Raw genomic sequence first — 278,597 nt, forward strand, 5'->3', positions numbered from 1 at the left:
AAAATACATATTAAAACAACAAAATCTTTGCTGTTTTTTATTTATTTAAATTCAATCACAGGTAAACAAATGAACACGACCATATTGTGTTGTTGGTTTGGTGTATTGTCGGGTGCGTTACAGCGTGTGTTATCATTTCGTCACATTGTGTATGCGGTCCATTGTAAAAGTGTGTATACACGATCGATTTCGTTTAGCATAGGAATAAATAAATAAATAGACTGCCAATCATTACTTTATAAACACAGATAAATACGGATTAATTTTTAAGCAGAAAATTCCAACCGTTGTCATAAAATCAAGTACTGATTCCGTCTGTTGTCAAATTACAGTTTGATTTCTTTCTTTCTTCTTTCTGATATTTTTAGCTATGTAATATAGATGCCGTTAGTAGTCTAGAAATTCTCCGAAAACCTAGATTTATTTAGTTTCAATTTTGACAGATTCCGTTAACATTATTATTGAGTTGAGTATGAGTTCGGAGGCCGAGGTCGCGGTGCGGTGCGGTAGTGTGTTAGGACCAATCATAGTGACGCGTTGCGAATGTTTTGTCTCTTTTGAATGTCCACGTATAGCACATCTGTAGGGTTCTACCATCTATGGCGGACATAGATACAATAAGTGCAAACAAGACTAAATACTACTAACTTATTTCTAGTTGATAATTGTTCGTTTATATTGCTAATAATATAAAAGGGATAGGTTCTAAAAATCAATAAAATAAAATACAATTTAGCGGAACGCGCGGGATTCAAGTTTTACTTCTGAAAGGCCGGGTTTTACTCATACATTTTTGGATTTGCCGCCATTGCTACAGACAATCGTGGTTTGACAAGCTATACTTAGAATGTTGCCTCTAGAATTATTGTCAGTTGTCAAAAGTTATTGTAAAGATGGAGGTTGTTTTTGTTTTTAAGGAATGGAAAAATAAGACTGGCTTGCTTTTAATGAAAATCTTTATGTAAGATAAATACGGATAGCTGTAAAGTTTAGGTTAAGTGCGTGTTAACAAATTACGGCCATAATGTCTGGTCAAATCGTGTTAAAATAAAACATGTCGGTCTTGTAAACGGGTCAACTTTGTTTTGGACAGAAATATGTTATTAGGCAGTATTACAATGGAATATACAGTGTTTTGAACAAAAATAGAAGTAGATGCTTACTCAGTGAAGGTTCTTGGTGAGTGGAAACGCGTATTTGAGTGAAAAAAGGAGTTTATTTTGCAAACGCAAGACACGCAGTGTACGAGTCCATTTTGTAAACAAAGAATTAAATTCACGTAGGTTCATGTGGCAAATTTACATTAAAGTGGTTATTTTACGTGCTTTAGTGCAGTGTACATACGTACAGCGGTGAAAATAGTCAAGAAATAACACGTAAGTACAAATATTTTGACAATTAGACCAGGAACAATTGTAGGTTACGATCGTATATGAAATAATCTCTAGATCTCCTGTTCGCATTACATAAGATATTTATAATAATGATTTGCATTCTAATTCCAATCCTTCGAACGTTCCAAAATATTAAACACATGCTTTTTTCTCGTTCAATAGCGGGTTTTTAAAGAATTCCGTGTGATTTGGTTGTGTGGTTTGTAGGTACAAAGTGTTCGTATTTACCATTTAATTGTTTGCGTTCCATTTTGTTTCTTTTATAAATAAAAATCTTTTTGTTAGTAATTATGCGCTTAATTTACTTGAAAAATAAATCAAAATAAGAAAACGTGTTTCTTTGAAACCCATAGCTAAATTTGTATAGTCTGTTAACACTCCGATAGCCTAGCGGTCTCCCTGTCGGACGAATGTATGGAGAATAAACGCTTTAGAACCGAGTTCGAATCTCGCATAAGTGAATATGTTTCAATTTTTTTTTGTGAACTGGGTTTTATTTTATTAGATATTTTGCTGTATTTTGGATCATTTTGGAGCTTCATTTTATTTTCATTCATTTTAGTTACATGGTCTATCGTGGTATTTTTATTATCTATACAAATTATTTTTGATTGGTAGTGTCATAAAACAAACTGTAGTTATGTTATGAATAAAATTACAGTCAGTACTCAGTGGTTAAGGAGCACCTAGGTACCTACTTAGTTCACAAGATACCTAGATGTTTAATAGCGTTATTTCGGGTTATGTTGCGTGTTTTATTGCGTGTTATAAGCGTTAAAACCAGTTCGAGTGAGGTGAAAAACGAAACTAACTATATTCAAATAGAGTGAGATACCGCGTGTTTAAGGCGGGAAAATTCTTTAGTGTTACAGTGAGTCAGTGCATACTAAAAACTTCGGAATTCTTGGATATTTTAGTCATGTTGTTTGCTGGTAACCGGATAATCTCGACAAGATCGTTGTGCCGTCGATTTAGAGGAGAAGACACCGTCCAGTCTTCAAGCTGCTAGTGTAACCAAAAAACAAATATTACTTTTTCTGTGGCAACCGACCTAAAGATTGCAGAGAACTTACAAGACACGATTTTCGGGATAGAAGATACAGGTCAAGAAGAGATACCTATACATAAGCTTTTGAACACTCAATGGGAAATTTATGTTTTTAACACTTTTTTTTATTATATTTTAATATGAGGTAGCTAAGATCAAACAAAGTGAATGTTTTGTAGCTTAAAACCCCATTTAATATGAAGGTATAACATTCTTGTATGTTTGTAGGTATAGTTATTTGATGTCAACGTAAGTGCGACAGGTCAATGACCTTAGGTAAAAAAATGCATTAAAATAGGTATCTACCTAAAAGTTTATAGAAACAAATCGTTTTTTGAGTATGTTTAGTTGCATGTATTGTAGTTTACTAGTATTTATGAATCATCATCATAATCAACGTTACAAACGTTATAAATGTTCAGTGTTGTACTGGGAAATAATTTCCGATAAATTTTAACTTGGGGCTATCTTGCTTCGAACTTTATTTTATACCTTTAAACGAGCAGTTCATGTGTGTTTGTATGTTTCAGGGATCTCGGAAACGGCTCTAGCGATTTCGATGGGGTTTTCTATTTGGGAATTGCGGGGCCGAGGAATTGATCGGGCTGGGTCTTGACTCTGCGAGGCGCGCATTTTCAAGTTTTATAACTATGTATTCCTAGCGGGGCTGGTGTTTTTGTTTATTCGTAAACACGTTTTGAAATATTTTGACTGCCCAATGGGCTAATCGTATAAAGGCAATGTACAAGTACACGTAGAGTCGATATATATTTTTGTCTTTAAATGTACGAAACTCATTCTAGTTTTGTTCGGGTATTTTTTTTTTATAAGAGGCGAACAAAGCCTTGTAACAAAGTTACCCAGTGTTAAAGTGCTTAGGTCGGAATCGTATGACAATCAGCCGGTACACGGTTACTGGTTCGGCGATTTTAAAGAAATATTTGCGCGTTGCAAACAGCCATATAAATTATCTGGGCTTGACAGTGAAATATAATAGCGCGTCTCAAAATTAATTCCATTAATTGTATGTACAGTCAGCAGTAGTATTCGCTTGTTATTTTCTCGAATCCTCATGACTAAGGATCGAGACCATCTGAGGTCGTTATTTTGTTCACCCAAACCTTCCACTCTGCAGACGCCTGTGCAGATCATTATTCTCTATCCTTATTTATTTTCACTTAGCACTTAAAATTATACGCAGATGGGTCGTTTTCTCTGCCGCCTGCGGCTAATTATCTTAATGTTTCTTTTCTTCCCCAAAATAGATCATGTTTAATAAATAACAAGAAAAATTAAAAATAGGGTAGGCTCTGGATGAGTGCCAAGTTTTTTTATCATATCAGACTATAAATATAATGGACTTTTTTTTTTTAAACCATCTAAAACTAGAAATAATGGGCTTTTATTTGGATAGGACGGTATTGTTTTTGTTTCAAGTACATATGTAACTATAGCCTTGATTTCTATTATTTCATTTTGATTACATGACAACGCCTTGGCTGTCTGTTTCAATCGTGTGAAAGTGTAACTGAGGAGGAATGCGTTGAGTGCTTATAATTATTAGTTCATGTGGAGTTATGAGAGGGATGTATGATTATGAGATGATGGATGCCTAGTGGACGTATGTACTTTTATTGGAAAAAAATGGATTGATGCAGATAGACATAGGCTAGAGTGTAATCAAACTAGATTTGTCGGTATTTTCAGGGGATCAATCAGGGGTGGGAAGGGGAAACACAACTAGCCAGGAAAAATCTTATCAGTAGGTTAAAATCCAATGGATTAACCCATTTACAGGGTAGATTTTTATGGCTAGTACTCCACAAGGTAATAAAACTTTCACGAAACCACTCACTCGTCTTGGATGAGATATATCGGCATTCGACATATTCTGATGAGCCGTGAGCGTCCAGAAAGGGCGAGGCTCTTTTCAAGAGGTTATAATTATTTAATTATTTAATGTATTCACACTTTTATGTTGTTTTATTGGTGGTATGACTTATAATTATTGTCAATTTTTTTTTCTAATTTGGATTAATGATTCTTTGATTTTATATGTTTATCGTATCATGTTGAGGTACTTGTGTCAATTTTAAGTTTGTTTTCTATAAAAAAAAACACACCCAAACAAACTTAAAGGTCGGTGTATTTTATTCAAATACGAGACATACGCCAAGAAAACGTGGCTGGGGGTGATAAGGCAACGAAGTTTGGTTTGAATTCTGGCAATGGAGATTGAAAGCTCCGTACTTATAAAAATTAAAGGTCTCTTCGTTTTGCATGGAAGTTTTTGCTGTCTCATCAGATGCTCTTCTACGGAAGTGTACGGCGCTAAAGGTAGAGACAGGAGTAATACCCGTGCTGCCGGGTTGAGCTAGCAAGAACGGGTTAACTAGTAACCTGCCAGACCCACAATCTGGTTATCTTTGGCGGAGCGAAGTGACTGGGGAAAGGGCTGTCATGGTTCATTGACAGAGTTCTGATGGACTGATTTCAAAGCTAAGTCACTAGCGGTCACTCAGTATTGAGACACACACTACACGTTTAGAAAAGGGAGGGATATATCCGACTAATCTAGAGTAGATTGAAGTTTTTTACAAATTACTGTTGTAATTCATAAAACACTTAAATCGGGGGCGGATGTGACTGGTCGTATGCCTATTACATACCTAGTATTAACCTAATTTGTTCATTACAAAACACACAAACTAGAAAGAAATACCTTGAATACTAAAATCCCTTTCAGTCGCGTATTTCATGCATGATTCCAATGAATAATGTAACAATTACAACTTGAAGTGCACGTTTCGTATTTCACCACTTGTGGTTTCATTAAATATATAACCCACTATAAATTTTTTGCTATTTAGATTAATAACTTGCGTAAAATAACTATCACAAGTTGAAACTAACCCAAATATGTGAACTTTTGGCATTAGAATGACAGTGACATTGACAGCGTGACGTTCGGTCGTATTGAAGTCTGAACTCCTAGTACAGAGTTAATACAAACAGTCCAAAACGCCTAAGATTTTAAACTTCCCGCTATGTTTTGAGTATGTTTGCTACTGGTGAACGTAAAATACTTCCACACAGGAGTGTTTTTCGGAAAGAGACTAAAAATATCCCAAAGGAAAATAATGCTTGCAGGTTCGTGCGTGTAGAGGGGCCATAAAGCGTTCCCTTTTATTATAATTTAGTCTACTCAAACTGACTACCCGATTATTGCCTGTGAATGTGTGCGTAGACGTCATTGAGAATATCTCCGTCTTTCTCTAAGACGCAAGCGTGAAAGGGATAGATCTTGGTAGCATCGAACTTTACGACTTTTGACCTCTTCCTCGGTTATGGTAGCCTGGTACTTTTGGTAAACATTTGTCTTGATAAATCACTGGTCGTCGGTTGCATATCGCTAATAGGTACGGGGCAAATGACCTCTTCCTCAGTCATGGTATCCTGGTACTTTCTGATTAATGTTTGTCTCATTATGTCGCCGTTATGTCGCCGTTATGGCGCCATTATGTCGCCATTATGTCGCCGTTGTGTCGCCAATATGTCGCCGTTATGTCGCCAGTATGTCGCCATTGTGTCGCCATTATGTCGCCATTAAGTCGCCGTTATGTCGCCGGTATGTCGCCATTATGTCGCCGTTGTGTCGCCAGTATGTCGCCGTTATGTCGCCGTTATGTCGCCGTTATGTCGCCGTTATGTCGCCGTTATGTCGCCGTTATGTCGCCAGTACGTCGCCTGTCGCCAATATGTCGCCAGTACGTCGCCTGTCGCCAATGGGTCGCCAGTACGTCGCCTGTCGCCAATGGGTCGCCGTTGAGTCGCCTGTCGTCAATAGGTCGCCAGTACGTCGCCTGTCGCCAATATGTCGCCAGTACGTCGCCTGTCGCCAATGGGTCGCCGTTGAGTCGCCTGTCGCCAATATGTCGCCAGTACGTCGCCTGTCGCCAATAGGTCGCCGTTACGTCGCCTGTCGCCAGTATGTCGCCGTTATGTCGCTTGTCGCCAATAGGTCGCCAGTGTATCGTAAAATCACCAGTAAGTCACATGTCGCCGTTATGTCGCTGGTATGTCGCCGTTATGTCGCCGTTATGTCGCCGTTATGTCGCCGTTATGTCGCCGTTATGTCGCCGTTATGTCGCCGTTATGTCGCCAGTACGTCGCCTGTCGCCAATGGGTCGCCGTTGAGTCGCCTGTCGTCAATAGGTCGCCAGTACGTCGCCTGTCGCCAATATGTCGCCAGTACGTCGCCTGTCGCCAATGGGTCGCCGTTGCGTCGCCTGTCGCCAATATGTCGCCAGTACGTCGCCTGTCGCCAGTACGTCGCCTGTCGCCAATAGGTCGCCGTTGCGTCGCTAATAGGTCGCCAGTAAGGGGTATAAAAGGCGGGTGCGCGCTGCGAGCGATGCTTTCATTCTTCAACCATCGGACTAGCAGTGACTCTGGTTCTCGGGCGTTTAATATTCGGTAAGCAAGGTTCCTCTACTACTGTTACTATGTTTGTTTTCGCTTGGAATTATCCTGGTGAATTTAAGCGTGGAAATGGTGTCTGTGTTTGGTTTTACGGGGACAATATCGTCGTAAAGCTGATCTTAGACTTTTGTGGAGATTCTTTGTTACCGTGTACGGGATTTAAATATAGTGAAGTTTCCTACGCAGTGTTTTTCTAAGTGCCACCACGTTATGCAGGGACAATATCGTTGCATAGCAGGGACTTGGAAAGCGTGTCTGTGTTTAGTTTTGCGGGGACAATGTCGTCGTAAAACTGAACTCAGGCTATTGCGGGGATTCTTTGCTGCTTTGTGTAGTTATAGTGAAGTTTTCTACACTGTGGTTTTCTGAGTGCCGTCACGTTATGCAGGGACAATATCGTTGCATAACAGGGGCTTGGAAGGCGTGTCTGTGTTTGGTTTTATGGAGACGATATCGTCATAAAACTGAACTTAGATAAAGGTGTCTAAGGAAATTTCATTTCTGTGTTTAGTTCGTTGATTTTGTGAGTAGTTTGGTTCATAAAATAGAACCTAGTTATTTTAGTGTTTTACTATGGGGTCTTTTGCTATATATTTTAAAACCAGATCATTGTTTGGACTGACTGTTTGTCCGGCTGGACCGCTCACCCCTTGCGGTGTTAAATGTGAGCTGTCTAGGAGTCTTTTTGTTCCAAGATGAGGGTTATCTTGGCGCCTTCTTTTTACCAACATAGAAGGTGAAAAACGTCTCCCTCCTTAGCTCTCCAATGTCCAGCTGTTAGATGAATAGTGGGGGTGTCACATGCGCACCATCCGGAGTAATCTGGGCCCATTTGAAATCTACAGTATTTGGAGGCTTCGTATATTAAATATATTTATTTATACCACTTATATACATAATAGGGACCTGTCTTACCCATGTTGCCACCCTGCCTCTGTGCAACCCGCCATGGGGGGAGACAAGCCCACGAGCTGTTAGGTTGCATTCTCGGAATCGCTCGCCGAACTCTTACAGTTTCTTAGTAGGGATACACTTGCGTATATTCCAAAGTACCAGGTCGATGGTAAGTACGAACTGTGCTTTGGTTATACTAGAGTAGGGACAAAGGGTAGGTTTAGGGTAAATTCACACACAATTATTCGGAATTTAGGGTTCATTTTAGTCTTGGTCTGTAAAATTGATATATTTCTCCTTTTAAAGAACTTCAACTACGGTCTCGCTATACTAAAATTGTGCGTAAATGGGTATAGGGTTTCAGTTGCTTAAATCTTCCAATATTTTAATTTATTTGGGGAAAATAATTAATGTAAAATCTTATCTCTATTTTTATTTATGAAATTCTGGTTTTCTGGTGTAAAGACGAGGTACTGAGTATTACAATCATGTTTCTAAGGTATTTACACAATTAAATCTTAAATATCAAGTTGGGATTAGGAACACAGTCTATTCGGAGATAGAAAATCGACGTCTAGCTGTTTTAGGGAACCTTTGGCAGGCAAGAGTAATCCAAAGGATATTTTGAGTGAAATAATGCTCATCTTGATATTTCAGTCTCATAAAATATAGTATATTTTTAACAAATAAACTTAGTACTTCGTTCATACTTCTAAAAAACTAGAAATACAGTCTATATTTTAGTTGCTGGGGAATGGAAATGGGATTCGCATCCCTAGTTTTTGAAATAAAAAAGAATAGTAATTTTGATGACTGATGGATACTTTGACACTTCTTTCCATAGCCATCTAGGTACGCATAGGTTCCGAAGTGTTGGTCATAGCCCGTCTGGCTAAAGAGGTAGGGTAGGAGTTCCAATTGACCTTGCTGATTGGACTAGGAGCCCCCAATCCTGCATCGAGCGTATGGGTAGCATATTTCGAATAGAAGCTGGTAGATAATAATATTAAATGCTAGGGTGTAAATGGGCTTACCCCAGGAGTGCTACTCATATGTTATCCCGGAGGCTTAATAGATTGTAGCAGGCTTTTACCAACCCCATTTTTAAACTCATTTTACCAAATATATTTCTTTTATATTCATATTATCATATATGCTGCATTTACCTAAATAACATTATTTGAAGTAAAATATAACAACATTTACATTACAATAATAAATTCTGGTAACTTTCAGTACTATTTCTGTATTTTAATAAATTATTCTAGTAAGTTACTCGTTAACATCATAATAAATGTGCTTCCAATTTCATAATATATTTTTCCCAAAGTCCAGGTAATTGTAAATAAAATCAGAGTCCAAAATTTAGCTGATACTCATTAAAGAACCTAGGGTACCGCGGTTCACTTCGAGGGGTCCTAACGCTAGACTAGACGATCACGACTAAATTACTTGGCCATATTTCAGGGGTAGATTAAAAGGGGGGTTTATATTATGGTAAGTAAGTAAGTTAGGTAGTGGAAGGTTACAACCGCGCGTGAGTCAATTGAACTTGTACTTGACCAGTGTTTTCTTGTCAGGTAAATTAGTATATATATACTATTTTCCAAATAGTCAGGGTCATTGTTAGACAAGCACCTGTTACGATATTTAATAAAATTGCATATATTTAGTGCTAACAAAGTTGTGTAAAAATACACACATGTGACGTCCTACCCTAATCGGTAGTGGCCTTACGTACGACGCCGGAGATCCCGAGCTTGAACCACGGTAAGGGCATTTATGTATATTTACGATTGTTCCTAAGTTATGGATGATTCCTAGGTAAATAACTATTTAATTTGATACATACGAGTATGCATAACATATATCGTCGTTTAGTACTCACAACTCTCACAAGTGCACAACTCAAGCCTAACTGATCTTAACGTGGATCAACGTCGATTTGTGATAATATTTGTTTATAACGACATAGATATGTTCAATGTGGCTAATTCCGTCATAGGGTCTATTCCGTATGAAATTTGGACACACTTATGTATATTTCACGGACATTTAATGTCCCATTCGTCTTTTACGTTTTCGGCATGTATAATGAAAGATACTGCAATCGGTTTCAACATCATCCATAATTAACATGTTACTTATGTATCATGTATGACTTTATGTGTTCTAAATAAATAAAATAGGTAATAATTAAGAAATTAAACCTATGTTTTTTCTCCACTAATCACCAGTATGGTGCCAATGTATTTTAAAAATAACGAAAATTAATGAAACGTAACGTGAAACTAAAAGCAGTTCTATGACTCTTGTTTATGGTAAAACGTTTTGGTGTTGTTTGTTGTAAAGTGTTTAAAAACTAAATTAAATACTTATTTTACAGAATTTGTGACATAGGTACGTCTCATTATTGGGACCACGTCTATAATGTCCATTAGGGTGTTTGCTATTACTGCTATTAGCCACTACTATAGTAATAGTAACTAAATATCGATCCTTCTTACAGAAGTCTTCAAATTACAGAAATGGCACCTAATTTGAAAGACGAGGATTTTCTACAAGCAGACGAGGAAATACAGGAACCGCTAAAGCCGAAGGCAGTGAAACGTGAATACACTATATTGTACCATATGGTACTAGTCCTCGCATACTTGCACATTGCAGCACTGTACGGAGTGTACTTGCTGTTCACTTCCGCTAAATGGGCCACTGTAGTATTCAGTACGTACCTATTAAAACTTGAAGCCTTTGTGGTGTCGGGTATTGTACAGTATTTTTGTTTACCTTCTGGGTTCCCTTTGACAATTTCTGCCGAAGAGTCCGAAGACAAAGTGGCTCTTCTACCATTTTCTGAATATGTACAAGTCAGCAACCTCTCCTAGCACCCAATGGCAGAAAATGGCCGAAGACCCACCCGTGTAGCGTCGTGCTATTCATGATGGTCAATCCAAGCACGACGATGCCTGGTTTACCTGTTTAGAAGAGAAAGGCATGAGACGCCATGAGCAGGCCTCCAACCCGCCCACCTGGGGGAGCATACACCTGCCGCGTGTGTGGACGCGGTATCCTCTCTCGCATAGGACTATACAGCCACGAACGCAAGTGTCGTCACCAGGATGCTGCTTAAAACATCTTACATAGATGAAGAGGCCTATTATTATTACAAGTCAGCAACCAAATACTGTATTATGATTTGTCTATTTTCAGACATTTTGACCTTTATAGCCGGAAGTTATGGTATCTCAGCGGGCGTGCACCGGCTGTGGTCCCACCGCGCCTATAAGGCCAAGATGCCGCTGCAGATTTTATTGATGCTGATGCATACCATCTCTGGCCAGACCACCGTTATCAACTGGGCTAGGGATCACAGGTATATAATTTGTTTATTATTAGGTATTGATTATATTTTGGCAGAAATTTGCTTTACGACGGGATAGGGACTGGACAAGGATAGGGGTGGGGTAAGTATAAAAACCGGCCAAGAGCGAGTCGGACTCGCGCACGGAGGGTTCCGCACCATCAACAAAAAAAACCGGCCAAGTGCGAGTCGGACTCGCGCACGGAGGGTTCCGCACCATCAACAAAAAATAGAGCAAAACAAACAAAAACACAAGCAAAAAAACGGTCACCCATCCAAGTACTGACCCCGCCCGACGTTGCTTAAGAGGCCGGTATCGATTTTAGTCGCAAAAATGTAAAATTGATAGATTGAGTCGATGAAATTGTCCACCTTTTGTTACATAATAGAAACAACAAGTACTGGTATCTATTAGCACGTCTTCTTATCTTGCATTTGTACAGATCATTTTTTGAAAACTGACTCACTAAATTAGTAATGATTTTTTTTCTGATGGACGTTTAGGTAAATGCGCGTAAAGCACTGATTTAGTCGATCTTATTTGTAAATTTCGTAAAGTTTGGACTGCTAAAAATGGTAATTTTGTATTACACATATCCTGTACTCCAACTTTCATAGACTACATTTTTGTTATATGATATTAAACAAGAGTAAATGAAAGTTAGACGAAATCAATTTTCACCAGAAATTACTTCAAAACAAGTGAACATTTTTCGTGAAAATCGACTTAATTTCAACGTAATTTTGATACTTAAACAATCTACAACATTTCCTGAAACTGTTCTTATACATCATTTTTTATAATTTATAACTATAATTTTTTGATGAATTTTTAAAAACTGCCCCTTCTCGTCATATATTTCCGGTGACGCACGCTTGGGACCTGATTATTAAAAGGCAAGATGAGAAGACGTGTTAATAGAAACCAATACTTGTTATTTAGATATTATGTAACAAAAGGAGTACAATTTCAACGACTAAATCTATCAATTTTACATTTTGGCCCTAAAATCGTTAACGGAGCCTTAACTTCGGTCAAAAATCACGTTTGTTGTATGGGAGCCCCACTTAAATCTTTATTTTATTCTGTTTTTAGTATTTGTTGTTATAGCGGCATCAGAAATACATACACTACAAATCATCTGTGAAAATTTCAACTGTCAATCTCACGAACCGTGATAGCTAGATCACGGTTCGTGAGATACAGCCTGGTGACAGACGGACGGACAGACGGACGGACGGACGGATGGACGGATGGACGGACGGACGGATGGACGGACAGCGGAGTCTTAGTAATAGGGTCCCGTTTTTACCCTTTGGGTACGGAACCCTAAAAATAGAGCAAAAAAATCGCAAAAAAAGCCCTCCTTAAATATTTATTTTATTTTATTTTTAGTATTTGTTGTTATAGCGGCAACAGAGATACATCATTGTGAAAATTTCAACCGTCTAGCTATCGCGGTTCATGAGATACAGCCTGGTGACAGACGGACGGACGGACGGACAGCGAAGTCTTAGTAATAGGGTCCTGTAATAAAAAATATTTTGTGCTTTACAGTGGGTTGGTTTTTTGAAGGTTCCCTTTAAAAAAAAAGAAATTAAATTAAGTTTAAATTTTGTTTAGGTTTTTATAAAATAAAAAAATATGGGATATATTGGTATCCTAAATTCCAAAATGTATTCTGTAAGCAGGCCTTAAGGGCTCTTTCACATAACAATTAATACAACATTTACAGTGGACTCTGACCACCCATTTACTACTTACCAAGCGTAATATATGATACATAATTATTGATTGGAACAGAGTGCACCACAAGTACTGCGACACTGATGCCGACCCATACAGCTCAGTGAGAGGACTATTTTTCTCACACATTGGCTGGTTAATGGTGAAGAGACACCCGGAATGCCTTGAAAAGGGAAAAGAAATAAACATTTCGGATCTACTGCAAAATCCGGTATTACGGTTTCAGAAGAAGTAAGTTTGAGTATTCCGCCAAATGCTTACGTACGTGTTTTATAAGTATCTACGAGACATTATACATAGGTACGGCTCTAGTAATCACATGAAACATGTGACTTTCCTCGGGAAAAGGTACCTTATTGCGGTCGGCGCTTACGTCACGTATATAGTACCGCATTAGTATTGGACTATTGAAGCGTTGTTAATAATAGCGTAAGTGCCAACCGCCATAAGGTACCATTACCCGTGGAACGTCAGGTCACACATTATATCATCAACATTATTCATCAACGTAACATCGGCTTCGTAGCATTTTCTAGTCGGTAGTGACTCTACCAGGGCGTTTTTTTTTTAAGTTGTCCCCTACACTTTTTTTTTCAAATTTGGGATTTTTTATGTTATTTCTACTCAGAATCACGAGCTCTTTCTAATCTAATAGGAGAAAAAAAGTGTCCTAAGGTTTTTATTTCCATTCCGTCACCATTTTTCATAGACTTTGTATGGCGGTCGCGGAATGGAAAGATCGAAAAATGTATGGAAATTTTGGGACACTTTTTTTCTCCTATTAGGATAGAAAGAGCTCGTGATTCTGAGTAGAATAAACATAAATAATCCCAAATTTGAAAAAAAAAGTGTAGGGGACAACTTAAAAAAACGCCCACCTACGAAGCAGGAGGTCCCGGGTTCGAATCCTGGTAAGGTATTTGGGTATTTATCAAAGATATTTGTTCCTGAGTTATGGATGTTTTCTATGTATTTATCTATATCTATCCATTATGTCAATAGTTATATATTATCGTCAACAGTTTTGAATGATTCACGGTTACTTGTTACTATATATGTACAAAAGGTAATCACGGTCCATATCCCGTTCGATATAAGTCTAGTTATATCGTCATCAATTACCTACTTACAACACAAGCCTTATTGAGCTTACTTACTGTTGGATTCTGTCGATTTGAGTAAGATTGTCTCATAATAATATTTATTTATTTGTTATTATTTATTTATAACAACTTAAACAGTAGCGCTATAATATATTTGATATTAAGTCGGTATGCTCCTTAAGGTTAATGTATTGATCTGCCTGTTTTATTAATTTCCATGACTGATTATTTCATTTCAATAGATTCCAAAAAATTACAGATTTTACGCTAATTGTATGTTGACTTGGAATCAGTCAAGTCTCGAAAATAATTAGATTTTATTTTTGTTCCAGATACTACTCTATCCTCAGCCCTTTGATGGTGTTCATACTCCCGACACTGATACCAATGTACTTCTGGAACGAATCAATATCCAACGCGTACCACGTCCATCTAGTCATAGTCATGCTCGGCGCCAATGCTACGTTTTGTCTCAATAGCATCGCGCACGCGTTCGGCAATAAACCCTACGACGAAAATATATCGGCTACAAAAATTGTACCCTTGTCACTTATGTCATCCGGGGAGGGATATCACAACTTCCACCATGCCTTTCCATTTGACTACCGATCCTCTGAATTTGGAAATGATTATATAAATTTCTCAACTCATTTTATAGATTTCTTTGCGCGGATCGGTTGGGCTTATGATTTGAAAATCACGACCCCTGAAATGATTACGAATAGAGTGAAAAGAACCGGGGACGGAACTCATCGTAGTATTCGTAGTCGGAGCTAGTGAAGGGAGGTTGGAAAAATTAACAGTCATAGGTTTTTATTATAATAGACATTAATTCTAACGATTCGGTTTGGGAAGTATCCGAAAACGTACAAATTTGGAAGAAAAAAGGTATTCGAGTTTTTGAAATGTAAGTATATTTTCGTTGTTTTAATATTTCAGTGTTAATATTTTTCGTTAAAGTTAATTGTTTTTCTGTTTAGCATTATCGGCAGTATGCGTGTGAAGAATCTAATCTTCTGTCTTCGTCTTTGCTATTTAATTACTGCAGGAACAAAAGATTTAGACGAACTCGCCATTATACCTACCTTCTTAGAGTACTTAATTAGCTCTAACAAGAGTGATGACACTGATGACACTTGTGACTAATAAAGTTGACGTCGAGCAGCGGACTTTTGCGTTCTTTGCTAACCTGTCTCATTTCTAAAGTAGGTACACAAATTTTATTAAAAGACAAACTACTGGTTGTAACAATAGGAAGGTTTAGTTGGTAAATAAAATTATTTGTCATGATTTTGAATTATGCATGTTTTATTTGCTGTTTGTGAACACTGATGTCAAATGTAAATTGCATCTCTAACCACAAAAAATAGAAAAAAAGACTCCTGTGATTCAGCATTGTCTCTTGACTTACTACTATTGCGTAAAACTAAATATTGCTATGCACGTATCTATTCAACTGGCGTAAAATTACTTTTTAATCAGTACCTAATTCATTTTAAACGGCTTAATATATGTAAAGAGACAGAAAAACGGCCTATAAGTATTCCGTTGTATTACCAAAACTAATAATCATGAGAAATTATGAATGAATTCATTGATAAATTCGCCATGCACTTTTGCGGCTGATGGTATCTACCAGGGATGTTGCGGATGCCGATTTTTTGACATCCGCGGATGCGGATGCGGATGCGGATATTCGCAACATCCCTGGTATCTACTCAGCCCTACTTCTAATTTAACCTCCAACAGCCCACTGTACAAGAAAAAACAATTGAATTTGTTTTGTTATAATGTCGAACAAAATAAAAAATAAAATTGGCCAAGAGCATGTCGGGCCATGCTCAGTGTAGGGTTCCGTAGTTACCATTCTGTCAGAATAGGCTAAACGGGGGCTATTAGGAAGTATCATGTATGTACTTACATTACAAGCAAAAGGGAGCGCTTTGTACGAATTTTTACTAAGAAGAGAAAACTTAATTTGTGTAATAACTCATAAACGGCTATAGTGATCATGTTCGCTATAGTTTTCATTTAATGCCTAAGTTCTGTTTCTACGATTATTTTTTTTTTAATTTTTTGAACCTATGGTTCAAAAGTTAGAGGGGGGGACACAATTTTTTTTTGTTTCGGAGCGATTATATCCGAAAATATTCACTTTATCAAAAAAAGTTTGTTGAATACCCTTATTCGTTTTGAAAGACCTATCCAACGATACCCCACACTGTAGGGTTGAAACGAAAAAAATGTACACCCCCACTTTACGTGTAGGGGAGGTACCCTAAAAAAAATGTTTTTTCTAGATTTTATTGTACGACTTGGTCGGAGTTATTGAGTTACACATCCATGCCAATAAATTGCAGCTTTCTAGCACTAACGATCATGGAGAAAAGCCTCGGACAGACAGACGGACATGGCGAAACTATAAGGGTTCCTAGTTGACTACAGAACCCTAAAAAGCAACTCCGTTCCATTTAACAATGATCCAATTGTATTGGAGGTAATTATAAGTAGATATTAGGACTTAGGATAATAGTACCTTATTGATAGTATACTGTATAATCCAGGCGGTGTTTCATTAGACTTACAATTAGGTGCTAAACATGTAATCAAACTGTGAACTAATAACTCCAAAACTAGCATATCTCCGCGTTAAATAGCATGAATGTTGTATGAACGCGTGTAATTTGTCTATGGCGTGGCAAATCGCAGATTGCGTGAAGTCTGAGATCCTTTTACGTAATCTGGACCGAACTGACCGCTCGTGATCGCGACGCGGAAGAAAATTACCATCTCTTAGACAGCTCCAATACGGCCTTTAGTGCTGTATTGGTCATTAAACTGTTTATTATCCAGTCAAGTAGATAATGGTGTAAAACCGAAGTAGCTCCAATAAAGTGTAGGATATAAGTACAACAGAACTTTCCAGTCTGTTTTCACATAATGCCTCTCAGTAGTCTCAGTCAAATGTATCGTACCTAAGTGGTTTTATTATGTTTCAGGTATATACTAGTACTCGTATTTCGGTGTATCAATAAAAATAGTCCAAATTCAGTGATAATTTATGATAATGTACCAGGAAAAGTAGGAAATATGAAAGGAACTTTTTGCGGGTAGCTGTAATAATAATTAATTGCGATTACATACTACTTCATATTTTCCTAAAATCATTTTTCAATTTCATAACCACTTTTTCTAGCAAAAACGAGGGATTGATAAATTAAAATAGGTATAAGGCCCTTCTCTCACGAGACTATTGAAAAGCTACGCTACGCGACTGAGATGCATAACCATGATCGCCTACTGGTATGCTACTCGTTTCCGCACACGGTGCTACGCAAATTAGACTATTTTGTATCATTTGCAAACAACATTCTTGCGCCGATGTCTAGTGACTCCAGCGATGAAAATTCTGTATGAAAAAATATTTTTCCAGTGCGTCACGTTCATACAAATAAAAAAATATTCAGACAAAAATGTGACGATCTGGAAAGGAAATATTGGGACACATTTTTTCATGTATTAGCCGTGAATGTACAAATGATTCTGAGTAAAATGAGCCCAAGAAGTCAATATTTTTAAGACATGAATGAAATGTAAGTACATTTATTTGGAAAACGCTCATAAAGGTATTACATAACTGACAACCTCTTAATTAACTTCTAAATTAACTTTATTCCCACTGTGGTAATTTCAGTAAGTACTTGTATAAGCTATGCTTTCCTTTTAATGGTGGCAAATTAATTACCTGGCAAAATTACTCGGACCTATGATGGTCTCTATAATGTCTAACCACACTGCATTCGGGCAGATTTACTTTAAGCGTGAAAGGAATTTAAACTAAGAGCCGACAACTTGATTACCTTAATCGTTCCTTATGATCACAAAATATAGATAGGTATATCTTCTTAATGTGCAATAAAGAGTATTTGTATTGTAATGTACAGTCAAGTGTAAAAATATGGGTGCATACAACTTACTCAAAAATGTCCCATAGTTCTTAATTCGCTGACATAAGAGCTATGGGACATATTTTTAGTATGATGAGTGCACCTATATTTTTACACTTGACTGTACCTACTTGCATACCGATATAAAAGGTATTATGGAATGAGCACCTCCTTCATTTTTCTTCAAATCGTAAATAGATTCATTCCAAACAAAAAGTAATAAAATGTATATTATAGGGTAATTCGCCAGTAACGGCCACCTACTGTTAGTAACTGGCCACCCTAAACTAAAAATGAATACTATTCGAATATAAACAGAATTCATTTTAGTATAAGGTGGCTAGTTATTGAAGGCTGGCCAGTTATTGAAACCTTATACTAAAATGAATTCTGTATATAGATGAATAAAAATCATTTTTAGTTTAGGGTGGCCAGTTATTGGCCGGTGGCCAGTTACTGGCGAATTAATTACCCTACATGTTTAGTAATTATATCTACCTGCTGATCACTTCAATTTCCTGAAAACCCGCCATGGGTCTTCGTCGTAAACTAGCTACGTCATATAACTTACAAATAACATGCCCAAAACTATGTAAACCATATTTATCATAATGTGAAACTCAATAAAAAGTACAAATTTCACAAATATTTATTTCAAAACATATGTAACAAAAAAAGTCGCGTTATACTGACCGATGAATAGCATTATTTTACAAAGCGAAGTCTTAATTGATCTTTCGTCACATTAAGCCTATTTCCTAACGATTACCTAACTAATAACTATCCAAATATTTTAAATATCGCTTAAAGTAATTATATTACAGTTGTAATTATTGTAGAAAGTACATGATTATCTACAAACATATTCAGTTCAGTGCTACTGCTACCGCAAAGCGCATCATAATTCCAACGTTTTAATAATATCTTAAAAAACTTGAGTTAATTTTGTGATGATTTATCTAACTTCGGTGTCCTTTTCAAGTGTCCGTAAGTGATGCCTCCAGCTGCAGTATGGTACATCTGGTTGGGGAGGAAACCTCTTTCGTAATGTCTAGGCGCAGGATAGTGAGAGTAGTGCCGGTGACTGGACAGCGCTTCGTAAGCTGCAATTGGGTCCTTAGCGTAGCCTCTCTTCATGTATTCCAACTGAACTCCTGAGGGGACATACGAATCAAGCAGAGACATAGGTCTTCGCTTATAGGGAATACCAAAACTTTCGCTCGGTTTAGGTGAATATGCTGACGAGATAAAGTTACCTCCAGCAGCATACACTGGTTTTGATAAGGGACGGAATATCGGCAATGCTTTAGGAAGGTGGGATAAATGCGGCGGTGGGCCTTTCAGGAGCAATGGGTTCGGTGGGGGAAGCTCAGAAATGACATTGTGCCGCGGATCTTCTCTAAGAGGGGCATGAGAGGAATAATATCGTGGATATTCAGGACCCGGCTTAGGGTAAGGCTGATCTGTCTGACTTGAATATTCTTTTGGATTTTCGATTTCGTTTTCTTGAACTTCTTCAACATTATTTGTTTCGGTGAATTGGGGGTTCTGATAATATCCTTTAGGCGCAACGGGAGGTGAGGCTATAGCGGTTGGGTACTGTACCACCGGCACTTGGTATACCACTGGTGCAACGGTAGCCTGCACGGGAGCCACAGTAGATGGAGCAGCATAGCTTACGTAAGCATATGGTTGCTGGATATACGTTTTTCCCGTTGGGGTTACGTAGGTTGGAACCTCTATGAAATTATGTTGAGGCTGTAGAGTTTCTGGCGCTGTAGGGTAGGTGTTGACTCGACTGACTACTGGCGCAGAATATTGAACTCCCGGCATACTATTAGCTGCCTGCTCACCATTCTCATTGTAATACTGCGGGACTAGATATATTTGCATAGGGACATTGGATAGATAGCCAACCATGGCTTGCTGAGTAGAAGGTGCTCCATACTGAGATTTAGGAGATGCAATTTGCGTTGGAGGTTTTTCTGGTGGCTCAGTCACTGCATATTGCTGAACATATCTGGGCTGCTGAGGAGCCGGGTTTGGACTTTCAAAATATCTAAGAAGGCCATTTTTGAAGAATTCCAGCGGTAATAATCCGGGGGCAGTGCCTGGAATCACAGTTTGTGAGCGAGGTTCGGATTTCTGCTCCAGTTCCTTTTCATTTTCACTCTTTAAATTGTCATCTTCGATGTCTTGCAACTCGATTTTCTTCTCGGCTGCGACAGCGAGTGTCAGGACGCACACAAGGGCAACCTGAAAGTAAAAGCGTGCGGTGTGAGTAAGGTGGATGTCCGAGGCGCGTGGCCACTGCACCACATGCCCAAACATGGCCCGAAGAGGCGTGCCGCGCGCGCTTGCTGCCTTATGTCCAACAGGTGAACGGCAAAAAATAGAATGCAGCCTATTACGAAACCAGTTAGCTTTGTGGAGTACTTAGAAACGGGAGCTAGCTTTTACTCGTAATTTATGTGGTTAAAAGATTCCAACGCTTTCATCCTATGTTATACACATGCGGTCGCCATAATTCGCTGCTATATCATTATTGTTACATTTTCGACGCGACGACGTAATCAGACGCATTCTAATAAGCTGATGATATAAATTTCGTAATCGTAGGTTAGTCGCATTGTTGGTTTTTTGACGGTAATCTTTGCAAATACGTCAATCATGTATGAGCGATGTGTGAAACGGATACAATTTCTATAGATATCAAGTGGCCATTTGAATTCTAATTGAAAGTCAGGTCTTCTTGTGAAACGAAATCGCCTTTTGTTTTGAGGTTCACATAGCATGCAACTTCTGTATTGGTATGAAGGTGAATAATTTATTTATGGCTATTACCTACGTGTGTGTGTTGTAAAAGCATAATAATACTAGGCGGTAGTAACTAAGAAGTAATGACATCTCACATCAATTTAAGTTGTTGCACCACTAGATAAGGAATGGCGATGATATGTGCGGAAGAAAATTAATATATACTCGTTTAGTCGTTTACAACTACAAAGTTAGAGCTTAGCTAGTTATAGCTAATGAGTCGCTTAAACGCTTCCAATCCAATAGGGTCATTGCACTGGTTCGCCGTCCAGCTCTAATTTTCGACGCATTTTATATATAAGTTTATATAATATAAATCGTCGTCTAGCACCCACAACACAAGCCTGATCTAACTGTGGGTCTATTTGTGGGATATTTACTTATTTAATCTCCGCTACCAACAATTTCGTAATTTATACAACTCTGATATAAAACATTAATTTTGAAGTTGTAGTCTAGTATTTAAGTAATAGTGCCTAGTTTTAGTAATATATAATACCAATTCCTATGAACCAACACAAGAAACAGCAAGTATGAAAGAAATACGAATGTGTTGCAAGTTTTAAAGAATTTCAGCTTATTTTTATTTCAATGGTCGATAATCGAATAAACGCATTCACAACACTTAACCGCAATCAAATAATATAATAAAAATACTATAATCACCTCCCAATCCCACGCTACAGTTTTATTAACGTAAGTTATAATCGAGATGTAAGAACCTGTTTGTTACCTCAAAATAATTTTGCGCAACTAAAGGTCTTCTTGAAGTTTTTGTGTCAATGACTGTTGCTCTAAATTCGTAGGATCTTTTGTACCTTTTATAATGATACGTTTATACATATGTATGTGACATCAAGTTTCTAGTTTACGACTTTTATGGACACTTAAATGTCGCGTTGCTATTGTGTACAAACACTTCTTATCGTTTAGATTGCCATAATCTTCAGTGATTTCATAAAACTGTCTACTAACGTGAATAATACTTAGTTTACGTAGATTAAAAAAAAAACATTAATGGTGTATTGTTAGGTAACGTTCTGAAAAATGCCCCAGAAAAATGTGAAATTTTGACGCAGCAACTTGCAACATAAATTTTATAAAAAAAGGATACCTCGATAAAACTATAAAAGTACCTGTTAGTAATTCATGGCTTTATCGGTTAATTGATTCAATAGTTTACCAAACTTATACCTACTTACGTGATGTTACAACTGTCACAAGTCACAAGTTATGATGGTTATGTAATTAAGAACTTGCTAACTATGTAAACAAACCGCCATATTAAAATGGTCTCTGAATGTCAATTTACTAGTGACTTTTGTATACAGAGTTAGGAAGTTCCATAGAATAACACTTTATGTATTGCTGCTCGAAAAATTGTTTAAATTTGCAGTGTTAGGTATAGTTAAAAATACACGCTTTTATTATACGTAACTCCAGTAGAATTATCTCATTTACTACGAGTATAGTATTTACCTAATGTTTTAGCTTTTTAACGCAAGTGTGATTTTTACATAGTGTATGTCATGGGATATTGGGATTTGGAATTACATGTTTGACTCTCATCAACATTTTTTCCCATATCGATCGACCTTCTTGCACAATGATTTATGTGTGCAGGTGCAGTGTAGATAGATAGATCGATTTTTATTGGTATTAATCATACACTGTCAGTTACATATTTAACAATAATTCGTTACAAATGATAATTAATAGATTTAGATTCATATGTCAATAATTTAAAAAATAAAAAAAAGTACAAAGCTGTAAATTAAATAATGTCAACAATTCCATAATTCAACTACACACACACTGTACACTTATTGGCTTATACCGTAACATAAGTATATAAGAATAGGTAAGTGTGGCCCTTTTTAACCGCCTTCAAAAAAAAGGAGGTTCTCAGTTTGACCTGTATGTTTGTATGTATGTATATTTGTCCGCGATTATCTCGCGTTTGGCTGAACCGATTTTGATGCGGTTTTCAGAAAAGTGTTTGTTACATTCTGGGGAAGGTTTTAGTATACATGGAGCTGACCTGATGCTGACTGTACCCAGTGGAACTCAGGTTTGGTGCAACATGGGCACACGCTATTTTGGTCATCTGACGCCTCTTGATGAGCACTTGGGAGAGCAATACCCAAGATAGAGCTGATGCTGAACCCTGACTGTACCTAGTGGAACTCAAGTTTGGTGCAACATAGACACACGCTGTTTTGGTCATCCGATGCGTCTTGATGAGCACTTGGGAGAGTAGTACCCAAGATAGAGCTGATGCTGAACCCTGGCTGTACCTAGTGGAACTCAAGTTTGGTGCAACATGGACACACGCTGTTTTGGTCATCTGACGCGTCTTGATGAGCACTTGGGAGAGCAGTACCCAAGATAGAGCTGATGCTGAACCCTGGCTGTACATAGTGGAACTCAAGTTTGGTGCAACATGTACACACGCTGTTTTGGTCATCCGACGCGCCATGATGAGCACTTGGGAGAGCAGTACCCAAGATAGAACTGTTGCTGAACCCTGGCTGTACCTAGTGGAACTCAGGTTTGGTGCAACATAGGCCCACGCTATTTTGGTCATCCGTCACATCTTGATGAGCACTTGGGAGAGCAGTACCCAAGATAGAGCTGATGCTGAACCCTGGCTGTGGCCTAGTGGAACTCAGGTTTGGTGCAACATAGGCACACTTTGTTTTGGTTAACCGAGTTGTCGTCGTGTACCTATGTCGCAGAGTTCCACTTGGTGGGTCGATCATTTTTTTTCTAACCGCCTTTAAAAAAAGGAGGTTCTCAGTTTGACCCATATGTTTGTATGTTTGTTCGTGATTATCTCGCGTTTGGCTGAACCGATTTTGATGCGATTTTCAGAAAAGTGTTTGTTACATTCTGGAGAAGGTTTTAGTGTACACGTACAGTACATGGATGGTTTGAAAAACCAATTGGACCCGGTAGGTGGCGATGTGGTGTGGCAGTGGAAGTGGGAGCAATATACATACAAATCGTTTAGCACCGAAACGTCATATTATAATATGTTTTGTCGCGATTAACATCGAGTTAGGCCATCACCAACATTAGTAGGTAGTTAGTTACTAGCCCAAAACTAAATAGAGAGCCTAACAAACTAGTATTTTAGCCTAAACCCTAAAATAAATGAAGTACCTATCACTAAAAAGTAAAAAATAAAATAAATAAAAAGAATAAAAAAATTATAAATAAACAAAAAGAAAACCAAAACAAAATAACTTAATAAAACTTCTTTAAAAAAAAGGGAACCGCCTTCAAAAAACCAACCACTGAAAAGCACAAAATAATTTTTATATGGCACCCCTATACGTGTCCAGTCCCTATCCTGTCGTAAAGCAAATTTCTGCCAAAAAGTAATTTATACCTAATAATAAGAAAATTAATAATCATCCTGGTAATTACTTAGTTTTTGAAGGCGGTGCCAAACCAACAAAAACATTCTTTGCTGCCATCAGAAATAAAATACGAGTATGTAGTACCTACAAGAACTACGAGGGGTGATTGGAAAGTTCACGGCCTAAGTATGAAATCAAATCCAAAGATTTTATTTAATATTTTTATTTCTCTACGTAGTCCCCGTCGAGCTCTTTGCACTTGTTCCATCTGGATTCCAAAGCCATTATACCACTTTTGAAGAAACTTTGCTCCAGGCCTTCAAAATAGGTGTCCACTTCTGCTTGGACCTCGTCGTTGGTAAAAAATTTCTTACCGCCCATGTGTTTTTTTAAATTTGGAAATAGATGGAAGTCCGATGGTGCCAAATCAGGCGAATAAGGCGGGTGGGGCAATAATTCGTTGTGAATTTCTGCTATCGATTTTATTGACGTGTGCACACGTGCATTGTCCTGGTGAAAGAGAACTTTTTTTGTCAACAATCCAGGTCTTTTTACTTTCAGATCTTCTCGTAATCGGCGTAAAAGGTCGCAATAGTAGTCCGAGTTTATAGTGGTACCTTTCTGGAGATAGTCAATCATTATTACTCCCTTTGCGTCCCAGGTTGAGGGTCAGCTTCAAACAAGTCGAGACAGCCGCGTGAAATTGTTAGACGAGTGATTTTTTGTTCCACTGAAAGGAGCTTCGGAACCCATCTCGCCGACACCTTTGAAAAACCTAATTCGTTGACTATAATGTTTTGGGTACTTTCATAGGAGATGCCTACGATGTCAGCTATTTCCCTTACTTTTAATCGTCGGTCTTGCATTATCATCTCGCATATAATTGCCACATTATGTGGATTGGTCGCAGTGGTTGGTCTCCCGGGGCGAGGGTCATCTGCGATATTGACTCGTCCCCGCTTGAATTCAGCTGCCCACTTTTTTACTGTCGTATATGATGGACAGGATTGCCCCAATGTACACTGCATATCTTCAAAAATTTGTTTTGGAGTCAATCCTTTTTTATGAAGATATTTAATTACAGCACGTTGCTCCAAATTGTCCATTATGAAAAATCTGTTGACTCTTATTTTTAAATCAGACGTATAATTTATTTTTACAATGTCTTACAATTCAAATTTCGCGGGATGACAACTGAATAATGACAGTTCAAAATGGCGGCAGAAAAAAATTAAAAAGTTTTTTTTTAATGGTCAGGCCGCGAACTTTTCAATTAGCCCTCGTAAATTAATGAGTAAACTAACGTTGTCTAAAATATCGGTTCTCTAAAATTTTGGTTTGGCACCGATTTCAAAAACTAAGTAATTACCGGGATGGTTATAAATTTTCTTATTAATAATAAATAATAATAATAATTCAGCCTATATACGTCCCACTGCTGGGCACAGGCCTTCTCTCATGCGCGAGAGGGCTTGGGCTATAGTCCCCACGCTAGCCCAATGCGGATTGGGGACTTCACATACACCTTTGAATTTCTTCGCAGATGTATGCAGGTTTCCTCACGATGTTTTCCTTCACCGAAAAGCTAGTGGTAAATATCAAATGATATTTCGTACATAAGTTCCGAAAAACTCATTGGTACGAGCCAGGATTTGAACCCGCGACCTCCGGATTGAAAGTCGGGCGTCATATCCACTCGGCCACCACCGCTTTTCTTATTTATTTTCTTATTTTAATTTTCTTATTATTAGGTATAAATTACTTTTTGGCAGAAATTTGCTTTACGACGGGATAGGGACTGGACACGTATAGGGGTGCCATATAAAAATTATTTTGTCCTTTTCAGTGGGTTGGTTTTTTGAAGGCGGTTCCCTTTTTTTTTAAAGAAGTTTTATTAAGTTATTTTGTTTTGGTTTTCTTTTTTACGCTTAGTAAGCATGAAAGCATTATATACTGTGGGATAAACTAGCCAAATCGGGAATACCTAATGAATGCATAGTTTTGTTAAAATATTGGTATAACAATCAGGTCAACCAAGTGAGATGGGACGGGGTGTATTCAGACGAATACAAACTACTGTGTGGGGTTAGGCAGGGAGGGCTAACATCTCCCACCTTGTTTAACCTTTATGTCAACGAGCTTATTGGGAGGCTCAGCAATGAGCGTGTCGGATGCTATATTTGGGAAACTTGTTTTAACAATATAAGTTACGCGGACGACATGGCGTTGCTGAGCCCCTCAGTAAGTGCGTTGAAAAAATTGATCGCCATATGTGAGGGTTACGCTGATCAGCATGGTCTTAGGTATAATTCAACCAAAAGTGAAATACTAATTTTTAAGGCTCCAAAGTATAACTCAGATCTAACTGTGCCTAAGATCGTGCTGGGAGGAGTACCCCTAAAAGTCGTGGGCAGCTTCAGATATCTAGGGCATATGCTCACCGGAGATCTGAAGGACGATATGGATCTTGAGCGTGAGAGGAGGGCCATGGCGGTAAGGGGCAATATGGTTGCCCGCAGATTTGCACGTTGTAATACACAAGTAAAGTTAACGCTCTTTAGGGCATATTGTCAAACTTTTTACACGTGCAGTCTGTGGGCAACATTTACACAGAGGGCGTATAACTCGCTGAGAGTTCAGTACAACAACGTCCTGAGGATGCTGTTGAAACTGCCAAAGCACTGTAGTGCCTCGGGCATGTTTGCAGAGGCGCGAGTGGATGACTTTTACGCAATTAGGCGTAAAAGAATAGCGTCTCTGCTGAAGCGCGTGCGTACCAGTGGCAACAGCCTCCTGAGGACGTTGTCCGAACGTCTGGACTGCCGCCTCACGAAATACTGGGTAGAGGTGGTGATAGGCAGGGCTAAATAACCCATTTTGCCCCGTGTTCCTCTCTGCACGCAGTAATATTAAGGTAGTAAATATTAGTATATGTGTATAGTTATAAGTGTTTTTATGTAAGTACCAACATAGGATGTAAGTTTCTCTGGTTAACTAACAAAAATATGGATCTCATGGTCTGAAATAAACAAATTTTATTTTATTATTTATTTTATTATATCTTCATGAAATAACTACAAAATAGCAAAAGATAGTGTATGTTTAAGTATAATATTAATTCCTAAATATGCATTATTTATTTAGAACATAATATTAATTCCTAAATATCACAACACATACACGGCATAATTATAATGTGTCACAACTACTTCGTGTCCTTTCTCCAGGTTAATTATTCTACTTTCTGGCGTTTAAGTGAGTTGATCAGTTAAAAGTGAAATATGATACAATATCAGTAAAAGCAGCATACTTTCTTCCTTACTTCGACCAGCTACAGTTGAACCTCTTAATTCTTGGTAATTAATGCTAATTTATGTAAATCTCTTAATTCTGGACACTGCAATAGCTGCCACCCTCAATCTTAATTCAAAGCAATAGAGTTGACAATCGGGCTGTCAATTATTGAAATTGTTGTCAATTACATTTACCTTAGTTAGGTATTGAATATTCAAAGGTGTAGGTACATTAATTAAATACTTCAATAATATTTAAAAGCAATACATAAGTCTATGTACTAAAGCATTTTATATTGCTACAAGACATATAGGTACAAATATATCAATAGTAGGTATCTTTCTATATTCATATCCTGAATAAAGGTAGGTAAACCAATCAATGATTACAATGGCATCAATCTCACTCTTTTTATGAATTGAAGTTACTTTTATTTATATTCATATTACTTACAGTTTGAATGAGTAAAATGGTGTTATCAAACTGTGGTTAGTTTGTAACAATGTTTTAAAGTTTTCCAAATAACCATAATCTATGTATTCTTGGTCAATAAAGGGTCTTAACATATGCGATTGTTAATTGAGAATTAGTTTCAAATAATGTTATGTAGGTACGTAGGTTTTTAGTAATAGTTATGAATAACACAAAAACTCTCTTACCTGCTTCACTAACATCTTGTATAAGTTAGAAGAGAAGCTAGATCACGAATTCCAAGAAACTCCCGTAAGGTCACAAAACATGAGCACTTTGTCTATGGTTAGCACTTCAATAACACCACACAGCTGGTCCCGAAGTCATTGCATCCTCATGACGTCGTCAACTGCATACTGTCCTCATATCCACCAGTGTCCATGCAAGCGGGGCCGTTGGAAACCCTATAATTTCAAAACCATTGGTTAAAAAGAAAATCGATGACTCCTCGCCTCGATTGACCACACTCGATAATTGACGTTTAGAAAAAACTGTTTTCATTTGTCTATGGTTTGCATTTAGAGAAAAAAAGAGCGCGGGAAAAGTGACAGTTTATTTTTTTAATGTATGATAGGTGTAAGTGTAAGTATGTATTGGAATTTAACGAATATGATTTATAAAAGATGTACGAACTTTGTTCCTAAATTGTTGTACCGCGCAAATGCGTTCTGCCGGCTGCCCGGTTTGTAAGTGGTGCGGAGTATTGGCGTTGTGTTGTTAAATACCGCACTACTCTACATATCGAAGTACAAGAAAGGCGATCGGCCGCTCCGCAATGAAGACACGGTGCTGATAATGATGACCCTACATGGATTGGGATAAGTCCATTTCAATATATATAGATGGTCAACCAAATCTTGTCAGTAGAAAAAGACACGAAATTCAAATTTTCTATGGGACGATATTTTTCAAATTTGCCGTCTTTTTCTACTGACAAGATCTGCTTGACCAAGTTTATTAATACAATACAATACAATACAATACACTTCTCTTTAGTGCACAACTTCAATAAAACATTTACAGAGAGACACACATAATAAATGAAGACAGAGGTAACAACAGGCGGTCTTATCGCTAAAGAGCGATCTCTTCCAGACAACCTTAAATAAAATTATTAGATTATTAAATAGTAGTACATATTATAGTTTACGGTTACACTGCCTTTGGTATCTATATGTATTTTTTTTCTGATCATTAAAAATAACTCAGTACGAGTAGGATGCTTATCCCATTCACTTGGGGTTGGCTCCCAGGTCGAAATCCCTTTTGATAATAAATTGGTTTAAACACTTTAAACCAGGAGGTAATCTTGATTCAAAATTTAAATTAGAACAAAGAATAAAATATTTAGTTAATTATTTAATTTGGATAACATATAAGTTATTATTATAGATGTCCAAAAAAACTAAATGACATGCGTTTCTAAAACTTTCATGTGACTTAATATAAAAGTAACCTATCTATTAAAGACAATGAACAATTTACGTTGCGGCAATTTAAATGTTCTATCGAACCAATTCGGATAAATACGTTTTGTAGCTTTAAAACCAACAATTATGAAGAATGGCAGTTATTATTACAGCCAAGCGATTATAGGATAGAAAATCGTAATATTTACATCGTATATTACGAAATTGGCAAGATCGATTGCGTTTTAATGGCCGGATTATTAAGATGAACCACTTTTAGGGATCGATCAGACCTCTCATCGCGATCCGACATTTGTTATGTCACAAAAGAAATATAAGACGTCGAAATAGCTATAAGTGATACTTACAAAATGATGTGAAGTGGCATTTATTGGTGGTACATCCCACGTTACCTACTACTGGCAAATACTCTTTCGATTACGTACACATTTTGATGTCAATCCTTTCAGAAAGTTATTTTACATTTAATTATTCTTTACAAGGCTATCCCGGGAGAAATATTAATATGTACCTAGTCTATTTCGTAGAAAAAAAAAACCCAAACAGAAGATTTGAGTCAAATTAAACTTTGAATTCTGTTGTTTTACTTGTTTTATTTTATATTTTGTCAAAAAAAATAGTTATTTGTACAACAAGAGATCAAAGTTTGATATTTCTTCGAGTGCTTATTTTGACTCCCGTGCAAGCGAAAGATTCTATACTAGATTGAGCGTAGTAAGGGGTAAGGGACTCAAAAGCGCACGAGATGTAAATAACTTTGATCTCGTGTAGTTCACAAAACTTTTCACCTCAGCAGTGAGAACATATTTAGAGAACACGAAAAATGTATTCCTTCTTCATCACTTACCTCTATTCACTCATGTTTTCTTAAGATATACCAACAATTAAGTTTTCACCTCAGCAGCTCGAACAAGGGTACTTTGCTACTTAAAAACAGTGAGCAAAATCGCATTTTGCTCTTTTTGTTTCACTCAGTGAGCAAAATGCGATTTTGCTCACTGTTTTTAAGTAGCAAAGTACCCTTGTTCGAGCTGCTGAGGTGAAAAACTTATTTTCTATAGCTGGTCAAACAAATCTTGACAGTAAAAAAAGGCGCGAAATTCAGTTTTTCTATGGGACGATATCCCTTCGCGCCTACATTTTTCAAATTTGCCGCCTTTTTCTACTGTCAAGATTTGGTTGACCAAGTATACTGCTACGATTTCTTTCTACAATATTTAAGATGATATAATTTTTAAACGAAACTACGCCGCTATCTTTTTTTGTTGATCATATTTAAAAAAAAAGATCACCAAAAAAAGGTTAAGGTTTCTCAAATTCCCCTAAGTGGATCTGGTAAAAGGTAAAACACTGATTATTTACGGAGGAACTACGGCAAAAGTACCGACTTTGGCCACCTTTGCTCCGTTCTTGGCTAGTTGAAAAGTTTTTTTTTAGTTTCTAAAGCTTCATACGGTGACGAATCGAGTTTGTAATGTTATGCCACTTATGCCTATAATAAATATGTTAATTTTACTGTAGGTATATTAAGACAATAAATGACCACAAAGGGTACAGTGGCCACAAACGGTACTTCTGTCCTACCTATTGTTAGTATGAGTACCTATTTATATACTTATACAGTTAGCAGCAGAAGTTGCTAAGCAGGCGAGGTATTCAAAATTACCTTGACACGCTCTTATTTTCTTAACAATAAAGTCGCGTAAAGATCATTTTGAACACCTGGCCCGCTTAGTAACTTCTGCTGCTGGTTGTCTAAAACATGATACATGGTACTTATGCATTGCATTGTTTTGTTTTAGAGCAACGTGCATCTTTTCTGTTTATGATGTGCAGCTGTTAGATGAAAGATGTAAAGGGCTAACGCTTTCAGTTTCAACATCTTGTAAATAAACTATAAATCAGCTCACAACATTTTTTATTAGAAAGCTCTTTATTTAGATCGATAGAGTAAGATTCCGATACAAGTACTACTGCGATAGTTTAATCTGAGACCATTTTACGTAAGCTTAATTTTGTTGTTTACCAGTGTTCATAGTTTTATTTGTACGTCGTGAGTAAGGTAGCAGAAAAAGTGGCTAATCGAAAGAAAAGTTCAATTTTTAGGGTTCCGTAGCCAAATGGCAAAAAACGGAACCCTTATGGATTCGTCATGTCTGTCTGTATGTCTGTCCGTCCGTGTGTCACAGCCACTTTTTTCCGAAACTATAAGAACTTTACTGTTGAAACTTGGTACGTAGATGTATTCTGTGAACCGCATTAAGATTTCCACACAAAAATAGAAAAAAAAAACTGAATAGTTTGCGCGAGAGACACTTCCAAAGTGGTAAAATGTGTGTGCCCCCCCCCCTGTAACTTCTAAAATAAGAGAATGATAAAATTTAAAAAAATATATGATGTACATTACCATGCAAACTTCCACCGAAAATTGGTTTGAACGAGATCTAGTAAGTAGTTTTTTTTGGGTTCCCCGTACTTATAGAACTAAAAATCAATTTTTTTTCATCAAACCCATACGTGTGGGATATCTATGGATAGGTCTTCAAAAATGATATTGAGGTTTCTAATATAATTTTTTTCTAAACTGAATAGTTTGCGCGAGAGACATTTCCAAAGTGGTAAAATGTGTGTCCCCCTCCCCCTGTAACTTCTAAAATAAGAGAATGATAAAACTAAAAAAAATATATGATGTAGGTACATTACCATGCAAACTTCCACCGAAAATTGGTTTGAACGAGATCTAGTAAGTAGTTTTTTTTAATACGTCATAAATCCCCTAAACACGGAACACTTCATGGGCGAGTCCGCTCGCACTTGGCCGCTTTTTTATATAAGCTGTGTAGGTATAATTTAGGTGCCCATTGAGGTAATTATTGAACTATTTTTAAAATTTGGCGATCTCTATGCGATAATAAAAAACGCTGACTCGACAAATCTATTTGTAGGTATTAAGTTTTCACCTCAGCAGCTCGAACAAGGGTACTTTGCTACTTAAAAACAGTGAGCAAAATCGCATTTTGCTCTTTTTGTTTCACTCAGTGAGCAAAATGCGATTTTGCTCACTGTTTTTAAGTAGCAAAGTACCCTTGTTCGAGCTGCTGAGGTGAAAAACTTATTTTCTATAGCTGGTCAAACAAATCTTGACAGTAAAAAAAGGCGCGAAATTCAGTTTTTCTATGGGACGATATCCCTTCGCGCCTACATTTTTCAAATTTGCCGCCTTTTTCTACTGTCAAGATTTGGTTGACCAAGTATACTGCTACGATTTCTTTCTACAATATTTAAGATGATATAATTTTTAAACGAAACTACGCCGCTATCTTTTTTTGGTGATCATATTTAAAAAAAAAGATCACCAAAAAAAGGTTAAGGTTTCTCAAATTCCCCTAAGTGGATCTGGTAAAAGGTAAAACACTGATTATTTACGGAGGAACTACGGCAAAAGTACCGACTTTGGCCACCTTTGCTCCGTTCTTGGCTAGTTGAAAAGTTTTTTTTTAGTTTCTAAAGCTTCATACGGTGACGAATCGAGTTTGTAATGTTATGCCACTTATGCCTATAATAAATATGTTAATTTTACTGTAGGTATATTAAGACAATAAATGACCACAAAGGGTACAGTGGCCACAAACGGTACTTCTGTCCTACCTATTGTTAGTATGAGTACCTATTTATATACTTATACAGTTAGCAGCAGAAGTTGCTAAGCAGGCGAGGTATTCAAAATTACCTTGACACGCTCTTATTTTCTTAACAATAAAGTCGCGTAAAGATCATTTTGAACACCTGGCCCGCTTAGTAACTTCTGCTGCTGGTTGTCTAAAACATGATACATGGTACTTATGCATTGCATTGTTTTGTTTTAGAGCAACGTGCATCTTTTCTGTTTATGATGTGCAGCTGTTAGATGAAAGATGTAAAGGGCTAACGCTTTCAGTTTCAACATCTTGTAAATAAACTATAAATCAGCTCACAACATTTTTTATTAGAAAGCTCTTTATTTAGATCGATAGAGTAAGATTCCGATACAAGTACTACTGCGATAGTTTAATCTGAGACCATTTTACGTAAGCTTAATTTTGTTGTTTACCAGTGTTCATAGTTTTATTTGTACGTCGTGAGTAAGGTAGCAGAAAAAGTGGCTAATCGAAAGAAAAGTTCAATTTTTAGGGTTCCGTAGCCAAATGGCAAAAAACGGAACCCTTATGGATTCGTCATGTCTGTCTGTATGTCTGTCCGTCCGTGTGTCACAGCCACTTTTTTCCGAAACTATAAGAACTTTACTGTTGAAACTTGGTACGTAGATGTATTCTGTGAACCGCATTAAGATTTCCACACAAAAATAGAAAAAAAAAACTGAATAGTTTGCGCGAGAGACACGTCCAAAGTGGTAAAATGTGTGTGCCCCCCCCCCCCCCCTGTAACTTCTAAAATAAGAGAATGATAAAATTTAAAAAAATATATGATGTACATTACCATGCAAACTTCCACCGACAATTGGTTTGAACGAGATCTAGTAAGTAGTTTTTTTTTGGGTTCCCCGTACTTATAGAACTAAAAATCAATTTTTTTTCATCAAACCCATACGTGTGGGATATCTATGGATAGGTCTTCAAAAATGATATTGAGGTTTCTAATATAATTTTTTTCTAAACTGAATAGTTTGCGCGAGAGACATTTCCAAAGTGGTAAAATGTGTGTCCCCCCCCCCCTGTAACTTCTAAAATAAGAGAATGATAAAACTAAAAAAAATATATGATGTAGGTACATTACCATGCAAACTTCCACCGAAAATTGGTTTGAACGAGATCTAGTAAGTAGTTTTTTTTAATACGTCATAAATCCCCTAAACACGGAACCCTTCATGGGCGAGTCCGCTCGCACTTGGCCGCTTTTTTATATAAGCTGTGTAGGTATAATTTAGGTGCCCATTGAGGTAATTATTGAACTATTTTTAAAATTTGGCGATCTCTATGCGATAATAAAAAACGCTGACTCGACAAATCTATTTGTAGGTAGTACTTACTTGTTTAGAAGTTTTCTTATCTAAGCACTACAAAAGAGGCTAAAGTCACATGTTATAATTGTTACATCCTAGTATGTGGTAATATAAGGTAAGTTTTGCAAAAAAAAAAAAAGTTATTAGCATCGTTCATTTGCGAATAGGCTTTGTTCACCGCTAACACAGACAAGACATCCTCTATACTGAGCATAGTAACGCTACCCCCTCTGCCACAAATATACGGTAGTTTTACTCCATCTTCGAGTCAAGTGTCAGAATCCCGTGCCGTGATTGGTCCGTGTCTTTGAACGGACCAATCACGGCACGGGATTCGCTCACCTCGTCCCCCGCACCCCAGTATTTTTGGCAGCATCGGTTTCATGATATAATTGCTCTAAACTCCGTCTAGAGGATTCCTAGTCTATGATCGCTAATTACCTATTTTTCGACATAACTGTTAAATGTTGTGTCGAAACAAAAACCAAACGTAATCTGAATGGAGCTCGCTAAAATAATTTGCACGCTATGACGTCATTTTAGCAAACCTTACTGAAATTGGCAAAACGGAACACATATTTTTTCATGCTTCATTATTTTAGTAGCGCAGCAATTGAAAGAACGTATGCAATATGCAATCTTTGACAAGATTCGTATAATAGTTTGGGAGAACTACAAATGTCCATTCCCGATCGAATCAAGCCATATATGTAAATATGGTGGAAGTTTTAGTGCAAAAAAAAATGTTGTTGGATGTTAGGTATGTTGATATTTTGTTTGGCTAAAAAAGGAGAAAAGAAATTATAACTTTATTATTACGTTCCAACGATTAGGCATGATATATACTTATACCTACCTACATTATTTTTGCTGAACATTGATGGGGGTCAATTTGGTAGCTTTTAAGTTAAGGTCATTTTGATCCATAAGAACATGGCATAGTGTATAAAATTTTAATTTCAATAATTAAATGCAATCCGTCGTTCAAATCGTGAAGTCTGCGTTATTTTTATGGTTTGACATAATTTATTGGTAATAAAGTATTACAGGTCACAATTTTCAAACTTATTTCTATATATCTTACATCTTTTATTTACATCAGTTCGGATATTACACTATTCTTTATAATCTAAAAATTCATTAATTCCATTGTGCGTGGTATCTATAGAAAACGTCGAAAACGATGTCCGATTACGACAGACTTCCAAAACGTATAAAATTGGATATTAACAAAAGCTAAAGAAGCATGTCTTAATACTTTTAATAGCAGTTTCTGTATAAGAGAATTATGTATGGCGAAACGTTTAAAATAGTGCAATATAGTTACAAAATGTACAGTCAGCATCAATATACAATAATAATCAATGAAACAATGCACCAAATTAGTCAAAAACTTAGCTACATATTAGCAATTAGTAACAGGATATTGTGTACGAACCATATGCACAAGTTGCTAAGTGGTACTTCACAGTCGCTGATGGCTTTTCTAGTTATTCAATACTCAAATTAGCTCTAATAAGACTTTGACAAAGCTATTACATAATTTATTTAGCTGATTTACACTTGGATAGTGGTTTGTAAAGATAATTGGGCACAATATTATTTATGTATTATGATGTCTAGAAGAAATCGCGTCTGACCATGTACCAGACCAAAAACTATTATTATACGTAAAATTGTCTAGATATATAAATTTTTGCAAAATTTTCCACATGTTTAAACTTTGTCGCTTTGTATGTGACACCTTAATTTTAATAAGTAAACTTTGCATTGTTAGTATTTAATTTTGGCAAAACTTTATTTATCTTCTGATTTGTATCTTCTCTGCAATATTAGGTACCATTCTTTTTAAATCCGGTTATTGGTATTACCTATAAGGTATTAGGTACGCCATCATATTTAAATTATATACGACTATTTTTAGCAGGACTGCTTCAGAAAAAAATATGAAGGTGCTGACGCTTACGCATGTCAGTAAGCGTCAGCACCTTCAATTTTTTTTTGCTGACGCTTACTGACATGCTGATGTACAGCGTTGAGCAGAGTAATCTATTTTCATACACCCTAGCTTTTATACATGTTACGTTACAAAAATAGTACTCGTTTAAACTTGAACTTTAAGTCTAATGTAATAAGGATTGTCGCCATAATTATTAGTTGTGCTTGTAAGTTTGTAAAGAGGCTAGTAAAAGTTTAATGCCTGAAGTTTTGTTAGTCGTGTATCGTATTTGTTTGCTTAATCCAGCTGAGCTTTCACTGCACACACACACACGTACGACTACACTATAAATAACGTTCGTGGACTTACCTACCTACTGTCTAATTTTTTTTTATAAATATCGAGATATTGTCGCGTTGAATAAATATATTTATTTATAAAAGTCCGCCTGAATGCGTAGGTAATAAAGCTGTTACCTTCGCTTTGCCAGGCTCAACAGAAAAGGGCAAATTATGGCAGCGATGGCGGAATAACAATGCAAAGATCTCAACGCTTGTGGGTTAGCTGAAGACGATGTCCAGGATAGAGGAAGGTGGAAGAAGAAAAGCAGGAAGGTGGACTCTGTCACAGTAGAGATACATGCTAGGAGGACGATGATGTTGATGTATAAAAGGCTCACTCGATTTGTTTTAAACTATATACATGGGTATCTTGGGTTCTCATACCCATTAAGTATTTAGTTGATAGGGGTGATCTTACTTGTAGTGGCTCCGGGAACCTGCAGGTAGTCTGCAAGAGTAAACCATATACTAAATTACTAAACACTATCTCGATAAACTTCCCTTCGTGTTAAATGTATTAAAAGTCTATTAAAGTGTGGTATCTTTATAAGAATGACTTAAACGAAAGGTCAAAAACCGAGTCGGAACCCAACTCCGCTCGTCACCCGATGCAGCGATTGCATTACACGCATCCTCGCTGGTTTCTCAATTCTCAATTTACCTGACCGTGTCATTAATACGTGACGCAAACTGCGTATTACCGCCATTGTCACTTTTCCTCGCCCGTCGGTTTCACTGGGACTTTCTAAGCAAGTGGAGCAGGGACGACACCCTGTCAGTTGGTTCACCTTTTTTTTACTTAGAGACAAATACAACACGCACGGTTCGCCTAATGGTAGCCATGGTTACCTGCCTGCAGGCAACTCCATAGGTTTTACAAACGCATACCTAGCTCAAGGATAGCCCAAAAACTTATTAGGTTTTTTTTTTCATACACACTTTTACAAATTTAATGAAAAATTAAAACTTCAATCATTTAACTAAAACAAAACGTATCTCATTTAGTAAATACACAAACGCAAACGCCGAAGTAAAAATAAAATGTCAACGTATTAAATTTTTGGGCTACCGTGTATACTTACCTACCTACCCTCGGAAGCTATCGCAACCTTACTAAGCACAAAAAAGAAAAGAAAAGTAAGCCTATGGTCTTTGTATGGTACCTACCTAGGAACCTACTTCCCCAATTGGGCCACTCCAACATATCGCCTCTTCCAAAAGACTATCGTTGGACTTAAGAAAGTCGTCAATCTACATATGTAGGTACTCCTTCTATGGTATCAAGACATTTTTCCAATTGTACAACCCAAAGGAATACTATAGTCATGTTTTTTGGTAGATTTCAATTCAACTGACAAGCTATTATTAAGGATAGTTCTTAATAATATTGTATCGTTAAAGCATCTCTGGCAATATAATTTATGTAATTCCGTTATAGCCTACGATTAAACCTAAGCATGCTTAGTAATTAAGTTTGATACCAAATTTAGTTCTAGTTATAATCATCGACTAGATTAATTAAGTATCAAGTCCTATGACTTTACAAACCAATTAAAAATGAACACTCTAAAATTAAGACTCTTCATTTTCATCTTACAAAACTCCGATTTAAAATCATCTGATCTGAACGGGTTCCAATGTCGGCAGAACACTATGAAGACTCGATGATAGTCATTTAGGTGTTATGGCATGATAACGGCGGTGACAGTATGTGGTTAAATAATTTTGCATAGTAAAAGCCACGAGCAGTGTCTTAACTATCACGAAATATTACTGTAATTTCGTTTACCCTGAGTTCCGTACACCAAATTTCTGTAAAGCCACATTATTTAATATTTTTTTCGCTTCTCATGCATGTATAGTCCGTGTTCCCCGGTATACTTCCAGGTTACAGACTGGTCTTCAGTTTTTAAATTCATTGTAATAATCTTATTTCATAAGTATAAAACATTATTGACTATCTTTCAATATCGTATATATAGCTGGTCAAGCAGATCTTGTCAGTAGAAAAAGGCGGCAAATTTGAAAATTGTAGGCGCGAAGGTACGTCCTATAGAAAATTTGAATTTCGCGCCTTTTTTTACTGACAAGATCTGCTTGACCAGCTATAATAATGGATACTGCTAACCGAATGTATTATAGTTAAGTAACTATATAAACTGTGCCCACACTGGCTGAAGTGCAAATAAATACTTATTCGTACCTTAATAACATATTGTACTATCTGGATTACTAAATAGATGCTAAGTTAATCACTTTATGATTTTATGTAACTAATTGGGACAGTGCGTACGTCACTTTGATGATTTAATGAACCAAAATAGAAAGTTTAAACTGAAATTAATCTTGTCCATTGCGGTTTTCGTAATCGCTAATTTACGTTAAAGCTTAAGCTTTGTAAGTCGCGCGGAGCTTGGGTTTGATTCCATTCCCTTGCCGAGTGCTAGTGAATCCAACGCTCAAGCGACCGTTAGTGTAAAGTGTAAGAATAACAAAAACAACTACTTAAGTAGGCGCTTTTGAAATTAATCATGCCCGAAAACATACTTTAATATGACGAAAATAACCATGTTTAGTAGTAAAATTGATAAAAACGTCTAAAATACATACATATATCAGCAACACAAAACATATAGTAGGTATAGAAGCACTTAAGCAGAGCTAAATACCTACCACTCGATTTTAAATGTGTAATTCAAAAGTACATCATTTCGTCATTTTTTGAGTAAAACAGGTCGTAAGGTACGCTCGAAAGTCATAAATATTTTTACACTCGTTCGAAATTCGAACGTTCGATCAGCTTGCACGTGGTAAGCAGGAGGAATACTTCGCTTTAGCTGTAGATTAACAAATTAGGCCGCAACTTGCATACCTACATGCAATGTTCAGTCGCCAATTAATTTTCAAATCAAAGTGAGACGCGTTTAGGAGATTATTTTCCCATCACTGGGAACCTTTTAATGTATTTTTATTATGAACATCAGTATTTTTTGCAGTAATGATGGTGAAGTTCGAAGAATATCCGAGCCAACACACCGCCGGACCGCAGCCGGGTAAAATGTTGTTCTTGTTCTTTAGAATTTGGGACGCTTTTGATATCATGTTAATTGTGTAAAATTAAAAGGCCCGGTATATTTTATACAATTACCATGGCTTAGAAATATTTGATCGCAACACACACTATTAATTTACGCTAATAGTATTCACCACACCTCATCGGAATTGCTCAAGCTAAATCTAGATCCATTCGATCAATCGTGTATTCAAAGCAAGGAATTACACACTTACAAATTCATGAATAAACATCATGAGAAAAAGAGCTCTAATTAAGTAATCACACAGTAGCGGTAATCGTTTTATCAAAGTGTAAGCTATTAACAGTAAATTGAGTGCGGGTCATACTAATGGTTAACTTTCGAATGCTCTGAACTTACTCAATTTAACCAATTGGAAACCGATTGTATTCTCCTATACTTAGAGTATATTTTGATAAATTTTACTTTAAAACTCGTGATATGTCAGGAATTAATAACTTGCCCTAAATTAGTCTGAATGGCTGGCCTATGGTTTGTTTGACAAGCAGAACAATTACCTATGCGTGGAAAAGTGCAGAGGTCAATCAATTCATAACATCATATGTTATGTTTATTGGTTATTGCAGACATATAACTACTACGAGGGGCGTTCAATATATAATGAGAATGAGATGCAAACTCTTTAAATATTAGGAAAGTAAATACTGGCCGGTAAAGCTAATCTACCTAGCTGATTGCCATGAAAAAAAAAACTAACTGTTTTTTGTTTAAAAAAAAATACGGCGATTTCTTTGCGATGCTATTGAGTACGTTAGCGAAAATGGAGAAAATTGAACTGCGCGCCGTTATCAAATACTTGTGTTTGAAAAATTTTTCTACGGACCAAGTCAATTTAGATTTACGGGACACTTTAAGGTCTAATGCTCCTCCGTATTCGACAGTCGCACGTTGGTGCGCCGAATTTAGACGTGGAAGAACATCGACCATGGATGACCCCCGCTCCGGACGCCCTACTACAGCAGTAACTGAAGAAATCGTGAAAAAAGTCGAAAACTTAGTTTTGGCGGATCGTCGTGTCACGGTTCGTTTTATTGCTGAAAATGTAAAGATTTCAACGGGGAGCGTGCATAATATTTTACATGAACGCTTGGGTATGAAAAAGGTATCAGCGCGTTGGGTACCCAGAATGCTTACTGACACGCAAAAATAAACTAGAGTCGAGATTTGTCAAGAAGGTTTGGACCTGATACAGCAAGACCGGGAACTTTTTTTGGCGCGATTAATAACAATGGACGAAACATGGCTCCATCATTACGACCCTGAAACGAAACTGCAGTCTATGACATGGAAAAAGCCATCATCTCCAACTCCGAAGAAATTCAAGGTGGGCCCATCTGCCGGTAAGGTCATGGGCTCTGTTTTTTGGGATGGTAAAGGGGTCGTAATGATTGAGTATCTCGAGCATGGAGCCACTATTACGGGCACTTTATATGCCAAACAAATAGCAACATTGCGCAATGAGATCCGTGAAAAACGGCGAGGTAAACTCTCGAAAATTGTGTTGTTCCATCAGGACAATGCACCGGCACACAAGTCCGCCGTTGCAATGGCTGCAATACGTGATGCTGGGTTCGATATACTTAAGCATCCTCCGTATTCACCAGACCTCGCCCCTAGTGATTTCTACCTATTTCCGAGATTGAAGGAATGCCTAAGAGGCAAGAAATTTGAAGACGACGACGCGGTAGTCGCTGTAGTACAAGATTTTTTAAGTACTCAAGATAAAACCTTTTTTAGAAATGGAATTTTAAGTTTAGAAAAAAGATATACTAAGTGTATTATGCTAAAAGGGGACTATGTCGAAAAATAAAATAATATTTAATAAAAGTTGTATATAACATACTCATTCTCACTTTTTATTGAACGCCCCTCGTAGTTCACACTGTGAACTAGTAGTGTACTGTAGAACGATCGCTAGATGCATGGTCTCTCCGACCGCCAAGCGAGTACCGCTGAGCGATTTTACCGTTGATAGCTTTTATCGCTGCGAGTAAAGAGTGTAAAGAGAGTCCTCGCCGGCAGTGTGAACAGCCAGCGATCAACTATTAATATAGGTATCTCTCTCTTTTACCGACACGGAATCTCTATTTTTTTTTTGTTTCTTGAGCGAAAAAATAGTCGATAGGTTATCGCTTACTCGCCCTTGGTGGACTAATGCCTCAGGTTCCGATTCAGGTACCGCGAAAACCGAAATTCGCAAATTGCGGGGATCTTTCTCTTTTACTCTCATTAAGGCGTAATTAAAGTGACAGAGAAAAATGCCCACAATAGACGGACATCGATTTTCGCGGTTATAGCTCTAGTTCCGGTTCCGTTTTTGGTTCCGTTTTTGGTTCCGTTTCCGTTTCCGATTCCGTTAAACTAAATTGAAAACATCTGTTTCCGTTTTCGGTTCCGATAAAACCACATCCGTTACATCCCTGGTTCACAGACCACTTGAACTACAACATAGAGCATGTAAGACAACTCATAGTCACCACGGTGCTCCCGTACTAATTTGAATATGAGGGTTTCTAAGTGGGGTATCTGTGTGGTGATATGGTCTGTGGAGCAGGTACCTACTTAACATCCTTGTCTGTAATGTATGTACCTATTACATTACCTACATCAACTACACCAGCCTACTTATCCCAGCTTGATCTTTTATGGAAGTCCCAAATTTTTAATGTATAGTCAGACACATTTCTCCATTTTTAGGGTTCCGTAGCCAAATGGCAAAAAACGGAACCCTTATAGATTCGTCATGTCTGTCTGTCTGTCTGTCTGTCTGTCCGTCTGTCCGTCCGTATGTCACAGTCACTTTTCTCCGAAACTATAAGAACTATACTGTTGAAACTTGGTAAGTAGATGTATTCTGTGAACCGCATTAAGATTTTCACACAAAAATAGAAAAAAAAAACAATAAAATTTTGGGGTTCCCCATACTTAGAACTGAAACTCAAAAAATTTTTTTTCATCAAACCCATACGTGTGGGGTATCTATGGATAGGTCTTCAAAAATGATATTGAGGTTTCATATATCATATTTATATCATTTTTTTCTAAACTGAATAGTTTGCGCGAGAGACACTTCCAAAGTGGTAAAATGTGTGTGTGTCCCCCCCCCCCCTGTAACTTCTAAAATAACAGAATGATAAAACTAAAAAAAATATATGATGTACATTACCATGTAAACTTCCACTGAAAATTGGTTTGAACGAGATCTAGTAAGTAGTTTTTTTTTATTCGTCATAAATCGCCTAAATACGGAACCCTTCATGGGCGAGTCCAACTCGCACTTGGCCGCTTTTTATTTAACCTATTCAATCAGAATAGATCACGATATTTAATCATGAGAAAATACAAAAAACTTCACAAAAATGTACTGCATTTGTATTGCTTAACCAATTAGAAGCAAATAAACACTCGGGTGTGTTTATTCGAGATTGTTATCCACATTTGTCAGCGGGGGCGTGAAGCTTGTGTTAACACCAGTAACACCACAGATCACTTAGCTATTAGATGGACTAACTTACACAGCATAAAACGCATCGCGGTCACCCTTACCAAGCACTGACACTAACATTCCGATACTATAAGCCAACTGAAACGTCTCCCAAGTCATGCAAAGGGATGTGGGACGCGTGACAATTTATTACGATATAAATCCTGCAGACGAGACGGGTGCGATCGATTTATCTGACGATATCCACACATAACACACAGGTCAAAAACATTTTTAGTATGAGTTAAGGTTATACGACTTTCCTGTGGACATCATAAAACAAACGTTATCTTATCTTTACCGGAATATTACACACACCTTCTACTTTTTAAAATTTTAAATGATTAAAGTCTTATTAAAATGTAGAAATCTATAGATATAGGTCGTGAACTTTTGTAATGTTTGCGAACGTTTAGACTCGCACGTGACTTGAATAACGCCTACCTAAATTGTCGCACATCATTTTATAAGAAGTTGTTGACCCATAATACGAAGAGTTGCGCGTTGTGCAATCAATGAGGGAGCCGTGTCTGACACTTTGACAGGAACGCTGACCACTCGCGACGGGGCCTAGTGTGTGTAAGAGCTTAGAACTTATCTATGGTAGAAAAAAATCTATGGTATTTGTTGCTCCATTATTATCATTTATTGGGCCGTACATAGTTTATATTATACAATAGATAATTTTACTATACACAAAAACATTCCATTGTATAAGAAAACAACCTTCACATGGCGTATCTACACAAAGAAAAAAATGTTTAGTAATATAATGTTTAGGTACTTAACGATTGAAAGTGGTGTACCTAATACCTATGAACTCTTCTGCTAATCAGCTTCAAGTTTCACACAATCCAACCCGACGCCATACAATATACAATCGATGTTAATACGCTCTCATTTTAAAACAACATTCTGAAATAGGTAGTACCTATGAATTTTGACATGAACATTCAAGTAACATTATATGTCTATCTGCCCGATTCGAACTTTAAGATACGTCAATTAATAAATCTAGAAACGATATGGATTAGATATGTCAGTATGGATAAGTAGGTACATGTATAGATATACTAAATACATTTACCGGGAAATCGTTCATAAACATTATTGCAATAAAGTAAGCTCTATATTCAACTACTTTAATATATCTTCACTAAAGAAAAAACTAAAGTGACCAAGTCCACAGGTGGCTGAGGCGACTTGGTCACTTTTTCTTTACTGTATGATATTTATTTCTGTTAATTTTATGTAATAATCAAGATTTGTAGGTATATCTGAGTTGTGTACCTACCTATGATCAATAATTTCATTGCAGTTTATAATTTATATAAAATAGTGTAACTTCTTAAAAAAACAAATCAAATATTTCATAATTTGACTTGTTCCATAGTTGTCTTGATTTGTACTCGATAAAAAACTCTTTTCATCGGTAGATCAAAAAGTAAACAAAAGGAGCAATATAGATCGGCCCACTTCGAGCCCCATATTACATAACTTACACTGTTATCCAACGGTTCCGGTCAGCGCCCGTCTTTCGGATCTGTGGATGCATCGGTGTGTGTAACGTCTTGTAAATTGGTTCCCAAGAATTGATTTCGGTAGGTACCTATAAAACGATGGTAATGGTTATTATGTAAAAGAACATAATGGATTACGGGCCATTGCCAGTTCGCATCAAGTATAATTTTTCATTGTTAATCAATACATTTTATTTTATAAATAATTAACTAAACAATAACATTCAATTATTATTTATTATATGGTGCCATTCCATCCTTCCGGGATATGTTCCAAGATAAATAAGTAATAACATAAATATCCGTCTTCCATTAAATTAACATCTATCTGGTAGCTACGTAACTTTTCTCAGCAAAATTCCTAACCGTACTTCCGATATTAAATACTTTAACCTGTGCTTTAACACAGGTTGTATAACTAACATACTGGGAAACGCGATAGTGACTTCCCTCTTGGTCGTAAACGTCATTATCCAGAATAACGCACTTGATCCGCAAGTACTGAACCGGTGCAACTAGACGCAAGTAAGCTCGAATCGATCATAGGTGTTCATATTGGTGTATTTAGCATTAAGTAAGTAGCTGGTGAAAATAAAAGTGGCTGTGGGAAAATCATTACCAATGACATGTTTTCTTGGGAGTGCCTTTTAATAAGGAGTGCCTTTGTTTATTTTAATGAACTGACAATTAGAAAACATGTGCAGTTCTATGTTGGTCCTTGGAAAAAATATCTTCGCCCCACAATGGTCCGCAGCAGAAGTTGCTAAGCGGGCGAGGTGTTTAAAAATTACCTTGACTCGCTCATTCTCTTAACAATAAAGTCGCGTCAAGATCATTTTGAACACCTGGCCCGCTTAGCAACTTCTGCTGCTAACTACGTACCTAGTCCTACCTACTTTATCTGATTTAAGGAAAAAAGGCTTACACAAACTCTTAAAAGTTGATCGACACGTTTTCATTGACTTTTGGTAGGTTTCTAGCTATCGTACGCATGATCATAAGATATCTGTACCTACCTGCGTGTAACGTACTTATCTTTAATTGAAATCTTAAGTTTTGATTTTAATGTTTTGACACAAGCATTAACGTTTCGTAAGAACTAGGATCATGCCGGGAAAAGGAAGGCCCCAACCTCAGTATTACAGCACATCCACCAGCACGTCAAATGTAGGACTCTCGTTAAATAATATTTTTAATTAATAGCCTTTACTATTACATCTTACGATACTTCAACTTACCGCGACACTTTTAAGTCTTAAACCTTCGAGATAAAGGTCAAATTCACTTGAGATCGTCGGCAATGAATTGGGATTGAGATTGTATAAAATGTAGATGAACAGACCGGTCCATGGAAACTTGTAGTACATCAAACAAGTTTGGTATTTATTTTGCGGACATCTACGGTATGATTTGAACTGTTATTTTACTTATTTTCTAATTCTAAGTTACATTGAAACAATTATTCTTGAGGCAAATAGGTAGGTACCCGTTGCCTTTACAAGAATTATAAGTGACACTTTATAAATTCAAGCATTTTTAATAATTTGTTAAATAACTATAGTACATAACAACTTGCCATGCACCAATAGAGGATGTGTTTTACCATATCCACTAAGTAAATAAATATGTACATTATATATTAATTCCATTAAAATTTACTTCACTTATTTAAGGGGTTGAAAGTTTGAATTCATTACAAATGCTTCTTAAAAAAGCATATACAATACAAACTCATGTAGAATAAGAGTATAACCACCAACATACAAATCCACGCGAACGAAGACGCGGGCAACAGCTAGTGATAACATATTTAAACTTTTTTACCGTTCTTGTCAATAACAATAATATATAAACAAACATAGGTACAAATCTCAATCTAAGTCAACATTACGGGACTATAAGGCATGGATGGCTATAATACTAGTTAGGAATTTACTGAATACATGATATGATATCATATGATATTATATAATGTAAGTAAGTTATATTTATTAGCACCAGAAATTAACAAATTAGCATAAAAATTAACAAAATATAAAAACATAAATTCATTAGGACGAACAGAAATATAAAAGAACATTGTGCTAAAGTCCCCACTCAGCTTGATGTCACGAAGGCAAAAGCCGAACCGTAAACCGTAATATATATAATCAGAAATGAGGAACATCCTATAGTTAACTACCTATAGCAGGTGATTCGATTGCTCATCCCACTTGCAATCAGAATGATACGAATAACACGGCAATTAGTTGGGCAGACTCCTTTCACTGTTACACACTACACAGTACACACACTTTAAACAGTATCCCATTTTATTAAACTAGCAAATATTAGTTTTATAAATCGAATGATTTTGATTATGTATATAGCTTGTCAAAGGTCTGTCTCATTTCAAACATAGACAGAGAGAATCATACTATCTTTGCCTTACACTAGTACTAACACCCAAAAGAAAAGGATGAGTATAGTTTTTTGTTCTTATTTACTGACAAATTTGGTTTGACCAACTATATTTACAATTTAGATAGAGGCTAACCGAGACGATAAAGTAACCAGGTTTCATTATTTTCGCCTGACTTTTCTTGGCTACCCATTTAAATTTGCATACTTAATACTATATATTGTGTTAGTACAATTTATAAATGAATTGATAAAAAATGGGCACCTACATTATTTTTGTTACTTGCAATAAAACCATGTCGGTATTTGTAAGGTAGAAACTAACGATTCTGGGTAATTGACGTAGTTATCTAAATATTTTGCACCGATTGCCTTCCGCGGTCACTGTGTTACTTCTACGCTCCCATCCTTTGACCTCACAAGATCGCCTAATTGTCATATTAGCAAATCCAATACAAAGCGTTTTTTAGCGTGGTTCCTCACTTGTCGTCTCTCTCATCTCATAAAATGTGTTATTGAAACAGTTCCTTCTGTATTTACTCTGTGCACTGTGCTGATAGCACCCATCACCCACAAGTGATAATGATAAGAACCTGTACCATGAGTCACTGACAGTGTCAAAACTGACATATACGCTATCGAGAACGTAATTTACTTTCTATGCATCTCGTTTGCACTTATATGCGAGTACGAGCGAGATGTATAGAAAGTAAATTACGTTCTCGATGGCGTTTATGTCAGTGCCAAACTGATGGTAGCCGTAAATAGTTACGTCACGCACACAAGTTTTTATTCTCACGTTAATTTGATGTGATGTGAGGCAAATAGACGTGCCAATTTACTTGAAAAGCGAAACAAGTACTAATTATAATAAATGGCCCTACTTGTTATGTCATGTTTGTATTTAAGTTTGAGCACGGCTGTTCATAAATTTATATGCTGATAAGCCATTGGAATTTTGTAATTAAAGCGTGCCAATGTGACTTCCTATACGATAGCTATATTTTGAAATATAAATCTGGTAGAAGTTACTCCAAAAACTACCTACCTACTACTTAGTTTTTTATGGCCATAGGTACAAATTATCCAGTGATGACTATATATGGACCTTATTATTTATAATGTATGTGGTATTCATTAGGGATAATAGGACCGACTGAAAAGTGAGATCCATCCTGAAATCATAGTTCGATCTCGGTGATGGGACACATAAAAGAGTTTTGATCGTATGAAATAGGACAGTGGTAGTTCAAATAAATTTATGGCACAATATTTAGGCTTTTTTTTATGGAGCTTCTAAATTTCAAGGATCTAAATAGCATTATTTGAAAAAGAGTAAATAGGATAAAGTGTTTAGCTTTACTTATTGCGCGTTAAGTTAAAAGTGAAAGTTCGATTTACGATCGATATAGCGGGCGCGTGCGCAGGGCTTATGGAAGGGAAACCCGTAGAATCACTTGCATTGCACTGAAACCAAACTTGTCTAATTACGTAGCGCGTCGAGAGTGTCGAGACATACAGGGTGAGATCAGCAACGTAATCCTGATCACAAATCACAAGGCAAAAATGGAGAATTAAAAGGGAAACAGGAAACCTCATAAAGTTGGTATAGTATAAAAGTTTGTGATTGCCATATTACCTACAGTGAACAAAAAACTTCTTTTGTTACATTTCGTTTGTTTTTGTTACTTGTCCTGTCGTTATTGTTTCACCGGATGGTCGCGTCAGAAGATCAGCGCTGGAAGTCGCCAGCATCACACAACCATTATGTGGCACTACTTCCTATGGTTTTCTCTATTTTCTGTATAACTTTTTTTTCTGTGTTGTGCTCACGAATATTTTTTTTATACCTATTCTATTTTATACTATTTGATCACTCTTGGCTGTACGATTTTATTGTATTTTAACCCATCTCTACAGTCATCATATTCCTAGCATTGTCCCGGATTTTTGCTGCGGTTCATGGAAGCCTGGCTGGCATTATAATCACATGAGTCAAAATTAATTCGAGGTCAAAATATAGGTATAGAATTAACATAAATTAATTATTTAGACAATAAGTAATTGTATTACCAACTTTTTCTTATTTATGTAGGATTTAACTAGATACTAAATATAGAATTAAAAAAACCGGCCAAGTGCGAGTCGGACTTGCGCACGGAGGGTTCCGCACCATCAACAAAAAATAGAGCAAAACAAGCAAAAAAACGGTCACCCATCCAACTACTGACCCCGCCCGACGTTGCTTAAGTTCGGTCAAAAATCACGTTTGTTGTATGGGAGCCCCACTTAAATCTTTATTTTATTCTGTTTTTAGTGTTTGTTGTTATAGCGGCAACAGAAATACATCATCTGTGAAAATTTCAACTGTCTAGCTATCACGGTTCGTGAGATACAGCCTGGTGACAGACGGACGGACGGACGGACGGACAGCGGAGTCTTAGTAATAAGGTCCCGTTTTTACACTTAGGGTACGGAACCCTAAAAATAAAAAAATTACGATCAATTTGTAGTAATGCATGATATAATTCCTGGACATGGCTTACAGGTGACCCTGTATGGAAGTATGACTGTGCCTTCCCGGCATTGTTTTTACGTGGGACATACATAACATGGATTTATCATAGGTAGTTATGTAGACCTTTCGAATGAGTACATAATTGTAGTAGTAGTAATCACTTTATTGTACACGACACAGATTTACATAAAATTTACAGAAATAAAGGTACAAAGGCGAACTTATCCCTAAAATAGATCTCTTCCAGCTAACCTTAATTACATTCATTATTAATTGTATATACATTTCCATAAAAACTGAATTAAATATAAACTGCAGCTATAATCTTACTAGTTTCTTTATAGCTACCTATCCTCACCTCACAAACTCTCTCTCGCATATTTTGATACTGATTCAGAACCCAAGTTTCACTATGCAAGTACCTACATCTATAAAAGTTCAAACCTCAACCCACATAAATTGTTACCTACATTTGTATCGCTTATATAATGTGACTCACCCATCCCCCGCAGTCAGCTATATAATAAATAAATAAAATTATAATTTATAATTTTTATTTTTATTTGTAATCTTAATTACTTAATTTGTTTGTATTAATAAGTAGTTTTTGGATAATGTTTGGTTGGCTGGTTGCCTAGAAATGAAAATAAAAAAAATATACTAATAAAATATTATGTAAATCCATAGAACATTATGAAATCAGACTATTTATGACGAAGAAAAGGGTAATATTACCAGTGAATGTAATTTAACGTACAGTCAGCTGCAGAGAAAAGCTACCACCCCTGCATACAATCTTCTATGCAAGGGTGGTGCTGGTTACCTTTTCTCTGCAGCTGACTGTACATAGGTACTTTAGTATGTCTATTGCACTGAAACGTACATGATCTTTCAGTTTCAGGAGTGATTGGTGTGACGTGTCGTTGGATTCATATCACTTATTTAAGGAATTGACATAAACCAATACCTACAATTACTCGTATCATTCATGCAACCAATGAGGTTTTGTATTTCTATAACTAGGAATAATTTATTATTTATTTAATTTTGTTATAAATCCATGATTATTTAACCGCAAGTGATGTTAATACGGGTCTAAAATAAGCAAATTAAAACACGTTGAACACATAGTTACATATTTTATTTTGTACATTGAATAACATTACCAACAACTGCCATATATTAATAAATAACACTGTAACATAATATAAATGGCAACTGAACACCTGTAACATACGACTAAATTAAAGCCACGATAAGCGGTAACTATTTTTTAAATTCGTTTACACAGTCATTTTAGCTTGGAGTACGTGCCGCTGCGGCTGGTCGCGTACGCCGTCTTATAGCTGCTACTGGAGTCCGAAGGGACGAAATCGCTCCCGTGCGACCCGATATCATTATCTTCCTTTGGCAAGCTCGACGATACAGGCCCCTGGATTTTCTCATACTCAACCGACGGCTGCGACGACGATCCATAAGATAAATTATACTTCTGCTGGGCGGTCGATGGATAGTAGTTGTAAAAACTTTGCGAAGGATTCGGACCAGGATACAACAGGTTATTATAAGGATTTGGCGGCGCTAAAAGAAACATAGTAGACGGCTGGCCTAAGTAAGGCTGACCTAAAGGCAATTGCTGGTACGGTGAGGCCACGTTGAATTGTTGCTGAGAAGGCAGCTGAAGTTGCTGCTGACTGTACTGATGGTTCGCGGGATTAGGTGAAAACAGTGACTGAGGATACTGCAGAAAAGGACTCGACTGGTAATTAGAGGATGGTTGTATAAGTAGCTGTATGTTCCCGTTTGCCGTTTTAGATGGGATTATTTGATATTTGGATTGATAACCCGGATTTGGAACGAAATTGATGGGAAGAAATTGCGAAGTAGCCGGCGGAGGAATGAGGTTTATTTGTGGTTGAGGAGAATACCCCGGAGATACCTCCTGCTGGTTCGGTACTGAGTAGTATTGGCTTGACGCTTGACTCGGATAGAAGGAATTCGGGACTTGAGTCTGGTAAGAACTGCCCTGTGAACTCGGGGTCTGAGAATAAACCTGATACGTGTACTCCGGCTTTTGGGCTCCAGTAGGGATGGAGTTCAAGCTGGCCCCTTTACCGGCGCCTCGTTTCTTCTGCTCCGAATCTTCCACTTCGTTCGCACACACCAGCGCGGCGAAAGCCACGAACATCTGAAAACACCAATTAGTTTAATGATCCATCATCGCCTATTACAGAAAGGCGTAGAATACCATCAATCAGCTACCTCGTTAAATCGCTTATTTGCTTTGCGTAATAAACGATTGTAAAAGTTTAAGTCGCCTGTTAATTTACTTTTAAACATTTAATAGCTTTAAAACTTACTAGGATCCTCTTCGACATGATGGACGTTTGCGCTTTGCAACTTGTAAAATTACATTATTTTCTAGTGTGAAAGGAAAAGCGCTCTAGGCGAAGTCACATGGAAAAGTGCATTGCTGTATCAAGTTCAGGCATTTATATAAGCGTTCGTGGGCAACTTTCCTATCCTAGCTCCAGATCGAGGGAATGACCGCTAGGTCTTTGTCCGATCGCTACATATCCAGTTTGCGAGATACTTGAGATAGTTTCCTGGCTATACCTATTCCTATTGCTTAGGTTTGAGCAAGCTATGCACTGTAAACACCCATTAGATTGGTGACCTCAAGATACGTAAAACAATATACGTAATGGTAGAGCAAACATGTGCTCGTTTGCCCCACGATTATTAGTTTGCGTTAGCTGAGCGATTGGAATGGCACCTGGTGCTACGGAAATGTGACGGGTGTGCGTCTGTGCTCGATTTGCGACCATTTCCTACAACACCCGCTCTCGTTAGTATTGGCTCCGTGCGTGACAGTGGCGCCCGCCTGGCGGCTATAAGACACATTCGTTACCTGACAGTTGACAGATGTTAAATAGTATACTTACCTAGAAAGAAAACACATAACATTTTTACCACTGAGCTTGCTTTTTGCTTTATGAGCACGTCCTGCACGTTTAGTACCCAAACACTCACTTTCTACATAATCAATACACATGAGAGCTAAGGGGACACGCTGATATGGATATTAAATCAGTATTGAAATCTCTGAACATACCACATTCACGTTACAAAACGCGAATAATATTAGCGATTGCTTCTAAAATACTTTGACCCCAAAAAAGTAAAGAATGTCGATTGCTGTCGTTGCTCGCAAATTACCGTAAGTAAAGGTAGAAACTTAAAAAAAAAATCGAAATATGGATGCGTGAGTCACGTTCGGTGAAGGCACTACGTTACACAACAATTCAGCATTCCCCAAGGTTGCGCCCTAGTTGTAAAATGCTTTCTGTTATTGGGTCAGTCAAATTTTGATAAGTTAAACTTGAATTTTTAATGATATTACTACCAAAATGCCTTCTGATCAAATTAAAGATAAATAAGTCGAAAGGTAAACAACTTTTCTGAAGAAGATCCTTAACTTTTAACATAAACTTCTTTACTTTGTGTTAGTTAGGGCCTACCATTTATAAGATAACACTTCGGAAAGTAAGAGTCAAAAGACAGTATTTTGTAGGTATATTTTTACTAGCTTGTGCCCGCGACTGTCTCTGCGTAGGATGATGATTATGATGATGATTGATAAAAACTATCCCATTCCTTCCTCGGGCCTTAAACTATTTCTATAATTATATAGATACCAAATTTAATCCAAATCGGTTCAGCGGTTATATTACACCCTATACCAACTTCCACCCCCTTAGAGGATGATTTCTGGGATCAAAACTATCCTAATATGTCCTTCCCAGGGACTTCAAATATATCTATAATTATATACTTACCAAATTTCAACTTTAAACGGTTAAGTGAATAAAGCGTGAAGAGGTAACAGACAGACAGACACACTTTCACATTTATAATATTAGTATGGATTTCATAAAACCATCTTGCTGGTCTATAGGAAATCCACAAAGAATGGAAATAAACAAAGAAAAGAAAACTATCATGACCAGAGAATAAACCTATCAGACGATATATAATTGCCTATTCATTAGTTTCAACGTACGATTAATGCTTAATGTCCATATACTCGTAATGGCTTAATGAACGGCTTCCTACTCAAGAGAGTAATGCACTTACAAACCTATAGTAATTTAGGTAATCTATAGAATATCTCGAGAGCTTTCTACAAAAGCTGGCTAGCGAGAATGAAGGGGCCGACTAACTACCATACAGCAGCAACAATCGGTAATAATAATACCTGGCCATTATTATATTCGACGACCTCCTAAGCCTAGTTGGTAGTGACCCTGCCTACGAAGCAACTTAAAAAAACTTCAGACTGTAAATAAAAATCACAACAAAAAAAAACTCGTTTTTTGCAACAGGGGGTAACTGCAGGGTACCATATCTTAGAGAAGTCGATATTTTCTTTCAACAAGTTTATTATTTAAACCCCATTAGGCGGTCCAATAACTTGCATGAAATTTCGGTACATTATAACTACATAGTATTAGGTACAATGAATTCACAGTAGATCGACCAAATACCGCAATGTAACGAAAATGGTATTGGGAACTCCCAAGTTCTAAGTTTAGGACAACCTAAATATCGTTCATCTGATAAGTAAGCCCAATACTCGTAGAAAGCATATTCGCGTACGGTAATAGTTACGTAGTTTTGTATCAGACCGTTAATAGGAATATAAAGATGCAGGCATCTGATAAAGGTCTGCTAATGAACTTGCCTCAGAAACATAGACTGTTGTTATTGTTACAATTGTTACATAATAAGGGCGGATATTGAATAACTAGTTCAATCATTCACTAGAATTCAGACGTCTCTCAATATATTCACCGTGCTCCGTGCTTAAGCTTTTATCTTAGGGCCCCTTGCACCATCCTACTAACCCGGGGTTAAGCGGTTAAACCTTCAAACCAATGTCAAATTGTACTGGTAACCATGGTAACTCCAGGTTTAACCGGTTAACCCCGGGTTAGTGGAATGGTGCAAGTGGCACTAGTTACCTACACACCTGTCGCAATATCCTCGTCGTGTATGTAGCTAGGAGTATGCTGTTGATTATTTTATTAATGTATATAATCTAGTATTCATTGACCAAACATGTAAAACAAAATATCTATCTATCTATCTATCTATTAAGCCCTTTTGTTCTGAGTTAGAGTATGTCTCTAAGCTCAGTGTGCCGCTTGGCAAAGGCCTCCTCTAGCTCTTTCCATTGGGGTCTGTCGTGGGCCACTCTTCTCCATTTCGGGCCCGCTGTGAGATTGAGTTCATCTTCCCATCTTGTTCGAGGTTTCTTCTGACTCCGTGTGCAACCTCTTGGGTACCAATCCGTTACGATCTTACTCCATTTTTCCTGCTTGTCTCTCAACATGTGGCCAGTCCATCTCCACTTCTGCTGGTCTATTTTAGTGAGTATGTCGGTCACTTTTGTTTTTTGTCTCAGGTCTTCATTTCTCATTTTGTCTAGTCTGCGTGTTCCCGTCATACTTCGTTCCATAGACCTCTGGCAGTACTGAAGCCTGTTTCGGTGCTCTTTGTTGAGTGCCCATGTCTCACATCCGTATGTAATGCAGGGTAAGATACATGTGTTAAATACTTTTCTTTTTGTGGTAATGCTGAGATTAGTGGACTTCATTACTTCTTTCATAGACCAATATTTTTTCCATCCGTTGGTTATTCTTGTATTTATTTCTTTGCTAGTTAAGTCTACCGGAGATATCAGTTGGCCAAGGTATGTGTACTCTTCTACATATTCTAGTGAGATCGTATCTATGTTTATTTCTGTTTTTATTGAATTGGTCATTAGTTTAGTTTTTGTGGTGTTCATTGTTAACCCAACTTTTTTGCTTTCTTTGCACAGTGACTCGATCATACCTTGCAGTTTCTTTGGATCTTCTTCAAATAATACAATGTCATCTGCAAATCTAAGGTGGTTTAGTTTCTTACCATCTATATTGAGGCCCATGTGACCCCATTCTAGTTTGCGGAAAATGTGTTCAAGGACTGCAGAAAATAACTTGGGGGACATTGGGTCTCCCTGTCTCACCCCTCTTTTTACTCTGAACTCTGGGCCAATTTTCTCCAGTTGAACTCTTGCTTTGCTGTTTTTGTATATGGTTTTGATGACATTAATATATATCTCCGGAATACCTTGAGTTGACAAACTTTCCCACATGGCTACGTGGCTTATGCTGTCGAATGCCTTATTGTAGTCTATGAATGCCATGTATAGATTTTTGTTGTACTCGTTATATTTCTCCACTATCTGTTTCACTGTGTGGATGTGGTCTAAAGTTGAAAAGTGTTTCCTGAATCCAGCTTGTTCCATTGGTTGGTTTTCATCAAGTCTTTTACTTATTCGATCCAGTATGACCTTCGAGAAGATTTTATATAAGTTAGACATCAGACTTATAGGCCTGTAGTTACCTATGTCTTCCTTTGGGCCTTTCTTATGCAATAGGATGATGTGTGATGTTTCCCATTGTGAGGGTATCCATTGGCTAGTCATAATTTTATTAAATAATTTTGTGAGTACAGGAGCTAGTTCATCGGCCATCCCTTTTAGAAGTTCATTGTATATGTTGTCGGGTCCTGCTGCTTTTTCTAACTTTTGACTCTGGATAGCCTTGATTACTTCACATTGTAATATTTCCGGCTCGAGCTCTATGTCAAGTACTTGATGTTGGTTATAATCTCCTTGGTTCGATGTTTGGAATATAGGGAAGTCTGTGTATAGTTGTTCATAAAATTGCGTCGCTATTCTAACTATATCCTCTCTTTTTGTGACGGTGTTAGTTCCTCGTTTGACTTTCGGGATCCACTCTTTGTTTATTTCTCTTAATTCTTTAAAGGCTTTGCGCACACCCCCTGATTTGATAATGTGTTTCTCTAAAGTCTGTAGTCTTCTAATTTTGCGATCCCTCCTTATGTTTTCTTTTATTTTTTTACTGGTTTCTGCAATTAGTTTAAGGTTATTCTTTTTAGAAGGTCCTGCTATTAGGTTCTTTCTTTCTTCTATAAGGTTAAGAGTTTTCTCACTGAGTGGGTATTTTTGTTTCTTGGGGTTGATTTTTTTAGGAGCCGTCAAATATTCTTCCAGTTTCTGGTAATTTTCTTTAATGCTGGTGTTATCATTTATCAGGTCACGGATGTTTTCTGACAGTGATTGGGCTAATCCCTTGCAATTTGGATCAATATTCCTGTCTGGTGTTTTTTTAATATGTTTCCTGGATGCCTTTGGTAGATTCATTCTGAGTTTGCTTCTAATTAACCGATGGTCAGTGTTGAAGTTGAGATTTTGTATAACAGAAGTGTCTATAAATGCTTTTGGGTGGTTGCTTGTAATGTAGTCTATTTCATTTTTACTTTTACCGTTTGGAGACCTCCAAGTCCATTTATTGCTCGTCTTTTTTCTGAATAGACTATTGAGGAGGTATAGGTTATGTTCTATCAAGAAGTGTACCAGTTTTTGGCCATTTGCGCTTCGTTTACCAAATCCAAAATTTCCTATTATATGTTCCGTTTTGTTTTGTTTGACACCAACTTGTGCATTTAAGTCTCCCATGAGAATCACATTATTTTTTGAAAATGTTGTAACCACTTCAGACAAGTCCCCATAAAAGTTTTCAATTGTTTGCTGGTCAGCTCGTTCGGTTGGGGCGTATGTTTGTATGATTGTCCAGGTTTTGTTATAACTGGGTATTTTCATGTTGAGAACTGCTATCCTATCAGATATGCCAATTAGGTTGAGAATTTGGTTTTTGAGGTGTTTTTTAATTAGAAAACCTACGCCCCTTTGGCCGCCTACTTCACCTTTAGTATACATTATGTACTCGGGTCTCTCTTCAATTGCTTCCTGGGGCCTTCTCATTTCGCTGATACCGAGAATGTCCCATTTTATGTTTTCTAAAGCTGTCTCCAGTTCTAATAAGGATTCAGGAGTTCGTAATGTTCTTGTGTTTAGTGTTGATATAATTATATTTAGATTATTTTTTGATTTGCTAGAGGGTAATGGTCTAATGCTCCCGTGGTGACCGGCCATAGTGGGAGATGGGTTTGTTGTTGTTGTTTTTGTTGAGGTTTTTGTTGTTGTTGTTTGTTTGTTTTTCGGTTGCTTGTGGTTGTTTATTGATAGTTTTTTGGAGAGCTGTCTGTTATTGTGCTTGTATGCGGTACTCCCGGTAATCTGTTTGTCTTCGGTTGTTTGGCGGGCTGGGAGGATGGCATTCTACCATGGTTTGAACCAAAGTTGTTTGGTGGTGTTTTTGGTGGTGATGATGGTAGCCTTTTTCTTTTTTCCTGTTTACTATCTGCATTTTCTTTGATGATGAGTTTGTCATGCATTATGATGGCAAATTTACCAGCTTCCCTGGCCTCTATCATTTTGGGAAAGAGGGATTTTCTCTCTTCCATAACCTCCTTAGTAAAGTCTTCAGTGATTTTAATACTTGCGGGGATATGTTTCTTATTTTTGAGGAGTTCTAATTTCCGCCATCCTAGCGTTAGGGTTACTCTAATAGGTCTATTCTTGTTGTCAGTTTTCTTCCCCAGCCTTTTTGTATCGCTAACTTCCCATTTATCCCATTCATCGGACTTTATATTTACGTTAATGTTGTTCAGAGTTTTCAGTACTAACTCCATTAGTTCGTTGTTGTTTTTTTCACTTTCCACCACGCCGTGTATTATAATATTGTTTTTTCTCGAGTCTGATTCTAATGACTTAATTTTGGCTTTTAGAGCTACGTTCTCGGCCTTTAATTTTTCCGTTTCTCGAGTTAATGGTTCTAATTTCTCGTCTATTGTCGAGCAGATTGTGTTGTGTACCGTTGAATTTATTGAATTCGTTTGTTTTTGTAGTTGTTCCAACATTTTTTCCCATATTAAAGTTGATTGCTCATCCATGGTAGTTTGACAGCTAGTGTCACTTGTCAACTGTCACTTGTCGGTGCCGGAAGTTGATGTCGATTTTAAGTAGTTATACGTATGTATATCGCTAGCGGCGAATCACTTTTATTCCAATTATTTGTGTAATCCTTTTTACTTTGGGCACTATTCACACTAATTTTGGAGCACTGGCACTTTTTGTATGTTTTAGTGTTTAGATATCGGCCGATTTGTTGTTTTTTGCACTGATTTAGAATTATTTTTCACGAGCACTTAATGACGCGCACCGCTACCATGACAGTCGCAACCGGAAATCAAACAACAAGTTTGCGAGATACTTGAGATAGTTTCCTGGCTATACCTATTCCTATTGCTTAGGTTTGAGCAAGCTATGCACTGTAAACACCCATTAGATTGGTGACCTCAAGATACGTAAAACAATATACGTAATGGTAGAGCAAACATGTGCTCGTTTGCCCCACGATTATTAGTTTGCGTTAGCTGAGCGATTGGAATGGCACCTGGTGCTACGGAAATGTGACGGGTGTGCGTCTGTGCTCGATTTGCGACCATTTCCTACAACACCCGCTCTCGTTAGTATTGGCTCCGTGCGTGACAGTGGCGCCCGCCTGGCGGCTATAAGACACATTCGTTACCTGACAGTTGACAGATGTTAAATAGTATACTTACCTAGAAAGAAAACACATAACATTTTTACCACTGAGCTTGCTTTTTGCTTTATGAGCACGTCCTGCACGTTTAGTACCCAAACACTCACTTTCTACATAATCAATACACATGAGAGCTAAGGGGACACGCTGATATGGATATTAAATCAGTATTGAAATCTCTGAACATACCACATTCACGTTACAAAACGCGAATAATATTAGCGATTGCTTCTAAAATACTTTGACCCCAAAAAAGTAAAGAATGTCGATTGCTGTCGTTGCTCGCAAATTACCGTAAGTAAAGGTAGAAACTTAAAAAAAAAATCGAAATATGGATGCGTGAGTCACGTTCGGTGAAGGCACTACGTTACACAACAATTCAGCATTCCCCAAGGTTGCGCCCTAGTTGTAAAATGCTTTCTGTTATTGGGTCAGTCAAATTTTGATAAGTTAAACTTGAATTTTTAATGATATTACTACCAAAATGCCTTCTGATCAAATTAAAGATAAATAAGTCGAAAGGTAAACAACTTTTCTGAAGAAGATCCTTAACTTTTAACATAAACTTCTTTACTTTGTGTTAGTTAGGGCCTACCATTTATAAGATAACACTTCGGAAAGTAAGAGTCAAAAGACAGTATTTTGTAGGTATATTTTTACTAGCTTGTGCCCGCGACTGTCTCTGCGTAGGATGATGATTATGATGATGATTGATAAAAACTATCCCATTCCTTCCTCGGGCCTTAAACTATTTCTATAATTATATAGATACCAAATTTAATCCAAATCGGTTCAGCGGTTATATTACACCCTATACCAACTTCCACCCCCTTAGAGGATGATTTCTGGGATCAAAACTATCCTAATATGTCCTTCCCAGGGACTTCAAATATATCTATAATTATATACTTACCAAATTTCAACTTTAAACGGTTAAGTGAATAAAGCGTGAAGAGGTAACAGACAGACAGACACACTTTCACATTTATAATATTAGTATGGATTTCATAAAACCATCTTGCTGGTCTATAGGAAATCCACAAAGAATGGAAATAAACAAAGAAAAGAAAACTATCATGACCAGAGAATAAACCTATCAGACGATATATAATTGCCTATTCATTAGTTTCAACGTACGATTAATGCTTAATGTCCATATACTCGTAATGGCTTAATGAACGGCTTCCTACTCAAGAGAGTAATGCACTTACAAACCTATAGTAATTTAGGTAATCTATAGAATATCTCGAGAGCTTTCTACAAAAGCTGGCTAGCGAGAATGAAGGGGCCGACTAACTACCATACAGCAGCAACAATCGGTAATAATAATACCTGACCATTATTATATTCGACGACCTCCTAAGCCTAGTTGGTAGTGACCCTGCCTACGAAGCAACTTAAAAAAACTTCAGACTGTAAATAAAAATCACAACAAAAAAAAACTCGTTTTTTGCAACAGGGGGTAACTGCAGGGTACCATATCTTAGAGAAGTCGATATTTTCTTTCAACAAGTTTATTATTTAAACCCCATTAGGCGGTCCAATAACTTGCATGAAATTTCGGTACATTATAACTACATAGTATTAGGTACAATGAATTCACAGTAGATCGACCAAATACCGCAATGTAACGAAAATGGTATTGGGAACTCCCAAGTTCTAAGTTTAGGACAACCTAAATATCGTTCATCTGATAAGTAAGCCCAATACTCGTAGAAAGCATATTCGCGTACGGTAATAGTTACGTAGTTTTGTATCAGACCGTTAATAGGAATATAAAGATGCAGGCATCTGATAAAGGTCTGCTAATGAACTTGCCTCAGAAACATAGACTGTTGTTATTGTTACAATTGTTACATAATAAGGGCGGATATTGAATAACTAGTTCAATCATTCACTAGAATTCAGACGTCTCTCAATATATTCACCGTGCTCCGTGCTTAAGCTTTTATCTTAGGGCCCCTTGCACCATCCTACTAACCCGGGGTTAAGCGGTTAAACCTTCAAACCAATGTCAAATTGTACTGGTAACCATGGTAACTCCAGGTTTAACCGGTTAACCCCGGGTTAGTGGAATGGTGCAAGTGGCACTAGTTACCTACACACCTGTCGCAATATCCTCGTCGTGTATGTAGCTAGGAGTATGCTGTTGATTATTTTATTAATGTATATAATCTAGTATTCATTGACCAAACATGTAAAACAAAATAAGTAGATTATAAAAAATACAACAGCTCAAATTTCGAAACTTAAACTTTTATGACTAAGGTACAGTCATAAATATGATAAAATTATACAAATACGTAACCCTAAAAAACCATCATGCATATGAGAACTCTCACCTTCGGCTCTTAATCGTCCGTCAAGCCATCATCTGATTTTGATCAGAAGTATCACAACATGAGCCATATTATTTTCGCATTACGCGCGTAGTTTTTTTTTATTTTCGGTGATGTTGAAAGTAAAAAAATGGAATGCATGAGTCATACCCGGCTTTGCTACTTACATAATATTATGTGCTATAAATATTCAAGCAATTATTTGAAGATAAAAAAACATGTAAGTAAGTACCTATGTATTGTATCTATATTAGCTTAGCACTTGTTCTATGGCTTAGCACCCCTGCGTACAAATATATATTCTGAGGGGCCAAACTAATAATTTTGCTAACTGTACCAACTTACGTAAAGAATTTTAAGTTTCTAGCCTTATTTGTTATTTGATTCTAGCCAAGACTATGCTAGATAATACATAGGTAATTACATCTTAATATGTATTATTTTCACTATTTCCATTACCAAATTTTATTTTAAATAATCATATCGTGTAAGTTTTAAAATGTAAACGAAAAATAATTTGTATAACAACGCCATCTAGCTGACGCGTGTTTCAAATAAACATTCCATTGATAGAGTTCGTGTTTAACTACACAGACACACAGCGTTGCACGTTAGCGCTGAAAGAAAGTTCATCACTCCGAGTATAGGTGGCGTAATGTGTAATGCTCAAGAGGATAGTGGTCATGGTCCCTATTTTCCACTCTGGATTTTGACATTATGAAAATATTTTTATTTCGTTTGACTTTTTTGAGCTACGAGCGAAATACATGAATATGGAGAAGCAGTGGCACGCGGTCATCACTTTCCTCTCAAATGTGTAATTTATAGAAATAAAAAAACAATTTCAAAATGTATAATTTTTATTTTATAAATTTTAGTTTTTGTTATGATATGACAGACGCATCATTCAGCAGGATTCGTTCCCGTCCTGGCCAATAAGTAGTCTGTTCAGAAATGACGGAGTTCTGACTGAGTTAACAATACATATATACCTACATACAAAAAAAATATACGGTCGAATTCATAATCTCCTTTATTTTAAGGATAAGACTGCAACAAAAAAAAAAGACAAGCTCCAGCGGTTGGTTATGTTACCTATACCAAAGCCTATACCTATATAAAAGTTATATAATGATTATCAAAAAAATCGATTAGGTTACTTACGTACCAAGGTATATGTCTGTAACCCTTTTTAAGGTTCTGTAGCTACTAGCTGAAATGGAACATAGGGAATCTTAAGGTTTTATCGTGTTCGACGTACAGACACGTCTGTATGTATGTCACAACGATTTTGCTTAAAAAAACTTTTAGTATTTTGCTTTAGTTGTATCGTATAAAGGTACGGAACCCTCCATGCTCGGTCTGACGCGCACTTAGCCGGTGTCCTACCAGATGGAATAATTATGTTACAATAAATAATTTACATAATTTTTGCACCGTAACATACATAATACAGGTACTATGTTAGTACATGTAACTAGGATAGGGAACTAATGTGCATGAAAGGTAATCATTAACTGTAATCAATCACGATTACTGTATCAGTTGCTTACGATATGGTAGAATTACAAGCACTTCAAGTGCTAAACTGTGATCCAACATGCAATACATAGTTGAGTTAGTTACCTATTGTTATTGTACGTAGAATATCGCATTAAATAAGTAATTAATTAAATAATGCTTTAAAATCATACCTATGACTAGCCTATGGTCCCAGCCCCCAGGTTCATATCTTGGTAAGGGCATTTATTTGTGCGATGACCACGGATATAATGTTCCTGTTTCATATTTTTAGGGTTCCGTAGCCAAATGGCAAAAAACGGAACCCTTATGGATTCGTCATGTCTGTCTGTCTGTCTGTCTGTCCGTCTGTCTGTCCGTCCGTATGTCACAGCCACTTTTTTCCGAAACTATAAGAACTATACTGGTGAAACTTGGTAAGTATATGTATTCTGTGAACCGCATTAAGATTTTTATACAAAAATAGAAAAAAAACAATAAATTTTGGGGGTTCCCCATACTTCCAACTGAAACTCAATTTTTTTTTTTTCATCAAACCCATACGTGTGGGGTATCTATGGATAAGTCTTCAAAAATGATATTGAGGTTTCTAATATCATTTTTTTCTAAACTGAATAGTTTGGGCGAGAGACACTTCCAGTGGTAAAATGTGTCCCCTCCCCCTGTAACTTCTAAAATAAGAGAATGATGAAACTAAAAAAAATATATGATGTACATTACCATGCATACTTCCACCAAAAATTTGTTTGAACGAGATCTAGTAAGTAGTTTTTTTTAATACGTCATAAATCCCCTAAATACGGAACCCTTCATGGGCGAGTCAGACTCGCACTTGGCCGCTTTTTATATATGTATAGTGGTAGTTTTATATATCTATGTGGGACGTAGTCAATTTGTGTAACAAGGGCTGTAATATTTATTTATTTATTACGTTGAGTAGTAGATACCAGACGACAGAAAATATAGAAGACGAACATTGTATTATATATATGACAACGGCATTTACTATTTTTGTATTTTAGTTTTGTGCGTATGAAAAATGTCATTTGGTAGCTACTTTGTTCCATTGAGAGCGGTCAGGCAAGTGCAATTTTATATTCCGAAGTTATTTTAATAGCAGTAAGGTGACAGTTTTCATAAGCGTGAAGCTAAAACGCAAAAATAGTCCAAAGGACTACCTACTTACAACCAACGTTATCCAGGCGAGGTACATCATGAAGTTAAACCTAACCTGCAACACATATATAATTGGCTGTGCCTGGTGCCCATCAGATAAGAGTGAAGTATTTTTCCGCGTGTTGTTGTTTAGGTAAGATATTATTGCAGGTGACTGTACATAATCCTCTTTCTCTTCTAATGGAAAGCGAAGAAAATATCACGTTTGCCTTAAAGGCAATATCAACATGTTTTAATGATTGCTTCTGATATGGCCGCTATTTGGTCTCTGAGTACACAGGTAAGTACCTACAGCGAACTAAAATGTTATTGTTATTTACTTGAAATGCATTGCCTAAATCATGAATTTCTATTTCTAAAATTGTAAGAGGTGCGAGTAGAGCCTTGAGTTATTTAATTAGTTGTCTCGTCATCAGTGTGTTGCAGACGTTGCAGTAAAGTTGTCACCGATACTCAACTATAAAGAAAGCATAAGAAAAGGTTGTGATAATTCTCCTGACTGATTTCGGCCACAGCGACTGTGTGTGTGAGTAGGCTATTATAATGAAACCTTCTTAGTAGTGTCATTAGAGTGTAGCTGTTATACTCTCTAGTGCGCCTTTAGGTGGCTCGCGTACCCAATCTTCCTATCTGGGGGCACGGTAGTGCCCCCGCCAAGACGAGCAAAGCGAAGCGCAAGGGCACTACCTACCTTTTCTCGAAGCGCTTCGTCGTTTTTTTGAACCCTCATAACTTGGGTTTGGATTATACCAGATAAACAAAATTCTCGGGATATGATGTCAATAGTGGACTTATTAAGCATAAACAATTTCAATTGCATAGCTCTTATACTTAAGATTTTATTCATATCTAAAAAACCCCGATTTCGTCACTGACTCACTCACTCACTGTTGATCATCAAAACCTCTAGGGTATTTCCTGAAGTCCTAGGAAGCTGAAATTTGGTAACATGTAAGATTTGCCCCTAAGGGGGGGAAAAGGGGGGTGGAATTTTGTATGAGAAATCAATAACCGCTGAACCGATTTAGTTGAAATTTGGTATGTAGATAGTTTTTGTAATGGGGAATGGCATAGAATAGGTTTCAACCCCAAAATCATCCCGTAAGGGTGAAAAGGGGGTGCAAAAGGGCGTTAGGGGAAAAAGAGGGTTGAAGTTTGTATGGGGAATCAGTAAAAAACAGATTGTATAAAAGATGCCCCGAGGTACGTATTTCAGGATTTTTAATAGTAGGTCCTTAAATCACACGCGCAACCCTTTAAATTAGGGGATGGAAGCAACTTACAAAAAGAAGTGAAATCCCACCAAAAACATTTTCATGTAAAATGTTGCCAAGACGAAACCATAAGGCTCGCACTGACAAAAGGTTATCAGATCTCTTATAGAGCCAAGCTTCTAACTCTACAAGCCCTAACTTCACAAACTCTACACCTTAGTCAAAATATGTGGCTTGGCCGTTTCGTTACTCCAAGAACTATTGTATTATAAAAAATAATGAATAGTGAATACATTTTTCACCTTACGTCCATGTGACAGTAGCGAAACGATCAAGCCACATATTTTGACTAAGGTGTAGAGTTTGTGGAGTTAGGGCTTGTAGAGTTAGAAGCTTGGCTCTACAAGAGATCTGATAACCTTTTGTCAGTGCGAGCCTTATGGTTTCGTCTTGGCAACATTTTACATGAAAATGTTTTTGGTGGGATCAAAGTTTCGTTTAGTTGTAGAAAAATGAGGAGGAGTCTTAAGCTTATTACAACATTCTGTCGAGTTCTAGAACAAGGAGTACGAGTAAGTAGGTAGTGTCCAAAGAATATCATTCTCCATCGACGATATCGCGTAACTCACGATCATCCATACCACGATAAAAAAAACTTCACACAAATCCACTTACCAGCCCTATGCGTTGCAACAGATCGTGACCAGACACATAATAAGATAATAAGAAAATTCGGAAGTAAGCGACGTCTACATGCGCCCCGGACCGTGTCGTTGGATAACCGCCCGCAAATGACAAAAGCCGTAACAGTCCACGAAGCTCATTTGAGTCGAGGCAAGAGCAGTGACCTACCTCAAAATATTTCGCGATCACACTTTGGTTTTTATATCAATACTATTAAAGCGAATTTTCTCTTGTCAAACCTCGTGGGTATTAAGTCATTATTCGGTAACAGCATCATTTGTAGTTACGGCCTTGTTATTTTAGGATGGACTTCAGTGGTCAGCTGTTAGCTAATGCACGTTCGTTATGCATCTCATTGTGAGATCAGGGCATCCGTTTCTATTTTCTTTATAATGTGGTGGCCGCTGTTCCACTCTGTTACCTAGCTTATTCATCTCAGCTTTTAGGATTTCCAAGTAAAAAATTATAAGTTACGGAGCAAACTTAGGCTAGAATAAAAGACCCGTTTTAGGGATTTTTCTCGTTTCTCGAATTTATTTGATAATTTCTCGTACTATAAGAAAATAAAATAAAAAACATGTAAATTATGCCAGTGGTATAGAATATTTACTTTTTATCATTTGTGACTAAATTTATATTGTATGTAGGACTTATCGTTTGGCAATGGGACGTTAGGGAGTTTTACGTAAACCTAATGAAAATGTACATGTGTAATAGGAATCGAAATCCATTTTGCATACCTGGTTTCATCATATAATAATCACCAACCGTGTTGGTAATGTTTTGAGTAATCGCTCCCAATGTGTTGAAATAGAGCACAGAAACTTTGATAGAGCAATAATACAGCACATCAGATCTCATAGAGTCCCCGTGAAGGGCTCTATCCCTCAAGGTAGCGTCTTAGACTGTGTTCTATTTATCATTTACATAAATGATCTTCCTAAAATATTAGACGAACATAGCACGCTTTTCGCAGATGATATATCTATAATGTTCTCATGCGATACTACTGTAGAAGCTCAGAATAAATTACAGTCAACGTTAAATAAAATTACAAATTGGTTGCAATCCCATAACCTACAGCTCAACATTAATAAAACAAAAATCATCCAATTTAAACCACATCAAAAATCACCATTGCAAATAGACTTTAAATATAACAATTCAAAATTAGATAACGTGAGTTCTGCCACCCTATTAGGAATAGAATTAGACTCAGATATGATCGAGCTGGAAAGACCATATTCTAAAATTGTCAAAAAAATTATCATCTTTTATATATGCCCTTGAGCATCTAAAGCGAGCTACAGACCTACAGACATCCCTAGCGGCATATTACGCATATGCTTATTCGCGAATATCATATGGCCTGGTCCTTTGGGGAAATAGCTGCGATATTGATAAAATATTTATTCTGCAAAAAAAATGCATCAGAATTCTAGTAAACATAGATCAAATGGAGTCGTGTAAACCCTACTTTATCAAACATGAAATACTGACCGTTGCATCTATGTACATATTCGAATCTTGTAAATTTGTTAGGAAACACTTAAACTTATATTCACTCAAAGATACAACCCAAATCAAAAGAAATAATCGTAATGTTAATCAACTAAAACTGCCTTTTTCGAAATTAAAACTTGTCACATGTAGCCCCCATTATATGACTATAAAAATCTATAATCACCTTCCAAACTCTATCAAGGATCTGGAAAATCTAAGTCAATTTACAAAACAGCTGAAACTGTTTTTAATTAGTGGATGTTTTTATAATATTAAAGAATTTTTTGATCAAGCCAGTAAATGAAAATATTACCGTGCTTTGCTTATGTAAGGAAATAATGTAATAATGCTATCAAATGATCATGTGTGAATGTATGTATAATATAAATTTAATGAAATGTGTACAAATTGTAATCGAATCACCTACTTGTAGCCCTCTTATATTGCCGTGCCCTTGCAGGGTGTCACATGTATACCTTTATGTTCGATTCCATCCATGTTTGTAATGTGATATGCAATAAAGTATTCTATTCTATTCTAAGCTAGAGTAAACTTGTTAATAGTTATCTATAGCTAATATCTTAAGAGCAAAATGAAGATCTCGTCCAACACCCAAGTAAGGTTAGAAAACTGCATGAGCCAGCTATCTATTTATAATATTCTTTACTTTCCTACAAGTGAAATTGTTAGAGCGCCGTCGATTATACAAGCCGGAATATCATGTTTTCACGTCATACATATCTCGTACATATTACGATCCGAGCCCATGCGTTTTGACAACACCATCTTGAGGTATACTTATCAAAGCTGACTAGGTACTTAAGGAAATAGTCACAAAACTTAATTTTGTAGACACCTCGTTTACCTATTTAGGACGAATAAAACTTAGTAGAAATCTAAAGTAAACAAATAAAACTAAACAGTATATTTCTTCAACAAATTTATTAAAAACAATAACGATTTACGGCCTATCTTTAATAAATAAGCTATGCTATGTTAACTTAAAATAATATTTACATTTCTGAACTGACATATGAAAACAAACTCACGGATGTTTTGTTGAAGTTGACGCAACCAGAATCGAAGCGATAATATATAATAATATATAATAGGTTACTAGTAACTAGTAACATAATTAATGTGTTTGTTACTAAAAAGAAAGCATGTATCCGAAACACATCAAGCTCCAGAGACGCGCGGTCGCCCGCGCGGGTCAAGTAAGTAATTAGCAGAACATACGAAAATAAATCATACCAATGAAAACACTTTCGCTTAGGCAACACCCGCCCTACACCACAGAACACACGCAAACACACACACACACAAACTCACTATTTACAATCAATTTCCCTCCTAAAAGACCTCGTCATTTATTGAGGACTGGCTTTTAGTTCCTCGCTATATTTTATTGTGTTATAAGTATTCTCACTATAAGAACCTTGAAGAGGATCTTTAGGAGATCCGTACTGTGAACTAAGGCTACTATATCCACCAGAGCTATATTTGGGGTAAGATTTTAAGGAGCTGACGCTGCTTGAGGGTGATTTGTATGACGAGCTACCGGCTCCAAAGCTATATGATGGCTGCGACTTGTAGTATTGGGGGATGTGAGAAGACGCGGCATGAGCGGAGTTAGGAATACCGTAACTAGTAGCAGGTGGTGAATACAGACCGGAAGAGTGAGAGGAGAGAGATCCAAAGCTGTCTTTAGCCGGAAGGTAAGCATTAGATATGTACTTAGATGAACCGCCGCCAAAACCGCCTCCATAACCACCGTGAGATGCTCCGAGACTCGCACCGAGTCCGCCTGATCCTAGAGATAAAGCACCATGACTACCATGACCTCCGGAGGAGAAAGACAGGCCTCCAGAACTTAGAGAATGACCGCCGAGACTTCCAGAACTCAAAGAGTGACCACCGAAGCTACTGGATCCAAGAGAATGACCGCCGAGGCTGTTTGATCCTATTGAGTGTCCGCTAAGGCTGGAACCTAGTGAAGGACCGCCGTGACCGGAGCCCAAACTGATTCCATGGCCCGCAGAACCTAGAGAAATGGCACCATGGCTGCCAGATTGAGAAGAGGCACCGCTAAAGGAAGGGGCGCCGTAGGAACTTGATAGAGCAGATATGCCGTGGCTTGGGTCAGCTTGAACAGATGATCCTATGTACGCAGAAGGTTTAAAAGAGTTCTTCCCAGAGGACGCGTAACTGTTTCCGAAAGATTTGTAAGGGCCGCTTAAAGCGTATCCACCACCAAGAGATTCTCCAAAAGAGCCAGGGGCACCAGCGAAATATTGGGCTCCGCTACCTAAACTGAGCCCCCCTGAACCAAAGGAGTGGCCAGAACTAGGAGCACCGTAGTTGAAGGAAGGGGCGTTCGTTTGTTTAGCTTCTGTAGGATTGAACAGGACTGGGCCTGTGGAACTGTAAGATCCAAGACCTTTAGTACCGGCGGCGTACGAGGGTATGCTGGGTTGATGCTGTTGCTCGGCAATACTGTATTGCTGTTGAGGTGCCGAGTAAGTATACTGTGGGATAGCTTGCTCTTGTACATTATAACCGCTGTGGCCCTCCGATTGTATCGAGCCTCCGTAGCTTTCCGGCGCCTGCAGGCTCAGAGCTCCTGAGTTCAATTGCTGCTGAAGCTGACTCATCAAATGATTGAGGTCGGTTCCTACTAGGCCACCGTGACTTGGCTGCAGTGTGATCGGCGCGAGCTGGATGGTCGCGTGGCCGCTGCCTGGCAGGCTCTCGGATGAATGAGATCCACTAAATCCTTGTCCTTCATAGCTGGAGTAGCTGGGTTTGGCTCCACCGACGCTGTAGCCAGCCCCGATGCTGATGGCGCTAGCACCCTCGTTGCTCAGCGACGGAGCCTGGTAACTGTGTGACGATCCAGCATATCCAACTGGCGCTTCTCTCTTGTCTTTCAGTTCATCCACCTTCTTTTCTTTCTTAGCCCAGGACGTTGTAACGCTCAGCAGAGCGATTAATGTAATCTGGAATCATAGCAAAAACTGTCATTAGCATAGTTAAGCAGCATCATTTATTATTCTTTCATACAGACGTAAAAAATATTTCCGCGAGAGGTTATTAACGCATGACGGCATTTCTGCGCACGCTCATCCGACTTATGTAATTAATACTAATCTAATTTTCACTTTCGTTAATGCAAACAAGGGAAACCCGAAACGGGTTTTAGAAAAAAAAACGAAACCGCTACTTTAATGCCCGTGCCCGCGCGGCCCGCATGACATTTCCAAGAGATTAAACTTCTATAGCAACAAATTTTAATTTCACTTTTACCGCTTTTACTTGAAGTTTTAGAATCACATGTTATAATTGTTAAAATTCCTTTTTAAGCTAGAAACGACATATATAAATAATTAATATAAATATATACTTAACTAATTAAAGCTACATATACAATGTGCAACTCGACGTTTATCATTCGTACAGTTAATTTATTTTAAGTATCCTCATACTCCTTGGCATTTTGATTTAAATTAACACGATTTTCACTTATAATTACCTAAACTGAATCGGAACTAAATCGCGTTTATTATTTGGTCTGACGTTTCGAACGTGACATATTTTCTCGATCGCTGACTTGGTCCATTCCCGATTCAGTTTAAATAATAAATTAATAATCCTCGTTGTTATTCTGTTGAAACACTGCATTAGAAACTCCAGACCTAATTCATCTCCAGAAACACTTTTAAATTTCGCTTGTCACTGATCACACACTCACCGTGAATTTCATTTCTGTTTGTTTATTATGCTCGTTGCGTGTTGGAAACTAAATCACTGGGCACAGCACACGCGGTATCGGACGGCCGGATGGGACAACCGCCGAATTCGTAATGTCAAACTATAGTATCTTCACCGAATTTATAAGAGAGGTAGAGGTGCACCGGGCGCAAGCGCAGCGCGCAGGCTGCGCGAGGGTAAAAGTAACGACGACCCTTTCACTGCGGGCTGAAGGAATGGGAGCGAGTGAGCTTCCGAACCCAGCAATGAGGTAACCCGGCCGGAAGTTGCGTCACAAGTAGCCGATCGCAATTTTCGTGCACTTTTTGGGGCAGGTGTCGTTCGCGGTTGTAAGACTGGTGTAGGGTAAATGCATGTTTCTTGTCTTTGATGGATGTATGTTATGTTTTGCGTATACATTGCGAGTGCTTTTTCTATTACCAGCCAATGTATAATTATTTTGTTGCGTAAAAGGAATCTGTACACCCGAATCCAGCTGAAATGATTAATTACAGTTACAGAGCAGTATGTAGGTACACCTTAATTGATCATCTCTTTAAAAAAATGTATTTCCTTTAATAGGTATGCTTTTATGCCACAACGAAACCGCTACAAAGTTTACAATACAATTACAATACTCTTTATTGCACACCTCACCAAACTCGACAACACAAACAATGAAACAATGTCTGTTTAACTATTTTTAAATACGTATACCTAAACTAATTTTGTGGGGCGTCCCTCATTAAAAAACGTTCTTTCTTGAGTGCATTTTCTTCACCTTACATTATATTTAAATACCTGAACCATAATTAGGGCTTGCAATTCGAATATTCGAATTTCTCGAATATTCGACCTGTTTTGATATTCGAATATTCGGCCGCTCAGGTTTCGAATATTCGAATATTTTTTATTACTATAAAAAATCTATTTTATCCGCTGTAGTTACAGTTTTTGTGTGTTTTCCGGGTATTTACAGTGAATGTAGTAAAGTATGTTATTTTTACGGTGCGTAAGTTTTAAGTTAAAGGGTCATTCTGTTTATTCAGTACAAGCGTACGTTAAGCGAATTTTTGAAGTCTAAACGTTGCCACTTATCGCAATTCTCAAATTTGATCATACCAAACCTGCCCAACTAGGTAATCTAACCATGCACCTTTAGCTGAAGAATAATCCACCCAGTAGTCAACTAACTTTTTCCCTTAAATAATCCAATATTATATAATTATATAATTATAAAATACAATGGAATTAAAGGCCTTTTTACAGGCGACTACAAGTTAATTTAAATCGGAAAATAATTACCTAATAAAAAAAATCTTACATACCTAGGTGTTTGGATGGTTAAAGTTATATTATTTCACGCAACGACGCATTTATAATAAAAGTTTTACCTAGAAATATTGAATACGTCTAATTTTGGCGTTTTACTTGTTTTTATAAAATGTGGGCATTTCATAGTAGGAAGATAAAATCTAGTCAATTAAGTGGATTTCTGCAAAATATCATTAGTTTTAGCAATATGTGAAAAAAGCTTTTGAATAAAACGATAATAAACCGATTTCTCGTTCCATTTCTTATTTTTTGTAATATTCGAATAATTATTCGAATATTCGAATATGTCGTCAGAAAAAGTCGAATATTCGAATACCTGAAAGTTTCGAATATTTGCAATCCCTAACCATAATTTAAATCTAATCAAGACGTTAAATGATCCAGTCTCGTGGACGTAAGACAACTTGTCTTGTCCTATTATGCTGCTTTCCTGCATGCCTCAAGACTATATAATGATTATAAAGGCAGGTAAGTGCTGAAAACATAGTACCTACGGTAGACTGGATTGAATATATAAATAATTGGAAATAACACCATATCAAATTATTTGCTTTTGAGTTTACGACACTAACGTCAAAGAAAATGCTTTTAAGTAGGTATAGTAGGTACATTTTTATAATATTAGACATTCACAATTAAGTGCTTACCAGAAATGAACACTCGTAACCTTTACATTTCTCAATTCCATAAAAGCCTTTTATCAGTTCGGTTTTTCGGCAAAACGATATCATGCGATAATTTATAGTCAGTCCACAACTTTTGTCTCCAAATGTCAAAATCGCATTAAATCGTCAGATAAGTATTTACCGTTTGTCCAGAAGAGGACATAAATCAGCTGATTATATGAGCGTCAGTCTTGACCAGCACTTATTCGAGACGCTTATAGAGAAAAAACGCCTACTTAATAGTGTATGTAATTTTTACAGGGTGTTTTTCAATATTTCGCCAGGTACTCCAAATCGCGCAAAAAAGCAATATATATTTCAGAAATCATCGTCGTCTGATCAGCTGAAATATAATATTAAACAATCTAATATTTTAGCGATGTCACAGTTGGATCACATTGGACCTCATTTTCAGTACTTATGAGCTACATATTCAGCACGTAGACCTCTACGGGCATACCTATGTCTAAACGTAGAAAATCATCCCTACTAACATTGTAATTGCGAAAGTATCACTGTCTGCCTGTTACCTCTTGACGCTTGGTAAGGATATAGTTTGAGTCACGGGAAGGCCATAGGATAGTTTTCAATATCACAGAAATCATTCATTATTCTATGCAAACGAAGTTGCAGACTTCTGTATAACGCCATTGTTCTTGACTTGCGTATTTTGCAAGGACATCAAGTGCAAGTGTAGTGTTGTTGGTGGCATACCAACGCGGTATGCAACACAAATCGCGGGCACAAGGAAAGTGGCGGGCATTAATCTCGGCGGATCGCCATCTGCACGTGCCCGTTGCACTTTCATAGTCGTTGGTACGCACTGCGATCGTTGGCAGTGAAGTAACGATGTAATGACGACGCAAAGGATTATGGATACTCTTGTTACCTATGATTATCAGTGATCGTTAATTTACCAGCAATTTTGGTGCAGCATTGTTGGTTAAAAGCATCTGTATGCCCTACTCTATGTGGAATAGATAATTAGGGTTAATAACAGTAATATTAACCTTAACCAATCCTCTCCCTAGAAAAAAATTGAAGAAAATCCTTTATTTTTACTATGCTGCACCAAAATTGCTGGAAAATTAACGATCACTGATAATTATATAGCGTTTTGTTTTAAGGATAGTATAAGATATATATACAGAACATACAATGTTAAATGCTATTTTTAACTCCAATGCAAGTTATGTGCCTGCTGCATATATTTTTATTTTAAGATCTGTCTTACCGCGAGAAATGAGCAGGCGACTTTGCGCAGCGGATGACCGCTTCTCCATACAAACAGTAGTCCCCATTTTCCTTCATGTTTCAGGATGTTAACTTAATGGACAATATTGCTAGTATTCACATTGCTACACATTTTTTTGTATATTGACTATGCCCCTTTTTTGGACATTGGACTTTCGATCTTTTGATCATTATAAAAGTTAGGAGAGAAACACTTATTCCACAGATTTTTTTTAAACTCTTATAATATAAGTAGGTACATTTAATAATAAAAAAATAAAGCTATGCCCTTTATAGCTATGGTCAATAATAACCATATTGCACCTGTCACTTTTGCAAGTCGAATAGTCCCCCGTGAGTATCAATCTGGATATTTTTTTTATAGAAGCAAAGTAAACAAATCAGGCTAGTTGACCAATTATCAGCCTCAATGGCATCCTTGAATCATGAAACGACCCTTTGGACGAATTACTAAATGTCAGCTAAATTTGACACTCTGCAGTATGTCGAATGTTGTAGGCGTATGCGATAATTGTCAGTAAAATATAACACAAGTCTCCAAGTTTTGTTAACAAGGTTACTCAAACCTTACATTACATCATCATCTTCATCTGCCTCGCGATGTCCCGGCATTTTGCCACGGCTCATGGGAGCCTGGGGTCCGCTTGGCAACTAATCCCAGGAGTTGGCGTGGGCACTAGTTTTTACGAAAGCGACTGCCATCTGACCTTCCAAACTTTTTGAACTATTAGGCCCGTGTTGGGATTAGTCCGGTTTCCTCACGAAGTATTCCTTCACCGAAAAGCGACTGGTAAATATCAAATGATATTTCGCACATAAGTTCCGAAAAACTCATTGGTACGAGCCCTTAACATTACATAAGGTTACAACCTTACATTACATAAGGTTACTAATTACCTAGTCGAGTTACATATAGACATATTTCTGCGCATAGCTGAGCTATTATACAGCCACGTAAGACAGTCATGTCACCTAGTCATTATCGCGAGTCATATTATATTCCTGAAAAACTTAATCCATCTTTTCTTAATTTTCTCAGTTACGTTACGAATTTTAGCTATACAAATTTGCATTTTTGTATGGTTAATTTTCGTTACGAAACTGAGAATGTTAAGAAAAAATTAGACAAAGGTACAAAAAAAATGCAAATGACCCTAATTACTGAATGAGCGAGCGCGAGGCGCAAGCGAAGCGTCTCCATTTCAGCTTGGTCAAAAATGCTTTCGTATGTACAGCTATCTGGCTGTCCTCCTCTATAAGTTGCATTTCTCAACAGTTTCTCGTGAATTTTTGTGATACGTTCGATAATTCAATGGATTTTAACAGATTTAGTTTTTGGAAATTTTTGAATATGGCAGAGCCATGGAGGTCTACATCTCACAAAATCAATACCTAGCAACATCTTGGGAACATAGTCTATCTACCTCCATGATATCAATATGATGTATCTTCGTGCAGATAACAGCGGATTTATCACTTTATTTACATAAAAACAAAGGACATAAATAACAAGTAACAAGAAGGGAATGTTTACATATTTTAATACCCGCACATGGTATGACGAGTTTACATATTTGAAAAATATATGGCTGAGATACTCCATATACCTACTCGTAATATTCGTTATGTAGATCGATATATGCCTTCCGACGTTTCGACAAGGAGCGGCCTGACCGAGACCTCTTTCCATTGTGCTACCTCATATAGTTTGTTTATCTTCTTTTTATATTTTGTTGTTATCTTTCATATTTATATTGGTCTTAATGCAGATGCTTCTACCAAGGACCATAAATGATGGTCATTTATGGTCCTTGCTTCTACCATGTGCTGTTGGAAGAGATTGCTTTTAACGATAAGACCGCCTGTTGTTTGTCAGCTTAGCTAGGCTGGCTAGTTCTATAAAATTTCTTTGTAGTTGGTAAAATGTTTAATTATTGGTGCAATAAATAATACTTACTTACTTACATGCATATACCTATAGTTCGTTTTTTTTTAGCATTAGAAAGAAGGTAAGCGATCTTGACATGTCTTTTAATTGAAAAACGCTTTTTAAAAATCAGTAACTATTACTTATGAAAGCAGAAGAATATAAATGATCGTATTAGATTCACAATTGTTACATATTTGCCGTAACTTACTTTTAAAACATGTTTTTCAATTAAAAGACACATCAAGATTGTTTACCTTTTTTCTAATGCTAAAAAAACGAACTATAGACATGTGTAAGTAATACACAAAAAACTTGTCATTCACCCTTACGTGGAAGGTAAGAGTGTGTGAGTGATATAATTTCGATCCTCAGTTTGGTTTCCTAACCCCCAGGCCCGCGCAGAACCATACCTTGACAGCCTTTCAATGGCTAACAGTTCAATTGTTTAAAACACAATTGCTTCTACAGCAACATCCAATCCCTTCCTGGTGAAAGCCTCAATCCCACACCGATACTCTAACAAATGTAGGTAAGTGAATTAGGTAACACGTTAGTTTTGCTCCTTTTGGTAAGAGGTACAATTACTATTAGTTTGTTGAATGGAGTTTTTTTACCGATAGCTATCGTAGAATGTGTAACATTCAAAAGAGGCAATTGAAAGATATAGAACAGAGCGAGATTAATTCATAAGTTCAGAATACTTGGGCCCTTATTCGACATGTACAACTGTCAGATTTCGCGTCATTTGAAATTCAACTGCTGAAGTTCATCAAGTGCTGAAGTTCATTTGGTACAAACAATAATTTAACAAAAAACAACTTTGTTTTATTATTACTTTAAGGTTTATAATGGTTTGGTTTGGTTGTCACCTAACTGTGGATTGCTAATGTCAAATTTTGACAAGTAATGATTCCAAAGGTAGACTTGGTTCTCTATGACCTTCGGCACCATCTTGGAGTTTTTGACGTGCGAAAGGGTAATTTATAGCAAAGAGTAAAACTTTTTTTTTTTCAGTACGTAAGTTTACATGAATTAATGACATCTTGTGAGCGATAGACCAACGAATGCGCTGTAGGCGATGCGGCGGCGAGTAGTGGAACTTACGTGACAATTTCCATCAATCAAAAAGGGACTACATTGCTGATGGTCGATAAAGGCTATTAATAATTGAATTTTAACAGCAAGAATGCCTTATTGACAAGCGATCTTTTTGTTGAACCCACACCTACACGTCAAATAATGCTTGCTCCACACATTCTCTTATAAACGCTCAAAATTGTAAAAAAAATTAAAGAATTTACTCATCACCTCTCTCAACTCAAGCTGCCTATTTCTAATCCACGTTAACAAACCACAAGTTGTACCTTAACACATTTCGTAAACCATATATTAAGAAAAGTCCGTATTTTATTTCTAAGTGGAACATGAATATAGCTGGTCAAGCAGATCTTGACAGTAAAAAAGGCGCGAAATTCAAATTTTCTATGGGACGATATCCCTTCGCGCCTACATTTTTCAAATTTGCCGCCTTTTCTACTGACAAGATCTGCTTGACCAGCTATAGCTTGTATTACCTTTTTGGCATAAAAATAATCTAAATTAGTCAAAATATTTTGACTAAATATTGCACTACTACTACCTACTATATAGGTACCTACCTTAGTAACTTGGTAACTTTGTGTCACCAACTATTTTGATGCTACCTACAAAGAGCATCAAAATAGTTGGTGACTGACAGGTCAGGCTCCGGTTTTGGTAAGTAATGTAGCCAAATACTGGTAAGTAATATAGTCATAAGACCTACTGTATTTGGCTATATTACTTACCAAGACCTAAAAGTACCTATTGTTTAATATGTATCTACACAGAGATGATTTTTAATTAAAGGAAATTAAATACATATATGTTATTCAACTACAAATAAAAAAATTAGATCTATACTTGGTCAACCAGAACTTGACAGTAGAAAAAGGCGGCAAATTTGAAAAATGTAGTTGTAGGCGCGAAGGGATATCGTCCCATAGAAAATTTGAATTTCGCGCCTTTTTTGACTGACAAGATTTGGTTGACCAGCTATATTTCAGTTTACACATTTTTTTTCGTTTAATTTTAATAAAACATTAAAGTTTTTAAGCATTAAACTTTATTTAATTTTCTTCACTATAGATTATTTTCTGATATTCAAGTAGGTATGGTGTTTCAGGTTGGTAACAGGAAATAAGAAAACCACGCTGGTGGTCCACATCTGTAAGTTTAAATATGAAACATGATAAAAACACTTAAATTAAAAACTTAATGTCTTCCCAGCTTTGCTCGAAAACATATAAAAACTCAAAAATGCGCGTTTTCCCAGATATAAAACCTAGCTAGATCGATTTTGCGCCCCCGAAAACCCCCATATAGCAAATTTCATCTAAATCGTTAGAGTCGTTCCCGAGATCCCCGAAATATATATACATATAAATAAATAAATAAATAAATATACAAGAATTGCTCGTTTAAAGGTATAAGATATATATTATTAAAAACTTATAAATAAATTATTTGCCCTAAATCGTGGTAGTGACCTACCAAGTGCGGTAGGGTGCCCAGAAAGGCTGCAGGCTGACCGCTTGCCCCGCTGGATAACAATGCTGATCCGCATCATCAGAAGCATACAGATATAAAGCGCTTTGACAGCTCCTCATAGAGGCAACGCGCGCTAGGCCGCACGCCATAAATCTAAGCTAAAGTCTTAAATTCGAGATCATGAACATGAAATATTTGTTCGCTATAATAGTAAAATCATAGGTCTAATACCTATGATTTTAATATTATAGCGAAAAGTTAGCAGGAGACGGCCGTGCCGTGGTCGTGGTAGGTACAGCATGCGTGGACCAGACAAGCAAACCCTGAATTATTTACCTACCTATTTTACTATACCTTTGTTCACCATTGTGTTCACCTATGTATATTTACTCTTCTTTCCAAGATAATCATTTGTTTTTTCAAGATGTAACCCGTATAATCGGGCTGTATAATTTGCCTCAATTTTTTTACACAATGTTGTATGTAATTTTAATTCGATAATTAATCATGTTTTACATATTTATCATATACTATTTTTCCAATTTTTCTTGTATATTACGTTGTTTATTTCGATTGACGTGTTTATTATTTTCGTTACTATGACAGCGGTTTTTTTTTGGCATTTAGCCAGTGTCATGTCGATATAAAAACACTTTAAAAATGCAACGGAAAGGTTGAGTCCTCCATACAATGACATTATTATAATATAACTCAAACAAGAACCATCCAAAGGGGAATGGGGGAAATTGCGATAGGTATTTGCTTCTCTATCGCTCTTGCATATCCGAGCGAAATTTAATGGTGGCACATAACGAAATTGGTTTCGCGGAAGGAAACCGTCTTTATTCATCAATGTTATATTTATTAGGAACAAACGTTGACTGCCGACTGTCCTATATATTACACTACTCTTTGCTGCCGACTTCTAGCGCTGGCGGTACACCGCGAAAATCAGTAAAATGCTGCAAATGGTGTTAAAGGTCTGAAAATCGGTACGATTGATCTTTAGGACATTTGAAACAATTTGACCCGAAGCGCCAACAAATAAAAAAAAACGAGAGGAGTTATGACGTCATGTTTCTTTTGTATGAAAAAAAAAAATTAGAAACCTATCGTGTGTGGTATTCAATGAAAGGGCTTTCTGAGCCAATGCTAAAAATATATCACATCGTTACATTTCAGTCATTTTGTTTAAATTATAATAAAAATAGTTTTCAAAACATACCAAGTTTGGGCTTCTCCAGATACAATACCGTTAATTTTTTTTTGTAAAATATACCTCAAATTATCCGTAATATCCTCATATCTAATAGTGTTGAGTCGCTCACTCGCGAGGCACCTCTTTTGTACCGCTCATTATGTTAAATTGTCGCAGTACTTCACACCGCAAAAATGTCTTACTTCACTCCTCCATTCATTTAACTCATTTACTCGCGCGCATCACATACACCTCTTGCCACACAAATCATTCACAAACTTCAAATTTCAAAAAACTCTCATCCTTCCAAATTCACTCGCGGGCCTCATAGCTTACACGCCCTTCACAACCAACTCTCGCGCGAGGCGCGAGCCAGCCCATCGACACCCCATACTATGATAACTTAGGAACGTACTTGTTACCAACGTTGAGGCATAGTAAATAATCTTATCGAATTAAAATGACTGCTGTTGCATTTTGGTAGCACATACCATACTTGCTTTCAAACCTAGACGTATTATACCTACTTTTCTTTAGGTTGGTATGATCGGTAAAACGTCTACCGTCATTCTAAATTGTCGTGAAAGCGGTTATGTTACGTGTTTATTTTTGTGTTTAGACTAAATAACTTTAGCTTTTATTCAAATGGGGGGCAAATCTTTAAGAAAATGTGAAGTTTGTGGGGTCAGGCGTGTAAGGAAACTTACTTCTGATATATTTTTGGCTTACTTTTGATATAATTTCAAATTTTTCATTTTGAGTCGTTACCAGATACTAATTTAATTAGTTTGGAGTAGTTTTTATCGTTTACAATCCTTGATTAAAACGAAAACATTCTGTGAATAGATTCTTCTTGTAAAAAACTAGGTAACCTAAGACACAAATAGTGTGCGAACAACTTATCGATAATCCCTTTATTTCAGATATCGACTATACTATGGGTAAAGGTAACAGGTAATGAGGATTTGGAATATTTACCTATACAAAGGCTGAATGAAACTCCAACCTCTGAATATCTACAAGTGAATGTAAATAAGCCTGACAGCTTTTTCCCTTTGTGGGAAGTTGGAGTTCACAGCCTTCACAGGCAAGACTCAGTGTTTGCAGGAGTGCTCTAAAAGTAGATTGTAGCTTTAGTTACGTTCATAAGCGTATTGTAATATGCCTTCGTAAATATAAAACTATCTGTATCTTATCTTTATTATGTAAAATAAAATTATTTTTATGTTTTGCATTTATTTTATTAATCCACCTGATTCTCAATATTTACTTTTACAGTAGTACAGTACAACAGCACGTATCGCACATTAATCGATATCGATAAACAGTAGGTACCGGAAGTGTCGAGCCCTAGCGTTGTTTTTTTTGTGATGGCAGTATTGACATTTATTTGGTGTGTTGGCACAATGTACGTTCTTAATTCGGTTTAAGGCTTGTTCGAGAGTGCCGACTCTTAAAACGTAGTGATTTAATACTCTTTGGCGCGAGCCGCTAGGTGCTCGCCGGCTCACTGACACTCAAATTAAGAAACGAGTAACCGTCCACACTGTCAACTGCCGAACTACAAACCTTATTGCAATGGCAAAAGGTCCACCGAGAAATGCGTTGAGTTTGTACCATTCACCGCGTCACTGTGACATTGACATGAACACTTCAAATTCTTCAAAAATCCTTTCAAAATGAAACACAATGAATTAGAAATACCAAAAGAGGGAGTGAGACAGACACTTCAATATCACCACCGAAAATACGTTAAAAATTAAACACGAAAGACAACAAGCGTAAGTGCTAATAAGTGCTGCACGCTTTCATACATCTTACGCCTTTTTAATCCTAACTCACTTGTCAAAATGGCCGAATGGCGCGGGAAATCTAAGTCATCAGAACGAAGTTCGACGTGTTGCTTCTCTGTCGCACTTGTAAATTCGTACGTAAGTGTGACAGGGCGGCAAGACGTCGAACGTGGTTCGCCTCTGACTGAGCATGTAACGTGAGCATTTACGAAGCATGCTTAGAAACAGTAGAGGATTACTGAACAAAATATTATTTAAATTATTGCAATATAATACGGTGAATACGGTCGCACATAGGGGTAAATTCACGATCTACGGGGCCAAAATTATTTTTGCGGTTTTTTGTATTTTTTAACGTTTTACGAAGTTGAAACAACTGTTACTTGATTTTTTTTTTATTGATATGGTATTTTTTTCAAAATTCTACTGATATGTAAAATTTTGACATCTGCACAAAAGCGGAAAAAATTAAAAATATAGTAAAATGTGTATAATAATTTATTACTGAAATAAAATCAGTTGCCATATTAAGCTACAGTCTCTGCTATGATGTTTTCTTCTTCGCTTCCAGAAGAACACTCGGGGTTCGGATCGGCAGGCAATAGCAATTCTATCGTCTCTGGCAGGAAAGTACTGTGCTTTCTTTTTTTTATTTTTCTCCTGCAGCTCAGTAAGGGGTCGGAACTCAAAAGTAAGCGATTCAAAATATCCGTGTTGCAGCTTTCTCTCGTAAACTTCCTTGCGAAATTAAGTCGATAAGATCGGAAATGCTTGTTACGCGCTTCTGCAGCTTCTTCAGTCAGCTGTCCAATGGGTAGTAACGCATTTTTTATAATAACAGAACCATGGACTAGTATTTTATGCATCGTGGGCGTCATGGGATGCCATCCGTATAATTTGACATATAGTTCTGCTGTTTCCTTTGCGTAACTGTCATATTTTGCAGAGTCAATTTTGTGGCCACTTGATATCGTCTCTAAAATTACATTTAATCTATATATCAGCTCGTAACTGATTCCAGTTATATCTGATGCTACTTTTGGATCATCAAAAAACCTTCTGCTGGTGTTTCCATCATTAGTGTTGCCGAAATTTGCCTACCAACAAGCCAGTTTCGTTATGAAATCTTGTCGGCCTGGTCGGTTTGCTGGACTTTCAGCAACGGGAATCGCGAAAGTGCCTTCTAGCCAAGAATGATTGTTTTTTATGAATCTGTCTTCTTTATAATGAGCTTTACTCCATCTAGTCTTAAATTCTGACTTGAAATAAGCAAAATTGCTTTTAAATAATTCTATTTGATCATTAGTGCAGCCTTCACTAGATAAAAGTTGATCTCTTAAGGAACACAGTTTTTCTTCCAATGTAGGTAAATTTTTACTTTTGAAGAGATCAAATATGTGTTTTCTAGTTACGATCTTCATTCCTGACGTATTTGGTACATCTAAAACAAATAAACATGTCGATTAAACTCAATACAAAAAAAAAGTCAATTTTTGAGTAAAATGACGAATTATTTTTAAAGTATAAAAATTATGATTTGGCGGAAGCATGCGGAAGGTTTTTTTTTAAATTCTAATAACCAAAACAATAGACTATAACATGCCATTAACAATTCTGCTCGATCTCACCCTATTGTATTACTTATTAACGAGTGAAGTTTTTTTTTTGCGAAAAATGACGCTCAAAAACAGTCTCTCTTTCAGAGCATTAACCTAGCCTTAAAAACAAATAAATAAAGCATATTTATATATTTGGTTATAAATTACTAACCTGCTGTTTCAGAATCCATGATTTTTTTCACTCTTGATCACTTAAAAACAATAAACCACACCTTCAAAGTTTTGCTTTTCTAAGAGCGCCGAGAACAAGTAACGTACACGAAGTGACACGATCAAATTCCGACTGACGTGAAACGAATTAGAAAGTGCATACGAGGGTGGGGGGGGGGGTTGTTATCTAGCCGCTAAAGGGTCCTCTACCGCAGGTAGCTGTTATCGCAGAGGTATTTATTGTTTTGATAAATCGACTTTTGGCCGCGTAGATCGTGAATTTACCCCTTAGTGGGTCGGTGGTTTACACAAAATGTGACAATTTACGTCAGTATAGTAATTAAATAGTAAGTATAATTTACTAAGTGTAATAAACATGTACTTTACGTAATGATTTGAATTTGTATTACTTTTTGTTACCGTTCTTCGTAAACAACGTTGAAATAAGTGGTATCCAGACACGACAATTTTTCGCCAATCTGATGAAATTCTCCGATCGAATCAGCAGGTAAAAATGCCAATTTTCATAGACTGTTTTATAGTAATTATCTATGGAATGCAAATTTCCTGTTATTCTATTTCTTCACTCGACAATCTCAACAATCAACATGATAAAAGTAAGACTGAATTCGCAAGAAATAGTGCGAAATGAAACGCAATTCATAGGCAGCTGACACTGACAGTAGTGACAGTGACGGAACAAAGAAAAGTATGAGTTTGGAGTTATGGCGCGAATGTTAATGTGCTTTTATTTAGTATCACATTACTGTTAAATGATCTGAAGTGGTAAGTTAGTTATTTTTATCTATAATGATATCTAATTAGAAGAAAATATGGAATTTGTTCTCCTTACTTTGGTAAATAACAGTCGTGTAGTTTTAAGGCTACTATTCTTATTGAAATATATTATTATTCAACTGTAAATAATATCAAGTAGCAAGGATTGAAATTGAATTGAACAATCCATAAAACAGCTAAATTAGAACAAGTTTCATAAAAGCATCAAAGTTTCTATGTAGGATGTGGGTCACTAGGTCCTTGGTTTGATTCTTAGTTCTTAAATTGATCCGTCTTCTGTTGTTCAAGTTCTTTTCTTCACCTCGAGAATTGCATTCAAATTAAATATTTATGTGTAAAGGATAATAGGAGTATAATTATATTATATGGTTTGGCCCAGGACTGTCTCATACCAAACAGAGAGAATCATATATATCATACTGTCTATAACTCTATCTTTTCTAGTACTAGCACCCAAAAGAATGGGATGAGTATAACTTTCCTGGTTCTTACTGACTGACAAGTTGTGTATGACTAAAAATTCGGTTTAACTAGTTTTTGTTGCCGATAACTCCGATAAGCTCTGAACTTATCGGAGAAAATAGCCGATGCTGATGCTGAAAATATGAAAATATGCCAGTACCTCACCTCATTTGAAGTAAGACATTGTAACACCTCATTTTTGAAAAAGAGGTACTCATACAAACTCATTTTAAATTGATGTCCTGCCCATCACTAATATCTAACCCTAATAAAGCAATTTTGAAATTATTTACATTTAATTTTTTTTTTAATTTTTCAATTTTACAAAGTGTAATAATAGCCCTGCCGAATATAATGTCCGAATATTATGTCCGAATGAATAAATACAAGTAATAATGTCATTCGGGTAAAATAAGAGTATTGAAACTTGGTTTTTCTACTCCCGTACTTTTATTTGTCATTTAAAGGGTCGTGCACACACCTTTAAACCCCCTATAGTTCTTATCTTATAGTTAGCAGTATCTTTTTGGCACTTTTACGATACTTCGTGTAATCACCACTTAAAAAATATTGTATGGAATACATTGTTGCCAACCTAATTTTAATTGTCATTTCTGACAGACGAGTGAACCATAGACATGTTTTGGTTACTGGTACGATTTTTTTTTCATCTTTATAGGGCTGTATCTCCTAAACCGTGCGTCGTAGAGCAAAAATAATCAAATTTTCGTTCCCCTTTAAGAAATCCCTAAGTAAGATTTAAAAAACAAAAAAAGAAAAAAGGAAGAGAAATATTTACAGGGCTGTATCTCCTAAATCGTGCGTCGTAGCGCAAAAGTAATAAAATTTTCGTTCCCCTTAAAAGTCCCACCCACTGAACAACCTATCACATTAGGACATGAAACAATCATCATCATCCATTTTTATTATTATTTCATTGCATTTCAAAGTAAGCGCTTGGTCGTAGAAAAAGTATTGTATGCAACGTTGTTTAACTTTCAAAAAATACTCGTGGCGTCTTTATTAAATTTACTTACTCACGCCACTCGCCTTTTTTGACCTCTCTTAAACAACGGTTGCATAAAATACTACTGCATGTTCCTTTGGTAATATCTAAGCTTTAAGTAAGAAAAAGTTCTAATGAGTGGAGGTGGAGAACTCGGGAGAGGGGGGGGCTTTAAAGGTGAGTTTTTTCAGTTAATTCTTTCTTAATTCTTACATAGACAATTTTTACTACGACTTATAGATTCCGAGATATAAGCGACTTTCTGAAAAAAACGTTATATATTAATTTTATGCTTTCTTTTTAAATATTTAATTGAGAGATTCATAATCACACTTTGTAAAACTGAAAATTTAAAAAAAAACCTAAATGTAAATAATTTCAAAATTGCTTTATTAGGATTAGATATGAGGATATTAAGTATAAAATTTGAGGTATATTTTACAAAACATTTTTTAACGCTATTGTATCTGGAGAAACCCAAACTTGGTATGTTTTGAAAATTATTTATTGTATTATTTAAAAAAAAAATACTGAAATGTAATGATGTGATATATTTTTGGAATCGGCTCAGAAAGCCCTTTCGTTTAATACCACACACGATAGGTACAATATTTTTTTAAATTCCATAAAAAAAAAAGATGACGTCATAACTCCTCTCGTTTTTTTTATTTGTTGGTGCTTCAGGTCAAATTGTTTCAAATGTTCGTACCGATTTTCATACCTTTAACATCATTTGCAGCATTTTACTGAATTTCTCGGTGTACCGCCAGCGCTATATATATTATACTACTCTTTGCCTTTTCTTTAAACTTTTTTTTGACAAGTTTTCACAGACAATTAAAAATTTGACATTGATACATCAAGGCGGTTTGTTTACAAAGGGGCCTACCGGGAAGTGCGAAAATCGAAACTCAGCTATTTGCCTCTTTATCGCTCGAATATGCAAGAGTGATTGAGAGGTTAGATAACAAAATTTCGAATTTCTGACTGTATTTTTCTTTAAATATTTTCAAATACAATTAAGTTGCGTTGTTTTATCACAAAGTTAAAAAGACTTAAAAGACTACTGTCTGTATCATCACCATCAGATCAGCTCGATGGTACCATAAAAATATTGTATTGTCACCCATATTCATGAATCTAGTATTAAACTGGATTGGGCATGAGTGGTGGGGATAACTGACAGAACGGGATAGACTTATGTATCTTTCAGTAGGAGTAGCAGCGAAAGCGCTATTATTGTTTGTCCTTGTCACAGTCTCACATTTTTTTTTATTCCTCACCGTAAATTAGCATGGATGATTGGTCGAATTTATTTGTTGTTACAAATAAATTCTACCTATCATAGCGTCGCATTGCGTATGTTTTGTCCCTCACGGAGGCACGCGTAGACCACTTCTATAGGATGCTACCTTCTATACCCATATTACATATTAATCATATTATGTACTTATGTAAATTTTCAGCTTCATTGAACACCCGGGAAGTGGGTCAAATTTAATTTGCATGATTTGATTGGAACCGGGACAGATGAAACTAACTAAAAGCTTGTAAAAATGTGGCTTTCCAATTTCTATTGCAACTTCAGATGAAAACGTCCTGATTGAAGCATAAGGACCCTTAATTTATGGAAAGCCACATACAACAACCAATTCGAGGCTACTAGGCGGCAAAATACGACTCAATACGAGTAGGTAGGTCAAATAAGAGTAATAAAATACGGATTTATATTTGGCCAAATATTCTTTATTGTGGCAAAGTTATTCTTCCTCGCGTTATCCCGATTTTGCCACGGATCATGAGAACCTATGGTTCGCTTGACAATTAATCCCAAGAATTGGCGTAGGCACTACTTTTTCCGAAAGCAACTGCCATCTGACCTTCCAACCCAGAGGGTAAACTAGGCCTTATTGGGATCTGTTAGGCTGTTAAAGTTTAAAGTTAGCTACTCGTAAGTCTCGTAACACAACATATAAGTTTCACATTATAACAAAAATTACTTACATATATATTATGTACCTAAACATATTACTTTTCTAAAAAAAGGACTGAAATCTAGTGCTGCGAAGAAACGGTATTTTTGTTCGGCTTTTTTGTTGCTATTTTGGCATATGGATACATGGTAGAAGAAGTAAGTGTATGGAATCCTCCTCCATTTTGCGTGGTCCGACGCACCTGGCCGGGTTTTCGCGATTTTTCGTCAATGTTCAATACCTTATTTCTTACGAACACCTAAAATAATAAGTTTAAAATTAATCTCAATGTCTCCAGTTTGCTGTTCATTCAAACTGACAAAATCCAAATTTCTGAGGCAATATACGACCGCTGTCTTATATAAGCCATTAAATATCAACATGAATAACCCCACGTTGCGTTGTTATAAATTTAATTAAATAAATAATTATTTTATTATTTTATTTATATCAACTAATTAGGCATAGCGTCCAATTTAGAATATGGCACAGGCACTAGTTCTTACGAATTTTACCTTAATTTATTAATCAAAGGACCTGAGGTAAAAGTGAGAAGATGTTGATATGCAGATGCAACCAGCTAGTCGCCGACGCTCCGCTTCCCCCGGGATTAGCCCTTAAGCCTGCACCTAACAGACTGGCTCATAGGGGGCTATGAGCTCGCCGTTGCGTCAATTTTCATTTTTAGAAAAAAAAACTAGTCTACTAACTACTAACAACACAATAAATGCTTATTTTGCCGCATTCTTCACTATCTCTCCCTGTTTCACTGCCATCTAACCCAGAGGACAAAAATATAGCTTATTGTGGCTACTCCGTCTTCCTCATGACTCATGATATTTTACTTCACCATAAAGTAATTGGTGTAATATCAAATGATATTTTTCGCACAAGTTACAAGAAGTTCATTGCTAAGAACCACGACGATTGGTTTAAAATTTAAACTTTATATATAATTTGTTACCTAGTAATTATAATAAATCTGTTTTCTTTTTGACATTTAGTGGTATATGTATTGCTGTATGTTTATTGTCAAGTTTTTTTTAATTCTGGACAATTGTCATATATTCGTTTTCATGATAGATCTACACCAACGCAACTGCATGTCATGTTCTTGCGGTTTATTTTTATAACGCCAAGATCAAAATTTGACTGTTAACTCCATCTTGCGTCGAGTAGAGGAATCAAAAAACTATAGAAAATAGAAATGCAGTTTACTCTATGCCATAGAATCCCCTTTTAAATGTCATAAATCCAAACATGGCGGCCATACCAATAGACAATCAAGTCTAGCGATGAAATGATTTGTTTACATGAGATTCACTGACAGATAATGATCTTTACCTATTCGACAACCCACGATAGTTCAGATTCAAATGAACTTCAACATGCGACGTCAAAATTGGCATGTCGAATAAGGCCCCTGGTTACAACACTGGTCAATAAACTCTCTGGTTTAGTATGTAATAACCAACTTACATAGGTACCGTAAAGATTGTGTATAGTTCATATTTATCAGGAAATACAAAATAAAACAGGTCATTCCACCTGAAACTTTCATTCTCAGTTGTAGGGTCATTGCGCAAGTTTTCGTCCAGCTCTAGTTTTCGTCCACTTGACGAAATTTGAATATAAACCTACATTGCTGCACAAATTTGGACTTATTGCAATCTTTAATGTCTACAAAATTAATCTATGTACATAAAAATTATAATTTTTCAAGTAGCAAATTAAAAATGAAATATAATATTATTTGCTAATTCTTCAAGTGGACCAAAACTAGAGCATGGACGGAAACGAACGCAATGACCTATAAAGTATTTAATGGGATGTGCAGACATCAGACCTGACTTAGACAGAGACAAATAAATAACAAAGACTTACAATCTCCGTACAACTGCATTCCTCATAAATCTCATAATCAGGGAGCGTACATTTCATGCCGATGACAGGCGTATGACGTCAACCTACATACAGGATGGACAAAGTTTGAAAAGGGCAATGGAATAACGAACGTTTATTTATTCGTACCTAATAATGGAAAATATGATTAATCAATGATTAATCACTGTTATCTAATCAACCTCTTCCGTTTAAGTAGATATAAATTGACACTTGAGACGGACATTGAAAGAATACATATTATCTGACATTGTCACATCACTCACATCAAAGTTTACTCTTTGTCACAAATTGTAGACGTGCGGAAACAACATTTCAGTTAAATTTAATAAGATCAGGAAACTTAATGCTTTGCCAAAGTCGCTATGGAGGCTATAGAATTATTGTGCCAAATAAATCCATGTTTAGTTATAGATAATAAACAAATTTATTGTTCCTGCTATCAGCAAAGTTTGCCACCAAAAGAAAGCAACATCAAGTTACATTTGCAAACAATAAAACACAAAGAACATGAGGAACATAAAGAAACACAGTTTGATTTTAACATGGACTTGACCAATTTCATGATAGCATCGAATATACCATGGAAACAATTGAATAACAAAAACTGAACATAATATGAATCCAAAATATACAGTGTATAAATATAATAGGTATGAATTAAGTATTTCAATGGACGATGAAGTCGATGTGGATAGCGAAGATATGGTGTTCCCTTCGTTTAAATTGTATGGCATAGTATGCTTTGAATTGACACGATGGTGCGTTTCTTATTTCCAACTTGTTGACTACGTAGAAGACGAAACTGAGTGATAGTACTTAATAATATAATATTACACAATAAAGCATTTTGTTTCCAACCCATTAAATACTTATTTGTTTTATTTCAGAAACTATTATGTTACTAATAATCAAACGTTGATAGACACGTTGTTGTGGCCTATAATTAAAAATAAAATAAAAGTCACTACGTTTCCGGGTACTAAGTTGTGTCACTACGTTTTTTGAAACATCCTGTGTGTTTATATGAATACGTCATTATGACGAAACCGGCATGAAATGTACGCTCCCTGCTCATAATTGTTTTAGCTTGGCGTCATACTCGTATTAATGATGTGAGGAGTGCATGTCTTGATGTAAGCTATGAAATTTTCCTTGAAAGTCTTTATTATTTACGAGTCATTTATACATTTAACATTAGGTACATTACAAAGAACAATCATTCTCAATCAAACTGTTACCAAACACGAAAGTTTGATTTGTTTTGACAATACACTAATATCAGCATTGTGTGCGATCAGACACTTCTTCAGTCACCGTTATGCAAGCGCCATTGTCTTCTGACATTGATCGCGTGCTCTGAATTCTTGTATAAAATACCCTTATTATTGCGCCATTTTTTTTAAAGTTGTCCCCTACACTTATTTTTCAAATTTGTGATGTTTTATGTTATTTCTACTCAGAACCACGAGCTGTTTAGATCCTAATAGGAGAAAAAAAGTGTCCCAAAATCTCCATACATTTATTGATCTTTCGATTCCGTGACCGCCATGCCGCCATAAAAAGTCTATGAAAAATGGTAACGGAATGGAAATAAAAACCTTGGGACACTTTTTTTCTCCTATTAGGATTGAAAGAGCTCGTGATTCTGAGTAGAAATAACATATTATAGATATCCACAAATTAAAAAAAAGTGTAGGGGACAACTTTAAATAAAATGGCCCTATTATATTAAGGCACCGATCTGCATTCTGATTGTTATGCAATGTAACGACTTATTTAGGTGTGGCTGCAGTAACATAAGCATAATAGTGCAGTGATTAATGAACTGTTGTATAATAAAATTTCGCAGCACTTATTTAAATTGCCAAATTGCCAACGAACGAAACGAAAACTGTAAATCAAAAAGTAGTATACTAGAACAAAAGAGGGCACGTACCTACAACTTCTATGTAACCATTTCTGAAACGCCATCTTCATAAGTTTGTATTTGTATATTGAGAGTATTTTGCTTTTCCATTATCTAACGAGCAACTTCATTATATCTATCTAATACCTTTAAACGAGCAATTCTTGTATATTTATTTATATATTTCGGGGATCTCGGAAACGGCTCTAACGATTTCGACGAAATTTGCTATATGGGGGTTTTCGGGGGCCAAAAGTCGATTTATAGCTAGGTCTTATCTCTGGGAAAACGCGCATTTTCGAGTTTTTATATGTTTTCCGAGCAAAGCTCGGTCACCCAGATATTTCATGATTAAATAAGTAGATACTTCAAATCGATCCGATACCTATAGTTCCTTTTGTCATATTTGTTTTCCATATCTCTCTGACGCCACTACCTCCTTGATCAAAGAAAAGAAGTACCTAGGTACTTTAGAAAACCACTTCAAGATTTAGCTGACTATGCGCCACTTGCACCATCCTACTAATCCGGGGCTAACCGGTTAAACTTGGAATTACCATGGTTACCAGTTTAATTTGACACTGGGTTAACGGTTTAACCGCTTAACCCCGGATTAGTGGAAAGGTGCAAGTGGCGCTACTCACTAGAGTAAAAGATACAGCACTTATGGATTATGAAATGTCATCAATTGTCGAATATTTGGAGAGCATCTCTGCTGTAAGCAGTACCACTACCACCATTTTGACACTGGCATAAACGCCATCGAGAACGTAATTTACTTTCTATGCATCTCGCTCGTACTCGCATATTAGGGCAAGCGAGATGTTTAGAAAGTAAATTACGTTCTCGAAAGCGTTTATGTCAGTTTTGACACTGTCAATGACTCATTGGTACGGGCTCAGCTTCAAGTCGTAATATATTTCGATGACACCGAGAATCAGGCCCAATGACCTAGATACCATAACCGTGGCACCGGCCTTTGCTGATGACCTAGTGAAGGTCGCTGCAAACTGACACTGGCCTAGGCGGTCAACGAACTTTACATCAGATAAAAAAGCCCTGGGTTAAGAGGATATTGATAAAAAAACCGGCCAAGTGCGAGTCGGACTCGCGCACGGAGGATTCCGCACCATCAACAAAAAATAGAGCAAAACAAGCAAAAAAACGGTCACCCATCCAAGTACTGACCCCGCCCGACGTTGCTTAACTTCGGTCATAAATCCCTTTTGTTGTATAGGAGCCCCACTTAAATCTTTATTTTATTCTGTTTTTAGTATTTGTTGTTATAGCGGCAACAGAAATACATCATCTGTGAAAATTTCAACTGTCTAGCTATCACGGTTCGTGAGATACAGCCTGGTGACAGACAGACGGACGGACGGACGGACGGACAGCGGAGTCTTAGTAATAGGGTCCCGTTTTAACCCTAAAAAGATAAAAGATTTTTATTCGTGACGATCACAAACCATGTACGGACATGTACATACAACAACAACAGCAGGAAAAGAGGAAATCAATAAGTGCATCACGAAATGATTGTGATGAATGAATGTGATGTGTGATGACGAATTGGTGGATCGCTTCGCCATACAAACGTACCTAGTCCCCATTTTCCTCATGTTAATACATTGTGGAAAATATATTTACACACTTTGAATAATAACCATAGCAACGCTCCTTATAAGAGTTATGAGCTTTTAAAAATGTATCAGAAACTGGTTTATCGCTCCAAACTTTTATAGTCATTTAGTCATTTAGTCATTTATTCAATATTGCATTGTCATGTACATAATAAGGTGTTACAATTTAAGAGGCCAGTTCATGACACCCTGTAAGGGCACACAATAGTAGGTACTTATATTTACAGTTATATAGGACTTTATACGATTCTATCAGGTTATATAACATAATCATTTAAAGTTACCAATTATTTAATAAAATAGCATCATATAATGTAATGCAAAAATCTAGAAAATGTACATAGCTATGATAGTCTACATGACTAATTTTCATTTATGGTATCAATCGATCGGGTTTGTTTTTAAAATCAAATGTCTATATGGGACCCATTGCATTAAAGTAACACAAAAGTCAGAAATTGTAGTCAAAGGCCGACACTGCCGACAGTCGCACTTCACTCGCGAAACGCCCTATACAAAACGGCCGGGGCCGTGACGTCATCGCCCATCTTGTAGTATGGACAAAACAAGAATATTGCGTTTTTGTCGGTGAAATATTGCGTTTATGTATATAGTTGCTATACAATATTTTTTGGGTGAAATGTAAGGAATCGAATGGTACCCTTACTTTTATCGTTTTTGGAAGATAAAAAAAACTTAAATTTTGAAACTTTCAGGTCCTGTATTTTTGTAATTTTTCAATATTTTAGTTTAATATCCACATTATTGTGATAAATTGCTCGTTTGCTATCTATTTTACTAGATTTTGTTATAAAATTCAACATGTGTCATCATCCCTATTGAATTGTTCATAAATAATTTCCATAATTGCTATATCGAGAGAGGAAAATGGGACCACGTTTATATGGAGAAGAGGTCCTCCATTATCCTCTTAAGAGTAGTAGAGTTGTATTGTATGCACAGCCTAGAAAGAACAAGTGAGAAAAATCGCGCGTTGATATCTTATCGTTAATGACGGAAATAAAATACCTACTTTTTCGGACTTTGCTTTTGGCATTAAGTCTGCCTTTTGACCGATAAGTTTTTCTTTTGTGCAATTAAGATTAAATAAATATACCGTTGATGTTATGCGACGAATATTTAGAACATCAGAGCAATTACATAACTTAACGATTTTTAAACACTCGCCATATTCTCAAGGAAGGTGCTAACGCCGTGATATAAGCTCCATATGAATAGAAAAAGATGATGATTATCTTCCTCGCGTTGTCCCGGCATTTTGCCACGGCTCATGAGAGCCTGGGCTCAGCTTGGCAACTAATCCCAGTAATTGGCGTGGGCACTAGTTTTTACGAAAGCGACTGCCATCTGATCTTCCAACCCAGAGGGTAAACTAGGCCCGTATTGGGATTAGTCCGGTTTCCTCACGATGTTTTCCTTCACCGAAAAGCGACTGGTAAATATCAAATGATATTTCGTACATAACTTCCGAAAACTCATTGGTACGAGCCGGGGTTCGAACCCGCGACCTCCGGATTGCAAGTGAATAGAAAATTAGAAACGAATATAAAGCATAAATATTTATAAAGATTATTGTACTCAGAATGCCCCTTTGATACTAGAATAGAATGCGAAGAGCAAAGTCCATTATGATAAGTCACGCATTGTGTGTTTGAATGGATATTTTTAGGAAATCTACTCCTGTTGGAAAGGGAAGTGAAAGTTAGTGTGCTTTTGCGAATAAGTTCTAACCTAGGTACCTAATAAATATGTATACAAGTATACATACATACATACATACATATAATCACGCCTATTTCCCGGAGGGCTAGGCAGAGACCACGGATTTCCATTTGCTACGATCCTGCATGAGTAATCCTGACATACCTCTTTCGCTTCCGTTACTTTCATAACATTCCTCATATACCTACTAAATATATATGTCCACATAAAATTAAAGTGGGATCCTGGCATCATAGCGTACGACCAAGTTAACTCTGCATGGCATTTGCAATGATAAAGTGTGAAAATTACATAATTCATGTCTAAGTTCTATGAAAATATTATTATGACGTTTATAATGACACTCGCTCACTTTGTTCTGTTCAATTCGGTGCAAAGTTAGTTTAGACGGACTCTACCATGATATAAGCTTGTTAAAAGTTGTTTATAATTATAAGTTGTTTACAGGTGGCACCACAATGTACGTAATTAGTCACGCCGGATGACACTTCAAATGTTGTGGTCGAATATTAATTTCCATAATAACCGCCCACATTGTAACCAGTTTTATGCAACCCGCCTCTTCATTACCAGTGACAAAGTTATATAATAATATGTTACATATTTCTTCCCCGGTCCACTTGAAAAACGGCTTATATACTAGAAACAACGAGCTTTTTACGTCATTTTGCATTTTAGATGTTATGTCAAGGAAATATGTAACTTTGCAAGTTTGCAGGGCATACATTAAAATGTGCTTAGTAAAGGTGTGGCAAACAGGTTGTGATGTATACCTTCCTACTAGGTATGTAAAAACATATAGATATCGTGTTGTGCGAAACCTTTTCTAAGACAGGAAAATTTACTTATTCTTCTAATTTTGTGTTAAGCTTGTAACACATAGGTATATCTGTCTAATATGTACTAAGTCGCACTGGATATGGAGGACATTTTGTATAAAACACAGATGTCACCAACCGCGGTGATAAGTCGATAGCGACAAAATCAATAATAAGCAAGTGTCAATTTTAATATTTTTAATCAACTCCTTATTTAACAGTGAGCTAAGCCGCAGACCAGCAGACAGACGGGCATGGCGAAACAATAAGAATACGGAATCCTATAGTAATAAAAACAGACCTTTATCTTAACACAAATTGTGGACTGGTGATGATGATTGATAAAAACTATCCCATGTCCTTCCCCCGGCCTCAAACTATCTCCATACAAATAGCATCTAAATCGGTTCATCTGTTTAAGTGAATAGCTAACAGACAGACAGAGTTACTTTCTCACTTATAATATTAGTAGGTATTATTATAATGGACGTCCGTTCAACGACTAGAAATCAATTAGCCACAGTCACATCGAGTTGTTATCACAAGTATAGATGTCTACGTTTTGCATCGCTCGGAGAAAAGGTCTCGAAGGAGCGACCCACTTTCCCGAAACTCGTCCGTCTGGTACATTGTGTATTTAGGAAAGTTGCTCTATTCTATGAGATTGGAAACATGTGTTTATTGTATTTTGTATTGATACGGATTCTATTTCAATATAATAGTTTTATAAACACTGACTAATAAAGGCACGTGTTTTAGAAGTATTTAGGTAACTAAAGCTCTAGTAGCTACTCCGCATTGTTCAAGAGAGATTCCTTTTATGCTTCGTGGAAGAAACGCAAGCGACTACAACAATAGCGTGGGAAAAATTACAATTTCCATTGGGACAACATTTTCATACTACTGTGACTATAGCCGCTAGGGTGGGGCCGGGGTAGATGGGCGGGGTTATTTCAGCCTTGCACAGTGCGAATAGTCTATAGTCTTTTTGTCATTGGTGCAAGATATGAGGAGGAGATTAAGGATTTATAATACATTTTTCACCTTCGGGACGCAGTAAGGAAAGAAGATAAAGATTCGGCTCCGAGGAAATGAACATTTTAGTGCTACCCCGGGCCGGTGCCGAGCATGGCTGTGTAGGGGGCAACCGGCAAGCTTAGGTTGAGATTCCCCAGAACTAGCGCATTAAGTCTTTTTTTTTTAAGCTTCTGCTTTACGCATGCCTACCACCCGGTGCGGGGACGGGCCGGGATGGTTATGTGGGACTCCCTGTGTGGGTAATGAGACCCCAGGTTTACCCACTAAAACCCCTCTGTTGCCGCCTCACTGCTTGCTATACGGCGAGGTCCCAGAACGCCGAAGTCTCTTCCGCAACCTCGCCAGCGGCCGTCCGGACTCGGACCCGACTAATCTAACCCCTGATGTATACATGAACAATTAACTAAAGTAAATAAGGTTATTTACTGTACTTTACTGACAGGTGTGTTATTATTCTGTATAACTTCACTTTCTTTTGGCATTTATATCAAGTGTCTATTCCTTTGAATTCGCCGTCCGTCTCTTCGGTTCTATTCATTGCCAACGCTGCCAATTCCTCAGTTTACTAAGGGAAGGAATGGGAAAGCTATGGTTGAATTTTAAATAATTTTAGTATTGCGTCATCTTATAATATTTGTACATTAATTAGATAACAACTTAGCTGTTGTTAGTAATAAATTACTACATCATTCAACGACTACGGAACTGATAAACTTTCTATGAATTTGAGACGATATTTTATACAAATGTGCTAGCACGGTTTGAGCTGCGCCAAAATGTTATCTTAAAAAGTTCCAAAATCAATTGTTCCTGAAATAGGTGGTGTATAGGTGAATGGACCTGCCTACGTTCTTGGTATTTAAATTATTATTACAATCTTCTGATACCTAAATTAGCTATTATTTAGTACCAAAATGGCTGATTCATCTGAAATTCAGGTAGATTCATATACAATTGATGGTCCAGGTTGGAAATAATGTGCCTAAGTATTTTTTCGTCCCTTTGGCGACAACTTTTGTAAAATATTTTTCACCACACCAGCTCGGAAAGGCTTACTTTGCACTTCAAAAACTGATAGCAAAGTTGCATTTTATTCACATGTGTGGCAAAGTAATCAAATGCCAATTTTGAGTTGTTTTCTTATGTTTGCTGGTAGAATTGACTTTTAAATGATGATTTTGGATGATAAACATTTAATAACATTCATTTGGATTTGGTTTGGTTTGATTTTGTTTGATATTTTACAGTTAATATTTGCTTCGGGTTAGTGTGGTGAAAAATTTTGTGTTTCACTCGGGGGCAAATTTTATTTAACCCTTGTGCTTTGAAACCCTCGCAAATGCTGGACAAATTTAGAAAATATAACTGTCTAGCTTTTGCAGTTCTGGATATAGGTAGAAGGAGCCCGTTGACAGACAGACGAACAGAGGAGGCAAATTAAAAGGGTTCCGTACGTTACCCTTCGGGTACGAAACCCTAAAAACCTGTTTATCACAGAATTGAGTAACCAAGGTGCACTTCAATCGATTCGCACAACTATGTGATAAGTTCAGACCTTCAGACTCATCTCTTTCGTAAACATGACTCACAAGAAAGTTAGCGCAACGGTTACGATAATAATACTAAGTGACACACAAATACGAATGGAATCCGGCTTGGTACGAAACGCGAGCAGGGTTAGGTCATCCAAGCCGAGATGGGATTATATTTACAATATCCGATAGAAATTGAATTTGATAGAATTAATGTTACGAATTTTATTACTTTACCTTTTTTAATATGAAGTTAATTAGATACATTAGCCGCCTGTTTTAACATAAAATCAAATGAATATGAGCTGATTGTCTGCCGTTATATAAGTAGGTACAGTCAGCAAAATTATTAGCTTAGCACTCCAAAGTAAAAACATGTTTGAAAAATAAGCGTTTTTGAACCAGTGGCTATCATTTTGATAACTTGAAATAGAAAGCTAGTTTGAGCTAGGTCAATGCTCCTGCCACTTATCTGTCGGAAAGGATTGCGAAGTTTGTTATCTACATAATACATAACATCGAAATAATTCGCCTTCCGTGTTTATAATTTTAGGAAACAGGCATAAAATGTAAATGAACATAAATTTTGTACTTGAAATATGTGTAATTGTTTATACTTATGTATAAACAACTAACACTAATTCTTAAGATATTGAGGTCGCAGAAAATAATATTTTATTAAAATACAACCCATTTATAAACGATTACCTAAACGGCTACTCTGTAGTAATCGGTAGGTACACGACGAGTCGATGACATAACACTTTTTAATCTGATCTTATCAAATATCTTGTACTCATTTAATCTCATCAGATCGAGTGACATCACTGATGAAGAGATACAGAGATACTAGAGATAGGTAGAGGTGGCACTGTCGCAGGTGCACTTTCGATGCTCTATTTTAAAGCGTATACTAGAAAACATTATATTTTAAAGCGTAGGTTGACTAGAAAACATTAAAATCGATAATCTACAGGCAACGTTGAGTAGCTTATCGTTCTTGTAGAATGTAGATTAATGGCATCATAACCAGAGCTCGGCGGGGGTGAGCTATTTTCCTTATAATATGACGTAAGACTTGTCAAACTATAAGGTAAATAGCTCACCCCCGCCGAGCTCTGATCATAACAAACACCATCCTAGCTGATATGAGATCGCGTAGTGAGGGATTCAAGTGTTAACACCCAAGGTGGAAATAATTGTGCTACCATGTGACATATACTGCTTTTCACATCACCTATGACTATGAGGAAATTATTATGTCTCACAATATTTAAGCTAAAGAATAGTATGCAAAAATAGTGTTCTAGAACAGAAAAGTGCCACTTTGATCCCTCCTAGCAGGGAAGAAACAGCCCTTTTCCGAATCATCAATGGCCACTGCATCCTTGACGGATGATTGTTGCAACGCTGTGTCAAGACACAACAATCGCAATATACACAATCTTTTATTGAGGTTTTTAGGCCTCTGTTCGTGTACCTAAGCCAGCCCCGGGCCTGTGGCTCATCAAGATGTTCATCGCGATCTTCCGAATGTTTTCGACCCAGATGCAAATGGATAGTCTGTTATTTACTTGTCTTTGTTTAAAGTAAAGAAAATAAGACAAAATGTACTGAAGTGAGCGTCGCGTTATGACATAAATAGAGAAAAGATACACAGTACGGAAGTGCTTGCTCCATATCGTACCGTACAAAAAGACATTATGTAATTTTAATTGTAGTTTTATTTGAACTAAGCACGGTAATGTTTGTTGTGCAGGAAAGTTATAGAAAGTAAAATAACTATCAGAAAATCGTAGCTATTTGATAGCAAAGACGTTCTTAATATGTACTACGTAACCTACCTATACATCCTATATAGTATATACCTAATATACAGGGTGCTTCCTGTAACAGGAGCAATAAATTAAACTGTAGGCTGGACTCCTCAAACCGACCCACATTTGTTCAGCAACTTTTGAAAATAACTCGTGTTTTGATTTTTATCACACTTTAAAGTTTATTCTAAGACGCAGTGTACTGCAAATTTTGTTATGTTTAAAGCGTGACAATCAACACACTGATGTCAGCGTACATTGAAGGCAATATTTATTTTGTATGAAAAAGAGGAAGTCAAAAGGATTCATAATTTTTAAAAGTTGCTGAACAAATGTTGGTCAGTTTGAGGAGTACAGCCTTTAGTTTAATTTATTGCTCCTGTTACAGGAAGCACCCTGTATATGTATAGTACAACGATGGATAAACGCGTAACATCAGATTAAAGGGGCCCACTGTTTACCAGTCCGCCGGACGATATCGGCCTGTCAGTTGTTCTGAACTGTCAAATTTTTCTTCTAACTGACAGGCCGATATCGTCCGGCGGACTGTTAATCAGTGGGCCCCTTAATACATCACATAACATACTAAACATAATATTGTACATCTAAAGTTAAACGAATATTCGTCTTTGCCAAACTGTATGCTTTAAAAAAATTCGTTGACGTCGGTTAAGCTAAGGTACTTCTAAGGTAACTTTTTAGATCTGATTTTTCAATTCTTGGAATCCATAAATTACATAATGAAGACTTTGAATTTAAATCAATTTATTACTGTTATTTAAAATAAATTTGAATAAGTAGACGAATTATGTTTAGGTAGCGAACCGTAAACACAGATACAAAAACTACGGGTACCGGGCAATCTTCTGAAATTTGTAAAGCAAATCACAGTTTTATACCTATTGTTAATTGAAAGTATTTCAATTAAAATTTTTATTAATTGAATTAATAATTATTCTTCATTAGATGGGTACTATGCAGATCAAATTGAAATAATTGAATGAAACAAATGTAAAAGTAACTTCATTGAGTTCATGACATAATAGCAACCAACTTCAAATTGCAATACAAATACTTAGAGACACAAACTAGGTCAAAAGTTAGTTATTTTTATTACTTTCCTGTACCACTAGTACAGTACCCAGTATTTTACGCTACCTACGTTTTTATTTCAGCCAATAAGCGAGGCAATAGTCTAGTTTTGAGTTAGACACGGTCTAAAAAACGGTTGACAAAAGGTAGTAAAACTTAGCGGTGGCTAAAATAGACAAAAAGAGACTGATAGAGTGCGGATACTCTCGCAGTAGGTAACCTGATTAATTGACTAGGTACTAATTATGTCTTGATAGAAATAAAATATTTCAATAATCAGTCTAAATTTGAAACCGTTATAACTACACCTTATAAAACAAAGTCCCCCGCGGCGCGGCGTCTGTCTGTATGTTCGCGATAAACTCAAAATCTACTGAACGGATTTTCATGCGGTTTTCACCTATTAATAGAGTGATTTTTGAAGAAGGTTTAGGTTAAAAAGTACTTCGGTCTTTTCTGAAGTTATACATAACACAAACTATAGTGATAATCTAAAACAAATCTGTTCAAGTTGAGTCTATGATCGATTACAATGTTTGGGTTTTTATTTTTAACCTACTACGTTGAGAGGTTCCGGTCTTGAACACAATCCAAGGGTGACAATCAAAGTTCTTTTATAATTGCTATCATCGCCATGCTTTATAAAAACTTGAACACCGCGTTTTTATTATTTTCTATAATAATGCCAAACACTTCTTATTCGCAGCCGTTTTATAGTAAACTTGTCCTCTCAGTTGACAAAAAATATTTGTTCAATGTTTCCTAAGTTATGAAGTGTGTGTATAAAGTGTTATTTAAATCTCTTTATGAATAAAATTGAAAGCATGCTGCCAATTGTGTGTCTATACAAAAGTACCTACACTAAATAGTGTACTTCCTCTTTAATAAGTTAATAACCCTTTGTACACCAAGAGCGCTAGGTCGTCGCGAGTATAAATAGTCGTGCTCAGCTCACAGCACCAGCAGGCGTATGATGGCTGGCTTTATTCGAGTAATAAAATAAAGTTTTTGGCAAAATTTCATTTTTGGTACAAGCTTTTATCGCTGACTGTACTTTTCTTACGACAGACAACTAATACTCATCGAGACAATTCTAAAAACCCCTAATACAATTAGGTTGCGTTCTTTCATCACAGAGTTCCTATGGCCACCTCCTGTCTCCATCATTAGATCAGCTCGATGGTACCATAATATTGCATTGTCACCCGACTTACATGTGTATGCAAAATTTCAGCTCAATCGGAAACCGGGAAGTGGATCAAATTTAACTTGCAAGATTCCATTACATAGTTAGTTACATATACAGGTCGACCTAATAAAAGCGTGTTAGTAAGAAAATAACCGTCACTTTTTAACCTTTTCGACGCCATGTTAAACACAAAAGCTGTCTCTTAGACGCCACGTCACCGAAGTGTCAAAACTGAAATTGAACTTTATGCATATGCACCTAGGTTTATGTTGCTCTGTGGTCTATGACCGATTAATACGTCTTTGGCGTTGGACCTGCGGTGCGTATATATCGGTCATTGGCGTCCAAAAGGTTAAAACCGAGCGATTGAAAGTGACGGACACCTTTTTTATCACACTGTCAAGTAGAGAAGAATGACCATCATGCAAGATATATTATATGTATATGTTATTGGTGACTCGCATGGGCCCATAACCTTAGCAAATAAGTCATTTTTTAAATCTGCGTATGGCGTTCTAAGTTCAAAGAATTAAGGGTACTTTACAATGGCTCATACAGAAATATATATTTTGACTATACCTATTTGCTAAATATTTGTACGTACTACCTATATAAATAGTCGGTTTATAACACTTTCATAATACCGAATTATCGCCGGTAACACACATCAAAGCTGAGGAATTTAAGAATGCGATCTTGACTTTCAAACTAATTAACATTATTATAAAAATTCGTTGAATGCCCATTATTCGTTTTATGACTGTCAAAATATTCGAACACAATCAAGTTACTTACATAACAGACATATAACAAGCACATTAAAATTATGCAAATGTTATGTTAGCCCTGTCTCGGTGATATTTTACATCTTCGATACTTTTGTACTACGATATAAAAACTTTCCTATAAGTTTTCTTAATAAATTATAATTTAACAACAGTTTTAGGCATGATATATTGATTTTATTGCTTAGGTACAGAAATTTCCGTGCAGTCAGCATCAATTTAGTAGGGGGTAGATCACCGCACCAGATATCTACTTATAATATTTCTACAAATAGAGATACTATCTGTAAAATTATCATTCAAAAACGTCTGCCACATCTAATACCTTTAAACGAGCAATTCTTGCATATTTATTTATTTATGTATATATTTATTTATTTATATGTATATATATTTCGGGGATCTCGGGAACGGCTCTAACGATTTCGATGAAATTTGCTATATGGGGGTTTTTGGGGGTGAAAAATCGATCTAGCTAGGTTTTATCTCTGGGAAAACGCGCATTTTCGAGTTTTTATTTGTTTTCCGAGCAAAGCTCGGTCTCCCAGATATTTGTAATTATTTTACATACTATAGAGATATATCTCTTTTTGAAAGGCTATAAAATAATGACCTGTTAAAGCGTAGATTCATCTACAATTATTTTGCTGACTATACACAGCGGTTAAACAGTTAAACATCATTAAAAACACGGAAAAAGATTCACAATTAAAACAACAAATAGACGGGAAGCAGTTTAATCGATGATAAGCGAATATTTACAAGGACAGGGGTAACCAATGGGCGTGAGTAACAGCATCACTCTTAACTGTCCATCGGAGGATCTTAGGTCTTTACAAGAAATTGTACGAAATGACCGTTAACAGTGTTGTCGATGGAGATGCCGGCTTAGATGAGGGTGGTGCCGATGTAGCCCTGGGCCACGAAACGGGCTCCCAGGCCGTATGGGGTCAGGCCGTTCACCACCGTCGGTCCCGCCACCACGGTCTGAAAACGTAACTTACATTAAACAAGGGTATTGTTTACATTTTATGTTATTATGTGTATTTAATTTCCTAGTCACAGCGAAAGTGTCCAATAAAATTACACCTAATTGTACCACACCGTTTTTTTTACAATAGGCAAGTATGTATGTGAAATGTCACTGTCTATTTAATGGTAATTCTCAAACTGTGTATATAGGGATTATTAACATAATCTAATCTAATTTAACTTTAATACTACCTAGGAACTACTTAGCGAAAAAAAGTTCTGCGTTTATTTCGGTTGCATCCCCAGCTACGCGGAGCTCTAGGTCACATCAGTCTAGGGTAACGGCACCAGTGGCCAGCCAGGTACCAGTGGTCAGCCTTTTGAGTCGTTTATTGGTCATAAATATCTGGTATATTCGTTTAAACAAATCGCGAGTACTCAAATAGGAGCTTTGATTCCTTATTGGTTAATACGTCACACGACAGGTGCGGTGAGGGAACGGGGGGAAGAAATATACTCGTTCATACAGGTGCTGTTTGTCGACGAGTGCAATAGTGTCATGTCCGCCATATTTTTTACTGCACGTGGTGTTCTCTTAACAGGCAAGAAAAACTATGTTTTAAAGTTAAAAGTTATTGTTTTTGTTAATGATTGATTTATTTATTAGTTTATCTATTAAATTGCATTATATTTGTATGAAAATATCAATATTTCACTTATAAATTGAGGGAGCTGGCCACTGGATAACACTTTTTTCCAAAGAATCCAGTGCCCAGCCCCCCACGGCTGACCTTTGGGTTATTCGTTTATTTTATTATTTTCGAGCCAATGCGACCGTTAGGACCGTTAAATTTACATTTTCAAATTTAGTTAGGCATGCCCTAGTCAATTTAAAGTAAAACCCAGTAGTCAGCCGCATTTGAAATAACGTTTTAATGCGGCTGAGCACTGGGTTTCGCGGATCCAGTACTCAGCCATTGACCTTGCTTGGTAAGTCGCTGCCAAAAATATGTCCACATTTTTAAACCCTATCTCATTGAAATAAGGTTCAAAAGTGTATACATATTTTTGACGTTAACTATACATAACTATCATTTTGCTTTTTCCTGGTCAGTATATGACTTTGTTTATTAATGATAATTAGATCTGCATAAACTCGATTAATTATTTTTTACCGATTACCTACTAGCAACATAATTATATATTACCTGATTTACCTCATTAATTTTTGACGGATTAATTATTAGAAAATAAATATTGCGATTCTTAGTTTGCAAGAATAGTGTTAGTTAATTAAGTACCTATGGCCAACAAATTTCGTGTCATAAGAATTGTATGTACCTATAAGATTTTTTTTTATTAAATAAGTAAACAAGTAGGTAAGTAATACATATGTATAGGTATATGCAAAAAATATATAAAATAAAATTAAAAACTACAACTAACTACAATAACAATAACTAAAATAGTAATAAAAAATAGATATTTGTATAACATCGTTGATTTTGATATATGTATGCAAAAAATCATAAACTAAAATTAAAAACTACAACTAACTACAATAACGATAACAAAAATTATAAAGAAAAAATAAATATTATAATATCGTTGATTTTGATATAAATATTAGTGATTTTGATATTGGGGTAGTTTATATAGACTGAGTACTGGGTACACAGAGGCTGCTTACTGGATTTTGGAGGCTGACTACTGGAGAAAAGTGCCACTTTTTGTTTAAACTTAATTAGACATATTATAAAGAGATTTGTATTTTTTTTTAATATTTTGTTTTAAAACTATGATAAACAATTGATCTAACCATGTCATTTGTTTAATTATCCGACTAATCCTGTAGAAATGCCGAACGTTCAAACTTAAAAAAGTCGTTATAAGGCTGACTACTGGTGCCTTTACCCTACTACAGCCAATCTAAGAGATGCTGGATGGCTTGCAGCCCGGTTTAGGGTTAATGAGGTTGGCCGAGATTCCGCAGTTTTAACTTGCACCGAGTAACTGACCGATTACTCTTCTATGCTACCGATTACTCTTCAGCGTGTCATTTTGTGCTCTTCGTCAATCAGTGGCTTACACCTAGTTACTGTACAGTTTACACTCACCCTAGGGGCCAGCCCCAATGGGGCATAGGGAGCCAGGCCCGGGTAGATGAACTGGGGGGCAGCAGCCGCCAGCGCCACGCAGCAGAGGAGGAAGAACACCTGCCGGTCACAGAATAACGTTAGTTCATTATGATCATAGCCATCAGTAGGGCTTCCAAATACCGGACTTCTCACAATACCGGTATTAATACCGAAACTGTCTTCATCAATACCGGGATCCCGGGATCCCGGTATTGGATATGAATCGCTTAAAAATATATAGTTTTATTAAAAAGGGGAATTAGAAAGGCTCACTGGAATACCAGATATGTCCTAAAAGCTATTACAACAATAAACAATCAATGCCGCCATCTGCAATAATTTTATTTCACACTCTAGGTTGGCAATAATTTTATCCAATTTGTTGACTTCACCTCACTAGTCACATTTGTAGTCCAACTTAACCAACCAGACAATTTTTTTCAAATTTCCGTCAAATTGGTTTGCCATTATTACAGTTATCCTTGCTCTTTAGTTTCATTTTTTGATAAAATTATAAGAACTAATTATGTTAATGTTAATGGCACTATCACCATATTCATCACTCACATAACTTCAGGATTCATCCACCACCAACCACCAAATATTTATCTGACGCATTAGGCAAGAATCTTGTTTCAATAATAAAATGCGGGCTAGAGACCAGTTAGAGTTAGACCAAGTAAAGTCTGCAACGATTTTTAATAGCATACGCAGTACGCAGTGCAAGTGTTTTTTGTACGTCATCATTTCATAGAAGTTTGACGTTTAATATAACACTTGCACTGCGCGTGCTATCAAAATTGTTGCAGACTTTTCTTGGTCTAACTCTAGATGCGTCTGACGTTTAGTAAGCTTTTTGATACAGCCGAATATAATGGATTTAAAGGGTTTATACTGAGCATTTCCCTCATTTTTTTAAATACTGGGATCCCGGTATTGCCTTTAAAAATACCGGTATTGAAAAATGCGTTTAAAAGGACGGGATCCCGGGATCCCGAAATACCGGGATCCCGGTATTGGAAGCCCTAGCCATCAGTTAGTTCATTATAAGCATAGTCTAACTCTAAACCCACGCTGGACCATTGGCGAGGCGTTACATACGAGCACTTTCATATACTGTCATTGGCAAAAACATATTTTTGATTTTTCACCCCTGTTCCCTGACTAAAACGATTTAAGAGGTTTTTTCTACTAATTATAAATAAATAAATAAAAACATCATCATCTTCCTCGCGTTGTTCCGGCATTTAGCCACGGCTCATGGGAGCCTGGGGTCCGCTTGGCAACTAATCCCAAGAATTGGCGTAGGCACTAGTTTTTACGAAAGCGACTGCCATCTGACCTTCCAACCCAGAGGGTAAACTAGGCCTTATTGGGATTAGTAGTCCGGTTTCCTCGCGATGTTTTCCTTCACCGAAAAGCGACTGGTAAATATAAAATAATATTTCGTACATAAGTTCCGAAGAACTCATTGGTACTACGAGCCGGGGTTTGAACCCGCTACCTCCGGATTGCAAGCTAGGCTACCAGCGCTTCAAATAAATAAATAAATACAATACCTAATTATAAATGATATGAAATAAAGCGAGTTTATTTTTAAATTCTATCAAATCGAAAATAAATCTTGATCTAACTGATTTTTTTAACACTTGAAGGTGATTGACGTGCCAGTTAGTGTAAGGCCTGAGTGGACGCGCGAGTTGGGTGTGCAGCGGGGCGGGGCATGCGGCGTACATAAACAAATGCAAGCGTAAGTAGCGATAGCGGCCTTAGTGAACGCTGCTCAAATCGCTTGTGAGCCCGACGCCACGCTGCACGCCCCGCCGAACGCTCCGCTTCGAGCGTCCACTCAGGCCTTACTAGGTTTCCCTTTTTTAGTTACTTAAATAAATGTTTTGTTACGGGGAATCTAAAAAGAGTAAAAGTCTAGGCCGGTAAGAAATATATGTATAGAATTAATAACAATAAAAAATAGAAAACTTACGGCGTATTTCATTTTGACGATGAATAGATTTCACAAGAACTGCTTGTAAAGCCTTCTAAGTGCAAACTACATCGAGGTACAGAAGACAGCCGCATATATAGGGCCCTCAGAAGGTCACCGAGTCCTGGCACAGAACTTAACAAGGCCTAGAACTAGGTAGAACCTCCAAAGGTTGCATGAATACCTAATAGAAATACCTGAGATAAAAACTAACGCCCGCTCGATATGGAGGTACGGTAAATTATTGGCGCCTATTGTTGAGAACAAAAAGGTATTAAGTTTTCAGTAAGTTATCGGTTAATTTTTTTTTTTTATTATCTTATATGATGGATGAATGAATTACATTACATTCATTTCATTAATCTATCCCAACACGTGTTTTAAGTTTTTAATATGATATTGTGACAAGCTGTGACTACTTTTGGTACAACGGATGGAATCGCTAGATGGAAATAAGTATTTAAACACGTACCGTCAAAGTATAAAACTTTTCCCTTTAGCATAACTTTGCCCATCACGTCACAGTTCAGTCAGTTCACTTTTACTGAACTGTGACGCGGTGGGCAAAGTTATGTTAAAGGACAATTTTTATTATACTTTCACGGTATAAGTGCGAAGTCTACCATTTAAGGTGAAATCTACAATATATTAGATAAATTGAAGGAGAAGTTAATGATTGATTATTGTTGTTTTATTGTTATTTCCTCGTAAATGCATGCAACCTACGTCGTTTAATACAAAATGTTACATGTCCACAAACATTGCATTTCGACTTAAAAAGGAAATCCCTTTGGTTAAGAATTTTCTAACTCCTATAGGCCTTATCTTCTATATATATAAACGTGAAAGAACTGACTGGCTGACTTAAATCAACGCACAACCCAAACCGCTGGGACTAGAAAGTCCAAATTGGGCAAGTAGGTTCCTTATAAGGTCTAGGGGTCCACTAAGAAAAGATTTTTCTAAATTCATCCCCTAAAGGGGTGAAATGGGGGTCCAAAGTTTGTATGGGGAAAATATACTAATCCACGGGTACGAAGTCGCGGGCAACAGCTAGTTATTATATAAATTAGATCATTACTTATTATGCTAAAATAAAAGTGTTGGAATTTTGAATTACTGGCTACTGACGCTCATGTCATGTTATGGAAATCTCGATTTGTCTGTCCCTAATATAAAAGCTCATTCGCCTTGGTGTTTAATAACAAATAGGCGTGTAGAAGTAGGTAGAACGTTGCTCAGGATTCAAACATCATAAGACAAAGTATTGCATCATATTCATAACAAGCAAGTCAAGAATGTCACCATTCGCAATTATCAATTTGAATTGAATACATGAGAGCTTGAACAGTTGAATTAATTAGGAACAGAATTAACTGGATTCTATAAGTAGTTAAGTCAATACATACTCTTGACACCTTTTATAAAATACCAGAGAGTCATTACCAATAATTATAACCTTTTTACAGTCATGGTTTTATCACCACGAAATTTAATGGGAATAGAGTCTGTGCGGAAGGAAAAGAATCTTGGAATGTATTGGTTCCCTGGTGGACTCTACGCAGTGGCGGATTTCCCATAAGGCACAGTAGGCTCGAGCCTAGGGCGGCGAGATATTAGGGGCGGTAAATTGTGGCAAAAAATCGCTGATGATAACAAGAAATAACACAAAATTATTCATATATAGGCAACGAATTCTCAAAAAAAGGCATAGAGAGAAATGCTTGGAACACAATTTTTGACTTCGTAACTTTGTTTGAACTACTTAGGAGGTGAACATATCAAAAGTCCCCGGCCGTAGCTAATGAGCCGGGGAAAGAGGGAGATTTGAAGGTCCCATTTTTCGGTTTTTCGCTTATACTTATCTCGGAAACTATGCGTTCTAACGACTGATCATTGTACAAAATGAAAGCTGATTAAATTTGCTACAAGTTTTATTTAGTACAGTTTTTCGACATCATAAGCATCAGCAATCATTGCCGTAGATAAATTACAGTTAAGTCGATCAGCTGATGCTTTTCAGCCATCTTGGCGCGAACTAAACTGCGAAATCACCGAGAACTTTGCGAGTGTGGAGTCATACGTCAACGTCGCGATGTATTCGCTCCGCGAAGTCGAGCCGCGATTCACGCGCAATAGTCTGAAGGGGGGCTTGTATAGGGCCCTCCACACTCGTGCACGAAGCCGCGAACGCGAGTGTGGAGTCAATTTCGCAGATCTGCTACACTGTTAAAATCTTTCGGGTTCCTTTCCTCGTGAGCACTGTGAATATTATTGATGGAAATTTAATGCAAAATTATAGACATTCAAGAGCGGCTTTCTCAAAAACTAAACAAGATACCTATCGAAAAACTCGACTGTATAAAACTTGTAGCAAATTTAATCAGCTTTCATTTTGTATAATGATCATGTCACAAGGACGCATAGTTTCTAAGATATTATAAGCGAAAAACCGAAAAATGGGACCTTTAAATCAAACCCCCCACCCCCGATGAAGGGCTACGGCCGGCGACTTTTGATATTTTCACCTCCTAACGAGTCCAAACAAAGTTACTTAGTAAAAAAATGTGTCCAAGCATTTCCCTCTATACCTTTTCGTTGCCTGACCTAAATGCAGTCAGTATGATGGGTGCTGATACTGAGAAAGGGGCGGCTACAGGGTCTGAGCCTAGGGCGGCAAAGACTGCAAATCCGCCACTGACTCTACGACTATAAGATACCAAAGGTTGCAAACGCCAGAATTTTGTACCTATTCATGATTTTTTTCTAAGTTCAAAAACTGTTCCATACAAGAAACATAGTTCCGTCATCCCCGTCTACTGTCTGTCCGTCGAAGGATCGCACTTACGGCGATCAAGGTGTAGCTAATACATACCTAATGGTAATATGTTTAGAGTCTAGTTTGAGAGGTCGTATGCTTATTTGTAAATACTGGCTACGGAAGTACGGAAGCCTGACACGCTCTCGGCCAATTTGACAAATAGTTGACACACTTGCGGTTCTTACGAAGTCTGTCTGTATCCTCATAGTATAATTACGTCAACCATTAAAATATAGTAATATCCTAGACACGAGAAATTAGTGCTCCAAATTTATAGTGCGGATTTAGACTAATGGCTAATAAAACCAATTAATATAATAAGTGTGCAAATCTAATCTGACCCACATCAACTTTTTACGTAAGTATTTATAAGTTTTTTAAACTTTTATTTTTTATTGATGTAACAGCGACACTAGGCGACCATGGAGACAGAAATGCAATGAGAATGAGTTTTTTTATTGAATAGTCAATTCAGTAGTGTACCTATTTAAGTACAAGAAAGACTTACTTACAACTCGTAACTCTTTGGCTTTGGGAACCACGACTCAGGACAGTCACGACACCCTTTGGGTTAATGAGTTAGCGTTAAACCTATATCGATAGACACAAACAGAGGTCAATGTAAATCTAGATTCTAGCATAACGGGGTACATAGTGGGCGTCGCTCATTATTTAGTCATTCAGCTCTATATTTCATTAGTGTTATAAGAATTGGATCATGTTTTTAGGGTTCTGTTTTTTAAATATATATAGTTTTTTTATTATAATCAAAGGCCTGATTTTTCAGACGTTAAGTATTGTTACGTTTAGATAAATATGGGCATAGGTAATGCAGGTGTATAAAAAAAAAGTAATAGTTTAATGATAATGTACCTATGATAGGTACGGATAATCATTATTTGGGTTTGTCAATAAACAAATAGGTACATTAGTAAACTAATAAAACTATTAAATTATTATATTATTCAAAGTTGTATAGGTATGTAAAAAAAGATTAGAATCTCGAGGTTGTTAACCTTTTGGACGCCAATGACCGATATATACGCACCGCAGGTCCAACGCCAAAGACGTATTAATCGGTCATAGACCACAGAGCAACATAAACCTAGGTGCATATGCATAAAGTTCAATTTCAGTTTTGACACTTCGGTGACGTGGCGTCTGAGAGACAGCTTTTGTGTTTGACACGGCGTCGAAAAGGTTAAATAAAGCCATAAACACATATATTGCACAAATCATGTAAAAAACAGCGACGTTTATAAAAACGACGCGATGGAAGTGAAACGAAACTGTGAAGCAGAGTCCGATTCACTCTTGGCCGATTTATAATCAATAGGTACGCTATCTATTTTTAATATGCAATGCAGCATCAAGTACATAAGATCGGTATTATATGGAGTGCTCTGCAGTAAAGATATCTTTGTCATAATAGTTAGTCGTATAAATTTATTATAAACAGGATGGCCTTACGATGACAGTCCATAGCAAACAGTAAACCTGATTAAGCATACAACTGTTAATAAATTAAATACAAATATATTTGTCTTTGTTTGATTTATGTATTTAAATAAAACGGGTGACATTTACTTATACAATGACATCGTTTTACAATCGAATACGGGCTCTGAAAAAAATACTTGTTGGTATGTACGGCCGATTCTTCACGGACTGGCGCAACTTGCTATTTCGAGATTTTCCGGGCACAATAATCTTCATCCTGAAATTTCACACGAATTAATGCTGTAAGTAACAGTCAACTATAACTAAAACCATTTACCCCGTAAAAAACGCAAATTACGGGGTATAATTACTACAAAATATATTATACAGGGTGATTCATGATCATGAGACATTGAGCCATCAGCCCTAGACGCTCAGTTAATGTTAATTAATCGTTAACCATCGCACCTTTTCCCTCTTAAAAACTTTTTGTAAGGACATAATTTAATTCACTGTATTCAAAATGCTAATGTTAGGTAGCTCTATTTAAAAAGAATAGGTACTAAATTAATTTTAGTCGTCAGTCACAATTAAATTGAAACATTACACACAAACAGACCATTTTACCTAGTTTATAAATACATAAGGTATGGCACTAAAATAGCCTTAATGTCTTGTTCCCCAATATACTCATGGCTAATACACATACTTACATCCATGCTTGAGATATTAGAAAACTGCAAATACAAACTTCTAAAAATGTAACGCGGTACGCAGCACAGTTCCGCATAAAGGAGTGAACTAAGTAGGTAAGGTATCATAAATATGTATAACAATTTCAACTTTATTTCAATGGAGTAGGGTAAAAAATGTTTACATGTTTATGACCGAGACTGTACATAATTATTACGTCACCTTATTTGCAATTTTGTTACTTTCATCGTAATAAAACGAGAGTTATAACACTTAATACATATATATAGTGTCGTATAACAAAACGACTCAGCCTAGTTAGTAGAGGCATTAGATGGCATTAGTTAGCCGCAAACTGACATGCATAAAAATAGATGTCAATTGGCAACAGGAAGTTTTTTTAGGAAATGAGAGCACCTATCTTCTCGGAGCTCGGGGTTAGCTTATGGTTATGGTTAGCTTCATATCATATACCCAAGAACATAGAGGAAAACAGGTTTTATTGGGATAAGGGATTTCCTCATGATATTTATCTCCGCCGAAAAGCAATTGGTAACATATCAAGTAATATTTTAAATTGTAAGTAGGTAGGTATATATTATTATTTTTATTAGCCTGGTTTAGTGTCCCACTGCTGGGCAAAGGCCTCCCCTCCCTTCCTCCACTCAACCCTGTCGTTTGCATTTTCCCGCCAATCCGGATAAAATGCGTCCAAGTCGTCCCGCCATCTCCTCTTTGGTCTGCCTGAACCCCGGCCTACACCATCATATTTTATTTATTTAATCTTTATTGCACATAAGAAAACACACTGTACAAAAGGCGAACTTAATGCCATAACCATAAGGCATTCGCTACCAGTCAACCTTTAGGCAAAGCAGATAAGTTGTAGGTTATGCGGTGCAAAAACATGTGGTACCTATAAGATACAATTAGGAACACAATACAATCATAAGAAATACAGAGCCATAAACATACATAAATATATATAAATAATATAGTTACAAATACATATACTTACATACATGCGCCATTTGTACATTGTTGTATATATTTTGTGCAATAAAGTTAAATAAATAAATAAATACATATGAATTCAGATCAATTTACAAAGCAGAAACACTAATATTTTCCAGTACTGCCAGCAAAGTGCTCACTTAGGATTTTTTCTTAAACAAACCTGTTCGGACACTGTTTAATATTGACAGGGGGTTATAATTATTCGTTCTTAAGAACTTAATGCTACAAGTAGGAGATCGAACTCAGTTTAGAAGACACGCTGTCTCAGCTCACAGGGCTCAGACTGTCTCTTGGATATCGATTGCTTCTAGAAAAACAGGGCTATAACCGCGAAAATCGAAGTTCGCAAATCGCGGGCATCTGTCTCTGTCTCTCTAATTACGCCTTCATTGGAGTAAAAGAGAAAGATCCCCGCAATTTGCGAATTTCGGTTTTCGCGGTAGCCCCTTAGGTAAGATTTTCTGATGCCCCGGTCGGTGCAGAAACGGTCATTGTCACATTAGAACAATTTAATTGTTGTCACTTTCTGATTTGCTGCGATAAAAAATAAAAGACTCGTGACATTTTTATAGGCACTTATTGATGCATGGCCCCACGGCTCACACAGCCAACAACAGTTTTAACAAGGTCTCTACGGCAACTGAGTTCGAGTCGAGTCGAGTGAGAGAGTCGGTTTCGGCCTTCTCTAGTACAGTCATCCCTTGAATCCCTTTTGTTCCGGTTTTTTGCCACGGCTTACTAAACGGAGTCTGGTGGTGGTGTCGGCTCGTCAACTCAATCCTTTGATTTAGTGCAGGCACTAGTTTTCTTTTTAAAACACACTCTTGTTTTTATGCCTCAGATACTAAAAAATGACAGTGCGATTGACAAAACTAACTACAAAACTAGTTAAGAATCTGCCCAATACAACTGTCATTTTAGTACCAAACAAGATAGTCTCATTTATGTACTGCCTAATCTGTGCAGTCCAACAGTTATTTTAATACAAAACCGGTCTAGTTCTTACCGATTTAACATATAAGCGGGCGTTCCTGGTCCAGTCGCATATGCTCGTGCTGGTGTTCCTCGGGAGGCTCTATTGCTTTGGCGCAGTATACATCATTGTCTATCTACAATTCTACAAGACGATGCGGTAGGATTTAGCGTGCGTCTAGTTCTTACCGATCTAACATATAAGCGGGCGTTCCTGGTCGAGTCGCATATATATGCTCGTGCTGGTGTTCTTAGGGCGGCTCTACCGCTTCAGCGCAGCACACGTCATTGTCTATCTACACGACGATGCGGTAGGATTTAGCGTGCGTCCAGTTCTTACCGATTTAACATATAAGCGGGCGTTCCTGATCCAGTCGCATATGCTCGTGCTGGTGTTCCTCGGAAGGCTCTATCGCGTCGGCGCAGTAACGTATACTTCATTGTCTATCTACAATTCTACACGCCGAAGCGGTAGGATTTAGCGTGCGTCTAGTTCTTACCGATTTAACATATAAGCGGGCGTTCCTGATCCAGTCGCATATGCTCGTGCTGGTGTTCCTCGGAAGGCTCTATCGCGTCGGCGCAGTAACGTATACTTCATTGTCTATCTACAATTCTACACGCCGAAGCGGTAGGATTTAGCGTGCGTCTAGTTCTTACCGATTTAACATATAAGCGGGCGTTCCTGGTCGAGTCGCATATGCTCGTGCTGGTGTTCCTCGGGCGGCTCTACCGCTTCAGCGCAGCACACGTCATTGTCTATCTACACGACGATGCGGTAGAATTTAGCGTGCGTCTAGTTCTTACCGATTTAACATATAAGCGGGCGTTCCTGATCCAGTCGCATATGCTCGTGCTGGTGTTCCTCGGGAGGCTCTATAGCGTCGGCGCGGTACACGGCGTTCTCGATCCAGACGGCGATGCGGTCGGATATCGCTACCATGAAGCGCGCCAGGCGGCCAGGGTGTGTTCGGGTGGGTTTGGGCTCACCTATAGAAAGTATAAGTAAGAAGTTTTTATTAAATTGTATGTAGAGTGTGTGCGGAAAGAGAAGAGTCGTGGAATGTATTGGGCCCCATACAGAACAGACTCTATGTTAATAATTTGTAAGGTATGTATCAGATCTATGGGCCTTAGTTGCCTGATAATAAATGATATTTAATTTAATTTATAAATCTTTAAAAATGTCTATGCTTTATATATTTTGATTCTATGCTCATATGCTTTATATGAGATACTAACCCAATATGTCCGCCACTCTCTCCAACACCACATCAGCGATGCTCCGCAGCCTGTTGGAGACGAGCATCTCTTTCTGGCCCTTCGCGATGTAATCGCAAATACGATATGCCACCTGCGAACACAAAGCTTTATTGCTATCAGATTGCTATGAAAGCCAAATCATAACATATGAGTAAGGCTCCATTCGCACGAGCGCTTTTTAACGCGCGATTAAAAGGCGCTTGAATCTGCCCTAAATTCGATTTAAAGACCAAGGCTTACAGATAAAAATCCAACAACGCTTAGTAAATGAGGCCTAATGCAGCATGCTCCCGGCGGTACTGGGTGCGTAGACACGATGCCAATTGTTCACGCTCCGTAGCCTAGTTATCTCTCTCTATCACTCTTCCATATTAGTGCGACAGAGACAGTTGCGTTTCGTTCGCTACGGATCGTTAACGATTGGCATCTTACGAGGGGCGTTCAATATATAATGAGAATGAGATGCAAACTCTTTAAATATTAGGAAAGTAAATACTGGCCGGTAAAGCTAATCTACCTAGCTGATTGCCCTGAAAAAAAAAAGTAACTGTTTTTTGTTTAAAAAAAAATACGGCGATTTCTTTGCGATGCTATTGAGTACGTTAGCGAAAATGGAGAAAATTGAACTGCGCGCCGTTATCAAATACTGCCGTTTGAAAAATTTTTCTACGGACCAAGTCAATTTAGATTTACGGGACACTTTAAGGTCTAATGCTCCTCCGTATTCGACAGTCGCACGTTAGTGCGCCGAATTTAGACGTGGAAGAACATCGACCATGGATGACCCCCGCTCCGGACGCCCTACTACAGCAGTAACTGAAGAAATTGTGAAAAAAGTCGAAAACTTAGTTTTGGCGGATCGCCGTGTCACGGTTCGTTTTATTGCTGAAAATGTAAAGATTTCAACGGGGAGCGTGCATAATATTTTACATGAACGCTTGGGTATGAAAAAGGTATCAGCGCGTTGGGTACCCAGAATGCTTACTGACCACAAAAACAAACTAGAGTCGAGATTTGTCAAGAAGCTTTGGACCTGATACAGCAAGACCGGGAACTTTTTTTGGCGCGATTTAAGCCCTTGCTTCACGGTCGCCGACAAGCCTTCTAACCGTCTGACCTTGGTCTGTCCTTGGTCAGTTTTGGTCAAATTTTGTTGTAAACAACTGTCTACACGGTCCGGGACGGACCAAGGCCACGCGGTCTGGGGGCTTGTCGGTGACCGTGTAGCAAGGGCTTTATAACAATGGACGAAACATGGCTCCATCATTACGACCCTGAAACGAAACTGCAGTCTATGACATGGAAAAGGCCATCATCTCCAACTCCGAAGAAATTCAAGGTGGGCCCATCTGCCGGTAAGGTCATGGGCTCTGTTTTTTGGGATGGTAAAGGGGTCGTAATGATTGAGTATCTCGAGCATGGAGCCACTATTACGGGCTCTTTATATGCCAAACAAATAGCAACATTGCGCCATGAGATCCGTGAAAAACGGCGAGGTAAACTCTCGAAAATTGTGTTGTTCCATCAGGACAATGCACCGGCACACAAGTCCGCCGTTGCAATGGCTGCAATACGTGATGCTGGGTTCGATATCCTTAAGCATCCTCCGTATTCACCAGACCTCGCCCCTAGTGATTTCTACCTATTTCCGAGATTGAAGGAATGCCTAAGAGGCAAGAAATTTGAAGACGACGACGCGGTAGTCGCTGCAGTACAAGATTTTTTAAGTAGGGGAGACCTAGGAGATTTGTGACAGAGGTGAGTTGTGACAGACGCGATTTCTCCCTACCTATGAAGGTGAGCGAGCTGGCAACAACGCTCGATTGACGCTTTAGAGACGCGCTAGTTGACTCGGTACCCGCCGGCGGCGCATGCGAAGCGGTTGCGTAGTTACGACGTCCGCGTGCAAAAAAATGCGGAAAGTAAGTTTTTCGTCAAAATTTTGATTGAATTTATATCATATCTAATTACATGTGCGTTGTTGTGTTATTTTTTCTTAAGTTGTGTGGTTATCTAAGTCTCAAAACGTGGCATTGATTTTTTGTGTTTGCATCGTGTTTAGAAAATTTGAATTATTATTCGGACCAAGTCGTAATTTTGAGCACCTAGGAGAGTTGTGACAGCCTGTCACAACTCTCCTATTTGACTTAATTTTTCTGCTGGGTTATTTCGACACTTTTTTATTCATTTGCGATGTTTGTATGTGTGTTTGTACATTAGTATATTAAGGCCAAATCTTGCAAAGTACAGTAAATTAAAATAAAAGCTTGTGTCAAAAAAGTAATTTCCGATAAAAAATTATGCTTGGTTGTGGTGTGATGTTGCATGCTGGATGACTACTTTTTTTGTTTCAGAATGCCTAATAACTACACACGAAAAACTGATAGAGGCACTGCTAGTGTCGAAATATACGACCTGGCCTTTGAAGAGGTAACATTAAGAGGTAAAAGTCTAAGAGATGCCGCGTCGTCTTACAATCTAAACTACATGTCTTTGTCAAGATATATTAAGAAGAAAGTGGCTTATCAAGCAAACCCAGTAGGCGAGGCTCCATCTATGGGTTATGCCAGTCCAACGATATTTACAGAAGAGGAGGAGAAAATATTAAGCGAGTATTTGCTAACATGTGCAGCATCTAATTATGGGCTGACAACAAAAGAAACTAGGGTCATTGCATATAAGTTAGCCAAAAAATATAATAAAATAATTCCAAAGTCATGGGAAGAGAAAGAACAGGCAGGAGCAGTGTGGCTCTAGCTATTTATGCAACGACATCCCAATTTATCTTTAATATTGCCTCAACCTACAAGCATAGCTCGCGCCACCAGCTTCAATAAAACAAACGTGGCTACTTTTTTGGAGGCTGGAGGCGAGCTGCAATACGTTTGCCATAATTGTCTATCAGATTAGATTTAAATTTTTGACTGATTATAATATGATTGATCTCAAAGCGATGCCATAATTACTTATAAGATATAATTACTTGTTATGGAAAGGTTATACGTTGTTTGTTGGTACTTGATGTGCTAAAAGATGATTAAACTACTTTTTGCAAAAAAAACATGTTTCATTTATTTATAATATGTGTAATGGTATTTTTTATTACTCAAACAGTCTAAATACATAGCTGTCACAACTTTCCTCGGTACCTGTCACATCTTACCTCGGTGATAGGGGAGTTGTGACAAAGGGAGTAGTCTTTCTTCTTGTTGATTTTCTCGGAAACCGTAATACTTTACTTAATTTTGATGATTGTTTTGGAAAGGGAAGGAATGGTGCTACATTTATTCACATAGGTCGTAACTGTGGAATGTTTCTGGAGCGAGATATTCTCCTAAAATTAAAAATTGTCACAACTGTCCTAGGTCTCCCCTACTCAAGAATAACCATTTTTAGAAATGGAATTTTAAGTTTAGAAAAAAGATATACTAAGCGTATTATGCTAAAAGGTGACTATGTCGAAAAATAAAATTACATTTAATAAAAGTTGTATATAACATACTCATTCTCACTTTTTATTGAACGCCCCTCGTATCTACGCACCCTGGTATTATATTGCAAGTTACAGAGGGTCTACCGCGAAAACCGAATTTCGCAAATTGCGGGGATCTTTCTTTTTTACTCCAATGAAGGCGTAATTAGAGTGACAGAGAAAAATGCCCGCAATTTGCGAAATTCGGTTTTCGCGGTAGCCCCTCTGGACTTGCAGGCTATATGTTTCCAATCCAACTGGAGCCGGCGACTTGGCATGACACGATGACTGTTTTTTTTATTGACCGAAGCGTAGCGAAGGTCTACGTTTTGACTCGGTTGACCGAAGCGTAGCGAAGGTCTACGTTTTGACTCGGTTGACCGAAGCGTAGCGAAGGTCTGCGTTTTGACTCGGGCATTTTGCTTTTGTATGTCCGGATGTTCTCCTCTACAGGTCACAATTCTAAACCGATTCTTGTGAAATTTTGTGACCAGATTCTATGAGTAAATTTTTTTTTTGTCGATCCCGTTTTTGGAATTTTTCAAAAATGGAGGAGTTGTGATACCTCGCGCTTAAACAAATAGTCGTATCGATATCATAAGAGTATTTTCTTTTTGAGACATATTTACATAGTAAATGGCAAAAAATGCAGAAAAATTGTATTGCTGGTTTAGGCGGTATTTAGATATTTAGTTTGTAATCGAGAATGAGTAGCCGAATTTCGTCAGCTTAGCTAAGAACTATCATGGTGCATTTTGTAAACAATCGCTTTTTTTGTTTGCACACAGAAAGTCTGGGTTCGATCCCCAGTAAGACATAACTTTTTGTATTTTTTTTTTTCACTTAAACTTCGTATTTTTTTAATAAATTAAAATCTTTGTATTGTTGATTGATCAAACCGCTGTGTGGCACTGTCATCGTGCACGGTCCCAATAAGCTATGCTCGCGAGGTCTACAGCTCACAGAGTCACTAGTTTATTATTATTGTAGCTCAATATCTTCGAATTTTTTACCTACAACGGACATTATGTAGGTCTTAAATTATTATAAGTACCTATAAGGTACCTACCTAATGGCGAGGTAACTTTTTTTTTCGCTTTGCTATGTTTAGGCTGCTTACAGACGAGCGACAGTACGCGACACACTGTCGGCGACGGTCGCTGACGACCGCCTGCGACGGCTATCGGCGACGGTCGGTGACTGTCGGCGACGGTCGGCCACTGTCGGCGACGGTCGGCGACGGTCGGCGACGGTCGGTGATAGCTGTCGCGGCATCGCTCTTGTGTCACAGCACGCAGTCTTCGATGTGTAGTTCAAGAAAGAGCACGTATTTTCTTTTTCAAAATGAGTAATGACGATTTTGATGCTGATGCATTATTGTTTAAAGAAAATACGTGCTATCTCTTGAACTACACATCGACAACTGCGTGCTGTGACACAAGAGCGACGCCGCGACAGCTATCACCGACCGTCGCCGATAGCCGTCGCAGGCGGTCGTCAGCGACCGTCGCCGACAGTGTGTCGCGTACTGTCGCTCGTCTGTAAGCAGCCTAAATAGTCTAGGTTCATGATGGGTGATACGATATAATTTTTTTAATATAGAATCAGTGATTCAAGAGGAACGTTTATGTATAACTTGTTAACCCGTGCGAAGCCGGGGCGGGTCGCTAGTTGGTACTAATTGAATGTTCCACCTGTGCACTAAAATTAACGAGCCACTTCTGCCGCTGCCGCAATTCCTTGCTCCTGTCCGTCTGTTCCTTGCGGCTGACGGCGCCGGCGCCCGGGACGTGGAACTTGCCCGTATGCTGGTTCAAGGCTTGGAAGTATTGCTCCGTTTGCCTGCCCAAGGTAAACAATAATTAAAGTTGTATAACGCGCCAACCTCGAACGTCGGCCCGGCCGAATGAAACTCGCGGATTGGACCATTTCAATGCTGCACCGCATGAGCAAATCACGGCTCCGGATCGCGACGCACCGCGCGTGAGCGACCGGATACAGATCCGTACACGCCGCTCCCGCGCAGTTCGGCAACCGACGCGATACGAGTAATAACGTGACTATCTTATTTTGTAAATCACAACAGTAATTTAAGTGCTAACTCTAATAAGTGTCCTATACCCGTGAAAGTACTTAGCAGAATACACGATTATACCGATATCTGTGTTGTTTCCACTTAACTTAGCCCTCAATCAACGAACCCCGAGCTAGCTGAGGCTACAGTTGCTTATTTTTGGGTACCTGCAAGTAACTTGTATTATTTTGACTCTTAAAAAAAAACCTGATCGCCCTGGTTAACGAAGCCATTAAGCGATGGACGGATTTTTCAATTAGGTAATAGGTATTTACTAGGTACTTACATATGAGTTTTTTTTTCTGGTTCTGTTGCAATTTACGTGCTATATCATGAGTACCTAAGTATTGTGACATGATCCAGGTAGTTTCTTCCTCGTTTCTAAATTGCGCTCTAGGTACCTATAGGTATCTAAATAGGTAATGATTTTGTAGTAGTACAGTACATATGGTGCTACTTTACCGCCCTAGTGCAGTAATTAGCACAATACGTGCCTATGTCGAAAATCCAAGGGGCCATACGTACTGTATAACGTTGTACAATACACGTGCGAAAAGGTAATTCGCAACTCGTGCCGATTTAACACACTCCCTTCGATCGAGTTACAATTTATCGCCACTCGTTACGAATTTCCTACTTTTCGCACTCGTATCGTAATGTGTAACTATTGCAATAGACGTCATTGGTGTAAGTACATTTTTTCTACCGTATCGAAGGTTTTTGAGGAAAAGAAAAGAAAGTGGCAATTAGGTACCTTATTGTTATATTTAGAATATTGAGATGTCTTTTCTCATAGCGTGGAAATGTAACTTACTCTGGACTAAGGAAATAGTCCTCCTCAAGCGCGCTTTTGATCTTGTCCCGACGATCAGGCGGCAGTATGTCGCACTTCTCATCCCAAAGAGTCCGCAGCCGCCTCGAGTTGGGTCGCGCAAGCATTTCCACCCGCTCCATGATGCGGCGTTGCCGATCCGTAGGCTTCCCTCCGCCAGGGGAAACAGCTCTCCCTGAGGCTACGCTGACGCCGCCAGGGCAGCTCGCGGCGCATTCTGTGAGTTTATTAAGAGAAGGTGGTAGTATCTAATCATTCCAAACTTGCTCATTATACCTGCTTTCTTAGCTGCCAAGCGCAGCAACAGTGGTCTTATACACCAGACAGTAGAGAACAACGATCTAGGATACCGCGCTCGACAGCGAAGGCCACCATTATCTTAATACAGCACTACTTAGTATAAAACAAAGTCGCTTCCCGCTGTCTGTCTGTATATGTATGCTGTATGCTTAGATCTTTAAAACTACGCAACGGATTTAGATGCGGTTTTTTTTTTATAGATAGTAATTCAAGAGGAAGGTTTAATGTATAATTTGTTAACCCGTGCGAAGCCGGGGCGGGTCGCTAGTGGATATCTATAATGATTTGATGTGTGAACGGATCTCTTAATCGAAAAGCTCGTTAATGACCCGACCACACACTGAGTTTATAGAGAAAAGTTTGTCGGCGTAGAATAATGATTATTTTTATTTATGACAAATCACATCATTATGTATTAGTTTCTAAAACGACTTAATTGGTCTCTCTGAGATGCCGTGGACGGACTGACGCAGAGACTGACTTGCAGACGCAAGAGTTGAAATCCGCGGAACATGATTCCTTGTTGACTACAGAACCTTCAAACCCAGGTAGGTATATATCAGCTTCGCTTCCCTCGGTTGTTATATAGTTATCTTCCTAATTTTTGAGACATTGTGATATTGTGACACGTAAACCTACCTGCGTCCTGGTTCATATCACATTTGGAGGTCTGACACACTGATGTTTCTTTTTTCGGTTTTTTCTCATGTTTAGGAGACATTTTAACCATGGACAGAAAACTTGAAAACTTAATTTATTTTAATTTAGTGAACCAAAACTAAGCCGTTAACAAAAAATTTGACAAATTCTCAATGTTTGTTAGTCATGATGGCTGCGGTTTTACTTTGTCAAACAAGATTCCTGTCAAAGCGATTTAATTTTAGTATACATTGCCAAAAAGGTGTGCAATGAAGCATATTAATCCTTTACGAGGGGCGTTCAATATATAATGAGAATGAGATGCAAACTCTTTAAATATTAGGAAAGTAAATACTGGCCGGTAAAGCTAATCTACCTAGCTGATTGCCATGAAAAAAAAAACTAACTGTTTTTTGTTTTAAAAAAAAATACGGCGATTTCTTTGCGATGCTGTTGAGTACGTTAGCGAAAATGGAGAAAATTGAACTGCGCGCCGTTATTAAATACTTGTGTTTGAAAAATTTTTCTACGGACCTAGTCAATTTAGATTTACGGGACACTTTAAGGTCTAATGCTCTTCCGTATTCGACAGTTACACGTTGGTGCGCCGAATTTAGACGTGGAAGAACATCGACCATGGATGACCCCCGCTCCGGACGCCCTACTACAGCAGTAACTGAAGAAATTGTGAAAAAAGTCGAAAACTTAGTTTTGGCGGATCATCGTGTCATGGTTCGTTTTATTGCTGAAAATGTAAAGATTTCAACGAGGAGCGTGCATAATATTTTACATGAACGCTTGGGTATGAAAAAGGTATCAGCGCGTTGGGTACCCAGAATGCTTACTGACACGCAAAAACAAACTAGAGTCGAGATTTGTCAAGAAGCTTTGGACCTGATACAGCAAGACCGGGAACTTTTTTTGGCGCGATTTATAACAATGGACGAAACATGGCTCCATCATTACGACCCTGAAACGAAACTGCAGTCTATGACATGGAAAAGGCCATCATCTCCAACTCCGAAGAAATTCAAGGTGGGCCCATCTGCCGATAAGGTCATGGGCTCTGTTTTTTGGGATGGTAAAGGGGTCGTAGTGATTGAGTATCTCGAGCATGGAGCCACTATTACGGGCTCTTTATATGCCAAACAAATAGCAACATTGCGCAATGAGATCCGTGAAAAACGGCGAGGTAAACTCTCGAAAATTGTGTTGTTCCATCAGGACAATGCACCGGCACACAAGTCCGCCGTTGCAATGGCTGCAATACGTGATGCTGGGTTCGATATCCTTAAGCATCCTCCGTATTCACCAGACCTCGCCCCTAGTGATTTCTACCTATTTCCGAGATTGAAGAAATACCTAAGAGGCAAGAAATTTGAAGACGACGACGCGGTAGTCGCTGCAGTACAAGATTTTTTAAGTACTCAAGATAAAACCTTTTTTAGAAATGGAATATTAAGTTTAGAAAAAAGATATACTAAGTGTATTATGCTAAAAGGTGACTATGTCGAAAAATAAAATAACATTTAATAAAAGTTGTATATAACATACTCATTCTCACTTTTTATTGAACGCCCCTCGTATGGTATAAAGGTACTGCTTACGAATGGCTTACGATATAAATCAAATATAAATAATGAACAGGGACTAATCACAGTAACAGAGAAAGATCCCAAGATTTGCGAATATCTGTTTTCGCGATACCCTCAGGCCAGCCTCAGGCTCAGCTAGTTAAGTTACTACGTTGTCGTATGTGTTTTTACTTCCCTTTCCATCTGACATATTGTATTGCGGGATCATTTTTCTAAGAAAAAAAACCGGCCATGTGCGAGTCGGACTCGCGCACGGAGGGTTCCGCACCATCAACAAAAAATAGAGCAAAAAAATCGTGTTTGTTGTATGGGAGCCCCCCTTTAATATTTATTTTATTTTTAGTATTTGTTGTTATAGCGGCAACAGAGATACATCATTTGTGAAAATTTCAACTGTCTCAGCTATCGCGGTTCATGAGATACAGCCTGGTGACAGACGGACGGACGGACAGCGAAGTCTTAGTAATAGGGTCCCGTTTTTTACCCTTTGGGTACGGAAGCCTAAAAATAGGGAGTTACAGGATAGGTAAGTATTCACTAGACGGAACGTTTCATATAGCGATTAGTAAAAAACGCAATTTCTGTACGAATCTTGATTGTCCTAAAACAATCTTAATAGCGCGAAACTAATTATTCTTTAAAGTAATAATAATAGAATGAGTAAACGTAAAAAAATAATATTCTTAAAGGTGTTTAAATATAATATTGTATATTTCATTTACTAACAACATTCGATTTTAGACACAGCCAATTAGTTAAGTTAGGTAGCCCCAAATTGACTTGTCCAGTGCTTCTAGGGTCTTCTTTATCATAAGGTAAGTGCCAGCCAGCATCTGCCCTCTGTGCGAAGGGCGTGAATTTCACCGGCGCCTGAAAAGTGATAAGAAAAGATAACATAAGAAGATTTATTGGGGGTCCCGTTGTTTCCCATAAAGTTTTAAGTCATAATGTATTGTTTGTCATATTATCATTAGTCATAATTAATGAAGTCGTGAAAAGTACCATTAAATATATTAAAAACGGGTCATACTTATTTCACGTCGTAGCGAGGAGTGTCATCAGGAGCTTGCAATAACGGTGACGGACCCGCGCAGACTGCGGGCCGCAGCTCTCCGTGCCCGATGATTCAATGAACATTTCAAACGTTTTCGACCCGTTTTTAATACATTTAATATGTCTGTCTCACGGAAGTTTTGTTATTAAAAGTACCATTATTTGAGGTCTTCCCCGACTGGCAAACACCATCCACTGATGCTGCCACTGCCACCTCCTGAATATGTGTCTGAGGTCTTCATGTTTCAAGTTAAACATATGGCCTCGGAGCAGGTCTTTTGAGACTATATCTGTGTGGGGCCCACTTAGGATGGCAGCTGTGATGAAGTATGGGTCATCTTGTGATCTGAAAGAACAAATTTAACCTGTGTAATTCCGAGTAATTCCGGATACCGGGAGCCCAGGTGTATTCGGGTAATTCCGATAATCACCCATAATTCCATCATCAGAGGCCGTTTTCGGAAGTGATTTGAAACTACCCCAATATACATATTTTAGCTTTATTTGCATATGTTCAGACCAAAATAATTTCGACATTTTTTTTTTTGGGTCAATCTTATACAGAACAACCTATATTAGTCCCAAAGTAAGCAACGCTTGTACTATGGCTACAAATCTTATATGTTAGCATATCATATATTACTGTTTCATTACTGTCTTTAATACTTTTTCCAGATATTATATACTTACAAATTATCAGTAAAGAAGTAACTAGTATTATTTTTCAAGTACTCTAAAGGTTGCTTAGGCCATTTCAGCATATGCTTTCTTCCTAATAAAAGTATTTTCTTATTTTGCCTTTTAAAATGATCAACAACTGCCTTCAAAAAAGTAGCTCTTAGTCTGTTATCCGGTGACCCAACAGCTAAAGCTATATTTAATCCATCCAGGACTATATCATAAGGGGCCGTCTTTTCAACAAAGCTTAAAAATCTCTGCAATTCTTCTGGGGACGTTTTTAGGAACAAGTCGGACCCAACTATCAGCTTTTCTTTCACATTCTTTTGAAGTTCTTGAAACTCGTCTGATGTTACTTTTAAACATTTTAATGTCTCATTGCAGCACTCACAGAGGCCACTGTAAAAAAGAAACAAATGAAAAGTATTTAAATAAGTTTTGTCATGAATACAAAGTCAAGCAAAGATTTACGTAAGTGGTTCTAACCTGTGTCGGCTTATAGTTGAAAACTGAGCTTTCCAGCCCAATGAAGAATATGTTTCTGCTAATTTTTTTGATGTATCAACATCCAATGTTAAACAGTTTCTAGCAATATGTACACAGATTTCATCCAAATACTTAATAATGGTACTGTTTGTTTTATACTTCCTCATTATGTAATTAATCCATTGCTCATATGCAACATAAAGTATTGGTCTCTTATCATTTAAACCTCTTTGTATTAGGGCCAATGCTTCAGCTTTCTTGTTAATTCTAAATAGTGTAGCCACCAGAGTACTATATGCGGAATGACTGGGGACCCCGCTGTAATGAATTTCATCCAACACCCTTAAGGCTTTTTTTGTTTCATCAATAACACAGAGAGCATGTAACAGTTTCTCACTTGTGGTAGAATCTAAAATCTTGTATTTATCATACAGTATCTTATAAGTATCCAATATAAATTGTCTCTCTGCATCAGACAATTTTCTTGTTTTTCCAATTTCATAATAAAGACCTAATAAGCCATTGGTTGAACCTAAAGTAAGTGAATCTTCATTTTGTAAATAATTAGCAAAAGATTGGGCTGTATCAAGTATTTTATTGTTCACCATTAATTTTAACATAATAGCATCCACATTTTTATGATTTAAATTTCCTGGGGACTTCAATAAAGACTGTTTTATTTCTGACCAGTTTTGATTGTGGTTCTGTATAGCTTGTTTCAAATTTTCAAAATAGTCTGTTTCAGGGATTTGCTCTTGCAAGAAGCTTGCCTTATTTGCGAATTGTCTGCCATAAGGAATATCTGTAATACCAATCTACATTAGACAACGTATTGAAAAAGAAGTAAATGAATTTACAAAGTTGAAATACTTACAGGATTTATGAGTCAAAATAGACCGCCGAAAAAACGTAGAAATCATGCTAAGATAAATAGTAAGGTAATTAAATGTAGTATTTAATGCAGTAATAATAATAAAAAGATGATGGGCTATTTATTAAACCATTCTAGTTCAAAACGTTCAAAACACATTCGTAGTTTCGTAGTCCACATGTTTATGACATTGACATTTTATATGACATGTTGAACTCAGAGGGCCTACCGCGAACCACGTTCGACTTGTTGCCTCTCTGTCGCACTTGTAAATTCGTACGCAAGTGTGACAGGGAGGCAATACTTCGAACGTGGATCGCGGTAGGCCCTCAGGTCACTGAGTGGTGAACGAATGATTTGTAGTCTGGCAAGCCATTTCCGTCAGTAGAAAAAAAGCGGCAAATTTAAACAATTAGGCGCAATCAATTAACTATTATAGATTAGAATAAGGGTTATCGTCCCATAGAAAATTTTAATTTCGCGCCTTTTTCTACTGACAAAGTTGTTTGCCAAACTATACGTGTCTTTATAAGCCATCACACACTACCGCACCGCACAACAGTGTGTTATAGCTGTAAAGACAAATATTAAGAGAAAGAGATATCTGTTTCTCGCTCTCACTTATGGGTGCGACGCATCAAGGTCGCGGCACACGAGTGTAGAGGGGGTTATGGCGAACCACCACCTTCCACTCGATCAAACGGGCTTTGGACCGTACCATTGTTGAGTCCGGTACGCCCGTCTGTTATGACTTTTAAAGTAAAAAGGTTTAGTCTATGGTCATCCTTCTGTCCTGTCAATGTCAATATGATACGTTGGAGCCATAACACCCAAAGATTGATTGATAATGGAATGGATACGATGGTACATGGTACGCCATCCATCCCACCGATATAAGAGCGTCGTGTGTTGAAACGGCACACTTATTTATTTTAATGTGTTTATTGATAACGAATGAAAGCAGTGAAGTAACTTCAATTATATTAAAGTATACCGTCGTCATGGAGGGAAAAGCTACTAAAATGCCCAAAGTGGCAAAGGTAAATAACAGCAAACTAGAGCGTAAATGAACACTATTTTTAATTACCATTTTCTGACATAGGGAAATTGTTTACAGGTTAAAAACAAAGCGCCAGCAGAGATTCAAATCACTGCTGAGCAACTTCTCCGCGAAGCAAAGGAAAGAGATTTGGAAATATTGCCACCTCCACCTAAACAAAAAATCTCTGATCCAGAGGAGTTGAGGGATTATCAGCACCGTAAAAGGAAGGCATTTGAAGACAACATCAGGAAGAATAGACTTGTAAGTTTAATTGACTGAAACTTGTAGAACCTAAATAAATCTTACCTACTTATATCAACAATACTATTATAAATTTTGTTTTTAGGTTATAGGAAACTGGCTTAAATATGCTCAATGGGAGGAATCTCAAAAACAAGTGCAAAGGGCACGCTCCATATATGAACGAGCCCTCGATGTGGATCACAGAAATGTTACCCTATGGTATGTATACTTATTATTGAAGCTTTATTTCTCACACATCGCACAGAAATTATAAAATTGGCTTTTTCTTTGTTATATTTTCCCAGTATGTGATCCCTTGCAGATAAAAGCCTCTTTTTCCATTTCTCTTTGTAGCATTATTGTCCCAAGTCTTTCCTGCAATTGCTATGATGTCGTCAACCCATCTTTTTCTTTCTTTCCCCGAGTTTCGTTTGCCCAGTGGGCCTTTCCATTTGGTTGTTTGAATAGTCCACCTCTTGTCTTTGTATGTATACTTATTTCATGATATTTGATTCTTTCCTATTTATAAATGTCACCGTAAAATTGTAAACACTCGTCATATTATAATCTCGCTAGTTACATTATAAACTGACGATGGGGAGATTATAATCTAACCTAACCTATGTTAGATTATAAACTAACGGGTTCACAATCTTACGGTGTCATAAATATAATACTAGAAGCTGTATGCAGGGTATTCCTATAATGCTACACATGCAAAAACTGAAAAATATGTAGCCAATATTAGGGAGACATGATGTTAGGTCGCTTACTAACTGGATTAGGATGATGGAATTTTTTTCAGATGTATAAAAAAATTCCATCATCCTAATCCAGTTAGTAAGCGACCTAACATCATGTCTCCCTAATATTGGCTACATATTTTTCAGTTTTTGTTGTAGCCAATATTTTGGAGACAACATTACCACAATGTTACCCTATATTCCCGTTACAATATTTCAACTCTGCATATTTCAGGTTGAAGTACACAGAAATGGAAATGAGAAACAGACAAGTGAATCATGCTCGTAACTTGTGGGACAGAGCAGTCACCATACTACCCAGGGTCTCCCAGTTTTGGTACAAATACACTTATATGGAAGAGATGTTGGAAAATGTGGCAGGAGCTCGGCAAGTATGTCAAAAGATAGACAAGCTCAAAAATGCATACAATATTTTTATCTAAATGGTTGGCTTGAAATAATGACTTTGTAATCCTTTTTCTAGGTATTTGAAAGGTGGATGGAATGGCAACCCGATGAACAAGCTTGGCAAACCTACATCAACTTTGAATTAAGGTACAAAGAACTTGAAAGAGCTAGACAAATATATGAAAGATTTGTCATGGTTCATCCTGATGTGAAAAACTGGATTAAGTATGCTAAATTTGAAGAAAACCATGGCTTTATCAATGGCTCTAGAAAAGTGTTTGAAAGAGCTGTTGAATTCTTTGGTGATGAAGATTTGGACGAGCGATTATTCATAGCATTTGCAAAGTTCGAGGAGAATCAGAAAGAACATGACAGAGCCAGGGTCATTTACAAATATGCTCTGGATCACATCCCAAAAGATAGAAACAAGGAGTTATACAAAGCATATACTATACATGAGAAAAAATATGGAGACAGATCGGGCATTGAAGATGTCATAGTAAACAAGAGAAAGTACATGTATGAACAAGAAGTTATTGAAAATCCAACTAATTATGATGCTTGGTTTGATTACATCAGACTCGTTGAGAATGAAGGAAATGTTGATGACATAAGAGACACGTATGAAAGAGCTATAGCTAATGTACCTCCTTCCAAGGATAAACAATTTTGGAGACGCTACATTTACCTTTGGATAAATTATGCTTTGTATGAAGAATTAGAGGCAGAAGATGTTGAACGCACTAGGCAGGTCTACAGAACTTGCTTGGAATTGATACCACATAAAATATTCACATTTTCCAAAATTTGGCTTATGTACGCTCAGTTTGAGGTGAGATGTAAAGACTTGAAACAGGCAAGGAAGACATTAGGTATGGCTTTAGGAATGTGCCCAAGAGATAAGTTGTACAGGGGTTACATAGATTTAGAGATACAGCTGAGAGAGTTTGACAGATGTAGGATATTGTATCAAAAATTCTTAGAATATGGCCCTGAAAACTGTATTACTTGGATGAAGTTTGCAGAATTGGAAACACTTCTGGGAGACATAGACAGAGCTAGGGCTATTTATGAGATTGCAGTTGGGCAGCAAAGACTAGATATGCCTGAATTGCTTTGGAAGAGTTTTATTGACTTTGAAGTAGCTCAAGGAGAGACTGAAAGAGCTAGACAACTTTATGAGAGATTGCTGGACAGAACGGTCCATGTTAAAGTCTGGCTTTCTTATGCTAAGTTTGAGCTGAATGCAGAAAACGCTGATAACATCAATGTGGAATTGGCTAGGCGGGTGTATGAGCGGGCCAATGACAGCCTACGAAACCTTGGAGAAAAGGAAGCAAGGGTTCTCCTCCTAGAAGCTTGGAAAGACTTTGAGACCGAGATTGGTGAAGATACTAAACTAGATAAGGTGTTGGCTAAAATGCCCAGGAGAGTTAAGAAGAGGCAGAAGATTGTTAGTGATGACGGTGTAGAGGAAGGGTGGGAAGAAGTGTTTGATTACATATTCCCTGAAGATGAAATGGTTAGGCCCAATCTTAAGCTCCTTGCTGCTGCTAAACAATGGCGTAAACAAAAGGAAGTGCCAGAAATAGCTGCTGCTCCCGAGACACAGGAGGCTCAGGAGAAACCAGAACAAGAACAAGAGGAGCCACAAACAAATGTTGACAATGATTCTGATGACAGCAGCAGCAGCAGTGATAGTGATTCCAAATCATGATTGCGATAAATATTATAAGCTTGATAACAAGAATAAATCAAAATTAAAAAATGATGTCAATTTTATTGGTATATTTTTTTCATTAAATCAATCCACATCTTCAGGTCTAACGGGATGAGCTAAAGGTATAACAGAAGTCTTATTCACATCTCTCGAACAGGCTTTTCTCATGTCTGGAATAAAAATGAAATTGTTTAAAACAAAATATAGGTACTATTATATGTAATTAACATAAAATATGTTATCCCCAAATATATAAATAGATTTTTTTTTTCATTAAGTAATATACCAATGTTCTTTTTGGGGTTATCTAGTTTTTTTATAATTTATTAAATTATTCTGCAATAGAAATAAATTACATAAAATATGTCTATTATAATTTATTGTATAATTTAATAAATAATAACTTACCATAGGCATCTTCATCTGGATCCCCAGAATAGTATTCTAATACAGTCCTATAGACAATGTAGCCCAAGTTCTTATACATGTTGATGGCTACTTTGTTGCTCACTCTTACAAATAAGTCCACAAAATATGCCTTTTTCCTGAAATATAATTTGAAAGAACAAAATTACTAAGGAAATTATGCACATAAATTGAATATAAAGAACTGAAAAGCACTTGCATAAAGCAGACACATATTTCATTTAAATTAACACGAAATGTATTCATAAACTGTTAAAAAAGAAACCGTGTTCTGGCAGTCTAGCATGAGTTGCGTTCTCGCGCGCGACTCCATACATCTGGCGCGACTTCAAGTATGGACTCGCGTGCGAGAACGCAAGTTGTGCTAGACCGCCTGCTTTTATTAGCTACACAAGTATTAAGCAAATGAATCTAGGTGCTTTAAAAACTTACTTTTCTGACACATCTTCTAAAATACTCATCAAAGTAGCTGCTAGCCCAAGCCTTCTGTAATCAGGGCTGACAGTCAATGCAGTAACGTGTCCATGCCAGTTCTCACCAAGGCCCTCAGCTTTTCCCATAACTGCAATAGCACAACATGACTATTAAAATAAAAAAAAGGTAGCTTTCCTATCAGAAACATGCGAAATAATATTATCCAAACAAATGCGCCTCATCCTCAACACATCAATCTGTTAGTAAACAAGAGTAGCTGCTGCAGTGACAGTGATTAGAAGGTAATTTTAGTAAATACGTACTGTATCCCATTATTTCCCCACTGGGTGATTCTGCGACTTGGAAATACTCTGGCCAATGAGCCAAGTATTGAGTATAGAACGATAAACCATAGGTTTCGGTCAAAGGATCCAAGTTCCTGTGAATTCATTTTTATGAAAAAGTTGGTTGACAGTAAAAATTAAATACAAATTTATTACTGAACTTACACATTATTAAATTTTAACATATCTTCACATGTAAATGGTCTGATTGTAGTCATGATGAAAATAATTATTGTGTTTTAGTAATATGTAATTAAAAATATAACCTATTTAACTTAATTTTTTTTTATAGATCGGTCCACAGACAGTCCAGTTTGAACTTTCATATTTTTTTTAGTAATTTTGATATAGTGTGTCAAAGGACTGTTCCATTTCAAACATAGACAGAGAGATTCATACTATCTTTGTCTTACAGTAGTACTAGCACCCAAAAGAAAAGGATGAGTATAGTTTTTTTGGTTCCTATTTACTGACAAGATTTTGTTGACCAGCTATAGAATTGAGGTTTTCAGAAATACATAATTTTATGATCCTAGAATAGTACAATTTACAAGCAAACAACATTGTACCAACATAATAATAAGAATATTTTTGAGATAAAATATTTTAAGTAATGTGAATATAGTTTGTCAAAGGACTGTCTCATTTCAAACATAACATAGAGAGGGAATCATACTAATATCTTTGTCCTACACTATTACTAGCACCCAAGAAAAGGATAAGTATAGATTTTTTGTTCTTATTTACTGACAAATTGGTTTGACCAACTATATTTAAGTTTTTTATTAAAGGAATAAAAATAATGTACAGTACTCGTGGTAAAGTTAAATATTAAAAATAATATAAATCCAGTAATTTAATTTTCATTCAATTTTGCTTCCGTTTCTTTCTAAATTGTTGCCATTAAAAAAATACTACAAAGTCCCACTATCCATCCAATACGAAAAAGAAATTGAAGAAATATTATCTGACTCGTTTTAACACATGTCGAAAGCCATATTTATTACTCTTTTTACAAGCTAAGAGCACTAGTGGAGCGATCTATGGGCTTCGGCAGTTTACCAACACGACAATGGCCGAACTGTCTGCTTCAAGATATTTTTTATAGGCCAATACGAGCAAACCTGCCATGTCTTTGGTTTTAAAAATGGCGTATACAAGCTTTTTGTTTGCCGGTTTACGCTGTTAAATAGTTTCTATGACCTCGCGGTCGATCGAGCGAGATTGAAACGTTGTGAATATGAAAATAATATACATGTGTACGTATATTAATCATCACTGTGGACCCCGTGAAGAAATTTTAGTAGCGTTATGGTGAATTAGAATGGTGCCTGTGGCTTGTCAATCTCGCACGTCGTCAGGTTACCCGTTCGTAACGTAAATATCACCCAGCGAGCGTTTTGTATTTCAGACATGACAGCGTCGCAAAACAGTAGATAATGGAGAGTTCGGAAGACGATGCGGGCGCCGCGACGAACGCTTCCCGCCGTGCATCGGCGCGGGAAAAGGACCTCGGGCTCAACGAGGAGGTCGACGCGACCGCCAATGCGTCTCGAGAAGCATCGGGGGCCCAAACGCCGTGCGAGTCCGGAACGATGTCGGAGGATAACTTCGACGGCGACAGCGTCCCGTCGCCATCGACGCACGACAACAATGCGAGCACGGAAGCGATATTGGACATGATTGACGAAATTTGTGACGGACCTGGTGCACCGAAACGAGTTCCATTGTCGACTGAATGTGACGAACCTGCAACTTCGCCACCCACGCCTGCCGCACCGCCGGCCCCGAGTGAGCCTCCGCCGCTGGAGCCGCCCGCCACTGAACACCTAGCACATCATAGCATTCCTCAACTAGAGGAAAATGCTAGTACATCACAGAACACTGAAGACCCACTAGTTGCCCCGGTGTTATCCCCAGTCTCTAGTGCCCAATGTGAAAGTGCACCTGAGGTCTTACCTGCAACCCATGTAGACAACATATCTGAAAGTTCAGTTTCTGCAGACACAAATACCAGTAATATAGAACTCCAGGCTAGTTCATCTGTGCCGGAAGTCTGTGGACCTGCAGATACAGATGCCCCGGAGGCACAAAATTTGAATGTAGAGGCAGCTAGCACTTGCTCAGCTGTAAATATTCCTTCCAGCAGTGTAGAAACTGTACCGAGTGTTTGTGAGATTAGTGAATGTGAATCAAATGACCGGACAGTGAAACATGTGACTTCCAGTGATAACAGTGACAATGTGACTGTTGAAAGTGTGGAGTCTACATCGAGTGATGTTAGTGTAAGTGAAGGGACACAGGAGGCTGCTACAAGGTCGCCTTTGCGCCGCAGACTTATTCGGCCGACTCCATATGATCGCCGTCCGGACACTACTGTCTCTTCTACTGTTGATTCCCAAGTTAGTGATAATGATGTTGGACAGACAAGCAGTGAGAGTGTAGCAAAGGATGTGTCTAGTTCTTCAGACATCATCCCCCCTGTACATGGTAATGTAAAAGATGTTGAAAGTAGCAATGTAAGTGAAATTAGTGTCTGCAAAGCAGAGACATCAACAACTCCTTCTAGGAAAATCAGGTTAGTAAGACAGAAAGTTACACCATCAACAAGTCAGACTGAAAATTCACAAAGTCAAGCAGGTACACATGAGATTGAGGCTCCATCAACTTCATCACCTACTGTACCGTCAACAGTAACAGCTTCATGTTCTTCAGACTGCATTAGTACGACTGAAGTTACAGATGAAGTAGATAAAGCAGAGCCCAGTCAAGCTTGTCAATCACAATCCGTTATTGCGGAATCCATTGCGGTACCTATCAATAAATTGACAAACGAAACACCTGTTGTGAGTAAAGAAAATGAGCAACAAAGCCACTCCTCAGCGGCATCAACACTACAGGTCTCGGAAAATGAGAATGTTCATAAGAAAGTTCCTCCTATTAAACTTAATTTGGCTGTGTCAAATGTACCAGAACCAGTCATTAATGATACAAACAAACAAATTGAAAAACATCCCATTCCTGAACCTGCTCAGGATTCACCAGAGACATCAAAGCAGATCCCTAAACTAACTATAAAATTAAGTGGAAAGCAACCAGAAGACACAAAGTCTCCCATACCTAAATTGACTATAAAACCCATAAAGCCTCCTACTGAAGATGAGCTAAAAACAGAAAACTCCAAAAATAGCGAGCCAATACCTAACATTACAAAAATTAATATTAAACCTATTCTCAGACCACCAGTGAAGGTAAATGACATTCACCGAAAATCTAGTAGTAGTGAAATATCTGAATCAGAATGTTCAGAAAATGATGAAACAAGCACATCAGATCAGGCATCCACCTCAGATCAAGGACCTACTGACATCATACCAAAAGTTACCATAAAGCTTGGTAAACCGGGAACTGATGGTGAGGGAAAGTTCTATACAGACCAAACTGTACCTAAGCTCACAATAAAAGGTCTACAGCAACCTGACCAGGGAGCCTCAGATTCGAAACTAAAGTTAGTTTTTAGCCCATCAGAAGAAAAAGTGGACAAGATACCGAAATTGACAATAAAATCTGTGGCTAAGTCTGACAGCCAACTAAGCCCAAAGCTGACAATTAAACCTATAAAGCCTGTAGAAAATTCTGGCAAAGACAGTACAGCTGATCATTCTGATACTAAAATGTCTAAGAGTAAGTCAGCAGATTGTGCTGATACTAGTGGAGAAATTAAAGAGACTACACACATCCCCAAAATTACAATTAAACCAGTTCTTAAAAGTGATATTGAGTCTCCTAAAAAGTCTGCATCAAAATGTGACAACCTTGAACAAATTCCTGTAGTAACAAAATTAAACATCAAACCCGTTTTGAAACCTACAGATGGAGAAGTCTCTGAAGAAATAAAAGATGAAGTTCCTGTAGTTTCAAAATTAAATATTAAACCTATACTAAAACCTAAAGATAGTGAAGTAGATTCTAGTATAGAAGGTATCCCTAAAGTAACAAAGTTAAATATAAAACCAATAAAACACCCTGAAGAAAAATCTTCAGAACAAAAAGACTGTGATGAATGGAATGCAGACAGTGATGAAAATAGTATACCTGTTGTTACTAAACTTAATATTAAGCCTATAGTTAAGCCACTAGAAGAAGAAAATATGAAAGATACTGAAAACCAATCCTCTGAAACAGGAAATTCAAGTGACGACAATACTGATATACCTGTTGTTACTAAATTAAATATAAAACCTATTTTAAAACCTGCAGGTGAAGGAGATATTGCCAAACCAAATACTTCAACAGAAAGTAACATACCTGTTGTTACTAAACTGAACATCAAGCCTATTATAAAACCAGAAGAAAATGCACAGCCTTCATCTCCTAAGAAGGAAATTCCAGTAATTACCAAACTGAACATCAAGCCTGTTGTTAAACCTGATGAAATTGAACAGTCCAAAAGCAGAGACACTGAAGATGCAAATGTGAAGAATCCTCCATTAGTGATGAAAATTAATATGAAAGCTGTTACGGATGCATCAAGTGATGAAAGTTTGAAGGCTGACATGAGAATGAATAATCTGGATGAGAAAATTGAACATGTTTATAACAATATTAATGATAGCATACCTGTTGTATCCAAAATTAATATTAAACCACTTATCAAACCCATAGAAAATGAACAGCTTAAAAATGATTTGAGTAATTGTCATAATGAGGACTCCAGTATAATTCAAGCTACAGAAAATTGTCTGGAAGTCCCAAAGACCGAAAAGATTAATTCATTGCATAAAAAAGAAACAATACCTGTCACTGGTGGAGATCGTAAAACAACAAAGGAAAATTGTCTTCCTAACGAATCAAAGACCAGGGAAACTCCTCGTAGTAATGATTTAGATGGAAACAGTTCAGTTGCAGTATCTAATAAGAAAGAACATGTCAATACTAATGTAGAACCAGAAAATAAGGAGCCTAGTAAAACCACACCATCTGTCAAGCAGACAACTTTATCAAATTGTACATTATTAAAGAAGTTGTTAGAGCACAAAAAGAAAGATGTAGATACAAGAGTAAAAGAACCAGAAGAATGTGATCCAACTGTGCCTGAAGAAACTAAACTAGCTCCAGCGGGCTCAACAAGCATTTCAAATTGTGACCAAATTGATAAAAAAAACTCAAAAACAACTCACGATAAAAAAAGAAGTAATTTACCCAGCCAGGATGTACAAAATGAATCAACTTCCCTCACATCAAATGCGCAGTCTCTTAATCGTTGTAGAGCAGAAAACGAGAGTGTAACAAAACCATTAGAAATTAATATTTCAGAAAAGATCACAACTACAAGCTCTGGTCAAGATTCTCCACGAATTATCTTGAAAATCAATAAGACTGATCATGGTTCTTCTGCCAAAATTATAACGGAAGACATTAAAAAACCTGAAACTGTGCAAGACAGTTGTTCACCTAAAAATACTCAAGAAATGGTAAATGACAAGCAAAGGAAAGCTATTGTAAATAGCAAACGAAAAGGACTAGCAGATGCATCACCAACAGTAGCCATGGGAAAAAGGTTACGTAGTTCAAGGGTTGTTCAGGAGTCAGATAAGTCTCCTCCCATCAAGCGAAATGCGGGAAAGAGGCCTCCTGTGGAAACCAGCCCTCCGCAGCAAAAGGAACCAGAACTCTCAGTATTAGAAACAAAGCGGTTAAAGCTTGGACAGTTATTATCCAACAAGGCTCTGACAGTAACCTCTGTAAATCCTAAATCTCAAAATGCAACCTCTGTTGCTAAAACTGGATTGGATTGTAGACAAACCACTAAAGTAGTCAATCATTCTATGTTAAACAATGAAAACTGTTCTAAAAATGGTAATTCTAAGCTTCATAATATTCTGTCCAATTTACAAGCCAAGCAAATTCAGGTCATGCCTCTAAATTCCATTAACTGTGTAGAAAAAACTCAGTCTATAGAGATAGACTCTAGCACATCAACTGGCAGCTCTGATGTAACTGAAGTTATAGCAATTGAACGATCGCATCCGGAAGTACAGGAAATGATAATTAATGAAAATTATGAATCCCACGACTTCAACATGGCCAATGATGAATTATCTCAAGATCCTTTAGAAGTAGATCACTTGAAAACAAATGAAGTATCAAGTGCTGTAAGCGTTCCGTTTACCCCGCAACCGAAGAAGCGTGGCAGACCACGCAAATTACCCGTGTCAGAGGGTGCAAAACCTGTTATCACTTTACCAACCCCTGCTCTAGAAGAACGACCACAGCGATCTTTAAGATTAACTAGGTATGTATGATTATAATTAATTATTTAACCTAATAAAAAATGTTATTGTGTTTTGAATACACTAATTCCATATAAAAATCACTTTCAGGGATCGGCCAGCTATATTAGTAAAACCTCGGGGAAGGGGAAGGGGTCGTGGCGTAAAGCGCACTCTGGCGTCACCGCGCAAAGAACCTGAACCGATTGTCGAGACTGCCACAAACTTTTTTAACAAAGAGGACAAAACTCCTGAAGAGATTGACCCGACTAGCTCACGGGTGAAACTGCCGCGAATGACCGAGGCACTTGATAAAATGCCTTCCGTTTGCACGACGCCCCTGAGCAGTCGAAAGAGTAGAGATTCCTGCAGCAGTGTGGATATGAAAATATTCCCAGAAACTCAGGAGTTAAAAGTTGTATTAGAGACGACACTGCCTAAATTGGAAGACACGTTTATGAAGTCTCCGGAAACGCCAGGGAGTGAGGGTCGGGGCCGAGGAGGGCGCGGGCGAGGCAGCCGCGGCGGCCGGGGCCGTGGTGCCGCCAAGACCCCTCGCGGCCGCGGCCGGGGCCGGGGTGGTGGTCGCGGCGCTATGTACATGAAGGTGGGTACTTACATAGTGCTCATGTTTAGTGTTAGTCATAGATGGAGTGTATTTGCTTCAATCCGAAACTAATATAGTTTACTTTTTAAGAACTTTTTAAAAAGAGCTAAATTATATCAAAAATAGGAAAGCAGTTTCTAAGAGCTTCTAGTTTAAAGGGCGCCTCGCCAATGGGAACTATTTCCAGTAGGTGAAATTTATAATGAAAAATCTCTACTATCACAGATTTTTTTTATTTTCGGTATAGTTTTGAATCACAAAAATTAAATATCAAAACAGTACTTCATCAGAAACTTCTTTCTTAAAAAATACGTATAATACAATAGATTACACTATTTTAGGAGACAATGGGTATTTACGGACGTGTATGTGGACCTGCTACCACGACGGTACAATTATTCGAAGAGGAAACTTGTATGATGGATGACAATGCTACTCCTGCTAAGTAAGTACACAGAGGGTCAACATTTTTGTCAGCTACTTTATTTTTTTAGAATTAAATAATCTCGACGTGTCTTAATTAGAAAACGCCTTGTTTTAAATCACCTACTACTTATGAAAGCAAAATAACGTAAATGATCGTACAGATGCAATGCAGTGCATAATTGTTTTCCATCGTATTTTCTCGGAAACGTTCGTATTTGTCATGCTACTTCAGTCAACCTCAGTACTTTTTGTACTGAGACTGACTGAAATAGCAAGACACTTTCGTACGTTTGCGTGAAAATACGATAAATAATCATAATTGTGCACTAAGTACATATGTCTGTATATATGATTTATAATCATTATAATTGTTGCTTCTGTCATGACTTATTTTTCAAAAGTGTTTTTCAATAAAAATATACGTCAAGATCGCGTCTACCTTCTTTCTAATGCAAAAAAAAAAGAAGTATACCTATAGTTTGTCAAAGCACTGTCTCATTTTAAACATAAACAGATAAAATCATACTATCTTTGTCTTACACTAGTACTAGCACCCAAAAGAGAAGGACGAGTACAGTTTTCCTGGTTCTTACTGACTGACAAATTGGTTTGACCAACTATATTATAGAGTCTGTGCGGAAAGAGAAGAGTCGTGGAATGTATGGGGCCCAATACAATCCACGACTCTTCTCTTTCCGCACAGGCTCTATATATATCTGTATTTTCAGCTGGCTGTTTGGTACTGGTTTCCTTTGCCTATTTTTTTTTCCTTTTCCTAAATAAATGTTACCAAAAACAATTCTTTTTTTTTTTTTCGAAAATTAAGTGTCAGTGTCATAATAATATGGCGGCAATATATGCTTAAGAAATCTATCTACGGTGATTTATTATTTTCAGACCCTCGCACTTGTTAGACGAAGACTCCCAGAGTTCTGTAAAAAGCTCGACAAACGAAAGTAGTAATAAAATGAGGAAATCAAAGTTCGCAGATTTGTTTGACAGGTAAATATAAGTTTTATTATAAGTATTATAAGAATAAATGACCTTTATTTTGTAGTTTACAATCGCGACTGATTCTAATTACTAACATTATTTTAAATTTTCAGCAATAAAGTTTGGACGGCTGCTGATGTCAAAGAATACATGTGGCCTCCTCCTGAAAATCCAAGTCCTGAGCATCAGGTATATTTCAGAAGTTTTTTTTACGTTAATTAACTCTATTTTTAAATCATTATTTTATAATTGTTGTAATATAGTAGTATTTTACGGAAGCGTTATTGACTAAATTACGCGGACTTTATCGGAATATATCGAATAACCCATAAACGTATTTTTTTTTTGAGAGCTTAATTACTTAAGCTGTACCGTCAACCGGGGTGAATAGGGACAAAACTTAAAATGTGATTTACCTGACAATTTTTTAATAACTACCCACACAAATTGTATCATACCAAATCTACTATTATTTACATTCGAATAAATTTTTGTTCGTATTTTTTACAAAATTGTCTGGAGTATTTAAGGTTCTGTCACACAGGCGCGCTTTCCGGGCGGGGCGTGAGCGGGGCGCGCCACTTTTACATATAACCTCTAGTCGCCCAGAGACCTATAAAAAGGTCTCCTGTTCCATTCTAATTTGAACTTTGTGTTGACAAAATAAAATTTCATTTTGCTTGGCAAGGTTTGACGTATTGGCGGCTAGGATAAAACGCTCACGCCCCGCCCGGGAAACGCGCCTGTGTGACGGAACCTTTTGAAGTTTTGTCCCTATTCACTCCGGTTGACGGTAATCAATGTACCTGTAATTTCTCTTATTTAAAATATCCATGTATGTCCAGGTGATGATGGTTCAAGAGCAAGTAGCGATGTTCCTCGGCGTGAAGAGCTTCAAGCGACGCTACCCTGAACTGAAGCGGCGCACTGTGGGCGGCGAAGAGCGTGACCACATCCTACGGAAAGGCATTGTGACTGAGGCTCTCTGCGATCTTGGTAAGTCCATTTTAGTGATGGGTAGGACATCAATTTAAAATGAGTTTGTATGAGTACCTCATTTTATAAAATGAGGTGTTACAATGTCTTACTTCAAATGAGGTGAGGTACTAGCATATTTACAGCGTCGACTATTCCATTAATTCCAACGGCGACAAAAATATTTAATGTATATACATATTTATGTATTCATCACTTCCTTTATAAATAAATAAATAGTAACATTTAATTGGAGTGCAATTCTGGAGGTTAAGAATAGAACTTTTAGGAGAAAGATAATTTTAGAATCAAGTAAAATGAATAGAGGAGTGAAGTAAGACATTTTTGCGGTACGAAGTATTGCGACAAATTAACAAAATGAGTGGTACAAATGAGGTGCCTCACGAGTGAGCGACTCAACACTAGTCCATTTTACTACGTCCACTCTTCCAGGGTATTCGGTTACTACACCAATGGAGATACCACCAGGTTAAACGTGCCATTTGCAATGACAACATGTGGCAATTTTCATCAAAACTCTATGAAAATATGATCTTTTTGAAATCAAATTTGTTATTAATAACAGTTACAGGTCACCACATTTTACACATCACAAAATTAATAACATTTAACATTTTTTGTTTTTTTGTCATGTTTTTGTACCATATTTATGAATAATAAATGTTATAACATTTATACAATATTAAATAAATTCATTACATTTATTTCATAAATTCTAATTGTCAAATATACAAACTCGGGAACATTACATACTTATTCGTGGTTATAATGACATTCCCTCACTTTGTTCTGTTCATATTGATGCAAAGTTGCTTAGACGGACTCCGGCATACAGTAAATCTGTCTTAGTTCTTGTCAATCATAAAAATCCTTTTATAAAACAAAGCAATCCATATCTCAAAGTTGATTTTACAAAGTTAGTTTTGTAATAATTAACTTGCAACCAACAACTTGTTTGATGGGCAAAATTGTTGCCATATAAAGAAAAGAAATATGTTGCAACACTAGGTGCTGGCCAGACTATATAGGTAATGTTTGTATCTTTGACATTGTGTCTTTGAATGAATATCTATTATTAAATTAAATTTTCATTCTCAGGCATCACAGCAGTGGACGCCAGCGAAGTCCTAGACATCATGCTGTCGGATTACCCCCATAAGTACGAAGAATACCGGTCGCACCAGCGCGAGCGGCAGATCGCCGTCGCACAGGAGCCTCCGGAGAAACCTGAAGTGAGAGTGGACCGGGTCGAGATGAAGATCTCGGACAAGTCTTCTGATAAGCCGGAACCGCCTAAGATTGATCCGGAGAAGACTCGACAGGTATGCGTTTTGTGCTGCCTTCGGTAAAACCAAAGATTGTTAGAAGAAGACATGTAAAGTCTAAAACATACTGCCCTCGATTTGACAGCTGAAGTAAATGGCGCTGAACGGCTGGTACCAAATTGAGCGGTAAAAGCGGTACAGCTTCATCTACATTCGCTGTCAAATTTAAAGCACGAATTTGTTACTTAGACTTTACATGATTGTTATGATATATTATGTTATCATGACCCGATTACCGATGCATCTCTATCGAAAGTTTGTTACAGTTTTTAGGGTTCCGTGCCTAAAGGCTAAAAACGGGACCCTATTACTAAGACTCCGCTGTCCGTCTGTCTGTCACCAGGCTGTATATTAAGTGGGGCTCCCATACAACAAACGTGATTTTTTACCGTTTTTTGCGTAATGCTACGGAAGCCTACGTGTGTGAGTCCGACTCGCACTAATTTACTGCTGTTTATTTATTTTATTTATTTACTGGTCCTAATCATGGAATAATAATATACTCCGCCTGGTACTCTCTTCCGACCATGTGACTGACACAAGCCTACGTCATTATGCGACAGCGCATATAATAATATGCAATTTAGCGCTATATAAAGTGGCAGTGTTATTGTGACGTAGGCTTGTGTCACTCTGGGAAGAGAAGACCATGTTCTATTAGACTATGGTCCTAATCAAACTTTGTTATGTCAGGACATGGCGGCAGCAGCGATAGCGTCAGCGAGCGAGTGGAACACGCGGCTCAACTCGCTCCGGCGAGGCGCGTGCGCCGACCTGCAGACCATGACCGTGCAGCGGCGCAGGGCTCCGCTGAAGAGCCCGGGGACGCACGTGGAGCCCCCGGCCGGCTTCTACCCGCACGCGTTGCTGCCGGGGCAGTACCAGCACACATACCGGTACTATACTCCGGAGCAGTTGAGGTGAGACATAGTTAAACTTATAGTTGAAGCTTATACTATAGTTCGTTTTTTTTAGCATTAGAAATAAGGTAAACAATCTTGATGTGTCTTTTAATTGGAAAACACATTTTAAAAATAAGGCAAATATACAGGGTGGATTTTCTTTTTGGGTCAGTGAGGGCAGCTACCATATCCCGTGCTGCTACGAGAAAACGGTCTAAGAAGACCTTCCCTCGATTTCAAATTAATGAAGATTGGCTTTTACAGATTTTGGAAAAAACATACAGGGTGCGAGAAAAAGGTCATTTTTGACAAACTTTTTTTTTGATGCCAATCGATCCCATTCCTATTAAGGATCAAAAGCTTGTATGGAACCGAAAAAAAATTTCCGGCTAGAAAAGCCACAAATCGAGGAAAACTTTTCCCATACAATTTGTATGAAAATGAAAACTTTTATTTTTCACATGCTGTTTTTGTATGCCAATCGATTCCATTCCTATCCAGTATCAATAGTTTCCTAGGGGTCAACTTACGATAATGTACTAAAAAGCCACAAATTAATAAAAACTTTTTCCATACATTTACTATGGGGAAAATGTGAAATGTTATTCTCAATTTTCTATCTCGCCCATCAGTCCTACAGCAATGTCTTCATACAGTATTATGGTCCTTAAATGTAACAGGACTGATTGGCCAGATAGAAAAATGTGAATTAAATTTCACGTTTTCTCCATAGTAAATGTATGGAAAAAGTTTTCTTTAATTTGTGGCTTTTTAGTACATTACCGTAAGTTGACCCCAAAGAAACTATTGATACTGGATAGGAATGGAATCGATTGGCATACAAAAATAGTATGTGAAAAATAAAAGTTTTCATTTTCATACAAATTGTATGGGAAAAGTTTTCCTCGATTTGTGGCTTTTCTAGCCGGAAATTTTTTTTTGGTTCCATTCAAGCTTTTGATCCTTAATAGGAATGGGATCGATTGGCATCTAAAAAAAAGTTTGTCAAAAATGACTTTTTTCTCGCACCCTGTATGTTTTTTCCAAAATCTGTAAAAGCCAATCTTCATTAATTTGAAATCGAGGGAAGGTCTTCTTAGACCGTTTTCTCGTAGCAGCACGGGATCTGGTAGCTGCCCTCACTGACCCAAAAAGAAAATCCACCCTGTATAACAATTATGAATCTAATACGATCATTTATATTCTTCTGCTTTCATAAATAATAGTTTTTGATTTTTAAAAAGCGTTTTTCAATTAAAAGACACGTCAAGATCACTTACCTTCTTGCAAGTTCTTTCTAATGCTAAAAAAACGAACTATAGTTATTACCGGAGGTGGTATGTGTTCGCGTAGCGTCACCTGGCGACTAACTTTAGAAGGATTACATCCACATTCGTAATTCTTAACTACAATGTGGGACTAGGCTCAGACACTGATGAATCTTCCACCTGGACTATACACATGGCTACTGAGTACTCACTGGACTGTTGGCTACGTGCGGGAATGAAAAGTTGTGATCTCGATTTCAGGGCAAAAATTCAAACTACTTTTCATACTATTTACATCTGCCCACTGTTAAATAAATCGGTACACGGCGGGAAGAAGTTGATAACTATATATATTTTATTGAAGAAATTTGAACTTAAAATTAAATTGCATAAGGTTCAAATTTCTTCCATTTTTTCCCGCGAGTTATCAACTTCTTCCCGCCGTGTACGGAAATAATAGATCCTATAGTCACCAGGCGGACACAGTTCTTCCTTGGAAAGGATCCCTAGGCAAACCCCTAATGTGTCACAATGATTGCTTAAAATACGAATACGATTGTTTAAAATAATTTTCTCAAAAATGGACGGCAAAGTCGACGTTGCCGGTTAAAAAATAGGTCGCGAAGTGCGTAGTTTATGGTCATTCAAAAAATTAAAAAGTTAAAAACATTGCAGTCTCGATTTCGGGACTGCAATGTCGCATACAAATTCCATTATTTAACGAGTTCCAAACTTTTTATAACTTTAAATGGCCATATCAAATGAAGGCATAGGTCCCTTAAACAGCCAAACAGATGATCAGCACTTATTATTATAAAGCCTATAACAGACTATCGCACCGCACCGCGACCTTGGAGCGTCGCACCTATAAGTGAGAGCTAGAAACAGATATCTCTTTCTCGCTCTCACTTATGGGTGCGACGCTCCAAGGTCGCGGTGCGGTGCGATAGTCTGTTACAGGCTTAATGTTGGTACCGTGACTATTTAGGTGTCTCAAATAGGTTGGCGTATTTTCAGCAGAAAAATACACTTCTTTTTTTTTTTTAAAGGCGGCAAGCAAATTTTTTTAATGGTTGTATTTTTTTCTGTGAAAATTAGAACGTTGCTTCTGTAAGTTCTGTAAAATATTTCTATTTCTTGCACCATTTTTGAGAAAAGCACTATATATGACTCGGCTGGAAGGCTACTTGCTGGCTTCGGATTCAATTAAACGGACTCCCAAGGTCGTCCGTTTAAAACGAATCCTCAGCCTGCAAGTAGCTACTTCCGAACCTCGACAATAATGTACTATTGTGCACTGCTGACGCCGTGCGGAGTCGCCATCTTCCATTGGGGAGCAGCAATTCAAACTTATAAAAAAACATTCTTCACTCTGCCAAGAATTTGTTAAATAATTTTGACAATAGGCTACATGACTAATTTTTTTTTTATGGTATCAATCGATCGGGTTCGTTTTTAGGATCAAATGTCTATATGGGACCCATTGCATTAAAGTAACACAAAAGTCAGAAATTGTAGTGAAAGTCCGACAGTCGCACTTCACTGGCGAAACGCCCTATACAAAACGGCCAGAGGCCGTGACGTCATCGCCCACGTTGTAGTATGGACAAAACAAGAAAATTGCGTTTTTGTCGGTGAAATATTGCGTTTATGTATATAGTTGCTATACAATATTTTTTTTGGTGAAATGTAAGGAATCGAATGGTACCCTTACTTTAATCGTTTTTGGAAGTAAAAAAAAAACTTGAATTTTGAAACTTTCAGGTCCTGTAATTTTTCAATATTTTATTTTAATATCCACATTATTGTGATAAATTGCTCGTTTGCTATCTATTTTACTAGATTTTGTTATAAAATTCAACATGTGTCATCATCCCTATTCAAACTTATAAAAACACATTCTTCACTCTGCCAAGAATTTGTTAAATAATTTTGTCAATTTCGTCAGATATTTCCCGCTGAACACGGTGGTGGCCGCGCCGCCGGCGCCGCCGTCGCCGTGCGAGTCCAGCTCCGAGTCGGAGCCCGACTGGGGCTCCAACCTAGACTCCAGCGACGACAACAGTCGCCACCAGCCGCCTAAGGTAAAACTAGTAGTAGTAGCATAGAGAAATATAGTAAGACAAGAGTGCTCACTCCATACATCAGTTCAGACTATTAATTTCAGTGCCTACATCTAGCATCGAGTAGCCGAACTATCAGTACTGCTACTTGACAATAGATGTAGCTCCTACCGGAAAGTCTTATCTCAACAGCATAAGACTTTCCGGTCGGTGCTACATCTATTGTCAAGTAGCAGTACTGGTAGTTCCGCTACTCGATGCTAGATGCTAATAGTCTTTTTGGTACTAAAACTGATGTATGGAGTGAGCACTTTATGTATTTTTTTCTCTATGGTAGTAGTAAACTCTTTATTGTACAAAAAGACATATTGAAAATAACATACAAGTAGTGAGAAGTGCAAAGGCGAACTTATCCCTATGAGGGATCTCTTCCAGTTAACCTTTGAGTAGATGAGAGGAGAAAGTGAAAAGAGAGCGACGAATGCAGCAAAATGTACAACAAGGTACCAACAAGATAAAGGAAAGAATTAGCAAAATATAAAGCAACTATACTATACAATAGAAATATTGATTTAAACTTTCACGATTTTTACACATTATTAAATTATACAACGGGACTTAATCGCGTATCTAAGTTTTAAGATTTACCTCCGACGTTTCGAGGACGGCGTTGTCCCCGTGGTCTCGGAGAAGACTGGCTTAAGTTGACATCAGCATCTTCTAACCGCGCGAGTTTTTCGAACTACGTGCACTTGGTCTTGTTTATCAGCTTGAACGTTTTGCGCACTAGGGATAACTCTGTCGACACAGAACACTAACGATATTCGATTTATCGACTGTCGATATTCGTTTACGCTTACATTTTACTAATGACTGGATTCCATGTCGGAGGTAAATCTTAAAACTTAGATACGCGATTAAATCCCGTTGTACAATTTAATAATTAATAAGGTACAACCCGTTTATCTACACGCATACGTTACAAAAACTGCAAACTCAAGTGCTAGGGCCAGTGTAAAGATAAACTATTTTGTTAGAACAATTTTCATATCTGTGAAATTTCGATCATCTCTGAACAAATAAAGGAATATTTACTTCTATTATAAAATAAAGGAATATTTAATATACTTCATTTCTAGAATTAGTAGATATGACTTTTTATTCGAAATGAAATGTCAATTGCAAACAGTGTGATATGATCCTAAACACATCATAGAGAGCATGTTTTTATTAAACTCGCTTTTTAGGGTTCCGTACCCAAAGGGTAAAAACGGGACCCTATTACTAAGACTCCGCTGTCCGTCCGTCCGTCCGTCCGTCCGTCTGTCACCAGGCTGTATCTCACGAACCGTGATAGCTAGACAGTTGAAATTTTCACAGATGATGTATTTCTGTTGCCGCTATAACAACAAATACTAAAAACAGAATAAAATAAAGATTTAAGTGGGGCTCCCATACAACAAACGTGATTTTTGACCGAAGTTAAGCAACGTCGGGCGCGGTCAGTGTTTGGATGGGTGACCGTTTTTTTGCTTGTTTTGCTCAATTTTTTGTTGATGGTGCGGAACCCTCCGTGCGCGAGTCCGACTCGCACTTGGCCGGTTGTATTACTTCAAGATATGAAAAACATAGGCAAACATATTTGTATAATGGGATTGAAAATAATAGTAGATTTTTTATGATACAATTGGTGTGGGTAGTTTTTAAGAAATTATTAGGTAATACCGCCATACCTATTCACTCCGGTTTGAAGGCACATAAAAAAATATACTTACAAATGTCTTTCTAACATAGCGGAAGAAGCTGATGAAAGTGAAGCGAAGCAGCAGTGTGGTGGAGCCGAAAGAGGAACCCCGCGACGAGGAGTTGTGTCGCGCCTGCCACCTGCGCGAAGAAGGCAACCGCAAGTACTCGCACGAGCGCTTCCTCGTCTGCGCCAACTGCAACTGTCGCCGTGAGTACTTCACTGTACATTACACACACACTTTCACTGTACTGTATAGTTTGTAGCTTTCTAATAGACCCCGAAGGCTAACCCTATTGTCTATTGTTAAGAAAAACCGCTCGTGCCACGTGCCACAACCACCTGCATAAAAAATCGGTACTTCGGTTACTGAGTGCCGGCGAGTCGAACGCTACAGAACCAGTCTAAAATGTGTCATCGAGATGCGTAACAAAGGCGCGTTATCGGAGAGCGCACCTACACTGGTTTTTTGAGCGTTGGACTAGCCCGCGCTCAGGTGCCAAATAGAATAATTAGGACCCTTTTTTGCAGGTAAGTAGCACGTGCGGTTTTACTGAACAATAGACAATAGGATAAGCCTTCGGGGTCTACTAGAAAGCTACAAACTATACCATAGAGAAATATAGTAAGACAAGAGTGCTCACTCCATACATCAGTTAGACTATTAATTTCAGTGTCTACATCTAGCATCGAGTAGCGGAACTATCAGTACTGCTACTTGACAATAGATGTAGCACCGACCGGAAAGTCTTATGCTGTTAAGATAGCCTGCCCACTGATGAGGCGTTGGGATCAATTACACGAACCCAACGTATCATCAAAATAAATAGTATTAAGTAGTTTTAGGTATTTATTCTTTTACAAATTGTACACTAACATATAACTAGTTAAATTATATATATATTTTTTGTACTAACACTATATGGGATTTGTGCCTGAATTAAATAATTTTCAATTTCAATTTTTCAATTAATCAGGCTAAGGGTTCATTTAGATTTTAGACGGTGCGAGAACTCTCATGCGTTTTATTACATTGCGTCATTTGATCGTTTGGCTGAATTGATGTAACCTCAATGGTCCACAATGTAACCAAAATCGTATACGAGTTCGCGCGCTGTCTAAATTTGCCCTAAGGGATATATATTTCTCACATTTGGCACTTCAAACATGTGCTCTATTTTCAATGAGTAAGACTGACATTCGATTGTCATTTTTGAAATCTCAGCCTGGTAAACGGTTAAGCTAATTTTACGGTTTAACTATGTGTTTAATAGTCGCTCGCGTAGTGACATGTTTCGGAGAGCCTAGGTGTCCATTTTCAAGCACTAACAGTGCTTGAGTGAGTAGAGGTCACGACGGGCGCGCGTCATGTACTACTGTAAAGCTTTGGATTCCTCCGAAAACGGTGCCGTAATATGACGGCCGTCATATAGCGGCCGCAAAAGACGGGCGTCTTTACGGTGGCGACCTGTGGAAAGTACCACGGCGTCATAACACACCGTCATCCACCAAGGTCAAAGCGGCAAATTTGAAAAATGTAGGCGCGATGGGATAACGTCCCATAGAAAATTTGAATTTCGCGCCTTTTCCTACTGACAAGATTTGCTTGATCATCTATAATTTACTTGGAGGATGAAATATCATCAGAAGAGGAAAATAATCGTAGTACGGAATCATTTATTCAAAATGGCGTCACCGCTATCTAATAAAACGTTCACGAAACTATCGACACCGTCATGACGGCCGTCATCTTACGTTACGTTGACAATCAACGTAACGAAACGCTGTCTAGGAAACCGCGCCATCTTGTTTACATAGACAACGTTCTAGTGTCGTCAGTCAACGCTATATAGCGGCCGTAATATGACGGCACCGTTTTCGGAGGAATCCAAAGCTTTAGTGCATATAAAAATAAAATTAATAACAAGTCCATTTCATTTTGGACGAATTTTGGTCTACATGTTTGTGTTGATCTGCATACGAGGGTTTTTTATTGGTGTAAGTAGAAGAGAATACTAGTAATAGAGAATACTAGGTAGAATAAAATGATGTGTTCTATACGATTTAACGATGCTGTTATCTTCGCAGTACACCCGCACTGCGTGGAGCTCCCCGCGGATACGATCCGCAAGGTGCGCGAGTACGCGTGGCAGTGCGCCGAGTGCAAGACCTGCTGCGCCTGCGCGCTGCCCGCCGACGACGACAAGATGCTGTTCTGCGACCTGTGCGACCGCGGCTTCCACATCTACTGCGTCGGCCTCGACCGGGTACCCACCGGTCAGTACACACCTATACCTTTCATTCTGCAAACAAAACCTGCGGTTAGTTCGCCCGGCTTCCACATCTACTGCGTCGGCGTCGACCGGGTACCCACCGGTTAGTACACACCCTATACCTTTCATTCTGCAAACAAAACCTGCGGTTAGTTCGCCCGGCTTCCACATCTACTGCGTCGGCCTCGACCGGGTACCCACCGGTCAGTACACACCTATACCTTTCATTCTGCAAACAAAACCTGCGGTTAGTTCGCCCGGCTTCCACATCTACTGCGTCGGCGTCGACCGGGTACCCACCGGTTAGTACACACCCTATACCTTTCATTCTGCAAACAAAACCTGCGGTTAGTTCGCCCGGCTTCCACATCTACTGCGTCGGTCTCGACCGGGTACCCACCGGTTAGTACACACCCTATACCTTTCATTCTGCAAACAAAACCTGCGGTTAGTTCGCCCGGCTTCCACATCTACTGCGTCGGCCTCGACCGGGTACCCACCGGTCAGTACACACCCTATACCTTTCATTCTGCAAACAAAACCTGCGGTTAGTTCGCCCGGCTTCCACATCTACTGCGTCGGCCTCGACCGGGTACCTACCGGTCAGTACACACCCTATAGCTTTCATTCTTCAAACAAAACCTGCGGTTAGTTCGCCCGGCTTCCACATCTACTGCGTCGGCCTCGACCGGGTACCTACCGGTCAGTACACACCCTATACCTTTCATTCTGCAAGCAAAACCTGCGGTTAGTTCGCCCGGCTTCCACATCTACTGCGTCGGCCTCGACCGGGTACCTACCGGTCAGTACACACCCTATACCTTTCATTCTGCAAACAAAACCTGCGGTTAGTTCGCCCGGCTTCCACATCTACTGCGTCGGCCTCGACCGGGTACCTACCGGTCAGTACACACCCTATACCTTTCATTCTGCAAACAAAACCTGCGGTTAGTTCGCCCGGCTTCCACATCTACTGCGTCGGCCTCGACCGGGTACCTACCGGTCAGTACACACCCTATACCTTTTATTCTGCAAACAAAACCTGCGGTTAGTTCGCCGACGAAGAACACTGCGTTCAAACCCGTTTAAGAGTCGAGGACAGTTCGTTCGAGCTCTTTTCTCCTGATTTGTCGACGTAGGACGCAGTTCCTTTATAGGTTCCGTGGGGAATGAAGCGTACTTTGCATTCGCGTCGATTTGGGGGCAGGATGAATATCGCGTCGGAGTCTACGTGACATACAAGGTGTCCCAAGAAGTAGTGATATACTGAAGCTGGGAGGTAGAGGACCTAGAGGGCTATCTGAATCACCCCCATGTATGTTCCGCGATTTTTCGTATTTTCGGAGTTATGATTTTTTTTAATTTTTCACCTATCGCCGAGTACGATGAGATTTTTATTTATGGTGACGTGAATTATTGCGGTGGATGCTTGATTTTTTTTTGTGTGCTAAGCTGATAGATAGGCCAATTCAGTATGGTAACATTTACTATCGTTAGATCTTTGAATGGAATTAAAAAAAAATTAATGCCAAGAAAGATAAAATTACCCAGTGTGTTTTATTTTTTTAAGAGCCCTTGAAGTTGTGAACATACTGGGTAATTTTATCTTTCTTGGCATTAATTTTTTTTTTATTCCATTCAAAGATCTAACGATAGTAAATGTTACCATACTGAATTGGCCTATCTATCAGCTTAGCACACAAGAAAAATCAAGCATCTACCGCAATAATTCACGTCACCATAAATAAAAATCTCATCGTACTCGGCAATAGGTGAAAAATTAAAAAAAATCATAACTCCGAAAATTCGAAAAATCGCGGAACATACATGGGGGTGATTCAGATAGCGCTCTAGGTCCTCTACCTCCCAGCTTCAGTATATCACTACTTCTTGGGACACCTTGTATATGCGGCTCGCTGCGCCGGCCTGCCCTATTCGCTATGTGCACGACTGGTGCTGCCCTCATTTTCTCGGACTTTCTACGTTAAATTTTATGAAGTAAGATTAGTTAAAGCGGCTGCCGCTGGTACTAATGTCGGACATTCCATAAGATTACCTGTGTTTGTGACGATCAGCGCCACTTCCCCCTCCGGCGACTTCGCACCTTGCCAATACATTTTTAGGGTTCCGTACCCAAAGGGTAAAAACGGGACCCTATTACTAAGACTCCGCTGTCCGTCCGTCCGTCTGTCACCAGGTTGTATCTCACGAACCGTGATAGCTAGACAGTTGAAATTTTCACAGATGATGTATTTCTTTTGCCGCTATAACAACAAATACTAAAAACAAAATAAAATAAAGATTTAAGTGAGGCTCCCATACAACAAACGTGATTTTTGACCGAAGTTAAGCAACGTCCGACCGTTTGACCTTTTTTTTTGCTTGTTTGCTCTATTTTTTGTTGATGGTGCGGAACCCTCCGTGCTCGAGTCCGACTCGCACTTGGCCGCTTTTTTTATAGGTGGCGGCCCGGGGGAACGGAGCGTACTTTGCATTCGCGTCGATTCGGGCGCAGGATGAATATCGCGTCGGGACCTGCGTTACATGCCGGGACCACACTTCGCTATGCGTTATTTGTTATGCGACTACGCTGTATTCGCTCAAATATTTGTTATGTGAGCGAACAACAAACACGGCATCCATACTTCGTGCCGGTGTGCCAAACTTGGTGCCGGTGTGCCAAACATGTGGTGCGTAAGCGAGTGAATGAGTGAACGAAGTGTGGGCAGTCGAGACGCATATTCGGCTTATTCGTGTCCTTTGAAGTGTGTCAAAAAACCGACAGGTGGACGGATAGGCGTATTTGCTATTCGCGCTTATGCGTTATGCGGGCAAATATAGACGAATGAACCCTCCACACTTCGTCGTATGCGGCCGAATAACGCGCATAACAAATAACGCATAGCGAAGTGTGGTTCCGGCAACATACGCGGCTCGCATCGCCGTCCTGCTCTATTTGTAAACTGTGTCATTCCACCTTCCAGGGCGGTGGCACTGCGTGTCGTGCGCGATCTGCAAGTCGTGCGGCGCGCGCGACCCGCACGGGCTGGCCACCCCCGCCCCCGCCCCCCCCGCCCCGCACGGCGCGGGCGCGGACTGGCACCACCAGACCCGGCGCGGGCCCGGCGGGCACAAGCTCTACTCGCACTCGCTCTGCACGCCCTGCGCCAGGTCAGTACCCTACCCGACCCTACCCTACCCTACAAGGTGCGCACCCGACCCGACCCGGTCCAGTGGTAGACCTCTTTTCAAACTAGGGTCGCCTCCGATCAAACTAGGGTTTGATAGTATCATTCTTAACTTTGTAGGTTGCTAGGTATTTTTTATTATTTTATTGTTTTTAATTAGGGAAGGTATCAAAATAATTGGTATATAATTAAATGATTTTTGTTGCCGTTAAGCTTTGGATTCCTCCGAAAACGGTGCCGTCATATGACGGCCGTCATATAGCGGCCGCAAAAGACGGCCGTCTTTACGGTGGCGACATGTGGAAAATACCACGGCGTCATCCACCAAAGTCAAAGCGGCAAATTTGAAAAATGTAGGCGCGATGATCCCATCGCGCCGTCCCATAGAAAATTTGAATTTCGCGCCTTTTCCTACTGAGAAGATTTGCTTGATCATCTATAATTTACTTGGAGGATGAAATATGATCAGAAGAGGAAAATAATCGTAGTACGGAATCATTTATTCAAATCTCGTGTCACTTATTCAAAATGGCGTCACCGCTATCTAATAAAACGTTCACGAAACTATCGACACCGTCATGACGGCCGTCATTTTACGTTAAGCTTTGGATTCCTCCGAAAACGGTGCCGTCATATGACGGCCGTCATATAGCGGCAGCAAAAGACGGCCGTCTTTACGGTGGCGACATGTGGAAAGTACCACGGCGTCATAACACACCGTCATCCACCAAGGTCAAAGCGGCAAATTTGAAAAATGTAGGCGCGATGGGATAACGTCCCATAGAAAATTTGAATTTCGCGCCTTTTCCTACTGACAAGATTTGCTTGATCATCTATAATTCACTTGGAGGATGAAATATCATCAGACAAGGAAAATAATCGTAGTACGGAATCATTTATTCAAATCTCGTGTCATTTATTCCAAAATGGCGTCACCGCTATCTAATAAAACGTTCACGAAACTATCGACAAGGTCATGACGGCCGTCATCTTACGTTACGTTGACAATCAACGTAACGTAACGCCGTCTAGGAAACCGCGCCATCTTGTTTACATAGACAACGTTCTAGTGACGTCAGTCAACGCTATATAGCGGCCGTAATATGACGGCACCGTTTTCGGAGGAATCCAAAGCTTTACGTTGACAATCAACGTAACGTAACGCCGTCTAGGAAACCGCGCCATCTTGTTTACATAGACAACGTTCTAGTGACGTCATTCACCGCTATATAGCGGCCGTAATATGACGGCACCGTTTTCGGAGAAATCCAAAGCTTTAGGAATACTGTGAGATTATGTGATAATGTAGAAATGATTGTAAGTTACGTTCCGAATTATCTTCCCGTCTGATATTTCTTAAAAATGAAGCTATTCGTCTTATATATGTACTATTTTTCAGTAAAATGTAAATATGTATTTCAATTAACACGGCTGACCGATTCAGCATTTTAGTGCTTAGAGACGGAACGCTTCACTAACAAAATACGACTTATTACATGTTAATACATCACGAGGTCTTAAAAACATGAAAATTACAATAGTTACAAAATCCAATATTAAACTCAAAGAAATTTATGGAGCATAGTAAAAGACTCGACCGATCTTTATTATATCAAACTAATGTTTTGACTATAGGTTCTTATTTGACTCCAATTTTATTAAACGCATGCAGTCAAATGAAACAATACGCCGAGTCATTCAAAGTGTACCGCAGAGCAACCAAATAAAAAGTGGACAAAAACATTCGAAGCTCTCACGAGAGTACTAAGTTTCAATCTGTGTGTAATGTTAACGTTTTGGTCTTGGTAGTTTGTTGACGCCAAGCGTGTGGGACGGGACTAACACGACGGCTCACTGACATGTGCTTACTCCGGTATAGTACCTTACCCCAGCAGTCTATGCCCAACGCAGCATTATTTCGCACAACCCCAGTATAATTCGATAGGTATGCATGCTACACATCCTTTTAAGTTATTTCTATTACTCTCTATGTATGGAGGCTGTTTGTTCAGATTAATGAAAGTTCTATGTTACGTTGATGTTTAGAAGAGCGAACAATCTTTATTTTGATTATAAACAGGAAAGTTGAATCGACTAACAGGTCTAAATTGGTTTGGAGATCACTGTAAAATCTACACCACTGCTGTTGTATATAATATACCTTCTTTCTGGTCAATATCGGTAGTTGCTGAAATGGTATCAAAATTATATGGGGTCTCTTCCTAGCAGCCACGCCAACTTTACTGTTTCCTTATTCATTTTTACTGTAATTTGGTTATTAATATAAAAACGTGTTTTTATTGAGGTAATACAGCTCCAATTACAGAATTAATAAAACTACGTTGAGGTTGCTATAAGTTGTACAAAGTGTACAAACGCTCTTATTCATAAAACCATTTGTCTCATTTTAACATACGAATGGTGCCACTGCGCCAAATAAGAATGAACTTAATTTGCCTAAGTATAGGTAAACCAGAACTTTGGGAGTATTGTCAAGAGGGCGCTCGTTTTCAATTTTATATAGCAACAATTTGTATAGTGGGGACAATTGAAATTGGCAGATGATTTTTGTTTTATTCCGACTACTTTAATAAGTGCGAAGTTTGATGTTTGGATATTTCTTCGGTTTTTACGCTTAAATGGCTGACTCGATTTAGATAAAATGAATAGCGTAAGGTCAGTAAGTGCAATAACAGTCTTAATGATTCTCTACCCCCTGGGAAATTTATGTCTACTTTTAAAACAGTCCACAATTTTTTTATTGTTGGTATTTCTTTTTTTACGCTATAAAATTCGTGAATTTTACGACGTATGACACATAAATCAAAATCATCCAAATCTATTTTCTTTTTTGTTTTCTTTAATTAGGTTTGGTCGTTTATTTCCGCCCTTACAACCTTCGCTAGCAATCCGTGATACCGATGCATGCGATACACCTAATAACACAAATCAAATTATTACAAGACATCAACCAAATCGTGACGACCTGACTATAGTGACATTTGTCCATAAGTTTGAAACTTACCCGTCAATTCAGATGCTAATTTCGTTTTGTTTTCTAATGGAAGAAATTTCTCTCCCGCACGTTTTTAAATAACTATATACACTATTTACAACTTTTTTCTCTGTAAAATCTAAAACTTTCGGCATGATTATTGCAGTCTAATAATAATTCACACGAAACTAGACAAAGCAATGTTTACATTGTCAATATTGACAACTATCATAGAGGGTAGATGTTGTCTATTATTAAAATTGTTGCCATTGCTAGAAATTAGTACCAACAAATTTCCGTAACATGGCGCACCCTCAATAGATCCTGGTTCACCTATATATTTGAGATTTTTAGACGCTTATGAATAACGGCATAAGAATACTTAAAAATATGTATTTTTATATATAACTAGCAACCTCTCGTGCATTACGTACCTTCGAAACTTGATATACCAATCAGTCGCCTATTTCACTCTTAAATGAATAATTCAAATATTTACATATACATGAGTGACTTTAGAATATTTGACATAGGTTTTATTTTATCTTATCTGCGTATTGCCTCAATGAACATGGAATCATCTGTGATAATGGGTGTCATCATCATCATTGCAGTGACTATGCCAACTAACTGTCATTAAAGTTCCATTCTATGTCAGACTTGACTAACACGGGCGTAGTATCCTAAACATTCCAGCGTATACTAACTCGACTCTATTTTGTTACTTGTCTTCGGGCACAAAAAAAAATCTATGTTTTCAGCATGTCACACTAAATGTATCTCTTCATTCAGAAGTCAGAACCACTCCAATGAAACTTAGCCCTGTGCTTTAAATTTAAAAGAAAAAATCCTGACTTCCACACAACCAAAAATCGGCTAGCAAATCTAAATACGAAAATCAGGACACTGAATCACCGAAATAAATCTTGATTAACAACAAAGATTATAGTTCGTTCTTTTTTAGCATAAGAAAAAAGGTAAACAATCTTGATGTGTCTTTAATTGAAAAACATGTTTTAAAAATAAGTCACGGCAAATATGTAACAATTATGAATCTAATACGATCATTTATATTCTTCTGCTTTCATAAGTATAAGTTACTGATTTTTAAAAGCGTTTTTCAATTAAAAGACATGTCAAGATCGCTTAAGATCGGTTTTCCTAGGATAGCGGTGCCGTCATATAGCGGCCGTCTCCATACTAAATAATACGGCTAAATATGGGTGACGGCCGCTATATGACATCACTGCTATCGGAGGAAACCAAAGCTTAACCCTCTTTCTAATGCTTAAAAAAACGAACTATAGGCTGGTTTCCTGAAGAATATTTAAATCGTCAAAACAATAGGCTATTATGAAATTAGTAGAAAAAAACTGGCGACACAATGAAGTCTCGTATGAGTTTCTGTCAACTTAAAAAACATTAAGAATATAAATGCAAGCATATCCGTGTATTTCCATTGCTTTTAGACAGTTTGACTCGTACAGGAAACTAGCCTATTATTCTGCAGCACTAAGCATATCCGCCGGTCATTTGGAAACTAATTCAATTGTACTCTTTGTTCTCATACAATAACATACAATTGAACGAGATTTCAAATGCAAACACGGAAATCATACTTAGGGCAACAGAATAGCCCCGCTATATGGCATATATCATAGTCTATAGTTCGTTTTTTTAGCATTAGAAAAAAGGTAAACAATCTTGATGTGTCTTTTAATTGAAAAACATGTTTTAAAAATAAGTCACGACAAATATGTAACAATTATGAATCTAATACGATCATTTATATTCTTCTGCTTTCATAAGTATAAGTTACTGATTTTTAAAAAGCGTTTTTCAATTAAAAGACATGTCAAGATCGCTTGCCTTCTTTCTAATGCTAAAAAACGAACTATAGCCAACCATTGGTATCAGAAAAATAAAAAATTCTTAGCGTTGAAGATTTACCACTACTTTTTCTACTTTTCATAGTCACACACGATGATTGGCCAGACTTGCGATTTTCTGACTTCAATTTTAACGACCTAAACAGACCTTTCTACACAACTCCCCCTACCCAAAAGCCCGACAAACCTGAAGGCAAGTAACAAAACAGCTCCGTCATAGCTCCGTGTATGAACTAATGGCGTGTTTCTGTGTTCCGGTGCTTGTGCGCGTACGTTGCGTATGTGTGTGTGCGTGCGTAGGGCGTATCGCATCGGTCGCTACTGCCCGCTGTGCGACCGCTCCTTCATCGGGCCCAAGGGGACCATGCAACTCGTCATATGTAAGCTCTGCGATAGACAGCTTCACCAAGGTACGTCACGGCCGTAGGGCGCGGGCTGCGGTCGAATGGACAATAATTCTCAAACAGTCGATATCTTATACCTTTAAACGAGCAATTCTTGCTATATATATATATATTTCGGGGATCTCGGAAACGGCTCTAACGATTTCGATGAAATTTGCTATAATTTGCTGTCTTATCTCTGGGAAAACGCGCATTTTCGAGTTTTTATATGTTTTCCGAGCGAAGCTCGGTCACCCAGATATTTTGTATAATACGGGTAACAATTGTAATGTACACTGAAAATAGAGAGAATTTATTGTTATTACAAGCTTTTACTTAACTTGCAAATTTTGCAGTGTTTGTTCGGGTCAAATCTTGGATGCTAAATTAGACCCACTTCCCATTATTTAATTGAGCTGAAACTTCACATAATTATGTAAGTTGGGTGACAATGCCATATTGTGGTACCATCACCATCAAGCTGGTCTGATGACGGAGACAGGAGGTGGCCATGGGAACTCTGTGATAAAACAAAATAACCTCATTGTGTTTGAGTTTATTAGAATTGTCTCGACGAGTATTAGTTGCCAGTTTAAAAAAGTACAGTCAACGATAAAAATCTTGTATGAATTAATCGATTTGCAAGACCGAAGTGATCCCATAAGTGTTCCGTGAACAAAGTTTTGTACGGAACACTAAAAATGAATTTTTGGACAAAAAAAATCATTTTTACTTTTTTTTTGTGTACACAATTTTTACATGTTACAATGCTTTAACTACCATATTTATTTCTTCAAATTGAGAGTTATTTACATGATTCCGCAGTCCGCTTAAGGCTTGCCAGTAAGCTACTAGAAGGAATCTTAATTGTAAAACTCAATTCAGACATTTCTTGTAGCTTAATGTGCAAATCCATACCATCTTTTACCGCCTGCTTTAATGCTGTGTGCATTTTGATATCGAATTTGAGAACACATTTTGCACACATTATAGTTCGTTTTTTTAGCATTAGAAATAAGGTAAACAATCTTGATGTGTCTTTTAATTGAAAAACACGTTTTAAAAATAAGTTCCGGTAAATATGTAACAATTATGAATCTAATACGATCTTTTATAGTCTTCTGCTTTCATAAGTAATAGTTATTGATTTTTAAAAAGTGTTATTCAATTAAAAGACATGTCAAAATCGCTTACCTTCTTTCAAGTTCTTTCTAATGCTAAAAAAAACGAACTATAGCAAGCAATTATAGATTATTTTTGTTAGAAAAACGTGTTCTCGAAATTGATGCTTTGCTCCATTCCTTCTGCATGTTACATATACTTCATTACATAGATCGGTTGCTTTAGTTATGTATTCGCTATTACCGCTTTCTTTATATTGCATCACGTATCGCTGTTTCCATAAACTAGTAAACCTTTCCACCACCTCCAACCTTAAACTCCTTAAAACCCAACGAATTAAATAATCAAATACATATCCTAAAATAAACAAATGAAATATCACATCGATAGGAAGCTTAGTTGTGTTTTAGATGTATTAGACAGTGTAAGGTGGCATGATGTATATACACAGCGATCGAATGATGCCTCTAGTCGGTAGCGGGTCGCGTATGAAATGACCCCTTATTATCGGCCGATAGACCGATTTGTGTGCCTTTGTCCAGCGTTTTAGGAACTTAGAATAAGATATGACTATTATGTGACTTGATGCCATTTGAGATAAATTACTTACAATTAAAAAAAAACTTTCAGCTGTTATTACTGTGTATTAATAAACATAACTGTTTCAGGGAAGTTCCATTGTTGATTTGTGGCATAGACTAGGAATCCTCTAGACTGAGTTTAGGGCAATTATTTCATGAAACCGATGCTGCCAAAAATACGGGGGTGCGGGGGGACGAGGTGAGCGAATCCCGTGCCGTGATTGGTCCGTTCAAAGCCACGGACCAATCACGGCACGGGATTGACACGAAGATGGAGTAAAACTACCGTATAAGTGGCAGAGGGGGTAGCGTTACTATGCTCAGTCTAGAGGATTCCTAGTCTGATTTGTGGTGTTTTAGTTGAATTTTTGTCACTTAGCCCTTTCTGACCCATCCAATACATCTGTGCGTTTGATTTCTTGGCAAGGTGATTTAACCCTTGGCGACGTATCTTACAAGAAACATAATTTAAAACCCTCTTTTTGTATGTTTTTCGTAGAGCATTATTTACGCTATCAGGCGCGTGAGCCTTGATTTCACGATCTTTTTTAAATTTGTCAAGAAAAGAGTTAAATGTATCCATTTCAATTTAAAAATAATGTAAGTGTAGGTACCTACTGCACGCTTACAGTATACATTACATTAATAAGCGTGTGTTACACCACTGACTGACAAAAATACAACCACATAATAACAATGGTCAGACTCAGACTTGTTCTTAAAATTAATTAAGACACTGCGAAGTAAATTAACTTTTTGACCGCCAAAGACGTCAATTGACGCGCATGGTGACAGTGTAATATAGACCTTCATGCATTCCAATAAGGTTTATATTTAATAAGCTTGGCGTTCACAGGGTATAATTAAGCTTCAAACTTTTAATACAATTATTCAGCAATGCCACCCGCAATTGGATAATACCAATTCAAGTCGTTTTCATCATATCTCAGTTTCTGCCCATACCTGATATATGTTCGGTTTTTACAATGTATTATATTATAACATAGGTGAGAAAGTGCTGGTTAATTTGGAATATTCCAATAACTCTCAAATCGTATCAAGTCTACTTTATAATTTATACCATGACGTAGTCAACCAATTTGATGTGTAGGTGATCATATTATATTCTTTGTATAGATATTGTTATGTAAAATCCTTTCTCACCGGTCAGAACTGACATTCGAAAGTTTATTGTAGTTTATCTGATACATTGACTTACTCGCTTGTCATTTAAACTGCTACATGTATTATATACCTAAACCGAGTATAATGTGACCCGCAATCAAATTGGTTGTCTTTGGCTACAACATAAATACATAAAGGACGTGAGTTTGATCAAAAATGCAATACTTATAGTGCTCAATAAAATCAAAACACCTAAATACATCATATAGAATGTTATTAAACAAATTCAGGTGATTCGTTGCTTTCAACAGCCTTATTCAAAGAAAGTTATAGGCGAACTGTAGGCTGACATGATTCAAAAAGACATCACTGATGTAGCAAAAACGAAAGATTGAAAGAAAGGAGTGTACAGGTTTTTAAATGGTCGGCACGCGCATGGACCAACTCTGAAGTTGCAGGCGTCCATAGGCTACGGGGACTGCTTAAAAATTACGTTTGAAAGTCGTTGTTCAAACCTCGGATAATTTCTATGAATAAGGTTGTACCTAATAGCAGTGTGTGTGCGCTAGAGACTGCAGCACATTATAACATTATCGCTAAAGCGTTCTTTATGCATTTATTCTGAAAAACATGACAAGTCTACGAAATTGAGCAGGAGGACCCTTCCGTGTTACCTTTTAAACGCCAGCTAGTTTATTCTGAACAAGTTATAACTTAAGGCTTCGTCAGACAGGCGCGTTTTCCGGGCGGAGCGTGACCGGGGCGCGACGCTTTTACATATAAAACGCTCACGCCGCGCCCGGAAAACGCGCCTGTGTGACGAAGCCTATAGGGTGCAGTGAACCTGCACGAACTCGCTAAAGAGTTCAACGAACTTCGCAAAGCGTCAGAAGGTTGACACGGCCGGGTTCTAACGCTCATTAGTTCGGGCAACGATTAGGCTTAGCACGCACTGCGGTTTTTAAAAAGCGGTTCCGCTACCGCAAGAAATGTAACGTACGGCATTCTTAAATCGCAAGTGCGTGCGCTTATAAAGAATGCCGTACGTTACATTCGAGGGAAGTCAGTGCTGTCAAACTGGTTTAACTTGACAGACATTCAGACGTACTCATTTGAGTAGCCACTGTTGAATTGAAACTCGTTGAATTGAATTGAAACATTTTTTGCGGTAGCGGAACCGCTTTTTAGAAACCGCAGTGCGTGCTAAGCCTAAATCTGGTGTGTGTGCGCAGACTGCGTTAGGCAGACGGTGGCGGCGCTGAACGTGCTGGACTACACGTGCGGCGAGTGCCGCCGCGCCGGCATCGCGTCGCGCTCGGCGGCGGCAAGGCTCGCGCCGCGCACCATCGCCACGCTGTTCATGGCAAAGCGACGCTTCAACAAGTACGCGCACCGCCAGTACCTGGCCTCCCGCGCGCGCGAGGCCGGCGCCGAGGCCGAGGCCGCGCCCGACCTCAGCTCCGACCCCGACGACCCGCAGCCCTTCGAGGACTGACCGCGACCATAGAGAAAAAAAATACATAGAGTGCTCACTCCATACAGTTTTAGTACCAAAAAGACTTAGCATCGAGTAGCGGAACTATTAGTACTGCTACTTGACAATAGATGTAGCACCGACCGGAAAATCTTATGCTGTTGAGATAAGACTTTCCGGTCGGTGCTACATCTATTGTCAAGTAGCAGTACTGATAGTTCCGCTACTCGATGCTAGATGTAGACACTGAAATGAATAGTCTGAACTGATGTATGGAGTGAGCACTCTTGTCTTACTATATTTCTCTATGCCGCGACCGACTGTATAGAACTGTGTATAGTGCCGACTGTGTATGACTCGTTCGCTTCGCGCGACCCCGCGTCGCATAAATCTGATTAACGTAATTAACTAGTAGGCTACGTATGTTTAAGTTATCGGATAGTGAGGAGATACTAGCTGTATTCGGCCGGGTCGACCGACTCTTTATTTTCGTGATCGGCCGTATCCGGACCGCCGCCGCGGTTATATTATCCCTAGTGGGTGTAGACGGATTAATTTAACAGAGGTTAAACATGAAGTGGTTAGATAGATGTAGGTCGCAGATAAACTAACATGTAAACTGTACAGTAATACTAACTTCACTATAATGGGTAGCTGGGCAATCATACTATTTTTAATATTAATAGTTTTGTTTTGAAAGTATCCTGTAAGAAAAAATCATGTATGGACGAGTGCTTGGGTAAATGAGACGCGTCGGCCTCATAATTATAACTTGGAAGATGCAAAAATGTCAGCCGATAATCCGTTTGTTTACACAAGCACCGTTTTCGGTCAGAGAATTGTTATGTTGGAGAGAAGATTCACGAGTGCTGCTGTTTCGTTATGATTATTACGAATTTGTTTATAACTTGTATTGTAGCACTAACATAATAATTTTGTATGAGCTATATTTGCATAAAATTGACAATTAGGTTGTATTCTCTACGATTGTTTTTTTACTTGGAGATAATAAACAATTATGATAGAAACGTCTGCCTTTTGATGCATTTGAGTTTTGTTTCTATGAATTGTTTTCCCCTTTTGTTTTCGAATATCGGCTAGACGCTGTGAAAGAAATGATCTAATCAAGACAGACCGCATTTTATGTTTTGAGATAGATTAACTTAGTTATTGTTAATTCTCCTTTGTAAGGTATTTATTTTAGTTTTATATGGATACAACTGTATACAAACTTGTGTCCTCTGTATTTGAGAAATGTAAAATATATTACAAGTGAGATATGCCCGGAAATCATTGGATGCCGGTACGAGTCCAGTGAAAGCTTATATACTTATGAATTATTCAATACAATGGAGGGAGAGTTCCCCCTATATCTATTACGCAGAATCATTCAATTAATTAAGGTACTGTTGATTAAAAGCACTAAATAGTTAAAATAAGATTTTGTTTCTGTAGTTTAATTACTCGAATGGAATTCAGCAGCTTTCCAATGTCATTTCTTCTATACTTAATTTCAAAGTACAAAACCATTAGGCTATTTTGCGTTCTAATTTACTCATCGTTCTGGAATGTTTATGAACCCAATTTATATAGATTATTAATAGAAAGATCAAATAAATTATTTAAACTCAGAGTCTATGTTTATTTTCATTACGAAGAAAATTATTTATTGTACGGTGTTATGAAGATAGTATTAAATAAAATATAGCCGAATTGGGTGGTATTCATTTCCAGAGCGAGTTCGATCGAAGCCGATGCATTGTGTGCCGCCGCTCGTTAGGTACATACTCGTAGTCCGCGCCTTATACGTAACGCTCGCTGTACTTACGACCCTGCGCTGTCTTTTAACCACTGCTGTGTGCAATTGTCCCGTATGTTGTGTATTATACTTGTATTAGAATTCTGTAAGTGCAGTATCAGTAACATTCATCAGATGACCTCTAATGTATCATGTTTAGTTTATAGTTATCCTTCGGTTATTATTAATCATAGTTTACTTAGTAACAATTTTTAAGACAAAATTTATGTCCACAGATTTATTTCAACGAATCATGTTATGACTTTTTATATTAAATATATACTGGTTTGGGTGTGCCTGTGTGTCACACACCTCTGATTCGTATTGCTTTATTGACACAGGTGAATTAAGACTTACTTCTAAGAGAATATTGATAACTTTATGTCTACTTAATGCAAGTGTAAACGTTCTAGAAATCTCGCACTGTTCGGTCAATTTTGTAAAAAAATAAAATAAATTTAATTTGAGTTCTTTTGTTTTCTTTACACAACTTAAAACAGAGAAATAAAAAGACAAGAAATGCAATAAAAATAATTTATATAATTTGACTTATGTTATCGTAAACTCGGTAGCATAATTAACAAAATTCATATAAACACTGAAAATATTCAGCAAATATATTTTATAAACTGGCAATAAAGCATATCTGCATTCTCTCTGGAGAAGAAAACCGCACACTCTGTGGACAAAGAATATTGTTCGTAAGTACATTTCGTAAACGAAGGAAAAGAAATTAAGACCAATAGAAGCGATATACGCCATTTTAATTGTAAAGGGCTTTGTAATAAAGTAAAATGGGTGATAAAGCTTCTTCATACCAATAACAACCTTTATTGGTTTGACTTAAGATTTAATTTCGTCAAGCTATTTTGTAGTAGTCGTATAGCTAAACCGGACGGACGTGGAATTTGACAAAATGTCAACTTGTCATGGATATTTGTATAAGTGGGACACAGTTCTTGGATTTGATGTTCTTTCGGACTCAAGTCTCCTATGTTCACATATCTTGCTCGGTGGTATGGTACTGGTACTATCCGCTTTAGCTTTACGTCCGTAGCCTTCACTAAAGTGTCATTCTATGGAACTTGCTAACTATGTAAACAAACCGCCATATTAAAATTGTCTCTGAATGTCAATTTACCAGTGACTTGTTTACATAGTTAGCAAGTTCCATAGAATGGCACTTTACCAACGGTAACACTTGGTAACGAGTCATACGTAGCAGCTCCTTTACGGCTTACTGATATTGTCAACTTTACCCGGGTCAGCTATTCTGAACGCGGCTTTGCACCAGCAAGTGAGTTGTGAAAATAGCTGTGGTGCTCGAAAAATAAAGTTAAAATAACATCCGTCTGCAGGCGTATCATGATCGCACATGCCATGAAAAGATAATTATTGTTGTCTAGTTGTGACACGACTCGCTGGCCAAAGTCGAGTACTGGTTACTAATGTACAGTTACCACTACCACTAAATTGGTTGTCCATACTTAGGCTATGGAATGTCCAATTTAACTAGAACCCTAATTGGCGTAACAATCACGGAGTGCGACTGTACGATATCTAAAAGTGCTGTATCACATCAAGTGGTAATCGCGACTATAATCGATAATCTGGCAAACCCAACAATTTGTCAGTAGAAAAATGCGCAAAATTCTAAATTTGTACGGGACCTCGGAGGTTATTTATTTTATTTTGAGATCCAGCAGCTGTGACATTAACATAAAGATTATAGTAGTTACAGGAAGCCAATTATAGGAACTCACAGGTTGTGACATAATATTAAACTAATAGGTACTGCACCAAGGTCATGCACTATCGCTGTCACATATGTGAACGAAGCGAATTATATTATGTTATGTTTCAAATTGGCCGCTTTTTTCTACTGCCAAAATAGTTTTGCCAGACTATAGATCTGCAGGTTGTACCTGTGCACTGACAATCCAACCTCTAGACTGAGCTTAGGCCAATTCCTTCATGAAACCGATGCTGCCAAAAATACGGGGGTGCGGGGGGATGAGGTGAGCGAATCCCGTGCCGTGATTGGTCCGTTCAAAGACACGGACCAATCACGGCACGGGATTGACTCGAAGATGGAGTAACGCTACCGTATGTGTGGCAGAGGGGGTAGCGCGACTATGCTATGTCTAGAGGTTGGATTGTCTGTGTACCTGTGTGATCACTCGTCGAAGCGCAGCCCGCTGATGGAGAGGAAGGTGAAGGCGTTGTGTAGCGCGAGCACGGGTACGGCGGTGGCGGCCGCCAGCGCGGCGCCGCGCGCCTTCACGCCCGACACCGCCGCCAGGATGCGCGCCGGCGGCGGCGCGCTCCACACCTGCCAGTACCAGTTGCGAGGTTAACAAGATATAACATACACTATAAAAACCGGCCAAGTGCGAGTCGGACTCGCGCACGGAGGGTTCCGCACCATCAACAAAAAATATAGCAAAACAAGCAAAAAAACGGTCACCCATCCAAGTACCCCGCCCGACGTTGCTTAACTTCGGTCAAAAATCACGTTTGTTGTATGGGAGCCCCACTTAAATCTTTATTTTATTCTGTTTTTAGTATTTGTTGTTATAGCGGCAACAGAAATACATCATCTGTGAAAATGTCAACTGTCTAGCTAACACGGTTCGTGAGATACAGCCTGGTGACAGACGGACGGACGGACAGCGGAGTCTTAGTAATAGGGTCCCGTTTTTACCCTTTGGGTACGGAACCCTAAAAAAACGAACTATAGGTAATGTTGAAACAAGGTCAAAGAGAATTTGAAATAGAAGCGGATTGTCAAAGTAACTTATGTAGCCACAGTAAATTCACTGCCATCTTTTGACAAAAGATTAAAACTGTTAGAACGCCATTTGACTTTGACCCTTATGCTTTTGACTGATATGTGTTAATTTGTTAAATATTGAAATTAACGCCATTTAACCGACAGTAGGACAAAGGTATGGTGCAATCTTTTTGAAGTCTCGCTCGTTGGCAATGAATGTGTTAACTCCTCGTTTCTAACACGATCTTGCAGAGAAACTACCCGCATAGCTCGCTCCATTACCTTTTGAGCTTCTTTATGAGACCCATTGTGAGCGACCACGTCTCTGAGCCATGACTGCCATAAGTGGTCACTGGCAAGTACTGGCAACACACGAAAACCTACATAAGACACTGAGGCATTTTAGACGAGAGCATATTACGTAGCTTTCCAAACGCTGCCCATCTGTGCTACAACTATTAGCTGGTGAAATATCCTCGCCTTGACGGCAGTGGGCTCGGGCATAGAGAAATATAGTAAGACAAGAGTGCTCACTCCATACATCAGTTCAGACTATTAATTTCAGTGTCTACATCTAGCATCGAGTATGCTGTTGAGATAAGACTTTCCGGTCGGTGCTACATCTATTGTCAAGTAGCAGTACTGATAGTTCCGCTACTGGATGCTAGATGCTAATAGTCTTTTTGGTACTAAAACTGATGTATGGAGTGAGCACTCTATGTATTTATTTCTCTATGGCTCGGGGCAGCCATGCAAGTTTGCCCAGCGCGTATTCCAGCACGGCTTCTATCTCGGCCGTCGTCATCTGCGACACACTTCTCACGACAGCTGGCATGTGGAGTATGAATGTACATTCCCCCACTTATGTTGACGCGGAATCGAAATGCGCGTCGGTATATCTGAGGAACCCTTATTTAATAATAAAAAAAAAAAAAAAAAAAAAAAAAAAAACTTTTTTATATTTTCTGAGGGTAACCGTTACCTGGTAGAATATCCTCATCTTGACGGCGGTGGGCTCGGGCCGCCCGTGGAGCAGCTTGCCCAGCGCGTATTCCAGCACGGCTTGTATCTCGGCCGTCGTCATCTGCGACACACTTCTCACGACAGCTGGCATGTGGAGTATGAATGTAAGTTCCCCCACTTATGTTGACGCGGAATCGAAAAAATCCGATAGGAAAAATTTTTGTCTGCGCAATACGCGTCGGTATATCTGAGGATCCCAAAAAAAAAAAAAAAAAAAAAAACAGGGTAACCGTTACCTGGTAGAATATCCTCATCTTGACGGCGGTGGGCTCGGGCCGCCCGTGCAGCAGCTTGCCCAGCGCGTATTCCAGCACGGCTTGTATCTCGGCCGTCGTCATCTGGGCGGCGCGCGCTCGGTGCGACACGCACGCTTCCTCGCTCGGGAACGATAGTTGGCACGTGGATGGGGATGAACCTGTAACAAAATGAGGAGTTAAAACTTGCTTATTTACTAAAACTCGATGGTTCTTTTGTCATCGAGGAATCTTTTAAACTGCCATTTCGTCAGCACTGTCGATGAATTCGGTGTAATACGGCCCGTTTGCCATAGACAAATTTTCGTCCTAACGGTTTCAAAGTCCATATTCCAGAATACGTATTTCAACCAGTCAGTCCCAATTGATGTCTATTGTCTGGTTAGCGGTAGCACTGAGGTTGGACTCCCCAATGAAAGCCAGGTATCATTACAAAAAAAGACCTTGATATTTTGAATCTAAAATGTAAAAGTCTCAATCATTTCCTAAATTGAAGAAGTCATAATATCATTAAAATATTCTAAAATACATTTACCTGTTGCGACGTAGCACACGAACGCCGCGACGGTGTTTTCATAGTTCCACCGCCTCGTTATCGCCACTTTGTAATCGCCCACATTGCAACCCGTTTCTTCGTCTGAAAACAAAACAAATATTATAAAGTGTACGATCAAATGGTAGAAATCTAAGTCGGTCTACAGTATAACGCTTACATCGCAGTCTAAGGCCAGTTGCACCAAATACATTTGACAGACTGATCAACGTCAGCCGGCGCGCCCCGGCGCTTTACTATGAATCTTTCCATACATAAAAATTTTGGGAACTCTTTAACGATACGAACAGTTTGGTGCAACCTAGTAGTCATGGGCTCTCTCTCTGTAACTCACACTCGAAGCGGTTGTTGTCGGTGTGCGCCCAGGCGTGCCACTCGACGGCGGCGCCCCTCGGCAGCGCGCCCACGACGGCGTACTGCACGATGGCGCCGGCCGTGCGCTCTCTCTCTCTCTCTCTGTAACTCACACTCGAAGCGGTTGTTGTCGGTGTGCGCCCAGGCGTGCCACTCGACGGCGGCGCCCCTCGGCAGCGCGCCCACGACGGCGTACTGCACGATGGCGCCGGCCGTGCGCTCTCTCTCTCTCTCTCTGTAACTCACACTCGAAGCGGTTGTTGTCGGTGTGCGCCCAGGCGTGCCACTCGACGGCGGCGCCCCTCGGCAGCGCGCCCACGACGGCGTACTGCACGATGGCGCCGGCCGTGCGCTCTCTCTCTCTCTCTCTGTAACTCACACTCGAAGCGGTTGTTGTCGGTGTGCGCCCAGGCGTGCCACTCGACGGCGGCGCCCCTCGGCAGCGCGCCCACGACGGCGTACTGCACGATGGCGCCGGCCGTGCGCTCTCTCTCTCTCTCTCTCTCTGTAACTCACACTCGAAGCGGTTGTTGTCGGTGTGCGCCCAGGCGTGCCACTCGACGGCGGCGCCCCTCGGCAGCGCGCCCACGACGGCGTACTGCACGATGGCGCCGGCCGTGCGCTCTCTCTCTCTCTCTCTCTGTAACTCACACTCGAAGCGGTTGTTGTCGGTGTGCGCCCAGGCGTGCCACTCGACGGCGGCGCCCCTCGGCAGCGCGCCCACGACGGCGTACTGCACGATGGCGCCGGCCGTGCGCTCTCTCTCTCTCTCTCTGTAACTCACACTCGAAGCGGTTGTTGTCGGTGTGCGCCCAGGCGTGCCACTCGACGGCGGCGCCCCTCGGCAGCGCGCCCACGACGGCGTACTGCACGATGGCGCCGGCCGTGCGCTCTCTCTCTCTCTCTCTGTAACTCACACTCGAAGCGGTTGTTGTCGGTGTGCGCCCAGGCGTGCCACTCGACGGCGGCGCCCCTCGGCAGCGCGCCCACGACGGCGTACTGCACGATGGCGCCGGCCGTGCGCTCTCTCTCTCTCTCTCTCTCTGTAACTCACACTCGAAGCGGTTGTTGTCGGTGTGCGCCCAGGCGTGCCACTCGACGGCGGCGCCCCTCGGCAGCGCGCCCACGACGGCGTACTGCACGATGGCGCCGGCCGTGCGCTCTCTCTCTCTCTCTCTCTGTAACTCACACTCGAAGCGGTTGTTGTCGGTGTGCGCCCAGGCGTGCCACTCGACGGCGGCGCCCCTCGGCAGCGCGCCCACGACGGCGTACTGCACGATGGCGCCGGCCGTGCGCTCTCTCTCTCTCTCTCTCTGTAACTCACACTCGAAGCGGTTGTTGTCGGTGTGCGCCCAGGCGTGCCACTCGACGGCGGCGCCCCTCGGCAGCGCGCCCACGACGGCGTACTGCACGATGGCGCCGGCCGTGCGCTCTCTCTCTCTCTCTCTGTAACTCACACTCGAAGCGGTTGTTGTCGGTGTGCGCCCAGGCGTGCCACTCGACGGCGGCGCCCCTCGGCAGCGCGCCCACGACGGCGTACTGCACGATGGCGCCGGCCGTGCGCTCTCTCTCTCTCTCTCTGTAACTCACACTCGAAGCGGTTGTTGTCGGTGTGCGCCCAGGCGTGCCACTCGACGGCGGCGCCCCTCGGCAGCGCGCCCACGACGGCGTACTGCACGATGGCGCCGGCCGTGCGCTCTCTCTCTCTCTCTCTGTAACTCACACTCGAAGCGGTTGTTGTCGGTGTGCGCCCAGGCGTGCCACTCGACGGCGGCGCCCCTCGGCAGCGCGCCCACGACGGCGTACTGCACGATGGCGCCGGCGTGCGCTCTCTCTCTCTCTCTCTGTAACTCACACTCGAAGCGGTTGTTGTCGGTGTGCGCCCAGGCGTGCCACTCGACGGCGGCGCCCCTCGGCAGCGCGCCCACGACGGCGTACTGCACGATGGCGCCGGCCGTGCGCTCTCTCTCTCTCTCTCTCTGTAACTCACACTCGAAGCGGTTGTTGTCGGTGTGCGCCCAGGCGTGCCACTCGACGGCGGCGCCCCTCGGCAGCGCGCCCACGACGGCGTACTGCACGATGGCGCCGGCCGTGCGCTCTCTCTCTCTCTCTCTCTGTAACTCACACTCGAAGCGGTTGTTGTCGGTGTGCGCCCAGGCGTGCCACTCGACGGCGGCGCCCCTCGGCAGCGCGCCCACGACGGCGTACTGCACGATGGCGCCGGCCGTGCGCTCTCTCTCTCTCTCTCTCTGTAACTCACACTCGAAGCGGTTGTTGTCGGTGTGCGCCCAGGCGTGCCACTCGACGGCGGCGCCCCTCGGCAGCGCGCCCACGACGGCGTACTGCACGATGGCGCCGGCCGTGCGCTCTCTCTCTCTCTCTCTCTGTAACTCACACTCGAAGCGGTTGTTGTCGGTGTGCGCCCAGGCGTGCCACTCGACGGCGGCGCCCCTCGGCAGCGCGCCCACGACGGCGTACTGCACGATGGCGCCGGCCGTGCGCTCTCTCTCTCTCTCTCTGTAACTCACACTCGAAGCGGTTGTTGTCGGTGTGCGCCCAGGCGTGCCACTCGACGGCGGCGCCCCTCGGCAGCGCGCCCACGACGGCGTACTGCACGATGGCGCCGGCCGTGCGCCGCTCCAGTTGCCGCCTCGCCTCGCTCGCGATGCCGCCGTGAGTCATGTAGCAAACACTCTACAAAAATACGAAGTACAGTTTATAAAATTTACTATTAAGTACATACCTATAATTTTGGTTGTATTATTTAATCTGCTATAGCACTTGTACAGTCAGCACACGGGATTGTTACGCCATTTAGGGTCCTAGCTAAATTTATTGTTCCATACTTACGCTATGGAATGTCCAATTTAGCTAGAACCCTAAATGGCGTAACAATCACGGAGCGGGACTGTACTTTACACACCTTTGTATCTGCAAACGCGAAGTGCGCGAGTGAGATGCCAGGTCAATATTAAATCCAAATCGGATTTTCAAAATTTGAATGACAAATAGAAATAAAAATTCAATCAAATTCAATCGACTTGAGAGTCGGCTCTATGAATATTAGTCGATTCAAATCGCATTCATTTTCAGAAAAGCGTCAAAAAATCGGGAACAGAGAAGTTTATTTTCAAAGCAGCCTCATTAGATGGACCCGGAGTGGAATAAGTAGACGGGCTCTGGTACCTGCGCCACGCTGCGGATGTGCGCGCGCGGGCACACGGCGCGCACGACGCGCGTGAGGTGGCGCAGCGCCAGCGCGCACTGCCGCCGCGGCCCGCCCTCCAGCAGCTGCATGGAGCCCGGCACCAGCGCTATCTGACCGCAAGTGCCGATCACTTCGCCCACCTGGATAACACATCTCAATAGAAAGCTCTGGTACCTGCGCCACGCTGCGGATGTGCGCGCGCGGGCACACGGCGCGCACGACGCGCGTGAGGTGGCGCAGCGCCAGCGCGCACTGCCGCCGCGGCCCGCCCTCCAGCAGCTGCATGGAGCCCGGCACCAGCGCTATCTGACCGCAAGTGCCGATCACTTCGCCCACCTGGATAACACATCTCAATAGAAAGCTCTGGTACCTGCGCCACGCTGCGGATGTGCGCGCGCGGGCACACGGCGCGCACGACGCGCGTGAGGTGGCGCAGCGCCAGCGCGCACTGCCGCCGCGGCCCGCCCTCCAGCAGCTGCATGGAGCCCGGCACCAGCGCTATCTGACCGCAAGTGCCGATCACTTCGCCCACCTGGATAACACATCTCAATAGAAAGCTCTGGTACCTGCGCCACGCTGCGGATGTGCGCGCGCGGGCACACGGCGCGCACGACGCGCGTGAGGTGGCGCAGCGCCAGCGCGCACTGCCGCCGCGGCCCGCCCTCCAGCAGCTGCATGGAGCCCGGCACCAGCGCTATCTGACCGCAAGTGCCGATCACTTCGCCCACCTGGATAACACATCTCAATAGAAAGAAAGAAAGAAAGAAAATACATTTATTTCACCTCGGTCTCTTTAAAGCTAGAGTGAATAGGCTATTACTGAACCGGTGAGCTCCATCTTAGGCTCTGTCTTCACTTTCCATCAGGTGTGTCTAGAGCCAATCGCCGATCAGTTTATCATAAAAAAAAAAAAAATTACGTCAAACTAAACCAGTTAATTACATAAGATATATAAAAGAGGTAGACGTTAAAAAGGACCCCCACTCAGCGTAATGCTACGCTAAACCGCAGCGCTGATTTTCAGTGGGGACCTAACTTATAATTAACTTAACGCTAATACGGTGCGGAAACATTTTGTTCGAGATGTCGTCTCTTGTATATACCTCAATGTACTTACTAAAACTGACAATAGGGATGATGACACGTGTTGAAATTTATAACAAAATCTAGTAAAATAGATAGCAAACGAGCTAATAATACTTACTCATTGAGGTATATACAAGAGACGACATCTCGAACAAAATGTTTCCGCACCTCAGAGAAGTGCATGCACTTCTTTGCTTTTAGTACGTTACCGACCACTGACGAGATGCCACACGTGTACAGAAAATTAAAAAAAAAATAAAAAATGCCTTCGTGCGTGTTAAAAAGTTGCAACAATAGCACAAGAAAACATAATATAATAAAAGGGATGGAATAACATTTCACCTGTAAGCAATGGAATAACTGTTGATTTACTATTATTTAGTTTTCAAAGTAAATGTTTGGTCGTAGAAAAAGTATTGTATGCAACGTTGTTTAACCGAGTCAAAAAATACTCGTGGCGTCTTTATTAACAATTTTCGGCTTCGCATGCATGCATGCACTTCTCTGAGGTGCGGAAACATTTTGTTCGAGATGTCGTCTCTTGTATATACCTCAATGTACTTACTAAAACTGACAATAGGGATGATAACACGTGTTGAAATTTATAACAAAATCTAGTAAAATAGATAGCAAACGAGCAATTTATCACAATAATGTGGATATTAAAATAAAATATTGAAAAATTACAAAAATACAGGACCTGAAAGTTTCAAAATTTAAGTTTTTTTTAACTTCCAAAAACGATAAAAGTAAGGGTACCATTCGATTCCTTACATTTCATCCAAAAAAATATTGTACAGCAACTATATACATAAACGCAATATTTCACCGACAAAAACGCAATTTTCTTGTTTTGTCCATACTACAAGATGGGCTCCCAGAGACCTTGATGTCACATTCCCTTGCCGTTTTGTATAGGGCGTTTCGCGAGTGAAGTGCGACTGTCTGCCTTTGACTGCAATTTCTGACTTTTGTGTTACTTTAATGCAATGGGTCCCATATAGACATTTGATCCTAAAAACGAACCCGATCGATTGATACCATAAATGAAAATTAGTCATGTAGCCTATTGCGAACGTACCAATCGCTTACGCTCCGTAGCGATCGAAGCGCAACTGTTACTGTCGCACTAATATGGAAGAGTGATATTGTGAGGTGGGGATTAAGACAAACAACTGCTTGCTATGATATTGGTATAATGCGCCTCAAATGATACATGTGTAGCCTTATATACTCTAACACTGTATATGTGTGGGTAAGGTATAGCACACACTACAATATGATAGAGACACAAAGCGTTTTGTTGTCGAAGCTATAGCGATTGTCAGCTTGGCTAGGCCGGCAGGTCGAAGACCATTATTTTGCGACGTATTGTGCTTTTTTGAAAGAGAATAGATAAAATAAAGCCACAATTATTAATTAATGTTTGGAAGTAGGAGGAATGAATGTGTTCTGGCTCACTCATGAGCGATGCTGCAATTCGTAGATGGGCGATTTTTTTTTCGACCCTCTTCAACTTAACCAGAACGCACTGATCCCTACTATTTTTAATCAAAAGCAATTGGAGATTATTGGCAAAGAGACAATCCTTCGGATATCACCCTAGTCTAAAAACAACATTTATCATTGAAAAACTTACTTTAACTGCTTGACTGTAAGGTCCAATATTGGCTGGCGCCCAGTGAGAGATTCCCTGCACGTGCATCGTGACCCGTTCCTTCGAGTTCCCGTCGGGGTCATAGTTCTGGCTGCTCCACTTATGCGCAACCTGCATTTACACGATTACGTTATAAAGCACATAAAAATAAGTTATAAAATTTGGATGAGCTTGCTTACACAATACCGTAGCTATAAATAAAATGTGACAAATCTCGCCACTTAGTGTTTAAATTCACATACAAATAAGTCTATATATATAAACGTGAAAGACCTGACTGACTGACTTAAATCAACGCACAGCCCAAACCGCTGGGACTAGAAAGTCCAAATTTGGCAAGTAGGTTCCTTATAAGGTCTAGGGGTACACTAAGAAAGGATTTTTCAAAATTCATCCCCTAAAGCAACTCCACCGCGTGCGAGGCTGCGGGCAAAAGCTAGTAATATTATAAAATAGAAACCATCGCAAATATATATGTGCATCGTGATTACGCACATAAAAGCACATCGATCATGTATTGACAAAAGCAGTGTTGCAGCGAATTTCAATTCAGATTTAAAAAAAACTCTCTTTAACTCTGTGTAAAAGTTGATTTCTAGCACATAATATATGTATGTTGATTGAGGAAGCATATATATATATATCTTGTATTTCAGTACTTACAGCGTCTAATATGAGTCCCACGTCATCAGGGAGCGCGCACTGCACACACACTCTGGTCGGCGGGTTGACGAAGTTGAAGGCGTCCACATATACTTCGTTCAGGGCCGCATAGTCGCCCATGTCTCTCATATATATGTTGAGGAAGCATATATCTTGCATTTTAGTACTTACAGCGTCTAATATGAGTCCCACGTCATCAGGGAGCGGGCACTGCACACACACTCTGGTCGGCGGGTTGACGAAGTTGAAGGCGTCCACATATACTTCGTTCAGGGCCGCATAGTCGCCCATGTCTCTCATATATATGTTGAGGAAGCATATATCTTGTATTCTAGTACTTACAGCATCCAATATGAGCCCCACGTCATCAGGCAGCGGGCACTGCACACACACACTGGTCGGCGGGTTGACGAAGTTGAAGGCGTCCACATATACTTCGTTCAAGGCCGCATAGTCGCCCATGTCTCTCATATATATGTTGAGGAAGCATATATCTTGTATTTTAGTACTTACAGCGTCCAATATGAGCCCCACGTCATCAGGCAGCGGGCACTGCACACACACTGGTCGGCAGGTGGACGAAGTTGAAGGCGTCCACATATACTTCGTTCAGGGCCGCATAGTCGCCCATGTCTCTCATATATATGTTGAGGAAGCATATATCTTGTATTTTAGTACTTACAGCGTCCAATATGAGCCCCACATCATCAGGCAGCGGGCACTGCACACACACTCTGGTCGGCGGGTTGACGAAGTTGAAGGCGTCCACATATACCTCGTTCAGGGCCGCATAGTCGCCCACGTCTCTCATATATATGTTGAGGAAGCATATATCTTGTATTTTAGTACTTACAGCGTCTAATATGAGTCCCACGTCATCAGGGAGCGGGCACTGCACACACACTCTGGTCGGCGGGTTGACGAAGTTGAAGGCGTCCACATATACTTCGTTCAGGGCCGCATAGTCGCCCATGTCTCTCATATATATGTTGAGGAAGCATATATCTTGTATTTTAGTACTTACAGCATCCAATATGAGCCCCACGTCATCAGGCAGCGGGCACTGCACACACACTCTGGTCGGCGGGTTGACGAAGTTGAAGGCATCCACATATACTTCGTTCAAGGCCGCATAGTCGCCCATGTCTCTCATATATATGTTGAGGAAGCATATATCTTGTATTTTAGTACTTACAGCGTCCAATATGAGCCCCACGTCATCAGGGAGCGGGCACTGCACACACACTCTGGTCGGCGGGTTGACGAAGTTGAAGGCATCCACATATACTTCGTTCAGGGCCGCATAGTCGCCCATGTCTCTCATATATATGTTGAGGAAGCATATATCTTGTATTTTAGTACTTACAGCATCCAATATGAGCCCCACGTCATCAGGGAGCGGGCACTGCACACACACTCTGGTCGGCGGGTTGACGAAGTTGAAGGCGTCCACATATACTTCGTTCAGGGCCGCATAGTCGCCCATGTCTCTCATATATATGTTGAGGAAGCATATATCTTGTATTTTAGTACTTACAGCGTCCAATATGAGCCCCACGTCATCAGGCAGCGGGCACTGCACACACACTCTGGTCGGCGGGTTCACGAAGTTGAAGGCGTCTACATATACTTCGTTCAAGGCCGCATAGTCGCCCATGTCTCTCATATATATATTGACGGAGCATACGTCTTCGAGACGCATGTCTTGCGAGTCTAGGAGGTCTGGAATTAATTTTGGAATTAGCTTTGGACATTAACATGAATTCGGTAATGAGTTTAAGGGTTACTTTAGAATTTTAGACGATCCAATTTACGTTTAAGGATACGAAAAATCTCGTAACAAAAAAAATATAAATAAAATAATTCAATTTATGCGAAAGTTTGGTTCTAAAAACAACCTATTACAATCTTTCGCAACTATTTTGAGGGATGATTATTAACGAGGAACTTAATAAATAAACATTTAATACGAAAAGCACGGACACGCACATTCAAACAAGAATGCATGGATTCAGTACAATAATTTCACTATTAGGTATGTAGCGTAAAAGGGGCTTAGCAAAACAGTGTTAGCGAGAATTTTAAGTAAAAATACTGATGCTCTATAACTCGAAGAATTCTCGTCAAAAACTATTAAATATATATTAAATACCAAAATAATACATCTCGTGAACAAGTTTACCTACTAATGAGTTTTTTCACAGCATCCTTCGTCGCCAGCGCTGTGTCCACTCCCTCTCCAACTATCCCCCCAATATAGTACCATCCGTGGCTATTTCCATATATAGAGCTATGGTCCAAGACCGGGTGGATCTCTCTATGCCCGTGCATGTCGTAGTTATAACCTATACTTTCTACGCTATCATTCTGGTCGGTATCTACGCTATCTTGAGTGTTGAGCAATGGGTTCAGTACTTTGTGCTTTTTCTTCTCCTCCTTTTCTAACTTCTCAATAGATTCTAGCTCCGTCTCGCTCAGCTCGATGTCGCTTAGGTCGCTGAACACGGTGTCGCTAAGGTCGTTTACGTAGTCTAAGGCGTTTTTCACAGTGGGAGGTAGTTCGATGGGCGTTTCTTGGGCTTTTGGTTCGAGGTGCACTTTGAGGTTGAGGTAGCCGGCCGGGGCGACGGAGTCGTCAGAACAGACTATTAGTTCTTTTTCATCGCTGTGTAAAGAAAAAACAACATAGGTATTTAAGTGACACATAAATTGAGTTTAAAAACTAAACGCGGATCGTGTGATAGAAGAGAATGTCAGCTGGAATCCCAGAGTCCGAAAATACGAAAAAAAAATACGTTATGTTCTTACAAAATCATTGGTGCTTCAGTGGAATTTGCTCATTTCTTCATGAACTAGGAAAGAGCAGATTATCTTTAATTTACTATTTAATCAGAAATTGGTGATCTATATAAACTTATAACACGGGTGCGACTTTCTAACCCCAGTTTTGTTTTAAACGTCCAACTTCTATTATGAAATTATGACGTTTAAAATAATGATTCCATGTACATATGTATATTTTTTTAAATCAAATTTCTATTACACCTTATGTGTATAATTGCATGAATTCAATAGTAGTCAAACACGGGTTCCGTATTTAGGCGATTTATGACGTATTAAAAAAAAACTACTTGCTAGATCTCGTTCAAACCAATTTTCGGTGGAAGTTTACATGGTAATGTACATCATATATTTTTTTTAGTTTTATCATTCTCTTATTTTAGAAGTTAGGGGGGGGGGGACACACATTTTACCACTTTGGAAGTGTCTCTCGCGCAAACTATTCAGTTTAGAAAAAAATGATATTAGGAACCTCAATATCATTTTTGAAGACCTATCCATAGATACCCCACACGTATGGGTTCGATGAAAAAAAAAAATTTGAGTTTCAGTTCGAAGTATGGGGAACCCCAAAAATTAATTGTTTTTTTCTATTTTTGTGTGAAAATCTTAATGCGGTTCACAGAATACATCTACTTACCAAGTTTCAACAGTATAGTTCTTATAGTTTCGGAGAAAAGTGGCTGTGACATACGGACGGACAGACAGACGGACAGACAGACGGACAGACAGACAGACAGACATGACGAATCTATAAGGGTTCCGTTTTTTGCCATTTGGCTACGGAACCCTAAAAACGGTCACCCATCCAAGTACTGACCCCGCCCGACGTTGCTTAACTTCGGTCAAAAATCACGTTTGTTGTATGGGAGCCCCACTTAAATCTTTATTTTATTCTGTTTTTAGTATTTGTTGTTATAGCGGCAACAGAAATACATCATCTGTGAAAATGTCAACTGTCTAGCTATCACGGTTCGTGGGATACAGCCTGGTGACAGACGGACGGACGGACGGACGGACGGACGGACAGCGGAGTCTTAGTAATAGGGTCCCGTTTTTACCCTTTGGGTACGGAACCTTAAAAAGCTATAACTTACATGGCGAGCCGCTTCTTAAAGAGCGGACAGTCAAGCGTGAACGTTTCATACTCCCCGCCTTCGCCGCACACGTTCAAGCCATATTTTTCCTGCATCAGCAACAAGTGCGGCTGGATATCACGGATAGACATGCCTAGATGTACCTTCGGGTCTAGCCCTAGGCACGCTACCTATGGACAGAAATTAAACATTGACAAAAGAATAGGGGAGTTTCATCTATCAAAATTAAATTATAAAAGTACGTAGGTATGTTATTTATATCGGTTTTACCTTAAGTACGGGTATGAAGAGTTTCGTACCGTTACGCAAAAAACGGCAAAAAAAAATCACGTTTGTTAATTGTATGGGAGCCCCAGTTAAATATTTATTGAAGTGAAAAACTTCTTTAGCGGCGCTGGGCACTTTTTGAGGTGGAGAAAAAATGATAAACTCGAGACAGCGTAAGGCGATCACGTGACCGTAAGCCCCGTAAGGTGGCCACTCATAATTTAAATGGCATTTAAATCAATAAAGAAAAACTCAATGTTATTTGAGATTTATGTTGCGGACTCCTTTTCAAGTCTCTTTACCAATGTTCAAATAATTTGACGTTGTCATGGCAGTATGTAAATAAACATGTCAATGAAAAAGTGTGATCTTATTTGAGAATGATAATAATATATAATAAATAAATAGAATACCTCCGCTAAACGTATGTATCGTGTTACCGGGCGTCGGTAACATAGTGAGGTGAGTTTTCACTTCTATCGGCACTCCCGGAGTGCAACCGTTGTTGCTTGTTTTTTATTCTATTTTTACACGACTGCCCAAAAGAAGGAGTTTATTGTTAGTATTTGCTGTTATAGTGGCAACAAAAATACATCATCTGTGAAAATTTCAACCGTCTAGCTATTACGGTTCATGAGATACAGTGGTGACAGACAGACGGACAGTGGAGTCTTAGTAATAGGGTCCCGTTTTTACCCTTTGGTTACGGTCGTTACGGAACCCTAATGATATTGTTTATGTGTTAAATAGAGTAAACAAACCTTTATTATAATCGCTTCGACATTACTAGTTATCATTTCCTGTAAAAGTTCCTTTTGGTTCCTTCGCCATAAATAGGCGAGAGAGACTAGACCTAACCTTCGGCACCTGAAAAACAATTAAAATTTAATTGATTTATCCCATTGACATAGATATCTAGGGACTGGCATTACGGGCAATAATAGTGAGGCATGACAGGGGCCAGTACAGCGGTGTGAAATCGCTACAACGCGATTGGTTGATGAGTTCGCATCACGCGCGCGATTAGTTGACGAGTTTGCATTACGCGCGCTATTGGTCGCAACTAGTCGCGTTGCACGATTGGCTGGAATTCGTGGGTAGCACCGCTGAACTAGTACGATGTTTAGTGCCCCATTAGCCCGTCCTTAGATATTATACGTCAATGATTTATCCTAATTCCCAGACTTTTAAGATCAATTCAGATTAATATTAGTTCAAAAACAAATAAATGCATTGTTATGCATGATATGTTTAGCCAGTCCAGTCACTATCAGATTTATTAGAGTTTGAACAATATACTTTAGTACCTAGACAATAGATGTCCAGATATTTGTATGAACCTTTACATCCTTTGCTGCTACAATATATCTAATGGTGCCAATTGCAAAAAAATAACACATTGTCTATTTATCTACTATGTAAGAACCCTCAAGTTAAATGTATAACACGATAAAATAAATTAAACTGTAGGTGGCCTTTAAATTTTGTATGTAGTCATACGAAAAAATAGCATTCAGGGAATCATTTAGAGTCTGGTCTGGGTCTGGTAACTTTATAACAACTATTTAAATAGTAAGACTACCTAGGGTAAGTAATTTCATAATCACCTAACATATAAGTGGGAGTAACTTTCACACAGTATTTTAATAAATAAACTTACACGTTTTCTACTCTAATTCTTTGGTAATCAGACAAAATGGCCCCAACTGCAACTGCTTCTATAGCCATCTCACTCTGAAATTAATTGCACGATTACAAATGACGTCATATAATAAACAGGGGCAAATAAGATAGTTATCAGAAGTGCTGATTTATTATGTGAGATAAGTTGCAGTTTTGTAAACACAACAGGATACTGGTGATACACTTGTGAACTTCGCTGACACAATTGAACCTTACAGCTACGAGATAAGGTCTACCTATGATTAGTTGCGTTGCTGATAGACTGATGGTATTTGTCATATTGAAAATAAAATATTCTGATACTAATTAACGCTGGGCCTGCCACCAAGAGTGTTCTGAATTAACTCCAAAACTTGATAAAAAATCGTTTAAATTTTCAAAAATAAACACACACATTAGGTTGCTGAATACATGTTGAACTTATAGATAAGTATAAATATTATTTTGTGGGCTTTGTGGCTTGCCTAAAATAAGGTGTGTGCCATTACATGTAATTAGAGTTCACTTCACAGTTTTCTGTTTCACAACCTGGAATATGTACAGAGCAAATATTTGACTCTTGGCAAGATAACAACTATACCAAGACATACATTGATTACTTGAGAGGGCAAACAGTTTTCTGGTCATTGGTATGAAAAAAGTAGAACAATAATCTACAATGACTTTAGAGCCTTTATGTTCTTTGTTTGTTGCTTATTTCTTCATGTTTTCTCAATTTAAAGGGGAATTGATCAAAAACTACTTTTAAAACTTTTACAAATTATGAGACAAGTTTTTTTTTTGCGCAAAAACAACATGGAGCAGTATAAAAAAATTGGTAAGGTGAATTGGTACTTTGAAAGTAGGGTAATTTTGATAATGGAAAAAATCTGTGCCAAATCCCAACCATCTGGCAACCCTATCTGCAGCAAATGCTCAAAATGGTCTGCACAGTAGTGTCTTTAATTGGATTTTTTCATTCATAAATTTAGATTGGGTTGTAGATTGGCCAATCTCTCACTTAGTATCTGGGATAAAATCCCTTAGTAAAGCATTTTTTTAAGGATTTGTCTATACTGTAAAAGAACTCTCACCTTGATCCTAGCAAGCAGCCTGTACATATCCTCCACCTCATCATCATCTGTGGGCTTGTAGATCTTGCCCTGGTTCACCGCAGTGCCGGATATCACCTCCCTGTACAGCGGCAGGCCCATTGCCTCAGCATAGAGGTCAATACTCTGATGGCCCACCGTTTGGTACATGTAGCTATCCAGCTCGTCTGAAAATGTGAGAAGATTAATATACTATTATTACTTGTATGTATTAATTATTAAATTTGGCAACTTTATTTATCTTTATCAGGTGAGTGTTCAAATCTTATTTGGAACATAAAGAATCTACACTCAGCAAGTCAGCAGCAATGAAATTGGGTGACTCTGTTAGGTTTATATTTTTTAATGTACCTTTTACTTTTGTGCCAGATATTAGATTAGGATAAAATTTGCATAATAACTCCAGGATCTGAGCAGAAATAATCCTTACCATATGCTCTTTACCTGTGCTTACAATTTATATATTTTGTGTGTTGTTTTCTATTGTTCAGGTGTGTAAAATAATCTCATTGGATTAACTTAGTTCATTCAGAATGAAAGGCTTTAAGATAAAAGCTTAAAAGAGAACCTGTTTTGGTAGTATTTCTCTGATTTTTTTTATTCATCACAATAAATAGCAAAATTATAATTTATTGTATTAATTTATTTTATTTTATTCTAATCTGATGATAACTCAAAAATATATTTTTTTATTTCAATATTTATTCTATACATTAAGTAATAAATGCTTTGTGTATTTAAGAGTTCATAACACCGTGACAGTAATTAATTAGCAATTAACGCATCAATTCTCTTATCAGTAAAGAGTTAACATGATCTGTTGCCACAGTCAACAAGCTCCTAGGCTAGGGAATGTGACACACGACACATGCGTCTATATCGAGTAGCGTACGTATTAACCTTTGTGTTGCGGCTGGAGGTTCGCCAGGGCCACGAGCGTATGCCCGGCGCCTACACACTGCATCATGTTGTAACAGCTGTCCTTCCCACCGCTCACCAACGCTACCACCTTCATCTTACACAAATTAATTCACTCGCGATAAACTAACAACATTCGTTATATAACATACATAATATTTGCGCGCCCTTTACAGAAATAAACGAAACACACGACTCCAAAAACGGCGAGCCGTACCGTCAAGGAACGCGCATTTCTAACCAAAACTTATTATTATAATACAGTTGTTATCGCCAGCACGACTTCACGAGCTGCTAGTCGAATGATAATACAGCATCGTTATCTATTTTGATAACATTCTTTAAACGTGTTGGAAAGAATGGCAAAAAATATTCTCAAACACCTCATTATCTGTCAGATGGCCACGCGTTCTGAAACTGAAATTGCTCGCTTAGTATTTTGCAAGTTTGCAACGACGCAGCAAATTAGCAATTTCGTTCAGTAACAGTAGATTTTTTTACCTGTTAAGCCCCCTCCACACTCGTGCGCGAATTCATTGCCAAGTTGTCAAGCGCCCGCCCGGCCCGCCTGAATCCATAATCGTGCGCGAATCACGGCGCGAAGCCGCGAACGTTGTTCACGCCTTCGCTTCGCGCCTTGTTCCCCGTTGTTTGTCGGTTTTTCGGTCCGCGTCATTACACACTATTTTGGCTCATGTGTGGCAAGATATAGGTAAACCAGAACTTTGGGAGTATTGTCAAGAGGGCGCTCGTTATGAATTTTATATAGCAACAATTTGTATAGTGGGGACAATGGAAATTGGCAGATGATTTTTGTTTTATTCCGACAACTTTAATAAGTGCGAAGTTTGATGTTTGGATATTTCTTCGGTTTTTACGCTCGACTCGATTTAGATAAAATGAATTGCGTGAATATCATCCAAATCTATTTTCTTTTTTTGTTTTCTTTTTTTTAGGTTTGGTCGTTTAATTCTGCCCTTACGCCCTTCGCTAGCAATCCGTGATACCGATGCATGCAATATACCTAATACACAAATCAAATTATTACAAGACATCAACCAAATCGTGACGACCTGACTATAGTGACATTTGTCCATAAGTTTGAAACTTACCCGTCAATTCAGATGCTAATTTCGTTATGTTTTCTAATGGAAGAAATTTCTCTCCCGTACGTTTTTTTTTCCAATAAATAACTATATACACTATTTACAACTTTTTTCTCTGTAAAATCTAAAACTTTCGGCATGATTATTGCAGTCTAATAATAATTCACACGAAACTAGACAAAGCAATGTTTACATTGTCAATATTGACAACTATCATAAAGGGTAGATGTTGTCTATTATTAAAATTGTTGCCATTGCTAGAAATTAGTACCAACAAATTTCCGTAACATGGCGCACCCTCAATAGATCCTGGTTCACCATAAATATTATTTATATTATATAAAAGCGGCTATATTCGCGCACGAGTGTGGAGGGGGCTTAAGAAACCTCAGTCAACTATCAAAAAACTACTGGAACATAAAGTGGAGTCGAGACGAGACCTGTACCGACCTGTTCCACATCCGCATCCGCATTAAACTTCGCATAGATTTTATGCGGATGCGGATGCAGATGCGGATGTTGAAAATAATGCGGAAGTTCCGCGGTTGCGGATGCGGATGCGGATATTCGCAACATCCCTGGTTAGTATCTATGGAATGCAAATTGGTGATTAATTAATTTGTGTACGTGTGGACCAAGTGTGGACGCTAGATGAGATTGGCGCCAATTATTTTCCTGATCAAATCGGTCGATTTGCCCAGCTCGTCTGGACTCTACTTAACAGGCCACTTCGCAGAACTCCAGACGCAAAGTTGCCCATTACACTCACTGCGTTGCCGATTTGACTTGCATGGCTGTCCATCCTCTGTACCAGAAATGACCTAGAGCGCAGGTCAATACTTTTTTCACCTCAGCAGCTCGAACAAGCATACTTTGCTACTTAAAAACAGTGAGCAAAATCGCATTTTGCTCACTGAGTGAGACAAAATGAGCAAAATACGATTTTGCTCACTCAGTGAGCAAAATTCGATTTTGCTCACTGTTTTTAAGTAGCAAAGTACCCTTGTTCGAGATGCTGAGGTGAATATTTAATTGTTGGCATATCTTAAGAAAACATGAGTGAATAGAGGTAAGTGATGAAGAAGGAATACATTTTTCGGGTTCTCTAATAGGTATGTTCTCACTGCTGAGGTGAAAAGTTTTGTGAACTACACGAGATCAAAGTTATTTACATCTCGTGCGCTTTTGAGTCCCTTACTACGCTCAAGATTCTAAATTACAAATTAAATAGAATACAATTATTAAATAGAATCTTTCGCTTGCACGGGACTCAAAATAAGCACTCGAAGAAATATCAAACTTTGATCTCTTGTTGTACAAATAACTATTTCCCACATCTGGCATTGGCACCGTATCTCCTAAATAATAACTGACTTTAAACTTTTTGAAGTGAAAACTTCTTTAGCGGCGCTGGGCACTTTTTGAGGTGGGGAAAAAATGATAAACTCGAGACAGCGTAAGGCGATCACGTGACCGTAAGGGGCGTAAAGCGATCACGTGACCGTAAGCCCCGTAAGGTGGCCACTCATAATTTAAATGGCATTTAAATCAATAAAGAAAAACTCAAATGTTATTTGACATTTATGTTGCGGACTCCTTTTCAAGACTCTTTATGTATGTTCAAATAATTTGACGTTGTCATGGCAGTATGTAAATAAACATGTCAATGTAAAAGTGTGATCTTATTTGAGAATGATAATAATATAATATATAATAAATAAATAGAATACCTCCGCTAAACGTACCTAAGATGTATCGTGTTACCGGGCGCCGGTAACATAGTGAGGTGAGTTTTCACTTCTATCGGCACTCCCGGAGTGCAACCGTTGTGGCTTGTTTTTTGTGTGAAGTTTTTCATCAAAAACTTAATTATACGATTAGAGTTTGTTTTTAATGTTAGAGTTATCCCGTAGATGCGCAAAAGCAATTTTCCTTAAAAGCTGGCCAGACGCTTTGACGTTGATCACTTGATCAGTAAGTATCTTAAGCAAGGTAGGATTCTATTTATAATTAAACTAAATAGGTTGAAAATATTGGTGGAAATGGTGAATCCCCAAATCGCCATACCTATCTATTTGCCAACATAATGTTCGCTCGATTATGGTGTGAAAATGCAATACAATCGCAAGTATTGATGTGTACATTTAATTGTACACACTGTATTTTCCAGTAATTAGCAATTAGGTAAGGTGCCGATTGCTTTGAGACTTGAATATCTAGCAGCTAGCTAGACTAGTAGAGCCATCTCTTTGCCCGAAAGCGTACCACAAAAGTAGGAGTAAGTTTCAAGTAGGTATACTAATTTTTTCTTGTTTCAGTTACTGGGATGACTTTTGTTTTGATAACGTTTTTAATGTTTTTCGCCCCACTTTTAATATTAAAGCTCGATAATTAAAAGGTCATTGAATAAATTGTTCTTAATTAATATTGAATGCAATGTTTCATTTCATCGAGTCTGTACTCCCGGTGTTGCTAGCATCTAAATTTAATTCAGGCTTTGATTTACAAATTGTATGAATAATTTTGCGTGCTATAAAGACATTTAATCGTTATTTTCCTCTAGGAGATTATTAATTTTCGGATAAATATTTTTTTTACGGTTAATTTTAATAAATATTTTCAAAACAAACACGAAGTGAATGCCGCAAGTCGGGTACAGACGCCATTAAATGAACCGTTGCGTATCGTTGCTGGTTTGTCAAATTATTGATGCGGTGGTTTGAATTGAAGTGCGAAGCTCCGCATTTCCAATAATATTCGTTTTTATATTGTATATTTTAATTTAAGTAAATGAATTTGTAATTTGTGTAAAGTTGAGTTTATATTATTTGTCTTAAGTGCTTATTTAGTTAATCATGGTTCTGGCGGAACGAAGTAATGATGTTCGAAACGGGAAGCGGTCGAGAGGGCCTAGCCCCAATGGCCATGGAAGTCCAGATTCCAGTTCTGAGGATGAAAATGGTAAAGTACTCTTTAATAATTGCTGGTTGCTTTCTGATCTTAAGGTTGAGCTTCTTTTCGGATGGACATATCGCAATTTGCATGTGGTTTTTGTTCATCTCGTACCGAACGTCAGTAAGTATGAGTGATATGAGTCGTCCATCCGCGGGGTAAACTTTTCGTCGCGGGACTTTTACATTGTTGTATACTCACCAGCATTATCATGATTTTATGAATGTCATCTCAATTCATGCTTTCTTTTTTATGCTTCTCATCATCTACATCTGCCTCCATCTACATACTGCTCATCTCATCCTCGTCATGTAACATGAAACAAGCAGTAGTGCCATTTGCAGCTGAGAAGATAAGAGTAGGGCGGGATTACCAGGCGGTGTGCCCCGAGCTCGAACCCTTGGAACAGCGAAGACCTGAACTCATTTCTGACAGAGCGTTGCTTGTGTGGTCACCTACTTGTGACATATCTGATTCCAAATGTAAGTTTCATATCTAAATTAAACTATTAACATATTTTATTTTGAATTTTTAATCATTGTTGAAACAATTTTGTTATAGTGGATGAATACATAACTATAGCTAAAGAAAAATATGGATATAACGGTGAACAAGCACTTGGTATGTTATTCTGGCATAAACATGACTTAAATCGGGCCTCAATGGATTTGGCGAACTTCACACCCTTTCCGGATGAGTGGACAGTGGAGGATAAAGTGCTGTTTGAGCAAGCATTCCAGTTTCATGGCAAAAGCTTTCACAGAATTAGGCAGATGGTAAGTACTAGTTACTACCTATTCTAGTGTTGCTGCCCATTGTACTTACACTCTGTTTCAATGGAAGTTGAACCTTAACACAAAGCAAACAAAGTAGCATTTCTTTTGTCTCTTAAAATATTGAAACAAAGCAAATTTAATATTGTTGAGGAAATAACTAGATTAAAATTTACTTGGCAAACATTTTGAATGATGCTCAGTATGAGGTTTATTGAGCTTCAATTTTACATACAAAAAACTATATTTTTGGTAAAAAAATGCAAATGTTTTTCCATTTTAACAATATTAACAATATTTTGTTTTTCCTACAGTTACCTGACAAATCAATAGCATCATTAGTTAAATATTACTATTCATGGAAAAAAACAAGAGCACGGACTTCACTGATGGATGTGGTTGGTGAAGGTCGCACAGCTACAGGATCAGGCACAGGCAAGCGGGACTCCGGTGCCGGGTCGGAGCCTGGAGGCTCGGACAAGGAGTCTGATAATGATGAGAAGGTAGGCATTACCAACATTTACAAGGAAAGCTTACATGTAGAATATCTCATTACCAAATATATTTTGCTGTACAGCCCCACTTTTATTTTGTGTATGTAATTTGTTAACAAAGTGACTGGATATTCAGATCTTTCCCCATTTGATAATTGCTGATGGTTTATCTGGATTGTCCAATAAAATCAGTCCTCTATAGTGGCACTAGTAGTGAATAGAAATGCAGAGTAGTGTAAATTTTGATTGGTAGTCCCACTTTTTGATAATAATTTAGTTTCAAAGTCCTCTATACAATGACTATTTCTGACTCAGTAACTCAGCGTTTAATGGTGCCCGTTGACTGAACAAGGACTTAGGTATTATACTTGACATCTGCTATAGTTCTTTATGAGTTATGGGCATGTGTTGGCTATGACAGAAGTGGACTATCCATCGTGGTATTGTCCGCGGCAGCAGGTCGCCCGGCTCGACGACGCGCAGCGAGCGCAGCGGCTCGCAAGGCGCCCAGGTGGGTCTACCCACTTCACCTTTCACGGAAATTCGATGTGCAGTGTCTTCTTCCATTCTCTCACCATGTCTGTCTATTAATTGGTGTTTTATCATTCATATTTCGATGTCTGTCAGATTCCCTCTCCCTGAGGTTTATCTGTTCCAAGGTTCCCATTCAGTGGTGTCTGTTTTCGTCATGCAATACCTATAGTAATGCACTTATCATTCATGTCTTTCTGATGTTTGGCTTGTGACCACGCTTTACGCATCATTTTGATTTTCGTAGATTGCATATCATAAATTCATGTTAGCAATAGCATCTAATTATTTTTTCATTATAAAATACCACATCCTCTAGTTTTGAAATTTATTTTTATATTTTTGTTTTTTTATTATTTGTTAGCTTCATGTATTATTAATTGATTGTTGGCTATTGCTTACTTTTTTTTTTGTTTTTGACTGCTCTGCATTTTTATCTACATACTATAGCTAGTCTCATGTGAAACTTTTATTTATTTCGAAGAGATAAGGTTTTAATGATTCATCCCAATGAGTAGTCTCCTGTTTTTGTAACAATTGTCTACTTCAACTTCTCTGTTGAGGATGTTTTACTTATTATAATACATATGTATATGTATGTGGTGTTTAATTCCATGGATTGTCACAACACTGAAATATAATTGATGTCCTAATGCTTTTTATCCTCTTCACTAAACAGGAGGGTGCTTTGCTCTATAATTAATGGAATGAATGTTGTTTCGGAGATGTTCATGTTAACAACTTTGTCATAGTTATCATAAATCTATATTAAATACAGACATTTATTGCACTACTTATAATAAATAAATGGAAATAATTTCGCGCTTCCAAACCTTTTCCCCTAAAACCTAATTCCCGCATGCTTCCTTTAACAGCCCCAGATAAACTTAAGTGAACTGTGTGTGCAGAATGGCATTTTAACGGGTTTTTAAAAGAAGTGTGTAAGGGAGTCCTTGAAAGTCTGTCCTATAAGTAGGAGCGCGTAAGGAGTTGTTTGCCAGTAAAATGTTATTGGGGTTTAGGGCGAGACTGGCGGCGAGGGCGCGGGCAAGTGGTGCTCGGTGTGCGGCATTCAATGCTCCCAGATCACGGCGCACAACTCGCAAAAGCTGTGTCAGGCCTGCCTCGTGCACGCCAGGTAGTATTCTCCAAGCTTAGGTAACACTCTGTATCCATCCGTTTGAATCTTGCATGTCTTTTAAGTTAGACTTGAATCGATTAGGATTGTTGTTTGAATGTTGGCGGTGATGTGACAGACGCACGGGGACGATGAGACCGCTCTGTGGCCCGTCGGGGCGGCGCGGGCCCGGCTCCAAACAGCAGCGATACAAGCACCGGCTGCCGAGAGGCATTTACATCAATCATGATGATCTGGTTGCCATGGCGACCGGCCCGCAGCCCGGCGAGCCTTCGCAGCCCGGGCTCGTCAATCAGGGCGAGGCGATGCTCAAAGCCATGGACAGAGAAATTATATCTCTCAAGAGACAAGTAAGACGCCACCCGTCGACAGTGTCGCTATGTAGTATCGTAGCGGGAGACGCATTCTCACTCTATGTCGACACTTGTAACAATCCCCATGGTTTCTATTAATTTTTAACATGTGAAGCGTTTGTGTGATGTAATGTGAGAATGTGATTCTAACAACCAATGCTCCCTGACGAACAAGAGTAGTGTTAATCTGTTGTAATACACACTAGGCGGTATTGCATTTGCCTAGAAATGCATTCTGCACCACAGAAACTCATTTTACCTCCCATGTCCTTTATTATTTATGCCGCAATTTATTTATAAATACATTCCCACGACCCTACTACCAGTTTCTTGGATAATCCAGATATGCACTACCAGTCGTTCTTAGTTTGCTAGTGCTTTTTTAAATTAGTTTTTTTGTGTTCTTCATGGAAACTAAAGCTTATGAATGTCTGTCGCAGGTGCAACAGAATAAGCAGCAATTGAGTGCAATGAAGCGTAAAGTTGGAGACAGTGGCGTTGAGGAACTGAGGCCTGGTGAGCCTCCGGCCAAAATTAACTCACGTTGGACTAATGATGAGCTATTAATGGCTGTGACAGCAGTTCGGAAATACGGTAAGTTGTTATAATGCCATATAAATGTGTAGAATTTTTCATCAATGTCATCATTGACATTGAAACTGACATGCAGGCCCCAATTTCACCACGATGACAGGTGCGCCAATTGTAAAACATCACTGTTGCTGACGTCACAGGCGTCCATGGGCTATGGTTACCGTTTACCATCGGGCGGGCCGTATTCCTGTTTGCCACCATCATAGTATTATTTTAAAAAAACATTATTATATTTCTCTTGCGAAGTTTCTGACAATTGTCACAAGATTCAAAAGAATTGTCGGTAATTCTTGACAGGAAATGAGTTCTGTGTCGGAATTTCGTGACAATTGTCGTGTTTCTTGTGACAATTGTCAGAAACTTCGCAAGAGAAATATCAGTTTTTCTCCCGATATAATATATATTTTTTTAAATAATACAATGATGGTGGCAAACAGGAATACGGCCCGCCCGATGGCAAGCGGTAACCGTAGCCCATGGATGCCTGTGACGTCAGCAACAGTGATGTTTTACAATTGTCGCACCTGTCACCGTGGTGAAATTGGGGCGTTTAAAAAGCAATTACGAAGAATACTCTAATTTTTTTTTTTTTGTGTTCAGGCAAAGACTTCCAGGCCATCGCAGAGACACTGGGCACGAAGACCGAAGCGCACGTACGCACGTTCTTCATCTCGTATCGCCGACGATACAACCTGGACGCCGTGCTGCGAGAGCACGAGGCAGACCGCGGCAACGCTAACCACATACCCGCAGGTACACTACTGTTCAAATTGGACTTTATGGTTTTGGAATAAGGCTCACTTTTATCGAATACAATCTGAACGCCGAGCAGCGCGAGCATCGAAACGACAACCACATATAGTTTGTTGCTTTCTAATAGACCCCGAAGGCTAATCCTATTGTCTATTGTTAAGAAAAACCGCTCGTGCCACGTGCCACAACCACCTGCATAAAAAATCGGTACTTCGGTTACTGAGTGCCGGCGAGTCGAACGCTACAGAACCAGTCTAAAATGTGTCATCGAGATGCGCAACAAAGGCGCGTTATCGGAGAGCGCACCTACACTGGTTTTTTGAGCGTTGGACTAGCCCGCGCTCAGGTGCCAAATAGAATAATTAGGACCCTTTTTTGCAGAAGTAGCACGTGCGGTTTTACTGAACAATAGACAATAGGATAAGCCTTCGGGCTCTACTAGAAAGCTACAAACTATACCCGCCGGTACACCACTACAAACAGGACTTTGCAGTTGCAATAATTACTTTTTTATCTCGTACTCGTACTTTTCAACTCTTTTAATCATTATGTCTTTTCAGGAACCACAAGCACGGAAAACGCTGAAAGTGCCGTTGATAACGCTAATGCTAACAATGGGACATCTTCCCCACAAATCACATCTAAGGATGAAAAAGTAAGTCAACAACATACATCTAAATCAATAAATTCTATTCAGTATTTTAATATTGCAAATGTAGTTAATGGTAACTATGGTCTTTATTATGTAAAGTGTTATTCAATAGAACTTGCTAACTATGTAAACAAACCGCCATACTAAAATTGACACTGAATGTCAATTGACCAGTAACTTTTGTTTACAGAGTTATAGTTCGTTTTTTTAGCATTAGAAATAAGGTAAACAATCTTGATGTGTCTTTTAATTGAAAAACACATTTTAAAAATAAGTTATGGCAAATATGTAACAATTATGAATCTAATACGATCATTTATATTCTTCTGCTTTCATAAGTAATAGTTACTGATTTTTAAAAAGCGTTTTTCAATTAAAAGACGTGTCAAGATCGCTTACCTTCTTTCAAGTTCTTTCTAATGCTAAAAAAACGAACTATAGTAAGTTCTATTGAATGACACTAGGAGTTAAACGGTTTTTGAACAGTTTCATTAAGACGAAGAGAGGTTATAATATTATCAATCGAAAATAAATATATGTATATTTATTGCGTAACATTTTTCGAGATTTCAGTGTGGGTCGTTCAAAATGGCCGGTCGTAAGTCGTAGAAATGTAATGTTTTTTTTTTTCATAGACGGAAGTAGACAGCGAGGGCGTGGCCATCGGCGCGCCGGCGGAGCAGGGCGGCCCGCCCACCACGCCGCCCAAGCACAAGCCCACCAAGTGATGCCGCACCACCACCACCACCACCACCACCACCACCACCACCACCACCACCACCACCACCACCACCGCACCCTGGCAAACACTGCCACACCTGGGTGGATCAACTATTTATTGTTGTTATTCTGTCCGGTCAGCCAAGAGACAATAGTAGCATAGTTTGTTAGAAGACATTGTACACCACCTTCTTCTGACACGCTTGGTAGACGACCCTCAATGGAAAGGGTTTATAAGTATCACAAAAAAGCGTGTTTGGTGAATCTAAATGCCTAAAAATCAGGTTTTAAAGAGTGACCCAGGAGAACGTAACCATGGCAACGAGTGACAAGAAAAAGTTGATTCACCCAACCTAACCAACACCAAGAGGTTCATGTAACATAGTAATGGATGAGTACCTTGCGGGTCACAGGCTCTTTCGGTCCTGATAGAAGAAGGGTGTCCCAATAATGTATACGTTATTCGTACCTTAGTATTTCTCGTACGATGTATACAGTCAGCAGCAAAAGTTGCTAAGCGGGCGAGGTGTTCAAAATGATCTTGACGCGACTTTATTGTTAAGAAAATAAGAGCGTGTCAAGGTAATTTTGAACACCTCGCCCGCTTAGCAACTTATGCTGCTGACTGTACGAGGTGAATAGAGTAGGAATGATGTCATGGACACTTTTCTTCCATTAATATAAAAGAATTTGTAATTCTGTGTAGAAATAAAATAAAACATGTTATTTTCATGGAATTGTAAAAGTGAGGGGTACGTTATTGTTAACTGCCCTTGTAGAGATTCGCTGGATCTCAAAATGCCACATTTTTATGAAATTGGTGTAAAAAGTTAAAAATGCGATATTTTGGGATGAAGCCATATTTAGGTGCATATATTTGCTAATTTTAATGAATTTATACAGTCATTGTCGGTTGTGGGGCACTTTCACTTAACTGTGCAACTTTAACCGCCAGTTAGCAATCGTTACAAAACTGACGGTCAATGTCAGATCCCATACATTTTGTCAGGAATGTAACGGATAGACGTTACTGAAACACGACTTAAGTCGCGCTTTAAGGTGCACAGTTAAGTGAAAATCCCCTGTCACTTGCTTTTCATCCATAGTCATTCACAGAATTATTTGCTAAGTTGGCTGAAATGTAAATCATTTATTTTATGAGAGTATCAAAGCAATATGTTCACAATTAGAATATTTATTCTATGACATCTTAAATTTCTTATGTAATGAATTTTAATTTTCCTACCGGGATATGTAGTAATTAAATCTTCAAAGTGATGATAAGTTTAAATTAGGCATTTTTTTAATAATAAGAAATAACCCTCGTAGAACTTGCAGTAGGGTTGTCAAGCTATTAAAATATCTCATTATCAAGTATTGTCACAAAAGAACATTTGTGTTGCTATAAAATTTTGAATTTGCCTATGCCTAATATTGATAGTTAAGGAGTCTGTTTTGAAATATTTAAAACAACAGTGTGATCAGTATTTCGCAAATGTGATAATAATTTGCATAATAATCATAATACCTACATGACATAGTACTCTGTTATATGTAAATCAGGCAAGTACTGTCACCACTGACAATCCAACCTCTAGACTGAGCTTAGGCCAATTCTTTCATGAAATCGATGCTGCCAAAAATACGGGGGTGCGGGGGGACGAGGTGAGCGAATCCCGTGCCGTGATTGGTCCGTTCAAAGACACGGACCAATCACGGCACGGGATTGACTCGAAGATGGAGTAACGCTACCGTATGTGTGGCAGAGGGGGTAGCGCGACTATGCTATGTCTAGAGGTTGGATTGTCTGTGACTGTCACATTCTCGCATTTCACGTTTGCGAAATAATGCCATGGTCGTAAATCCAGCTCCTTAGTCGTAATAGTTTCAATGTGATGCACGAAATGTGCACGTGTAAAACGAAATGGTGCAAAATGCAATCAATAATTATGGAAGATAAAAGCTATGTAGATGATGTTTTGTCGGTTGTATATTAAAAAAGACAGAGTACTGTCAGTATATGCTTCAGGAAAGCATCATTTTATTGAGTTTTCAAGTTATAAGACTGGGTTTTGTGAACGCAAGTTTTTACAAGTTTCACGTCAGATGATTAACATCGAAGTACTGATCATCACAATGCTTATTCCTGGCTTTTATAAAACCCATTCTTCAGTCACATTTTGTTGACTTCTAAACGAATGATAAGGGTATATTCAATATAATCACTGTTTGGCTATTAAAGGATTCATCATGCCAAATTTTAAACTAAACACTATCTATGATCTCCCTGGATTTGTGTGATAGCGTTTCTAACGTATAGAAATATTATATTCACTTGCCTTGATTGAGGATAAATTATGTCTCGTATACTCGCATCTTAATGACATAGAGATATGACAGAGTACTGCATATATTGCGGTGTTACTGATAATAGTTTTGTATTCTAAGTAAGAGCAAATAGTAGCTAGGCATTTTCATGTAGTCTTAATTTATGGATAAGTATATTATCTTATCAATATTAAATGTCCACGTCGCTTATAGTTTTACGTTAAAACTAACATTAAATCTAGATAGGTTTCTAGACAGACTTTATTCTACGATGCTGGTAGAAGTATGACATTGTTTATTTTGAGAACATTATGTATAAAAAACACAATATACATTAAACTGATTCTGGTCTGAAGCTGGCTTGGTAGTGTACATGGGGTCAACATTAAATTAACCTTTTCCACGCCGTGTCAAACACAAAAGCTGTCATTCAGACGCCACATCATTGAAGCGTCAAAACTGAAGTTAAACTTTATGTATATGCACGTAGGTCGATGTTGCTCTGTGGTCTGTGACCGATTAATCGGTCTTTGGCGTTGAACCTACGGTTCGGATATATCGGTCATTGGCGTCCAAAAGGTTAATGACCGAGTTAACATGTCTGCTACCAGTCAAGTAAACTTCAAAATCGCGCACTAAACCTTTATTGTTCCAAATAGTAAATTAGTTAAATCTAGTAGGAGCAGATGATATATCAAAAATAATATACTATTAACGATATTTTTGTATGTTAAAGGACAGCTCACATTTAGGGCAATTATGTGTGAACGCGTGTTTTTATAGTTTGAAATTTAACCTTATTTTATAGTATTATAACTATTTTAAATCTTATTCTAAATAGATTTCGTTCAATTTAGGTTAATGGATTTATACTTGCGTAATTTTAAAGCATAATGTACTAGTTTTAATGTACGTACATCACGAATGAGATGATATTTTTGGTCTTAACGAACCGAAGACGTGGTTACCGATATTAAGTTTTTATTGACGTAGTGATGTTTCAGTTTTGTATGTAACTAACACCAGATATAAGCATTTTAAATGGAATATAAGCACTTCGTATTTCTCCTAAAACATTTGGCTACTTGTTTCGAAAATAACAGGGAAATGTCCGCCTAAAAGTGTTTTTCGCTGTTAAAGCTTTCTAACACATTGACGTAAGCAATATGTCTATTTCATAATTTTGTATATTTTTAATTTTAAGCGGGATCATCTTCGCTTCAATATGTGATCATGTATTCCGATAAAACTTATTTTTAAGCTGGTATTGGTTTTTCATTATTGTACCCTAGACTTGCTGAACGCTTGTAATTCTTGTAAATATTTAAAACGCTGACATTACTATTTGCTTGTTATAATCTAATTTTTAAAGTTCCGGAAGAATTTGTCGGACACATCTTGAAATATATTAGAAAAAAATATTAGTCTTTATTTACATGTGTCAACAACTCCAAAGAAATCCACATAATGAAGTCATCTTATTTATTGATGCTAATTAGAGCAAGTAAGATAATTGTTGCTGAATTAAATTATTTTTTATTTAGAATGATGTGTTCTGTATATTAAGGATATTAATCATTTTTCGTTTATGAAGTTCTTTATTATTTAAGTTGAAGCTCAAATAACCCGTGTTAGTCTACGAGTAACGCTCTGAATGACTTATGGTTTCTACAAATTATTAGGTACAATGTTTAAAATCGAGGAAGCTTTGATTTTGGTTTAAGGATATTAAATAAGCATAAGTACGTTAAACGAGTATTTCATTTGACCTACCTTACTAATAGAATAATAGATCATTTTTAAAGGTATGATACGACACCAGGATGTAAGTCTTATTGGTGTTTGTAAATAATTATAATAATGTTGCCAAAAAATAAAATTAAATAGGTGAGCTTACACTTCCTTAAAAAAACCCCTTTGCTTTAGGTATGCCAAAAATGCCTTACCTATATCATTTTTGAAAAGAGCTGATACTCTTCAAACTGCTGGATCGAATGAAACAGCTAAGAACCACTAAAAAAACCGCACCGAAATCGGTCCATCCGGTGGAGAGCTACGATGCCACAGACAGACGGACAGAAATTGGCGTCAAACAACATCCCTCTTTTTAACCCATTCAGGGCCAGCGACTCAGCGTATGGGTCATGCTCAAACAGTTCCGCAGGGCCAGTGACTCACATGTGAGTCCTGAATAAATTCTGATTTAAACTTAAACGAAACGTAATTTGATGTAATGACGTAAGTAACATATAAGCTAACAATCATTTCTATAAGGCATATTAGGATAAAAATTATAAGCCCGTTTTTTTTAATGAAAACAGGGTCTCGAATATTCAAGTTTGGTTTACTATCAGTGCAATATAGTAAATATACTGAAATTCTAGATACATAATGCGATGCAAGCAAACAGAAAAATCTATATTGAAAAAATACAAAAAATATATATATTTCAGAAGTTATTGACAGGGCTCAAGGTATGGGTCACCGTGGCCTGGCGCTACTTGTAAAAACTGCTAATGTTTCCGTAGCAGGCTAAAATAAACTTTATTGGCTGGTTTTAAAGCTTATTTCATGTTGAAGCTGTTTGATATTGTACCATTTTACAACTGATTACTGTTTGGATGATGGTAAGCAACAATTTGTAGGAACCAAGCCGTAGTATAATAATATTTTGTTTTGTATGAGGGGTAAGGCAACGAGGATTTTTTCCCACTGTACTTTTATGTCATAATATTTGGTGATCGTTGTATTGTATCTTAGGCAATTACCTACTAAAAATTTCAATATAGAACAAGGCGGTTGAAACAGTCACCACTAACTAATATGTATTGTTGGCAACACCAAGTCTACCCCACCCCAGATAGGGTATAAAAACCGGTGCAAACCGTTGCTCGGGACATTTTGTCTTCGGCCGCCATCGTGTTCGTGTCGTGTGAGCTATTTTGATATCGTTCCATGCTGTTATTTTATTTTTGCTATGCAATATAAAATGTGTGATTTGACTGATTTGTTCCTTTGATCATGTGAAATTCCTTTAAAAAATTAATAAAATTATTGTGATTCGTTAGGTATTCTGATTGTTTTTGTTCTAAAATCCACCCTGAGACCTTAAATCAGAAGTTGGATAAAGAACGTCGCAGCCCACATTAAAAAGGAACAAATTTTGCATTTGACTACTTTTATGGTGTATTAGTTAATACGCGTGTCATTGTTGTTTACGAGGTAATTCCGATTATGTGCGGGTAATTTTAAAAAGCATTCCGTTGCATTCCTTTTAGAGTTCGATTTTGTTACCGTATTGCTGATTGTGTTAAATTAGTGTTGTATTTCGGCAAATCGTTATCACTCGTAGTTTTGTCGTTCCGTAGTCTTAGATATCGTTTGTGCGCTACCAAAAGTGTGTTCGTTTACATTGATTGTTGATTAGACGCATTGGACCGACTAGTATTGTTTTGTGGTTTGCGTTTTATGTGATTTAGGTTCATCCCTGCGACATCGAGGAAGTTAAGGGATGTCGCGAAGTAGATCGCGCGTTCGCATGAGTAGTAGTTCCCGAATTGGCTCACGCGTTCGTTCTCGGCATCAATTTTATTGCAATCTGACTCGCAGGAACGCAACTATTCGCGTACTAGGCGTTCTAGATCGCGTCTTCGTCGTGATTACTAGCGTGTTCGATCGCGTTACCGGTCTTGGAGTGCGCATCATAGTCTGTCTCCGCGATCTTATCGATATTCTCGTAGCAGGTCTCCAGACGATCATAATAGACCTCCAAGACGTTCGCGTAGTTCCCGCGCTGGCAGCAGTTCTCGCACACGTAGGCGCAAACGAGACGAAAGCAGATTTGCTTATTTGAGGTGATTACCTCAACGACCTTTTCAGGATGACGCTAATCGTAATGAGCCTAAATGCTACGGTTGTAATCAAAGGGGACACTTAAGTCCTAATTGTTCTAAAAGGCCTAATCAGGCCTCGAACTGTGTTTCACCTTCAAAACCGGGTAGTCAATACTGCGGCCGTATACTAACTGATAATCAAATGAGGTCCTACGTTGCTTCATAGATTGCCGGAAACACGATTTATCGCATCAAACTTCGGAAGTGCTCTTTCCTGGTAATTGAGGTCGTATACCTAGGCAGGTTAAGGTCAAGGTCAGGTTAGGCCGAGCCCACGTAAAGTAGAAGCCCTCGCTAAATCCTTGCCACCGTAAAACTTAATGTAAGTACGTCAGTTCCATGGCCCTACTGACATGGCGTTCGTCGCCTACTGATATGGCGTTCGTCGCCTACTGACATTGACATGGCGTTCGTCGCCTACTAACGTTGACATGGCGTTCGTCGCCTACTGACATTGACATGGCGTTCGTCGCCTACTGACATTGACATGGCGTTCGTCGCCTACTGACATCGACATGACGTTTGTCGCCTACTGACATGCCGTTTGTCGCCTACTGACATGGCGTTCGTTGCCTACTGACATGGCGTTTGTCGCCAACTGACATGGCGTTTGTCTCCAACTGACATCGACATGGCGTTTGTCGCCAACTGACATCGACATGGCGTTTGTCGCCAACTGACATCGACATGGCGTTTGTCGCCAACTGACATCGACATGGCGTTTGTCGCCAACTGATATCGACATAGCGTTTGTCGCCAACTGACATGGCGTTCACCGCTTACCTACTGACATGGCGTTCGTCACCTAGTGACATGGTGTTCGTCGCTTACTGATCATGCGTTCGTCGCTGGTCTAGTTCGTACGTCGAGCTTATCCGTTCGTCGGAGTACACCCGAACAAGCATACATTTGTTATTGCGTTTGGGCATGCCACAGGTGGGTAAAGACTTGATGTACGTCATCGTCTTGCCTAAAGGTCCTGTGTAGGTGTTCGTCACCTGGCTATGTGTTCGTCACTGTCTAACTCGTAGGTCGAGTTTAACCGTTCGTCGGTTAACCTGTGCATTCCGCCATTGAGATCAAGTCCCATACCCGGCGGATGCTGCTCTGAAGGAGTCTACTGGCGATACCTTACTGAAGTTGGCTTGGAATTAAAGGAAAACAGTAACAGGGCAGTATTATTTCCTTATTTAAATCTTATATGCAAGCATGCCACGTTATCTGCGCTCTGATATGTTGCTTTTGATTGGAGCATATTACGTACTACGAGTCCTAATAGAGTGAGAAGAGATTTTAAAAGAAAAGAAAAACACATGTTAAATAGTAAAAGATTTATTGACAAAACATTGAAATAAAGTACATGGGAGATGTGATGGGAATAACATGTAATTGTGTGTGTGTTAAAATAACTGCTCTCTCTAATTCCAGCTGATGATACTGATAATTGTCCAGGTGACGCTCTGACGGACCTCGCACCTGAAGCCCGTACAAGCTACTCGGAACCGGCTGCCCCTCAACCTTTTACGACGAGCGCGCTGGACTGCAGAACCAGCCCATCTGAACCCGCGGCGCGCCGAGTACTCATTCTTCAGCCATCTACTGGTACCACAGGTTCCATCGATGTTACCCAAGAGGTCGTGGACGACCTCTAGTCAGGAGAGGCCGTGTTGGCAACACCAAGTCTACCCCACCCCAGATAGGGTATAAAAACCGGTGCAAACCGTTGCTCGGGACATTTTGTCTTCGGCCGCCATCGTGTTCGTGTCGTGTGAGCTATTTTGATATCGTTCCATGCTGTTATTTTATTTTTGCTATGCAATATAAAATGTGTGATTTGACTGATTTGTTCCTTTGATCATGTGAAATTCCTTTAAAAAATTAATAAAATTATTGTGATTCGTTAGGTATTCTGATTGTTTTTGTTCTAAAATCCACCCTGAGACCTTAAAGTATTGTATAACAAATAGTTTGTGACCAATATTTACAAGTTTTTTCAAACATCGTGGTTTCTACGGCAGATTAGAAAGTAAGTACTATAATACATTTTAAGTTCTCTATTGTTACTAATATAATGGCGTTTACCAAAACAAAGATAATGACCGACCAGGTGTAAGCGTATCGGACACACTTGGACAATAAACAAGGAATGCATCCGAACGGCGGCGGCGGTATTATCTTTCATGTGGTATTTGTCACAAGAGTTCAAGATGTGATTCATCCCATCCCCCCAAAGATTTGCCCCAAAAAACAACAACAAAAAACACGGCAAGTTAAATAGAATCAGGCTAGGCTAAGTTGGCAGCGATTTTGATAGCACAGGCTGAGTACCTAAGTGTAATTTAAATGTCATACTTATATGAAATTATGACGTTTAAATTAACACTTGCACAGGCTGGGCTATAAAATTTGCTACCAACTTAGCTTGGTCAGACATTAAACGCTTGTAGAAAGTAAAAATATTCACTCCTACAAACTGCAATAATTAGTTTCTTTTTTGATAGGCACAGAAAATCGGTGGTTAGTAAAAATGTTGCATAATGCTGTCCAACTGGCCGGCTTCATAAGCGGCGATTTATTTACCGTTCGCGCCAGGCTCGAGACCCATAAGCTGAGTCATGCGTTTTAGCTAAAAACGATTTGTGTGGTGGCCTGGCGTATTGTGTACGCTCGGCGGTTCGTGGCCATGAATGGGTTAACCCCCGACGCAAAAAGAAGGGTGTGATTTGACGCCAATGTCTGTCTGTCGGCTAATATAGGTACTTACTTACTTTACTCTTTGGTACTTACTCTTCTTATAAGAAAAAAACTAGAATGTCAAAGACTTATTAATTAGGTACTTGTCAATTCATAAAATCTTAGGTATTCCGAGGTGTAGATTTTTGGAAATGGAGAACATGATGCATACTCCGATGCTTGGCAGGCTCCGGCTCGCTACCCTGCAGGACGCCTCGGACATATTTGAGCTCTGCAACGAATCTATGGCAAAGAATTTCCGCATACGTCAAGTGTTTGATATAATCGTTCTTATGTAAGTAATTCACCTTCCTTCTGCTGGATTTATGAGTTGCGTGGAACTCGCAACTTCTCTAACCTAAGTAGGCAGGTGTGGTTCACTTGCCCTGCGTCCTACTGTGTATATAGTTAATTGGGGCATAGCGATGCTAACTCGAGCGCGCGATCAACTACCAGTCTCTTTTTAACCGACTTCCAAATCTAAAAGGAGGAGGTTATCAATTCGGTTGTTTTTTTTTATTTTTTTTTATGTTTGTTACTCCATATCTCCGTCATTACTGGACCGATTTTGAAAAATTTTTTTTGATTGTATGTATATGCATACAGATTGGTCCCGTTTTTGTCAAAACCCAGTTCTGATGATGGGATCCATGAGGAATCGAGGGAACTCCTCAAATCTTAAAGGCATACATATAGTGATTTTTGTGTTTTTACAGTTAAAAAAGTGACATTTGATGAAGTGGAACTGCTGATGATGATCAGAACGGAACTCTTCAACGACGCATAGTACACGTTTGACGATTTGTCCTCTTCGTTATGTTTGTTAAGCAAGTTAAGTTTTTAAGCCACATTTTTGTCAAGCTCGAGTTCTGATGATGGGATCCATGAGGAATCGAGGGAACTCCTCAAATCTTAAAGGCATGCATATAGAGATTTTTGTATTTTCATTAAAAACTGTCGCATTTGATGCAGTGGAACTGCTGATGATGATCATAACGGAACTCTTCAACGACGCATAGCTCGCATTTGGCGATTTGTCCTTTTCGTTATGTTTGTTAAGCAAGTTAGGTTTTTAGGCACATTTATGTCAATCTCAAGTCCTGAACATGGGATCCATGAGGAATTGAGGGAACTCCTCAAATCTTAAAGGCATACGTATATAATTTTATATATTTTCATCAGAAAATCAAGCATTTACATTACAAACTGTGGCATTTGATGAAGCGGAACTGCTGATGATGATCAGAACAGAACTCTTCAACGACGCATAGTACCTACACGTTTTGTGATTCTGAATTTCGATTTTGAGTTGGACTGGGCCCGCCTCGGCCGGACTCGGACCCGTACTCGGACTCGGACCCGTACTCGGACTCGGACCCGTACTCGGACTCGGACCCGGACCTTGATCCGGAAAACCACTATGATACCTAAACTAAACAAACCACTATGATTACCATAAAATGTATACATATTACCAAATAAAGTATAAGCGCCGTTAAGTGGGTCCAGGCACTAAAGTACTAAGTTAGAGAAGTCGGTTTTTTTCTATTAAAGATTATTAATACTTAAATACAGTTAGAAAGTGACCGGTAGATACCTACTGGCACGCAGGATACTGACATGGTAGGTATAGGTAGGTACTCTTGTGCCTTTTCGTAACTCATTTTCGGTAAACTGTTATTTGTAACTCATGTTACTTACTTATTTCAGAGAGTCCTGCACGCTATCCATTGTTCAACTCAACGATAAAAACGTAATCGTCGGGTTTCTGGCCGCAAAAGACCATCCTTTATTGCCCTCAGTCCATCCATCTGCGTGGGAACACTATGTCTGGACTAAATACAAGTAGGTAAATCTTTTTCATCACGTTTTCATCTCATTTATTCATAAGTAGAGAGTAAGTTTTTACAGGCGTACCTACCTATTACAGGGAGTATATATGTATATTACTTCCTAAAGGAGTAACGTGTACATTTTGTTTTTTATTTAGGCTAACTGATAGCAGCTGTAACTATAGAGTTATTGATATTGGCTACTACTACATAGTACCTAATTGGCCACTTTTAACAATAAGGTTTCAATTGGCTTGTTTCTTTCTGGATTTGTTAGGGAAGGCCAATTACTAGGCCTATATATGTAGTGGCCAATAACTTATAGCAGTCACCCTAGTCGAATATTTTTGTGAATCAAGCTGTAATAAGTAAAACATTAAAAATAATTTTACGGTTAGACTCACGTATTTTTAGTCACTCACGCGACATGTTAAAATCCATGAGTCCAAAACAACGTATATTTCCAGAACTATAGAAATGACTGCTCGGAATAGCCTTTTCCTCCATCTCCTTTGTTGGAGCAAGCCCTACGGACGCGAAGTAGTCGACAGCCTGCTGAAAAGTTTGTTCATGCACGACTCCTACCTGATGAACGTTGCTTTCATCAAGTGCATGCCTAAATATCCAAGTAAGTCTTCGTGTGTAGTCGGAGGGTGACGTGGTTGGAACTTTTTTCCGGGGTTGAATTTTAGACTAGGTATGAAGAGGATCTTAAGAGAGCCCCATGCCTTAGTGATTGTAGCACGGCGCTAATGACAGAAACTTGGAGTGGGCTTGGACTGTAAGTATGTACAGTCAGCAGCAGAAGTTGCTAAGCGGGCGAGGTGTTCAAAATTACCTTGACGCGCTCGTATTCTCTTACCAATAAAATCGCGTCAAGGTCATTTTACCTCGCCCGCTTAGCAACTATTGCTGCTGAATGTACCAACAACGAAGCTACTGAAGCGCTGACTAGCCTAATGAGTCCAACATCTTCGAACGATTTCTGTTACCTACATAGTGTGAAAACGCACTGCCATTTGGCCTTATTAAACTAGTGAATTACCACTGAATTACCATGCCTGGTTCGGTTGGTTAGTGAGTTTTGTTTGCAAGTAAGTGAATCACATCAAGTTAAACTAGGCTCGGAAAGGCGTTTACTACACTGTGTGCTTGTATTTCAGTACTAATGCCAGGACAAAGTCGCTGCGAGGGTTCTTTTCGACGGATATCTGCCGTGGAGCGCGGTTTGCCACCCGATCTAATCCCATCGCTCTCGTTGGCTGTGCGTTCAGAAGTGTGCCGGAAGCTCAGGGTGCGAAGGGCGGTGTTAGTCTCTTTCTCTCTCTCTCATTATTTGCATGCATATTTAGCTACTCGGAGCCCAATTCTGTGTGGGGGTGGACGGACTATTAGGCAGCCAGCGAGATGAGCTTCATCGAGGACACCGCTTTGCCCGTATGTCAATAACATTATCATAGAGTGGTTCGTTTCGACGTCGCAGAGTGGGGATATGTGTCCAATCCAAGGCCCAGAATATGAAGGATCATACCTTACGTTCCATTTATCCTTTACAAAGACTTCGAGTTGGAAAAGGACCCCAAGCTCCCGATCACTTCATTGCATTGAACTCAAAACCCATTATGTATCTTTAACCCTTTAACCGCCAGAGTCTGATATATAAGACATTACATATCCAGCTCATCTCGCCACAGTCTGATAAATAAGACAAAGATCTGATTTGGTTTTTACAGCACATTTATAACTCCAGTAACTATGCCAACCTTACTCTGCGTGGTACAATTACTGTCGGTGGCGACACGAGCACGCTCGATCAAAAATTGCTGGCGGTTAAAAGGTTAATAAAACTCGACGTCCTTCTCCGTCTTTCTCCTTATAATGTCCAGACTTAAATATATTTAACGACTTACCTCCTAACTTAACTATAGCTGGTCAACCAAATCTTGTCAGTAAAAAAAGGCGCGAAATTCATATTTTCTATGGGACGATATCCCTTCGCGCCTACATTTTTCAAATTTGCCGCCTTTTTCTACTGTTAATATCTGGTTGACCAAGTATACTTACTTCTTCTTGGTTAATAAATAATTTTTACTTTTACTTTTTATAGGTACCTATACTTTTAATAAAACTCGACGTCCCTACAATGCCCATCTACTTACCACTGTTTGTACTACAGCGAGGAGGACAACGACGATTTGGTTCCAATAATCGACCAGCATTCCAAGCGGTTACGGGAAATGTACGGCGAGTTCTATATCAGCGAATTGATATCGCGGCATCCAGAATCTGAACGGGTTCTCTTGGTTGGAGAGGTGAGACTTCTATATTTAAATAATTAAATTAAATTAAAACAAACTGAGAATGGCAATGGCAATTGGCAAACAAGCGTATAGGTATCACCTCAATAAATCGTTTTCCAAAGACTATTTACTGCTATACCTAATATGTGTTTCTTTTTTTTTTGCTTGTATAAATGTATTCCATGTTGACGTGTAATAGGTGCCCTTGTGGCCTATTTGCTGAATAAATGTTGATGTTTGATGATGTTTGACCTACTTAACTTACCTACTTACAAGTATATAATTTTCCACTCAAAGCTTTTGTATTCCAGCGTCAGGAATTGGCAGTGGGAGTGATGATTCTGAACACAATGATCGACTACGAGTCTTTGGAGGAGAGCTTCGATCTCTCTCCTTTCGCGGGACTCCGTCATTTGGAGGGAAAGCCTGTTGTGCAATACGTCAACTCTTCCTCACTTAAGTAAGTCCATAGTTCGGTCTAGTCAAATTAGCAACCTATGGCGTTATTCATAAACGGCCGCTAACTTAATCAGCTAAAAAAATCACTACCTATCAAACATTGTTTCCGTAAAAAAATGCCCGGGCATTATACATAATGCCCTCATTAATCACTTTGTCCATAACATATACACAATTAAATACGCCTACAGCGCAGAGTTGATGATCGTCGTTCGTCCATATCTGTCGTTATGCCATAGAGAGGGACAAACGAAGATCATCAACTGATTTAACCTTTTCCACGCCGTGTCAAACACCAAAACTGTCACTCAGACGCCACATCATTGAAGTGTCAAAACTGAAGTTGAACTTTATGTATATGCACGTAGGTCGATGTTGCTCTGTGATCTGTGACCGATTAATCGGCCTTTGGCGTTGAACCTACGGTGCGGATATATCGGTCATTGGCGTCCAAAAGATTAACTTAGCAAACGTATATGAGGGGGCTACTCTTTGCGCTATAGGCGTATTGTGTATACATCTAGCTCAATTTTTTATCGGAAAAAATGTTTGATAGGTGTTTTTTTTTGTCTATACTTAGTTATATTAATATTTTAAGTATCTGGTCGGTCTATGAAATAGGCTAACATGTATGTATTGGGCCCCATACATTCCACGACTCTTCTCTTTCCGCACAAAGTCTATTACATTTGTTTGAATTTATAGGCCAATGCATAATGGAATGGACACACAGTAAAAATTCAAAATCGTTTTGGCGAAACCATGTGGTTATTATTTATATCGTATGACTTTATTCCTGAATAAAGCTTTACAATTTTATTAACCCATATAGAAATATATTATTATAATTTTACTCGTATATCTAAATTGAGTAGCCAATTCCTTGCTTCGCGGTGTGAGTGCTAACAGGTCCTGCATCCTGCATGTGACTGAATTCTACACGTCCACTTACGCGCTGGCCACGACATTGCGCGACTGCATGGCTTTGGCTAAGGCGATACTGTCGAGGCTGTCACTGTCGCAGTAATATGGAAGAGTGATAGAGAGACACAAAGCAATTCGTTGGCGAAGCGCAAGCGATCGTCATCTTGGCTAGGCCGGCTGGGCCTTCCTGGGCGTGGGCGCAGGGCGGACACGCCATACATCAAAAATGATTTGCGTTTATATGTGTGCGCGACACGTCTGTAGACGCGTCATTGAGTTTCTGACGGAATCCTGACATGCTCTCAGTAAAGCGACTTACGCACACATTCATGTCGCGGCCTGTCGCGGGCGAGGTAATCCGAATCGGGGCGGGGCGGTGCGTGTCCGTTCTGTATGATAATAATACTATTACTTATTCTGTGGCGTGGGCGATGCTTTTGGATGACATCAAACCTTGTGTCTTCAGTTTGGGGATCAGCAAGCCAGATGACTCGATTCTTAGGAAATCTGGAAATCCCGTTCCCACTTATGAGACAGCGGAGCAGGAGCAGAAGAAGGTAAAGGGTGGTAGAGTTAGACCAAGATAACTGTGCAGCGGTTGTGATAGCACAGACTGTACAAGTGTCATTTTAAACGTCGAACTTCTATGAAATTAGGTACCTACCTATGACGTTTATAATAATACATGCACAGTCTCTGGGGCTATCAAAATCGCTGCAGAGTTATCTTGGTCTAACTGTAGTCAACTGGTAATTTGATAAATATCTAAATCATGGATAAACCGGGGAAATGCAATGTTTTCAAGTTACGAGCGATAAAAATTGGGAATCTAAAGTCTGTTTTTTTATTCGATAGACTAAAATGATATTTCATAGTATGAAATGACACATGATGTTCATACTATGAAATGTCATTTTAGTCTTCCGAATAAAAAAATAGACTTTAGTGATATTGACCACTCGTTTTCAGTGTGGACATATTATTGAACAAAATAAACGAAATCGGTTGAAATTCAAAAATCGGCCCCCCATTGGTCTGATGTCGGTGCAAAGTTAGACAGTTAGATAGACGTTCTCTACCTATATTTAAGTCCGAAAAGTTTGTTTAAGTATCTGTAGTGAACAGATTTTCAAATGACTTCTTCAATTTCTATTGAGTGCGGAAGAGCAAATAGTACTATAGTATACTTGGTCAATCAGATCTTAACAGTAGAAAAAGGCGGCAAATTTGAAAAATGTAGGCGCGAAGGGATATCGTCCCATAGAAAATTTGAATTTCGCGCCTTTTTTTACTGACAAGATTTGGTTGACCAGCTATATTTTTAAAGCCTGACCAGGAATAGGTATATGATCACGCGCCATGTTGCGGAATTTCACTGGAACTAATTTTTTCATGTTATACTGAACTGTCACCCTATGACAGCGGTTCTCAATCTTTTTTTTGGACGGAACCCTTTTGGAAAGCGAAATACTTGATGGAACCCTGCAATACGGTGGCGGCATAGTAAAATTTTTCGAGGCGACTAAAGCATAGGTAGTGTTCTAAATTCTTGCGGAACCCCTGCAGGGGTGTCGCGGAACCCTAGGGTTCCGGGGAACACACTTAGAGTATGGCTGCCCTATGAGAATAACAACGCCTTCTTGACAATGATCATATATTAGTGGTCAGGCTTTAATTAATATCGTATGTGTTTTCTTTAGACCTTAAACTGGGGCTTGAGCGGCGAGGTTTCACAATCTGACTCTAACGAGGTGATCTTCGAGCTGCCGATGGTGGATAACGACGACGACCTAGTGGAATACGACATAGTTAACATCAGCAATGAACTGATGCGGATACCTAGGCCGCTCTCCGTGGAACTCAATATAGTCTTCGAGTAAATACCTAACAAATTGAAGGGATGTTTACAAAAACAACACAACTGGTTAGAGCGGTTGACACTTTTTTAAGAACGTTGTTAATCGTTTCAGGTGTCAACCAGTGTAGTCATCAGTTATGTTGTTTTTGTAAACATCCCTTCAATTATATGACCATTGACATATAATATCTAAGGACGGGCTAATGGGGCACTAAACATCGTACTAGTTCAGCGGTGCTACCCACGAATTCCAGCCAATCGTGCAGTCTAACGCGACTAGTTGCAAGCAATAGCGCGCGTAATGCGAACTCGTCAACCAATCGCGCGCGTGATGCGAACTCATCAACCAATCGCGTTGTAGCGATTTCACACCACTGTACTGGCCCCTGTCATGCCTCATTATTATTGCCCGTAAAGCCAGTCCCTAGATATCTATGTCAATATATATGACACTACCTGTTAGCCACCAGTGCCACTATTCTGAATACGACATGTCAACATCAGCAATGAATTGATGCGGATACCTAGGCCGCTCTCCGTCGAAGTCAATATAGTCTTCGAGTAAATAACAAATTGTATGTAGCGACCCGCCCCGGCTTCGCAGGGGTTAACAAATTATACATAAACCTTCTTGAATCACTCTATTATATATATTTAAAAAAACCGCATCGAAATCCGTTGCGTAGTTTTAAAGATCTAAGCATACACACAGACACTACAGACAGACAGCGGGAAGCGACTTTGTTTTATAATATGTAGTGGATAGAGGTACTTACCTATCTGTTAGCCACCAGTGCCACTATCTGAATCGGCTTATAGCTAGATGATCCTTATCTTTCCTTAGAAAAGGCGAGGGTATATTTGAATCTAATAAATATGTATTACTATTTTAAAAGGTACCTCCAGAGGCAGTATCATGGTCGCATTTTTATCACTTGTCACGCGTCACTTTCGTATACTTGCGTAGAATTTTGTACGGATTTTGTGGGCGAGTCCGACTCGCACATGTCCGGTTTTTTTTAATATTATGGCCTGGATGCTAGCCCTTGAAGCCAAATCCCATAGAACAAAATATAATATACAGAGACAGCTTAGGTACTAAAACCGATGCTGGCGCTATCTATAGAAATCTTTGACAGCTTTGCCAAGCAAACGATTTATTTGTCACATAGGCTGAAGTCGGATAAGACCCTCCAAGTCACCACCAAGGACACGTTGGCCACTCAAGATCTTGAAAATAATATGAATAATCCGAAACAAGGTAAGTATGTATTATAAAATAATGTATGTATTATTTTCTCCATAATGTTGATCTTAGCGCTTAAAAAAACGCATTTAACTGATTTGCAAGACCGAAGTGATCCCATAAGTGTTCCGCGAACAAAGTTTTGTGCGGAACACAAAAAATTTAGTAAGAGAAGAAATGAGAGATAGAGAGAGATCGAACTTGTAAATTATAATCCCATCAAAAACATTACATGTAAAAAGGTGCAAGTCTTGCAACGCTTTTACTACAAAAAAGTTTTGAGATGTAATGTGAAACCAAGTCGGTTATTTTAATCAGTGCCAGGGGGTGTTAAAACCGTATCAATAAGATATCTTTAATTTGTAATACGTATAATGACTTGGCCATCGCACGGCTGCATAATGACAAAAGGATCATCGTCACCTATTAAAAATAATTCTAATTGAACATAACGCTAGCGCTAATTACACATATTTACGAGTACGGTACGAGTAAAGCATTATGTGCGATTACCAAGTCATTATATGTATTACAAATTAAAGATATCTTATTGATACGGTTTTAACACCCCCTGGCACTGATTAAAATAACCGACTTGGTTTCACATTACATCTCAAAACTTTTTTGTAGTAAAAGCGTTGCGAGACTTGCACCTTTTTACATGTAATGTTTTTGATGGGATCTCATCTCTTTTTGTAGGCAGTCCTTCTTTTCGGGTACTCATACCCATACTATGTATACACATTATCATAACTAAACATATCTTCATTCATACTCACATCGTACATCGTAGTGTACCTTTACTTTACCTACTATTTGTAGGAACTGCAACAGTAACTTTGTAATATCATATATTTATATGGGATTACAAACTTACTTATGCAGTTCTTAGATCTTTAAAACGTGACTGATATTTCAATATTTTTAGGTTTACCCTTTATGTGGCCATTAAACCCTAACTCTGTACCAAATTTCAGCTCTCTGAGTTTATGGGAAGTACTAATTCTATTCTGATGATCATGAGTGAATGAATGAGTGTCATAAATGCGAAACTTTGCTTTCGCTTAACTTCGGAACTAAATGACCTACAGACAGGAAATTTTGGATTTTAAGTATGTGATTATAGCTTACTGGATGACGAAAATTTCTGCGTTCTGGTCTTATCCAGAGGTTCTCAAATAGGGGCCTGAAAATGCGGCGAAATGGTTCCAGTAAAGGATGGTACGGCAGTGTTTGCTTCACGCTCGACTTGGCGGGGGCACTGCCGTGCCCCCAGATATATACTCGTAACTGTAAATATCTGGGAGACCGAGCTTTGCTTGGAAAACATATAAAAACTCAAAAATGCGCGTTTTCCCAGAGATAAGACCTAGCTAGATCGATTTTTCTTCCCCGAAAACCCCTAGCAAATTTCATCGAAATCATTAGAGCCGTTTCCCAGATCAATGAAATATATAAATAAATAAATATATATGCAAGAATTGCTCGTTTAAAGGTTGATGACGTAACTTCGGATCGGGGTTTAATTTTGATTGTTGATTTTTGATTATTGAAAAGTACGGTCAGCAAAAAAACCTTGAATTATAAATGTTTTTTGAAGTGAAAACTTCTTTAGCGGCGCTGTGCACTTTTTGAGGTAGGGAAAAAATGTTAAACTCGAGACAGCGTAAGACGATCACGTGACCGTAAGATTTAGATGGCCACTCATTTAGATGACATTTAAATCAATAAAGAAAAACTCAAATGACATTACATGAAAAACTGTTAGGTACATGTAATGTCATTGAGTTTTTATTTATTGATTTAAATGCCATCTAGTGAGTTTCGCTCTAACTGGTATTAATATAACTCGAGTACTAACAGTGATGTGCTTAGGGGTTTCAAGTAATTAACGCTAACGCTAGATGGCGTTAACCTCAATTATACATAGTGCATTTTCCACTAGTCATTGTGTTTTCACTTCTGCCGGCACTCCCGGAGTGCAACCCGTTGTTTTTTTTATATTTTATGTGAATTTCAGTATCAGCCGACAAAGTTCTTTTTGGTCCTGCGTTTGAAATCGTACGCTACCCGGGAACCCCGAACGCTTTTCTGTTAGAACTGTTTGCGATGCATCAAGATTACGACGAAAGGTAAGTTTAAAATGCATAATAGGTATATATTTTTTTTTATATAACCGGGGTTTAATTTTGGTATCTTGGCTGATAACGTAGGTATATTTTTTAATGTTATACTTATTAACTATGATTACCAAATTATGTATGTACCTAATATATATGTCCTATACCATTTATTTTCTAGAAAGGTAAGGATAAAACTAAACATATGTTTGTTCTTGTATTTTCTATAGATTTCCGTAAATATGATTACGTGACGACTATAAAACAATTAAATGTATCTAGGTATCTACTTTATTAGCGCCATTTTCACCATCCCAGTAACACGGAGTTAACCGGTTAAACCGTTATCCAAGTGTCAAATTGTACTGGTAACCACGGTAATTCCAGGTTTAACCGGTTAATCCCAGGTTAGTGAATAATGGTGCAAGTGGCCCTAAAGTATCTGTATTTTTATCAATTCTATAGAAAACAGTTCGCTTTCAGATATGGCTACGACATTCTGGAGACAGCGTTCGAGATGTTTCCCGACAGAGATTATTGTGTGTTGTGTCTCCCGTCCAACCAACCGGCGTTTCCTCTCCTTGAACATTTTACGGTATAATCAGAGTAGGTTTATAATTTAGAGCTCTAGTCCTAGCACATGATAGGCGCGAAAGTATCTCGCCCGCGATATAGACTACCCAATCTATATCGCGGCGAGATACTGTCGCGCCAATCATGTGCTAGGCCGGCAGTGGTCCTCAACCGGTGGTCTCTGGGAACACCTGGAGTGATCCGTGAATTTATAAACAGAACGGCCCTTGGTTGATTTTATTCCAAACAGTTCATGATCCCTCTTAAAAAATAAATATTGTTGAATTGTTCCTTATCACTGAAAGGTTAAAAAAAACACTAATTTAGAGTAGGTACAGTCACCTGCAATAACATGTTACACAACGAAGGCCTTAAAAATATCTGAAACAATCTTATTTGTAGAGCCATAAGAGTGTGTCACATATTTTTGCGGTCTTCAAAGAGTACCATATATTGCGGGTGACTGTACCTAAAGTTTTCCATTCTCAATCATAGGTACGATACACGGTACAAGGGAATCACTAGCCTCAATTTGGCTAAAAAGTATAGACGTCGCCATAACTCCATGAAGTGGTCATTATAATATTTTTTGCCAAGGGTTTTGATTTTATTTTATATTTTATTTATAAGGCACACTATACCTACAGGCAACATTCAATACATGATTACAATAAGTATGCACAATGAGGAAATACTATCCTAAATTTATAAAAAAAGAAAAATATGTTAATGACATACCTACCTACTACTCAATTATTAAATGTGACAAGGAAAAAGTGTATCTACTTATCCTTTTTAGGGTTCCGTAGCCAAATGGCAAAAAACGGAACCCTTATAGATTCGTCATGTCTGTCTGTCTGTCTGTCTGTCTGTCCGTCTGTCTGTCCGTCCGTATGTCACAGCCACTTTTCTCCGAAACTATAAGAACTATACTGTTGAAACTTGGTAAGTAGATGTATTCTGTGAACCGCATTAAGATTTTCACACAAAAATAGAAAAAAGCGGCCAAGTGCGAGTCGGACTCGCCCATGAAGGGTTCCGTATTTAGGCGATTTATGACGTACGAGGGGCGTTCAATAAAAAGTGAGAATGAGTATGTTATATACAACTTTTATTAAATGTTATTTTATTTTTCGACATAGTCACCTTTTAGCATAATACACTTAGTATATCTATTTTCTAAAGTTAATATTCCATTTCTAAAAAAGGTTTTATCTTGAGTACTTAAAAAATCTTGTACTGCAGCGACTACCGCGTCGTCGTCTTCAAATTTCTTGCCTCTTAGGTATTTCTTCAATCTCGGAAATAGGTAGAAATCACTAGGGGCGAGGTCTGGTGAATACGGAGGATGCTTAAGGATATCGAACCCAGCATCACGTATTGCAGCCATTGCAACGGCGGACTTGTGTGCCGGTGCATTGTCCTGATGGAACAACACAATTTTCGAGAGTTTACCTCGCCGTTTTTCACGGATCTCATTGCGCAATGTTGCTATTTGTTTAGCATATAAAGAGCCCATAATAGTGGCTCCATGCTCGAGATACTCAATCACTACGACCCCTTTACCATCCCAAAAAACAGAGCCCATGACCTTATCGGCAGATGGGCCCACCTTGAATTTCTTCGGAGTTGGAGATGATGGCCTTTTCCATGTCATAGACTGCAGTTTCGTTTCAGGGTCGTAATGATGGAGCCATGTTTCGTCCATTGTTATAAATCGCGCCAAAAAAAGTTCCCGGTCTTGCTGTATCAGGTCCAAAGCTTCTTGACAAATCTCGACTCTAGTTTGTTTTTGCGTGTCAGTAAGCATTCTGGGTACCCAACGCGCTGATACCTTTTTCATACCCAAGCGTTCATGTAAAATATTATGCACGCTCCCCGTTGAAATCTTTACATTTTCAGCAATAAAACGAACCGTGACACGACGATCCGCCAAAACTAAGTTTTCGACTTTTTTCACAATTTCTTCAGTTACTGCTGTAGTAGGGCGTCCGGAGCGGGGGTCATCCATGGTCGATGTTCTTCCACGTCTAAATTCGGCGCACCAACGTGTAACTGTCGAATACGGAGGAGCATTAGACCTTAAAGTGTCCCGTAAATCTAAATTGACTTGGTCCGTAGAAAAATTTTTCAAACACAAGTATTTAATAACGGCGCGCAGTTCAATTTTCTCCATTTTCGCTAACGTACTCAACAGCATCGCAAAGAAATCGCCGTATTTTTTTTTTAAACAAAAAACAGTTAGTTTTTTTTTCATGGCAATCAGCTAGGTAGATTAGCTTTACCGGCCAGTATTTACTTTCCTAATATTTAAAGAGTTTGCATCTCATTCTCATTATATATTGAACGCCCCTCGTATAAAAAAAAAACTACTTACTAGATCTCGTTCAAACCAATTTTCGGTGGAAGTTTGCATGGTAATGTACATCATATATTTTTTTTAGTTTTATCATTCTCTTATTTTAGAAGTTACAGGGGGGGGGACACACATTTTACCACTTTGGAAGTGTCTCTCGCGCAAACTATTCAGTTTAGAAAAAAATGATATTAGAAACCTCAATATCATTTTTGAAGACCTATCCATAGATACCCCACACGTATGGGTTTGATGAAAAAAAAATTTTTGAGTTTCAGTTCGAAGTATGGGGAACCCCAAAAATTTATTGTTTTTTTTCTATTTTTGTGTGAAAATCTTAATGCGGTTCACAGAATACATCTACTTACCAAGTTTCAACAGTATAGTTCTTATAGTTTCGGAGAAAAGTGGCTGTGACATACGGACGGACAGACGGACAGACGGACAGACAGACAGACATGACGAATCTATAAGGGTTCCGTTTTTTGCCATTTGGCTACGGAACCCTAAAAACAATAAATTTTTGGGGTTCCCCATACTTCGAACTGAAACTCAAATTTTTTTTTTCATCAAACCCATACGTGTGGGGTATCTATGGATAGGTCTTCAAAAATGATATTGAGGTTTCTAATATCATTTATTTCTAAACTGAATAGTTTGCGCGAGAGACACTTCCAAAGTGGTAAAATGTGTGTCCCCCCCCCTGTAACTTCTAAAATAAGAGAATGATAAAACAAAAAAAAATATATGATGTACATTACCATGTAAACGTCCACCGAAAATTGGTTTGAACGAGATCTAGCAAGTAGTTTTTTTTTAATACGTCATAAATCGCCTAAATACGGAACCCTTCATGGGCGAGTCCGACTCGCAATTGGCCGCTTTTTTTATAAGTTCTATTTTATTGCAATTGTTTCAGTTAGTTACACCCAAACACTACCGGGAGAAATACACGAACCAATCACTCTATGTGGCACATGTTAACTCCGTACGCGAGTAAGTATGATCGGGAGAGGCGTTTAATTAAACTTCCTTTATAAACACATTAAAAACCAGGGCTACCAATGGACGGAGCTCGAAGTACTGAAAACGAGTTTATAAATAATATCAGTAATCTGGTATCGCGAGTATCGCGCGTACCGATCCGCGTATCTGAGCTATGGCGTTATTTATTAATGACTTGTTTATATACGTTTTTTTAGGGTTCCGTACCCAAAGGGTAAAAACGGGACCCTATTACTAAGACTCCGCTGTCCGTCCGTCCGTCCGTCCGTCCGTCCGTCCGTCCGTCCGTCCGTCCGTCCGTCCGTCCGCCCGTCCGTCCGTCCGTCTGTCACCAGGTTGTATCTCACGAACCGTGATAGCTAGACAGTTGAAATTTTCACAGATGATGTATTTCTGTTGCCGCTATAACAACAAATACTAAAAACAGAATAAAATAAAGATTTAAGTGGGGCTCCCATACAACAAACGTGATTTTTGACCGAAGTTAAGCAACGTCGGGCGGGGTCAGTACTTGGATGGGTGACCGTTTTTTTGCTTGTTTTGCTCTATTTTTTGTTGATGGTGCGGAACCCTCCGTGCGCGAGTCCGACTCGCACTTGGCCGGTTTTTTCTTATCCCATAGGTACTTTTACATTACCTGTATGTAATTTATTAGAAAAAGTAAATTTAACACTTTTTTGGCCCCACTTTTAGACATGATTCATTGTAGTACCTATTTTTTCCAATATTGTATCGTCTCATTAGGAGCGTGGCAGTTCGTCCAGCAGAAGCGTTCGACTTCCCGTCCATAGCTCGCATCCTTGAACACGTATACGACAAACAAAACATACTTCGGCTCCTGGAGAAAAGTCTCGTATCGGGCGACTTGGACGCCTACGTGCTGTTGAGCCAGCGGCAGCCCGTTGGAGTGGTTATACTCGAGTAATTATACAAGTTATAGTATTTTTCAAACTCGATGGGTACACTGTCAGGTGTAATTGCAATACATTGAGAGTTTTGGCGTTTTTAGGTTATAAATTGGATCGTATTTTGGTAGTTTTTAAGGCGATAGAATGACTATAGGTACATTTATTTCCTGGACAGGTCTCTAGATAATTGTATTGGGGTCCGAACGCAGTACGACTTAGAGCCTGAACCCAGAAGAGCGGGCAACGACGGCGTGGTGAGTCAAATCCACTTGTTTTACAAATCTATTTACTTAAACTAGGTAAGTGTTATTGCCTCCCCACTTACTTTGGATAGCTTAGGTGACTGCGGAGATATTTATTCTTGAAAACCTGATTATCTATGAGAAAGAGTACCTATAGGATCCTCCGTCTGCCTGATATTTGCTTTAAATAAAATTAAACCTAGTAACCATCGTTTCTGTAAGGAGTTGTGTGTTATAAATGATACCTATAACGTATTACTGTGATACATTTTAATACTGGAAAATGGCAATGGATTTTACATTCACATCAGCGGGTAAGCCTTCGTAATGAAGGAAAGTTCCTTCATAATTTGTCTAGAATGATTTTAAATGTTGTCATTGGCACGAGAAGTTATTTATTAATTAATTCGTATTGAATATTTAAGTACCTGAATTTAAACACCCCATATTGTCCCTTGAAGTAGTTTTTTAAAATTGGGTATTATGTATGATTTTTTTTTTGTGATTGCGGCAGATCATTGCAGGGGTACTCTCGCCTGCCTTGGAGCCCCACGCGCGCTGGTATCTCCGCGAGCTCATACGCCATTCAAAGTTCTACGTCCTGTTCTGGCCGAGCCAGCTGAATAAAACTGGCAAGGTACATAATTTTTTTAACGGTCAAGGAATTGGATATCTTGTCATCCACTTCCTTTATTGGAATGAGAAGAATATCTCTAGCGGTTTTCTTGTTTTTTGTCGCTGTAACAAGGTGCTGATTGCAATGACACGTCTTTTTCGAAAAACGACGTTGGCAAAGTAGATACAGTGATTAATTCAAGAACGATTAGTCAATGAGGCTCGAAACGCAGAATTGGTTAGATTCCAACAAGTAAGCAAGAGAATATGGTGAAACTTGCTGGGGGCCTTTGAAAAAACACTACGAGGAACGGACAATTTGTGATGATCCGTAGAGTAGGTTAAGGTTTGGACATAGATCTAGCCGCGAAAGGTCTGCTTAAATGATAATTGTAATGATGAAGTTTTTTATTCCTATAATTGCAGTACTCAAGCCGAAACTTAATGTCGCTGGCAGGAAGAATGGTTCCCATCGTGCCGTACCGCCATCCCGTGCCTAATATCACCGGGATGAAATATCTGGATAAAGTGAAGAATTTGTAAGTTAAATAACAACATTATAGGCTTTTGATTATTTTATGTTCACACAGGTCTTGTGACATTATGTTATTAGCCGGGTCCACACAGAGCGAGCAATTGCCTCGCGCATATGCTCGCGCTCTGTGTGGACCCGCTATTGAAAATTAGATTTTTTTTATTTTTTGTCGTTGTACAGGGCGGAAAGTTGCGCATTCTTTGGCATTGAGACCCATTTGACAGCGTTGCCTAAAGTGGACGTGAACCGTGGAATTGTGGTCGTCGGTGCCAGTCGCACTGGCTTGGCCTTTATCGAAACTCTACTGATGGGGTGAGTAATAGGTAATAGATATAAAGTTAAGTTTACCTAAACATATAATATATACTCGATGAACACTTTCGTAGGCTACAAAACACAAGTGGACATTGATGTGCACGTATCAGCTTTAAGCTGCCTGTGCATTCACATATAATAATATGTCTTACCCGATAATAACCGAAGAGTCTCGACTCTCGACTATCCATCTATCCGTCAATTGTTGTTACGACCAGTGAAACATTATATATCTGAAGATACTTGCTCGGTACCTAATTAGTAATTACCTATAGTGGAGTCAATATAAAGTTAAAGTTACATTAATTGCACAGTCAAATGTTTCTACACGGGTGAATTATATATCATATTGAATACCCGGCTGCGAATTAACAACTTGATATCTGTTCCCGTTTTTGAGAAATAACATTTTTTTTATTTTATATTTTATACTACCTAAACAGTAATTTCACACTAGAGATTTTTTGAAGAATGGGCTATGAAGCTTACACGACTACACGGTCAGAATTTCTCCCGGCAATAATATTAATTATAGATTTAATGAAAAAAACAATAACTTTGTAAGTATTTCATGACCGAGAATATCCCACACTGAGAGAAAAGTTTACTATTGTGGTTAATAGTGTTTGTTTCGATCATGTTTAATTTATCTGCCTGAGGAACTGCTATATTCGCAGAATAGCAGCATGATATTGGAAACAAACAGCAAATAATGTTCTACACAATTAATGGACACTTCTAGTTTTTTGACAGTAAGTGTACAAGTTATTGAAGAATAACATACTTATTTTTCTCGCAATTATTAAATCAATTTCCAGCATAAAAAGTCAATGAAGTATGCTGTATTTCCAGGCTTCCACAGAGGCCAAGTCAAACTTTGTTTAAGATGTCAAAAAGATATCATTTTGTTATCATTCGCCCAACCGTTTCGCTCGCACCAATTCATATTTCATCTAGTACGAGTGAAATGCACGCGCGAATGATATAAAATGACATCTTTTATAACAAAGTTCGAATTAGCATCAAGGTATATTAGGAAAATATACCTTATGACTTATGGCATTGCGTTAAGGTTTAATAATTCAATGCATAAAGTGTCTGTGTTTATGTGAAAAATGATAGGTGTCAATTTTTATATCTATTCACAAAACGTTTAGAATACAGGATGCACAGTCAGATATAAATAGACCCTTGAAGTCTTACAACTATCTATGATACTGGATCTCAAGCTTATTTGGTTAGTAAGTACCGTCCACCAAGTTATACTTCGAATAGCCACCCGGACAAATTCCAAAGCTAATTTCGAATTTTAAAATTTGACAATTCACGAGAAGAGTAACGTAACGTCAAAGGATATGTTTGTCCCTTTTCAACGATCCTGTCATCCGATGCTTGAGTAGAGTGAAACTAAAAGAAGCAAATGTCAGCAATTCGTAACGCTTAGTTTTTGTTAGCGTTAGCGCATCGCGACATGAGAACTAGTATGAGCCTGGCCCTCGATTACGTATAATTGCAAGGAAACTTGGGATCAAGTTATCTTAGTCAATTTAGAGCAGTTGGAATTCAACTCATTGTGAAATTTTTGAACGTTTTCAAATAATTTGTTGGATTAAGTAGTAAAAGTGTTACAGTGTGTTATATATTTGTGATCTACTTACAAGGCCCTTTCATTTGGTACCCCACATGGTATGTTTAAAAGAAAAATGGTAAAAACTTTGCGTCATAGCAACTACCCTCACCACTTTCGCGCTTGTCATCTCATATATTTGTGTTCAGGTAATTATACTGAATGCACTGATACCAAATATACTCATATCCGAGACGACATGAGCGTAATTTTTTCTAGAAGACTTTTCGAGAAAAGGCCAGGCTACAATATCTTTACAGGTTGATTGATACTGAGTGTATTAACACCATGTTCACCCATATCCAAGACGATATGAACGAAAAGTAACCTAAAGCCACCCTACCAACATTTTCGTAACAATGAGAGATTATTTCTTGGAAATAATGTTGTAATATAAACTCCTTGTAGAGCACCTACCTGCGAAGAGATCGTGCTGTCAAAGTTGTTAATGATTTAATATAATATTGTTAATTAACTAAAGTTTTATTAATGCATCATTTCATTTTATACACCGCGGGATTTAATAACCCGAAAGATTTAAATCACGTATTTTTGACGACAGTACGAGTAAATAATGTTATATCAACATGGGTCTAATTATATATTTTAATTAAACTACTATTTCAGTACAAATTAAATCATATTAATTTACCGCTTCTTTGTGAACAAACCTTTATTCAGAGAGTGAGTTTAATTAATCTCAAGTAGAGAAACAGAGAGCGAGCATGACATTTCATGAATCACTCCGATATCATACGATGCACGGCGAATGCAGTGACATGTGTTCCATGACAAGAAGTGTCAAGTTATTAGTGTTGAGTCGCTCACTCGTGAGGCACCTCATTTGTACCACTCATTTTGTTAATTTGTCGCAGTACTTCGTACCGCAGAAATGTCTTACTTCACTCCTCTATTCATTTTACTCATTTACTCGCGCGCATCACAAACACCTCTTGCCACACAAATCATTCACACACTTCAAATAAAAAAAAAAACTCTTATCCGTTCAAATTCATTCGCGAGTCTCGCGACCGTCAAAACTCACACACTCCTCACAACTCGCAACAGAGTCCCTGGATCGCGCGAAGCGCTAGGTGCTCGCCTGCTCGCCGACACTCAAAACTCAAATGTCTCAAATGAAGAAACGAGTAATGATCCACACTGTCAACTGCCGAACTACAAACCTTATTGCAACGACAAAAGGTCCACCGAGAAATGCGTTGAGTTTGTACCACTCACCGCCTCTCTGTGACATGAACCCCTCAAAAATCCTTTCAAAATGAAACAATGAATTAGAAATACCCAAAAAGGGAGTGAGACCGACACGCGACGTACTTCAATATCGCTTCGCGTCACCACCGAAAATACGTTAACAATTAAACACTAAAGACAACAAGCGTAAGCGCAGCAAGCTTTCATACATCTTAAAAAAAATGTCGCTGTTGGAATTAATGGAATAGTTGACGCTGAAAATATGCTAGTACCTCACCTCATTTGAAGTAAGACATTGTAACACCTCATTTTAGAAAATGAGGTACTCATACAAACTCATTTTAAATTGATGTCCTACCCATCACTACAAGTTATGTCTAGGATCATGTTTACGTTGAAATTATTTCAATTGATTGGCACCTCAAAATACCACAAATTGTATCAAAACTTTATTAATTACTACAACAGTAGGTATAGTGCAGTTATTATTGTTGAAATTTTGCGATAAAATCTTTTCCTTTGAGTGAGGTAACCAAAGCCATTAACCATGATTATATCCGAAAGAAATCATGCCTCTTATTGTTTTAACTCATACTACAGCTGGAAAGGGATGATTACTTGAATGACCTTTTGTTAAAATATCGATCATGCTTATCAGTACGTATTTTAAATTCTCGATGTGTTGATTTATACTGAGTAAAGTAAAATAAACAACTAGGTTAAACAATTACGCTTTTTTATTAATTTAATGAATTAGGTTTTCGAAGTGTGTACCACCGTTTTCAGCACAAAGATTTAATTTTAAACGGATTTCATTATTTAGGTTTACAAAAGTGTTCTTTATTTCTTCGGAAGCCGTTCGAATTTTTATTCATAATTCTTCTCCAGAGTTCACTGGTGTTGAGTATTCCTTCCTTATCTTTCAGAGTTCCCCATAGAAAAAAACCAATGGCGTTAAGTCGGGTGACCGGGCGGGCCAGGTTAGGACGTTGCTTCCACGGCCAATCCACCTCTCAGGGTATTGTTAGTCTAGCCAATTTACGAACTTCTAGGCTGAAGTGGGTCCGTCGTGCCGGAAGCACATAGTTCTTCGGGTTTCCAAATCCGTACACAAAGTGAATATCCGCTAAATGAATTTTATTTATTACAGTCAATCAAATTTAAAGATGTTATCTTGCGCATATCTTGTGTGACATATGAAATATGTCATTTTATTGACATCAATTTCGTCATTTTCGTCAAACTGGCCAGTTATCGTAAAGGTAAATAGTTTGTACTCTCGTGATTGAGAACAGAACAAAATTTCGGTAGTGAAACCTTTTGTAGGATATCAAACTTAATTAAGTGAAACTGGCTAATAACCATGTAGTTAGTGCGTCTGCGTGTAAAATTAGTTGGTGGCTACGTCACGCATAAGGGTGTGTTAGAATTGAGATTTTTTTACTTGTGATTTGTTTTAAATAATTAATATCTCTTAAATTAAGGGTTTTTGGACTATGTGTTATATAACTTTATATACTCTAATTAGGCTCTAAAATCGTTGGTTTAAATCTTTCGGGTTATTAAATCCCGCGGTGTATATAACCCTATTACCCTTTGAATGACCTTTTTCACGTTTTCTACAGCAATGCAGTCGACTGCAGCAATTTTGAAGCGCGACATTGCTACCGACTGCATTACTGTGGTAAATGTCAAAATCGAAGTTCCTGTCTGGATTTTGGCGTCCATTAAAAATAAATAATCAAAGGAGGTCATCGATCAAATGGGCCGGAGGACAAGCCATCGTTAACTGGTAGAGAATGCCTTATGGCATTAAGTCCGCCTCTTGTACTATAAGGTTTTTCTTTTGTGCAATAAAGATTAACCACTTTATTCATAAACTTTACGGGCCTGATTTAGTTCAATTATGTTTATCCCTTACTTACAAATACATAAGTTAAAGTGACAGATAAGGACAAACGATTATTACTATTATTAGCTAATTGAGGTTTGTAGCGCGTTTATGAATAACGGGGGTTAAAGAAATAAAATAAATACAGATGATGACAGTAATTATATACGCATTTTATTACGGAAAAAGATTTAATATTGGGTGTAAATGAAACGGGAATTGGAAATATAAAATAAAATGATATTATATTATTCATTTCCGTAAGTCAAACCATCATCTTTATTAGCATTGACATAACGCTCAACTTCGCACAAACCGTATGGTTTTTCACTAAGGAGTGATATATTCTCTTTACGCTAAACTTTATGGTGGGTTGACAAGTCTGTATACTTCTTTGGAACTAACTGCCACAGTCTGTCATAGCCATGTCATAGCCTCATAGCTGACATATGTGACGTATAGGAGATACCGCAATGCATGCATGCATTGCGCGTTTTATAGGAGCTTGGCCTGAGGTGTGTTAAGTAAGCGCGCAACGCATACCGATGAAACTGGGTAAGATAGTCATGGGAGAATTAACGGTCGACCGGATCGCGAACTCTCGGCTGTTGAAGCGGAACAATCGTCTGCCGCGAACATTGAAGTGAGACGGAGATATGGAAGTCGATAAAACGTTCTCTACAGTGAATCAGTACCCGCCATTTAGGGTAATTTAAATAGCTTGGATGATTTAATAATGGTTTTATTCCATACAATATTACATATACGTGGGAGATTTTTTGTTGTTACACTAACATGAGAAAGAGATTTGAGAAAGTGAAAAACAAACCCACTGTCCATTTTCTCGAAGCAACGAAAACATTTTCAAAACAAAAATGGTTAATAGTAATTAAATGGATTAATTTACGTGAGAGATTTTTTTGTAGGATATAGTAAATATACAGAGCTTAATTAACATGTAATTGTTATGTACACATAGTTGTTATTTTTATATAAAAAAATATTTTTAATAAAGAAAATTATTGGGAGCTGGTTTTGGTGTCAAGCTGGGAGAAAATATAAATACATAATGAGTATATGTTTGAGAACTGCATATTAAAAAATCTCGAGTGTCGGATTCATGTTTTGATATATTTTTTCTATTTTAATAATAGTTTGGATTTATTAAAACCATGTGACATATTTTGTGGAGATTTTTTTTTAAATATAGTATTTGCAACATAGGTTATCACATCTCAAAAAATCTCTAGTGTGAGAATTCATGTAGAGCTCTCATACATTATGAACTGTGCTGACCCGCCTACTATTAAGAGGGTTTGCGCTCATCTCATGAAATTAACTGTACATAAATTTTCTACACAGTCCCGCATCCCGTTACCTGACATTTACGAACATAACCCTTGTATCCGAGCACGGTCTTCCGATGCTGTGTGAGTGTATCCCGGCAGCGGAGACCTGCGTCCCCAGGAGTGGTCGATACACGGATCGATATCTGAAGAGCCTCCCATTGTATTATTACGTGGACTGTATTACTGGCGTTATGACGGAGATTGACAGGTACACATTACTCCATTACCTGACATAAATTTACGAAGATAGCCCTTGTATCCGAGCACGGTCTTCCAAAGCTGTGTGAGTGTATCCCGGCAGCGGAGATCTGCGTCCCCAGGAGTGGTCGTTACACGGATCGATATCTGAAGAGCCTCCCGTCCCGTTGTATTACTATGTGGACGGTTACTGACATTACGGTGGAGATTAATAGGTACTCATTATTTCTACGAGCAAGGTTAGTACCTATTCTATAAATATTCCGATGCCGTCAGATTGTCTTTAGAGAGGATCAAATGTAAAAAGGATGCTTTCCTAATTACGAACGAAGTGAATAGCTATTATTACTGCGGTGAGGATACTGGGAATTGGGAAGTATGTTTAGTGCAAACTGTGAAGAGCCGGTAATAGTTTCATGTCTTTTCAGTGCCTTTATAATCAGCCTTAATGCTCTTTGGCCTTCTTATGATTCTAAATCCGTTCTACGATCGTCTGTTTGTCTGTAATCTCAGAAAGAAGAAATTCATCCGGCTGCAAGGCGGAGCGGTGAAGTACTATGACGAGCTGGTATTGACATGCGGCCAGCAATTTCAACATCCGGATTATTTGGCGGAGTCCTTCGCACATAGCAAAAAGATGAGGTAATTGCAATTATACATTGCAACCCAGTTGTTCTAATTGTAATTGTTATCTATCACGTTGCACAGTCGCCAACAGATACACCGAAGCGGCAAAGGTTCTTAAAAATACCCGAGGGCCTACCGCAAATCACGTTCGACGTGTTGCCTCTCGTAGCACTTGTAAATTCGTAAGTAAGTTTGACAGGGAGGCAACACGTCAAACGTGGTTCCCTCTGAACATTCTTACGTCTTGATGTGGCTTTGTTGGTTTGTTCCTGGTTCGTCGTATTCCTGTTTCGTCGTATTCCTGTTTCGTCGGATTCCTGATTCGTCGAAATGTGCTAAAAATGCTAGAAAAAGTACGATCACTGGTGATTATATTAAATCTTCATATTTTGGTAGTAAATACTGGTTTACTGCACGACATATTTAATTATATGTATATAATTCCCACGAAACAAGAATACGACGAATCAGAAATCCGACGAAACAGGAATACGATGAAACAGGAATACGACGAACCAGGAACAAACCGCTTTGTTGAGGTATTTGAGGAGAGATTGGCCGTACCGATATATGCGATGCTGACTGAACAAGACAAATGTGAAGGATGCAGGTTGGGTTGTTATTTGGAAGGGTTGTGATACTTGTGATTTTTAAAGTATAGAGACTATAGAGAGAGTTGCTCTACCCATTTGACTAAGCCTGATCTCAACAAGGTTTATTTTTTTCCCTGTGGATCTGAAGACCACATTGTTTTGTGGTGATTACCTACCAACAAGTTGCTGGGATTTTTCATATATAAAAAGGGTTATGCATTAGAGAGTTAGGGAGGAAGGCCCACTCCCATAAGCGTAGGACAGTCATCAAGTATCCATACCCTGGTATTTCGATTGGTAAATTAACAAACAGGACTCTCTCAATAACAAATTTATGATTCTAACCGCTTAACCCAACCCAATATTGGAGTCGCGCCTATTGAGTCCAGCGCGACAATGCAAATCAAGCTAAGCGTAATTTTCGACTTTTTGTTCCTTTTTTAACCGACTTCCAAATCTCAAAGAAGGAGGTCATCAATTCGGTTGTATGTTTTTTTTTTTTTTTTTTTATGTTTGTTACTCCATATCTCCGTCATTACTGGACCGATTTTGAAACTTCTTTTTTTGTGATTTTTGTGTTTTTATCAACAAATCAAGCATATACATTCAGAAACGTGACATTTGATGAAGTGGAACTGCTGATGATGATCAGAACAGAACTCTTCAACGACGCATAGTTCACGTTTGGCGATTTGTCCTCTTCGTTATGTTTGTTAAGCAAGTTAAGTTTTTAAGCCACATTTTTGTCAAGCTCGAGTTCTGATGATGGGATCCATGAGGAATCGAGGGAACTCCTCAAATCTTAAAGGCGTGCGTATAGAGATTTTTGTATTTTCATCAGAAAATCAAGCATTTTTATTAAAAACTGTCGCATTTGATGAAATGGAACTGCTGATAATGATCAGAACAGAACTCTTCAACGACCCATAGTTCACGTTTGGCGATTTGTCCTCTTCGTTATGTTTGTTAAGCAAGTTTAGTTTTTAAGCCACATTTCTGTCAAGCTCGAGTTCTGATGATGAGATCCATAAGGAATCGACGGAACTCTTCAAATCTTAAAGGCATACATATAGTGATTGTTGTGTTTTAATCAACAAATTAAGCATATACATTTAAAAAGTAACATTTGAGGAAGTGTAACTGCTGATGATGACCAGAACGAAACTCTTTAACGACGCATAGCTCGCGTTTGGCGATTTTTCCTTTTCGTTATGTTTGTTAAGCAAGTTAGGTTTTTAAGCCATATTTATGTCAAGCTCAAGTTCTGAACATGGGATCCATGAGAAATCGAGGGAACTCCTCAAATCTTAAAGGCACACGTATAGAATTTTCTGTATTTTCATCATAAAATAAAGCATTAACATTAAAAACTGTCGCATTTGATGAACTGGAACTGCTGATGATGATCAGAACAGAACTCTTCAACGACGCATAGTACATGTTTGGTGATTTCGAATTTCGACTTTGACTTGGACTGGGTCCCGGACTCGGATCCAGATCCGGCCTCGTACCCGGATCCGGTTCGGACCCGGACCCGGACCTGGACTCGGACTCGGACCTGGACTAGACCCGGACTCGGACACAGACCTTGACCCGGAAAACCACTATGATACCTAAACTAAACAAACTACTATGATTACCTACCATAAAATGTAGGTATAAAGTATGATGAGGCCAAACCCCTCCCGCTCAAACCCCCGTACACCGTACCGCATGCGCCGTTAAGTGGGTTAGGTTAGGTTTGAACTGCTATCCTCACAGAACCGAACAAAAGTGGGTTAGGTTAGGTTAGAACTGCGAGCCTTACAGAAACGAAATGCTACTAGAAAAGTAGGTGGTATTACCTCCTTTTCTACATAGCGCACCATCTACAATAATCTTTCACCGGGCCGCATAGAAGTCGGTTTTTTTTTCTTAAAAATTATTTTTGTTGCAACAGTAAGGGCAAGCCGTGTAAGAGGATATTGATGGACAACCCCAAGTACAGGCCAGACAAAGTCCCGCCGCCGCCCGACTTGCCTGATAACGTGTTCGTGATTAACTCTGTGTCCGAAGCCAACATTTGCTTAAAAAGGCTGATGTCTATGATGAATGCAGGTACGGAACTTTACGCATTGTTATACCTATTTATTTATTTGCTTTACGAGAGTCGTTACTTGAGAGTAAATACTCATTTATCAGTTCTAGGTATTAAATATTACTTAAAACGGGCGTTGTTGTCATGTTACATAATTTTAATTAATCTGTCAGCTCCCACGGCTCATATATGAGCCAGAACGCTTATGGTGACGTCATATCGTGGGATTCGACAGGTTAAAAGTTTCAGGTAAAACTAAGAAGCCTCCACAACTTGGACCCTTTAGTTTATTATCTTGCAAGGAGTCTAGCTTGTTTAAAATATACAGGCCACGACCACTTACTCTTAAGCGAAAATAATCGTTTATGGTGAACACCTCTAGTCCTAAAGCACCATGGCCGCTACGACCTGCCCCCCCCCTCAGGAGATTCCTATCTTTGAACATTTCCCTTCGATCCATCTTATAGAAGGTTCAACTTTTAAATTTGTTGTTTCATGTCTAGATCGCTTAACTCGCGAAGACTTAAGCGCCAAGAATCGGGTAATTGTGTACGGAGACCACCTGGAGTCCTACAGCACTATGGCGGCTCTACTTGAACTAGGCATCACTCCTGAGGATATTGCCTTCGTGGAGCCATTCCCGCCTGTTGATCGCAACGTGATGAGAGTCAACTGTTTTAACGATGAAGTGGTGTGTATCTTCAATTCTTTGAATGTAAAGTTAGAATTATCACCTGTCTTTTTCTAACTATAAATAATATCTTATCTTATCTTATCGTAGATTATCTTATATTATCTTATCGTAGATTATCTTATATTATCTTATCGTAGATTATCTTATATTATATTATCTTATCTTATCTTATATTATATTATCTTATCTTATCTATATAACTAGAGAGGGATTAGGGTTTCTATCTCGCGGGCGAGATATTGTTGCGGCGCTCCTGTGCTAAGCCTGCTGCGTGTTACGCCGTAGCCGTAGCGAATGTTTTCTTGCCATGTTGCGATAATCCTCTATACTCAATTTTGTTTCGCATAAGTATAAAATTTAGTTAAAAGGTAAATTTTATATTTATTTTTTAAGTTATTTAAAATTAAGTACCTACCTGCCTACTTCAGACAATAATAAATTATCTTTTATCTTAGATCGATGAAAGAGTTCAAGCAAGCTTAGACAATTTGGGAATTTACGTATACCGTGACTGTCACTTCGTAAGCTGGCAGACGCAGGGGAGTTGCATCACCAGCCTGGACGTTATGTCGCCGCTCCACAGGATCTCCATACCCTGCTTCGCTCTTTTCTATTACGGCTTGAAGGCTATTAACTATTATGCTTTTAAAGGTACATTATTTTCATGTCAGAATTCATTGAGTACTCCTATTTAAGGCGCTAAGGGCACATACCTTAATTATTTGATATGCTAACAAAGTGAGGTGTAATTGGATATACCTAGTTCCCAGAGAACATTTAGGTGACGTACGCCAAGCTAACAGCCATGCTGTTCCCATAACCTTGAACAGTCACACAGGAGAGAGCTAGATATACATACATATAAGTACTGTTTCTCTTACATTTTAGCCCACTAAAACCCCATAATCTGTATGCTATCTCACAAAACAAATTGTGTAAATTGTCTGGTAGAGCATAGCGCTTTTAACATCTGACTATTTTGACTTAAACATCTTCAAAGTAATGTGGTTTTTAGCGATTAGTGAGTGCGGACTAGTATACGACGGCGGCTTAGTGGTTGACACGAAGTTCAAGACCAACGATGCCCACGTGTATGGCGCGGGTACCTGCGTTCAGTACTCGAGGCGGTTGCGCGCTGACTGCCAGTTGCACCGTGATCGTTGCTCCGAGGATGTGGGCGAGGCAGTAAGGGTGTCTCACGTTTCTATTTTAAAATGTGTTATTTTTGTTAGGTATAACTTATTTATTTGATATGGCTTATGACTAACCTATCGAAACTTTTGTATGAATCCACGTGATACAAGTTAGGGAATGCTCCCGGTACTGGATTTGTATGGCGAGAACCGGGAATTCTCGGTTCCGGAACTAATATTGTACCTATATATAGAAAACTAACACCGGGAGCACACCCTAGATCAAGTTAATAGTAAGCATTGTAAGCAACCAAGCTGAGCGAGGCTGCTGAGCGGTGTAAGAAAGCCAGCCCTATAGTATGATAATACTATTACAAGAAGAAGGGAGAGAAGGAAGAGATCCCTTACCTATAAGTTCGCCTTTGTACTTAAATTTATGTGAATTTCATGTAAACCGGTTTTTGTACAATAAAGTGATTTCCTGCTACTACTATTACTTATTCTGCGCCTATAGGTATGCGCACATTCGAATCTTACTATCATAAGATTTTATAATTTCAGCTTGCGAATATATTCCTGCATCAAATGGACCCTTTCGTGATGGCGGATCCGGTATCGGATCTTTCGGATCCCATGCCAAGATACAGGTCGAGCTTACTGAACTGGTAAACTTTGTATACCTATTACCTACTTTTGTATAATATACCCAAGCACGATTAGGATGCTTAGATAAATATTAAATTTTTTTCAGCTTCCCTCATTCAAGCATAGAAACATTGACTAGACCGTCACTGGAAAAAAACCGAAAGTAAGTAAATGCATACTTATATTAAATAGACCATGCATGACGATTAGAGCAATATGGGTTTAGGCCGTTAAAGGCATCATGGTAGGTATTCATTCATGGTAAAAATTTAATATGAACTTTAGTGCGTAAAGTAACATTTTGGTAACCTGTCTGCCTATGTATCTATCAGGGATGTTGCGGATGCCGATTATTTGACATCCGCGGATGCGGATGCGGATTTTTAAAGACTCACATCCGCGGATGCGGATGCCTATGTCAAGATAGGTAGGTACATAAATAACGTCAAATATTACATTTTAGAAACTTTCATTTCAAAAAATTGGCCAAGTGCGAGTCGGACTCGCGTTCCAACTGTTCCAAGGGTTCCGTACATTAAGTCCCACTCACGCTTGACTGCTCATTTCTAATAGGTTTTTTTGGCTATTGACTAAATTATCTCGCAGTCTAGCACTTACGCCGATGCTAAGACGTTCCTGTACCGACCTGTTCCACATCCGCGTCCGCATTAAACTCCGCATCGATTGTATGCGGATGCGGATGCAGATGCGGATGTTGAAAATAATGCGGAAGTTCCGCTGTTGCGGATGCGGATATTCACAACATCCCTGGTATATGTTTATTATTAGGTATATGTAGATCTTTTGTCTATGCTTACACGTTAGTAGGTATAACTTAATTTCGTAGGTGGGAACCTGTGATGGAGTTTGTATCGCCTCTTTTAATTGCTGCTACTTTCCCGGGCCCTTTGTATTATTTGCACCTGAAGTCGCCTGGTGTGGCCATACCGATGGAAGTCAGACTGACCCTACCTCATCAAGTAAGTATCAACTAGATTAAAACAGACATTAACAATTAGTTCACAAATTGGCTAGAAACTTTGTGGATCCTTTGTGTGGATAGTGTGTAACTTTTGCCAAGTTGAAAAAAAAAATTGAAATCATTAATTAATTTCGGATACTTACATATTTTAGATTTCCGCGGTATTCATAAAATGCCAATTATTTCTTCTTATCCAGGGCCATTCGCTGACCACGGAAAAGGACGGCAACTATTTCCAACTGCGACTTGACGAGTTCCATTGCATAGATGGCGCCACATGCCTTGCCAAAAAGGTTCCTTGCTACGATATACTTGCTCAAATTCACGGAATGCATGAGTCTCTCTTCAACAACTTACTTACTAGATATATGGTAAATAAGATTATAGCTTTCAAAAATAAGATTCATAGGCCGGAAAAACTTACAGATTTTTTTTTGTAAATTCCGAACCAATATTGATAATCTTACTATTTTTCTTATAGATAAGTAGGTAAAACGTACAGTGCATACATTCCAATAAAAACATTAAACGGAATGATTAGATCAGATATTGTAGGTAGAGTTAGACCAAGAAAAGTCGGCAACGATTTTGATAGCATACGCAGTGCGTTATTAATACGTTATAATTTCATAGAAGATTCACGTTTAAAATACCTAACACTTGCATTGCGTGTGCTATCAAAATCGTTGCAGACTTACGAGTATCTTCCTCTAACTGTAAATTAACTGTAGCATTGCAACATATGCTCTGATTTGTTATATTGAAATTCGCTACATAGGTGACACGCGAAAATTGTCAGCGCAGAGAGTCAAATGCAATCAGGCGATTGAATTTCACAGATGAACAAGATCGACGATTTTTACGAGTTCTTTATGCAGCCGTGGATGTCGGCATTGTACCAGGAGACGTTCGGGAACCTACTCAGATATATTTGCCAACAAAATGTTGGGACGGTAATAACAGAGTTTATTCAATAGATTTTGTCACTACACTTTTCTAATTTATTGCCTCCTTTACTGGAGAAAATTGATGGCCAGACAAAAGATTTCTATAGACTAATAGTCAGTTAGAACATAAATTTGGCGCATGGTGGGTTCCTTATGTTCCAAGATGATAATATTCCTAGTAGTGATATACTGGGTTGGAGTTCTTAGTTTAGCTTCATAACGCTACCACTTCGCAATCGAGATCCCGTACCGTAGAAAATTGACTTGTACAGATTTCCGCCGACCAAAATTTTTGGAATGGCCCAAACTGCCTATCCAATTGGACGTGGCTTGAACACTAATATAATCCAATGCACAGAAATAATTGTAAGAAAAATAATTTATAAACAATTTTCTTGAAGGTAGGTAGATAGGTAGGAGATATAGGTATGTAGGTACATCTAAAGTGTGTGTCTGTGGTGTGTGTAAGGTAAGGTTTTATATGGAAATCGACTCTTTAGTAAATAGACCTTACATTTAGGGACAAATATATTTTTAAACAAGTTACGGCACCTATAAATAAAGTACCCCTACATAATAAATAACATTAAAGTATAATAATCTTGTACATAAAACTCGATCTCATCTTGAATGTTTATTCAAGATGAGATCGAGCTTGCCCTTGCTGCTGTGGCCTACAGGGTGTCATGTAACATGTTGTACACAATTCTATGCAATAGGTTAAGATACAATGTGATATATATGCATTTAAAGATTATGAGTATGAGTATGAGTATCCTTTATCTTGCAGGTGTATGATTTAGTAAAGTCTCATTTCTCGCTGATCACTCGAGATGATATGAGTTTTGATGAAGACGAAATGGAAAGCTCGGAAAAGGTCACAAAGACTCTATCATGCTCCACTATCCATACTTGTTACTCGGAACCCGGCGGCTTCTTTTGCTCGGGGGTGAGTAAGACTATTACAATCATTTACAACTTCAAGTTAACATCGTTATTTACATTACTATTTCAACGGGGCAAACAAGTACACTTAACCCTTCTTCAAAAATCACTTTATCGATAGGTGAAAACAGCATGAGAATCCGTTCAGTAGTTTTTGAGTTTATCGGGAACATACATACACACAAACAGACAGATGCGGCGGGGAACTTTGTTTTATAAGGTGTAGTGATAAATACTATTGATAACGGGCTATTTTCCATAGTGAGGGATAGTAGCGTACCGGTGATACTGTGAGTAATGCTGGCTCCACCACACTCGTTCTCGGGCTGTCTCGGGGTTTCTCGACGAGTGTGTAGCCTGCATGCGAATCCGAAAGAGCGCCATGGTGTACACTTGTAGAGGTTTGGCTCACCAAAACAAATATGCATGGTATATACCTCGTTTCCAAAAATAATTATATTATTAAAACTATGTAACTTTCGTTTTTAATACATATTTACTTTATTAAATATTGGTTTGTGTCTTCTTCTAGGATGCGCCAAATCTTGGTACAGTCCGCTCAGTAATAGAAAGGTTCATACCCATTTCTACAACGGTAAGTCTCAATAATACCTCTTGATTTATTAAGTATATAATATACCACGCTCACCAGCTCAGTTCTCGCTCCTAGGCATGATATAATGCAGTCGCTGTATAGTGGCTGAAATTGATCAGGAGAAGAAGAGAGATATAATATTGTTAGATTTTTTTGTTAAATTTGAGATTGAGTGGTGCATTGTCAATAATTTGCATCCGCTTATTTTTCTCAGATGAACGAGGGCTTTAAGAAACACCTCCCGTCGGTAAGTATCAGATATACTCTATTTATTAGATAAGTGTTAGGTGGAGTTAAGAAAAACAGCACAAGGTTTATTTTTAAAATTCGATGAGCATTTATGTAGGTACTCGTAATGGCCACTATCGGCAGCTGACAAAAATAATGCTATTTAAATTTTCATACACAGCTACATAGAATATGTGCTATAACTACGAATTAAACTAAATAGCTATAAGAAACTTTTTTTAACGAAAAATTAACAATAGTTTCAAAGTAACATAAGGGATACGAGAAAAAAATATCGCTTGTCATGATATAAGTTTGTCAAGGTTTAACTGAATGAATATTTTGCAGGAGTGTGGTCAAAGTACAATAATGCGTAACGACGCGAGGGCATTTTGGACCGCGTTGGGCGGCGACCGCATCGTGACAGCTCACCTCGCGCACTACCTCGACCGCAGACGGGTGTCCAATCCGCAGTATGCCGTCATCAGACCCGATCTTATCTAGGATATATGCGCTGTCTGAGGAAGACTTACGAACGAACAAAGGTAAGCTTGCCGCAGTAGATATATTAAATATCATGGCTTTTAGTGTTGAGTGGATAAAGACTGGGGCCGGCGTAAATTAGAACCTAGACTAAATTGTTGCTCTTGTACGCGACATACATACCTTACCTACTTATAAAGCTGCCATAATGTGCGAAGCTGTAATGCTGCGTAACGACGCGAGGGCATTTTGGAACGCTCTGGGCGGCGACCCCACATAAATGTAGCCAGTTTTTAGTTTTAATAGGATAGGGACTGGAGAGTAATTTAGATACGTTGTGCGTGACATAATTCAATAAATTACATGTTATTACGTGACATACAAGGCTGCCAGAAAGTGTGGAGTTGCATTGTATTTAAAAAATAAAAATGTACAGAATTTAAACATGTAGGTACGTAAGTTAGGCGAGCGGCGGCTATAATAGGTATGATGCGTATTTTTCATTCCTGTTTTTTGTTTGGCGTTTGTCGTGGTACATCCATACGAGTAGGTAATATTATAGGTGTAGGTAGGTAGGTGTTTGGAACATCGTTTGCCGAATTAAAATGGCAGATAGGTTGAATAATTTGCTATCTTATCAATCTTATCATACTTACAAAAAAAATGCGCACGTTTTTCTGTCAGCTCTACGCCAGTTTTCGTAAATTTCAAATTGTTACGTGCGCGGTAGTGAGAAAAACAGTGGACATTTTCTAGGCATGAAAAGATAGCAAATTACTCAACCTATCTGCCATTTTAATTTGGCAAACGATGTACCTAACTCCCTGAATACCTCTAAAGTCTAAAGTACTTCTAAAAAAAAACTATTTTTACGTTTTAGACAATTTATTCCATTTTACACATGTTCATTATTTAGACAATGTTTCTTAAATATTATATTTACAAAATGCACAAGATGGCCATCGATGAATAAAGATTTTTGCCGAAACAGTCTTACTTGATATGACTCTGTTTGTACACAATTCAAAACATTCATTACCTATTTGGAATAAACAATTAGGTAGTCAATTACAATTACGGTATATAAAACTATGAGATCAAATTTTAATTAGCTTGTGAAATGAGTTTTAATAAAATCAGTTTTTACAACTGCGTCGAAAGGCTAACTGCCGCACTTTTGCCATTCAGGGTGCCTAGCCAAGGTGACAAACGCTTGCGCTACGACAACGGGCCCGATTCGGATTTTGTAATAGATATCTATTAGATATCTTTTAGACATCGCCAAGATACGATAACGATATGTTTAAGATCTAACCTGTCAAATTTGACATTTCCGCGATTCTGGAGATACTCTTGAACGATTTACACAAGATATTACTTAGATATCTAATTCACATCTAATAGATATCGAACACGATCTATCGTAAAAGTGACATTGGTTGCCCGAATTGCGCTGCAAAAGAGAACTAGTTGAAATCTAAACTTTAACGTATCTAGAATGGATCTAGTACGTGTCGTCTCTAGCGAATATCTTGAAGTTCGAATACGGCAGAACGAAACGCTATGTGTCTATCACTCTTCCATATTAGTGAGACAGTGACAGTTGCGTTTCGATCGCTACGGAGCTTAAACGATTGGCATGTTGGCTACGCACCCTGGTAGGATAAGTACGTCCACGGTAAAGTGTCATTCAATAGAACTTGCTAACTATGTAAACTGACACACTGAATGTCAATTTACTAGTAACTTTTGTTTACATAGCAAGTTCTATTGTATGACACTTTTGACTTTAGTAGGTTTTTGTGACCCAAACCTCTTCCTGTATGTATTCTGTAGGAGCACTTATCCAGGGGACGCACTCGCTCCAACTGATCTCTTAATCTGTTGACCAGACGAGTAACGGCTTCTTATATTTTAATTTGACTAGACAATTAATTAGTTAACGCTATGATATCGTTGAGCTGTTAACATCTTACAAAATATCATTATCATGCAAAACGATTATTTACATTGGTTGAGTTGCACTGATAAAATATTAACTTTTTAACCATTTTATTTGATAGCTCCAAAATATCCGTAGTGAACTAAATACGTTTACTTGGAACAAAAGTTTAATATAAAACTACTTGAGCTTTAAAAACACATGTTTAAAACTATTCCCTACTGCCTTCTTTAGTTACCTGCTGTTTTTACCCACGCGACACTGAAAGTTTCGTTACACTTCTAATAGAGAGCTTTGGGAGTCCTTAGTTCAACAATGACGGGGGAAAACTAAGTACTATTTACTTTTCAATTGAGAAGAGACTATTGATGTCAACCTTTTTATCGGTACAGTCGCCATCAAATGTTAGTTGTGTGTTTGGTACATCATTTGCCAAATTAGAATGACGGATAGGTTGCATAATTTGCTATCTTTGCTTTATAAAAATTGCGCACGTTTTTTTTCAGCTCTACGCCAGTTTTCGTAAATCTCAAATTGTTACGTGCGAAGTACTGAGAAAAACAGTGGGCGATTTTTTTTCTAGGCATTCTCATGCCTACTCCTTCTCAGATAGCAAATAACTCAACCTATATGCCGTTTTAATTTGGCAAACAATGTACCAAACATTCTGTATATCAGAGCGGCTGAGGTGCTCAAAAATATCTGAACACGCACTCTAACGCCTGGACCATAGAGGAGTGTTCAGATATTTGTGAGCACCTTGGCCGCACCGATATATCTGATGGCGACCGTAGAAGTAAAGGTATCGTCTAAGGGGTTCTCATATTTATACCATAGCCATGAAATTGGAAATACTTAAACACTTAGATTTAGATAATATAATTTCATTCGTTTTCCAAGGTGTGCATTTTTACGTGAGCTATCAAATAAAAGGTTTATTTGATATCAGAATCAATACAACAATCATGAAAATACAATACTTATTCCTTATCCAATTTAAATGGCTGTACAGACTAGCATACACGTTGAGTTATCTTACGTAATGTCGTAGAACAAATTATTCATATTAAAATTATAACACTATTTGTACCTATAAACCTATACATATATAAATATCTAAACACACGAATGACTGCGGAAACAGATATACAAAATGATGTTAACTCTGTTTATAATTAAAAATTATATGATTAAGTAATTCAGTTTCTGAATTTATACATATGTGTGTATACCTAGAATATTAGAGAATATATCAACCTCCGCAAACATTCATTTTGTATCTTATTCTCATAAAAAACACTAGATAATTTAACTGAACAGATATTGTATCGCAAAATGTGTGATTATAAAATAGACTTTGGCCATTTGAGAAGTTTGTAAATTATGCGGAAGATTAATATGAATATAAAAGAACATTACTTTATTAAATACTTCAATTAGGTATTGAAGTTTTGCATTTTGTTCTTAACTACTGTCTAAGTGACTGGGAAGTGTTAAAAGAATGAAAGGGTAAATTATGATCATGTCAAAGTTGCATTAATCAGCTGTTTTATTAGTTCATCTTAATCTTATTTGAACCGTGTATAAAACGCGAAAGGAAAATTTGACGTAATTGAGTCAATCTTTTTGTTTTGTTTCTCGGTTAAAAGATAATCTACATATATATGCAATTTGTTATCATCTTTTTGTCACTTTAGGTTATATTATATATCGATTCTGATCTTCGAAATTTTGTAACGATTTGAACTAAGCCAAAAGGTCACAGCTTATTATATATAATACATATAAATTGATCATCTCTTTCCCAAGAAAGTTTAGATTTCTAGGAATAACTAGTTTGGTACAGTGGCGTTGATTAGCAAATAAATAACGAATATAAAGTCCGTCAACCAAATCTTGTCAGTAGTAAAAGGCGGCAAATTTGAAAAATCGCGGGTTAGCAACACTGTGTTCAAATAATTCCAAAACGCGTGTCATCTGTGTTTTATCTGTGGAATGTGGATCGTGAATGACAGCCGTCACCTTATTTGTTTTCATTTGGTTTTCATTCTGAATCGTTTCTGTTTCAAGAGATATTTCTGCTGTCACCATTAAATACCAATACATTAAATAAGAATAAGCAAAGCTAAGGGGCCTACAATGTACAATCATGCTCGTTGATGGTGAACATTACTGAAACAAACAAACAAGTACTGGAAGAACTCTTTCGAACTTTTAAGATTGTGTTCAGTTTTTTTGTTTTAGGGTTAAAAGGCATAAATAAAATTAAAACGTATGCCTAAATCTATCCAACAAGACCATAAATTGTGTCCTGGAAACCGTCCATAGGCCCACATGTCTAATATTTTCAGCAATCGGTTGTGACTATTTACAAAGGTAAACCTTTTAAACAGTATTAAGAGCCTTGATTATATCGCCGTTCTTTCGCAATATCTACCTAATCCATACATGTTTGTTGCAGGATTAAATCTTGCCCAATATAAGGCGTTCGTAGTAGGTAGTATCTCTTCAGACAATACTTACCTATGGCGGTTTATGTACGTGTACAACGCAACCAAGTCGAAAAGTGACCCTTATCTTATTTACCTTTAAATTAAATAAACACCCAAATATCAGTTGTTTTATTTTTAATATGTATATTGTACAATATATACCAATCAAAAAAAATACACAGGTATGTCATATTCATCCAGAACAGTACACTAATTTACATTATCAAGTGGCATATTATATTGTAAATAACAAATATATGCACTATCTAATTATCTGCATTTTGATATGATTTTATTTTAGTAAACTTAGAAGACATAGATAGGGAACAAATAGAATATAAGCACTACGATAGAGAGTTGTTTTTGATATCTTCAAATTTGTTCATCATTTTGATTAACATTGTTTTAACATCGCTTTTAAATTGTCCGTCCATGTTTTAATTTTTTTCAATAAACCGCGAGTGACAATTTGAATTGACGTACGCAGGGCGCGCTCAGCGGAAAAAAAAAATCTTTTGGTTCGATGTACATTGCTGCTTTTCTTAGCGCAATACTGCTCTTTGAGTGTTGCCCTACTTCAGTTTGCTTTACATTGCTACTGACAAGATTTGGTTGACGGACTATAGATACCAAATTATAGTTAGTTGCAGAAATAATTTATAGTTTAATCAATTTATTTTTTTCATTGATGTTTACTACGTACCATAAATTTTCCTTTAATCACCTTTCGGGTTTCAGTCTGTGGTGCAGCTTGAATAAATTAGGAAACAAAATAATTCACTTGAGATCAGTGGGCCTACCGCGAACCACGTTCGACGTGTTGCCTCCCTGTCACACTTACGTACGAATTCACAAGTGCGACAGAGAGGCAACACGTCGAACGTGGTTCGCGGTAGGCCCTCAGTTTCAATGTCATGACTAGGCAACGTCGGCAGTTGAATCGCAACGCCACTGTCTCGTCTATCGTAGCTTCACCTTTTAGGCTAAGGGGGCGCGTACGGCGACGCCGACGCCGACGCCGAGTAGTCGGCGCCGTGGAGCAACGATTAGGTCTGGTACTGCAGCATAGGCGCTGTGGCCAGGTTCGCGTGGTGCCCGCTGTTCATCCGCAGGGCTGATAGCGACTTGTTGTACCACTCGTCTTCTGCGCTCATGCCTGTAGAAGAAATATGGTATAAGTAATTTAACCACATTAAATAGGTGGATACTATTGGGCAGATCCTGTTTTCATATCGTTGCATCCGGTTAATCAAATTTAATACAAAAAAACCTTAGCAGGACGTATATTTTTGGAATAACAATAACCTCATGGAATTTTCTTTTCGGTCTCTAATACCTAGTACCTATTGTCGTCTACGTAGACGTAGCTGTATGTAAATGTATACATACACACGCTACATTTTAATACACATTTTGGAAAACAAATTTCGTTCATTCATTCGTGAAAACTAGGGTAGAAAAATAAAACTGCGCAAAACAGGGTACGCGGCAAGTGGTTTCGTCCCGCCTGCCTCTAGCTCGAGCTATATATAGGTGTATATAGGTCGGCGTAAGAGGGTCGGGAAGCGAATAGTGAGGCACTGAATCGACCCTCGCGTTTTCTCAAGATGCAATCTCGCCGCAGGAAATAAGATATTTGCCAAGACGCCGCGAGGCCGCCCGCCAAAGTAAATGTAGTGGAAATTTTCTTATTAGAATATCTACGGTACGATGCCTTGCCTCGCTCGTTTTTTGCTACGCAGGAATCTTCCAGACCGGCTCTTGTTACACGCTTTATCGCGTACCTACGCGTTTTTCTTATACGCGTTACGGGGGACATTTTTTGAGCGACGGATGTTAATGGAAAAAATTCCATTACATTAAGACTAGATCCAAATGGAACATTCAAATACCGTTTCTTTTAGATGCATACTAGTTATTTATTAGATTGGCGAGTAGATTGACACCTTGGAGGATACAACTAAACGGAGTAGCCATTAACAGGCTTTCCCCTCTGTCGAAAATAGGCGGCCAACGGTCATACACAATGTATGGACTGACGTTTATCTGACATGGCTATTTTTACGTTACGCATACATTTGACGTTCCCCTCCCCCGCAAAAATCGGCAGACTGTTTTGTACAGAAAATTACAGACATGGCGTCTCCGTTTGATTATATCCTCCAAGATTGACACTGAATAGTTAAATACTGAAAAACGTAGTATTAATTTAGCCCATTACCTACCTAATATTCCAAATATTCACATGTCATTTCATCGCATTTCATAGATGCCTACTTATCTTTCTGCACATTAAATCACCGCGTAAACTTGCTATACTAGATTCTATATCCATAACAGTTTGCCAACTCTAACGGCAAATTAACAATTCTGCCTGTATATAGACGATGATCTGATAGATATTAGTTGCACGTACGTACCGTACTACAAATTATTAATCTCCGGCCACAGACTCAAGGATCATTGGATTAGCGATACCCGCGTCTTCGAAACGCGCATGACATGTCGAAGTCACGGTTAATGGTTGCACTTATTTCTATTCTAAACGGGTGAACTAAACTATTTATTCGTTTATCTAGCTAAAATTTTAATAAAATTTAATAATGTCAATAAAAAACTGAGAACATAGGTACACTTATAATGTGTTTTCGATATATACATATCCTGTATGGTACAGGACCATAGGTATCAAATAAAACTTAGTTTCCGAATAATAGTGTAATGATACGACTGATACGAGAAACAAATACGAAATACGAGTATATGCGTGCTGCATAATTTAAACGCATCGTTCTTCGTTCTCTCTTTAATTAAGACCTTAACTTGCAGAATTTTCTAAGACCGCGGAAACGTCGTTTTTTACGATCATCTGATCCAAGTTACTCAAACAATGCGGCCGACAAAAAGAGCAAGTTTTCTCATTATTATAAGATAAGTATTTGCTTAAAACGGAGGTTGGCACTGCGATCCTGCGCTCAACTTTATAATTGCCTCGACGGCCGTAATAGAAAGTTGATGAAAGTTGATGAAAGCTGCCTCCCTTCCCTTCGCAACTTACGTCTTAGCGTCATGCTCGAACGTTGAATAATATTAAAACTTTATTTTTTATGTTCGATGAAAATGTATTAGTTGAAAACAAACTTGGGCTGATACGGTGTTTACGGAATTGAATATATTTTGTTTAGTAGCAAATACTTCATTTTACTTTGTATTTCGTACATGTTAAGAGTGTGTTAAGACAATAATTTATCTGGCCTCGTTAATCGTAATATTCTAGTATTTATTAATTTAATGTATTTGTTATCCTTATTTTAACCTTCGGAAATGTAAATTACTCTACCTATTTATTGCATTGGATACACGCTTCCTTATTAAGCTTGCCTAAAGATAGAGAGATGTAGATGAAAATATGTAGATATAGCAATACTACAATCGTCCATACCTCAACAAAATGGCATCAGAAAGACTTTGACATCATAAATTATACAAATTGACAGATTAGTCTAGACTCTTTAAAAATAATAAATTAGGATTATTAGATTTATTAGATTGTGAGAAGAGAAATTATCATGGCCGCGAAAAAAAATAGATTGAGCTCAAACAGTCGGCACCAACTAGCATGGGATACTCTTTTTTTATTTTTTATTTATTTATTATAAATGGGCTTACTCATGGCCACAGACTATCCGAGGCGAAGACGTGGCCTACGTGGCTCTACGTGCAATCACACGTTTATGGTTCATGTCACCACCATGACAGCCTCAAAATATCAACTTACCCATGGCATCTTGCCTCATGCCGACGGCACTCATGTTGGCCCCGTGGCCCATGGAGAAGCCCTGGGTCATGGGGTACGAGCCGCCGCCCATTTGCGAGAGCGAGAAGATGTCCTTTTGCAGCTCCTCGTAGCTCCCGTGGTGCTGCGAAAAAAAAAAGTTACACCGGCTCAACGAAATGATAAATATGCAAAAAATAACCGAAAACAAAATCAGTCCCGTTTTTCTTAGGTACTTATAAGCTTAGCTAATAACTAGGACTGTTATAGGAGCCGCTAATGAGGTCTACTTGCGAGCGATTAAATTCTCGGACGATATCAGGCATGGATAACAAACTGGCCTTATTGATGTATGTTTATCAGCGATAAATTTTTGTATTTGTGGATTAACCTGTCCTATCCCAAGGGCTCAAATATGAGCCGTAAATAAATTTTCCAGATTTCCCACGAATTTCAAAACCTCCCACTTCAACTCCCACGGCTCAAATGGTGAGCCATACTGGGAGACAACGACAAAATTAGTTTTCGGGTCGTGGGATCGGACGAGTTAACCGAGCGTGAATTTCACGTTTGAAGAGTTGCGAAAAGTCAGGGTTTATACCTAGCTGCTGAATGTGTAAATTTTTGACAAGTGTCATGTTTAATTATCATCAGGCATCGGAGTTTTTGTCGCATGGTAAGACTAATAGCAAGCTATGGAGTCGACATTTGCCATAAATGTAAACTCTTATTCATACTCATACTCATGATTAATTTTATTTAATATGAGAACAGATTACTAAATAGTTACTACGTATATGAGTTTAATTTATTAAACCTCATTTGTTGCAATAGAGCCGAAAGTGAATGGAACTGTCACCTAAGAAAATAACCTTCCGCAATTAAAAAAGTTATGAATTAATTCTATCACTACTGTCATTGATTAGTTGTTTACTTGAAAGATATTTTACGTTTCAACATGTGTCCGTTTATACTTTCATACTTATTTAAACGAGAAATTGGAAAGATTAATCAGATGTGCGATTTGGTCGAATCAATTTTATCAGCGGTCAGTACCTACATAACATTAGGTCTTTCGCAGCGATGTAGTTTGTATAGTTGTATGTTAAAATAGTTGAAGTTATGAATTCATAATGTAATAGAAAAATATTTTTTTTATATAATTTGACTAAGATAATATACACGACTGACCGCTCTAAAGGCATTTTAAGATAAATTAAATAAATGAGTATGAGTATGAATAAGAGTTTACATTTATGGCAAATGTCGACTCCATAGCTTGCTATTAGTCTTACCATGCGACAAAAACTCCGATGCCTAATTATCATTATCTAAGTAGTGTTTTCCGGTATTTTTTTGCAGCGGCTCAGTCGAGAGGCAGTAGGTAGTACAACACAGTGGCATCGAGTTTAAGGGCCTACTGCAGCCGCGTCTGGCGCTTCGTAAACCACGCCCGCTAGTTCTTCCCTCCCCGCTAACACGCACACATGGAAACGCTTCGCGCCGCACGTGAAGTTTGTGTGACCTTTTAGCACCATCTAACGTTACAGAAGTTAACTACCATTATACGCGGTCGCTGCGGTCGGCCAGAAACTTAAATTCGGAAAAAATTTAAACAGATGGCGTTGTTACTTGTTCATAATAGCAAACAATAAAAATAATTAATAAACCTGAATATTTATTGTTGTTTTGGAAGATGTTAACAGCATAGAAGCAGCAGCGTATATAGCATATACGTTAAGAGTATTGATAATAAGAAAATAGCACAAGAACAGAAAAGAGATTATTTTTGATAAAATATGATGAAAACAGATTTACTTGATTACGCTCACCTGACTTTGCGGTCACTAAATGCAAATTTCAACCTTATTGTTATGGGGTTACAATACCCCTGGGGTTGCAGGTGTCCATAGTCGTTATTATTATAAATACTTTGGTTGAAATGCTTTTTAACCCTCGAATTTTTCATAGGTACAGTCACCTGCAATAATATGTTACTCTTCGACGGCCGCAAAAATATGCGACACGCTCGCTCTTATGGCTCTACAAATAAGATCTAACATGATCTACCGCAAAACGGCCTTCGGTGTGTAACATATTATTGCAGCTGACTGTACTCGTATTCATTGTTGTATAGGTAGGTATTAATATCTTTTATCCGATCGATTTGCATTTATTTGAAATAAATCACAGTGTTTAGTAATTATATGTTTTATTGAATAAGAGATTATTTAGGTATGTAATGAATACAGGGTGCCTTTTTGAAACACTCATTTTTAGGGTTTCGTAGCCAAATGGCAAAAAACGGAACCCTTATAGATTAGTCATGTCTGTCTGTCTGTCTGTCCGTCTGTCCGTCCGTATGTCACAGCCACTTTTTTCCGAAACTATAAGAACTATACTGTTGAAACTTGGTAAGTAGATGTATTCTGTGAACCGCATTAAGATTTTCACACAAAAATAGAAAAAAAAATTTTTTGGGGGTTCCCCATACTTAGATAGAACTGAAACTCAAAAAATTTTTTTTCATCAAACCCATACGTGTGGGGTATCTATGGATAGGTCTTCAAAAATGATATTGAGGTTTCTAACATCATTTTTTTCTAAACTGAATAGTTTGCGCGAGAGACACTTCCGAAGTGGTAAAATGTGTGTCCCCCCCCCCCCTGTAACTTCTAAAATAAGAGAATGATAAAACTAAAAAAAATATATGATGTACATTACCATGCAAACTTCCACCGAAAATTGTTTTGAACAAGATCTAGTAAGTAGTTTTTTTTTAATACGTCATAAATCCCCTAAATACGGAACCCTTCATGGGCGAGTCCGACTCGCACTTGGCCGCTTTTTCTGGATAATTTTGAATTTCAATTGTCAGGGGTGCCTACATTATTTTTTAATACATTTTACAACGACAACAAACAAAAGTTCAAATTCGCCGTATTTTTATTACCCGGGTCGATCGCAACAAAATAGAAAATCATGTTTTTCAAATCTAAGCGTTATTGTAATTTATCTCAAATAACCAAAAAGTCAATCTGACTAGAACTTAAAAACGAACTGAATTATTTTAATATGTCGATTTTTCTTGGTGACCCAGGAGAATTTTTTTTGTATCCCATATAAAAAGAGCGTATCCCAATTCCCAATCGCGTATCGGTTTTGGTTTTTACTTATAAGTGTGAAAAATATATTTCATATTTCATTTATTGCATAGTCATGAACATAAATTACATAATAAGATGTTACAGTTAAGTTGGTCAATTCATGACACCCTGTTAGGGCACACAATATTTAGCTTACTATCTAATACCTATAAAACATTTCATAACATATCTATCGTTATCAGTGTGTAAAAAAGAAATAGTCAAATAATAATAACATGGTAAAATTAAATAAAAGATAAAATTAAATAACATTCCATACATTAACATTTCATGCAATAATTCAAAATTCCATGTCACAACAAATTAAGTTTGACGTATTTTAAGTAGGTGATAGATGATATAAAAAAAAAACATCGACAAATTATGTTCAAAGAATTAATATCAAAACAGATGTCATAATTAGGATTGGCTACTTTAAGAAAGGGACAGAGAGATTTAATCCTCTCGCTCTGCACGTTTTTCTCATTCCTCCTTGTCAAGCCAAAATAAACTATAAAATGATAGTAACACAGTACATTGTAATATTCACTTTTTCCACGGTATCATGTCATTGTAAATTACTTATGTGAAATTGTAGTGGCGTGCGACTTTCAAACCGGAGGTCACGGGTTCGAACCCCGGCCCGTGCAAGTGAGTTTTTGTAAGTAGGGACCTTTTTTTAGTGGTACTTAAATATAATAACTTTTCGTATTATTGAAATAAAATATTTTATTCAAACAAACTTAATAATATAATAATTAAAACGAATAATATCCATTAGTTTTTAATATTTATTCAATTATTTTAAATTATTTGAGCATGAAACATACTAGATTTATTTTTATCATTACAATAGAAAAAAAGCAAAAAATATATTCTTATAGATAGTTTATTTTCAAACAAAAATAAAGCAAAAAGTTACGGTTAGATTCTGATGGCTAAATACCAAACAGCTACCGATACATTTCAATATCTGTCGAAATTTCCTAACCCGTTGTAACTGACAAAGAGTATAGATTTCGACGTAGCATGACGTAGCCTAGCAAACACGCACACATGCGTAACGTATAGGCCTGTAAGAAGGCACCATCATAGGTTTACCTCCGATTCCGTTACTACTCAATGGAGTTACGACTCAACGTTTATTGGATATTAAAATTTTACGTAATTCGGAGCGCTGCGCGAAGTGACATAGGTCTTACCTCTTTGAGGCACGACGGCCATCTAACATTACTGGCATAAAGGATGCATTTATGACTTTGACGCATGACAGAATGAGAAACCGAACTGCGTAAAATGGGCGTTTGCTGTTGAATTCATAAAATCAAAAATCGATAACAAATCCATCGGTAAAGGATAATAAGTTAATATTTAGTTCTTTGAAAGTTAAGACGAGATGAAAACCTTTGCTGTAAGGTGGGTTGTGCTGGATATGGATGTGTTTTCTAGTTGCACGAAGCTAAAACCGAAAAATGAACACGTAAGTTTGGATTTATTTTCTATCGAGAAAATTTTAAGCATTCGTGTTTCGACTACTACGAAATCTCTTATCATATAGTCAAGAAACATATATCCGAAAATCACTACTGTTTGTTTCCGGGGCTAGCCACTGCCACCTTTCTAAGATCCTGTTATTTTTCGATGCACGGCCTTAAGGGTGTTATAATAAAGCGTACCTATTTATTACTGCACTACTGCATTAATAGTGACCACAATTCACAATACAGTATAGCTGTTTCAACCGTAGCTTGATGAATACAAACGTTACTTAAGTCACTATCATGAATCAGAGGCGCGATACTGAAACGCGCGTTTGTATCGCGCACGTGTGACCGACTTTAGTTATGGTTTTACCTGTGTCAATTTTTGGCGCAATTCATGGTAATCATTATTAAGTGGTGGTCGTTTATCGCGCACTGATCGCAGCCCGCTAATGGGCAATCGCGGCCGCCATCGCGATCGGGTTAGGTCTTGCGTGAAATATTTTATTCATAACATATTATATAAATTAAAATAAACTTATGGGGTTATTCAAAGGAAAAAAAGTAATGTAAAACAAAAGTAGAGGCAATTTAACAGAGTCTCATGAGTTCACTGAGAATAAGTAGGAAGATTTCGATTAGGTACCAATTACGAAACATGCCTAAATTTGTTAACACTTAAAACGCTCACTACGCTAGGCTACAATTTCGCTAATATTGTGCCCACAAAACAAAAACGGCAAATACATAATTTACACTAAATATAAAGTGTGTCGCTTAACTTCAAACTCGGGCAAATTCGACCCTTTCAGCAAATATCTACCCTATCACTTTTTCTTAATACCAAAATCGCATAATCTGACAGAAGGATATAGGTACCCAAGGTACTCAAGTGACCTATTTTCATCACGTAAGTATGGTCAAAAGTATTAATTTATGACCCATTTCGTACCTTGTCACAGTGACGATCAATATGAAAGTCGCTAGAGTCCTCATACTATTGTCACTGAGACAAGTTACAAAATGGCTTATAAATGAAAACTTTCGACTGTACCTATAAGTACAAAACCAGTCCTCTACCAGAGCCATCACACTTGTATCTATTGACAACGGCTAGACATACACGTCTAGGACGCATCTCAGCTAGTCGGAGTGGTCTGAGATATATTCAGTCTCTCTATCGTATAATAGCTAGACTTGATGTTAGTCCGTAGACAGCAACCTCTGGCTCATAGTTCGACATATTGTATTACATATGTTTACTTGATCTCCAAGTGCGTAGACGGTGTGCAGGTTAAATAATGATATTCGATGACTTTGATCGTCTGTTATCAAAGAGTAGGTACTCCTTATCAGTAAAAGAAATTGTACCACTGAAAATATGCAACATGGCTAAGGCCAAATAGAATCTTATTGCCAGGCTTTAACTCACAATGAAAGATTACCATCGTTTACTGTAGCATATAGAATTAGAGTAAACTGAAAGCAAATAGAAATAACCTGATTTATTTGTTTCAGGCGTTTTTCATAAGAGTAGAACCACTATAATAATAGTAATTTTTAGTCATAAAAGGTATATTTACACCACAATGCGGCAATTCTTATTGAATACACGCTCGCAAATAAATGTCGGTTTACTTTATTTTTGGATACCAGTATATTATTCAAATCACATCAGCTTTAGAGAATCGATCCATAGGTCCGAATCACATTACGATAGTTTCACACACCTGTCACTCACCATAAAATATCGAGACACATTTCCACCGCAATCAAAACAAAAGCGCCTCAGGCTGCATATTTTCGCGTATGACCGCGCGCCGCGCAATCGGATTATCGCGTAATCAGCGTTGATTAGCGCCGCATAGTAATGAGGGGAAAATTGCGCGCACTTGGCTGTAGTGCATTGTTTTCAGCCTGATTGTGCCTCGCGAGGCACGGGACAATGGCGGCTATTGGCAAAGTTTAGCCGTGGAATATTGTAAAGCTTCAAATGATCGATGTTTTCGAATTTAAACTCAGTCATACTAACATTAAGCTAATACGTGAGTTAATCCATAAAAATAGCATGGTCGATTGAATAATTTTATGGTTTAGACTCACTTGTTTTTAGTCACTCGCGCGACATGTATCAATGAATTATTCAATGTTACTATGTCTCACAACAGTTTAAATTCGAGCATGATCGATGTTTTATTCGAACGTGTTGAGATACATAAAACAAAAGTTAAAAAAAACGTTATCGGAAAAAACACGGGTCACTGTGGCAATTTTCATCCCATCCCATTCCTTTTTAACCGTTGCATTGTTATTTTATAAAGTACTGTATAAATAAATAATATTATTTTTTAATGTACAGCAATGTAAGGTATTGACGAACATAATGTAAATTCATATAGATTAGCGTAAGAATAATTTATACTGTAATTTATCATTATGAAATAAATAAACTAAACTAAACTTAACTACAGTAAAGCATACTAGATTTTATCTACCTAGCATAACGATCTACTATGTATCTGCTAAAAGTTGCTAACAGTTAGTGGTAGTACCAACCTGTGGATACCGGTTGATGGTGTTGGGGTGCGGGTAGGGCTGGTAGCCCCGGTAGCCCTGGATGTTGCGCATCATTCCGTTGCAGCCAGGTAGTACCGCCGGCGCTAGCGCCTTCTGTAGTTGCTTCTCTTGCTTGCGGTATTTGGCACGCCGATTTTGAAACCAGACCTGAATCAATAATAATATTTCGAGCTATGTCTGACAATTTTAACAAACAAAAGTTCCAAGTTGTCGAATAAAACAATTTATAATAAAGTACGGTCACTGTCGACTCATCATCTTCCTCGCGTTGTCCCGGCATTTTGCCACGGCTCATGGGAGCCTGGGGTCCGCTTGGCAACTAATCCCAGTAATTGGCATGGGCACTAGTTTTTGCGAAAGCGACTGCCATCTGACCTTCCCAGCACCCAGAGGGTAAACTATATAAGCCTGTATTGGGATTAGTCCGGTTTCCTCACGATGTTTTCCTTCACCGAAACAACCGAGGTGTTGGTACTGGTAAATATCAAATGATATTTCGTACATAAGTTCCGAAAAACTCATTGGTACGAGCCGGGGTTCGAACCCGCGATCTCCGGATTGCAAGTCGCACGCTGTTACCGCTAGGCCACCAGCGCTTTTTTTTCAGGTCGCTGTCGACTAAAGTAAATAAAGAAGCTTTATCCGAAGCTCAGTTAGTAAACGTAAACGTCATTAGGTTCAGTACGTGACTTAGTTTTAAACGATTTGCAGTGTGCCAAGGCTGACAGCAAGCTTTACAACTACTCATTATAAAGAAAGAGAAGCTCATTGAGTAATCCGCTTTGACATGTTTTAATTTTAATCGTACTTATTGTAAAATAAAAACATACGAGTTTATTTTCACACACATCTATTTACTTAAATCCTACATATTCAGTGAAATAAGATCCTTAGACTATTATAATTTATAAGTTACTTCTATTTATAGCTACTTCTCTAGAAAATCGTTATAAATGAATATCACAAAAACTACTTCATAGCGATTTTGTATGTCTTTCTCAAAAGTGAAGCAATAATTAGGATTAGGAATACATCATGGTTTAATTTTTCGGTCTTCAAACTCATAAATTGCGCTAACATTTGCTTTAGTTATGCATTTTTATTGTTTGAAGAAAAAATGAAGCTCGAATATTTGTGCAAAAACACTTTGTTTAAAAAAGCGAAATCGATACGCCGTATAGTTACTTATAATCGAATGAACCGCTCACGAATACATACTTCCCTCGCGTAATGACATTAACTACAACATAAAAGACGAAACAACAAAACATAGTAGCTCGTATAGTCTAATCTGCGTGTTGTCACCAGGAATGAGCGTACGTCGTTTGATATGGTGATTACAGCTGATTAGAGGGGTGGGCCTGACGGGAGGGCCGCGCCCTCTACGCACTCTCCATATAAATAAACCGATACACCCTATATAGGTATAGGGAAGCCAATCCCTCCCTACACGTACCTATATACTTGTATTAACTGTAGGAGGAAACGTAAATGGGATATTAGTTTTTGCGCTGACATTCTACGCGTTGTAGTGGAAAATGAGGCAATATCCGACTGGTTTAAATGACGATGCGAGGATTTTGTAGCTGTGTTGCTTTATTTTTGAAAGCGATGGAATTGTTTTATCGACTGTTTTATTTGTTGTTGTATCAGCACGCACTAGACTCCATTTTATTGCATTAAGTTACTAAGCACAAATTTTATTATTAAGTCTAAATGTAAATACCTACTCGATAAAATATATTTGATCAAAGTTAAGCGTATGTCAATTACATCAATTTTGCCAATTACCATCTTTCAATTTGTAACTTTAAAAAAATCGGACCCTGTATCTATTCAATGTTCATTAGTAAGCAACAAACTTGAGTACCTAACTATAGAAGATTAGAGCAAAAAAATGACCCCACGGGAATTAGTGCTGCGACGAGTGACTCACTGTAGGTACCTACTGCGCATATGTTGCCAACGTCAAATACTCGTAATTGTACAATGGCGCGCAAGAGATATGAGTGGTTTGACGTACCTTTTTAATTTTATTTTAGCCAATTAAAACTTTTATTGCCTAATCATAACGGGAAATTATGAAAACAGATTTTATTTCAGTAACAGTGAAAAGTGAAATGAAAAACAAGTGAAAAAATATGACTTGATTACTTACATATCAAACCTTATAATTATTTTCAACTCCTGTCATATTAAGGTACGGAACCCTCCATGCGTGATCCGACACCCACTTGGGCAGATTTTAAGGTTCCGTAGCCAAATAGCAAAAAACGGAACCCTTTTAGCTTTGTTATGTCTGTCTGTCCGTTCGTCTGTCGGTATGTCACAGTCATTTTACTTGGAAACCATAAAATTGTAATGAACTTTGGAATTAAATTTAAGAAGTTAATATGTCCTTTTTTTTGCGGGCACTCCAAGTACAAATCCATAGTGGCATATCATTGGATAGGTAATTAAAAACAATAAAATTTTAAGGTTTCCTATGTAAACACTTTTGAAAATAATCGCTTCGAAAATCCAAAACAAGGTGTCCGGCCCCCTCTAACTTTTGAATAGAATGAAAATACAAACAAAAATTAAGAAGATATAGTTTAGTAATTACACACCATGAAATGTTCTGAAAATTGCTTTTTTAACTAGATTTTACAGCATGTAACATGCACGCTAAGAGTTGTTTACCTTTCAGGTCGGCACTGGGGCAAAACGCACAAAAAGGCTCCAAAGCAATCAAGAGTTCAACAGAAAATGATGGAAGTTTTCCTACACAAAGAGTAATTTAATGTGCCTGTAATTTTCTATTCATTTTGATATTAGGTAGGTATCTACTATAAATATTTTTTTTGAGGAAAGCAATAAATTTTCCCCGGTTTTATAATAAGTTTTTTTTAATGCGATGTGTATGTAACACAACACACACCCACATATATAATAACGGCCCGATTCAAATAATGCTTGATGTCACAGCGATACGATAATATGTTAGTGTCAAAAGTGACGTTTTTGTTGAAAAACTGTACAGTAGTTCAAATAAATTTGCCTAGGCACTTTTTCTGAAACTTCATTAATTTCATTATACTCGTAGCAACAGTTAATAGACAAGAAGACACGGTCGATAATTATTTCATTTGCACCAGTTCTTATTTTTTTTGAACCAGCTAAGATGTAAGATAAGAAATCTTCACGAGTAATAATGATGATCTAACAAAATTTTCTGACATTTTGTAATCAGTAAACTGAAAAGGTCGCTATAATCAAGTATTTATATTGGCTAAAACCTGTTAACCTTTCAGATAAATTCGTCTCGAAGCTACAGTTAAAGGCAGATAAAGCTTAATTCAGTAAAGATCCCTCGCTGAAGCTAAAACATTTCATCGTATAACAAAGACGGATAGATAGGTATTTTCCGAGGCCGAGGTATCCGGAGAAAACGGTCGCCTTTAAACTGAAAAAGCACGGGATCCAACAAAACATTTTCTTATTTCCAATTGTAGAATTCATTTGAGGGCAGAGACAATGTAGGCGGCGCGCGGGGAGGATGAACGGCTAACTTCGTTACGGATCCATTTGATGGGATTGCAATGCCTCAGGGGCCACCCGCCTCCCGCTACCCTCGCTCGCCCGACAACGCTGTATTTTTATATCGAAATTTCCTCTAGAAGGAGGGAAAGCTACGTCGCTGTCGTCTTTAACGTTTACATTCTTATGTAGCGTCGCCTAAACGTTAATAGCCTCCTACGGAGCGCGTGCGAGCGTACCTACTCACACTCTTTCAGCCACAACAAAGAGGTCCTATGTCTCCATTAAGATCCTATGTCTATGGAACCTTTCGGTCGAGATGTGTGCGCATGCCAGCGCTCCACACGTGGCACATACGCCAGTGTTTCACGTGCTTTTAGCGGTAGGTATGTACATCGTACGTCCCCGATCTAATGTCATTTCGTGGAACCTTTCATTTTCTTAAGTCGAACTTCGCTTATTGCCGTTGAAATAAAAGAGTCATTTACCGTGTCTTGATGGAGTGTCAGTGAATAAAACATTACTCGTTTGAACTTATATATGAGCGTAATGGAACACTCTATTGTTAAAATGTGTGTAATATTTGCTTGTTAGGTATTTTCTTGACAAAAATTAAAGAAAGTGCTCGTTGTAAGTCTGAATAAAACATCTAAAGCGTCGAATTAGGTGCCCGGGGGACAAATCAATAGCGCGCGCCCTGAGGGATTGAGCAATTTTAAAACTGAGATAAAGATCGCTCGGAGTGACTGCAAGCATTTCGTATTCATACGGTCCAGACGACAGATGGCGTTAATTCAATCTGCCTCCGGCCTACGCTCTAAATTCTATTATGCGAGTATTCGCATCATTGATATTTCGACAATTCTGTTCAAGCTCTGTTAGGGCGATATATTTTGCGCTTTTCTATGACCTATATGTATTGTTTTGGTTTTGTGAATTGGTTATAAAGCCTTTTTTTGATTTGATGTTTCGAAAATTTCTTACTAAATATGTAAAGTATGTAGGCTAAGTTGCAGAAAAATATTACTTCTGTAATGACCTTGATTAATAGCTCTTTAGCTTATCGATTTCCACTGCACACTGCCCTAATTACTGTCCAATATCTGGGTGACCGAGCTTCGCTCGGAAAACATATAAAAACTCGAAAATGCGCGTTTTCCCAGAGATAAGACCTAGCTAGATCGATTTTTTGCCCCCGAAAACCCCCATATAGCAAATTTCATCGAAATCGTTAGAGCCGTTTCCGATTATTGACATTCTGATCTTGTTGTCAAAACAACTTAAATAGCTTGTTTGCGGAAAACGGCTCTAAGGGCACTAACAATAAAGTTTCAAAACATTAATTAAGCGCATTAGCTACCTATTTACCTGGGTTAAGTCCAATGGATTATAAATTTTTTTTAAACAAAAAACTACAATGTTTAAGTATATCAAAGGATTATATTATTATGTTTATATCAAAGGATGATTGTAGCTTATCCGCTCGCAGAATGTAGGTATCTGCTTCATAAAAGATACGAAAAACTGTTAAAAAACTAACCTGTATCCTCGCTTCATTCAGCTTCGTGGTCCGCGCGAGCTCTTCTCTACAGTAAATATCAGGGTAGTGTGATTTCGCGAATGCTGCTTCTAATTCTGCTAATTGTTCCTGTGAAACAAACATTCATTTTAGCACTTTTATTATATAGCAAGAGATCTAAGGTCCACCACCTTGCATTTTGGAGACAAAGCAAACCGCTTGGAACAGGTGTTCCTGGGGGTGATCTGAGCTGATTTACCCCGGTTGCCGAGAGGTCCCCCCCAGCAGGTGGGCAGGGGAGGGGGGGGCAAAAGTGCCTCCGGCGCGCATCACTCTAAATTTTATATCTGCATACATCTAGCAACTATATCAAGTTTGGTGTCTTTTTCGTATAATTCGAGGATGGAGAATTCATTTCTGTGACTAAACTTTCACTCACCCATACAAAAAAATCGAGAAATTCAAAATTCAAAAAAAATCTTTACACTTTTTTTTTTGAAAATCCTCTACAAAATTAAAACTACGAGGATTTGCTCTACAAAAAAAATACCTGTCAATAGCCTAGTTATCCTTATATATAGAATAGTAAACTTCTCAATCATTTTTCTTTTATAACTCTGTAAAAAAAAATATTTATGTCGCGCGGCGTACCTGCATTGTAAGAGCAGTATGCAGCTTTTAGGATTTTTAAGTATGTTTTGATGGTTTCTTATAAGTTATTATGCTTCTTTTTGTAGATTAGATTAATATATTACTTCTGGACGTGATATATATGCAAATATAAATGAAATATATAAATAATAATAATAAGTGATTAGACTGAGATATTATAACTGATACTAAAGGTGAACCTGGAAACAAAAATTAGTAGTAATGTAATAACAGATAGACTTACATAGTTTACACAATTGTTAAAATTAGAATTAGGTATCTTTCTCCTCTTAAGTTAACTTGCATGACATACAATGTACATCTGGTCTCTCGCGATACAGGCCTAGCCTAGTGCGGGGACTCCTGGAATTTCGGCATGTCAATTTAGTTATGCACAACTCTTACCAGTAACTCGTGTTGTAACCACTGTTGTATCCTTTCCGTGCAATAAAATATATTTTTATCTTATCTTTTAAGTGGCAGCACAATTCCAACAAGCCCTCGAGCTTGGTTCTCTCCCACCTTCTTTAACAACTGGTGTCACCTTCCTGCTCTTCAAGTCCGGTAGTACCACGGAAGCAAAAAACTACAGACTCATCACATGCTTGCCTACACTCTACAAGCTCCTTACATCCATTTTGAGAGCAAATATCAATGCGCACATTGTCGCAAACAATATTTTGGCTTCCGCTCAAAATGGATGTAGGGTTGGGTCCCGTGGTACTAAAGAGCTCCTCCTCATAGACATGACCATATGCCAACAAATCCGGCGGAACAAGGGGGCCCTCTCAGCCGCTTGGATTGACTATAAGAAGGCCTATGATTCGGTGCCTCATTCATGGCTGGGGAGGGACTTAGAGCTGTATAAAGTTGATGCAGCTTTGAGAGTCTTCCTAAGCGCGTGTATGAGGCAGTGGACCACAGTCCTTCGTCAACCAGGAGGCGGGGATGACCGCTCTGGCCCGCAGGATTTTATGGAGCTACTGAAAACTACCGAAGTCTTCAGTAGTGCCATCAACATGGAGTTTGGTGTCGATAAATGTGTAATGTATTGTGTATGTGTGTTGTATGTGTGTGTAAATTCAACAAATTTACAACTCTCTGAAACAATGGCTTTCAGATCTATCTCTGAATCAGAAACCTATAAATACCTTGGTATGTCACAGTTTCTGGGTATTGAGGACGAGGGTATTAGACAGTCAGTGAAGAAGCGCTTTTTCAGTCGGCTCACAAAAGTCCTTAACAGTCTTTTGTCAGGAGGCAACAAAGTGCGTGCCTTCAACACCTGGGTAATGCCCCTACTCACATACTCCTTTGGCATACTAAGGTGGACTCAGACCGAACTGGACGCCCTAGATCGGAGGGTCCGATCACTGCTCACCATGCATCGCATGCTACACCCACGCTCGTCAGTTATGAGATTGTACATCCCACGGAAGTGTGGAGGCCGAGGCTTCCTAAACGCTAAGGATCTCCACAACCGCCAGGTGTACAATCTCAGGAATTATTTCCTTAACAACGAGTGTGGGATGCATCGTGTTGTGGTGGCAGTAGACAGGAACCTCACGCCGCTCTCCTTGGCAAACGAGAACTGGCGCAAACCTGTGGTACTAAGTACTGCGGATCGCAAGGCGGCATGGGAGAGTAAGGTGCTACACGGGCGGTTCTACAAGGCCCTCACGGGACCCGATGTGGACCTGCTCGGGTCGGTGAACTGGTTACGATTCGGGGACCTCTTCGGAGAAACCGAGGGTTTTGCCTGTGCAATTGCGGACGAAGTAATGATGACGAACAACTATCGGAAATATATCCTGAAGGACGGTACGGTCGACATTTGTGGGGCATGCCGCCGTCCCGGAGAGTCACTCAGGCATATCATTTCCGGTTGTTCTCATCTTGCTAACGGCGAGTACTTGCACAGACATAATCTGTGCAAGCTCGTAGCCAGGATTATTCACCAGCAACTTGCTCTTCTATATGGTCTTGTGGACCGCGAAGTACCGTACTACAAGTATTTACCTGCGCCTGTTGTCGAGAATGGTCGTGCCACGCTCTATTGGGATCGATCTATCATCACTGACAGGACTATTGTAGCCAATAAGCCTGACATTGTGATAATAGATCGATCGCAATGTCGGGCCGTGCTCGTTGACATCACCATCCCCCATGATGAGAATCTCGTGAAGGCCGAGAAGGACAAGTCCAGTAAGTACTTGGCTCACGAGATAACCGCCATGTGGGATGTTGATTCGACGATCATTGTCCCGATAGTCGTTTCAGTGAACGGTCTAATAGCGAAGAGTCTCGACCAACATCTTGAGAGACACTCGCTAGGTGGTTGGATCAAGGGCCAGGAGGCGCCAGATGCAGAAGGCGGTGATCTTGGAAACGGCGCGGATAGTCCGCCAGTTCCTCTCTCTGCGGCCCTGACCACCGGCAGCTTGGGCCTTGCCCCGCTGCTGGCGGCACCCTAGGTTAGGTTTTTTATAATGTGTTTATATGTATTTTTTATTGTTTTGTAAGTGTTTTTATATTTTACTTTTATATTCATATTATAAAAAACCTAACTTAAGATGAAAGATAAATAAAGTGAATAATAATAAAATGCTTTATTGCACACTACAAAAGAAATGTTACAAAAGTATGAACAGGTACAAAAATGTAGGTAACAACAGGCGGACTTATCGCTAAATAGCGATCTCTTCCAGACAACCTTCAGATAGTGAGACGGCGGAAAAGATTCAAGTTAACGGAAGTTAAATAAAGATGTTGGGAACTAATACCAACGGTCCCTGAGCGCGAGCGCCGCTGCACTGCACCGCATTCACCTCCGTTTAGATACCTACACTACACGCAAATTTAGTATAATTTTTATGTATACATAGATAAGTATCTCAAAAGACGTAGAAGATAAAAGGTCACAATAACTAAATAAAAAATTGATCTGTCGTGAAACTATCCAGTAGGTAGACAACTCATTCTGCATAGGATAATCCAATATTCAGTTATATCGTACTTATTGTAAATTCCTTTATTGTTTTAAATATTTACTTTCTGTACCTACTTGCGTTATGCTGAATAATGTTTTGAAGTAAATGCGTGTCTAAACTAAATGCGTGTAGGTATACCTACTTCAGCACGGTCCGCCGTGCGACACAAAACATTTTTTTAAATACAATTATTAGTTAAAAATGGTTGATAAGTTTATTATTCTATATAGTAGAAGTAGAGTTCTATATACATATTCACATGTATTTTTTTTTAGAGCAGATCCTTATAGTTTTAATTATGTAGAGGATTTAAAAAAAAAGGGTAAAGATTTTTTTTTAATTTTGAATTTCTCGATTTTTTTGTATGGGTGAGTGAAAGTTTAGTCACAGAAATGAATTCTCCATCCTCAAATTATACGAAAAAGACACCAAACTTGATATAGTTGCTAGATGTATGCAGATATAAAATTTAGAGTGAGGCGCGCCGGAGGCACTTTTCCCCCCCCTCCCCTGCCCACCTGCTGGGGGGGACCTCTCGGCAACCGGGCGAAATTAGCTCAGATCACCCCCAGGAACACCTGTTCCAAGCGGTTTGCTTTGTCTCCAAAATGCAAGGTCCCCTTAGAAAACGGGATCTTAGATCTAGTACTAATAAGGCCAATTTGGGAAGACCGTCTGTCAAGGTCTTTTGTCGCTTTTAATTCTTACGTTTGCACACATGAAGGAGTGAAGCTCTTCCTTTCTGACTGTATGTGAGCGACATAGGTATACTAATATTACGAGAATTCTTGTACTATGGCGGTTTTCCCTGTAATATTTTTTTTATGCCGAACGTCTTCACCACATTGACTTTATTTATTTTTTAATTATTCAGAAGTTTAATACAACTTAAACTGTCTGATAACATTATAAAGTTTTTGCTTTAAAGTCTTTAAACTGAGAAACCTTACACACTTGCTGTTTCGCCTGCGGCACTATTCCACCACGCCCAAGCAACTACATATCTACAGTTACCTGAATAAAGGTGCTCATTTGCCGTCTTCTCCGGGGCGGGCGCAGAGCACGAGGCTCTCGAAGGAGACGTAGGTGTGTTCCTCGCTTGTTGGGCCGTCTAAGTAAATAGTACCGGCGTCAGTATAGTTACCTACTCGTACTTGTGTAAAGTTTGTTCGATGCCGCCTCCTTGCAAGCGTAAGATACGATGCCGTCGTACGTGCCCCACGTGCTGTGGACCCAAAGCAGTCCCTATAGTAGCGATGTGAGTAAGGGTCTACAGTTATCTGTGTAAAGATTGTTCGATGCCGCCTCCTTGCGAGCTAGGACACGATGCCTTAGTAGGGGTGTACCCGTGTGCTGGTTACCAAACGCTGGAGATAGTGCCTTGAGTCGGGTCTGCAGTTACCTGTGTAAAGGTTGTTCGATGCCGTCTCTTCGCGGGCGTAGGACACGATGCCGTCGTAGGGGTGTACCCATGTGCTGGGGATCAAACGCTGGAGATATTGCCGACACTGCCGATGTGAGTAGGGGTCTGCAGTTACCTGTGTACAAAGGTTGTTCGATGCCGCCTCCTCGCGGGCGTAGGACACGATGCCGTCGTAGGGGTGTGCCCCGCGTGTTGGGGTACCAACGCTGGAGATAGTGCCGACGTGAGTACGGGTCTGGATTTACTTGTGTAAAGGTTGTTCGATGCCGTCTCCTCGCGGGCGTAGGACACGATGTTGTCACCCCTATGGGTGTACCCACGTGCTGGGGACCAAACGCTGGAGATAGTGCCGACGTGAGTACGGGTCTGGATTTACTTGTGTAAAGGTTGTTCGATGCCGTCTCCTCGCGGGCGTAGGACACGATGCCGTCGTAGGGGTGTGCCCCGCGTGTTGGGGTCCCAACGCGGGAGATAGTGCCGACGTCGCTCCTGATGTGCCGTTGTTCCCGCCGGGTTCCGGTTTTAACTTTTTGAAGGCGCCTTCAGCTGTAAATGATAAGTAATGATAACCATGCTTGTAAAGGGAATCAATATAGGTTTTCCATTCACTATCGTGCAGATGACTAGGCTCTAACTTTCAATTTCATAAAATTCATAAGTACCTATACCTAACAATGTCTGGTCGCCTAGAAACATTTCAAACATGGAGAAAGAATTTATATTGTAACGGGGTTATCAACCTGATGCGGATACGAACGATGCTCCGGTGTGTGAAAAAGACAGCGAAGTCCCGCTCTGTCACCGGAATGGTGAGCGGATCTGGATTTAATTTTTACTTTAAACCAGACAGTGCCAAAAAAGCTTGTTAAATATTATCGTAGAAATTGGTAGATTATAACTATGAACAACACAACACCCTTTATCTCATAAATTTCGACTTCACAGTGTTAAAAATAAGGTGTTTTGAAAATATTGCCCGGAGTAGGAGTTTAATTTATTTTTAATTAAATGCGTCAATATAAAATATCTTCTACGTATTTAAAGAAAGTGTACCAACGGTGTCTCTAAAGTGTTTCTAACCTAAACAATATAGCTAACCTAACCGGTTTACCTATAAAACAAGCTTGAATCCTAAACACCTGTAGAGAGTATTATACAGTATACAGACAATCACGTTCACTCAGTCAAAGAAAGGTTTCTTATTTGCATAGGATCGATGGTTGGGCTAGGTCAAGTGCGCGCGTAATTGCGCCGCCTGGCTAAGTAATGCGGTTAAGTAATCCTGCCGGGAATTAGCATAAAACCGTGCCGTGTAGGGCAACTGGACCGGATTGGTGTGTGCGGAAAAATGAGTCATTTTTCGGGAACGTACAGACAAAGAATTTAATTTCCATACCTTTTCGTACCTTGCCACAGTGACAATCAATATGAAAGTCGCTAGGGACTTCATACCTACTATTGTCACTGTGACGAGGTACGAAATGGTAGGTACTGAAATTAAATTCCTTGACCGTACAGACGTCGATGAATCAGAAATGTATTTTGTGGAAATGACCAAAAACTTCATTTTAGGGAAATACTGTTTACATTGAATTTTGATAAATGTACTGCCTAACGTTATAATTTTAATTTCCAATTACAGGACTTGGGATAGAGCTTTAAAATGTGCAAATATGAAGTGAAAAGTAAACAACAACCGTTCTAAAACTTATTTGGGCGTTTTCTAAAATAAATATTGAAACCCTGATTCTTTCAAATCTGGACGTTCTTGGGCTTATTCTACTCAGAATCGATAGCATTCTCCATCCCGGGATTAAAAAATATGTCCCAAAATGTCCAATCCATTACGTCACGTTTTAGTATGAAAAAAAAATCACTTGTATGTGCGTGACGTAGTGGAACGTAAAATTTTCATACAATTTTTTGGAACATTTTATTTTATCATCAGAATTGAATATGCTAGTGATTCAGAGTTGAAAGAACCCAAAAACACCAGGATCTGTGAGAATCAGGTTTTCGATATTTATTTTAGAAAACGCCCATTTGACAATAGTGAAACAAAGAATGTATTTTCTGGGTACCTACCTATAGATGTATTCTTCATGAAATTAGAACAATTACTTACTAAAATCTCGCTAGAGCGTAATAGAAAGATTGTCATATGTGGCGATTTTAATATCGATAGATTAAGAGATGACCTTGAAATGGGAAAAGAGTTTGAAAGACTATTGAACTGTTTTAACTTTAAACTAGAAATAAACGAACCAACAAGAATAACGGCGCGTTCTAAAACTTGTATTGATAATATTGCCATAAATTTCCAAAATAATAATAACAAGGCTGTTGTCCATCATTTACAAATCTCAGATCACTCTGCGCAAGTCATAGATATTCCGGTAAAACCTATTGTAGAGCACAAATACTGGTATGTCTGGAAACGTAATATGTCAGCTGAAAACAGGAAAAAATTCCATGACTGAAAGCATTAACAGTTCATTTAGGGCTTACCACGAATTAGTCACTCTGTTTTTCGGTCTTTGTTTCCCTTTGAGTAAAGTAAAGATAAAAGCTACAGTAACGAAATCATGGATAACACGTGGTATCAGAGCAGCGTCTAAAACGAAACGTAAGCTGCATCAGCTCTACACAACAAAACCTACTATACAAAATAAAATCAAGTACAAAAACTATTCTAAATGTTTAAAAAAAATAATACGTTACAGCCAGAAAAAAACAAATGAACAACATATTACCCATGCGGACAACGTAGCCAAAGCCACTTGGGGTCTTATTAACCAGTCATTTGGTATCAAGCAGCCAAAGAACATACTTAGTAAAATTATGTTTAAAGATAAGCTCACAGAAGATCCAAAGGTAATGGCTAATATGTTTAACGAGCAATTTATACAAGTAGTGGAAAATAATAATAACTTAATGCCTAATTCTAAACTAAATGTTGAAAACTCAATATTTCTGAAACCTACCGATGTGAGCGAAATAAGCAGAATAATTAAAGCACTAAAGAACACGGGTTCAACAGGGTATGATGAATTGCCAACACGCCTTCTTAAAGATAACTGCACTGCCTTGGCCCCACCTTTAACTTTTATTATAAATCAGTCCATAGATCAAGGTATATTTCCGGAGCAGTTAAAAATTACAATAACCAAACCTGTTTTCAAAAAGGGCGATCGTCAGGATTCTGATAATTATAGGCCTATAGCATTGATACCAATCCTGGCTAAAGTCTTTGAAAAGGTCTTATATAATAGAACAATTTCTTTTTTCAATAAATATGACATATTAGCAAAGAGTCAATTTGGCTTTAGTAAAGGTAAAACAACTGTTATGGCAATTTATGAGGTATTAAAAATCATCATGGCTTGTAGAGATAAAAATATCCCAGTGATGACAGTTTTTATGGACATGTCAAAAGCTTTTGACAGAGTATCACATGAGATACTACTGTCTAAGTTATACAGACTAGGAATAAGAGGTAATGCACACAAATGGTACAAATCTTATTTGCTGGACCGACTGCAGTGCACTGAAATAGCTAACTTCTAATTCTTCTTCTAAAACAAAAACAGTAGTGACTTATAGATCCAATTTCGGTAATGTCAGATATGGGGTACCACAGGGAAGCATCTTAGGACCGCTTCTTTTCTTAGTATATATTAATGATTTACCTGAAGTCACCAAGCATAAAATTGTACTGTTTGCTGACGACTGTTCTCTGGTTATAAGAGGTGATGACCCTATGTCTTATGAGTCTGAAGCCAATCTAGCATTCAACAATATAATTACATGGTTGGAAAATAACAACCTTAAAATTAATGTTACAAAAACAAAATTTATCGAGTTTTATGCGCCCCAAGGTAAACCCAAATGTGTTAGACTACTGTGCAATGAAAACTGTAATCAACAGATAGAACAAGTCTCTTCTATTCGTTTCTTAGGAGTTACTGTGGATTGTCATAATGATTGGAAACAACATACTGAAAATCTTATTGATAAGTTGAGCCGCTTTGTTTTTGCACTTAAGCGACTAAAATCCATCACATCTCAAAAAACCGCCCTTCTGGCTTTTCATGGATACGTGATGTCAAATCTTAGGTATGGCCTAATATTATGGGGCAACAGTACAAACGTTTCAAAAGTATTTCTTCTCCAAAAAAAATGCTTGCGCGCACTCTACGGGGCTCAACAAATTGACTCGTGTCGACCAATTTTTAAAAAATTGAACATATTAACACTTCATTCCCTCTACATTTATGAAGCGAGTCTATTTGTTAAAAATAACATAAGCTCATTTTGTAGCTTTGCTTCAACCTCAAGATATAATACCAGACATGGTTTAAACTTACATTATCCGGGAACAACCTCTGCCCTTGTTAATAAAAATATAGTATTTATGTGCACAAAAATTTATAACTATCTCCCTAACGAATTGAAGGAATTAGACTTACCACAATTCAAATCCAAATTATTTAGATGGTGTTTAGAAAAAATGTACTACAGCAATTCGGAACACTGCCATTTCGCAATGAAGCAATAACGTAAATATAGATATAATAAGTTCTGTAAATATAGTTGTAAGGTTATTTAATTTGTATGTCTGTAATAGGCTGAAAATGGAGACACTGACTATAGAATAAGATCATTTATGTATACCCATTTCTTTACAAATAAATATATTTCATTTCATTTTCATTTCATAAAAAACTTTTAACTTCTAACTTATAAATATTGATTAAAAACTTTATAACTGATTAACAGAAAAAGTGAAACACTTCTGCAAAAAGAAAGAAAATCTGTCTTGCAGTAAGTACCTATGGGTTCTACTACTCTTATTACACTTGCTAAGTTTTTATGCGTCGTGTTCGTAACTATTTTTATTAACATAATGTTATTGAATTATGTTTACAATGTGTTTAATGCATGAATCTAGTATATTAAACTGAATTGGGCATGAGTGGTGGGGATAACTGACAGAACGGGATAGTCTTATGTATCTTTCAGTAGGAGTAGCAGCGAAAGCGCTATTATTGTTTGTCCTTGTCACAGTCTCACATTTTTTTTTATTCCCCACCTTAAATTAGTAGTATGGATTATGGTGGGCAACAAATAAATTCGACCAATCATAGCGTCGCATTGCGTATGTTTTGTCCCTCACGGAGGCACGCGTAGACCACTTCTATAGGATGCTACCTTAATTCTAATGGAATCCCTCAATCAAATCTTCATCAATTTTACGGATTGGACCAAAAACGGTTATATCGATGTTTTACATCAAATCCATGTCACATTTGTAATAAATTCACGATTGAGGTCGCTCGGTCAGTGCCATCAATATTATACCTATAGCAGTCGTTTCTAATTGTGTTGCCACATGGATGTCAGCTTCAAAGGTTAAACGTTTCCCTGAAAAATCCCCATATTGGCGACATAATCGGTTTAGCTTCGGTTTCTCTGAGCTACGAATTAAGAGGGGGAGATTTTAAAAGCACCGTTGGAGGTCGGTTTAGCAAGTATTCATGCATTCCCTTTGACGGTGTCCCAGCTACTTACTAATTAACAGGCAGCTAAGTGTTTGCGTCCGCGGTAAACGGGCCTTTTAACGTTTAAAAGGCTTTTTTTAGCCGCTTTCTACGTTTTAGGCGCTTTGACGTCGAATATGGTTGTGACATTTTTGCATTTTATCCATTAGAGATTTTTAGATTTTGTTTCGGGCTCGGCGGTATTTCGTCGTTTTTTATAACGTCGTAATTATGTCGAACAAACGAGAAAAACCGATAATTAAACGGTACGAGTAAGTAAGTAAGCTGTAAAAAAGTAAGATGAATCCAGTTCCAGTGATCACATGATTGATTGTGGTGATCAGATTGAATACATTTAACCAATTTTTTATTATTTTCGTCACGGAAATAATTCAAAATAAAAAAATATAAATTTCTAAACACTCCATAAGCCTTTCTTAACTGACAATATAACGTCCATGAAATTCCAAAGTCATAGATAAATAAATAATAAATAAAGCGAAAATTGAAAACGAGGGTGGTTCGTTTCGTAGTGACAAAGTCAAGAGTGTTCACCGTTCACAGAATGGAAACATTTGTTCGGAGGCGTAACAGATTCAGTGCAACGTGTCATTAGGGCGCTGATCCCTAATTATGACGATTGACAGGGCGCCATCTGCGGTGTCGGGTCGCTAAACACCGGCTTTGGTGAAAGTTGAGATGTTTCAATGTTTCTAGTATATTTTCATAGTTTTTTATGGTGGTAAATTTCACTCAAAGCTTTTGTACTCGTAGATCCTTAATAATTTATTCTAAAATGTAATTGTTTTATTGGGTGACTTCTGTTAGACAAATCAATTGAAGTGTAGACGAGTTAGGCGTTAAGAGCCAACAGGAGTGGTCATTTCTCCATACAAACGTACTCGACTGTTTCCTACGTGGGTTTTGAAGCTAGAGCAATGATTTTTTCAACACAGATTAATATTGTCAATATCTGTGTCGGACCGTTTTGCTTTTTGATATTTTTGTTTTTTAAGGCGCTATCTGAGCCCTTCAAAAATGGCCAAAATGGCCTAATTGACTATGCCGCAATGAGAGGCGTGGTATTCAAAACTGATATCAATTAGCCAAAAAAGCAAAACGGTCCGACACAGATAATTTCATAATAAAATAAATAAATAAAAATAAAATAAATAATAATAATTTACATTTCCAAATTTGGTTACGATTGGTTAAGTTTTGGAGGAGGAAACAGTCGAGTACGAAACCTCGATTATTGAGATTTTTACGCCGGATTTTTCGCCTTGTCCTTATCACACTAGTTTTAGGAGCCACTTCCGTTAGCGAGACGATATATTTAAATCTCAGCTCCTGTTTCGTCTTAAATATGGAGCATTTTTCTCTTCTCCACATTGACCGTACCTATTATAATGTGATGCTACCAGAGACCAGAACTACTTACATTGTTAAAAGTATCTAACAGAGAAGTCCTTTCAGTAGGACGGTGATAAGATGACTGTGTAATGTGAATGTCAGTAATTATGAATTTATCATTTTAAAAAGTAATTAACTTGGTGATCACATGAAATACAAATAATTATTATCAGCTTCTAGGTGATCCATATATTTTTATAGTTGGCACAAGGTCGATTCTTAACATTAAAAAACTTCCATACTGCACCATTACACACTCAACAATTAAAGTACCCTTAAAATGTTCAACTATTTCACGTCGGACGACTAATTTCAAAACATCCTATTTCATATCCTGCTTCTCTTCTAAATTCAACCTTGTGTTTATCAGAATTTAGTCTACTATCGGAGACACGAAAAAAAGTACCTTTAAAAAATCTGTCGTCATTTGCACTAGATTCCGCTCAACATGAATCGCAATCAAAATACAATCGCAGAGGCACCCCGGGCGCTCGGGCCCCCGCCGGCCCCGGGGGTCCATATGTTATCACATGTTAATAGATTTGTAATCGGCGCAAATGCCACAAATCCCCGTCATTGGGATGCTGTGATGATAAAGAAGTGCGATAATAAGCTTGAATTGAAGTTTCAATCAGTTGGGTTTTCAACGACACTGAAGTCATTTCACTGATGTTGGACTTTTATTAGGTACATACCTATTAGGTTAACAATTTAAATGCTTTTTCACCACACCGACTGGTAAAAGCTCTCTTTAAATATTTAATAACATTCATTTAGATTTGATTTTGGTTGAGATCTTACAGTTAACATTTTCTTCGGGTTGGTGTGGTGAAAAATTTTGTGTTTCACTCGGGGGCAAATTTTGTTTAACTGTCGTGCTTTGAAAACTTCGCAACGCCCAAGATTCCATTTTTCAATTTCTTTTGCTTGCTCGGGTATCAATATTAGCACGAGCGGTTAAACAACAACTAACTATTGGTACAAAAACTAAAGGCTTTCATAAAAATAAAAATATAGGGGTAGATTATAATTAAAATTTTGCGTTTAGTACGTTGCGACAGTAAAAGTGGTAAAAACACGTTCTGCACGGCACGGGGTCGATTGTATTGACCCCGTATAACAAAGCGAAGAAGACGATAGTCACAGCATAATTTTTATGAAATTATTCTTGATTAGATTAAGTTATTGCTGACTAGTGGGATATTGCTCAAGGTAAGAAAAAGAGAGGGAGGTATCCAGCAGTGTACTCTCTAGGCCCTTAAATAAAAAAGAAATACATATTATAGTATTTTATGCAACCGTTGTTTAAGAGAGGTCAAAAATGGGAGTGGCGTGAGTAATAAAGACGCCACGAGTATTTTTTGACTCAGTTAAACAACGTTGCATACAATACTTTTTCTACGACCAAGCACTTACTTTGAAATAAAATTGTAAATTTAACAAATATTTTTCATTCAAGAAGTAGCGATAATGGAGGGTACGGGCGGAAAAAGAATGAATAAAGTTAAAAAAACATGTCTATGGTTCACTTATTTATCAGAGATGACATTTAAAATCTATTTCATTCAATATTTTTTAAGTGGTCATTACACGAAGTATAGAAAAAGTGCCAAAAATATACTGCGTGTATGCACAAATGCTTTTTGGGGAATAGTCTAAAGACTTGTTTCGACACTTTTGACAACTATAAGGTAGGGTTTTAAAGGTGTGTGCACGACCCTTTAAATGACAAATAAAAGTACAGGAGTAGAAAAATAATGTTATCACACCAATTTTCGTGTTCCTTTTTTGTAATCAAAATAGTCCAAATACCTTGGTGCAAAAAGTGAACATATTTTGTCAGCCAGCTGATTCCAAAGGGTGCTTTGATGTGTATAATTACAATAGATTTAGCGGATTGTCGCCCGGTGCGGTGCGTAGGGCGCACAATCGCCACTCCATTATGTCGAGTGGGTGCTAAGTATGGGATTTATTATGCGAATATTGGGGGCTTTTAGTTACAGTTAATACAAGTAGGTAAGAGAGTTAAAAAAAATGGGATCTAGATTTTAAAAAGTAGCACTTCTTCTGTGTCTTATTAAATGGGAAAATCATTGATTAAAAACAAATAAAATACTTAATTTACAGGGATTTCACTGACCACATGGATTAAGTTTCACGTGAATGTTTCCTAAAAGAAATGTAAAGCTATCTTTGATATAAAATCTTAATTTACATTAATTTGTGTCGTAAAATATATTTAGATATTACGAGTAAGAAAAGAACTGTTTGGTATATGATTTTACACAACAAATAGGAATAATAGACGCTTTTAAAATAATCCTTCTTGCAAAAGAATAGCCACAAGGAAAGCAGATGGACCAGCAACTGACCAGTCCATTTAGTCATGGCTCGATTGATTTACCGACACACGCCTATCCAAAAAAATAGGATCAACTAATCCATTACAAGGGAACCCTTCTGCGTACACGCACGCAGGTGAACCGCGCACGCGTCTGGCACGCGCCGGGAATTAGCGCACATTTATATTTTGCAAGTCAATATAACATTAATATTTTTGAAATAGAGATAAGAGTAATTTATTTTTTAAGTGTTTGTATCACAAATTACAATGATTTTCGAACAGGTACCCTTTGTTATTTGGGTTGATGAATACCTTAATCACGGTAAATAACAGAATTTTAGTTGGTTCCTGTGATAAATATGATAGGCTTGGTTTGTTACCACTTCCGTTGTATCATGGTATAATAATATACTCCGCCTGGTACTCTCTTCCGAGATTCGCGAATGACCTAACTGTCACTTGCCTACGTCATCATGCTGTTTACAGGTTCTCAAACTTTAAAATGTGGGAGAATTTTAACCAACGGTGAAAATTATTTTAACGGCATTAATTTCAAGTTATTCATGTAGAAACATAGCACAATAAAACAAATCTAAACTGCACCTTTCACTCCTACTCTTACAGTTCCGAATAGAGCAGCCAACCATTTTCGTAACAAAACATTAATTACCAAGCTTACGACGTAAAAAGTTTGGAAAACACTGCGACTGCTGACACTGAGCGAGAAGGAAATAACAATTAACACGCGTTCGACAAGGATGACGGCCAGGGACAAAATGGCGGATTGTCAAATGTGACAGCGCTATCCTGTGTTGCCAGTAGTGTAAACAGAATTACCCGAACGTCTGAAATTTCTTTCGTGAATCGGAAGATATTGCTAACGAATAATTAAAAATGACGTGTTATTGTAAAATTTAAGACAAAATACATATAAATGAAAATTATAAAATTATAAAGAAATATTTTAACTTATTAACCATAGATATAATGTACCCATGTAACATGTTATGTTGAAATAAAGTGGCAATGTTATTGTGACGTAGGCAAGTGACACTCTGGGAAGAGAAGACCATCGTTGTATCAATGGCTAAACAACTACAATTTCTATAGGTAGCACAAATGAATTCTTGGACATGAAATTTAATTAATTAGACTTGACTTGTATAACATATTATAAATAGAGACATTATTTGTACATGTTTTGCATGATAGTTTATAAGTTTTGTACATATGTTGCATACTATTTATGGTTATACATGAAACCTACCACCTATCGCATGGACACCGATGTACCTGGTAATGTTTATCGCAAATAAAAGATTCTTATTCTTAAAAAAACCTCATGGTCCCGAGATATGGAAAGACATATTCTAATATTATTATTATATAACTAAAGATACTCGTAAAATATAGGTACCATTGCAGTCGAACAAATACAGCTAGATAACATAATGCATGGTGCAGTGCATCATAAAATAATGATGGGCCATTAACACAATTATCTGAGTAATTCCGACTAAAAATGGAATCGATTTGCTAAACGATCTTTGTTAATTATATTCATCGAATGATTAAACCGGAAAGACATAACGTTTAAATGGTCATTATCATTAAATTATGTTAGTTTGCCTTGTGATTTTGTCAGCGGTAACTGTGGTAGTGCGCGCGAAATGTCTGGTTAATTTATTATCGTGCAATTGAGTTACCTGAACAAAATGTGGAGTTTATTTAGATATGCTTTTATATCTGTTGTTTTAGGTGAGTACCTAGTTTATTCTACTAGACTTATGTCGACCGGGATATGAACCGTGATTACCTTTTGTGTTGTTATTGGAAGCTCGAAAAGAATACAAAAGGTAATCACTGTGTTCATACCTAGTTTATATTTTTTATTATGCCTTACTAATCTTGGGATATTTAATGATACCTATAGTAGAGAGAAAATAGGTCAGTGTTCGAGAGAAGTTTTAAAATGTAGGTATTTAATAGTATTTATGCAGTGTTTTACCAAAAAGTGTGTTTCGACTGATATAGGCGTGTACAAAGTGCAAGTAAGTTTGTTATTTGGTCAAGTTGATGGTTGATTTTTGTACAAAACCTCTTAGCTTTGTATAATTTGTACTGATCATTTATTTTATATTTTTATAGGTATTGCTTTTCGAACTTTTGTGCAAAGTAGGTAGGTATTCAAAAATCATTACTTATTGGTAATGATACTAATGATTCATTAGTATCATTACATTCATTACCAATAAGGAAAATAATATTATTTATAAAGACGTCAAATTGATTGTCTACAGGATGTTTGGTGTCCACGACTACATCACAGGCGCAGCTACTCGGCTCGCTTCTCGGAGATAACCAAAATAGTAACAACAACAATCCCAACATACCACTTATCGGTGCCCTAGGCCTAGGATCAAACAATAACCAACAAAGTCCATTTAATAGTAACCACAATCAATATTCAAATAATTACTCTAACAATAATAATGCAAATAATAGAAATTTACTATCAGCGCTAGGAGGCACGGCAAATGTTAACAAACCGAACACCAACAACTTAAATAGTTATCCGAACACAGGCCAAACCAATCCGAACAATAATGTAAACAACATAAAGAACCAAATGAAAGAAGCCAAGAAAGTATTAGAAAGGTTGAATAGGTTGAAAGAACAGCAAAAGTTGGAAAAAGAAAAAGAAAACCAAGGACAAGCGAATACGGGCAGTGATAATGCAAAAATAGATAATAGGGACAACAAAAATATAAATATAAACGATGCCCAACAGAAAACTGGTATTCTGAAGTCATTAACAAAGAAAAAGTTTTACTTTATGGTGATGCCAGTTGTGCCAGAAAATGAAGCGGTAAAATATAAGCAAACTGTGTATTATGAGGAGTGAAGACTGAGGTTTTTAACTGATAATAATATTTTGGTCAAAGTTAATATGTTAAAACCTTCAATTTAGATATTCGCTTACTATCAACTGAGTAATCTGAGTATATCCGAAAGCGACTACTGGTTCGTAAAGAAAAACATCTGTCTCAGACGAAGATAAGACGTCAGAAACTCAGCAACGCATCTATTTATTTTTTTGTAGGATTATGTGATCTACACCAAATCTTCTAACATAATTTTATGAAATTCAGCGAAGAAACATATCAAAATTATTTCAATTTAAAAGAAATATCATGTCCAAACAAAAATAAATATGTAACTATTTAATGTAAACCAATTGTCACATCAATTTGTGTGCATGTGTTACCTATAGTACTTACTTACCTATACATTACTCTTTGGTATGTAGTTAAAATTTTGGAAATTGTTGTAAATCGGTTTTTGGCAGTAAATTGTAACAAAACAATTTGAGTAAGTATTTGAAAAAATGCAATAATCAAGTTTAATGAGTCATGATTTATTTTTATTAATGTGTTTATGATTATTTTTTATAATATACCAGCCAGCCTATTATGGATAGCTTTATCCATCTTTATCCACGTGATAAAATAACTGTCACTGTTTAACACCGTGGGAAAGAAAGTGACGGACACCGTTTTATCACGCTGTCACGTAGACAAGAACGACCATCATATCCGTACTGATCCTAAATACGTAGGTCACTCGATAAGTTTTGAGATGCTCGAAATTCGAAAATGGAACGCACCTGAATTATATGTTTTTAAAAAGCAAATTTATTTAAAAATAGAACACAAGTTGCCGATTCGCTCCAATTTAAAAAATGAATATGTTACAGTCATTTTCCTAAAACGGTTCCCGCGTTTTTTCTTTGAAACGATGGAGCTTATTAACCGCGAACATTTGCGTGCTTTGATATTTTATGATTTTAAATTTGGTTTATCTGAACAATTGTGTTTGCAACGATTGCAGTCAGCGTTAGGAGATTCTGCTCCTTCACGGGCAACAGTTTTTAGATGGTTCAACGAATTTAAAAGGGGTAAAACCAACCTCGAAGATGACCACCGAAGTGGTCGCCCGCAAACAGCAGTAACTGCAGAAAACGTGTGGACTACTGAAATGTTGGTGCGAGAAGATCCACGAATAACAACATACAAGGACATAGAGAAT

The 278,597-nt window shown here is 38.3% G+C and overlaps 14 protein-coding genes across 18 annotated transcripts in view; 5 read left to right on the forward strand and 9 right to left on the reverse strand.

The window, feature by feature from the left end:
* Positions 1-10,346: 10,346 nt before the first annotated feature.
* On the forward strand, positions 10,347-14,806 carry LOC134653637 (acyl-CoA Delta(11) desaturase-like). The gene is made up of 4 exons (XM_063509032.1): positions 10,347-10,542; positions 11,029-11,191; positions 12,984-13,157; positions 14,362-14,806. The coding sequence occupies exons 1-4, from the start codon at positions 10,347-10,349 to the stop codon at positions 14,804-14,806; spliced, it is 978 nt and encodes a 325-aa protein (XP_063365102.1).
* Positions 14,807-18,888: 4,082 nt separating this feature from the next.
* Positions 18,889-37,379, reverse strand: LOC134653417 (uncharacterized). 2 transcript variants are annotated; one of them, XM_063508779.1, is made up of 3 exons: positions 37,294-37,379; positions 28,112-28,327; positions 18,889-20,232 (listed from the first exon to the last, which is right to left on the reverse strand). In XM_063508779.1, exons 2-3 carry the CDS (start codon positions 28,124-28,126, stop codon positions 18,916-18,918), a joined length of 1,332 nt encoding a protein of 443 aa, XP_063364849.1. In that variant the 5' UTR covers positions 28,127-28,327; positions 37,294-37,379; the 3' UTR covers positions 18,889-18,915. The 2 variants fall into 2 exon arrangements, with proteins under 2 accessions (XP_063364849.1, XP_063364848.1); XM_063508778.1 differs by lacking the exon at positions 37,294-37,379 and adding an exon at positions 28,557-28,745.
* A 13,393-nt stretch (positions 37,380-50,772) lies between these two features.
* Positions 50,773-52,125, reverse strand: LOC134653424 (uncharacterized). The gene is made up of 2 exons (XM_063508787.1): positions 52,010-52,125; positions 50,773-51,837 (listed from the first exon to the last, which is right to left on the reverse strand). The coding sequence occupies exons 1-2, from the start codon at positions 52,025-52,027 to the stop codon at positions 50,941-50,943; spliced, it is 915 nt and encodes a 304-aa protein (XP_063364857.1). The 5' UTR covers positions 52,028-52,125; the 3' UTR covers positions 50,773-50,940.
* On the reverse strand, positions 51,747-129,049 carry LOC134653415 (mitochondrial ribonuclease P catalytic subunit). 2 transcript variants are annotated; one of them, XM_063508776.1, is made up of 5 exons: positions 128,934-129,049; positions 128,060-128,861; positions 127,586-127,972; positions 127,052-127,241; positions 51,747-51,770 (listed from the first exon to the last, which is right to left on the reverse strand). In XM_063508776.1, exons 1-5 carry the CDS (start codon positions 128,977-128,979, stop codon positions 51,747-51,749), a joined length of 1,449 nt encoding a protein of 482 aa, XP_063364846.1. In that variant the 5' UTR covers positions 128,980-129,049. The 2 variants fall into 2 exon arrangements, with proteins under 2 accessions (XP_063364846.1, XP_063364845.1); XM_063508775.1 differs by lacking the exon at positions 51,747-51,770 and adding an exon at positions 126,531-126,712.
* Positions 68,866-71,778, reverse strand: LOC134653392 (PE-PGRS family protein PE_PGRS3-like). The gene is made up of 2 exons (XM_063508725.1): positions 71,416-71,778; positions 68,866-70,663 (listed from the first exon to the last, which is right to left on the reverse strand). Exons 1-2 carry the CDS (start codon positions 71,425-71,427, stop codon positions 69,035-69,037), a joined length of 1,641 nt encoding a protein of 546 aa, XP_063364795.1. The 5' UTR covers positions 71,428-71,778; the 3' UTR covers positions 68,866-69,034.
* On the reverse strand, positions 104,313-108,869 carry LOC134653452 (uncharacterized). Its single transcript, XM_063508818.1, has 3 exons — positions 108,725-108,869; positions 106,720-106,818; positions 104,313-104,617 (listed from the first exon to the last, which is right to left on the reverse strand). The coding sequence occupies exons 1-3, from the start codon at positions 108,734-108,736 to the stop codon at positions 104,519-104,521; spliced, it is 210 nt and encodes a 69-aa protein (XP_063364888.1). The 5' UTR covers positions 108,737-108,869; the 3' UTR covers positions 104,313-104,518.
* On the reverse strand, positions 116,479-124,332 carry LOC134653428 (uncharacterized). Its single transcript, XM_063508791.1, has 5 exons — positions 124,248-124,332; positions 123,291-123,525; positions 122,097-122,244; positions 116,910-117,021; positions 116,479-116,657 (listed from the first exon to the last, which is right to left on the reverse strand). Exons 1-5 carry the CDS (start codon positions 124,327-124,329, stop codon positions 116,479-116,481), a joined length of 756 nt encoding a protein of 251 aa, XP_063364861.1. The 5' UTR covers positions 124,330-124,332.
* Positions 129,050-129,879: 830 nt separating the features above from the next.
* LOC134653393 (protein crooked neck) lies at positions 129,880-133,126 on the forward strand. The gene is made up of 5 exons (XM_063508726.1): positions 129,880-129,970; positions 130,048-130,233; positions 130,319-130,434; positions 131,194-131,350; positions 131,443-133,126. Exons 1-5 carry the CDS (start codon positions 129,932-129,934, stop codon positions 133,081-133,083), a joined length of 2,139 nt encoding a protein of 712 aa, XP_063364796.1. The 5' UTR covers positions 129,880-129,931; the 3' UTR covers positions 133,084-133,126.
* A 2-nt stretch (positions 133,127-133,128) lies between these two features.
* LOC134653394 (N-alpha-acetyltransferase 20) lies at positions 133,129-134,518 on the reverse strand. Its single transcript, XM_063508727.1, has 5 exons — positions 134,436-134,518; positions 134,250-134,365; positions 133,945-134,074; positions 133,495-133,631; positions 133,129-133,256 (listed from the first exon to the last, which is right to left on the reverse strand). Exons 1-5 carry the CDS (start codon positions 134,486-134,488, stop codon positions 133,171-133,173), a joined length of 522 nt encoding a protein of 173 aa, XP_063364797.1. The 5' UTR covers positions 134,489-134,518; the 3' UTR covers positions 133,129-133,170.
* A 658-nt stretch (positions 134,519-135,176) lies between these two features.
* Positions 135,177-165,917, forward strand: LOC134653700 (mucin-2). Its single transcript, XM_063509092.1, has 14 exons — positions 135,177-140,565; positions 140,654-141,149; positions 141,491-141,594; positions 142,473-142,577; positions 142,682-142,757; positions 143,414-143,564; positions 144,663-144,886; positions 145,583-145,809; positions 149,008-149,143; positions 150,917-151,076; positions 152,955-153,143; positions 156,124-156,310; positions 161,512-161,621; positions 165,655-165,917. Exons 1-14 carry the CDS (start codon positions 135,710-135,712, stop codon positions 165,915-165,917), a joined length of 7,284 nt encoding a protein of 2,427 aa, XP_063365162.1. The 5' UTR covers positions 135,177-135,709.
* Positions 165,918-168,214: 2,297 nt separating this feature from the next.
* Positions 168,215-187,580, reverse strand: LOC134653450 (uncharacterized). Its single transcript, XM_063508816.1, has 14 exons — positions 187,145-187,580; positions 186,227-186,411; positions 185,131-185,204; positions 184,232-184,337; positions 183,204-183,373; positions 181,452-181,930; positions 180,803-180,987; positions 178,585-178,713; positions 176,426-176,587; positions 175,180-175,345; positions 172,280-172,381; positions 171,727-171,905; positions 169,863-170,026; positions 168,215-168,373 (listed from the first exon to the last, which is right to left on the reverse strand). The coding sequence occupies exons 1-13, from the start codon at positions 187,257-187,259 to the stop codon at positions 169,871-169,873; spliced, it is 2,208 nt and encodes a 735-aa protein (XP_063364886.1). The 5' UTR covers positions 187,260-187,580; the 3' UTR covers positions 168,215-168,373; positions 169,863-169,870.
* Positions 187,581-190,904: 3,324 nt separating this feature from the next.
* On the forward strand, positions 190,905-197,294 carry LOC134653396 (REST corepressor 1). Of its 3 annotated transcripts, none has more exons than XM_063508728.1 (11): positions 190,905-191,229; positions 191,550-191,702; positions 191,782-191,996; positions 192,308-192,496; positions 192,909-192,998; positions 194,041-194,156; positions 194,275-194,506; positions 194,950-195,103; positions 195,704-195,856; positions 196,417-196,511; positions 197,144-197,294. In XM_063508728.1, the coding sequence occupies exons 1-11, from the start codon at positions 191,124-191,126 to the stop codon at positions 197,234-197,236; spliced, it is 1,596 nt and encodes a 531-aa protein (XP_063364798.1). In that variant the 5' UTR covers positions 190,905-191,123; the 3' UTR covers positions 197,237-197,294. The 3 variants fall into 3 exon arrangements, with proteins under 3 accessions (XP_063364798.1, XP_063364799.1, XP_063364800.1); XM_063508729.1 differs by having other exon boundaries at positions 190,908-191,229; positions 191,565-191,702; XM_063508730.1 differs by lacking the exon at positions 192,909-192,998 and having other exon boundaries at positions 190,920-191,229.
* A 9,049-nt stretch (positions 197,295-206,343) lies between these two features.
* LOC134653701 (cilia- and flagella-associated protein 61-like) lies at positions 206,344-239,717 on the forward strand. Its single transcript, XM_063509094.1, has 32 exons — positions 206,344-206,477; positions 207,893-208,027; positions 208,482-208,642; positions 209,178-209,322; positions 210,191-210,326; positions 210,626-210,774; positions 211,683-211,796; positions 212,164-212,254; positions 213,398-213,573; positions 214,728-214,816; positions 216,822-216,933; positions 217,405-217,516; positions 220,770-220,846; positions 221,600-221,776; positions 221,939-222,017; positions 222,520-222,642; positions 223,047-223,159; positions 223,336-223,467; positions 229,563-229,757; positions 230,261-230,389; positions 232,907-233,064; positions 233,548-233,735; positions 234,194-234,389; positions 234,754-234,923; positions 235,433-235,536; positions 236,361-236,496; positions 236,696-236,869; positions 237,338-237,451; positions 238,236-238,394; positions 238,923-238,985; positions 239,200-239,232; positions 239,562-239,717. Exons 1-32 carry the CDS (start codon positions 206,344-206,346, stop codon positions 239,715-239,717), a joined length of 4,230 nt encoding a protein of 1,409 aa, XP_063365164.1.
* Positions 239,718-245,036: 5,319 nt separating this feature from the next.
* The window catches only part of LOC134653418 (homeobox even-skipped homolog protein 1), a 42,146-nt gene continuing 8,585 nt past the window's right edge, over positions 245,037-278,597 (reverse strand). Inside the window, exons 2-6 of the mRNA XM_063508780.1 lie at positions 265,588-265,757; positions 260,169-260,276; positions 255,089-255,256; positions 247,909-248,050; positions 245,037-245,286 (exon numbers count right to left, since the gene is read on the reverse strand). Of these exons, the coding sequence (XP_063364850.1) occupies positions 245,177-245,286; positions 247,909-248,050; positions 255,089-255,256; positions 260,169-260,276; positions 265,588-265,757 (698 nt within the window). The 3' untranslated portion in view covers positions 245,037-245,176. The remainder of the gene's footprint in view (positions 245,287-247,908; positions 248,051-255,088; positions 255,257-260,168; positions 260,277-265,587; positions 265,758-278,597) is intronic.

The sequence above is a fragment of the Cydia amplana genome, chromosome 13 (genome assembly GCF_948474715.1).
Source record: "Cydia amplana chromosome 13, ilCydAmpl1.1, whole genome shotgun sequence".
In the NCBI taxonomy this organism is placed as follows: Eukaryota; Metazoa; Arthropoda; class Insecta; order Lepidoptera; family Tortricidae; genus Cydia; species Cydia amplana.

What these genes read in the sequence shown, in the direction of transcription:
- LOC134653396 (XM_063508728.1), top strand. Translation starts at nt 191,124, where the DNA reads ATGGTTCTGGCGGAACGAAGTAATGATGTTCGAAACGGGAAGCGGTCG. An exon ending in TGACATATCTGATTCCAAAT is followed by an intron (nt 191,703 to 191,781) that starts GTAAGTTTCATA and finishes ATTTTGTTATAG; the next exon opens with TGGATGAATACATAACTATA. An exon ending in CGCTAACCACATACCCGCAG is followed by an intron (nt 195,857 to 196,416) that starts GTACACTACTGT and finishes ATGTCTTTTCAG; the next exon opens with GAACCACAAGCACGGAAAAC.
- LOC134653637 (XM_063509032.1), top strand. Translation starts at nt 10,347, where the DNA reads ATGGCACCTAATTTGAAAGACGAGGATTTTCTACAAGCAGACGAGGAA. An exon ending in AACTGGGCTAGGGATCACAG is followed by an intron (nt 11,192 to 12,983) that starts GTATATAATTTG and finishes TGATTGGAACAG; the next exon opens with AGTGCACCACAAGTACTGCG. An exon ending in GTATTACGGTTTCAGAAGAA is followed by an intron (nt 13,158 to 14,361) that starts GTAAGTTTGAGT and finishes TTTTTGTTCCAG; the next exon opens with ATACTACTCTATCCTCAGCC.
- LOC134653452 (XM_063508818.1), bottom strand. An exon ending in CATTGGGGCTGGCCCCTAGG is followed by an intron (nt 104,618 to 106,719) that starts GTGAGTGTAAAC and finishes TTACGTTTTCAG; the next exon opens with ACCGTGGTGGCGGGACCGAC.
- LOC134653700 (XM_063509092.1), top strand. Translation starts at nt 135,710, where the DNA reads ATGGAGAGTTCGGAAGACGATGCGGGCGCCGCGACGAACGCTTCCCGC. An exon ending in TGAGGCTCTCTGCGATCTTG is followed by an intron (nt 143,565 to 144,662) that starts GTAAGTCCATTT and finishes TTTCATTCTCAG; the next exon opens with GCATCACAGCAGTGGACGCC. An exon ending in ATCCGGAGAAGACTCGACAG is followed by an intron (nt 144,887 to 145,582) that starts GTATGCGTTTTG and finishes TTGTTATGTCAG; the next exon opens with GACATGGCGGCAGCAGCGAT.
- LOC134653393 (XM_063508726.1), top strand. Translation starts at nt 129,932, where the DNA reads ATGGAGGGAAAAGCTACTAAAATGCCCAAAGTGGCAAAG. An exon ending in AAATGCCCAAAGTGGCAAAG is followed by an intron (nt 129,971 to 130,047) that starts GTAAATAACAGC and finishes AATTGTTTACAG; the next exon opens with GTTAAAAACAAAGCGCCAGC. An exon ending in ACATCAGGAAGAATAGACTT is followed by an intron (nt 130,234 to 130,318) that starts GTAAGTTTAATT and finishes TTTTGTTTTTAG; the next exon opens with GTTATAGGAAACTGGCTTAA.
- LOC134653415 (XM_063508775.1), bottom strand. Translation starts at nt 128,979, where the DNA reads ATGATTTCTACGTTTTTTCGGCGGTCTATTTTGACTCATAAATCCT. An exon ending in TCAACTATAAGCCGACACAG is followed by an intron (nt 127,973 to 128,059) that starts GTTAGAACCACT and finishes TCTTTTTTACAG; the next exon opens with TGGCCTCTGTGAGTGCTGCA. An exon ending in TACTTCTTTACTGATAATTT is followed by an intron (nt 127,242 to 127,585) that starts GTAAGTATATAA and finishes TTGTTCTTTCAG; the next exon opens with ATCACAAGATGACCCATACT.
- LOC134653701 (XM_063509094.1), top strand. Translation starts at nt 206,344, where the DNA reads ATGATGCATACTCCGATGCTTGGCAGGCTCCGGCTCGCTACCCTGCAG. An exon ending in CATGTTAACTCCGTACGCGA is followed by an intron (nt 220,847 to 221,599) that starts GTAAGTATGATC and finishes TCGTCTCATTAG; the next exon opens with GAGCGTGGCAGTTCGTCCAG. An exon ending in GATGTCTATGATGAATGCAG is followed by an intron (nt 233,065 to 233,547) that starts GTACGGAACTTT and finishes TTTCATGTCTAG; the next exon opens with ATCGCTTAACTCGCGAAGAC.
- LOC134653394 (XM_063508727.1), bottom strand. Translation starts at nt 134,488, where the DNA reads ATGACTACAATCAGACCATTTACATGTGAAGATATGTTAAAATTTAAT. An exon ending in ATGTTAAAATTTAATAATGT is followed by an intron (nt 134,366 to 134,435) that starts GTAAGTTCAGTA and finishes ATGAATTCACAG; the next exon opens with GAACTTGGATCCTTTGACCG. An exon ending in TGGGGAAATAATGGGATACA is followed by an intron (nt 134,075 to 134,249) that starts GTACGTATTTAC and finishes GTGCTATTGCAG; the next exon opens with TTATGGGAAAAGCTGAGGGC.
- LOC134653450 (XM_063508816.1), bottom strand. Translation starts at nt 187,259, where the DNA reads ATGAAGGTGGTAGCGTTGGTGAGCGGTGGGAAGGACAGCTGTTACAAC. An exon ending in TGCTGTGAAAAAACTCATTA is followed by an intron (nt 180,988 to 181,451) that starts GTAGGTAAACTT and finishes AATTAATTCCAG; the next exon opens with ACCTCCTAGACTCGCAAGAC. An exon ending in ACATCCGCAGCGTGGCGCAG is followed by an intron (nt 175,346 to 176,425) that starts GTACCAGAGCTT and finishes GTATTTTTGTAG; the next exon opens with AGTGTTTGCTACATGACTCA.
- LOC134653428 (XM_063508791.1), bottom strand. Translation starts at nt 124,329, where the DNA reads ATGTCTCCTAAACATGAGAAAAAACCGAAAAAAGAAACATCAGTGTGT. An exon ending in GACTATTTCCTTAGTCCAGA is followed by an intron (nt 122,245 to 123,290) that starts GTAAGTTACATT and finishes TACCTTGGGCAG; the next exon opens with GCAAACGGAGCAATACTTCC. An exon ending in TCGTTAATTTTAGTGCACAG is followed by an intron (nt 117,022 to 122,096) that starts GTGGAACATTCA and finishes TTGTGTTCGCAG; the next exon opens with GTGGCATATCGTATTTGCGA.